General features: G+C 41.4%; 9 protein-coding genes across 14 annotated transcripts in view; 5 read left to right on the top strand and 4 right to left on the bottom strand.

Moving 5' to 3' along the window:
- Nucleotides 1-9269, bottom strand: part of pxdc1b (PX domain containing 1b) — an 11961-nt gene extending 2692 nt beyond the window's left edge. Inside the window, exons 1-3 of the mRNA XM_039790363.1 lie at nucleotides 8553-9269; nucleotides 178-269; nucleotides 1-45 (exon numbers count right to left, since the gene is read on the bottom strand). The exon at nucleotides 1-45 is cut by the window's left edge and continues 73 nt beyond it. Coding sequence (XP_039646297.1) covers nucleotides 1-45; nucleotides 178-269; nucleotides 8553-8808 — 393 coding nt within the window. The 5' untranslated portion in view covers nucleotides 8809-9269. The remainder of the gene's footprint in view (nucleotides 46-177; nucleotides 270-8552) is intronic.
- A 17178-nt stretch (nucleotides 9270-26447) lies between these two features.
- prpf4bb (pre-mRNA processing factor 4Bb) lies at nucleotides 26448-37398 on the top strand. Its single transcript, XM_039790090.1, has 16 exons — nucleotides 26448-26561; nucleotides 28282-28363; nucleotides 28907-30051; nucleotides 30962-31135; nucleotides 31299-31457; nucleotides 31968-32049; nucleotides 32243-32444; nucleotides 33551-33624; nucleotides 33825-33915; nucleotides 34579-34726; nucleotides 34956-35093; nucleotides 35212-35365; nucleotides 35468-35582; nucleotides 35670-35821; nucleotides 35947-36033; nucleotides 36204-37398. Exons 1-16 carry the CDS (start codon nucleotides 26494-26496, stop codon nucleotides 36405-36407), a joined length of 3075 nt encoding a protein of 1024 aa, XP_039646024.1. The 5' UTR covers nucleotides 26448-26493; the 3' UTR covers nucleotides 36408-37398.
- Nucleotides 37399-38470: 1072 nt separating this feature from the next.
- Nucleotides 38471-132290, bottom strand: gli3 (GLI family zinc finger 3). Of its 2 annotated transcripts, XM_039790087.1 has the most exons (15): nucleotides 131897-132290; nucleotides 115287-115460; nucleotides 98053-98298; nucleotides 83798-83903; nucleotides 64991-65196; nucleotides 61651-61812; nucleotides 56680-56881; nucleotides 54893-55112; nucleotides 53202-53315; nucleotides 52124-52264; nucleotides 46029-46178; nucleotides 45732-45896; nucleotides 44865-45152; nucleotides 43207-43591; nucleotides 40272-42655 (listed from the first exon to the last, which is right to left on the bottom strand). In XM_039790087.1, exons 2-15 carry the CDS (start codon nucleotides 115417-115419, stop codon nucleotides 40272-40274), a joined length of 4902 nt encoding a protein of 1633 aa, XP_039646021.1. In that variant the 5' UTR covers nucleotides 115420-115460; nucleotides 131897-132290. The 2 variants fall into 2 exon arrangements, with proteins under 2 accessions (XP_039646022.1, XP_039646021.1); XM_039790088.1 differs by lacking the exon at nucleotides 131897-132290 and having other exon boundaries at nucleotides 38471-42655; nucleotides 115287-115419.
- Nucleotides 132291-144816: 12526 nt separating this feature from the next.
- Nucleotides 144817-148114, bottom strand: ccr9b (chemokine (C-C motif) receptor 9b). Its single transcript, XM_039789530.1, has 3 exons — nucleotides 147933-148114; nucleotides 147721-147779; nucleotides 144817-146230 (listed from the first exon to the last, which is right to left on the bottom strand). Exons 2-3 carry the CDS (start codon nucleotides 147772-147774, stop codon nucleotides 145175-145177), a joined length of 1110 nt encoding a protein of 369 aa, XP_039645464.1. The 5' UTR covers nucleotides 147775-147779; nucleotides 147933-148114; the 3' UTR covers nucleotides 144817-145174.
- Nucleotides 148115-154067: 5953 nt separating this feature from the next.
- lztfl1 (leucine zipper transcription factor-like 1) lies at nucleotides 154068-160386 on the bottom strand. Of its 2 annotated transcripts, none has more exons than XM_039790866.1 (10): nucleotides 160083-160386; nucleotides 159654-159778; nucleotides 159312-159506; nucleotides 157010-157064; nucleotides 156467-156541; nucleotides 156295-156360; nucleotides 156114-156191; nucleotides 155647-155823; nucleotides 155365-155468; nucleotides 154068-155097 (listed from the first exon to the last, which is right to left on the bottom strand). In XM_039790866.1, the coding sequence occupies exons 1-10, from the start codon at nucleotides 160083-160085 to the stop codon at nucleotides 155079-155081; spliced, it is 897 nt and encodes a 298-aa protein (XP_039646800.1). In that variant the 5' UTR covers nucleotides 160086-160386; the 3' UTR covers nucleotides 154068-155078. The 2 variants fall into 2 exon arrangements, with proteins under 2 accessions (XP_039646800.1, XP_039646801.1); XM_039790867.1 differs by having other exon boundaries at nucleotides 155647-155805.
- Nucleotides 160387-161744: 1358 nt separating this feature from the next.
- LOC120552713 (dnaJ homolog subfamily C member 13-like) lies at nucleotides 161745-196821 on the top strand. The gene is given in 56 exon segments (XM_039790937.1): nucleotides 161745-161778; nucleotides 166281-166361; nucleotides 173191-173266; nucleotides 173961-174110; nucleotides 175356-175397; nucleotides 175494-175694; nucleotides 175907-176113; nucleotides 176658-176753; nucleotides 177511-177602; nucleotides 177819-177985; nucleotides 178908-178987; nucleotides 179087-179256; nucleotides 180103-180202; nucleotides 180327-180434; nucleotides 180579-180734; nucleotides 180836-180892; nucleotides 181013-181134; nucleotides 181385-181460; nucleotides 181646-181741; nucleotides 181848-181955; nucleotides 181958-182014; nucleotides 183234-183251; nucleotides 184191-184273; nucleotides 184630-184783; nucleotides 184971-185074; nucleotides 185177-185336; nucleotides 185436-185498; nucleotides 185595-185696; nucleotides 185884-185988; nucleotides 186228-186430; nucleotides 186775-186867; nucleotides 187212-187257; nucleotides 187376-187530; nucleotides 187667-187868; nucleotides 187986-188101; nucleotides 188241-188319; nucleotides 188410-188545; nucleotides 188718-188902; nucleotides 189386-189460; nucleotides 189570-189689; nucleotides 190144-190539; nucleotides 190622-190735; nucleotides 190820-190936; nucleotides 191216-191393; nucleotides 191512-191603; nucleotides 191685-191784; nucleotides 191913-191987; nucleotides 192070-192182; nucleotides 192322-192491; nucleotides 192615-192657; nucleotides 192740-192913; nucleotides 193013-193192; nucleotides 193669-193809; nucleotides 193901-194044; nucleotides 194135-194234; nucleotides 195692-196821. Coding segments are annotated over 56 exon segments (6702 nt in total). The 5' UTR covers nucleotides 161745-161752; the 3' UTR covers nucleotides 195790-196821.
- A 1143-nt stretch (nucleotides 196822-197964) lies between these two features.
- topbp1 (DNA topoisomerase II binding protein 1) lies at nucleotides 197965-214498 on the top strand. The gene is made up of 28 exons (XM_039789949.1): nucleotides 197965-198258; nucleotides 198452-198551; nucleotides 198657-198791; nucleotides 198917-199060; nucleotides 199587-199768; nucleotides 200013-200206; nucleotides 200364-200540; nucleotides 200724-200890; nucleotides 201016-201179; nucleotides 201917-202161; nucleotides 202274-202596; nucleotides 203193-203365; nucleotides 204191-204402; nucleotides 204766-205082; nucleotides 205203-205388; nucleotides 205654-205769; nucleotides 205967-206090; nucleotides 207927-208085; nucleotides 208277-208370; nucleotides 208474-208675; nucleotides 208920-209149; nucleotides 209839-209981; nucleotides 210102-210198; nucleotides 210767-210930; nucleotides 212192-212320; nucleotides 212433-212522; nucleotides 213116-213277; nucleotides 214255-214498. Exons 2-28 carry the CDS (start codon nucleotides 198459-198461, stop codon nucleotides 214381-214383), a joined length of 4551 nt encoding a protein of 1516 aa, XP_039645883.1. The 5' UTR covers nucleotides 197965-198258; nucleotides 198452-198458; the 3' UTR covers nucleotides 214384-214498.
- A 3205-nt stretch (nucleotides 214499-217703) lies between these two features.
- tmem108 (transmembrane protein 108) lies at nucleotides 217704-258670 on the top strand. 3 transcript variants are annotated; one of them, XM_039789951.1, is made up of 6 exons: nucleotides 217704-218052; nucleotides 242884-242958; nucleotides 253059-254330; nucleotides 255215-255366; nucleotides 256934-256948; nucleotides 257576-258670. In XM_039789951.1, exons 2-6 carry the CDS (start codon nucleotides 242928-242930, stop codon nucleotides 257690-257692), a joined length of 1587 nt encoding a protein of 528 aa, XP_039645885.1. In that variant the 5' UTR covers nucleotides 217704-218052; nucleotides 242884-242927; the 3' UTR covers nucleotides 257693-258670. The 3 variants fall into 3 exon arrangements, with proteins under 3 accessions (XP_039645885.1, XP_039645887.1, XP_039645886.1); XM_039789953.1 differs by having other exon boundaries at nucleotides 217707-218052; nucleotides 256934-256985; nucleotides 257576-257689; XM_039789952.1 differs by lacking the exon at nucleotides 256934-256948 and having other exon boundaries at nucleotides 217708-218052.
- A 3322-nt stretch (nucleotides 258671-261992) lies between these two features.
- cdv3 (carnitine deficiency-associated gene expressed in ventricle 3) lies at nucleotides 261993-266973 on the top strand. 2 transcript variants are annotated; one of them, XM_039789853.1, is made up of 5 exons: nucleotides 261993-262417; nucleotides 263043-263119; nucleotides 263787-263923; nucleotides 264625-264787; nucleotides 264869-266973. In XM_039789853.1, the coding sequence occupies exons 1-5, from the start codon at nucleotides 262232-262234 to the stop codon at nucleotides 264993-264995; spliced, it is 690 nt and encodes a 229-aa protein (XP_039645787.1). In that variant the 5' UTR covers nucleotides 261993-262231; the 3' UTR covers nucleotides 264996-266973. The 2 variants fall into 2 exon arrangements, with proteins under 2 accessions (XP_039645787.1, XP_039645788.1); XM_039789854.1 differs by having other exon boundaries at nucleotides 261994-262417; nucleotides 263046-263119.
- The last annotated feature ends 21385 nt before the right edge of the window (nucleotides 266974-288358 follow it).

Genomic DNA, 288358 nt, shown 5'->3' with positions numbered 1-288358 from the left:
CGGTGATCGCTCAAAGAAAGTCAACATCACCTCTGACCTGGAATACTGTGGAGCCAGGTCTTTAGTCATCTAGTCTACATAGTTGTAAGTATGAGTTATTATGAAAATCTTCTAATGTACAGTGAACATGCTAATAAAGTACTGATATATTCAAAGGGTTACAGTTGAGGTACCTACCTTGCACGGCATGTTGATGGCATTCTTCAGTAGTCTTTCCACCTCGTTTAATTTCTCCTCAATGTCGTTTGCCTCTTTGATTTTTACCAGCCCTGAAACAAATAAATGTGAATATCTGAAATCATCAGCTCTAGCGTGAGGATTTGTTTTATAAACAGTTAGTTATTAGATCCCCCTTTTGGAATCTAATGTAATTCAACACAACGGTTTTGCAAATAATCCTATCTTTGTGAAGCTTATACATTCAGAGTGTATACTTCAACTGTATGTTTTTTTTTTCTTTCCAAACCCCCAATCCAATCCAACAGCATCAAGAAATACAGCTAAATGCAGAACGTAAAAAATATCTTAGAATATATAAACAACTCTAAACTAAAGAGTCTGATCTCCAAAAACTGTCCCAAATTTAAAAATGTTTAGTGCAACTATTTCTGAGCCTGTTGGATAGAGAAAGAGCAGCTGCTTTGACCTTTGCTGCCACCAGACTGTTATCTTTTCAGGCCACAAAAAGCCAGACAGGTCTGAATGTATCCCTAGTCTTGAAAAAAGGTTACAGTAACCTTTTAATTAACAATGCTCCCTGATATTTACCCAAAGTAGGAGGATGGAAAAAAAGACTTTTTTATCTTTAGAACAAGAACACAATGTGATGCTGTGAACACTACCAGTGTAATTGCAAACATTTGTACGATAGCAGTAATAACGGAGGAAAGTGCTAACAGGTGTAGAGAGAAAAGCTACACAATAACATCTTAACCGCGCATAACACTACACTACTAATTTAAGAAGTAGTGGGAGTGTAAAATCAGCACTTTGAGCAACACAAGGCTGCCGCCCATGTGAGCAAGCAGTCAGCGACACATTTACTGCCATGCTGACAAAGGAATGTGGTGAGAATAATAATGGAAGACTGCAGTCACAGTGATGAGTCTCTGTCTCATGTAAGTGCTACAGACAAAACGCAGTCACACAGCGGTTACTGTTACATGGAAGTACTGAGTAAGAGAGCCTACAGCAACACTGTGCACAGTCACAGTCTCATCCATTTATAATGGCCAGCAGTGATGACATCATACCCAGGGGGCTGTGAAGAGTGATAGGGCAGTTAAATCACCACTAGGAACCAAGTGAGACTCCCACCCAGCCTGAACCTCATACTACCTTTGAGTCTCTTTAAGACCCGTTTGCCAGTTTTCTCTGTACATGTGACATATCTTACATGTTTAGTAGGGATTGACCGATGCTGGTTTTTCAAGGCCGATACCGATACAGATTATTAGTAGTTAATAAATCCGATAACCGATATTTCGAGCCGATACGTATTTACAGTGAAAATGAAAATCTTTAAGTCAAAAAAGTCTGAAATGTTACAAACTCCAACACAACTTGTTTAAATGCTTTAAGCTATTATTTGATAAATTAGAAACTTTGAACATAATACCCAGTAAAAAATAGTCAGATAATGTTGTGGGCGGGACATTAAAAGGTGCTGTAGGTAGGACTGCGAAGATCCAGGACTTTTAACATCAACAACTTCTCAGTCCCTCCCCCCTTTCTGCTAAAGCCCAAAACAGTCTCCTAAGCTCCTCCCCACCAAAAGGGAGAATGAATGCGTGTGCATGAGCAGTGATTGACACCCCGGCCCTGATTGGTGCATCTGAACAGAGAGCTGTGGATTTTTGCAAATCGCACTACAGGCTGTAGGTGGTGCCAGAGGAGCCAGATTTTTTTTTTGTATTACCCGCTTCATGTAGTTCTACTCAAACATAAGGTCAGTTTCAGCAAATATGACAGAAAGTTAGTTTTATAAGTCTTACCTACTGCACCTTTAAGTCAGACTCAGTGGTGAGTGAAACCGAAGCAGAGGGACAGACACAGAGCTGTGGCGTAGCCAAAGTAGCGCACATTTTAAATTAATTAACTTTATCGGCTATCAGGCAAATAAAACTGCTAATCGGTCTCTTCTAATGTTTAGGGCTTATACTGATTTATTTAGTTGTTTTGTCATATCCAAACAGCTGTGAGTAACGTTTTAGACAGTTAAAGTAGCTTTTGAAAGTTTAGAGACTATATTTAATATCATAAACATAAAGAAAGCATGTGTCACAGTGTGGTCCATCAATGCTGGGAGAAACTCTAAGATGTTTATGCGTTGTTAAAGGAAGTCAGTTGGACAGATTGCATATTGAAAGTTGGGTGTTTTCATGTAGCTGTAGTCAGAAAACAACCTCTAGGTTAGCAGAAAAGAAGACAATTCCAGCCCAGAATATTGGAAACCCACATATTAATTTTTTTTAAAAAAAAAAAAAAAAATTTTTTTAAAAAAAAATTTTTTATTAAAAAAAAAAAAAAAAAAAAAAAAAAAAAAAAAAAAAATATAATAAAAAAAAAAAAAAAAAAAAAAAAAAAAAAAAAAAAAAATATTTTTTTTTTAAAAATATAGTATATGTTTATGTCCTGCCATGTAGAGCGCTGATGTTATGAAGTGCACATTATTTATTATTAGGTGCAAGCACACAGCGCACCCAGGGTGCACATGGAACAGGGTGGGATTAGGAAGAACGTATTATCATACGTTATCAGAGGGTGTGTTAGGGACTGGTAACAATCATCACAAGTCCTCTGATCCCTTTAAAAAGCTGTTTTCTCCACCATAACATACTGACGGTTTGGTCATAGAGTGGAAAGTCCAGAGGAGCTTGTCCCGAGAGGAAACTTGTCTGGGACTCACAAAATATTTTGCATCCCAAATATGCTGCCATTAACACATTATGTCTCTTTTTAATAAATATTTGTGGACATACAGAGGTCGCCATGTTTTGTGTAAGGATGCATCTTTATTTTGAATCAAAATGTATGTATATACTGTATATATGTATATATAAGCCACATTTGAGTTCATAAATTGCTCTGTAATGCATTCAAATAAAATTAAAAATCAGGAATGAGGTCTAGTGTTTTGTTGATGAGGGGAGTTTTTACAGACTGTGTGGAATACTAAAGGTATAAAAGGCTTGCTTGATGTGCAAAAGAGAAATATGTGTGGTTATTTTTGCAACAACTCTGTGTTGGTTGCGCAATATTTAAATGTGGTGGCAACTACAGTGGATCTGGTGTGTGAAGCTACAATTTGACGATGTGTGCCTCTCTAATTAGAGACCGAAGATTCCACACATACCTGCTGCCATCAGAGGGATATACAAGATGTTAATCAGCTGAAAGGCTTACATATACAATAAGCAAGCTGTTGTGGATAACAGATGCTGGTTAGAATCATTCATTCATAAAGCGTGACTACCATAATCATAATAAAACCTTATTCTGTGCAGCTGGACTTTGGTTCTGAGGATCTATAATAAAGGTAAAACAGTAAATAAAAGGGATTTGGGCTACTTTGGAGCGGTCCATGTGTGACAACTAAAGGCACAAAACTCCTGGGCAGTGCAGATTTGGTTGGAGCATGAGGGCGGCACAAAATGCCATCAACCTTGACACCGCAATTGCAGTGCTCCACTGAATGTGACACCCCTCCTACTGCAGCTCTCTCCCACTGGGACTCGAGGCAAATCACCAAAATACCAAACAGACAGGCAAGGAAAAAAAACTGCACAGTGAGTTTCATCTCCAACAACTATAAAATATTAATTTGTGTATATTTCATCTCAGATTTGCTATGTTTGTGACAATTACATTACTGTCTTCTGGAAAATGTCTTCAAAAGACACTGACACAAAAACACAGCTATGTTTTATTTTCCTACCAGGGTCCCTAAGTGTTTTTCCTCCAATTTCCTGTGAACGAGTCCATTTCCTGCATGGGCTTCCTGGCTACAGTGGTCTTCTTTCTGAGATTATTTATTCAGCCCCCAGTAAGTCTAATTTGGTTGTTTCTTCATGGCCTTCACTCTTAATTATCTCCTATGGAAGATCAGCTTGTATCTACCTAGTGCAACAAGTTTGTACTACACTGATACCATGACATTTCGGTGTATGCGCCCGCCTCCTATTTGATTTAATTGCACACTAAAGTGGCCCATCTGTTAGTTCTGTGACAGCATGCCGTGCTGACAAGCCACTTCGTCCATTAGCTGAAATAATACAGTAGAAGTAGATGCAACAGGAACTGGACTGTGTCCGAGTCATCGTCGAACACATTATCTAAACGGTCATCAGATGCTGTAAGCACCAGCTATTTCACAGCTATCTTCTACATTGATCTGATAAGCACATGTCAGCAGCCCAACGCTCTATCATCTAACCGCTAACTCTCTGCAAATTGGTCAACATGTTATTTCTGGACGTCTGAGTCAACAAGCAGAGGACATCAAACCTTTGTGAACAGCCATGTCCATGAAAAGGCCAGGCAATGTTACACTCATTTAATATCCCGTGTGTACAACTACCAGTATTTGATGTTGCAGTGTGTCCAAAATCGCTACCTAGTGCACTGTAATTACCTAATGACCTTTATTTAACTTTTTTTAAGTTTCAATATTCTAACTATATACTATATAACTATAATGTGTTGCAACATTTATTTTTATATTTGAGTCATTTATCAAGCAAACATGTGAAATATTTTCTAATTCTTGCCTCTCAATGGTTAGTTGCAGCACTATAAAATATAGGCTAAAATGAATGCTATTTTACAATGACCACATCCCAACAACTGTCCTGAGTAATGGCAATAAAATAGCTGCTTGCTGTAGCTTCATTTTATGGACAGATATGAGACGGTTATCGATTTTCTCATTTAACTTTCAACAAGAGAGCGCATATGTTTATTTCCCAAAATGTCAATCCATACCTTTAATTCTGGCACTACAGTAATCTACAAAAACACAATTTTCAGTGGCCATAATATAACACCATTAAAGTTGTACATTCTTTAAATGTAATGCATCTAATCTATAATTCTGCCAACAAGGAAGGAAAATAATAGTGTCCAGAATGTTTACACTACAAAAAAAACATGATTCAGTGCGCCTCCTTTAAGGGATGTGTAAATTAGCGCCATGATAACCAAAAATAGTGTCCAAGAATATACTATGGAGTATTTCTTATGTAAGGAGAATGGATAAAGTGTAAGAGGGAGGGATTTTGGACACAGCCGGTGGAATCTGTCTCCCAAGGAATGTGAGCAATCCCTTCCTGTCTCTGTTCACTCTGGGGTCACATGTAAGGTAAGTGTTAAGAGGCCTTCGCAGACCAGAGGGACTAAATATGGGAGGTCCACTCGTCTCGCTTTCACATCATGACATCAGTCTGAAAGCTCTGCACGCCTTCCTTGTTGCTTAGACGCAGCACAGAAACAGGAAAACATGGGCAGAAACTGGAGCAAAGTGGATTGAGAAAGGCCAAAGCAATGTTTTTTTCACGGGGACTTTCAATCTGAGTGGCAGTTAGAGGGGATGCTAATGAAATATTGAACAGAGTTAGGAATTAAAAAAAGGCCATTAGGGGAATGTTATTAACCCTGTGGCTTGCTATCCATCCATGTAATTGTCAAACTCGCTTAAGTCACTAAAGTTAACACTGATGTCTCCTTCAGTGCTGATATCACAGCTCCATTTATCTTAAAGCGTAACTCTTCCCAAATGAAACCTAGGGTCTTTTTGTGAATGTACCGGAGTCAAACTTTCATTTAAAAGCATAATTTGGACGGAAACGCCACTTTTAAGATTTACCGTATTCTCGTTTTTCGGTCAAATGGCCTCTTGAATGGGAGAGCTAGGGGCACTTTTATGATAGCATCAAAATCAACATTTTTAAAACACTAAGAAGGCTCGACACAACATTAAACTTTGCTCCAAGTATCACCAAGGGCTCTACACATGAACTCGAAACATTGAGAACATTGTTTGTGTACACAGAGTTTACTAAAAAGAAAGGTTTTGAACAACTCACTTTAGTGGTTTGGTTTTTCCGGTCCCCGCCATCTTGCCAGTCAAAAATAGTCGATCTCCGAATGCGACGAGGAGAGTAAAGATGGAAAGCTCCTAAAACTTACCCACATAGTTATTATATCAACATAATTGATGATTATTTATCAAAAATCTCATTGTGTGCATATTTTGTGAAAGCACCAATTGTGAACCCTACAATATTGCCACAATATTGATATTGAGGTATTTGGTCAAAAATATTGTGATATCTGATTTTCGCCCTATCACCCAGCTCTATAGTAGTGCGTAAAAGTGGCGTTTCCGTCCAAATTATGCTTTTAAATGAAAGTTTGACTCGGGTACATTCACAAGAAGACCCTAGGTTGCATTTTGGCGAGCGTTACGCTTTAAAGCTGTAATCAGACAAGTGACATACATTAAAAGAAGAAGCAAAAAGTGAGTCATGAGATCCGAAATGTCTCTTCCCAAAATGCACTGCAGACTGCACTGGCAGCAGCAGAGCAGAGAGCTGTCAACAAGCTTGTCAGCTATTTCAGTGCACGGGCAGGAAGCAATGCTTTCCAGTCGCCACTAAAGGGATGTTTCCAAAACATTTGTATAGGCTCAGTGGGTAGAGACAAAAGGGAAGTGCCAAGAAACAAGAACAAGTTGGGAGCTCTGCCAAACCTGTTGGAAGTGCCACAGCACCACAGTGTCAAAGATCCAAGCCCTGAGGTCCATATAGGTTGAGCTACATATGGCAAAAGACTGCCCTCTACAAAGCCCTGTCTGAAACTTTGCTGTAGAAGACGTCACAGCACGTTTTCATAACCTCTAAACCTGTCAATTAAGTTGTTTTTCAAGGATGGTTAATGGTAATTCATGTTTTATATGCACAAAGTAAAACGCCACTGGCAGATTAAGAACAAATAAATAAGGGAAGCAGGCATCTTAACCTAAAAAACTAATTTGTTCTGTGAAAGATAGGCTATGTGAAAAATATCATCAAAATGTCGGAGAAAATTTGTGGCACACAAATAAAAATGTAATCCATCAAAAAATAAATCTAAATCACTGAATTTGGAAACATGTTTTATATGTTTTATTTATTTATTGTTTTAATGTAGTCTAGATATGTCTGAGTAAAGCATAGTGCAGAATTTCTAATTTCTTTCTATTTATTCTAATGTGAACCTCTGCACATCCCCTGATAGATATATTTTGTACATCCTGCACAAAACTGTTTTTTTCATATTCCTATTGTAATAGTTCTATATTTATATTTCTTGACTTTTGCAGTGCTTTGCTTTTCTTGTTTATGTCCTCTTAATATGTTTATCATATGCACCAAATACCAGGGCAAATTCCTTACCTACTTGGCAATAAACCTGATTCTGATTTTAGCCTGATGCTGGCACAGCACCGAAACTGTCACCTCACTGTGACCTCACAACTGGGGTGGTTCCTGAGCTACAGAAAATAGCTGCTTAAACAGCCCAGTATCCATTCATCCTAAAGAGCCATGACGTATCAGGTGCAGAGAGCAAATGTCCACATTAGTGTTGGTATTTTTTTTTTTTTTATTCTCCCATGGGCAATCCAAGAGAAAGCAGACCTTATAGAGCACACAGCCTTTTAGCTCCGAAATATTGACCAGGATTAGAAACATCCTGTCAGCATGTTGGTCTCGTTGTCTCCAGGTTATGTGATAGGTCTGCTAATGTGACTCCCCAAAGTGGATTTTGTTAAATATTAACCGGTCCAAACAAAAGCATGAGGCAGTTTAGTTCAGATAAGCTTTAAACCCTCATTGATTATGTTGAGTGTGTTTTTACTGCTTTTATTTTGCCGCCCAAAACATATAAATCATGTCATCTTATTTAGTTAAGCTCTATATTGAAGTGATGTCTAAAAGTTCAATCTATCCAAAGCTGAGATGCCTGGAAATGAATGCCCATATATGGTTCTCAATCATACATTTATAAAATGTATTATAGTTATACTGTATTTCACACAGTTTGTTAGGTAACAGGGTCTGACTGTAATCCACAAAAAATGAAAGGGAAAAATCTCCCTCCACTTCTGGGGAGGAAAACTTTGCTTCTACATTTTCCTGGTCTGGTAGAGCCAAAGATGCAAAACCTACCTTTCCAACAAGTCATAAAAAAAATATCTGTAGCTTAATGATATTATATTAATATAATATCTAGTAGATAATATTTTCTAGTTCTTGCTTCTCAATGGTTAGTTGCAGCCCTATCAAATATAGGCTAGTAGTGCAGATGCAGAGAAAGTTAAGGGGGGGGGGGGCTGCCACCTCCTGCGCATTTGGGCCCATAACTTGCAGCTACGCCCCTGAAATGTAACCCTAAAACATGTAGGCTATATTTGGCTAATAGTTATATCATTTGTGATGCTTTCTTACTGTAGGCTATTTACTGATCTACCATCACTTCCGGTCATATAACTGTCACATTCCCTTCAGACCAACCTTCTAGCAGTGGAGACTTGGAGAGCTCTCTTCTGTCCTCAGGAAAGGACTCCACCAGTCTTTTAAACAGCCGCCCCAGATCGGAATAACTCCGATGCAAGTATAAAATGTTCCTGTCAGACCACTCTGTCCGTATCTCGAAGAAGTCCTCTTCCTCTCCCCGCTGGCTGATGATGAGTCTCCGGATCCCGTTGACCCAGCAGTCCCGGACAAACATGTTGACCAGCGACGTGCCTTCAAACACAGCCGATGCCATTCCTCAGACGTCAGTCCAGCATGCTGGGGCGGGCCGGCGGCGGACAGCAGGGTCTGAAGGAGTCGATGCTGAGATAAAAAAAAATAAAAAAAATGAAATCTGGAAAATAAGAGACAACTTGAGTAACTTTTCGGTCTGAGCTGTCTGACAGCAGCTGTGTGTTACGCAGGAGGAGGAAGATGATGTTTTGCTCAGCCCGTCACAGGCGTGAACTCAAACGTGGCATGATCTGAGAAAAAAAAAATAGACTTTAGAGTCAGAGATACCGCCCCCGCACAATTGATTTGTCAATCGACATTTATTTTTCAGTCATCCTCGGCAAAACGTCGAACAGATCAAATCAAGATCTCCAAAGTCCAAAGATCTCTCAAAGTATAAAGTCCTGCTCCCTGCTCCATGTCGTTTAGTTTCCTAAATCCAGAGCATGTCACTTCACAGTCTGGATAAGCTTTTCTTTCAGCACAGTTTCCTCCCCTCTCCTTCCTTCCTCCCTCCCTCCTTGACAACAGGGTATTATTATGCAAAGAATCCAAAGGGCTGCAAAGACAAAACTGTCCATCTCCTTTGTTTAGAGGACCAATTGCTTATTTTGCTCTTTTTTCTTTATTCAGACAGCTTTCATTGCCCCTGGATTTGATGCCATTTGCCAATTCTTTTCTCAAATCAGTACACTTAATCTTGAAATGAGATGTTTGGAAACAACCACAAAGTCCAACAACTCAAATATCTTGTACCAGCTATGGAGCATTAAAATGTCCTATGCTAGATTCCCCATTTCTGACCTCACATAACTCATGTCTTAGAAAAATACCAGTATTTTAGCCAATATTTAGCCACAGCAACAACAACAAAACTGCAGCCTATTATTTGTCTCCTGCCAGTCAGTGTGACCAAAAAAGGAACAGATATTTTCTGCATTGCTCGATTGAGCGGCACACTAATGCTAAAAGAGCTTTACAGGAAGTCGTGGCCAGTCAAGTAATGACGATTCAGCTGTAATTAACTACTGTCTGCAAACAGTTCTGGTAAAAGCAATTTATAACAATACAGCACAGGAAGCATGTTAATTGCAAGGAAAAAGCAAGCTGGGAAACTCTTTACTTTACTGGACACATAAAAGCACCTAAATCTGTGCTGAAAACTGAATATTGCACTGTTGAGATCAGAGAGAGCTGTTCCGCTGTAATGTGCACATTAGATTTTATGAGACAGAGCAGGTGGTTGCTGCAAAAGTCTGCATTCATGCCCCAATCGCACCTTTGTGAGTGTTTCAGTCTCGCCATTGCAAATGTTAAGGACTCAGAACAAGGCCATGCAGCCAATCAGGAAAATACACTTTCAATTTGCCCCATTTAAATTGTCCAAAGAGGTCTCTCCTTCACATGTGACAGTTTCATATTCAGCTGCTCGGTTCTGTGTCGTAGCGAGGAGACATATTGGGTGGTAAAGCTGTCAAGTGGTCTGCATTTAAAAAAATGTTGCTGAAATGGGGAAATATATAAATAAATATAGGAAATATTCTTTTAATCTAGTCTCAGAGAGGAATTCCTGCTTCTCTGGAAGTTCCACATTGTAAACCACAGATAAAAGGTTATTTCCCTGTCATTTTCTGTGTTATTGTTTAAGTGACAAGTTCTCTAGGAAATGTAAACCACTTTTTTTTTTTATACGTATTATAGTGGAACTGTGTCTTTGACATACTCACCCCTTGGAAAATGAAAACCAGATTTGTAGTCAGTGATCATAATAATTTCCTAATAAGCATCATGTTTGAACGTACATTTTCTTGTACTGTTGACTGGTAATTAAAAAAAAGAGATACATTGTGTATTCATTTACCTAAATCTGGCTTTGTGAGAAAAATGTCAGAAGTAACATGACTTTAACTAAACATACAATCATTTTGTAGTAGTTGAATTAATGACATTTACACATTTAAACTATTTTGTGGCAGTTGCGTTATTGAATGTATTGAATATTGAAAATGATATGATGTCAATGTTTGTTTGCAGAACAGAATCATATGACTTACTGCTCCTTTAGATATTGTTGTCTGCACCAACCTGTATCATTACAATAAGCAGAAATCATGCAGCGGGGAGAAAATAACCGTGACGCACTGTAATAATGAAGTAGCTGTTGTTGAATTGTCATTGTGGTCGAGGTGTAAGATGCAGTTTCATACAAACCTACAGAGAAAGAGCTGAATCACCCTGAAAAGTAACCAAACCCAAAACGTAACTGTCTGTCTGCTATTGGCTGGTCTTTGCTGGTCCAAAGGCCTAACCATTGTGAGGTAGAGATTTTGCTTTAATGGGTGAGGTAACCTCAGTGGACGGTGTTGAAGAACCACTATTTGCTGACTGACATCACACTGACTTCCAGAAAAGGGGGGGGAGTGGGGGACTGAGTACCCAGGGCCCTCATGTGAGGAGGGCCCAAAAAGATGCAAGAATGAATAGATGTGGGCAGGGAGGGGCCCATAGAAAATGCCTTTCTACAGGGCCCAGAATTTTGTGCTACACCCCTGGTTACAGGTTTTAAAGTCAAACTATATGGAGTTATATTCCTATCTTTAATCAAGAGCGCATTCTTTCAATTTGAGAGCATTTCTCACTGATATTACGTTCAGATTTTGTAATAATTACCCTCAAAACCTTGCTCTCACACTCAAATAGTCACTGCTCGCGCTTGGATTTGCTCTGCTTGTGCTCAAAGTTTGTGCTCGCGCTTGGATTTGCTCTGATGCACTCAAACTTTCTGCTTGGACTCAGATATGTTGTTGTTTGGACAGATTTCCTGCTCTCAGCTTTGAACCTTCTCCTCGCACTCAGGCTGATTCTGCTCACTTGCAAAGTTTCTGCTCTCGGATTTCTCCTGCGCGCTTGGATTTTTTGTGTGTTATAACCCTATCAAAAGTCAACAACCAATAGAATGCCAGCTGTAGTGTTGACCAATGAAATGATCCCAACCCCGTTGAGGGTGCGTTCATTTTACTTTAGAACGTCTGTTGAGGGCGGCTGCACTGTAACCTGACTGTAACCAAGTTTATATATCCCCGCGCCGTTTATGGCTTTATTATAAGTATATGTCAACAATGTGCACAGAATGGTCGACGCACTTTCACCTGCACCCGTCAGGAAACGGGAGAAAGCTTTGAAGTGGGACGTATGAAGTTATGTCCACAACTACGAGGGTGAGTAACATAACTTAAGCACCTAGCTAGCTAGCTAGCATATGGCGCTAGCATATAGCCTAGCTTGATGTCCAGAAACAAATATATGTTCTTTATTGTATAGCTAGCTAGATTGAACGACATATGACGGACAGTGTGTGTATATGTGATGACCCTACTTTGTATTTTTTCCTCGTTTGGTTAACCATGTTCCTGGGATTTGGCTAATTTCATGTTAGAGCCAGTAGTAAAACATAAACTGTAATATAACTGAAAGAACACAAGAAACTGGATTGTTTGTGTCAGTTTTTGCATCACTGTTGTTTGTTGTTCATCAGAATTTAGTCTTCATTCCTTCATATAACATTAGTTTGAAAATAGATTCATAGCAATCTGTATAAAACGTTCAATTTTATCACTATAATAAAAACAGATCTAGAAATCATATGGTTTCTTATTTGCTCCTTAAATAGCAGTTATTTGTTTAATTGATACAAAGCAAACTGAACTGAAAAAACAAGTATTTTGTTTTACTTTCTTTTCATCCAGGTGGGGCTGAGGGGTTTGACCCCTGTTGATCTGTGTGTCATATCACCAACCCATGATAGCTAGAATTCACCCTGCTACTCCTGATCTACCTGCTGTACGGCTGGCTACAGACTACAACCATCTGCTTCAGATCTACCTACTGTATGACTGGTTACAGACTACAACCATCTGCTCCAGATCTACCTACTGTATGGCTGGTTACAGACTACAACCATCTGCTCCAGATCTACCTACTGTATGACTGGCTACAGACTACAACCATCTGCAAGTTTTGTTTGTAGTGAACATCATCAACAGCTACACTTAAAGTCTCTTGGGTTCATATGGGACTTGGTTGTTCTCCATACTGCATCAAACACTGTATTATTTTTTTGTGTTATATTAGTACAGACAACAGTAAGTATCATTACTTAATCACAGTATATATTATTCTGGTGTACACCGTTGACTTGACTCCATGCTATTGACTATAGTTTAGCTTGCCACCTCAAAACGTTACCTTAATTGCTCTTGTATAGTTAATTTATCTTCTACTAGTTGTACATACCTCCTATTTAATTGAATTATTCTTAATTTGTGTTGCCATACCTGAATCATCCCTCTTGTGAACACTAGGCTTATCTTATCTTTATTCATAACCCTGCTCACAAACTCACCTGAACCTGGGTCATCTGTTTGCCAATATCAATGTTCCTGCTACAGTAAATCCTATAGGCACATTGTACTGCTTCACCGTAGTATGAACCATACACTTTTAAGGTTTTGTGTCAAATATTGTGCAATTTGTTATGAATTACTCATTGTTTTGACAAGGTAAATTAAAGCTATTTACCAAGTGTCAGCTCTGGTAAATTTAATTGTACTGTTTTTATTTTTTATAAATGTTATGGAACATGAAAAAACAATTTGCCTTGATCAGGGTTTTAATTTGTTGCAAATGTGAACATGGTTTTAATAATCTGTATCTTATTGCTCTGAAAAACTACAATGATTTAAGAAATAGCAGTGATACTTATCAACATTTATTGAATTGATTGAATATATGGACAGACATTACAGGCACCTATTCATGTCAACAGAGAAAACAATAATTTGTTCTCTCTTTTATCACTTTGATTATACGCTGATGGTGCAGAAAAGGGTGAAGTCCTTGTAGATCTCTGGCACTTTGAGGACAGACCGATCCAGGAACTCTCCACTGTTGTCTTTGTATAGTATGCTCCTATTAAAGACAGATTCATAGACATCAACACGTAATATATTAGGTGTACATAGCTTGCTTTAACATCATTACTATCTTACCTTACCTTCTCTGATTTGGTTTTGTGGACATCAGTAATTTTCTCTCCCAGGCCTGGTTGTGCACCCTGTGAATTTAAGCAAGAAACATAAGTGTATGTAACATGATTTTACTATTATATTATTATTATTTTTACAATTGCATTATTATCAGACTTGCCAACCTTCTTGGTTTGTGCTACTGCTGCCTGTCCTCTGCACACAGGTGAGTGATGTGCTGACTGGCACAGGTCCATGCACATAGTGCAGCTGTGATGCAGCTCAACGGGTACTTAAGTCACACCTGGAAGAAGAGAAACAAACCAACAAAATACTTGTTCTTTCTGCTCAGTTTGCTTTGTATTAATTAAAACAAAATTACATTTAAGTTGCAAATAAAGCATATCATCTCTAGATCTGTTTTATTAGTGGTGAAATTGTACTTAACAGACTGGGTCCGTTTACTTTTTCGTTCATTTGATTTTCATTTCATAAACAGGTATTAAAAACAAATGGTTATTTGATTTTCGTTTTAAATCATGGGGATCAGACCTCCGGTGCTGGGTCTAATATTCTAATATTAGCTGCTGCAGCTAGCTAGCAGCTAGCTACCAGCCCTGTGAGCTTGGTCCCCGCGGTTCGCTTCCCCGGTGCTGACTGACTCTGGTCCGTCTGCAGAGCTCGCGCAATTCCGCTCTAGCTGACCTGGGAATCTACCGCTTTGCGGATTTATTCATATTTTATTTACTTTGCAGTGATATGCTATGCACTGATGTCAGGCAGGCTTGCTGCTGCTTTTAGTCTGAGCCTGTGAGATAACTAAACTTCCTTTGAATATAACGTGCATATAAATAGACGGAATAAATAAAAGTCCCCGGAAATAAATATAAGTAAAACATATGTATTTAGGCTACTGAACTATAATGACTAATGCCTATATATGTATTGCCTCATTTATGTATTTCATGTTCCATTTCATAGCCATATTTATTATGTAAAGGGGGCAAAAATAGACGATCGGTCGCTCAGGAAGTTATAGACTACAGTTTCCCTCAACAGCAGCCGGGACATTCTAACGCTTAACGTGAAAAAGCTTAACGTGGTAACTTAATGTACCTAAACAATGATCAATCAGATATCAATCAGTTATCAGTCACATAACGTCCATAATAATTGGACTTTGGGTTAGATTTTTTTGACAGTTTTCAGTGGTTATGAGGAGCAATATGAGAGAGAAATTTGGTAATCATTGATCATTATTTAGGTACATTAAACCACCTCTATTTGTTTCTGGACATCAAGCTAGGCCATATGCTAGCTAGCTAGCTAGGTGCTTACGTTATGTTACTCACCCTCTAGTTGTGGACATAACTTCATACGTCCCACTTCAAAGCTTTCTCCCGTTTCCTGACGGGTGCAGGTGAAAGTGCGTCGACCATTCTGTGCACATTGTTGACATATACTTATAATAAAGCCATAAACGGCGCGGGGATATATAAACTTGGTTACAGTCAGGTTACAGTGCAGCCGCCCTCAACAGACGTTCTAAAGTAAAGTGAACGCACCCTCAACGGGGTTGGGATCATTTCATTGGTCAACACTACAGCTGGCATTCTATTGGTTGTTGACTTTTGATAGGGTTATAACACACAAAAAATCAAAAGCAGCGCGCAGGAGAAATGCCGGAGCAGAAACTTTGCAAGTGAGCAGAATCAGCCTGAGTGCGCGGAGAAAAGGTTCAAAGCTGAGAGCAGGAAATCTGTCCAAACAACAACATATCTGAGTCCAAGCAGAAAGTTTGAGTGCAAGCAGAGCAAATCCAAGCGCGAGCACAAACTTTGAGCACAAGCAGAGCAAATCCAAGCGCCAGCAGTGACTATTTGAGTGTGAGAGCAAGGTTTTGAGGGAAATTATTACAAAATCTGAACGTAATATCAGTGAGAAATGCTCTCAAATTGAAAGAATGCGCTCTTGATTAAAGATAGGAATATAACTCCATAAAACTAATGTAAAGTGGCCAAGCTAACAGCTCTGTTAGCAAAATACTAACATCTGCATGGTTATATTCTTGCAATGACAATATTAACATGCTGATGTTTAGCAGGTATGATGTTTACCATGGTCAAATTCTTAGTTTATGTCACAGTCTGGCTCTGGGCCCAGATACCCTCAGACCTTTTTTGTGAAGACTGGACTGTTTTTGGTTTTTCTGTTTGCTGTGTTTTTCCTCCAGTGTTCCTGTGCTGCCTTTGTCCATCTACACCCCTGCTCTGAATCAGCCTGGTTAGTCTGTCCCTGCTCCCAGAGTTTTCCCCCAGCCAATCAGCTCCCAGCCTGTTCCCCTGCCTAATCACCTCATTCCCCTCACCTGAGCCCATCTCTCTACTTGCACTTCATTCCTGCCTGGTTTTCAGTTCACTCTTGGTTTTGTTCTTGTATGATCAGTTTTGCTTTGCCTGCGCAACATTGACTAAAAGGTTATTAGCACAAAACACAAATTATTTACAAATATCTGTTTGTTTTTTTGGTCAATCGTTTTGCAGGTATTTGGTCAAAATCTAAAGCTATTTGACCTGATGATGGAGCTAGATGGAAAGTCAGGGGAACAGGAAACGTATTCGGCATCATCCTCTGGGCGACATGAATGCCCTGTACCATACAAACCTTCTAACAGTTATTAAGATATTTCACTAAATAATAACATATGTCAACCTCATGGTGAAAATCTGAAAAGTAAGAGGATCAAGTAGGATTCATCCTCTGGGGACCACGAGTGTCTGTATTTAAAGCAATCCATCTTGTAGCTGTCGAGATATTTTAGTATGGACCAAAGTGGTGGACCGACCTACAGACAGACCATCCAAAACTTGAATGTGTTCGAAAAACAATTCCACATACTGTGAAATCACTTTTTTTTACTGACACTATAGTTAGATTTTTTTCAAGTATGGAGATGTATGCTGCACATTCCATTTTAAGCACGAATGATTAGAGAATGATTGTATTACACAGAGAAACCGCCTCAGAATGATCTGAAACCCCCTCCTCCTGTAATAATAGGATCTGTCTGTTAGACCGGGCTTCAATCTGTGGTTTGGCCACATTTACAGATTCAGCACATTCTGACTCAATACCTCATTCCAGTATAATTCCTCTGAAAGAGTAAACTTTAAATGGAAAAATAGATTTGTGCACACTCATCCTTCTGGAGCAGAATTCTAAACACATTTGTCATTACAGCAGAGCTAAGGCCAAATCTAAGAGCAAGAGGAATTTTTGAGGGTTGGTTTGTTTCATGAGAGACCGATGTGTCACTAGATAGAGGACAGTTTGTTTGTGTGATAAAAAGATTTTTTTTTTTTTTAGTGGACTCATTTAGGAGTATAGCAACTGGGTTCAGGTTTAAAATAATAATTTGAATTTGTCTCAAATTAGTGTAAGGATTAAATCAGGATTAAGAATTGTATGGACATATATTTGCAGGGCTAGGTGTGATGGAACAAGAGTTAAGGATTTTAATGTAGAGTTTACAGTTACTTCTGCAGTTAGTTAACATTTGAGACCTTGCAACATTTAAAGGTCCAATGTGTAGGAATTTCTCCCATCTAGCGTTGAGATCATACATCGCAATCAACTCTCTTGCGCAACGCAGTTCAAAGTACATATTACAGCTACGGTAGCCTTCAGGTTTCAAAAAGCCGGTCTCTTGCTCTTTTCAATATCCTTTTTCTTTTTCTGGGCGAAGAAGAAGACTCCTGTTCCTGAAATTTGGATTTTGAATATGAGTGGTCCTCCATGTTTCCTTCTTCAAACTTGCCGGGTCCGGGAAGCTACGATACCCGTTAGCAGCATTAGCAGCACCTGTGAGTTTATCATGCGACAACGAAAACGCGAAAGGCGGAGCAGTATGTCCTGTATGTCCCTTACCGGCTAACGTATTTCAAGATGGCGCATGAATATGAAGCGTCTACCCCAGTTCATGCAAACGCAAATGTAAAATTTCAAGCCAATAGGAATACTTGGAATTGATGGTGGTGGTAAATATTCATGAAAAAGGACAAGTTTGTGAACAGGCAACACAGATTTTGATAATGAAAAACTAAACACAGTGTTTCCTCTATGTTGATTGGCAAGTGGCGGTCCGCCACGGTTAGATTTCTCCCGCCACGGTATCAGAAAAAAGCCGTCTATCAGCAGTGATTGTTAGAGAGTCGCAGAATAGCGCGGACACGCGCTTCACAACACCTAGTGGGCCCGCATGCCACTCAGATAAAAGGGAGAAAGAAAAAAGAGACAGGCTGTCCGGAGGACCCGGTTGAGATTGGCATGTGTGCATCCTTGAGAACTGTAAGTGGTATAGCCTAACTTACATTGTCAGTTCATTTAAGCCTGTATTATTCTATAGTGCTTGCACATTTTTAGTTTCACCTTCACCTGCTAGCTAAATTGCACGTGGCTGTTGATTCAATACAACGCCCCTGATATCATATCATGGCATAGTAGGCTAAACCGTGATTATTTCATACATTCATGTCCCGAAACATATTGGGGGAAATTCATTCAACATAATTCCAGCCAAATAACAATTAAAAGTAGGCTATGTTATTTGAACATTTATAACCTAACCTAACTGGCACTGCCTCTGTTTTGGTGTCTGCTGCGGTGCGCAGCGCAGCTCGTACCGTGCGCCGCTGCGTTACCGACTCTGGCTTTGCCTTCGGCCCATCGGTGATGCCCAGTCCGGATCGGGCCGAATTTTTCTGTCCGAGTCGGCCCGCGCCCGACAGAGCCGTGACTGAACCCGACCCGAGCCCCACAGGCATTAAGAAATTTGTGTCCGAGCCCGACACAGTTAAAATCTCATTTTTTTCCTCATACTAATGACACATGTAGGCTACGTTTGTTTGTGTGGAAAGCCCTTTTTTATTAAGCAACTGTAGGAAGGCATTCGGAAATGTCAACAGATGAGCGCATCAGCGCACACAGGGCAACAAGCGCACGTTAATAAGCTGTTAAAATGTTCAATGGGTTAACCTCTCCTGATCGCTTCGTTTCCGACCGTGATCAGAAAACCAGGGGAGACTGGTTACCTCCAGGGCCGACGTTATAAAATGAATAACCACTAACTCTGCTCCGGTTGCATCTACAACACGTCTACTTCCTCTTTCTCTATCTCTCTCCTGCCCACTTAGGCTACCACCTTAATGCCCTTAAAGGTATTATGGAGGATTTTCTTTTTCCGGGTGGATCATTGTGCGCTAAAAGCACAGGTTGCCTCAGTCGCGAAGTTTCTACTCAACAGGTAAAGTTTGGCGTGCTATTTGGAGAAATCCATTTAAAATCACTGCTAGTAAAAGTTGATGTAAGCTATGATTAGCGATGCTAGCCCTGGCACAAGTCACGCACCGCGCAGACACGGTAAACATCTCAATTTGTGAAAAAGTGCAAATCTTCTTTGGGAAAGTAGGCTTGTATGAGCCATGCTGACAGCAACTTGTAAACAGTGCACTCTTGTGCACACGTTTAATAGGCGTTCCCTCTCGGGAGCACGTAGAGTGTTGCGCATGTGCATTTTTTCAAAAAGTGGAGAGGGCGGTTCTTTTCTAAAATTCGGGATAATCCTCCACTATACCTTTAATGCCCACACTTGTTACTCGAGACCGCTAGTTACGTTTCTCTGACAGAGACTATGATTATTACTAAGCAACCAAGATGCATCTTAAACCACGCAAAAGATTAAAAACAAAACCGCGAAAATGGCCAAAATAGGTAAAAGTGATTGTATTTTCTTTGCCTTTTGTGTAATGTATATAGCCTCAAACAATTTTAAATGAAAATACAGACTATTTTAGGAAAAGTCAGGTATGCAGGATTGTATTTTTTTATTTAGCAAAGTTATTACACATATAAATTTCAAAACGGTCAAAATGACCGTCCAGGCCACAGGGGGACCATCTAGCAGCATGTATGCTACTCAGCATTAATGGGTCACCTCTTTCTGAATTCCCCTATAACCGAGCCTTGGATTTATTTTTCCAAAAGCCAAGAAAAATCAAATGCACACAGCAAGGCTGCCAACTTTGCCACTGAGGCAAATATGCAATTAGTTTCATTATGAATGGTTTCATACTATAGCCAACTTTGGGTTTTGGTTTCCCTATGAAGAAGTTCTTGTAAAATTCATGTTGTAGACCTACAGTTCCTCAAAAATACAGTTCAATCAAAACGAAATGAAAATATGCCTCATTGTGTGTGAATAGAGGTGAATAAATATATTTGTTTGTGTTGCTGCGAAGGGTCAGTTCTGTTTAATACGTAAAACATTTGGCTTCGGGACTGGGGGTGGGGAGGGGGGGTTCCGACAGATCTGCCCCCACTGCTAAAAAGATCCTAGAGGAAACACTGAAACACGTTACACACTGGACCTTTAAGATTTAAAGGAAAAGCTTTAAGTTTCCGAAAATATGCAGGTACGCTTTCTTGCCGAGAGTTTGATGAAAGATTGATACCACACTCACATCTGTCCATTAAATGTGAACCTGGAGCCAGGACACAGTTAGCTTAGCTTAGCATAAAGACTGAAAACTGGGGGAAACAGCTAGCCGGGCTTGATGCAAAGGTAAAAAAAAAAAAAATCCACTGGAAGATGCAGCTATTTATGAATGTGTATTGATTTCTAAACAAAGTTAATGAGAACAAACATTGAAAGCCAAGCTATTTATTCAAGTATGATAATCTGTTTCTGAACATAAAAACCCTGCAGTAGCACATGCACTGAGGTCTGTGGTGCAACTTATGGTGGATGTTTACCTTCTAACCCTACTGTAGGTGGTGACCCCACAACATAGTTAAAGGCTGACATTTGGAGCCTTGATTATCACCCTACTATAATTCTACACCCATTTTTTGCAGTAGGTGAGATAATGGCAATGGGGGCTTCTTCAGCTCCTGTTTATTAATTTGACACTCCTTCAATTACCAAACTCCCCACTGCAACACCCTAGAGCTGCAGTGATGGTGTAACACAGATGCCTCCAAACAAGCTCCAAATGATGGTCCAGTCTGGCCTGCGCCAAAATAAAATAACTTCTGTAGATTTCCACATTAAAGGTGCTCTAAGTGATGTGATGCGTTTTTTAGGCTACAACATTTTTTGTCACATACAGCATACATCTCCTCACCGCGTTTCTTTTACAGTGTGTTAGCTAGCGAATAGTGAGGAGAAGTTTGCTGTATGTGACGAAAAAAGTTTCAAAGTCACTCTTCTCCAGTTGCTGACGACAAGCCATGACAATGTAAACCTCCTTTCCTCGTCCATTCCCTGGAAGCAAACATAAATTTCAACCTCTGGCAAGGCCATATGCTTTGGTCGTACTCCCAAACCTGCTTCTTTGCCCTTGTAAATCCTATGCCAGCCCCTGTTCTTTCAGAAAATCAAACATCAGAGACTCGCAAAGCAAAACTCTTTAGAAAGGAAGAGAAACATAAAGATGGACGCATCTGTCAGGGAACAACGAACATCTGCGTTGATGGAAACAGGCGTTCCCTTTTCATTGAGAAGCATTGTGTGGAAGAGCTTTATTTGGAGGAAGTCATCCTGAGCCATAACTCTGTCCTCGTCCACACAGCAGACAAAACCCAATGAAGAGTGCAGGAGCTGGGGTGAAAGTGGTGAGAGTGTTTTTAACAGGCTGTATAATGGACTGTGGTTGTCTTCACTGAGCATCTGTTGGAACTCATGTTTTATGGCCTCATTCTTATTGTGTCTCCAGTGAAGCTGAGCAGAGGCCCGAAGAGTCAAGGCAGACCGAACGTCTGCTTGCTTTATTTCCTCTCGTATGGAGATCCAAGTTCCAGCTACAAAAGTCATAAACCTGATCTGTGTGTGTGTGTGTGTGTGTGTGTGTGTGTGTATATGTGTGTGTGTGTGTGTGTAGGCTTGTTTAAATATATTCGTGGGGTCCAAAAACCGGGAGTCCAGTGTACTTGTAGGGTCCCGACAGCTTTGTGGGGCCAAAATGCTGGACCCCACAAGTTTAAAGGGCTGTTTGAGGGTTAAGACTTGGTTTTAGGATTAGGGATATAATTAGGTTATGGTTAAGGTTAGGGTAAGGGGCTAGGGAATGCATTATGTCAATGACGGGTCCCCACAAAGATAGTGCCCCAAACCAGTGTATGTGTGTGTGTGTGTGTGTGTGTGTGCGCGTGTGTGTGTGTGTGTGCTAGATGATGCTGCTTACGTAAATTAACTGCACCATTACATCATATGATTATATTCTAGATGTCTTTCCTTAAACCTCAGCCTGACATACAATTTAAAATAAAGTTTTGGGTGTTCAAACACTTGACCCAAACCTGTGTATTTGTGTGTGTGTGTGTGTGTGTGTGTGTGTGTGTGTGTGTGTGTGTGTGTGTGTGTGTGTGTGTGTGTGTGTGTGTGTGTGCGTGTGTGTGTGCTAGATGATGCTTCTTACGGTAAATTAACTGCACCATTACATCATATGATTATATTCTAGATGTCTTTCCTTAAACCTCAGCCTGACATACAATTTAAAATAAAGTTTTGGGTGTTCAAACGCTTGACCCCACAAAATGAGTTTGTAAAGAAGGATTCACCAACGGGCCCAAGTCAGGATGATTAAAAGAAGATTGACATTTTGGGTTAAAGGGTGATTATCTTAGCTTAGCATAAAGACTGAAAACGGGGAAACAGAAATGTAAATTGAAGCGTTATTGACGATACAGAGGATCCTTGGTTGCTGTCCGTTTGTCTGAACGTTGTCATTACTGCCACATTGCATTGTGGGATACTTATGCTGGCGTAGTGTCCTGTGTTTTGGATACCGTAATATTTCACAGGAAATAGTATGCAGTTCACGTACACGATTTTGGACATACTAAAAAAATCTCACATACTGTCTCACTGGTCACTAAATATCATGTTGGTATAGAATTTCGGACGCAGCACAAGACTCCAGTCCAGGCTGTTTCCCCATGTCTTTATGCTAAGCTAAGCTAAGCTGTCTCCTGGCTTTAGCTTTAGTGGTATCAATCTTCTCATGTAACTTTCGGCAAAAAAGTCAATAAACATACAGTATTTCCAAAAATGTTCACCTATTCTTTTAAGGTTTATGACTACTTTAAACTTCCATGTTCAAAGCCATGTTATTTCATGTTTTGCCTTTTGTTGTCTACTAAGTTAATACAGTAAAACATAAAGCAAGAAGGGGCAAAAAGGAAAATAGCATATGTACAACCTAACACTTGCTTCATCTTTACAAACTGGTCACGCAACATTATAAATCATAAACTGTATGACACATAGTCAGACAGTTTCTTCAGCAGCACACATTAACCACATACTGTATAGGTCCATGATTTACAGGGCACACTGGGACAGAAGTCTCAAGTAATGGAATTCCTAATGTCTCCATGACCGATGCTTTAATCTGTGGCGAGTCCTCCAGCTTGAAACTTTACCGTATAAATCTGAGATACGCTGTAGGCCTACAGCCCAGACTGTGAGTTACAGCGTTTCGACCCTCTGTGTATACATGTATATTTATATAAGCAAATCAAGAGTCCCATTAGCATTTATAATAATTGCTTTATAATCGTTAACACTTCAACAATTTTAGTGTACAGTTGGCTAGACTAAAATTGCTAACAACAACAAAGCCAGATGTCATTAAAACAAATAATGATAAGCTAACACCTGCAGGACTGTCATCTGCCAGAAGCACTCGTCCCATCTGCCAGGATGTCAACATTAATGCTGTTATATCTTCACGCCTCCATTCATTTCACACGGCTGTGAATAAGCAACCACAGGTGCCTCACAATAACACGATTTACAGCTTCATATAAAACTGTCAAGTGTGGATAATAACCATCCCTTGAATGCTCTTGCATCCTTGAATGTCACGAATATTGCTGAGATGTGTTAGAAGCAACTGCTCAGTTCTTACATTTTTTTGCAACTTTTTGCATTGCGGCACAATGTCTTAGATCTGTCCGATTATGTTTTAAATTTTAAACTAGGCCACACACTAAATCAGATGTGGCATCTGGTATTTTTACCTTTTCTGGTTAACAAACAAATTCCCTTCTGAGAAAGATTAGCATATCTGATAATGGACACTGCGTGTGTACGTCTCAGCAGTTCTGATGAGTATCGCAAAGCCGAGACTGCAACCACACACTTATATATGCCAGAAATGTAACTTGCATATCTCATTATGAGTGCAGTGCAAATTTAACCCTTGTGTTGTCCTTCGGGTCCCAGTGACCCGAAGGACAACACAAGGGTTATGTACTTCCGTTTACTTTGTTGAGAATTGCTCTCAAAACAAGGGTTAATACAGCATCTTAGTTCTTGTTTGTACAGCATTTTGGTCAGCTTAAACTGTGTTTAAATGTGTTCTAGAAATAAACTTTACTTACTTACTTTACAAGAAACAGGGTTTAGAGAGCAATTCTCAACAAAGTAAAGGGAAGTACATAATCCTTGTGTTGTCCTTCGGGTCACTGGGACCCGAAGGACAACACAAGGGTTAAATGTATCTTGTCTCTCTCTCGTTACAAACAACAAAATGCTTCAATTGCTAAATATGTGTCTTTTTCTCTTGTCGGGCTTGTTTTTGCAGGGTGAAACACTGAATTTCATCTTTAAAATATGACATGTCAGTATACTATTTGTCTCATAATAGTCTCATAATCATCTATAAATGTAGGTCAGAATTCTATGTTCCAGCCAAGGTTAAGCTGCTCTGCAAGTAAAAGTTTAGAAGGTGTTTTTTTTATTTGAGACAATGCTGCTTAATGAATCATGGAAGATAAATGGCATGCAATATTGCAGTATCAACAAATTCAAATACTTTTTTGCTGAATCGATCAGACAACTCAAGTTACATTTAAGTGGCCTACAATTAAGGCAACAGAAAAGTTAATGTCAGTAACTGCACCTGCTTAAAGTGCAGATGAGGTCGTATATCACAAAAGAAATGGGCGAATGAAATGAATGGACTGTACAGAGCTTATGGGAAAATATGTATGTTCCAAGATACATTCCTTATAAATCATGCAATAAAGTACAGTTGCAGTCTGCATAAGAGAATTAAAACATCTGCTCTCCACACATGTGCTTTTACACATACTTTTAACTGCACCAACAACAACAAAAAAAGATCTTCAGGAATATAATCTCTTTAGAATATATTCTTCTGTAGATATTTTCCCAAATGAGCTGCTAAATTGCTGAGAGAAAATTAAAATCAAGCACTCATGTAACATTTTTGCTGAGTATACCAATGGGGCACAGTGGGGAGCTCAACCCCCTCATGCACCCCGTGGTGCACGAGGGGCCCTCAAAACCACATGATCCACTAATTGACTTCCAGAGCCATCCTGTGGTACAAGAAAACTAAGCAACCTCCCAGAGCCCGCCCTTTGCTGTTTTTCTCTCTTTTCTGTCTCTCAAAGGCTGCCCAAGGCTCCCTGGTGCGCTGTTCAGTGTTTAGGACTGTACAGCATTGCATTCCTTGAAGAGACCCACTGTGGAATCTCAAGTGAGATCTAGGCTAGGTGTGGGCTACTTTATAATTCTAGTGTTTAAAATCTCTATCCACGAAATAGCCTATATCACTGTGCATTTTTTTACAGTACAACATCATTTTGAGAAGTTTACAAATCCCAAAATTTACTAGAGGCAATTAAGATATTGAAGTTAACAATACATTTGTAAAGGTTTTTAGGCTAAATATAGAGAGTATATATCGACAATGTTTCACTTCTGGGATTGTTAAGGTGCCGCCGGATGTCCCACATTCTGACTTTATGTTAGCATTTTAAACTGTGGATTTATGAAGATTATGGTTAACTGCTCCTCAGATCTCTGCAGGGTAAATCCAGACAGCTAGCTAGACTATCTGTCCAATCTGAGTTTTCTGTTGCGATTAAAACAACCTTTGAACATACACATGTTCCACCAAAACAAGTAGCCTATCTTTATGCTATTTTGCAGCAGCACCATGGCTCTGCACTCATGCCTCGCCCAAGATGATTGCTATTGGTTTAAAGAAATGCCAATAAACCAGAACACGTTTTTCTCCCATCCCGGAAGCAAAATTACGAATCCCACTATGGCCACGCCAAGACCCGCCCTACGAAGCAGCTTGATTGGTTGGGGTTAGGCATTTCACGCCTGGCCAATAGTAGCGTGTGAACGCTATTGAAGGGCGGGTCTTGGCGTGGCCATAGTGGGATTCGTAATATCGCATCCCGGAATGCTGTGTGGACTAGCCAGACCCTCCTGTACGGCGCTGTAGAGGAAGGTCTGGCAATGCGAGACTAGGCTAAATATAATAAACGGATGGGAACAAAAATGTTGGCTCTGGTTGGATTGCTCTTGCCAATGAAACCCCTGTCATGTCATGTCAGCTTTTTTATTAAAACCCCCTGTTGTAATAACCCGTCTGCTGCACGGATGTATTATTTTGACGGTCTGCTGGCCTGAAAACTGAAAGTCAGAGCCTACACAAGCACACACCCTGGTGGACAACAGAGACATTTCAGTGCACGAATCCGAATTGCAGTGCGCCGCCAGCACAACAGAGGGCCCATCAGTGTTTTGATTTCATTGAACTTTTGTGGTCAAAATAATCGAAGAAGAAAAGGTTCCTCAGATGAGGAAAATGGCCGACGTTGAGATGGACGTCGCGTCCAGTAGAATGAATAATGGCAACGAACACGTGTAAGTCATTTCATTTAATATAAGACGTTCATGGTAATAAGGTGCAAGTGCCTTACCCACCCGAAATCAAAAGGGAACTGTTGTGTAAGTTATAGCTGCGGAGGTTAACAGAGTAGCAGCTTCACGTTGTTGCCGGGGCTAACGTTGTTAGCCAACTAGCTAATGTTCTTTAGCTCACTTAGCATTATGTTTCACTAAACGCGTAGTAAATAGAAGTGCACATCAACAACAATGTTGTGTATTCACTTCCGTAATATGTACCAGTCTGACCACATGCAGTCAAACACAGGTATTTTGTCGCATGAAACGATCCTGTAACGTATGTTAGCATAGCTAGAAGCTACCCGATGCCAATTTATTTCCTAGGATGGCGAAGGTACTCTCCCTCGGATTGGCTAGTACTCGTTCCCTGCTCTGGTTGGGTTGGTTAGGTTTAGGCAAGAGGAATGGGATTGGTCAGGGTAAGCTAATCAGAGGCAGCGTAGGGCGGGACGTGCCTTCGCCATCCTTTGAAAAAAAAAAAAAAAGACTCTCCTAACGTTAACCGATTATGCTAATTTTGCTAGCGTTAAGGGTAGACACTGCAGGTGAATATGGAGCATTTAATCTATAGATATCACAATTAAACTACCTCAGTATATTACTTACATAAAGGAAATATTTTTGTTGTTACATTTACTTAAATGTTATGTTCAAATGTGCGAATAAGGCATTATCTAAAGACAAAATGTAGTAAAATAAACCCCTAACGTTAAATGTGCATTTTTTATGCCCCCCCACCCCCCCTACTCTGAAATAAGACATGTTATGGAAGCAAAAAAATGCCCCAAATTGAAAAATTGTGTTTTTGCCTGCAAGTTAGTGTCTCCCCATAAGTTTGCTAAGAACGGTTAGCGTATCCGAGCTAATGAGAGGAAATCGTCTTGGCGGTCGTGCTCCAATGAAGAGCGGAAAAGTTAAGTGTATGGTGACAAATGAGCTTTGTTGCCACACTAATAAACATATTTTTCAAACTAAAAGTTGCAGCCATTATTTTGTTACTGCTCACTGTTTCTGCAGATTATAGCTAAATTCAGCACATTGCGTAAGCATGGTTCATGCTACCTAAACCACTCGGCTAACTTGTGCTTGTAGTGCTGTAAAAGCTGCTTATGGGTGATTGCTTTATGTGTTAAAATGACTATAATGCAAGCAATATATTATTTCACAACATATTTGTACAATGTCTGCCAATTCATGTTTTAATTTCTATGATCTCATTTAGAAATACAATGTAGCCTACATAAAACAACTGCTAAAGTAGCCTTTCTGCTGAGCACTGTAAGGAACAAAGTCGATTCCACCACAGTACAATAAGTTGGGATTTTTGATTATGATACCAAAACTCACCAGATGAAGGAGATGTACAAGATTTATCTCCTCAATGTTTATTACAGCTACAATTTGGGATTATTGTCATTATCAGTTAATGCATTGATTATTATTTTTTTCATTTCATTCTGTATAATTTTTAGTAGAAAGAAACTATTGTGGATCGGTTATGTCATCATAGCTGATACCTGATCCGCTTATTAAGATCTGGATTCGCATCTGACCAATATTTCTTACAAAGTTTTTGACAATTAATCCTATCAATCACCATATTCTGATTATTTGACTGGTTGTTTAGCACTACTGTGTAATGTGTGCTTAATATTTAAGACTGTCCTCTTTTAAACAGGAAGCAGGATCTGGAGAGCCATGAAAAAAGTGGAAATGAGGACAGCGGAGACATGTCTGAGGAGGAAGAAGAGGAGGAAGAGGTAGGGGTGGACAACAGCAAGACCTAAATATCTTCAGTGGTATGATGCCGTGATTCTGATATAAACATTCTACCTTAAATTAAGTTAAACCTAAGCTGTCTAAATTAGGTTAGTCTCAAACTGTAGTGGCAGTGGTGCTTGTCTGCACTCCGATAATCTGCCCATAAACAACAAATATTCATATAGTCATATAATATTCTTGCTGGTTGTCACATAGCAAGTAATTCAACAGCAGCAGAACAACTCGCGTATAATTTATTTGGAGGTTAATTTCCTTTAACATACTTTGCTTTTCCGTGAAATAACTTAAATTTCTATGGGAGTGAAGATAGATTTTCAGTTTAACTGTTTTATTTTTAAATGACTAAAACAACAATACAAACGCGCAAGGAGAGATCATGTCCATGATTTTTCATATAATATACCATATCAAATTTAAGAGAAAAGTTTATAGCTATGGTCACAACATGTCTATAAATTAAAAAAAAATTATATGATCTTGCACCTGAATGAGTTGTAAGCTGATATGTTGTCTCGTCCTAGGAGGAGGCAGAGACTAATGGCGAGAAGACAGAAGAAGGGTCCAAACATCACAGCAGCAGTGGTAAACACAAGAGGAAAAAACACAAGCATCGTAGTAAGCACAAAAAACACAAGCATGCCTCTGACGAGGACAAGGACCGCAAACGCAAGCATCGTCACAAACACAGGAAACACAAACGCAAAGAGGGCTCCTCTCCCTCTGCCGCTACCCTCTTTGCCTCCTCCGGCCACAGAAAAATTGAATCCTCTCCCTCCTCTGGAAATCCGAGTCTGGACGACAGGGCCTTGCTGGAGGACTTGGAGAAACAGAGGGCCATGATCAAAGCTGAGCTGGACAGCCAGTTGATGGAGGGCAAGGTCCAGTCAGGCATGGGCCTGATCCTTCAGGGTTATAACTCTGGATCCGAAGAGGATGGAGAAGCTAGGATCAGAAATGGCGAACAGCGTCAAAGGGGCAGCTCAGGTAAACCCACATCTCCCAGAGGGGGAAAAGGTGGGAAATCTAGACGGGACTCAACAGAGGGCAGCAAGTCCAGCTCCAAGCGTCGCAGTCGGAGTAAGTCTGCGGACAGACTAGCACAGGCCAAGGAGTCCAAGCAGGACAAGGTGACCAAAACCACCAAGGACACAGCCGTGAAAGACAGAGGGCGCGGCAGAAGCAGGTCGAAAGACCGAAAGCATTCAGACAGCACTGATAGGTCCAAGGAGAGAACCAGGAAGTCCAACTCCCCCACCACCTGGAAAGGAGAGCAGAAAGGCGGCCGCCCTGATAGACGTTCCTCTCCACAGCGGGATGACAGGCCAAACCAGGAGAGAGGGAGCCGACAGTCCAGATCGCCCGGAAGAGAACGGCCAAGTCGCTCGGACACTGACAGAGACAAACGGCCAGCCAAGTCCCCATCCAAGGACGCTTCGTTGGGGAAAGAGAACCGCTCCCCTCATAGACGAGGGCCTCACAGCCCCATGAGGAAACGTAGTGCTTCCCCTCGCCACAGGGATGCTCACCACCCCCCGGCTAGCGCCTCAGACAGGACCTCCAAACCGGGCAACTCTCCATCAAGAACAAGGTCCCCCCCCAGGAGAGCCCGCAGCCGCTCACCAGACGCCAGGAGGAGGGATGTTGACAGGCAGGACTCACCACTGAGGTTGGTGAACAGAGCTGTTATGACTTTAATAACTTCTCGTAGTAACAGAAGTTGACTGTGACGGATGAGTCGGAGTGAAATCGCACACAAATAAATAATAACCTGACTTAAGGCTGGGCGATATGGAGAAAATCAAACATCACGATATTTTGGACCAAATACCTCGATATTGCTACCGCAACGATATTGTAGTGTTGACTATTGGTGCTTTCACAAAATATTTACACAGTGAGATTTTTGATCAATAATCATCAGTAATGTGGATATAATGTCTAAGTGGGTAAAGGCAAATAATAGAACAGTTACAACAGTCTGGTAAGTTCAGAAAAGTACATCACTTTACTGTAATGCAGCCTTTAAAACCAGGAAAAGACAACACTTATATCCAAAATCTAAGACGATATCTAGTCTAATATCACGATATCGATATATGGCCCAGCTCTAACCTGACTAAGACTAAAAGATTTGCTGGGAACATATGTTTGACAGTTCATGTATGAAACGTGGAACTTATTGGCCTTTGTGAAAAGGCATCAGAGTTGATGTCATCAATTTTCAAGTTTTTAAAAATAATCTTTGGGGCGACCTCTAGCTCACCCAGTAAGAGCGTGCGCCCCATGTAGGCTGAGTCCTTTGCAGCGGCCCGGGTTCAAGTCCGACCTGCGGCCCTTTTCTGCGTGTCATCCCCCGTCTCTCTCCCACCTTTCCTGTCTATCCACTGTCACTATCAAATACAAGGAAAAGCCCCCCGATAAAATAATCTTTAAAAACAAAAAAAAGAAGAAAATTAAAATACAGATCTTTGATAGCTGCCACTGATGGTTCTTCGTCACAGTAACTTTTTTTTTTAGTTTAAATGACTAGAATGTCCGGTTCAGCTGGTCTGTCCACTCCCCTGATGTTTCTCCAGGAAGCGCCCCCGGCCAGATGCAGGGCCAGGCAGGGATCGGTCACGAGAGAACAGTCCCCGGGCAGCCGCTCGCCGCCGGATGAGTCGCTCGCCTCTAAGAAGACGGTCCCTGTCACCACGACGACGCTCCCGCTCTTCGCCCCACAGACGGAGCAGGTCTCCACTGGGACACAGGTGATGGCACTTTTTTTACTCAACTTTAATTCAGGTTTGGACATTTGTCTCGACTTAAATTCTATGTTGGCGATTTGCAGTAGTATTGTGGCAAGACCTTTTTTTCCGGTTGCGTGATTTACGAGGTAAAGAACTATCCCTCTTTGACATCTATGCCCCGCAGGTCTGGGGAGAGAGACCGGTACGGTAGGCTCCGACAGTACCGACGCTCAATGTCCCGCGATCGGGACCGGAGAAGAAGACGCAGCAGAGATGAGGACAAGTTCAAGGGCAGCCTATCAGAGGGCATGAAAGTCGACAAGGAATCCTCTGAGGAAGAAGTGTGAGTAGAAGAAAAGATTAGCCCGTCTGTTTTCCTGCAGGTCGTACATTAGAGGCAAACCATAAGCATCAACTAGACATAGAGAAGCTGTTTTATTGCTTTACAAATTATATCAAGGCAACATGCACTTCTTTATTTCAAATGCCAGGCAGAAAATAGAAACAGCATTTTGAGAACAAGTTTCCACTCTGATTAAGCATTATTAAAGTCAATATATGTCATGCAGAGGGCTGATCTAATCATTTCAATCAACTAAAAGTTTTTTTTTTTTTTTTAAACTGTGCCCTGACAACTACCCAATATTGGATTAAGCTTGATCATGGCAACTGCATATATATATAAAAATAAAATTGTATTAATGGCCCAAAGAAAAGATCTGTAAAAAGTTTTAGAAATGGATTGTGATTTGCCAGCCTGTAGCTGATATGTTGCCTCAGAATTCAAACACATTGGCAATAATAATAATAATAATAAGGAAATTGCGCATATCCATACTTCTTGTGTGTGCAGGTTAGAGGACTTTGACGGAGAGGAGGTAGATGAAGAGGCTCTCATTGAACAGCGCCGCCAGCAGCGCTTGGCCATTGTCCAGGTCGGTTGACACTTCTGCCTATCCAAACCTGCTGTTTTATTGGTTTCCATATTGGTCTAATTTTGGTGAAGAAGCCGTAAGTTATTAGTGGTCTACGGTCTACCTGGAAACACGTAAAATAACGAATGTACATGACTTACTATGTTTGTTTGAGATGTATTCTCATGGTCACTCTATTCCTGCCGTTGTACAGAAATATAAGGTTGTGAGTGATGACACCAACATGGTGTCAGAGCCCAGCAGCCCTCAGAGCAGCACACGCAGCCGTTCCCCCTCACCTGATGACATCTTGGAGCGAGTAGCGGCGGATGTCAAGGAGTATGAACGCGAGAACCTCAACACCTTTGAGGCCAGCATCAAAGCCAAGCACAACCTCATCTCCCAGGAGAAAGACGGTAATGTCTTGTTCAAAATGCTCATATCTGTTGGCATACAAGGCCAACTGAATGAACAACACAGTCAGGTGTGTGCGCTCAGTAGTCAACTGCAAGTGTCAATATGCAATTAATTTGTCTAAAAAATATTTGTGGAATATTGTGGCAATAATATCTCCCGATATATGCACAGGAATTGTACTGATTTCTGCGCAAGTTGGCACGCACATCATTTAGTGCCCTAAACACTTTTTCAGTCCTTATGTGGTGAATGTTTCTCTCACCATTACCCATCAGTGCTTTTTCCTCCACATCTGCTGGCCAGAAATAGGATCACACTAGTTGCCAAGAGGACACCACTCAACGTATGGCTTGAAATCTTCATTAAAATGGGAAGAGGAATAGGCGAAGCACGGATGTAGCTCCATATATGCTATCTGTGGCAGAATGTGGTTAGCTTGACCCAGATAACTACAGAATATTGCGCTCTATCCTCCCTTTCAGCCTCGCCCATCACTTAAACCTTTGAAATGTAGATGTGGAAAAGAGACGTGGGTCACTGAAGAGCACAATCTTCTGTGAACGTGGAGGAGATCAGAACCTGAACAGCTAAAAGCTCCATCAGAGATAGCAATCACTTTTTTTTGCGGGGTTATAGGAAGCAAAATGCAATTTCTTTGGTGTTCTGACAAAGCAGTTAACCCCAGTTTAGTCAGTTTATTTCCGATATGGAGGAAGTCCAAAATACCAAGGTGAACGCTGATTGATGGCATTTTTGCACTGCCTTTTTAAAATAATTGAACAATATACAAGTGCATTAATATTTCCACTTCCCTGCAATTTTTTTGACGACAGACTGCCAGTCTATACAAATCTAAAATGGCATTTGGTTGCTGTGGGCAATGCAGAGTTGTGTGATGCAGGGATTTTAATTTTGCTTCTTTCTGTCATGTGTTCATTCAGTTGCTGGCTTGTAATCCAATACCTGGGTGTCTCTGCCACCTGCAGCATGTTTTGATCTCTGCAGAGTATGTGAATCAAACACGTTCCAGATATTCTGTTTTACAACGTGGTGGATGACTAAAAACTCATCCTGTGCTGTTTTTCTTGTTTTTTGTTCATTTCAGGAGCAAACCCAAAGAAGCCTTCAGCCCCCGACATGTTTACAGAGTCAGATGACATGTTTGCTGCCGACTTCGATGTGAGTATTGGCTGTTGGGATTTAGGAAGAACAAATGTCAAATTTTGCAGCATATCTGAGCATCCTCTGCATTTTAGTATCTGTTATTTTCACTGGCTTTTCCTGAAGTTTCAGCCGGGAATAAGATAATAATAGGAAACACTTAAGACTCACAGCAACTGTCATGAGCCACTGGCCTCATTTTTTTGTTGTTTGGGCAGAGTGCCAGGATGAGAGCAGCAGGAGTAGGGAAGGACTTCAAGGAGAACCCCAACCTCAGGGACAACTGGACTGATGCTGAGGGTTACTACCGTAAGTGCTGCCTTCCTAATCCTTTTTATTTTCTCAGACAGATGTCTAGAGGCAAGCCTGTGACGTGGACGGTGTCCGTGTCAGTGGAAGTGCTCATCAATGGTTGCCTTATGGACTGGGAATTAGGGCTGGGCGATATGGCCAAAATCTTCTATCCTGATATAGGGCATTTCATATCTCGATAACGATATATATCACGATATAGCATGTTTTCTAGTAATTTCATAAATAGTCTATATGAAATAACCACACAAAGCCTATATTGTATACTCCTGTGTGAATTTAATACTTGAAAAATGAAAAGTGCGGAGTTTTTTAGTAATTTTATTAAAAACTTTAGTGCAAAATGAGCATTCCATTGGAAGGATCAGAACTTAAATCAAAATGATGTGAATATAGCTGTAACACAGTTCAGCCGCTGTTTTTTTTTTTTGGCAGTGCGATAGAAACAATATAGGAAAATATATACGACAGACATTTTAATATCGTTTCGACGATGTATATCAGTATGTCACCCAGCCCTAATGGAAATGTACCATTCCAACTTAATATAAGCAGTGTCTCTGTCCAGGCCTGTCCTGTCCCGTCCAATTGGTTGGTTACAGTGCCTAATCGCACAGCCTTTCTGCTATTAACAACTTTGTGGATTGTGTTATAATTTAGGGGTGAACATTGGGGAGACACTAGACAAGCGCTATGATGTTTATGGCTACACTGGCCAGGGTGTGTTCAGCAACGTGATCAGAGCCAGGGACACTGCCAGGGCCGGCCAGGAGGTGGCAGTCAAGATCATCCGAAACAATGAGCTCATGTGAGTCGTACCTTCTTTTTTATTTATGTATTTTTATATATATACAGTACATATATATTCAGTAAATATATATGACAAATGACTACAAACATTTTTCCATAAATGTCAAAAATGTATATCCAAACAAGTATAGATACTTAAAATTACAATACTCCCAAAACCACAATCCTATGGATGTTTGATTGAATTTGCGTTGATGAACAGCATGTATGATTCTTTTGGTCAACAGGCAGAAGACCGGGTTGAAAGAGTTAGAATTCCTCAAGAAGCTGAATGATGCTGATCCTGATGACAAGTTCCACTGCCTTCGCCTCTTCAGGCACTTCTATCACAAGCAGCATCTTTGTCTGGTCTTTGAGCCTCTCAGGTACTGAGAAGAAAAAGAAAACACTACTCATGTCTTCTCATGGTTTGAGATCCACTGCTGTTTGTAGCACTAATGTGATGGCCTCGCTTCCTAATTCTCGCTGTATTCTCATCTATAGTATGAATTTGCGAGAGGTGTTGAAAAAATACGGTAAAGACGTTGGGCTCCACATCAAGGCTGTGCGTTCCTACAGTCAGCAGCTCTTCTTGGCCCTCAAGCTGCTCAAACGATGCAACATACTCCATGCTGACATCAAGCCAGACAATATCCTGGTATGCAGTGTGCACCCAATCTTAAAACCAAGTTAATTCAGGTAATTGAATGATGACGATGACTTTAATATTGTGTGTACTATCTGTTTTGTCCCTAAAAAGGTGAATGAGTCAAAGACCATTTTGAAGCTGTGTGACTTTGGTTCTGCATCCCATGTTGCTGACAACGACATCACCCCTTACCTGGTCAGCAGATTCTACAGAGCTCCAGAAATCAGTGAGTTGCATTGTTTGTATAAATCCCTAATCTAACCATTAGTTGCATTCAAAACAGGACCTTGCTCACAATTAATTTCTGTCTCAGTCATAGGAAAGCCGTACGACTATGGGATTGACATGTGGTCTGTTGGCTGCACTTTATATGAGCTTTACACTGGCAAAATCCTGTTTCCTGGATCTTCCAACAATCATATGATCAAACTAGCCATGGACCTCAAGGGCAAGATGCCCAACAAGGTAAAATTGCGTCATAAAATTTCAGTTATTGTTTCCCTTTCCGAGAAAGAAGTGAGTCGTGTTGCTGTTCTATGCAGTGTTCAAGAAGTTATGGCTGATGCAATATTGTGGTTTTCTTTCCTAAGATGATCCGTAAAGGCTCGTTCAAAGACCAGCACTTCGACCAGAATTTAAACTTCCTGTACATTGAAGTAGACAAAGTGACAGAAAGGGTAAAGTGTTCCCTACTTTCTTCCACAGCACATAATGAAAGTGATTTTTAATAACAAACATGAAATGTTATTTTATTGGCTGTTCAGATCTTGCCATCAGTATTTGCTACATACTGAAAAGTAGTTTTAATGATTCTTCTAAACATATCCTGTCGTTTCTGCACCATCAGGAGAAGGTGACGGTGATGAGCACCATCAACCCCACCAAAGACCTGCTGATTGACATGATTGGAGGCCAGCGACTGCCTGAGGACCAGAGGAAGAAAGTGATGCAGCTGAAGGACCTGCTGGATGGCACTCTGATGCTGGACCCAGCCAAACGCATCAGCATCAACCAGGCCCTGCAGCACCCCTTTATCCAGGAGAAGATCTGACACCCTGAACGCCACACACTCCCAGAGCAGACAAAGAACCAACCACTAAACCAGCTCTGACAGGAACTCTGCAGTGAGGCAGCCAACCCACAGACAGGATTTTTTGGTTCTTCCTCAACTTTATTTTGTTTATGGATACATAATTGTGTTTTATTGTAAATAGATCATTGAAATGGTAGCCATTCTTGAAGACATTGATTTTGCGATTCATCATTGTAAACTTCCCCTCATACCTGTCAATGCAGTTATGGACTATTTTTTTTTTTTTTTTTAAATTTAACTGGCATTGGAGTGACGGATGTTTAAGAGAAAGATATAATTCCTGTAAATACTGTATGTCGATTGCATTAACAATCTCAAGCAGCGGAAGGTTGAGTTTCGTTGTAGTTGCAGATGACTAAATACATCAGTTGTTTTTTTTTTAACCACAATTGTCATTGTGGGGCAATGCATGCTTTTGAATGTGCACCCTTTGTGCTCTAGATTTCTGTGGTGCAGGCCTGTGAAAATGCTCTGTATGTACATCAGTGTCCCCCACCCCTAACCAAGGCTTCAGGCCTTGACGTCTGAGCAGAAGGAATAGATGCATATTATGTACTCCATGACCAGGATTATTATTTTTTTTTTTTCAAAGCAGGTAGTCATTGTTTTCTGTTGCTGGACATTTCCATGTTTTTTACCTTCCTCCCCCTCCAGCACTCTGGCTATGTCCTGGCTCTTAAGGCTCTCACACTCAAGTGCCTCCTGTATGAGCCTAGTGTGTTAAAACACCCAACAATGCGGGCCTATTGAAGCCACACCTGTGACCCTCCTCTCCCATTGTTGTGTATATAGTCCATAGTTACTGTCATTTCATGTGTGATTAATTTGTTTGTTTTTTTCCATCAAGTGGTAAAAAACAATTTGTGATTTCAATAAAGAATAGTTGTGGAAACGCTGCTGAAAGTATAAGACAACTTTTAGTAATAAAATGTTTCCTATTGTATACAAACCCCCTTTCTTCATTTAATCCCTAACATGTTGGCATGATGCATGGCCTGATGTGCTGTACATCCTGCTGTAAAATTGTTGAAAGTGTTGGTTAGGAAGTGAAACAGTAATGGAAAGTGTACAGATTGCAAAACTGGATGTTAGATGTCAAAAGTGGACTTATTTTTTTTTTTTTATGCTTGTACCCAACTAAGTGCACTCTAAAGAAGGCACGAAAGTAAAATGGGGTATTGCTGCAGCCTCAGGGCATCAAAGTAAAAACGGTCCATTTTTGAATCCAGTTAGTACAATTTACCTGCCTGATGTCAGACAGAATTGTCAACTCATTGCACTCGGTGGAGTGGGCGGATTCAAAGGTCTGGACCCAGGCAAACAATTTACAGCTCTCATGCTCCCATCTGTGCAGTGGAAAGTAACGGTGCCCTTCATTTCTGTTGAATGATTGCACTTGTGTTGAGCTGCTAAAAAGCACGTCGGAAAGTTAGGGAAAAGATGCAGAAGCACTCTGCTTGTATGGAAAACACTAAAAGAACTTCTGACATGAGCTGATGGGCTGTCAGCCTGTAAGTACATGTGGGCTACAGTGGTATAACCACTGGTAAAGATGTCAGTGTGAATGAGCAGGGATACCAACACCTACTGGCTTTAATCTTAACTCAGACATGAGAGCATGACTGCTGTGTGTAACCAAACCATAATTTTATAATCATGCTATCAAATTCATGAGGATGAAATTCAAACGCTGCATAGCTCACACTTTACAGTGCAGTTGTAATTTCTTGAAATGATCAGGAGAGGGCATCGGAAGCCCTGGATGTTCTCCGTGAATTAAGTCACTGATGGTGACTGGTCTTGGAGTATATTCCCAAACAAAATGTAAAGTTATATCGAGCTGAATATTTATTTACTGTGTTTTTATCAAGATGCATAACATGTTTTCATTTGGATGTGGTTTGATGAGGAAATCTGTTTGATTTATATATATTAAGGAGTGTGTTGTCTCCATAAAAACATAACTCAAACCAAGTTTCATATATTCTCAAAACCAGCATATTATAAAGAAGAAAAGAGACTTAAAATATAATTTCTTTTTAATGTCTTTTTTCATTTTTATTAAAACCATACAAACATTTGTAGTCCGTTATAAAAGAGCAAAGTGGCTCTTCTGGCCGAGCGGCAGTGCTGGGCACTTGAAGCGCCGCTCTGAGCCAGATCTGTCTGGCCTTTACCCAGGGCCTGGGAATCCCTGCGTTCTATTTCAAAGTCAGTTCTTTATTGGCCCCAGGATACTCCCCATTTCCTCTGCTAAACCTAATGAAAGAGTATTGTATTTACACATTATATATAAAAGAGCACAATAAATGTGGGGGGGAAAAAATCCAAAAAAAGTAGAATGCATTTCGCAAATCTTAACTTTTCTGATAGTCAGACTTTTATTATATAAATGTTCTATCATTTTATCTTTTTTCAGGTCTCACAAGACACTTTACATGTTTATTTTTATTTATTTTTCATTCACAATGGAAGATTGGCAGTGATCTTTCTCTTTACCGACAGGACGTATAAGGCACATACCTCAATGTAATTTCCTTCTTTCAAAGGAAATGATTTCTACTTTGAAGAAAAAATACCCCATCAATGCACAGCTACAAAAATGACAAAAAAAAAAAATACAAAAGGACAGTAAAACAATTTGTACCTCATTGCTTTGACGTTGGATAAAAGGTAAACTACTCAATATTCTGTGTTCAGTCACATCAGGCTGCAAGGCAATACTAACACTGTTGACAAAGTCACTGCGATACTTGATGGCAGTACATATTGTGAATTTAAGAGCTTTGGAGGAAACAATACAGATGATTTCCTATAAAACAAAACATCACTTTACAGCATGTATCATCATGAGAGGGAAATTAATGTGCTGTGGACCACTGTTGGTCATTAAGACAGATTAAAAACATGATATCTATTCATGTTAGCATACATAAAGCACCAAATGGGACCTTTGATCAAGGATAAAAGAATGTCCATTTTCATATCAGCTCCGAACAACCGTGCAATCCAACGTCAATAATCAGATTATCACAAACAGAATATAAAAACACTGTTATATACACTTGTGAGTACCTTACCAGACTAACTAAATCAAGCCATTTAGATATCAAGGAGACGACTATCTACGGTGCCTTGAAGACTTGAATGTGTTCGATACCATACCGCAGTTACTCTTGACAAAAAACACCACTTGGTAAAACTTGTTAGAAGCACTGAAACATTTACAGATTCACAAAAGTAACATACAAAACAAAATGACAACAAATGTAAATACACCACTTATTCAAACCTATGATATATAAAGTTATCATCAGGGCCTGTTAAATTAATGACCCATGTCTGACCTGCTGCGGCTTCGTACCTGGGGCATCAGAACGGTAGATACTTGGCACACGGGCTAGTCTATGCACTTGTATGGACAGTGTTACATGCATTTTTACCGACAGTGTGTACAGCAAAAACAGTGACAATACACAGAATACTGTTTTAAAGAAGTGATCGTTTGCTCACCATCACATAGAAATACAAAGAGAAGAGCTTCCAAAAATAGCCTACATTCCAGAAAAGGAATACAACTATTTATCTATACATACTTTTGACACATCCCATTTCTGTGTGGGATGCCATTTTTACAAAATAAATGGGTTTGGCAACTGCCTGTTCTAGAACATTTTAAGTACATAATAAAGTTCTCATAATTGCCACTTTGGTCTTAAAATCTTCACATACACCAGAGTTTTTCTCTTCCTTTTTTCCATTTTTTTCCCTAAGGGAGGAGAAAGCAGAGAGAGAGAGAGAGTTAAGAGAGAGAGAGAGCAGCTACTGCATGATAGCCAGGAACTTGCTCTCCTCAGCCAGTGTGGTGAGTAGAGAGCTCATGTCTCCGATCGCCATGTTGTTTAGGCCGGGGGCCACACTGTGGAAGGTCGCGGATGCTCGAGGGGTGGTCAGGCGTGATGAGGTCCTGGACAGTCCCTGGAAGATGGAGGGACTCAACACCCCTGAGACCAGGCTACCCTGGTCATAGCCATCCTCCAGCATGACACCAAAGTCCAGACTTACCCCCTCATCTAATATACCAGGCACATTACCATCCACTGTGCTGGTCACCTGGTCTGCACCAGGGGAGAGAAGGCTAGCCGAGTTCCCGCTGCCACCGCCTTGTCCCACAGACTCCGCCATGGAGTCCAGCAAACACTGGTCCTCCAGGACAGGGAACGAGGAGGCCTTGAGATCCGCTGGTTCGTACGAGAGGCAGTCGCCAAAGCCCTGCTCTAAGTATCCATGGTCTGTGGCCTCCAGTTTTAGCACAGATACCTGATGTACAAGGGAACAGTGGTCCCCACTTCTCTGCAGTTGTTGCTGCTGGTTAAGACTAGCCTGGATTTCACCGGAGTTCTCGGGATTGAGGTACTGCTGGGTCCTGACACAGTTCCTGTAACTGTTGTTCGGTGGGCGAGGGACATGGACCTGCCGGTTGTGATGAAGCGCAGTTCCCTGGGAGAGGCTGGGGAGGTTGTCCACGGAGGCCCTGCTAAGGATTAGGTTGTTCCCGATCTGGCAAGAGGTGCTACTGTTGTGGCTCTGCTGGAAGTGGCTCTGCTTTTGAGGTCCATTGGAGGCCTGCTGTTTGAAGGCCTGCGGAAGATGCCCTTCCATGATCTGGGAGAAGTTAGGCCTTCCAAAGGTGTTTGTAGAGTTGTGAGCAGCAACTCTCATCTCCATGCAGGAGTTAGGCGATGTCTCTAGCTTCACCCCAGGGTTGACACAGCAAGCACTTTGAGACTCATTAGCCTGGGCACAACTGTTCTGGAAATCAGAGGGCACTTGCTGCTGAACCACCATGTTTCCAAACCTGCCAAAAGGCGCAGATACGGGTCCATGTTCTGTGCCCGACCACCTTCCACACTGTGTCTGGTGGTTTTGTTCCCTCTGAGGAGACCTGTCAGCACTCCCTGAGCTCACTTCATTCCACTGGATGGGAAGCTTACTAGGGCCCGTCCGCTCTGCTGTCTGCTGCAGCTGGATAGTTTGGGGCCCAGGGAATGCCATATTCAACCCTGAAGTCTGGATCTGTTCTATCGCCTCCATAGATGGATGGGAGGTGTCCCTCTGGCTAGAAGCTATTTGGTCCTCAATGTGCATGTAGGAGCCACCATCCACCTGAACCTGGGAGTGGAGGTACTGCACCAGGTCATCTGGTAGTATATCCTCATCCTCAAGCAACAGACCAGCCTCCCCGTCATCCTCCATGGCCAGGGCTTCTAAGGCTGCGTGTTCTGCAATGCTAGGAGTGTACGGTGAGTGCTGCAGGCCTCTCTGCAGGTTGCCCTCTGAGCGTGTGTAGTTCTGTAGGCTAAAGCTGCGAGTTTCAGGTGTAGAATAATGAGACAGAGGTGGGAGAGGGTGGAGGTTGTTAAGGCTGTTGAAGCGTTGCACTGGGGGCAGGCCACAAATATCCCGAGCCTGCGTCCGCACTGGGTCACTGGCCCTCCGGTTCCCGTTCAGCGGCCCCTCGCCAGGATAGAGGACCCTCCTCCTGTGACCTGCATGTCCCATGTACCCATTGGTGTACCCGTTGGTGCCATCACTGCAGCAATGTGGCCTGACTAGAGGCGGCAAAGAGTGGTTGCTACCACCCTCATCCATCATGGCCATGCGAGTCTTCAAGCTCATGCGCTCCATGTTGGGAAGAGGCGTGGGAGGTGGGCCGCCAGTTGCAGCTGCATACTTGGCTTTCAGGTGGTAGTGCTGTGCTGGGGTTAAAGTGAGCATCCCCCGTGATCCCCCTCCTCCCCCCATACCTACTCCTCCTACACCTCCACAGCTCCCACCAGAGAGTATCCCTCCACCCCCTCCTCCCGTCCCACCTCCATAGTGGCTTGCCTCGCTGGACCGGCGGGAGGCATCGGTGGAGATGGGGTCGTAAGAGTCAGTGGAGCTAAGGTTGTGGAGGCGGCGGTGGTGGCCGGCTGCCATCGTACCCTCACTCTGGGAAGCCTGGCTGGAGCGTCGACTGGAGAAGCAGGGGGAGATGCCTGAGGAGCGCCGACTGCTGCTCAGGTAGGCTGAACTGGTGGCGCTACCACTGCTGTCACGCCGGTCTCGGAGCAAATTGAGCACTGTTAGCTCTGTGCTGCTCAGCTCAGCATGAGCAGGTGGCTGAGGAGCAGACACCCCCCACTGCCTGCCCAGACAGGATCCTGGGGAGAAACACAGACAGAGAAAAAAGGAATGAGAACAGTTTGGACAGTAAACAAGGATATTAAGTGCTGAACGGGAGATTACAGGAGGATGAGAGAGAAAAAGCCAAATTATTTAAGTGCGGAGAGATCCCTCAAACAGATGTTGCCATCGACAACAGGCAGCACTTGGCCATGAAACACTGTTACATGCTATTTTCTCTGATATGATATACGGCTTGATATGGTTCTGATACCATTTTCCAGCGGAACAGTACATTTTAAGCATTTGTTTTGCCTGAATGCTTCAGCCAAAATAGGCAAGATGGAATTCAGGATAATTTACGTGCGTGATTTGTACATGCATTTGTGGTGATGTGTAAATTCTGTGTACAGGTGCTTTTTTAACAGTAATAATGCCCACACACAAGCGCAACCACATGTCGAAATAGGATACTACATGCTGCCGTGAATTTGTGAGGGTTGTTGACTTTGGTCAAATCTTTTAAGAGCATTTAGAAAAAGGTTGGACCTCAAATTCAAAAATCAAACGTTTAAAAGGTTAAACTTACCCTTCCCCAGGATGTTGGGTAGTGTGGAACCTTTTGGGGGCGGTGTAGGGGACAGGGGCCCCAGCCTGGGCAGCGCTCCATTCACCTGCTTCAGCCTCTCCATCTTGATGTGCTCCATCCAGCGCAGGGGGCGGCCTATACTTCGCCTCGCCTGCAGGGTCAGCATGGCCGCCGTTGCCGTGGAGACTGTGGAGTCCATGATGGGGGCCGGCTCACCCTCACACTCCTCCTCTTCGTTTTCCTCTTTCCCCTCGTCCTCCTCCAGCCCCTCCCCTGGCGAGTGTCCGGCGCTCACAGCATGCTGGACTCCACCGCTGGGATAGGTGCTGACGGGGGACTGGTCACTGCTGCATGTAGACTGACCGCCAGGGCTTGGCTGAGACGTCTGACGGACCAGACAAGAAGAAAAGATTGAGAGAAGGGAGGGAAGAAAGAAAAGATGATAATCAAGTTTATTTCAGGAAACACAAGGGTAGATATGCAGTGTCATATGTCACAAACAATGATACAATGTAATCTTTTGAAAGATGTATTCCATATGACATTAGACAATGATCATAAAAAAATGACAGGCCATTATGAGAGATAATTCTATTCATGTGTTCATGTAATCATCTTGCATAATTGTTGCAGCTTGAGCTGGTCGTCCAAACTACAGAACCAACTGCTGCATTTATCCTTTTAGAAAAAAAAGAGGTGTTTGGAAGACATTGCTTTGTACATTATTGGGGCATGAGTAATGCCTCCCCCCCTGAGCCAGTCAGGACAAACACACACACACACACACACACACACACACACACACACACACACACACACACACACACACACACACACACACACACACACACACAAACACACACACAAAAAGAGGAATCATGTTTTGTGTTTTTGCAGAGGATAGGCAAATAGGATAAAGGCCTCTTGTGAGAACAGCTAGAGCCTAATTATGTTGTTTACTGAATTTTAGGAACTATGTTGCACTGAGGAATAATGGAATTACTTTTTTTGGCATCAAGTGTCAATATTGTTTAGAGGGTACTGTTTACTGTTGAATACATTTGGCTGCACAATGAAGCCCTGGGCAGTGTCAGGCATACTTTCAGTGCCCTCAGAGTTCTGCCCAAAGGCATGGGCATTGCTCAGAAAAATGCATTGGCTTTGGTAAATATCATTGCCACGCTTGAAAGTGTTGTAAATTGACAGGAATAATCAGGAATAATCAGTTTTTTTATGAATGTGAGGGATGAGGGAAACCTACAATGAGAACAAATCTGCCGTGTTTTGGGTGAAAGTCAAGCAGTTGTGATGGGACGAGAAAAGACAATAAACAGACAATAAAACGATGAGCAAGACGGGAAAAACTGTGAGACTCGGAAAGAATATGTTACAATGTGAAGGGATACCTATCTCACCTGATTACCCACTGTCCTTAGAAAGGGAGGGAGAGAAATGCCAAAGCAGTGGACAGGAAGAAAAAGTTGACTCATTAGAAGAACTCAGTGTTATATGTGCATGCTTCCCAATTCAATGTTAAATCTCTAAATAATAGTCATTTAAACTAATGATGTTAAAGTAAAGGAATTAGTAGTAAAAGTATAAGAAAAGAATCAAAATAAATGTAAAGGTGTGAGTGTCAGCCTTAAATAAAGTCTTACCATAGGCTTCTCTGTCTTGATAGACTTGACCTGCATACATTCATCCTGTTTTGAGGTAGCATGGTTGTACTCCCTTTGGTCCGTATACCCGCCCAGGGGCAGTTGCCCTGGCGACCGGCCCTGGCTGTTGCCCCCAGGCTCCCGTGGGGGCGGAGGACGCGGGTAATCTCCACGCTGTTTCTTGGTGACGTGAGCCTCCGGCCCGTGCACCGTCTTCACATGTTTGCGTAAGGAGCTCGGGTCCGTATAGCGTTTGGTGCAGCCAGGGATTTTACACACATACGGTTTCTGAGAATGAAATGAGAAAGATGAGCTGTGAGAAACACAATGCTTGCAGACTGATCTCACGAAGTGGCGTATGTATGACACGCCAATTCGTATGCCATTATTGGCGCGTTATCAAGACGCAATACTCGCTTTTTAGCGTGTTTATCAACGCCGTTTGGCCTCCATTGACTTACATTACCTTGCGATTGCGTGTGAATTTACACCGTAGCGAGTAGTATGAAAGGGCGACTTTCACCCAGGAGACCGGGGATCGTGTCCCGCGTGTCACATTTCCCTCATGTCCCGCGTGTGACGTTTCCTAAACTCAACCGTCGCTTTCTGCTTTTACTAAAGCCAACCCTGTTGTTCTTTTCCTAAACCCAAACTGTTGAGCTATCTGTGTGTAACATACGCGCCACGTGGCGTGTATGTTACACACGGATAGCTCAAAATGCGTACAGATAACACGCCACTTGGCTTAAGAAAGCGGGCGTGTATGTTTACGTGAATTCATGATATCACGTTGATGCTTGTCAACACCACATACAAGCAGCAAAGTCGAAGGAGCAAAACTGTCTGAAAAATGACGTTTGTCAGTACCTCATTTGAGTGTGTGCGATTCTGATGTTTGGCCCGGTCTGAGGCATTGGAAAAAGCCTTGTTGCAGCCTTCGTGTTCACACACATAAGGTTTCTCTCCGGTGTGCGAGCGTAAGTGAGTTTTAAGGTTTTCCAGACGGGAGTAGGCCTTGGCACAGCCCTCAAACTGCAGGAAGAGAGAGAAGAGGAAGAGGACATCACTCATACAGGCTGAAGCTCATGTTAGCAGGTTATATGTAGAATAGTTTGTCATTTGCAATTAAATGAAGTAAAACTGTCCAAATAGGAGTTTCCTTACTGTGCACTTGTGAGGTTTTTCCCCAGTATGTCGGCGCATGTGGACCACCAGCATGTATTGTGCCTTGAAGGGCTTCTGCTCTCGAGAACATTCTTCCCACCGACACACAAACTCCTTTTTCTCTCCATGGATGTGGTCGTTGTTGATGTGCTACAAAAGAAGATGAAAGAACTTTAACCAAAGCAACCAAAGTGTTATCATAAGCTCTAAGTGCAATGTCATTTTGCCTTGAATTGATTTTGTTGTTCAGCTGGAGGAATTCTTGCTCTGCAGCATAAGAGACAAATATAAATATATTCTCTTTCCTGTTTTTCATTTCTTTTCCCGTGGTGCTATCACTATTTTATTTCTTCCATCTCATTTCTCTTAAATCTCTCCTCCCTTCCTCTTTATCTGCCTCACTCTGTTGACTCGAGAGTCTCAGTGTCCAATCCCAACAGGACTTTCAAATAAAACCCTGTCACTTTCGCATCACATTGGGGCCCTCTCCCCTCCATGACAAGTGCTGACAGTTGTGCTGCCGTGGCAACTTCCAATCTGAGGCTTAGGCAGGAGGGGAGGTGGGAGGGAGGTGAGGAGACACAGCGAGACATCAAAAGTTCAGTCGTGGCACCTGAAATGCGAGGGCTTTACAACTCCAGCCAAGCATTATATCTGTGAGCACCACCTTTCTCTTGCTCCACCCCCTTCTCTCTCTCTCTTCCCTCTTTCTTTTTCTTTTCTCACTAACTATCCTGTAAAACCGGGTAAGAGGTGGATGTTACAGAGGAATGAAGGAGGTGAGGATGAAAAAAAATGTCGTGCGGACCCTCTGGGGACAAAGTCAACATCTGGCCCAACACTGTCGTGGCCTCTGAAGTGCCTTTCAGGGAGCAATTTAAACCCAGGGAGACAGACACAATATCCTGACCAACAGAAACCGGTATTATTACATTCCTGAGCAGCCGAGAAGAGTCTTTTTACCTCGGGGGTGAATGAAGAGGGACGGATGAAAACAGGAGAGAAGGAAGGGAGATAAATAGAGACTTGACTTTAAATGCTCTTAAATGTCTGGGGAGAACATGCTTTCTTTGAGCACTTACTCGCAAGATTGTGGAGCTATAAAACATGCAGCACCAAAGCAAATAAAGAATCCAGGGCCAGTTGCCCTTCCGGGCATGACACTGCTCTGACAATGGCATCTTTGTACCTTCCCTCCGCTCTGCCCACTGGCCAGATCATGACCCCCACATATCATCATAACCATGACATCCAACAGAAACCGCCCTATTTTCAATCTCCCTTTAAGACGTTTTGACCCCAAGTCGGCCACTGCACTCACTTCTCAGTACTTACTAAAGGGGAGTATCGACAAATGAGTCAGCGCAGTAACAGCAGGGTGCGACAGCAAAAGCAAAGAGTGAAATTGACATTAATATATCCGCAAAGGACCTCCATTATTCTCACTTGACATTTTTTTAATTCTAAAGTGACAAAACAAGACTAATTCCACGGAAGATGATTGGGGTCTGGATGACCACAGACGTTAGTGAAGTTTCCCCAAGATTGATCTCCTCCCCACCTCGGTCTGAGCCTCGGAAAACCTGACTCGTCTTCTCTTTTTCTTCCGCTCTGTGAGGGAATCCCTGTGGCAAGCAATCGGTCTGTTGGAAGCAGCATTCAATATCCCCCGGCTGAGAGCGATGGGAGAGCACCATGGTGTTGGATCACGCGGGTGGCTGGCACGACACGAGTGCATGCACGCGCTTACACGCAAACACACATGGACACACACTCGCACCCTGTTTGTACAAATGAAGGAGGTCGTTGACGGGTGTGATGCATGAGCCTCTGAGCTGACAGAGAGGGGGACAGACAGCACGGGGAGAGGGGGCCGCCGAGAAACCTAATGGCATGATCTAATGGCAATTCTTATTGAATCAATAATCTCCATGCTGAGCAGACAGGCCCCGTCGGCCGGCTAAATCGACAAACAGGTGCTGATAGCAGTGGCGCGGCAGGTTATTCATCTTCCCCCTGCCAGCTTATCGGCCAACAACTGTAAAAACGCCACCAAGATGGATTTAGGAGGGAGCCGCACGACAGGGAGCGCCGGGGACACAGACACAGGGGACACTGAAGCGGTGTGTGTGACGTATGAGAGGCGCGCACACTTACACACTCACACACACACACACACACACACACACACACACACACACACACACACACACACACACACACACACACACACACACACACACAGGTACAAGCACTGTTTTCCTGGTCCAGGCCCCTGCTGCTTGGGTGCATGGCAAACACTTCCATATATATAAATAGCACTAAAACACACAACAACAATTTTACACGTGGATTGTATGTTTTCTAAAAAAAAAGTAAAAGCCTCTGATTTAAAATATTTTTTTATGCAAATGTTCAAACCCATCTCTGCACACATTACTGTAATACACACCCATTTATTTTTTGTTGTTGCTATTTCTCAGCATTTGCCCACTCCAGTATCCATCTCCATGTCTCCTTATCAAACTCTCTCTGGGACATAGCCCTCATGCATTAGAATGCAAGCGTGCATGAAAAGAGGGCCTGTTTACAAGGCAATTTCACTAAGCTGTGGGACCCGCAACACCGTTTAGCTTTATCAAACACCACCTAATAAATCATATGCTCTTTTGTGATGTCAGTTGCTGAAGTGCTTTGTGTAAAGAGAGGGAAAAAAGAGCATGAAAAAGGCAAATAAGGGAGGGAAGGAGGGGGAGGAAGTAAAAGAAGTGAGGGCAGGAGGAAGGACGAGAGTAAGTGAGAGTGAGCGAGCAGGGGGCAGGGAGCTAGAATTGGCATGTGTAATTCAGCACAGTCTTTTCATCTTAGAGTAAGATACTCTTGACAGATAAGGGGCCTAATCCTTCTCCTGATCAAAAAAATCTGCATTTTACCAATTAAAAGCCTGCGCCAACAGCCAGAGAGGGGGGCTGCCTTCAGACTGCGCCCGCGTTTATCTCCCTTTAACACAGCAGCCGCCTTAACAAGGCTGCACACAGGGAGAGCCAGCTCCCCATCTAAGAACAGGGACATCACAGCGCCACCTATGTAGATGACCTGGAAGGGGATGGTTAGACTGTGGAGGGTGGGAAAGACCTGATGAGCTGCGAGAACACACACATACAGACCACCAACCCCATCAGACATCCCCCCCCCCATATATAGTCTTAAACCTCCTCAGAAATTTCCGTCTGTTAGCAGGCCTACAATGACAGAGCAGAACCTGAACTCTCAAGTTCAGCAGTTAAAGGTTATATGCACACCAGATCACAAATTGCGTTGATGTGTTCAAGGAGTAAGCCTAAGAGAAATTACGTTTCACATAGAATTGCATGAATGTTTTCATCATACAAGGGCACTGAAAAGGCATCACTCCCTGGTAGAGTTCTCCATGGTGAAGTGTCAGTAATAGATCAATGAGAAAATACAAAAAAAAAATTGTTGAGCAAGGCCACATTAGCGAGTTGTGGGAGTGAGGGGTTGGGCATCTCCGGCGACAAAACCAGGCGAAAAAAGCCTACTTCAAGAGAGACATTAAAGAAGCCACCAGGCCTTATCTCTAAAAGTACTCCCTTCAAGGGGGAAAGAGGGGAGGGAGAGAAAATGAAAGAGAAAATGAGAGCGAAAGAGGTTTATGCCCAAAAATGGGAAAGCAAAAGAATGTGGAGCTGTGTTGGAGAGGGAGATGGAGAGGTATGGAGAGTTGAAATGTAATAAATGAAATAAATACAGCAAACTAAAATTGACACCCGCCTCGCTTTTGCTGACTGGGTAGGCCAGATAAGTGAGCTAAATTCCATAGATCTGATGTTTATCTTATCGGCTGCACCGAGAGCGCTTAAACGCAGATGATAAAGGAACGCCGTGGCATGTCATGCTGAGAGCATGCTTGAGAGTGTAAAAATATGCATGAAGAGCGCGGCAGGAGCGCTTTTGAACAAGGTGGAAAGTGATGAGGGTGGTGTGAAGGCTTAATTCTAAAATTAGGCAAACCACAAAAGAAATGGGATATTTGAATTAGTGCAGCTGTTATTTAAAAAAAACAAATTCTTTTATGACGTGGACTGTCAACACAGCACTCACGTTTTTCAATCACTGAATATGAATCTATGTAAAAAAAACTTTGTGCAAACGCTGGTGGTTAAATTGGTTACAAACTGGTATTTTTTTCCTCATCATGTTTTTTTTTTTATCCAAAGCCATTTGAGAAGACAAGTACAAGGGGGAAGGGACGCTCCATTGTTTTGTTATATGGAAATCCGCCCCCCACCACCCCCCAAACCCCTCCCAGTGTGTGAGGAGAGCCACTGTGGTCCAAATACTGTACTTATCCTATTACTGAGGGAAGTGGGGGTGCAGAGAGATAAGAGCATTTTCTCGTCCGCTCTGCTGAATTAGAGGGCATGGATTCTGTAGGCGAAGACTTTTATTGGCATCTCTCTGCATATCTGCATGTGCATAGAAAATGAGAAATAAAATGCAATATCAGAAAGTCAAATTGCAGGAAAAAAAAAGAAAGAAAAACAATTCCAAGATGGAAAAAAAAAGTGGAAAACTAATAAGGATTTGGTTGGTGTCTGTCTACATGGCAATCTGATAATAAGTACAGCTTGGCAAGGTTCGGTTGGATAGTGTATGTGGAGGGATGAGAGGACATTGTTTTGCTCGGATGGCCACCTGGTGTGACTACTGTAGGGGGAGGATGTGAGCAAGCTTTTCCTCTATTAAGAAGCCATCCTCCCTTCCTCTCCCACCACCTTAACTCATCCCGCCTCCTGAAACAGGGGCAAGAAGTTGTCAAGATTCTCAACCTTTGAGCCGAGCCCTTCAAACACGGGAGGCAGCCCATTCCGCGCTGAGGATATCAATTATAGATAGGGGTTACCACCGCGGCTGAGGATTGCAATGTCAAGTTGGCGAATAGACAGCTGTGGAGAGCTGAGGATCTTTCTATCAGATGTGTGGTGATGTGTGTTTCATGTGCATGTGTGTGTGTGTGTGTGTGTGTGTGGGGGGGGTACACTCCGCCGTCCCTTGTTCACAGCATCATATTGGTGTATTTTTACCACTTCTCCAACTTCAGTTTGCTACTCTCAGTAGGGTGACGGGTGAGAGGTTCACCGGCCGCAAAAGAGCAGCAGAGCTAATAGTGTCAGTGTAAAGAGTGTGTGTGTGTGTGTGTGAGGGGGGTGTGTGTGACCATAATGTCATTAATATTTAGCTCAACAGTGAACCCTTGGGCTCCTTACGATGAGAGCCGTCCATCTCCCGTGGCTGTGTGAGCGTTCTGATAACAGACAGGAGGAAGGCCGGTCCAGCGCTGTACACAAAGCTCACATCCTGACTCTGGGAGGCTTAACCCGCCAAATCAGTTAGCACCGTTCAGCTGTGAGATGTGCTCTCCAGCTTCTGAGCCCATTACCACCGTCCCTGGATCCAATCAGGAATCCAGCAGCAGTATCAGTCAACGCCTGCAGCTCCGACTCTACTGTTGGTTTGCTGCTGCAAAGGGGTTGTGGCCTGATAGGAGGCATTGTGCAAAATAGCACAGCTGCAGTTGATGTTGCTGGGATCTACTGAGCTTGAGGAAAGAAAACTCTCCCAGCATAGAAACCAAGAGTCGTTGTAGTTTCGGTGGGTGTTTTCGGAGACGCAACGGGAAAGCTTTTTACGTAAGTCTTCACCCATCTTACAGTTGTAAACACCCTGTCGTGTCTTCCTGCTTCTCTACAAGAAACTCTGTTCCTGGAGAACAACTGGGGTCCAGTGTGATCACTTCTCTGGCAACAGGAAAGAGTGAAATGCAAACCATCTGCTAAAAAGCAGCAAGCAAGTAATTGTTTCGGAGATGTTTTGCCTTTCTGTTTAAATCATTTAAAAAAATAAAATAAAATCACATTCTGTGCACAATTCACATAATTTCTGGATATCGAGTTGTACAGAAATGCTCGGGGCAGCTTCACGTGGGCGATAAAGTGTTCTGTGCTGGAGTTAGAATTCAAATAAGCAGCTTGTGCCACTGTTTTTTTGTTTTTTTTTAAATGTGCGATACTCACTTGTACTAGCTGCTCCTGCGTGTCAAACTCGCGGCAACAGTTCTCCCAGTGGCAGTTTGTCTCATAAACCACCTCTGGCTCCTGTTTACTCTCATCCTTGTCCCCTTCCTCTTTCACCAGAGTCATCCCATCTGGATGGTCCTACGGAACAAGAGTGGGAAAAGTTCTAGTTCAAAAAACAAGAAAATAATGTAAATAAATGTAACACAATTACCTAATAGCAGGCTTTAAAAGTATTAAAAGCTGAAGGAACTGCCTTCCTCTCCTCGACAACAGTCCATCCAAATCTGTCATAAAAGTAATTTTATACGGCCCTGCTGGTTTACATCTAAGGCACAGCCAGAAATGATTTGGTCACAGGTCTCAGCCACAGTGCCCCTGTGAATCTGGCCTTGTTTGGCTGCCTGGGAAAAAAGTGTGGAGAGTCGGAAATGTAGCGCTGAAAGCCCCGCTCTGTATTTAGGGGGTTGTTATACGACAGGACCAGGGCGAGTACTTGAGGAATCTAACCCCCTTTTCCTGCTGTAGGTTGCTCTATTAGCCCAGACATATTTCAATGTCACCGTTAGGAGACTGAATGGAGCAGAGAGTTGGTGTGGGCTAATACAGGAGAGCGTGGGCTTCCACCACACACCTCAGGCTGAATCTGCTGCTGCCTGAATAATAAGGTTTTTCCTGCACATTCAAACACTTACTGTTATCACATTTCTCTTTTCGTTTCTCCAGCCACTTAAAATTTTGATTAACCAAAAGCAAAAACAATTTCCTTCTAGTCTCCCAAAGATCAATGAATTGTTTTGCTTCGGAAACAGCGACTGATAAGAGCAGGGTGGGAAACACCAAGAAACAGCCAAATGCACGCAAATAAATACAAACTGTGGCTGGTAAGCTTGTCTATTGTTGCGGCCACCTTGGCAGTCATTATATGGGCTTCCTATTCTAGTGGAAAAATCTAAAAATAAAAACGCGGCTGGTGAATTCTGGGATTTATCAACCAGTTTGCAGTGTGATACTTTTTGCCAGATAGCTGAAGAATATACTATGGAGCCAGCGAGTGATACGTGCAGGCGATCCTCACCTGTACGCTCACTGCGCCTGGGCTCGGCATCTCTTCCTCGGGCTTCATTTTGGAGCGTTTGTGGTGCATTGGGTCTCCTGTGCTGCTCACTGCAGATTCACTTGTTGGTTTGGTCTGTGGAAACAGAAAATATTTCATCATTTCAAACCTCTCTTGACATGGATTTGACTATGTAGATGATTTAATATCATATTTTACTGATATTTCTTATGTTATCCTCTATAGTAACATTAACCCTCATGTTGTCCTCGGGTCAAATTTAACCCGTTCTCAAAACTTCTATATCATCTTTTTAACCAAATTACTCAAAAAGTTAAGTACAATTGCAAGTACTCAATTACTACTTTCATTGAATTGTGGGTATTCAATTTTATAGCATTTGAAAAAATTGAAATGGTTTCAAAACCTGACTAAACTTTGACATACACACGTCTGTGATTCTCCACCAGCATACGTTCCTCTAATATCAAAATCATTCATCATTTCAAAATTTGGTATAATCTCATATAAATTAGATTTATTGACCATGAATTCCAAAAATACATGTAAAACTATTGGTAATAAGTTGGTGTTAGTGAAAGAAAGTGACAAAAACATTGAAAAAAGTGACAAAAACGTCAGAAAATGTGTCAAAAATATATTTTTTAAAACGGTAAAAAAAAAGTGTTCATTTTGACCCAAAAGGACAACAAGTGCATGGTTGACCAGAAGACAACACAAGGATTAAAAATGCATGTGATGCTTTTAAGTCAATCAATTGTTTACTTAATCAAGCCAGAAAAAAAACAACTGTGTGTGAACCATAATGATTTCCGTATCCTTAGTCCCGGGCAAGAGCTTTAACTGTGCAAATGAAAAACTATGCAATTCAATATATCACATTAGCTCCTCTAATCACAGCAATTAAAACCAACTCATGGACCAATTCAATGAACCATTCACTTAACCAATGGATGACCTGACTTTGGCCTTGGTTTAAATTCGCCCTCGGGGTGGAATTCTTGTTACATACCAAGCTCATGAGAATAAAAGAATTAACAAGTAGGTTCAGGAAAAGCCTCTTGGTTTTTGTAAAACTGTCCTAATGTTGCTGTTTTTCACAGGACTCTAGTGATCCTGTCCGTCTCTGTAACATGCTACATACTTCTGCTAAAACATATGAGATTTGCCCGTAGCCCCAAAGCAATATTCTGTTCATTCAGGAGAAGGAAAAAAAGCAATTTTGGTGTGCCCAATTTGAATGAGGCCTCATTCGCAATTACACAAAATTCGAGCGATGGGAAGCAGCAGGGAGGACGGGTAATAAACACTGAATATTTACTTCAGATGTGGGCCTGCACATTTGAGGCTGAGGATGGAGAGAAAAAGCCCCTTTGGATCCATCCATCCATGTCAATATTCCCTCTCTATATCGTTGTTCTCTCTCTCGTGATTAATGGAGTCAGCAGTGGGATTCTATGCTAACAAGCCCCTTGTTGTTTGCTGCAGGCACGTTCTGGGCCCGTGCTCGGCAGTCTTAAAACAAGAGACAACACAAGTAGGAGGAAACTCCCAGGAGATGAGCGCGTGGAGGGGGGGTCCTGCCTGTACCATGTTAGCTCGCTGCGTTACGCTGAGATGTGGCTGGCATGCGACGCCGCTATCTATTACCTGTGATGATGAATCGCACAGGCGCCTGCCGCCGCTCTCACCTGTGAGGAGTCGTTGGAGAGGGCTGAGCGCTCGCTGGCGCTAAGCCCGGAGGGGGGGATGCCAGGTACGGGCCTCTGGGTGGCGAAGGCTGGCGACGGGTGGATGAGGGGTGGACTGTGGCCAAAGGCAGAGCCCACGATGCCCGGTTGACGGCCAATCAGTGTCTGGTGCATGTGCAAAGCCACCGGAGTTGGAGGGTAGGCGAAGCTTAACGCTGGGCTGGAGAGAGCAGAAGGGTAAATAATCATAAACTACAACTTCACTAAAACATCAGTTCGGAGGCAAAAAAAAAAAAAGGGGGAAAGACAGTGAATAAATGGATTGTTCTGGCTAGCTTCTCCTCCCTGAGGACAATCTGACAGGAGATGGTGTGGTAATGCTGGAACAAATGCAAATCCCTGCCAATGAATGTTCAGCTTGTGAACACACAGTGAATTATCATGTGGTCTGTGTAAGGCAGTATGTCATTCTTCCACTGGGCAAAAGATTCAGGTGATAAACAATCTGGAGTGTGTCGTATAGCCATGTAAATAAAGCCAAATTATTTTCCCGGTTCCCTCAACCTGAGCTAACTTTGTTTATCCTAAAAATCCCAGAAGCCACCAAACCTCCTCTGGGGTCTGTGTAACCACAGGTGAACCGCCAGATAAACACAGATCTGTGTGGCTCGACAGCAGCGGCCTCCATTCATCCTGAGCTCTGACGCTTCTCTCTCTCGCTGCGACCCATATGTCTGCTGATCTTATTACGAGCCGAGTGGAAATCAATGAGCCGAGACACATTTGGGGGCCCATCCGCTTGTCATATCACTCATCAGTCTGTTGGCTCTGGCTATTTGGGCCCTGTCACTAGGACAGTGGCTGAGTGTGCAGCGTGATTGATCAGGCTCTTCTTACAGATCGCTGATCAATGGCTGTGGGTGGGGCGATGGATCTTTCCTTTCCCCCTTCTCTTTTCTTTTCTTTTGCTTCCCTTTGCTCAACCTCTGGTACCGGGGCGTGATGTATGTGATGTTACCATGAGGTGTGCTGGATGACTGACACGAGCCGCCGGGGAGGCAGGCTGACTGGCTGGCTGGGAGATCGTCACCCACATGGGGGTTTGACATGGACAATACTCACACACTCTTATTCGCTCCACCACACACTTTCTTTCTCTCACACAGAGTGCATTGTAACTACAGCAATAGTATGCGTGCTGCAGTGTATGAAAAACAACAATCAATGATATTAGAAAATCATTTACAACATCATTTCCCCCGGGGAGATGCTACTGTTTGAGTTATCCTTGGCACATTTTAGTCCCTGAATCCTTGAGAGAAATGCAGTTAATCAAAGCTCCTGAAAGACATCCTGACAGCTAAGAGTTATTTTTTTGAAATGTAAAGGTGTAATCGAGTGATTTGGTATGCACTTTCATAACATTTGGGGGCTCACAACCCACAGATTTTTCAAAAAGAATCCAAATTGAAGCAGCAAAGGCTGAAATATCCTAATTTCTGGTCCATAATATGGGTCAAGCTCCAGAAAAACCGGATCCTACATTTCCCATATTGCAACTTGATAGTGTCTTGTCATCACACCTCCCCTATAACTCTTCAAAGCTGTTTCTGCAGGCTTTCAGTTAACGATTTTAAGTCGTGCTGACATCAACACTGAAGTACAACCAAGAAAATAATAATAATAAAAATCGTAATCACAATGATCATAATCATAATAACCATAATAATCGTAATAATGACCTGGGAGCTTTAAGAAAAATCCATGCAGAACAATTTTCTGATTACCTGATGGCTCCAGCAGAGAGGTGACCGTAGGAGCCGCTGGTGGACGAGCTGGAGCGAGAGTTGTTGAGCATGGTGACGAGAGAGTTGGGAGAGTTGCGGATCATGGTCTGCAGGTCGAAGCTGTGCTCAGAGAGCGGCGAGATGGGCAGCGGGCGTTTCCTGCTGGGCCGCGATGGCAGCCTCGGGCTCGAGAAACGAGAGTCTGCAGGATGAGAAGGGAGCAGGAGATCGGGGTAAGGTACTGGAAAAGAATGACTGTGGAAGTTAAAGGTTAAAATGATTAAAACTGTAAATAATCTGCTCACTCAATCCATGTTTTTTTCAGAGAAGAGCATCAGCTAAATACATACAGATCAAAAAAGAGCATTTGCTGGTTTATAAGGGATTTCTGTTTGACTTCATCCAAACTCTAACCTAATCTAACCCTAACAGATGACATTTTTGTCAATCATCAGACAAAAGGCTCATCTGAATGAGTGTTCAGCTGTCACTTGATGCACTGCTTGCATTTCATCCATGAGAAAACATGTCTTTTATGTTGGAGAAATGCTCTGACTGTGTATGGTAATATTTAATCAAGGCCAATTTGACTCGTTATTCAAATGCAATCAGTGTTGACTGGAAATAGTAAAAAGGGGGTTTGAAAAGGTAAAAGGCGGAAACGGCGCAACCATTCTCTCTGCACATACAATGAGCTACGGCTGGAGATTAAAACATGACTTTTGTTGTCTTTTCACATGGAGATGTCACAAACAAGACAGGGAAAAACCGAGGGAGATGGAAGGAGGGAGGAAAAGCGCTGAGGGGATGTCGCGCTTTGTGCATGAACTGACACAATGACTTTGTGACTCAAGACTTGGAAATAAAACATTTTGAGTTATTTTATAAAGGCAGACAAAACCAGCATACGCAGCCCCGATAACCCCCCCCCCCCCTCCCCTTCCATATTTACGTCCCCCACAATCCATCCATCTCCCAAACGTAAACGCTCCATCTCTCGTTTGACACATCCAACGATTACAGAGCGCTCCATTCACATGGTAATCAGAGTGTGTGGATGTGAATGTGGTGGCAGCGGTGGTGTTCTGGCATACATAGGCCTGAGTTTCGACTATCGCATGAAGCTGTAAGGAGAGCAACGCCCCCTTTACATTGTCATTGTATGGAAAATCTGTCTTTCTTTCTGTCTTAGTGAAGGGGGTGTTGGAGAGGGGGCATACATGTACACATACAAATCCCTGAGCGCACACAATTGCTAAATACAATGCAGTTCCTCGAAATGTCAGATTTTTCACTATTTATTTAATCTTAAACCAAATATATAATCCTTTTTATCATCCTGTTTTAGGGAAAATTTGACACACCTGACACTTTTTAAACGAGCCGAATCAACCACGAGTTAATTCTCCTAATTCACCACAAGTGAGAAAGGGGTACTGCCGAGGAGCAGGGCCAGCGTCCCACCATTGCAAAGCCTCATGGGAGTGGTGTTTATTAATGCACAGCCCAAATGATAAATCGCCCAACCGGGGAGACGGAGAGAGGAGCGTCCTAGCTCGTAGCGGAACTGTCCCTCTAATTTCCTCTTGATTTATGGACGGGATGGCTGCTTGTGCGCCACGTCATTAATTCTTGTGGCCAGGGAGGGTTCAGACAGGCCAGAATGACGGCATTGGAAATAAAAGCTGGATCCCAAAACTGGGGTTGAACCCTTGCCGACACACTTTGGGGCCACCTGAGAGGGACACTTTCACAGGGGAGGGCTGAAGTGTGAATATGTGATATAAGACCGGATTTCTTTTTCTAACAAAAAACTTACTGTAGAATGAAAAAAATAATTCTGCTGTAAGACAGTAAGCCTACTCCTCGACTTATAGTTGATTTCAAATCACAAGACTGTGTCACTTTTTTGTGGAAGCATTTTAGTAAATTTTGCTGAACAGATGCAATTATTCTTTTGAATAATTAGTCTTCTTTTATTACAGCTCAAGAAGTCTAGTCAAATACTACATTTAAATGGTTTGTTTGTGTAAAGTATTTGTTCCAGTGTTCAAAATGTTACTAAAAGTGAGCCTATTAATAAGAAAAACCATATCAGTAGATACCATAGCAATTAAAATGAACTAATAAAGACCACAAATACAGACTTTACTATAGTGATCTATGAGAGCTGTGGCACTAATTAGGCAGCAGGAACATAGACAATAGCCCATTAAAGCACAAATAGGCAGGACAGGCCCATTGTTTCATTAGCACAACTCTCTCTGAAGGTAATTACACTGATGTGAAATAGACTAAAATAGCTGCAGTAACATAGTAGCCCAGATTATCAGCGAAAAGCCTCTTGATAGACTCTTCTCTTTGTGTGTTTTTTTTTTCTAAAATCCAACAAAGCTTTAAAGTGTTAATTTTCCAGGCATCGCACACACATTGTTGAAACATGATGAGTTATTACCAGCAATGATCACAGGCGTTTTTTTAAGTGAGGAGCATCGCATCTCCACTTAAATTTGGCCCTAATTGTTTTGTTTCAGTCTATTAATCTTAAAAAGTGACACAGAAGAAAGGATTTCTCCAGTGATGAATGGCGGGACATTCCAATTCCCACTTAATAGCAATTAATTTTCTGATACCCGCACAAGTTTGGCTAGTTTTAATTAGTTTGTTCTGAGGAATGGGGGAACTTCACCCCGGATTTCCATGAAAGCGGCGTCTGCCTGACTAAATACATTCTCATCAAAGGGAGCGGGGTGAGGCTGTCTGACCTTTCTAAGATTCACAGTGCGTTTAATTTCCTATTTACACTTTAAAATAACTCATTAGCATAAGTCATCTGCACACAGTCCTTAGCCCAACATATTAAGACAATAGCTCATTTAAATCATGTCAAAGTGAAGTTGCAGGTCCCTCCTCGCCGTGGTTGAGCCGTAGCTTGATCTATATATAGTACAACGGAGGTGTGTTGTGAAGGTGCACTTTAGAGGTTCAATTCCCACTGGGGCCACCCATGCTATAATGTGCAGGTACGCACTCATAATACTTAAAGGTGTGATCCCAGGAGGCATGGATTTGGTGGGTGTTTTTTTAATCCGCTGCTGGGCTACATCTGGCTGAAAAATTCCAGTTTTTTTTAGATTTACCTAAAAGTGTTGTACAAACATAATTTCAATAATTACATTATAATGTGTAGTTAGGATATTGTACTTATCAAAATGCAGTGATTTGAATGCTATTGTAACAACAGTAACATGCAACCTTTTTATTTACCATATTTAGGTTTGATATGCATATCAATGCTTAATGAAATAGATAAAAGAATTAATCAAATGCACGTCGTTGCCGTCCACTGAATACCATGTATCTATATCCAATTTTGGTGATTTTGACATTTTAAAGTGCCCATATTATGAAAAAATCACTTTTTCTGGGATTTGGGGTGTTCTTTTGTGTCTCTGGTGCTTCCACACACATACAAACTTTGAAAAAAATCCATCCATGCTGTTTTGAGTGAGATACAGTTTCTGAATGTGTCCTGCCTTCAGTCTCCTAGTGAGCTGTTCAAAATCGGCTCGGACTGTGACGTCACAGTCCGAAATGAGCTGGCTAACCACAACCGTTAGCTCGTTAGCATGCTAACCGTTAGCATTAGCATGCTAACGCTAATGCTAACGCTAGCATGCTACGTCGTTCTCAATAGCAGAAAGCACTGCTACAACACACACAAGTTCACCATAATCTAAAAAAAACTACTTGTACATGGCGCCCTCATTTAGAAGTCTCCCAGCTAATCCTGCCTTGTAACTGACCAAAGTTGGAGAAACAGGCTTTCTTTTACTGTCTCTAGAGTTAGCTAGCTGACATGATCTACATCTGAGCTACTGAGCATGTGCGAGTGCAATCAAAGATAGTACAGAAGAAGAAGATGAAAAGAGGTCTCACTCTGTAACTAAAACAGAAACCAGGTGAAAAGAGGATCTGCAGCAGTGAGAGAGAGCTGTGCAGTACAACAAAAATATGGTGTTTTTTGAAAATTAAACCATGTAAACCTATTCTGGTACAACCTTAAAATACAGTTATGAACCTGAAAATGAGCATAATATGGGCGCTTTAAAAAGAAATGAGGGATTGCACGTTCCTTTGAGTTGAGAAATGTATTCTTCTTCTCACGCTGAATAAACCATTTACCATTTTTACCATCTACTGAAATATGCATTGTCACAAAGATGAAACTGTAGCTCATGAAAAGATTGACAGTTAGAGATATGTGGTTTTCATAGCACAGCGACGATGTGTAAATGCTTAGCCTGGTTGACACTAGACCCTTCTCAGTTGTAACTGAGAGTGGGTCTGGGCAAGCTTCATTCACAGCCCATTTCCAAAGGGGCTTCACCAACAGATGCCGTACAAATGTCTCTGGGCGCAATAGGATAGTCCTTCAACCAATCAGACCAACGATCCGGGTGACGTAGCAGCTACAGCGGCATCAACGGGTTGTTGCGCTTCGGTGGCCGTCATGTTGAATGTAAACAAAACGCTGCTTGCTGTCGCTGCGCTATCGTCATTGTGTAAAGCCCGCCTCAACGGTTGTGATTGGTGCCTCGATTTGTAAAAATTGGAAATGGGCTTGAATGGGTTCTTGGCCAGACTGACCTGCAGAGCAAATCTCAAATTTACCGGAAGTTCGTCAGGGTTTTCCCAGGCTAGTAAATACTGACCTTTATAAATAAACAAAATGAAAGATATTCTTCTATTAATCCCACTTGGCAAGAACCTGAACTTGTCATCATCGAAATTAAGTTCAGAAAACTCCCATGGTCTGTAAATCTAACACACACAAACTGCTGAGCCCGGATCAGTTGGACCTCATGTTATAATACTGTGTAACAGTGGTCCTGGATCAGCACTCCTGAGACAATAAAATGGGCTTGGGTGTGTGTCATAAACTATTTATCAGTCATGAGTCAGACTTACTTTCCATCGCCTGCAGGTATTCCATGTGCAGGGCGCTGGCGCTGCTGGCGCCGGCTGTGGACGCCACAGAGGGGAGCAGGTCGTTGGTGTAAGGGCTGCGGTGGCCCGCCAGCAGAGCCATCTGGTGGTAGTACTCGGCTGTGGTCAGACCTGTGTGAGGGGCTGGAGCAGGAGAACGGTCGGGTCAGCAACGAGGAAACAAGGTAACCAAGAAGTGAAGGAGACGAGATGAGGAGATGTGGGTTATAGAGGTATTTGTAGAAGGGAGCGTCGAGAAAGAACAGAGGAATTAAAATAAATAGGTAGTGGGGAAAAAACATGGAGGAGAGCACCTGCACCTGCACCGCATTACAAACCTGCGTTCATTTACATGAAATGATAATCAGCTCAGCAGAACAGTAATGAGCACATTAGCAACACCATCAAGTTAAGCAAAACAGCTGCACAGGGAGCATCACCTGAAATGGAGAGCCTCGCTGGGGATTACCGGATGCTTGCTCAGAGATTACAGTGAGTGTGCATTAGTGTTTGATTGATGCACTCATGCCAAGCACAGCATAACTGATCGTCTTACAATACAATTCTTTAACAGCCTTTTCTCTTCTTCTTACTGTTCCTTGATCACTTTAAGAGAGTGAATATATATATATATATATATGTGTGTGTGTGTGTGTGTGTGTGTGGTAAGAGTATGTGGGCTGACACATCTTTTGCCAGAGAAGGTGCTTGTGTGTTGTACGGCTGCAGTGTGCAGATATGCAACCTGCTCCTCGACTGTGCTCCCTTAAACACTATGGAAAAACAAAAGGCCTAAATCTGCCCAGACGTATCTGCATGCACAAAGACACAGCAAACGATTCTGCCTCCACTTCACTTTCTCTCTCTCTTTTTTTTTCAAAATGCCTCTTTTTTTCCAAGTCATTCCCATAGTTATAAAGTGCTGTAAGTCCTTGAACCGTAGCCTAAAAATAAACATCTGGTGGTGGGCTTCCTTATGCAAATATTCTAAGAAAGAGAGAGGAAAAGACTAACACTGTGGTTTTGGATGCAAATATAGAATCGGTTCACTTCAGACCCACAGAGTGCTGCAGCTCCCCCCCCAACTGAAGAAATAAAAAGAAAATAAATAAAGAAAGACTGTATGAGGAGATTTCCTCTTAATGCTGGCCTGTACGCCTGCAATATGCATCCATGATTGGTTGAATGAATGAAAGAAAAAAATCTAAATTAATTCGATCTGGGTATTATGTCTTCAGTGGAAGGGGGGAGTTTCTTAATTGTCTCTGCTGTTCCGCCTTAGCTTTGCTTTTGCATTCAACCGTAATATGGCCCATTCAGTTTCCAACACGCACAGAAAAGGGCTTTGCAGAATTTCTAAATCAGAAACGTTGGCACCCTAGATCGATCCTGGGGGCAAAAAGGGGGAAGTGGGGGCAGGCTGTCAGTGTGGCACTCGGGCAGAGTCGTGCCTCAGGACTTGGTGAGCCACCGGGTGCTCCTTCAGCATTACAATAGGATCAGGGGCAAGCTTACCTCTGAAACCCATCTCACATAGAAAAGAGAGAAATATTGTGTGAGGGAGGTGCAAAAAAGAAAAAAAAAAAGATGTGAAAGCAAATGTGTGGCAGCAAGAGGGTGGCACTCCCACCCACTTTAAATCACCATTAGATTCTGTTAATTAATTCATTATTCAAATGTATAATGTATTTGGTAGGAACAAAAATTGCATATTGAAGGAGGCTCCCTGTAAGCGTGGTGATATACTAACAACACAAAAGCTGATGGGTTAATTAATCACTGGATTGATTAAAGGAGTAATTATGTGCCTCATTCACAATTAACAGCATTATGAGCTGAAAGGGGATCATGTGGTAGGTTGGAGAAACTATGTAGATTTAAAGCAGGCTGAGACTGGTGCACACTATGTTGTGGTAATGGAAAATTGGAGGGTAGAGTTTGAGCTTGAGTATATTCTTCATGGGCGCAAAGAGTGATGTTGGAGAGCAGGAGAGCAGGAGAGAGGTGGAGTGAGACTCTCAGTCTTCACTCAGCTTTTTAACAGACCTGGGTGAGATGAAGTGGAGTGTGCTGGTGTAGAGGAAACACCCCTACTATCTGCCGTTTCAGAAATACACTTCAACACAAGGTGGGGAGCTAAAGTGCTGCTGTGCCAAAGTGTCGATGGCTGGTGACACGAGGGCCGTAAAAGGTCTTCAGGCCATTTCACATTAAGGGTGAATGTAGATGTTTGGCAAATTAATTCTTTAATACGCTTTTTTATGGCGTGGTCATTTGCAGTATTTGTATATAAACCAAAAAAAAAAAAAAAATTAAAATACTACAATAGGATTGTAGCTAACAACTGACTTATTTTCATTCTTAATTTTTCTGTTGTTTATTTTTGCAATTAACTACTTAATTATCTATTCTCCACAATGTCTAAGAAATACGAATATTTAAATCGCAGATTCCAAAGCCCAAAGTGATGTCTTATTTTTGAATTTTTTGGGTTGCTTTCTTGCTCAAGAGCACCTTGTCAGTGCCCAATCAGTGTAATCATTCCCTGAAATTCAATCCAACTCCCACTTTAGCACTACTAATTAGTAAAATCACATAATTTAAATGCTACCAATCATTTCATTTCACCACACAACGCTAATTTGCTAAACATGATTCATTTATTGTAGTGTGAGTTTTCCTTTAAATAGTTTTTGAAATTATTTTGGATCAGTTTTTTAATAATAGGCCTGCATCCGGTGTCCACTTTCATTGATTTCCCAGTCCAAATCCATCTTTAGATCTCAGGAAACAAATGCTCCCTGTAGGACACCATAACATAACGCCCCCCAACCCCGAACTTGAATCCGATCCTCCCTCGGTGTGAGCGTTGTAACTGTATGTGACCCTGCCGCTCACTGATGCATCCTCCGGAGGTCTCTGACATGACTCACAGATCAAAAGGATTAGCCTCCCTCCAACCTGCACCCCCACCCACACGGATCGTGCCACACTCATAATACTCCCATCCACCTTCTACCTCATTCAGATAACATCTCACCAACCCCTGGGTCTTAATAGAGATGGATCTAGTTGCCTCTCACCTGACCTCTTCTGATCTCAAACAGGAATTAAAGGGATACAGAGAATCGAGATTCCCGCTAATAGCAATCCAACCTCACTGGTCAATTTCAACAATTATTTTTAGGGGTCTTTGTCGCCCCTTTCTGCTCGGCTGGGATTGAGTGCAGATGTGCGTGTGTGTGCTGAGGGTGCACCATGTGCCGTGAGTGTATAGATGCATCCTGCTTTGAGTCGTCAGTGCATGTTTCACTTTATTCACCATCTGCAGGGCTGAGGCCCCGGGTGGCTGACAGAACAGAGATGGAGGGGCTGCTGTGGAGCGAGCGGATGTAGTCCATGTATGGGTTGATGTAGGGGTGCGGAGGGTGAAAGGGCGACTCCGCCCCCACGGAGGGGTTCCGCTGGGGCGAGATCCGGATGAGGGAGATGTCTGAGAAAGCTGGACTGCCCGCCAGTCCAGGAGGCCTGCAGACACACAAAAGAAAAGAAAATATAGAAAGAACATGAATACATATTTACTCAAAACTAGAACTTAGAGCATTCACACACGTTTGCTGAGGAAAATGTGTGTGATTGCTGTCAACACTGATGCTTATAGGATGCATTTTTGGATGATATTATTTGAAAACTTGCAGTTTACAGTTTAAGTGAAGATTGATTGAGACTATTTAAGCCACCACATGTGGAATAATAAGATATTTTGATTTGACTAACATTGTGTAAACAAAACATCAATAATCCACTTGATTCCACAATTTTAACATCATGCTCATTTCATTAGGCCTGACCGGCTCTCACCATCCAGATTTTACTACCATGGGTGGACTGGCAGTGGCAAGGCCAAGCAAATGGACTGTGACACTATCTCTCTCCCTCCATCTGCAAGGCAGAGAGGAGAGCGCTGCATTCCAACTGCTCCCTACGCAGACATTTCCTCAGATCAAAGGCAGCTTTCACCACTGTGTCTTAATCAGAGGGAAACGTTAGACCGAGCTCACCGCTGGCCAGCGCCAGACAAGCAACGCTACACCACTTTACTCAGATGGCTTCAAACTTGGCTTTGGGCAGAAACCGTGTACAGAATTGCACATGACGGATACAATGTTGCACAAAATCCATCAGCAAGTCTCGCACAAGATCCACAATCATTGTCTTAAAATAGAAAACACCAGTGCTATAAGGCTATTCTTTTTTTAATCCAAAATCTTTACTGTGAATTGTCTCTAGGATATGAGATGTGAAATAAAGTTGAGAACAATCAAGAAAACTTCTTAGGAGCCAAGTTTGAGATGAACTAATTTGTCTCCCTTTTTATAATTGGCTAGGAGGGCAAGGAAACTTCATAATGATGGCCTTCACCACAAAGGCCTTCCCCTGAGGATGTGGAGAAATCCACATATCAGCCAGACATTAACAGGCTAAGAGATTAGACTGAATTAGCCCCTCCACTTCTCTGTGGCTCCCCAGTGGACCAGTGTACTGTGACAAAAGACCCCAGGAGAAGGAGAGGAAAAGCAAAGGAGGGAGGGAGAGGGGAAAGTGGGGGTTTAAGAAGGAGGTGAGGAGAGATAGAAGAGGGTGGGAAAAGACGGGAGAAAGAGTGAGAGACCATGGCCCAGAGTTTGTCTCACAGAGACCTTGAGCAAGGCCAGGGGAGCGGAACAGCCCAATTACAACCTCCGCCCCTTCCCCTGATCCCCTACCAGCTCCTCCGTCCCTCCACTTCACAGCCCTCCTAATGAAAGAGCTCAGGCCAGGGCAAATACTGACTAAGGCACTGAGGAGCGGAAACAACACACGCACGCCGCACACACACACACACACACACACACACACACACACAGACATATGTGTACACAGGCATTCACACATACAAACTTTTTGTCTTCAGGTAATGAGCCCAAAGGGGCTATGGGGTGTGTTTTTAAAGGCTTTCATAAGTGTGTGACAACATGTCTCAGTGATGCTGCAGCAGGTGTATGTGAAAGACACTCTTACTCTCAGGAGTGGAAGACTCAGTGAAAGCCTCGTTGCTGAAGTGTGCAAAGGTGACAGATTAAGGGATCGTATCTGACACTGCAACACAATGGTGATGGAATTCTTTTTTTTTTCACCCCCATTTGATTGTTGTGTTTCTGCACGTCTCCCGTCAAAAGATTCCCCAGAGAGATTGTTTTACTTCCTCCACACCTAGAGTAGCAAGTCACGCTGAGGGCAACCTTGCACCTCAAAACAGTCGTGTGAAAGAGTATGTGTTTATGATGAGCAAGTCTTATGCCCACACACCACCATAACATGCCTCATTTACTCAAGATCAACAACACAGCTGCAGGGTGACGCTCACTTTGATGTCACATGGCTGACCATGGATCTCTCTCATACACACACACACACACACACACACACACACACACAGGAGCGCAGGGGCACATGTGCAGCTGAGGGAAAACAAAAAAAACATGCTTTGTCATTGATGAAAAATGGAAAAAAAACTGAACTTTTTTTAAATCACATCCTGCACCTCAGTGGAATACATTTAAATTACCAGATGTATAAAGGCTCATTCAGTGGCAAAGAATATGGGACAAATATGTCCATGTCCCTGAAAGACATTTTCAATGTAGAAACAAGACCCCAGAAGGGAAGGTAGAAAGATTTCATGACTTTTTTTTTCCTCGTCTGGCCCTCCACATGCTTATTTGAGGAGAGCCAGACACCCACTCTGGCTGCCATGACACTGATTAACCCTGTCATGCATTGGCTGCATCTCCCTACACTGACCGTGGCTAAATGCCTGTGCTTGGCTTGTTTTTTTCAATTAACTTAGTCCTACTGGAAGGCCAGGGGAGATAAAACTAAAGAAAAGAAAAGAAAGCGCACACGTTGATTAGTAGGAAGATGGTGGCACGAGGAAGTGTGAAGCCTGTTCAAAGGTGAAAAGGAAAAGAAAAGTTTGGAGAGAAAAAAGGTGTGGGGAGAGGATATGAGGGAGGGCTACCGAGAGGGAGGGAAGACAGTTAGACCGTGAACAGTAGTTGGGAGGAGAAGGAGTAAGTGTGTGAAGATATAGACTATGAACTGGGAGGGAAGGACGTACGGAGAAGACTTAGGAGAAAGGGGGAACTGGAGGAGAGAAAAAGAGGTCTCCAGGGGCGCAGAGCCAGGTGTGAGGGGATTTGAGGAGGACAGGAGAGAGATGGATGGTTTGGAGGAGTGCAGTGTGTCGTCTCTGTACTTGTGAGAGAAAAAGCAAGAGAGTGTCCGATCCTCCGCGTTCAGCTGCTCTCTGCAGTGCTCGCCGTCATCTTAGCATCTGCCAGTATACATTAATCAACATGACGAAGGGAAGTAATCTGACGACGTGCAGTGTGTGTGTGCAGGAATGCTCACCCTGTGTGTGTGCTTGAGTAGGTGTGAGCGCCAGAGAAGTGGCGTCTTAGTTACACCTGATTTAAGATTTACATCAAAGCTGTACCGCAGGCTTCTCTGCCTCACCAGAGAAAAAAAACTTTTCCTTCACTCCTCTCGTTCCCATCATAGTTTTTTAATTCCTATTAACCCTCAAAAGAAGACATTCTGCAAACAGCGAGCTCTGAGCTCTGAGCTCCTGACATATGGAAGCCATTTCCTTTCACGTGGCCTCGCTTAAACCAGCCAGCGCCTCTTTAAGACATTGCATGTTTACACGGGGCGGTCTGTGGATTTTAAACTGTCGTCTTTTTTCACCGGATGAATACACACTTGCCAAGTGTAAATATGCCCCCAAAGGATTTTGAGGTTTCATGGAGGGGTGTGTGCTCATGTAAACAGGCCTTGAATCTTTGTTTGGAACAAGGTTATATCAACACTAATAATTTTTTCTGGTGAAAGCTGCAGTAGAAACACACAGTTGTGGTGAAGTTTGATGACTTCACTTAGGACAGAAGGTATCATTGTGGTGCAGCAGTTAAGACCTGGTAGTATTGACACAGCGGTCTGCTAAAACAGGAACCGTGCTTTGCAAAATACTTTTAGCTCGAGCATGACATGGTTACGCATAAAATTAAATTAAAATGTCTTGATGTGTGCTTCACAGGGTACAGGAAATTGGTAAGTCCAAAGCCAATAAGCCAGCAACTGTGAATGTTCATAGACCATCATGTTTTCACCCACAGATGCTGGAGTGGTCCAAGAAGGAGATTTGAAAAAGAAAAATTCACGATACTGACCAAAGTCCAACTTAAGAAATCGCCGTTAAGAATCCCAAAGACAACTGAGAGTGAAAGACAATGGAAATACTTCCAACATCTTTATTTTCAACTTTGCAAAAGGAAGCAATAGAAACTGGAAATTAGGTCTTAATTTGGGCAAACACTAACATTGCCACTGGTATTTGTCCTACTTAAAGTGCTTTTTAATCTTCTGTTAATGTTTTGGGTGTGTATTTATGTTATCTGGGTTTTCGTTTTGTGTGGTTGATTTAGTGTTCATGTTTATCTAGATTTATTGTTGCACCATGACCGAGACCCGGGTGGGGACTGATGGCCTCTGGGCAGTGAGAAAGTGTTTAGTAGCACATACACAGATTGGAAATTGTTAACTTTGCTTCCTGAGCATAACCTTTCATGCAGTGTAATACATTAGAAGGTTGCAGTGTTTTGTGTGTATTGTTAACTTTGCTTTTATAATGGAGCTAATGTGCTGAGTACGTTATTCTTAAAATCATACTGACATAGGAAGGAAGGAAAAAAAACATTTATTTAAACAAGTTATTTCTCTAGTAGTGAAAAGTATCCTGTTTAATATTTGTATTGTGTTTCTTTGCATGTTTAACTTAACATGCTAATTTTAGACTTCAGAAAAAAATAATTTATGTTTACTTATGATTTTTAGTAATGATGTAAATTTGATTTGTCTACTGCATCAACTTACCGACCTGTTAAGTTTCACCTTATGTAATAACTTAGACGGTTTAAGGCAACGGGTTTCCGCACAAATTTCTAGTAAAGTCAACTAATTTGGGATAACAGTCTACATGATGAAAATAATGAGCATGCAGCTAAAATGATAGCCTATCTTTAGCTAATTTAGCCAACTTCATAACTACCTATGTGTCATTCATTCAGTGGCTGACCAAGAGGTAGAGGACCTCTTGGTGCATGACTGGCAGAACAAATCCACATTATGTTTTGCTTCAGATAACGATACCAAGACTATTAAATATGATCTGGAAAGTCCAGTTTGTGAAACAGATTAATTAGTTTAAAGGTTTTTCAAACGCTAAAATTAGAATAATACATCTTTAAATTTTGGATATTGTGATATGAGACAAAGTTGTCTTTTCCTGGTTTTCAAGGCTGCAGTACAGTAAAGTGATGTCCTTTTCTGAACTTACCAGACCTACTAGCTATTTTATTATTTGCCTTCACCCACTTAGTCACTGTATCCACATTAATTCAATTCAATTCAATTCAATTTTATTTATAGTATCAAATCATAACACGAGTTATCTCGAGACACTTCACAGATAGAGTAGGTCTAGACCACACTCTATAATTTACAAAGCCCCAACAATTACAGTAATTTTAGTGGTGATTATTTATCGAAACTCTCATTGTGTTAATATTTTGTAAAAGCACCAATAGTCAACCCTACAATATCGCCGCAATACCGACATTGGATGTATTTGGTCAAAAATATTGTGATATTTGATTTTCTCCATATTGCCCAGCTCTAGGTTGTAACATTTACAAATGCAAAAAAATAGTACCTTATTATTGTAGGCGTTAAATTAAGTCCTTGGTTGACTCAATCATGCTAATGCAGCCAGGTTGAACTATATTTCAAGGTGATATGGAAGGATGTAGACCACATGTTCTCATACAGTATATGAAATATACAGGAAGAATAGGCAGTACAAAAATACAACCTATGTAGACCCATCTGTCTTGACACATTACACCTGTGGCCACAAGGGGCTGAGTGAGGTAGGAACTGGGCTTTTGGAGAGAACTGGGATCAGTCAGGTGTCAGGTCCTCTCCTGACCGAGGCTGACAGCATCACACACCTATTCCCCCTCCAACTTCAGCTCAATCTCACCACCTCATAGAAGCCTGTGCACCCCCACTCCTACCCACCCAGTCACAGCACAAGGCTGCCACCGCTATGAAAGCCTAAACCAGAGAGGAGGAAGAGAGGGGCTCCTGACAGCGGAAACAGAAGCACTTTAAAGCTCCAAACCCTTTCACTGAGATCAAAGGGCCACAGGAACAGAGCCAGCTGAGACTCAAGGAGAGAGGAAAGGGAGCTGAGACAAGGGGAGAGAGAGAGAAGACAGACAGACAGAGACACAAACAGAGGAAGGTAGATACATATTCTAGGTTCCTAATGATTCAGTTGGAAAGTCTTCATTAAGTTCCGCCAATGAAGCACATTCCAATGACTTCATTTTCCACATTAGTAATGACAATTACAGCAGCAGTTTGAACTCATGTTACTTTCAGATCTAGCCTGCCTTCAGTCAAACCACTGGCCTCTGGACCTGCCTGCTGTGGCAAAAGAATGAATTAACATTACGCAACGAAAGGTGGATACATTTAAAAATCTTTTTCCAACCTAAGCCATGAACTTCTTCCCCATGAAATGGAGCTTCTTGAAAATACTGCAATGTGGACACACGGTGTGATGCAGATGGCAAATAAAAGATGATTGCTATGTCATAAATCTATAGAAACTGCCAGCAATGTTAAAGTTACAATCTCAAAGATTTCAGTTTGGTTCTCTTTGGCAACAAGTGGTAATTGCAGGTCTGTTTTTGGATCTCGCTTTCACACTGCCATTTCATTGTCTGTAGTCATCCCTTAGCCCCGCTTACCCTTTCTGGCGGACCAACCATTGCTGGGTGCCGCTTGTGTTTTTCTGGGAATGCCGCCACAGAAATCCGGTTCGTAAATCTGAAAATGCATCAGTGGGCCATAGGCTCAATCAACATTGCGTTACCTCATTCGGTGATAGGTAGTGACTAGAGACATTTATTAATATGAAATTACTTTATTACTTTAAGAAGCCAACTTTCTTTAACCTTTAACTCTCTGTTTAATTGTTTATTTTGTTTTTCGACGTAGGATGTGCATAATATGGGAGTTGTCATTGACATAAAATATGTTTCTATTATTCTAATAGGCTAATGATTTGGGTTTCAATGCAAACAGCGTGAAATTACCATTCCCATTTCCAATGGTCTTCATCAGCAGATGTCATGGAGCTGTAAGTTTTAAAGCCTTTCGTTGTGGTGAACACTTTTAGCATCATCATGGTCATCTATGCTGACCATCTTAAAAGTTGGGCTTGACAGTTGGATTTATAGTTGACACAAAGGGTTGACAGGAGTCCTGCCACAGATACCTCCAGCTCAGGTTTTGATTTATAGTTCAGTGATGGATGATAGCACCACTGCAACAATAGACAGATGTGTTGTAGATGTAGAGTGCTTTAATTAATTTCCCCAAAGAACTGTGTTTACAGTCTTTCATTCACTCACGAGCAACAGTGAAGGTCCGCCTTGTTTTATTACTGAATATGGGACTTTTCCGTGCCAATGCCACATTTCCAGTGTGTTGTTTCATTCTTCGTAATAGAGAGCGGGGGTCATGGTGAGCAGAGGGTTTGCAGTGGAGATGTGTCCCTCATGTTGTCTTACAAGAGGAAATACAAGTAGCCAAAGGTGACCAATTACAGTTCTTGCAGTCCCCACATGGTATCTCATGCCAGCTACTGTGTAGTCCAGTGATAATTAACTTACGGTGGGTGGCTCAACTTAGGGTGCCGGTTGGCTCGCTGACAATTTCGTATTCACAATGAAAATAAATCGATGTAAACTAGGAATGTGAACACTGGCCATTAGGGGGCGCTACAAATATGAAAAGTTTATATCTCATTAAGGGCTCATGCGATCTTTAAGAAATTTGGAGTGTACGATCTAGGGCCACTCCTGAGGCCACGCCTAAAATGTTGTACTGATTGGTCAAAATGGACGTGGCCTATTACACCCAAAAAAAATGCATTGATACTTTTTATAATGGATATATACAATGAATACAAACGGGAAGTTTGCATTTTCAATTTACTACAGACCTTGCAGCTCTGCGGTTCGTCGGGAGGGACTCTCGCGCACGGCTTAGACCCTGTGCACCTGATCTCACTTAATTTAAAGAAGAAAAAAAATAATTTTAAAGAAAGATGATTTATGGGCCTTTTAATATTTATTTATTTTAACTGATAAACAATATGAATATTTGTTTACTGGTCCCTGGCCTCCTTTCATTTTGCAAAAGTGACACCCGGGCAAAGTATTTGAGTATCCCTTAAAATTTACAACTATAGATTAAGCTTTAGTAACGCACCATTTTGCTTAAATTCCCATTAAGTTAAAGAAGGAGATGATGCTTTTACTTTTAGCTTTTTGAAAAAACATTTTTGAAATTTACAAGGCTTTCACACCCTTATAGCAAACCAAGACAAGTAGGCACCCTAACAGAACAGATGTTACAGAGATTTAATCTGTCTCTGGCTGCATTTTTGTAACGAACTCCAGGAACTCTTATTTCTATATTTCAGGAACTTTGTTCAGTTTGTTCCCCATGATCCAAGGTTCCTCCTCTCTGCTTTTTCTTTCCTCCCGGCTGGGCAGAGCAGACCGCGGGCCCGGCATGGCACAGCGAGGTTGCCAGGCGTTCAGGGTAACTATGTTCCCCCGGAGCTGTGAGGGCTCTGTGTGACCCCCTGACATCAAAGGCCTGGGTGGGTTCAGGGAGGTGGAGATAGCTTTCTATTCATGGTCACATCAGGCAGGATTCCCTCTCTGTGGGATACTTCTGGAGGCGTGCCAGACATTCCCATATACTGCAGAGTCAGTTCGCACACACACGCACACACACGCACACACACACACACACACACACACACATGCACACACACACACGCTGTTCAGTTGAAGACCCACGACTCTCCTTCGGTTTCTCCGTCTCCTCCCCCTGTGTGTTTCAGTCACACTCACATTGTCTACATATAAGCAGCCAGTACATCCCTGTAGGCACGTATCACTTCCACGCCGCTGGAGTGATAACATATGTTTATCAACAGGAGCCAGTGAGTGTGACGAGCTCAAGTCATAACAAACGGGTCCAGGTGTCAGAGGACCCGGTTATATCTGAAGGTGTGCCACACATGGAAATACACTTCTTGTTTTAGATCAAGGCTCTTCGACTTTTCACCCGCCGATTCTAAATTACTTATTTTGAAAAGTTTGTTTGGCTTTGCCACACACAGCAGGCTGTTTTTAAAAAAAAAATGTCCACACTGCAATTAAATGTAATTTCAGCCATCGAGATAAGAATGTCTACCAAAACGAATCAACAGATTGTATAGCGAGGGATTGAAAACATAAAAGTAAAATTACACAAAATGAGGCTGCCTTTTTTCCTGTAATTTCAAGAGGGCTGGAATCAGGGAACAAACATGAGGCCAAAAAAAACCCTTTTTGTTTTTCTCCCATGCTTGATTTAGCCTTTTTACAAATGGTTTTGCATGGACCATTCCACCTTCATCTCCACTTTTTACTTGATTGCGGCTATTTTTCAAAGCAGGTGGAATTAGCGCTGCTCTCAGTCAGTGTTTTGAGTTCCTCTGGCATGCCCCGGGCTAGAGAGAAGACAGGAGGGGACTCCTGGGTGTTGAAGTGTTAAACTTGTGAAAACAGGGAGGAAGCACATCTATCTTTCCTTTTCCTCTCAAGTAATGTCTCGATGGCCCCGATGCCTTTACACAAACACTCAGCTGATGCCTGCAGCTAAACAGGGTTCAGGTTCCACACCCCACCGCCTCCGCTACCCTGACAAGTCTGGGTAATGAGAGTGCGCGTCTGCGTGCGTATACGGCCTATCTCAGGTGAGGAGAATGAGTGTGGCCCAGGGCTGCGAGGAGCGGCGTGGATCCCCCCTCAATTCACCACGTCACGCTGGGCTGCTGAAATGAGCAGCCGCACGGATGGGCCTGAGCAAATCACAAACAATACACAGACAGCAAGACAGCAGAGACACACGGCTGGAGATGGTTAATCCTTCAGACAGAGATCTGAGGTAGAACACCAGAAAAAAATAAGGGGTCGGGAGGAAGAGGAGGGAGTGCTGACACACAGAGGGAGGAAAACAGGAGCATCAGGTACAAGCCACAACAATATATGTTTCCTTCTCGGCACTGAAAATCTCCTTTTCAGAATGAAATCCATCACGTTTTCCTAATACATATTTCTTGTAGAGGAGGGGAAGGAAAGAAAATCCGGACAAGAAGAAAGGCAAGTGCTGGTGGGGAAGTGAAAAGACACAGCCTACTTTAAGGCCATTTCATCCATCTTGTTGGACTAATAAAATGTCATGTGGAGTTTCTTGATATTTAATCATGAAGGGGCTGTGTTCGTGGTGGTGCCAAGCGCAGGCTTGATGAAGCTTTGGGAGGCTTAAACACAGACCTGTGTACATTCTGGATATACCCAGAGGAGGACGTTTCACAAAACTGCTACATAAGTGACAACAACTGTTGAATAAACAGTAGGGAATTCCTAATAAGCCTGCTCTGGGAAACTTTTATTTTTTTGTTTAACTTCGGTTAGAAAAAGAAGTTCCCTAGCTCTATTTAACCCCTTTAAATAAACTTTAATTCCTAATTCCAAAATCACTCACATAGAGATATGAATATGATGGACATGCAACAAAAAGCTTGTTGCATTCTTCCCTGCGGTCACCCTGCAGCTGCGTGCATGACTGTACATATCTGTGCAGCTCCCGATGGACACTCGCGGGGGAGAAAAACTTCACAAGCTGACCCCATCTCAAAAAAAAAAAGGGAAAGTGAAATATCATGGGAGACAGAAGAATAGCGAAGGGGTTTGTTTTTGGCTCAATCCAAACGACATTATTAGATGAAACTATCACACTATCAGATGTAATGGACGCCCCATCTGATAAGGGAGATAACCAAGGGCTGAGAGAATAGAATCGCTTCATGTGATATGAATTAATTTGCATTGGTGGGGAAAGTGTAAAAGGAGTGAAATTCCCTGTGACTTAGAAGATAAACAAATAGAAAAAGGGAGGAGAAGAGGTGCAGAAGCTGTAAGGGAGGCAATGAAATAATATCCACTTACATTAAAAACTGTAATTGGTCTATAGCTGGACTTCAGCTGGATTAGAGGCATTTTAAACATGTAGTAATATTTTACATTGTAGCATTTAGGTTTCTTAAATCATATATTGAAGTCTTGAGGAAAGATGAAGAGAGGGATGAAAGGAAAGGAAAGCGAGGGAAAATGGAAAATGAGGAGAGCTGGAGAGGATTTATGACCCTGTTCCCCTGGTCTCGTTACTTTCTGTAACTGGCCCCCAGAGTGGGATCGCAGGGTCTGGAGCCCACAACCCAGAGATCAGAGTAATGGAAACTCCATATTTCTACACTGCTACAGCCTGACGTCTGTAGGGCAAAGTAAAAAAGAAAAAAAAACTAAAATTGATAATTGTGCATTCGGTAAGGATCACAATATCTCCTTTCTAAAATCAGCTTTTCTTGTGATTTAAGCAAGGCTCGTTTTTAAAACTACTACTACTATTTGTGAAGAGAAGCAGACGTCAGGACAGCAGCTGCCTGAGGTTGTGGAGACGATGTGAGGCGGCGTGCTGCGAGCGCTGGGTAATATCTCGACAGTCACTGCTGTTGTCTAATAGCTCCTCGCCAATGAGAGGAGGGTCTTTTTACAAAGCCAATTAAGAACCGGCACGGCTCATGAAAGTGACAGCCTGCCACACCCATCAAGTAAGTTACCACCAAAACCACCAAAGACTGAATGTGCTCTTTATCAATACATCATACAAATGAAATGTTGCTTTAGGTTTGTCGAGTGTTGCTGATCACAATATTTGGAATCAGAGCTGAAAAGATCAGTCGATTCATTAACTAGTCGATTGATATAAAGTGAATCAGCAAGTATTATTCTTGAACATTTTTCAGGCTAAAGTACAGAACATTGTCTGCTTCCAGCTTCTCCAATGTGATGATTTGCTACTTTTCTTTGTCCTATACTGTATCTCTGTAAACTTACTATTAATGGATAAAAAAAAACATTATGAATGTGTCACCTTGGGCTCTGGGAAATTGTGATGGCTATTTTTTACTATGTAGTACCTGACACTTGGACAGAATGATTAATCAAGAAAATAGGCAGATTAAGTGATATCAAAAATAATCATTAGCTGCAGCCCTATTTATAATGCATATTATAATTATTTAAACAATCATTTTGCAAACTATAGGCTACATGATTAAATGTCTAAGATGAGAAATGTAGTGTGAGCAGGCTACTATTTAAAAAAATCTGGGAAATGAATATGTTTTTAAATGTTTCATATTCAAGAGGGGAAATAAAAGGTTAAGAATTGCAAACAAAAAAATAAAAAATGGCACATGAAATAAATACACTGACGCTCAAACACTGACAAGAAAATATTTCTAACGTGAATGTGTATGTAAGCATGGATGCGCACACACACACACACACACACACACACACACACTCACATTAGCGCAGGGCTGTTGGCACCTGCCTGTTATCTCTTCCCCTCAGACCTGGTTTTCCATTGTGCTCCATGGGAGAGCTACAAATTGAGATCTCAAACATGAAGAGGGGGCAAATGACTCAAGTATAGAAAATCAAATCCACTAATGTGTTACATGTGCAAATTCACAGGCCTTGTATTAGAGATTAATGCGCTCCTCTTTCATCTAAATGTACCTTTTCTCAAAGATATTTATAATGGAGCCTAAAATTAAATTCAACCAAAGGACTTACACCGAAGAAACGACAATGAACAGGAAATATTTGTTCAGCGAATAATCAGATAGGATTTGCATGAATGAAAGTGTTATGTAAGGAATCATTTGTAGATTAGAAATACTATGATTTGTTTCTTTAGTTGAGATTACTATTTGCCGTTAGATAAGACTTACTAAATCAGTAATAAACCGTTTAGCAAGTAGCAAAAAAAAAAAAAAACATAAAAAATGCATGTGATGTTTAATAACTAGGAAGGAATACACAGCGGCAGGAGCAGCCTCAGCGTAGGTAATCCTAGCCTGGTAAGTAGAGTTTAGGAACATGTCTTAACAGATCTCCACGGGTAATGACTCAACCCTAAAACCTTTACAGGCCTTGTCAAATATATGCTGTGCCAAACTCTTTTTTTTTCACCCAACCTGCTGGATCCATCATTTTCAAAATACACAGGTGCCTTCAGAATATCATGGTCCTGTGCAGAGGATGAATAGAAAAAAGACTACACTGCCCATTTAGGGTTCTGAAACTGGTGTATTACAAAAAAAAAGATATACTGTAACTTCAATCTGCCCACATTTATGCTTAGGCATTTATCTCCTTTCTTTCTAAATCCTGAAATTGCCTCAGAAGAAAAAAGGGGAGAGATACTTTCCCCCTCTTTGCACATTTTCACAGCGTGGTGCACAACTTTCTGAAAATTGAAGAGGCTTTATGTCAAATACGGCTAAAGCCAGCCTCTCCATATCAAACAACGCAGCGCGAAAATTACTGTGGCGATGATAAGGCTGCCAGATAGAGTGGGAGAGGAGAGCGAGGGGGGGAAAAAAACTGAAAGGAAGTGACTCTACTCAATTATACTGCAAAATTGGTATGACTGAATATTTTTCATTCAGGTGACTGATAGTATCAGTGAAACTGCAATGCAGATAAATAAAGGAGCCTTCTGTCAAGAATAAACACCATTAATCATGAAGCCAGCTACTGCGTGACCGCCTGTCCCCCCCGACTTACTCCATAGAGAAAGTATTAAAGGGGGATATGGGGGTGAGAGACAGGGGAGGGAGGGAGGACAGAGGGAAAGCAGTGACTGCACCAGAGAGGGGTGACCTATGAAGTCACACAGAATGGGTTTTGGACAGTTGGAGAGGAGGATGAAAAAGTGGCCTTCGTCTCTCTCCCGGCTTTTCGGTGACAGCAGCCATATCTGGACACAAATTATCAGATGCGATTATGAAATAATCATCAATTCTCTATGTAATTTATGGCACTGTTTCACATCCTGTTTTAGTCTAGACTATATTCAAATGTGAATATTACAGTAATAGCCAATCGTCAAGCATGCAATGATTTTTATTCTTTTTTTTATAACAGAGAATCTGAAGAAAATGTTTTTGCAAATAACAGCCATATAAGAAAGCATGTAGTTACAAATTCCAACTACTGTCATGTGTTGGACTAAAAATGCAGATAGCATCGGTAAAAATTGACTTAAGGTATAACCTGAAACTGAAATATCAACTAATAAAAGAGATCTTGACACAGCAAAGTCAAATCATGAAGCTGCACGCTTACAGAACATGTTTCCTCTAGCTTCTATAACAGCTACCCCTTTGTCTTCCTATTGTTTTGCATTGTGTGTGTGTGTGTGTGTGTGTGTGTGTGTGTGTGTGTGTGTGTGTGTGTGTGTGTGTGTGTGTGTGTGTGTGTGTGTGTGTGTGTGTGTGTGTGTGTGTGTTTGTATTGCAATGCTCGGCCTCGTCCCATCTGGAAGGAGGTGTTGAGATAAGACCGTGGTCTTTATGCTAAGCAACACGCCGCTCCTCTATGCCCAGATTGGGCGCTCTGACAACAGTTTATGTAAATAACAAAACAACACGGCGCACATCTTTAAAAAAAAAAGGAAAAAAAGGGGGGGGAGAACCCTCTCTCCGCCACAGGCAGAGGACAGCGAGGGGGAAGAGTTGTTGCACGGAAAAACAGTGTGAAATTGGTGAGAATCTCGGGTGCCTATGCAGAAAATAAAAATGTGGAGGTTAACAAGGTGATTCACTCGCTTTTTGGTGCCATGCTGAAATCTTTACATGAAATGATGCTTCTGAAGCAACAGCTCACTGAGCCTTTGAGTCAATTAACTCCTTCCTGGTTCATCGTTTCAGCGCTGAGGTCGTGCTGCGATGACAGAGACGTGCAGCAGCCCTCTCCCCTGGTACCTCCAGAATACCTTGCAGTCAGGCCGTGGGCCCGCAGCTGAACAAACACACTCCTGAATCAAATAACCACACAGGCTGGGAAACGCACCCTCGCAGCCCTCTGTACGCCAACTCCACACTGACAGAAAATACAGTGCATGACTTTATGCATGAGTCACAATGAGTTTCCTTTTCTCTAAAATATAAACTTTTTTTTGGTTTCAGATTGTTGCATCTTTCAAAATGCATTAAATCCATTATGCAGTATATCATTTCAGAACAGAAAAGAAAATACAGTATATTAACTAATTTGTGTTTTGGTATATAGAAACTATAGACTGGATTATACATTTATGTTTTACTTTACTTCTCTAGATGATTTAAATGTTGATTTCGTGGTTCTAAGTCATTTGAAACATTTGCTCATAAATTCCAATGCTTGAACAAATAATCTATCTTTAGAACCTTTTGATACAAATATTTCATCACAAATTCCAAAATAAAAAAAAATAAAAAAAATACCAAACTCTAAGCTAAAGTCAATTCTATTTGCTTTACAACTTTATAAACTCCTAAATGGACTCAGTCATTCTGACCAATTCTTTCCTAAATACACATACGGTAACTGTGCAAAAAGGTTGTGAGTCAATTGCTTATCCCAAAAGAATGTTTTGTTGTTTTAGTGGCCCCATTCACAGCATGAGGGCCCGGGACTGCAGAGTAAACTCCGATGCTGATAATTGACTTGTGACGAATACCTCTGATTGTTCTAAGCGGTCTCCGGGTGACCGAGAGCCGGCACTGAGCCGCCTGAGAGGGCTGTTTTGTTTTCCTATGTACCGTGGTCAGGCAATAAAGCTGGAATGAAAGGAGCGGTCTCTTCTCTTGGCCCCGACCTCCCCCCAAACTCCCATTAAGCCAGTCCCGCACAATGGTGGTGGCAGAGGGGACCAGATCTCCCATGGAGAGGCTACTCTTCACCGATCAATGTGTTTATTTAAGCAGGAAGCATCTTCTGTGAAACACGAAAGGGCTCTTTCTCTTTTTGGTTAAGGCTGGAGGTCAGCTGTTTCCAGACCATAGACACGCAGAGGGAAAAGCACTAGCTTCAGGACAGGAAAGACTTTTGCTGGTTCTGGATCGGTAAAGGACCTTAAGGCTTTGCTTAAGTCGGGAGTTATGGAAACTCAGAAGGAGTGTGGTGTTATTTGGCATTGGCTTCATTTTAAACTGGGGTTGTTAAAGCTCTCTTCCATGTGAATGCACGAGTTCCTCAGTAAAGCAAGCACCCACAAGAAGGGACCCCCGCCCCCACCGCACCACACACCACCACCACCACCACCTCCTGACCCTGAGGCTTTAATATTGAATGGCACATTGGTACCTTCCCCACAAGAATTCATAAACTAAACGATTAGCCTCTGTCTGTAATTGCGCTCTCCCTTGCCTAATAAGGGAGGTGAGGTAAAGAGGGAAAAAACAAAGGACAGTTAATTTGTGATTTCCTCTGCTCATTTGAAGGCAAATTAAGTGTCAAACAGCTAATACGGAGCATATTTCATTTTATGAGCTTTTAATTTAATTCTACCGCCTCATATCACTGGAGCCCGTTAGCTGCGCTGCTAACACCCGCTCCTCGCCTGAAAACGGGGGCCATAAATAAACATGTTTCAATTAGGCCCTTCACAGTAATAGGATATGATTCTGTTCATTTGCCACGTATGGATGGTGGATGTGTCATTGTGGCGGAGAGGAAACAAGCTGCTGGGCGTTTGCGGTGTTTTTACTCCGGCCACGGACGCCCAGTGGTGACTGGCTTGTGTGCGTGGCGGGGGAAGCTGGCTGGATTGATGGAACTGCCGCGGGGCCAACCCAACTGTAATTACAGGCCGTAATGAGAGGCTGCATGGGGAAGTACTGCAATAATAGTCCCTGTGTACTTAGGCATATCTTTGAGAGGGCTAATAACGATTAATTCTGCTCACCGAGGAGAACTTGTCTTAAAACAATTCAATATTTTTCCATAAGCCGCCTCCTGTCCTCCATTTCCCTGAAGCGACAGCTATACGCTGACTGCCTCTATTTGCTCGAGCTGGCTACAAGCAACATTGCTGAGCCGAATGCATCACTTTTAAATCCTCGGAGAGGTTTACTACTTCTACACTCGTAAAAGTTTGGCTAAAACTTGCACAAAGCCGAACCTGGAAGTGTAATTAACTCCAATTTGCCATCAGGTGGTTGGACCCAGCTGTAATAGCGCGACTGATGAGTGCTTCTTCTCACTGAGGAATTCAGTGCTGCTTTTTTAATCAAGCAGGCAATATTGTTGCTTCCCTGTGCAAAGATTTAAAAGTAGTTGAGATCCTTTCTGCATGGAACCCATGTAAGTTCATAGATAACGTGTGTGTGTTTGTGTGTGACAGTGAGTTCACAGATTTAAATAAGGCTGGCCACTAAACAGCTGTCTTATAATAATGACAAATAGTTTCCCTTAGCATAGCGTGTCATATTAAACAGCTCTATGCTTAATGGCTTGGATAAATAGGCCATAAGTAGCATGGCAGAGCACGGCCGTGTTTCTACTGACAGCAAACCAAGCACACAGATAACGCCTGTCCGGACAGAGTGACTGAAGACACCGGCGCTGCGTAACTTCTCCCCCTTAATTCAATTCCCTGGCTCTGTGTTGTCCCTCCACCCCTTCCTCATTTCTTTCCTCCCCCTCCCTAACCTGTGCTCCAGATCGTACCAAAGCACTCCTGACGGATAACAAGCCAGGCTGTTTGTTCGAGCCTATGTTGCCGGCGCGTGTTCGCCCCATTATCTCTGCATAAGCTAAATGCTAAATTATATTTGCCATTTTGTTTGCAGTGACACGGGGCATCAATCACCTCCCTTTTTTATTTCCTCGCCTCCCCCCCTCTCCCCCCCCCTTTTTTTTTTCCTCTGCTGCAGCCCCCTGAGCAGGAGATGAGGGGTTGAGAGGTATGGTGGGCCGGAGGTGGGGAGGCAGAGGCAGAGTGGGGGGGGGGGGACATAAAAAATTCATTACGCTTAGTGGCACATCAGCAAGGGAGAGATATGACTCCTGAGGAGGAGAAGGGGGGAGTTGATAATGATGAAGAATATCAAACATAATGCGGCCCAAGTAGCTGCCCCATCCAATTTGTCCTCGTCACGCCGTGATCGCTTCCTTCGTGTCTGCGGGAAGGAAACAAGCGCCGCAAGGACGATGAAGCATCTGCTTATGGTGCTCGCTATTTGGCCGCGAAGAATACAAATGATAGAGAAAGTAAAAGAGACAGAAAGAGGGTGACTAAAAGTGAGGAGGAAAAAAAGAGTAATTTGTGCGTGTATGTAAGTGAGTGAGCTGAAGGAATGCTTTGAAGTTCTCTGCTGACCTGGCCAGCACCGGCAGAAGCACTCCAGGGAAATACGAGACCATACTGTAATAAGACTTCCCCTGCATTAAATACTTACCACTCTCTCTTACGAGGCATGACACCTTGTTTTACTTTACTTCATATTAGATAGCCTGTACGTGCATGTGATTGGATGGGGCGCGGTGGTTAGTAGTATACAGTTTGTGTGTCAGGGGGCCCATCTGTGTCTGTCAGAGACGGGTAGATGTCAGCAGAGGCATTGCTTTCCTCTCTTGACAAGGCTTGATCACTGCTCTTATGAGAATCGCACGCTCCCAGGCTCCCCTCGCCCTGCTCTCATTTCCGCGTCCCTGACACATGTTCATTTGCGTGTCTCTGACATGCGGATCATGTTGCGCACGTACAGGGCCGTGGCCTTTGATCCTGAAAGGCAAAGAGAGGCGCGCAGCACCCGTGAGGAGCATGCTCCACGCCCACGGGCGGAAGGAAGTTTAGGAGCTTGATTTGTATCGCCATTAGGAGAGCTCGTCAATGATGCGCGTGATGCAGCTCAATCAAATGTGTTCTATGATGTGTTTGATTGGCGGATTTTCCGTTTGTGTGTGCGAGTGTGCGACCACTTTGAAAGACTTACACATGAAGAGGGGGCACAGGGGAAGGCTCGTAGATGTAACGTCCCTGGGTATGTCTGTCGTCGATTGGCACAGGAGGATGGAAGGCAGGGAAGAACTGCGGTGCAGCTGTATAGGATAACAGGAAGAAAAAGGGAACATAAGTATAAGATATTTTCTTTACACCTTGCAAGATTCTGGTTCCTCTAAAACATATCGTCATGTGAATTTATTCCCTCCTCAGCTAATCTAAATAGCAGCTATAATGAAAGGCAGCATTTGATGGCTATCTTTCAGCAGACCCACCCAAATGAGACCTCATTAAACGCACTCAACTAAAAGCTTTGCTGATCCAAAATGATCGCTGAGGAAGTCTTTGTAAATGTCTCAAGGCTGATAGAACTCAAAATAAACTGCGATAAATAACCGTAAGAAAAGCAGCCATATGGCATGGTTCTCACCATACCGAGCATAATATGGTTTTGTACAAAGGATAAGGTTTAAGTACAACCAAAGAAATGTACAAAACGAGAACAAAAACACCCGTTTCTGTATCAGTGTTTTCTCACAACTGCCAGAGAGGCTTTTTTTTTTCTCCCTCCAGATAAAACATTTGCATAATATGCTTCCAAGCCTTTCTCTATTTTTACCCCCGAAATTGAAACTGTTGTGCTGCCACCAGACTGAATTCACATATGTATGCACTCATCTTCTAACTTAGCTGCACTCCACACCATAATCTTAAAAACTAAAGCTGGAATTTTGTTTTGCAACTGTGCATCCATTGTTGGACAAGTTGCAACGAGCAAACCAAGAGTGGGAATTTTGCTGAAAAACTAAAATGGGTTAAAACTTGTAAAGAAAGACGGAAACAGCAAATTACTAACATGCACACAAGAGTCCACAAAGTAACAAATCACTTCTTTATTCATACATTATATGAACACATCTCAGTGCCAGAGCACATGTCACTTTATTGCCTGTTACTGAGACCATTGCCAAGTTGCGTATCACTACCCTGAGGCAAAGCATGTGTCAACATCTGCATACCTTCACGCAGCAAGTCTCTGAGGCTGCTAGCTATGTGTTTTTTTGCTTGTAAACATGTGGAGGTGTGTGCCAAGAGGGCAGATGGCCAAACGGTGGGGTGCCCGACAGCTCTAGGAGGGTTGCTCCATGCCAAACGCAGCTGCATCGCTGGGCAACGCAGCAGGTGTTGATCCTCCAGCACGTCTCAGGTCTGCTTACCTCATCACTCACTCATTCATTGGAGGTGATCACTGCCAGCCTGGGCCAACTATTAAACAAGTATCAGTTTGGTGTTTTTTTGTAATCCTACAGCATTGGAGTCTCTTCCATAATGCATAGGGACTTGCAAGACACATTAAAAACAGAATTGTTAGAATTGAAGCAGCAGAGGCCAAAATAACCGGACTTTAAGTCCCTAAAGTGGTTCTCCCAGTTCAAACCGAGATACCCGGGTGATGTAACTTGAGTAATAGTCTTAGACTTTGGGAAAGCTCTCTTCAGAACCAAGGACAACATTATAGCAGTTTTCACAGGCTATATAATACTCCCCGTGACAAGAATATTGACTTTGACATGCTGGTGGAGTGCCCCAAGTCTAAAACACTGGCACCCTACAACGTTTGTAAAGACAGCAACCCCCAAACACCTGTAGCAAAGAGGCCGACATCCCTGCAACAGCTGAAGCCTATTTTCCAGTGTTGATTCGCAGAAAAGCAGCATTTTGTTTTCCAGATTCCATCCCTTGCTTGGCACAATCTACAGAATGTGGACATCTTTTGAGATCATGACATAAGGAGAAACTTGTTGAGGTATTAAAAAAAAAAAGTCCAGAGGGCATTGATTGGCTCTAAAGGCGAGGAATCAAGTGAAATAATGCACAAACAACTCTTAAATCCAGGTTCAAAGTACTTCAAATTCACTTTATCCATATACTAGATTACCGCATGGTCGCTGTTGACAGTATCACTCAATATTAAAGCTTTAGGGTTTGCTCAATGTGTTCAATGAGAAAACTTTTAGAAACCATTCGGGTGTTTTAATCCTGTTTTCACAATAGCAAAGATAAGTTGTAAAAGCCTCCTCCATGCAGCTCTGGCAAGTATCTGAGCACTCAGTCTCTGTCTGTTTGATAGTTTCCTCCTGATGACTCAGTTTTGGCTTGGCTCACCTCGGCCGATTCCAAAGCTGCTGAGGGAGGGAGGGATGAGGGGCTTCTGGGATGGGCTGGTGGTAGACAAGGGCAGAATCTGCTTTGTTTACTCTGGGCTGTTGGCCCTCGGCTGTCAGACTCGGAAATGAACCTTCAGGTTTGCCGGGGTCTTGGTACTGGGATCTGGCTCGATGGGAGTAAAAGCCTTGTGTTCTCTAATCTTACTGATCCCTGCCCACATTGCTCAAACTTTACACTAACCTCTGTCCTGTTGGGTAATGAGGGATGACTGTCGAAATTACAAACTGTGAAATCATTTTACAGACCCCGCCCCTTCACCCCCGCAACACACACCTACATTCCCACATCCGCCACTCCTCATTGAACTACTCAGATCCCCCCTATGTTTATGTCTCTGGAGCTCCTCACTCAGTGCGGCCCTGTGCCTAGACTGGACCCTTTTTTTTTTTCTTACTACTTCATCACTCTTTCCTTCCCTCCTTCCCTCCTTCCCTCCCTCCTCTCACTGTGGTCGCATGGCAAACCGTTCCGCCGAGGTTTATTTAAATCCAACTCTGAAGTTTACTTTACCATGGCCCTATCTAAATAGAGCCTGCCACCTCTTTTGCGCCCGTGCAGCTCTCCATTAGCGTGGCAAACAGCCCTGTGTCATTGGAGGGAATGTATACAGTCGCAAAGAACAGAGGGCGAAGCAGAGAGGGGGAGAGAATTCATCCTGCAATCCATCTCCAGTGTTTCCTGTAGGGACTCCTTACTGTTTACTCCGGGACTAAATTGCCCCTGCTCTTCTGGATATTCAGGGTTATTCTCGTCGTCTCTCTAATACAGAATACAGCTGGAAGGCACATTGGAAGCCGGCACACAAGTCACAATTTTTACCTTCCCACTGCGGCCACACACCACAGCAGCTCCAGCATTCCTAAGGAAAATGTAATCACTACGGTTTTGTCCCGGTTGCATTAGGTAAACCACCACTGGCAAAGTGAGAGGGATTAAAGAAGTCATCTCAGCCACTCAAACGCTGAAACTCAGGAACATTGCATATCATAGTTTGCAAACTTTTTTGAGAGGCATCTTTTGACTATAGAACATTTTGTATAGCTCTCTAGCAATTTATCAGCTCTTAACAACTCAAACATTATAATGACTCCAGAGCAGCAGTATTCATTTTTGGTTTAAAATTTTCCTTTTCTTCTTATTCTTTTAGGAACAGGGATGGAAGTCATTAAGACATGATTACAAATGGGTCTTAATGAAAGGCCAATTAGAGGCAAACTTTGACCAGGCTCATTAATTCTAATTCAACACAAACACACCGTGCTCAGGACCAAAAGCCAGCTTCCCCTTCATTAAAGAGAGGATAGTAATTGCCTTGTCCTTTATTGGACACTTGAATAATTTCAAAAGAAGGGGGAGGACAACGGGAGGATAAAGCCTAAAGCACATCATTTGCAATATCCTTATTGGTTAATCTCCTTTCATAATGGCAGTTTTACCACAAAGGATCTTCACTGAGCTTTGGAACGCATGTGATGTGATACTTTGGGAGAATTTGAGCTGTCAGTCACAATTCTGATTTGGGTTTTGATAATACACAAACAATTTCTCATCTTCCTCTTTTGTTGTCAACTCAGCATTGTGAGTTTATTGTCTTGACTGCTAAACCTGGGCTCCTCCTCTCCTCTGGCGAGGGTTCACTGACTCTGCTCTAACAGACTGTCACCCGCAGCCGAGGACGAAACGCTCTTCCATAAACACTGCACTTCTCATCGACGCTCTGCTGCGAGAGCACAAAGAACCACTGACAGATTGTCATAAGCGACTAAGGCGGAGTGAGAAAAGGGCTGCTGGGGCCTGCTCTAGAGGTTTGTGAATTGCTAATGTGGAACATATGAAGCCTGTGCCGGGGCTGTGACTGCCAGATTTCATTATGCCACCTCTCTCCCCGCTCATGATCTCACTGCTCAGGCACGCTCGTCTGCAGCGAGGCCCGCAGTTACACCACAACTCTGCAACACTTCGCAGAGCGTGCGAAAGATGCTCCAGACTTGGTTTGTTTTGCGAGCGCATGTGACTTGTGTCGCTCCTTTCTAGGAGCGAATACAAAGACATGTACATGACATTATTGTGCAGAACAATGCAGTTCTGGGCTTGTTTTGTTAATGTTGTTTAATGTACCTATTCCAAAAGATGTCACCTTGAGATACTTGCAACAGTGGTCTCCAACTATTTTACCTAATTACCCCTTACAATTTACATTAGCACACCTTGCATATGTCCATTAGACGTCCATGAAAACTATTCAATATTTCACCAAAAAAGCAAATACTCACATTTATCTCGTCGCTAACAACCCAATGCTGAGAATCGCTGACGTACAGCATAGCTACAGTTAAGTTTTTTTTTTTTTTTAACTGTTTAGGTTCTGATATAAGTCGTGGAGAATCAAAGCACAAGAGTTAGAGCTACCGGACGCAGGATTTTGCACCAAATTGAACAATCATAGAAAAAGGAAATCAATCAATGCATCGTCATTAAAATCAAATCAAATCAATTACCCTTCATTAGAAAGAACTCTTGTAATGTGCAACACGTCAGCTTGAGGGCATCTGAGGGATTTTGTTTCTTTTAGTAAACACAAATGGGACATATCAGCTAACAGGCTTGACTATGAGTATTTAGCATGTGCTTGTACTTTGCTACAACTATCTGGCTGGCAGGAGAGGGAGATCACGCAGACTATCAGAAGAAGTTTGAAAGCTTGCTCTCGTGTGGAGCCGAATTCTCCCTCTGATCAATCCCTTCACACCCCGTCTCTCATCATGTTTGCTTACACTGAGACCTCAAGCTGTTTGGACATGTAAATAACACTTTCGGAGACTGTTTAGCTAAGCTCAATGGGAGTTGCTGTTGACTTTTGGAGCGCTTTGCTTTAATTACGGGTCCCAGATTGTTTCAGGTCTAATGGCCTAATTACCGCTGTATAAATTAGCCTAATGTTCTTGCTGTGCAGAGCTTTCTCTACTGTATGCGATGCCTGGGCGCTAGAACAGAAAGAGCTTTTTTTCAGCTAAGAGCAATAGTAAGAAGGAGGGAGAAGAAAGCAAGCAGAGAGGTTAAATAACAGAAAAATGCCAAGTGTTGCCTTGCCAATCTCTCTGCCATTCATCATATACGCGAGGCTGGCAGATCACACTCTGCCCTTCCTCTGTAAATCAATAGACTTTTTTTTTCTCTTCTGCTGTGTTCTCCTCTGTTTTCGCTTTCTCTGTCTCTCTTGCTCAAATGCTCTTAACACCCTTGAACACAAACAGTCTTTCTGTGGGTAAACATAATTAACATGGTGGAAAAGAAAAACAGAACAGAAGACAAGTGGTAAAAAAAAAAAAAAGTCAGCTATGTGCGATAAACAGGTGCCCTGTTCACGTATACATTCCATCGCTACTCGCTGTCAGAAGTAATTTGTTTGTCTAGACTGAACAAGTCGGTCAATGCTCATTCTTTCTCTACTTGGTTCTACAAGTCTATACATATTTGCACTGGGACTTAATGTTTGCGCAGGTTATCTCTTTGTGCCAATATTTACACAGTTAAGTTCAGGATCATTTTTCATTCAACCATTATGCTCATACAGATCAGCATCCACTTGACATGCAACATTTTATTGCCAAACTTTATCTAAAAGTTGAATCGTCTGTACAGATCCCCTGTAAAATATTTATCCATTTTTATCAGAACATTTATCTGAAATAATATACAGTAAGAAACCCTGATTTCAGCCACCAGCATGAGATGTAGGCTGTGCTCCAAGTTGCTCGCTCTTCTACCCCGTCCTTTCTCCATAAATCATACAAATATCTTAATGGAACTCCAGCATCTGCAAGACATTTACCAAGACCGAGTCAATCTTAACAAATTGCACGCCAGCACCAGGACCCTTGCCTTGCTACAGAGTGGAGCTAAGCACGTACAATGCTCTTTCAGGGGCCCCCAGCACTGTCCAACCCAAGCTATGCCGCGTTTTTTCTTCCCTGCCTCCCTTCCTCCCTGTATCCCAGTGTGGATCATGGAGTGAAGGTTATTTCAACGAGGCCTCTGCGGAGCGCCAATCTATCTCCTACATTTGGTGAATTTTTCCAGATTGGGATAAGCTGGGGAGCAGAACAAAGCGCTTTTGCGTCCCCCTCCCCCTCCAGCCTCCCCTCCCCCACCCAGCCGGGGAGAGATTTACACAGCAGTTTAGTAGCTGAAACACTGTGCTACACCTCTTTTCCCTTCTCTCTCTTCATCTTTTGTCTGTCTATCTCCTCCTCTCCAAACATGATACCTCTCAGAGAGAAAGGAGTTGATTTAAACCTCAGGTTAACTCACCAGGACTTTGCTTTACTTTACATTTATTTTGCTTCAACTGCCCCCCTGTGTGATTTATTCTACTCAAATACAAGGCTGCTTTGGGGTTTGATCTTTTTTGAGATCTTTATTTAGGAATTGGGGAATGAAAAGATGTATTTAGTCCACAATCTGTTTCTTTAAATACTCCTTTAAATGCCTGTATCATAAATGTATGGGATTTACTGCGACATCTATATACGTGCCAAGGTCCTATCAGTGACAGTGTTCATGATTGCCACAGCCGTATCAGGCTACCCTGTGATGGACTGACCCTCTATAGCCCTGTATTGCAGATCCTCCCTGGGCCCCTGTGCAGGTGATACTAAAACTGCATGTGGCTGTGTGATAGTGACTGTGAGGCTAATACACCTGCATTATAATAACACACTGGGCTGGACACGGCTTGGGGAAACTGGACAGCTCAATTTTGAATCATGAGGCCACTGACGAAGGCGGTCATTCTAATGTAATTTTGTTTACAAATGTAGCTATTGTTCTCAATTCATATTGTGTGCTATGAATGAGAGACTTTAATCTTGGTTAAGAGTGGTAATCCATCACAGTAAGCGTTTTGTCGCCTTTATTTGCATGTCATAATTGTTTATTATCGCATGGTAATGTGGTTAAAATAAGGGCCCAGATTAAATAGACGGTGCATTAAAGGGCATCCGAGATTTCAGGATGAACTGCCAAGAAGCAACGCAATAATACACTACATTATGTTGCAGCAAAACTAAGAATTCAATGAGTGATGTTGCAAACACTGTAGCGCGTTGTCTCTTGCATTACATCAGTTGCAGTTTGAGAATCTCAATCTTGGAAAATCTTCGAGTTCATGAAACCTATCTGAAGCAGGTTGTACAGTAAGTCTCTGCAAGCTGATTTTCAAATGTGTTCAAATTAGTGGAAACCAGTGGCTGCCTGGAAGGTTGGAAATCACTTTCAGAATATCATTTGGAAAATCATGCATAGGTGATTTTACAAGCTTAACATTCAAAACCAACGGTGCAGACCTTTAATATGTTTTACATTCAAATGGCATTTCCCCCTGTACTGTGAGTCTATTCTTCTATTTTCCACCGAACCCATACAGACATTAGACATTGTCTGTGCAGGCCTCTAGAGGTACGTGGCCATTATTTGGGCTAATGGAGGAAACTGTGTGTCACAGAGCAAAGACAAAGCCCAGTGTCACAGCAATCAGACAAATGGCTGCTGGGCTCTGCAGGGCCAGACAGGGGTCGACATTTTTGGACCAATTAGGTCTTATGAGTGCAACAACAGCTGGAACTCACTGATTCTCTCCCTTTTCCACTCTCTGTTCTCTTTGCGCTGCTGTCACCTTAGCCTCTCTTTCACCCTTTCTCTCACGCTTGCATCGTCTTCCTAATTCTTTCGGTTAATCCTGCTCTCTGTCTATCTCTTATTATTTGCCTCTCTCATTATTCAAAGCGCATCCTCCTGATCTCTCCCCTTTCCCTCCTCACAGCATCCCAAAACAAGGACAAAGTTGTAATCCATTTACTGCACCCCTGTCAACAGATTCCACCCAAATAATCCTAAAAGACTTACAACCAGGCCTAGGTACTATCAAGGGAGGACGGAGAGTAAAGAAGAGGCAGAATGCACAGGGGAAGGCAAGTGAGAGCCATGGAGAAAGAGGGAAGAGAGAGAAGAAAATAGAGGGGAAGTGGAGGAGTGAGGCAACAGACGGAGGGAACTTGTGTCACAGTGATTTGAGTCTTTGTCACGCAGGTGGCGCCCAGGGGTTCCCTCAGCCTGGGCAGAGAGACAAACTGGGGCCCATGTAAACCTTAAAGAGGATTAACCCTGCCGGAGCGCTTTAATGAGACCTGAAAGTGCCGGGCACCAGAGAACCCCACTGATTGAGCCGCGCTCGAGTCGGCTCCCAACGGTCCGCCGGCCCAGTGGCCCAGCAGCGCTGCTGCAGCCCCGTGGCCTACAGCTGCCCGCTCACACTGAGCCACATCAAAGCAGCCTGTCTGGGAGAACCCCGAGACAGGAGGAAGGGGAGGCGGGTGGGCATGAGGGAGGTGGAGAGAGTGAGTGAAGGAGAGGTGGGAGGAGGAGGCAGATGAGGGTGCCTGGATGGAGGAATCCCTTATCTCCTCCTGAGAGGATGCTGCTCTGTGGTGCGAGATTGTCTGGAGCTGCCACCTGTCCCAGGCATCTTTAAAGGCAACACTAAAGCCTGTGATGGGCCTGACCTCCTTGAGCTCCCATTCTTTTATGTCTCTGTTCATTTTCTGCTTTGTTACACCCCCTCCTCCTTCTTCTCCACTCTCTCTGGCTCTTCTCTCTTTTTCTTACCCCTCTGTCTCACTTATACCCTCAGACTCAGCCCTGACTCTCTTCTTCTCTCTCTCTCTCTCTCTCTCTCTCTCTCTTTTCTCCAGTGATATCTTACATTTCACCAGGCTGCTAGAAACATTTTAATTACACTGTGTTCATCAGCCTCCTCTCCGTGTAGAACAATATATACTTGCGACCCTCCAGAGACGAGAGCAAGATACGGGTTGTTGGCTGAAGGGATAAGGGCGCTTATCTTTGCCACTATGTGAGAGGAATGCAAATACAAAAAGGAGCGATGAGATTTGGATACACGGGCAGCAAACATGAAGAAAGGCATGAAATAACTCAGATTCTCCCGTAGCACACAGAGGTGATTATCCTTCTGGAGACTACAGTGTAACTTAAGGAGGAGAGAAAAAGCTCAAGCAGCAAGCTGAAGAGAAGCCCCCATGAGCGTTTAGTCTTGTTGTTTTTATAGTATAGTGCTTAATGTCATTGTTGCCAGTGGTGTTTTCTGCAGTTGATTCTCCTTTTGGATGGACAAGATGCAGCAAATCTTCATTTTAAGCCTTCACAACATCAGCAAAATGCTATTGTCCCTGCTCGCCTCTGTGACTTGACTGATTAACCAATCTCATTTGAAAGGAAGTAAAACACACTGACAGATGTTGTGACGATGATACCAAGAAATGCTGAGTGTTCTTCTTTGAACATCTTAAGTTCTCTGGAAATTCTTTTTAATTCTTCTGAGCTCCTTCACATTTAATCTTGTCATTGTTAATAAGAGCTGCCATTATTGAGAGATATTTCGTTCACACGCATCAGCTTTGTGGTAAGAGCACCACATGACCTTAAGATGGTATGAAAGTGCATTCTCGCAGCACTTCAAACTCTGCTTAACCCCCTTAAATCATCATGTGCTACAAAGGAGCACATGCATGTGAGAATATGGCCTATCTTACACCATGAGATGCCTCTAATAAGCTGTATAAAAGGGGATCATCTGATTATCCCTGGTGCGCTGGACCAAGGGGCCACAGCAGAGTGCAGGCCCATGTTGTTCTTTCTTGATGAAAGGAGGTGGGTGGAAGGGATCCCTCTCCATTGCCTGCAGTGTGCCCCAGGCTTCTCTGTGCCGGCACTCCACTGGGGGACTACATCGTGCCACCAAGCTCAAAAAGCCAATATTGAAACAATCACAAAGACAAACACTTACCCTTGACACAGGCACGTGTCTTCTCACCTCAGGCTCCCCCTCTGTACTCCCCAGTTCTTTTGGGGGGAGGATGTTTGAACCTTTATCCCAGCCCAAACTTGTTATGTTTGAACCAACAAGAGGCCAGAAAGTTTGTTCTTTGAGTGCAATTTCGGTAGAGTGCTCTGTTGTAACAATTTTTTTCCAACTACAAAAACGCACACTTTATAATTGCTCTTTTTTTTTTTTTTTTACTCTCTTTGCCGCTCGTGCTCTTTCAAGACATATGGAAAGGTACTGTGCAGTATGAACTGCAAGAACAAGCACAGTAATTAACTGTGGAGAGTAGAGAGGCCATTGTTGTGCGGATCACGTTCACTTCGGTGACAGCAAGCTCATTCAGTTCAGTGGTCAGCTGCATTTTGATATTGAGGCAGACAGACTGACGCCGGGGCAGCGGCAGGCGTGCTACGGCCCAGTAGACCTAAGATCAGCCCGGCGCAGCAGTTTAGAGTTTAACCTGTGACTGGACACCCACCACCCCCACCACATCATAAAACCCCGGGAAGGGTTTTACGCCATGGCTCAGTGCTAGCTTTCCCAGAACACAGGGTCAGTATGATCCAGGTAGCGGTCACCTTTGGCCAGGCTCAGAGAGCAGGGTTACTGTGATACATGTAAAGGAATCCTTCAGCCAAGAGATCCATACCTCCACTGCCTCTAGCTTAGCAGGCATGGTTTCTGAGATCAGTCAAGGACAGCAAGGCTTTGGTGTAGGGATTAGGCCCTGGCAGCCAGATCTGGGCTAGATTTTTTAATGAGCTAACCCAAAGACTATTGGACTGATAGGCAGCCATCACAGCCTGGAGACACACTTAATGTGTCGTGTCGACTCCCATCAATGACCTGTTGTATCACAAATACAGTACAGCAACAAAACTTATTCCACGCCAATGTCCTTAAGCATTGTCTCTAAAGCTTGGCAAATTTACTTTCCTCCAGTTGTCTTCCTTTTCGATAAACATTCTCGGGTGTTTTGTTATAACATTTGCAAAAAAGCCATTGAAAGGATGTGCTTTAAGTCCCTCCACGGATGTGTTTAGTCTGGCAAAGAAGGGCAAGTGTTTAAGAACGAGACACTTTAAAGAAGAAGATCTCCTCGGAGGAAGCAGAGATGCTTCGCCAGCAAGTGGGCTCACTGTTGCTGCAGGACCACTGACCGGCTAATCATTGCACAATGTAAACAGATGTCGGCGTTGCACATCCCATTCACACTTCTACACAATTAAGATATTAAAAAAAAGACTTCTCCCTCATTAATCCTCATCTCAATCCTTTCTTCTTATCCCATAGCAAAGCCCCATGTATTAGTGTTGTGGTAAGAAGGATGTGGACTCTTATCCAGTGTTTGCCAAAGAAAAGCGGCTAAGACTCAGGCATCACCACAATTAGCTAATGCTCACAAAAGGGGCAATGTTTCCCTTAGTGTCTCTTCCTTTCTGCACTGAAGTGGGTGTAAATACCAGAGTAAACACAGTCTTAGGCCACGGATGTAAGAGGAGTGGGAGATCACAAGTCTGGGTGAATAGCAGAGATTTACCGGCACAGGCCCCTGAAGATAACCCCCTCCCCTCGGCTCTCTTCTTGTTGTTCGCCTCCCACGCCTCCCAGAGATTCGCCACCACGTTAACGAACCAGCGACCAGGTGTGGGGAGGCTGCAGGTGCCATCGCATTTAGGCACATTAAGCACTGACACACACCAGCACTAAGAGTAATCGGATTTACCTGGCTGTCTGCTGCATGGCGTTGCACACTATGCAAGCACAGCACAAAGGCTTAGGGCCCCCTCTCCATCACAAACACACACACACACATGCACACACCTGGGATGAATTTAGGAGGTGACAAAGCCCTCATAGAGAGGGACTACCACTGGTGGAGTAAGAGCTGTGTGTGTGTGTGTGTGTGTGTGTGTGAGTGTGCTCACATGTGTATGGAACCAGAAACCAGAACAGGAGCCAGTGGCTTTTACACCTTGTGGCGCAGGAGTGGCGACAGATGCTACAGGCTTCTGGTTCAAAGCAGCTGAGGGAGGGAGGGAGGAAGGGAGGGGAAGCGGAGGTTTTTAGGGGAACCCTTTCGTTTTGCTGACCCTCAGACCGCTGGAGCTCATGGGGATTGAGCTCTGGTACTGGGTTCAATCAGACAGAATGGGACCGCTGCCTTTAGGGACACCCCATGTCCTCAACACCTGGGGCCAGGAGGAGGTGTTTTACACAGCAATGCTCTCATCTCAGATCATAAGTCTTCCTGGGCAGAGTCAGGATCAGAGAATTGACATCAATGAAAAACACTAGAAGCCTTTCAGACTTTGTGTTTTTTAAATCAAAATCTGTGTTGCCATTTCCGTCTTCGTTGGTGTTATTTCTTCTAATAACAAATTGGGTCTTCATTGTTTTTTTGTGTAATTCTTATATATCTTCTCTGACACTAAGGCTGCAACTAACAATTATCGTCATCGTCGATTATTCTGAAGACAATTTCTTCAACTTATTAATTAATCATATTGTCTAGAAAATGGTTTTATAAAAGGAGTAATCACAATTTCCCAGAGCTTAATGTGACATCTTCAAATTGCTTGTTTTGTATACAGTAGAAAACCCTAAAATATTCAATTCACAACATTAAAAAATACAAAAGCTTTAAATTCTTGTAAGAAGCTGCATCTGGCAAATGTTTGCTTTACAAATTACAAATTATCAAATTATTGCTGATATGCAGTGCATACGGAGGATAAAATCTATGTTCATCATGCCTGCAGCTTCCCAGCATCCTTCGCTGTGCTCGACTCCACTCTGCTTCGATGATTGCAAGTCTTCCAGCCTCTTGAGCCCCAATGCACAAAGAAAGCCTCTTGAAGCTCCACGGCCCTTTTGACTTTTCCTGCTGCTTTTGAAATCTCCATTTCAGACTGTGACTTTTCCACATGACCCCAAGCCCCAGAATGACCCCCCCCCCCCCTCTCTCTGTCTCTCTCCCCACTTCTTCCCCAAGGCTTCAGTGGTCTGGAACCTCCAGAGCTCCTTCACACATACCCACACACATACATAAAATGAGAAGTGGCAGTGTTGCTAAGTTAGGTCAGGATGTAATGGGCAGTAATGTTCTGCCCTCGAGGGCCCTGTCCACAGCACCATTGCCTGGTTTCGAGTAACCTTTCCCTTAAAGAGGCACGTTGTTGACTCTCAAGCACCCAAGCACGAGGGAGCAGTAGCTAATGAAGTGGCTGAATAAATAGAGTTACAGTATACGGTTGGGGTCCACTGGACTTTTCATTACTGAATCACTCTGTCCCTCTCTCTCTGCCCCAATTCAGAGACAATTTAACCAAACTAAACAAGCTATCACATCAAATCCTTGTCTGCAGGCTAAGTCCTGGCTACAGTGGCCGCTGAATTAACCTCCTAATCAGCCTCTTACTCCCCAATCATCTATCTCCTGTTCTCTCTTTCCACATACACACACAGCTTCACTTTCATCTAACTCCTCCTGTCTATCTCACCTTTTGTTCAAATTATCTTTAGTATCTTACTCAAGCCACAGCTCTCCCTTCACCTCAATCTCATAGGCTTCATCTCCATTAGTCTCTCTCTCTCTCTCTCTCTCTCTCTCCCGCTGCCTTTCTCTCACACATTCTCTGAGTCCCAGCGAGAGAGAGCAGAGTAGGGGGTAGCGAAGTTTGACGCGGTGCTGCTTTGGGGCTTTGAAGTGTGTGTTGATGAGGGAAAGCAGAGTACTGTGTTCAGACAGGCCCCTAATGAGGGAATTAAGAAGCTACGCTGGCCGTTCCCCATACTAACTTCCCAGGCACAAAACAAGTGTGCGTGTATGTGTTCCAAAGGTGTGTGTGTGTGTGTGTGTGTGTGTGTGTGTGTGTGTGTGTGTGTGTGTGTGTGTGTGTCGAGGCAAGAGTAAGCGCAAGAGAGAGAGGCTAATCTGTCAGATTTGATCAAGCATCAGGCAGCTCTGCCTCTCACCTAAAGTAAAGAGACAAACTTGGCCTCAGCGCTCAGGGTGAGGCAAAAATGTCCTTGAGCTGTGTAGTTTCTTTACTTAACAAAATCTACAAGTTTTACACTTTCAAAATAAACAACAATTTAATGGCTAGTGGACTTACGATAGTGTGGGTCTAGGTAGCCGTTGCGAGGGTCCATAGTGAACAGAGTGCCCCGGTACGGCAGGGCATGGTCAGCCAGGTGGGGCAGGGAACCATGCAGCTCCTTCTTGAGCAGGGAGGGGCGGTCTTCTGTGGAGGTGGAGGGCTCCTCGCTTACGGTCCGGTCAGTGCCGCGGGACGTGGGAGCCTGTGAGCTGATGGCATTGCGCCTCTCGCGGTGGTAAGGCGTGCCTGAACTTTCGTCTTCTGCAAAGGGTAGATAGATAGAAAGAGAGGAGGAGAATCTGATGTTAAAACTGGTTTGGTGCCAGATGTGGGAGTTCAGAGGCATACATTGTATGAGCAAATGGACACCATGGATGAAAAAATCCCAACCTCTTTTTCACACAGTTTCCAAAAATCTGTTCTTAAATTCTCTCTGTCTGTTCTTGTTTTTTTTAAGAAATGGATTCCCATTGAGGAGGCAACGCAGAATTTCTGTCTGCATTCCAAGCTGTTCATTAACCAGCGTCATGGGTTGTATCAACCCCGCCCTGCTTCATTCTCTTGTTTTCTCCTTCTCCCCACTCTCTCTGTCTCTCTGTTCTCAAACTAAATTTGTCTTTCTGAGGGAAAAATTAGGAGGAGTGGGGTCTCTGGAGAAAGCTTCCTGGCATGCTGGGTAAAGAGGATAAATGTGGAGTCGAGTTCAAGGGCTGAGCTCCACCAGAAAGACATGACCCTTGACCTTTGGCCGGACCTCTGAACTGACATGTATAAGGGTCAGCTAGCCTCCTGACCTAGTCCTTTCTGTACTACGATACTATATAGCTCAGAAACTGGAATAGCGTGTCACACTCATGAAGGCCAAGAAAATGCCTAAATATGTTTTGCACTTTGATAGATAATTTGCCAAGTCAGACGCTTTACTTGTTGCTGTCAGATTAAGCTCTTTTACAGAATGGTCCCCATTTTCAACCCCGGTTATATGCAATTATGATTTCACCATAAACTGTTGGTTATCAGTTTACTCCAATGCTCTTTCCTGCGTTAATGCTGCTCACTGAGAGCCTGGCAAAATGCTGTTGTGCTGGCGCCAGAGGTTCAGTATCAGCAGCCTGGTGGTGCAACGCTCCCCCACTATGCACTGCAACCCAACAGTATCCAACTGCCAATTAAGAACAGAGGAGAGGGCCAGATTAAAGAGCACTACCTTAAGCACTGAAGAGGGCCGCCATAATGCTGTACCACTTCACAGAAGAAGAGAAGCGATCAGAAAGGGGGAGGTTAAGAGAGAGAAGCAGGAAGAGAGAATAAGATTGAGAGAGGCGAAGAAGAGAGAGCAGGAGGAGCAACCCACGGGTCCCTCTTTTATTCCCCTCACTCTCCCACATCCATTACCAGCTTTCGGGCCAGCCGTTCCTCAGCAAAGCACTGGCAGCAGATTCAAAGATTCCTAACGCGGAACTGACAGCCAGAGAGGCAAGCCACTCTCATCCGCGGGAAATGACAGTGTCAGTTATGATATAAGTATTTAATCCTATACTGCGCAGCCAGTGATCTTATTAAGGGAATAATGGCACTTATACGGTTAAAGCTGGATTAATAGGTCTGCTCTTGCAAAGCGCAATATTAACATAAAGGGATTTCGGAATTGGGTTCATCTCCTGACATGAATTGAAAGAAGTCAAGACTGTAAACTACGCTGGGAGCGAGCACTGCTACAGTAAGGGTAGAGCATGTAGCTGTGTGCTTCCACTGTGTACTATCACATCTAGAGGATCTAGCATTACATCTGTGGAAGCAAAAACTGTGTCCATATTAATGAGCTTTTTTTCTTACTTTCATACAGATATTTGATGTATTATAAATATAAATTCATCACTGGGGCATCAGATAGTGTAGCAGTTAGGAGGCCTATAGCCTAAAACTTCTTCTGCCAAACATCTTCAAAAACTACTAAGGAGACTCAACTGCTTACTTTAGAAAATATACTTTGCAGTGCTATTTTTTCACTATTTGAATTTGTCTTGTTCACTCTCTTTCCCTCTTACTTTATTTTCTTCTCCTTCTCCAGTGACCCCCACTGCTATTTAGATATGTCTCTCTCTTCCAAGGGAGGTCAAGCGACTAATAGTTCAATCCCAGCAGTGTCACAGTCCCACCATCCCCCTCCTGTCACCATGGAAAGCCCACAGAGGGGGTTCATCATTCTACCATGTACCACCTTAAGGGGCTTCATTATTTCAGTTTATAGCACCTTAAATGATTAAATAAACACTCAGCAGCACAAGGGTCAATTGACTCCTTGGACTGGTAGACGAGAACCAGAAATCTCAAGTAAGGTTTCTCTTCGGTTCCTGCTGGTGGAAACTTTTTGTATCCTTATAACATGTAAAAAAACAACAAAAAAACAACAACAAAAAATGGGCTAATGGAGACAGAGCAGACACAGGTAAACACATGCAACTTTGAAAAGTTCAACCCTACAACACTTCTCTAACTCTGACCATCAGCCCAACAGACCCTTTCCCTTTTTCCCTCCCTAATTTTTCATTCCACTTTTATTTTCTTCTCTTTTCCCATGGTTGCCACATCCAGTCCTCCACCAGTTTGCAAAGTCTATTCAGCCCAATACAAAAGCAGCAGGCCGGTCCTCTGTGGACCAGAGGAAAGCATGCCTCTCAAAAAAACAGAAAAAAAGAACTATCTCGCTCTCTCTCTATGGTGATTGAATTTCTTAACATCTTTTCAAAAAGCGCTTAAATGCCTGGAGGCGAGAGGAAGAAACAAGCTAATGGTGGATGGGGAGCACTGAACAAATTTCAGAGCCCTTTCCTGCTCGCGTTTGAGGTTGAAAGCAGGCTCCTGCCTTTCAAGTTTCAAAGTCCTCCTTCCTCCCGCAGTGTCACTGAAGGATTTGAAAAGAAGGTAATTGTGCTCACTGCCGTCCTGATCAGAGCACACGCCCCTGCTCTAGTATTTCAGGAGCTTTTTCTGCCACTATTATGGTACCTGGTGCTCCATTCCTGCATTCTTCCTCCCTTACTACTCTCTCTCTAACCCTCTACAAATGCACTCTCTCCTGCTCTCCCTCACTTGCTTTCTCTCCTTCTTTCACCCCCAGCAAGCCACTCATTAAATCCTAAAGCCCGGGTTTCTCCCTTTTTCCCCCTTGTCTGGGGTCTCTATTGTAAAACTCTGGTGCGAATACCTTCAGAGAAAACCCTATGCATGGCCTTTAATACGGCGGTGTAAAAGAGAGCGTGGATGCAATGACAAAATGAAATTTTAAAAGAGATAATGAGATATGGAGTGGGGCCAATTCTTCCGAGAGTTGGGGCTCTGGGGCAATGGGGGGGGGGGGGCTAAAGTTAAGGGGGCCCAGGCAATTCAAAGAAATGAAAAGTGAAACAAAACCCTTGGCTTGTTGTTTTTGAAGGTATTTTCAGGAGGCAGAGGTTAAAAACAAGGATTGCTGTTCCTCCACATGCCAATCTGTCCTTGACTCTCAAGCTTCTAAGTTGCCCTCCGGCCTGCACTCAGTCAGTCAGAGTCTCTAAAACTGGGACATGTATGTTTCAGGGTTGCACAAAGGGCCATTGCACATTGCAACTCTTTCCCCGCATTAACGCCTTTCCTAAAAGCCTAAACATCGGAGGTGTTGTTGTACCTCTGAGCCAAATCCAGACATATGCTCTGTTCCACCTTTGAACTTCTCAAAGCACTGTTGTCAGGGGCACAAACAGGTTTTGGCTGGGGAGCACATGGAGAGCGAACAAGGAGAGAGTGGAGTGGAGGATGTACAGTGAAATCACAAAACACTTCTTCAAAGCTCCTCTCCTCCTGTGCAATAATCTCTTGCTCCTTTTTTCCTTTCTCTTGCAAATCAACTCCCGGGAAAGACTCAAGACTCCCCAATTAACAATGAGAGGGGGAAGAAAAATTCCAGCAGCTGGCTAGAGTTTAATAAGAGCACCTCTCCAAGCGGCTTAGGCTTATGTACCTGATTCACCGGCCCTGGCATTGCCGCTATAGACAGAAGGAATCATTCACGATTAGTGCAGGCTGAAAGATGAGGGAAGGAGAGAGAACGCTCAAACTCCACCAAACCCAACACAACAAGAGCACAGGGGATTACCGCGATTGTGTGAGGTATTTTTCTGATCAACTTCTTGGCTGACGGGCTCAGTGCCACGAGTAGCTGGATGCCTTCCCCACAACAGAGTTCAGTTCTGCATTATGTGAAGGTTACCAAGTCCTAATGGAGCATCCTGTATCTGCCTAAAAAGGGTTACATTTGACAAACACATTTTCTAAATGTCAGAAGGCAGAATCAGGTCATTACCCTGATAGCTGTGGGCAGGGTAGTTTGCAATCCCCAGTCAAACTATTTGACAGAGCTCTGGAGAACTTCAGCACACATAAAGTTCACTTCGTCTAACTTTGCGCTCATGTTTGATTCTGTCTCTGCAGATTGAATCCGCAGTGGTACATTATTTAACCATCAGCGTGTGACTGATGTTTTGACGAATTGCAGAGAGAGGCATGGGCAGGTCAGGATGCTCCCTCTCCTGGTTAGCGGTCTATTGTGAGCTGCCAATTTCCCACACAGCTCCCTCAAATGCCCTCTTCAATATTCATCTAGGCAAAATTTGACGACTCCCACATCTCAATTTGGCTCTCAGCAGCCCACGCCCCAACCCCCTGCTCCACAGCCCGCAGTCCCGGCCTGTTCTCTCTGCCGCCAGGGGTCTTCTGGGACGCACGCAGAGCTCAACATCTTGCCGTCCCAGCCTCCAGGCCCCGGGGCTGGGGAGGGGCAAATCAAAGCCTGCTTGGCGCCTTCCTTCTTCCCTTCGCTCACCTCAAATCAGCCTCACAGCAGGGTTGTCTCATGCCAAGCCTCCGCCTGCCCCTAGCTACCCCTTATACCCCCATTAGGGGCACAGGCCCACCATAGAGCAGCCCGAAACCCCACTACCATTTCATCAGGCCCACATTGTGAGGGAGCAATGAGCATTGCAGTGAGAGGGCTGAAAGCCCTGACTCTAAAATGCACACTGATGATGCATTTTTGACCATGGATAGTAATGGCTTTTAAGGTTTTTCACTCAAAGGACACATTGGCCTGCATTCTTTGAGGAATCAAACACCAAGAGATGCATTTGATCAAGACTTCAAAGCTAAAAATGCCATTTAGTGCTCTGATTGGCTTATAGACTGTATTAGCATTGCTTCAGATAGTCACAAGCCAGCTACGCTCAACCATAACCTGTTATTTATTTAAACTGTCCTCTGTAACAATATAAACTGATTGTGTTCTAGGGCAGACTAGGGCAGAACTATGTCCGTTTGGGATAGTGGGTCTTTTACGGTGAATCTGGGCATAATGCCCACCAGACCAGAGTGGGCAAGCTTTCCACTGGGCCTCAGCATTGGAATCCCACTTCTGACACCAGAGTGATCCGGACCAAGTCTGTGGCACTCAGATTAGGACTGGCTCGCCAAGAGAAATGGATATGCAGCCAAAGCAAAGAAACACGGAGCCAACAGTTTGGATAAAATAGAAAAAATAATACAGTAATTTCAAGCACATCAAATATGATCCAAAACACCATTGTGGACGTTTCCCACCTGACAGTATAGAATCATAAAGTTCTTTCATTTAACTTTTTAAAACTGTAAGGCCATGTTGATTTGTTACCTGTACTTGTGCTCCTATGTAAACAACGTGGTTCTGCTTGTTTAAAAATGCACATTCACACATTTTGGTACATGTGTTTAAGTGCATAACTGTGCACTGCATTGAGGCATAGAGGCCCCCATTAAGATAGTTAGCCAGTACTTACTAGGAACTGGATAATTAGACACTTTAAAGGCACCTGCCCGCCATCCCAAAGGGGGCAGGAATTGCAGCGCCCCGCCCCGTTTAAAAGCACGTTAACTCCTATCTGAGGCTAGCAGGCTAATTTAACTCTTGACATTTGATATCTAAGGAATGAGAGGGATCAGCCATTTAGCTGGAACAGGATTACCCCCCCACACATCAGCCCTCCTCCCCCTCTTCCTCTCCCTCCCCTTCAACACCAAAACCCCCTCTCCCAGTCGGGCCGGATTCATTAATTTTCCTGCTGCTAAGCACTTTATCAATGACTGGTGAACGTCTAAGTCCAGAGTGGACTCTCTCTCTCTCGCTCCCTCTCTCTTCTGTGGTGATTAGGCCTGTGGATGTTCAGATCTGTCTCTCTAATTCACTGCCTGCTCGGTTGCTGCTCATCTATTCTCGCACCTGCTATGCAGCTCAGCAAAAGAGCCGTGTTTGAACAACACTACGGCTACACTAAGCAGGCACTGAAAATGTTTAAATGTGAAAGCCAGAATAACATTTCATTTTCCATAAAGGTCTCAGTCCACATGTACATAGGTATTTCTATGTGCTTTGGCCTTTCGTCCACACACACACTACGTTTTAGGTCACTGAAAACGAAAATTTTGGAAAACCAGAGTGAACATTTTCAGAAACCCTTTTCAGTGTTGTTGTGTAGACAGGGAAAATTGACTTTTTGTTTGTGACGTCAGAGTGTGCGCCAGTATCTCCTTTGTGAGGAACAAATTAGGCGAAATTTCTTGCAATGGCGGACTTGCCCAAAATAGTGCTGGTTCTAACCTTGCTAACATTACTTTTTACATGTTTACGCGTAATTGATTTTTTTTTTTTTTTTTTGCGTTTTCATTTGGACACAGATTTTGTTTTTTAAACAGTGCTTGTGTGGACGGGATTTTTTTAGAGAACGAAGGAAGGGAAAACCTCATTTAAAAAAATATCCAAGTACGTGTGAGCTAGGCCTAAAATGCCTCAACAGTAAGAAAATGGCTAAAACTACTCTTCATCCAATTTCAGTCGGCAAAGAACGACTTTCGTTGGTTGGATAGCCTTCTGAACTTATGACACAGTCCCAGACCAGCCTTACTTAATTTTTTTTTACTGAATTTCACCATTAACATAGAAATGCATGTCATTTGCATAGCTATCCATACACCATTTTTGAAAATCTTCATTTACAGTTGACACATGTAATGTGACTATGTAGTGAAACAAAACTGAAATAAAAAGATTGGAATTTAGCCAGCTTAGTGTGGCTGTACACACCCCAGCCAATATACTGTATATTGGCAACTATAATAAGTAACCTTTGACATATTGCAGGTAAAGAGGTGCTGAGAGTAAATTTACATTCATACTTTTACATTAGTCTCAGTCTAATGCCTTCTGCTGAATGTGTACATTACAAGTTGAATCAGGGGCTACACATGAGTGTGACGGATTTGGGTTAAATGAACAGCATGCCCGGGCCTTTGATTCTGCAGCTGGTAATGCTTACAGTTTCTAACCTGTCACACTTGGTCTTTTTACCAGAGAGCATGACAATCAGAATTCCAAACTACAAGCAAAATGCCATAAAAATAACACAACTCAACTGACTCCTTCACTCTGCTCTCACAATGAGGGGCTGTTCTGCACACACATATTATGTCACCTAGACCTAAACAAAAAACAACGATAATTGAATCTACTTTTTGCCTTTACAGCTTGACACATTAATTATCTAAAATAACATTAGTTCATTTTCCACAGTTTATTTGTCATCATGAACTTAACGGTGCCAAATCCCCTCACAAAGAACTCTTTATGAACCTTTCAATCAGCATTTGCCTTCCAACATCCTATCATCATTACAGCTGACGGTTGGCTACAAAATCCTAGACCTGACCCTCACCCGCCCCCAGCGTGTGATATGAATAGGAGTTCACGCTTAATAAACAGGGTGTTATTCACCTCTCTCCCCCTTAAAATACAGGTGAGACCTAGACCCCTTCATTACAGTGTCTGCAACAGGCAGGGAAAGCTCTGCCGATTAGAGGATCTGCTATGTTGGCCAAACAGACTTAACCACTGTCTGCTGGAAAGGGGCTGGAGGTGAGTGGGGGAAAGGAAAAGGCACCAGACTTTTCTATATGATTACATAAGTGGCTCTGTAGTGCAATAAAGGGCACAATACAGGGTGAAAGTTACAGGTTTAGACGACATGATGGACTAGTGGCTGGGGCAATCGTATTATATGTCACAGGTTAGGTCAATGAGTCCCTACATGCTCACTGAGTGTATGTCGTAGTATGTTATAAAGAGAGGAGTTATCTGTGGTGTCCAAGATTTTAAAAAGTCAATTGTACAAGGTTGTGCACGACGTTGATGGAGATGGAGTTCTGTTTTCTGCACCACCAATGGAGGGAGGGGGCGTTACACCTTGTAGTGGAGCCATGTTACTGTAATACAGCCAACAGTTCAAATCATGTCACCTTCAGATGTCACTTTCAGGCACATTTGTCATATCAAACTGACGTCTTGGAAACAAAGTTGTGATATTTGCTGTTTACTATTTATCGGAGAGAATCAAGTTTCTATGTTGGGGAACATTGGGGATAGTGTTAAAAGAAAGCTTGGATGCAGCCAGATAATGATACAATGACATTAGAAGTTTTATTTAGTCAACATAAATAAAAGTTGCAGCCCATACACGGGACACAGTCCTCTATCTGCCCACATATTATGTATCTTCCTAAATCACCTAATAACCTTAGTATTTCTGGTCATATCGCCTGCTTCAACACTTCTTTCCTTACTCTCTACGTCTCTCCCCGTCTGTTGCTGTCCCCTCTCAGTAATGAGCTCTCTTCATGTATGACCTCTCCTGTCACTCCCGCCTGTCCAATCCTCCTCTGCCGCTCGACTCTCGCCTCCTTCTCTAATCTCTGTATTACTTTGCCATTAATCCCACATTCCACACAAGGATGGCCGGTGCAGCTCAGATGACATGTTGCCTTCATAATCCAGTGTTCATATTGACTCAGTGGGATGGAAGGAGAGCAGTGTTTAAAATCATCATAGTAAAAGACTACTCTAGGCCACTTTAGGATTCACCTGTAGCCTGTAGCAATCCCATCCCTCTCCATCCTTCATTCCCCCTCTTTTACCTCTCTACATCCCACCTTCTGCATCTAAGTTAACACTTTCTTCCCACTAACCTCTTGTTACTCACTCCTGGTTTCCTGATATCATCCCTCATTCTCCCAGTTCCCATGTCTTTCTCAAATCTCCTCAATCTCCCTCCATCTCCCCTCATCCCTTTCCCGCACACTCCCTCCCTCTCTCCATTCACTACCTCCCTTCCTCCATCCATCCTTAACCCCCCCCCCCCCAGAGCCGCAGTGGGACTGTTGGACTCACGCAGCCCCATGCTGAGCTGCTCCAGAGCCAAGCCAGAACAAAGAGCCCATTGAGCCGAGCAGAGACATAATGTGGGCCGCCTCTGACAGCACCGAAGATGAAGTCATGAGGTCGCCAAACAGTTAATAATGACGGCCCATCCTCCAGCTGCACCAAGTGTGTGTGTGTGTGTGTGTGTGTGTACATCTTGGTGCCGTCGAGGAAAGTGAGAGAAAATGAGAGATTATGTGTCTGCATGCACACATGACTGAGTATCTACAGTATGCAACGCATGTGTACATATCTTAAAGCATGTCGATGGATAAAAAGCTTTTAAAAGCGTAATGAGATACTCCATGACACTCAAACATGCGCTCAATCACTTTGTAAATACCACAGAGGAAAAACAAAACCTTCAGAGAATTGCACTTTTAGTTTTGGCTTCGCTCCAGCTGTGTTGAAGAACACCCACCCCACCCCACCGCTGCCCCCCCTTTCTTTATTGGAGTCTGTCTGGCGCAAAGTCTGACATGAGACACATCTCCCCGGGACTGGAGCTGTCGCTGCGAGGCCCACACTCCGAACATCATTAGCCTCACAGCTCCAGGTAGGCTCAGGCAGGGTATGAAAAGACAGATGGAGGTGCATGTGTATTTGTGTCTCTGTGCAAAAGCGTGCATGTGGGAGATTAGGTTCAAGTATTAATCTCAATGGCTCTGAATGTGCATGGCCTATTAAAATGCCTTTAGAGGACCACTTGCTTGTCAAGAGGCCTCCAGGCTGAGTTGGGCTCGGGACAGTGGGAGGAGGAGGCGGGGAGAGAATGGTGAAAGACAGCTATGCAATTGATTAACATTAGGAGGACTTGCTCAAGTTCAAATTGCACGGCCCCTCTGCTGTAAGCTACAGACATGTGTTTCCCCGCAAGTAGAATGTTTCTTTCAAACCCCGTCTCTGCTACACATCTGAGTTCAATTCTCCGCATGCCCTCTCTCTGAAAATCAATTCCTCCTCCTCTCCTCTGCTCTTTTCCTCCAGCTCTGTGAACAGACCAGGGCGAGGGGATTACACTGTCCCTCCCCAGATCCAAGCAAGACAACAAATGGTTCCTATCAACTGACACCCCTCTGCCATCCAGGAGGAAGAAGCTGAAAAACTGGCCTGGACGCCCCGGCACGGATGTGTTTTCTGGGCTCTGTCTGCCAATTGTGGCAACTCTTTTCCCACTTAAAGCCTGAGCTATTTACGAGAGCCCTGAGAGAGTGCGTACGCAGCACCAGAGGGTGGGAAGAATGGAGGGGAGAGAGCTGCTGCTTCTCAACCTCTGCTTCTAATCAATCACCAGAAATCACTGCCATAGTTTATGGCCTTTGATCCTAGCTCCTCTTTCGCACTGTGAGGGAGAGAGTTGGGGCGGGGAAAGGGGAGGGGGAGCAGGGAGAAGGGTGAGAGTCAAGGCCCAGAGGGTGTGGAGGTCAGGGGAGAGAGATTAGGGGGTATAGTGCCTTTTTGCTCTCTCAAACCTCAAAGCATGTCTTGATTTAATCCAGTGAGTTTTGAGCAGAGAGCGGAAAGTGGCCCGAAACATACTTACATACACAGCTCCAGACAACAAAATACGTTTCAGGCTCCAGGCAAGAAAAATTGTTTAACTGGACATGAACCAAAGACTTTGATAGAAATGTTCATGTGATTTTGATACAGCAAACTAAGTTCACATGCTGTCTCTTTAAAACTATAATGCATGCTGTTTATATTTACCGCAATGACTTCTTTAAAAATGACATATTGATTTAACATTTTTTTTAAACTGCTTCCGCTATGCCAACATGTTAGAAAGACAAATGTACTTGATGAGGGGGAAAGCACATAAAAGACATTAATATTAAAACTGCTGTATCTTATTATTTGTAATGTACACATAAAACATGTATGAAATCTAATGATGCATTATTTGTTTTGCACACAAAGAACCAATTATTAACGAGCTAGGGTATGAATTGTTTTTTATGTCCTTAATACTTTTATGCTTATACTTATATTGCTACAAGCAACTTAAAAAACAAAAATTAAACATGGGTATAATACAGATTATCTTAAAGAAAACTTGTTTTGTTGATTATAGTATCTTAATGCATACAGAATGCAAAAGATGAGCTCACTGGTAGTCTTTCATATAAACTCCAACCCTGGTGGCAAGGCCACTAGTTGCTACTTCATCCCATTCAACAAGAATCTGACTGTGGTAAGGAGGCGTGAGTGAGCGAACAAAACAGAGAGGACGCGGAAAAGAACATACCACAATAAATCCTCCTGGCAGGGTCAGGACACCCCTGCTTTGTTCCTCCTGGCAGGAGGGAGGCCACTGCTGCCTACCGACAAATGGACGGAGTGGTAGAATAATCAACTACTGTTTCCCCTACTTTATGGGTTTATGAGTTTATGGGACCAATGGTCGCCCCTGCGCCTCCCCTCTCTGAGAGGAATGAGATCTGGCCAGGCCGCAGTTCTGCTGGGATGCAGCAGGGCAATGTTGGCCGATGTGCCTACCCGTCCTCTCACACAGGGCAGGCTGATTTGTCTTTGTGAGGCTGGAGTCTCTGACCCGGGTGACCTCTGACTCCAAAGCCATTCTGGCTCTCAGCGTGTCAGTGAAAATGATCTCAGGTTCTCCCAATGAGCCATTGTGATGGTCAGCATGAACTATCACAACATATTATAATTAAAATAAATCTATGACTGAGATGTCAAATTGAGATTGCTTGAATGAATTCAAGTCAAATTAAAGGGGAAATTCAACTACAACATAGGTTACAAGTTGGGTCATATTTTTGTGGTTTTGGCCATCATCTCTATCTGTAATACCACTGTACTCACCAAGTTAATTGTCAGGATCTGGGGATGCGGAAGTCCAAGAAACACAATCATACAAGTTTTTAACTCCAGGCTGCCAAACTTGTTTGGAAAAGAAAAGCAAGGTCTCTGCTGTTATTACCATGGTTGTGCATCTGTCCAATTTTTACGTGCAACAAAGGACTGACGTTTCAGGCTTGCTCACTTTTTGGTTTTATCTATCCAAAAAAGTGGTGGTCTTATTTACAACATGTCTGATTTTCTGACTGATTTTGTTTCTTTCCCTGTACAACTTCATTGTGCCAATATGTCACCAGACACCAGTCCAATGTTATCATAACTGATTAGAAATGATAACCAAAACTACAACAACATGACGCAAATTGTAATTATCTGAATTTCCTTCAAGTGTTCATTTTGAGGTTCAAAGCTATTTTGCTGTAACAAAAAACAAAAAACAAAGATGCAATTCCACTACAGCTGAATTCTGGAGCCATCTCCACAGCGTGCAAAAGTCTTGAGGCAGTGGCTTATATGCATCTTCCAGCAGTGAAGGAGCAGTGGAGCTCCAGCAGGCAGATCTGGGAACGCGGAAGTGTGCCAGACAAGAGAGGCCAGGCTGGGCTGGACTGGGCTGGGCAGCTGAGGTTCCCCTCCGCCCTGAGTAGCAGCGAAGCTAAGCTAATCCTGCGCCTCAGGCCCCTGTGAGGTGGCTCTGCCAAAGCCTGTCCCCCTGCTGCTGCAGGAAATTGCCTTCAGTGCAGAGGTCCATGAAATGGCTATGGCTCACCAGTAAAGGCAAAGCACATCCACAGAGTGTGCACATGGGGCCTGTGTGACTTTACAAACCCAAATCTACAGGTAGATTTTAAATTTGATACATGTATGTCTCTGAAACCTCATGATGTCATATCCTATTGTGGATACATTTGTATTTTCTTCTATGCATTTCTGCTTACATAATAACTTTTTATGTATTATTTATGTACCGTACAGAGGTCTTTTGACACTAAAAGCCAGTTTTCCTGCGTGGGGTTGTGTGTCAGGCTCTATAACGCCTCCTCCATTGTGCTGTTTGACCCGTGGGCCAGCCAGAGCTCCCATGAGGTCCTTTATCCCTCCATCAGTCCTCTCTCATTAGCCCCCACAGGCAGAGCCCAGAGTAGGGTAACACAGTGGGGCCCCTGCTTCCTCCTCTGGTCCTCATGAAATACACAGCACAAATACAGATGACAGAGATCACCTTTTAGCAGCAGTGATGCACAAAGTGCATTTCTTAAAATAACTACCAACTTGTTTCCTCTAAAAGAAAAGGCAAATTTAGGGACGTAAACAGATATATTTCTTGCAATTGTTGTCATTTTTAAATCGCCATCAGAGCCCCTGAATTACTTGTCAGCATACATTGTCAGGCAGACTGTGGGTGTTCTTCTTAATTTTATGTATTTATTAATCATTTTTGTCTTCAGTTACAAAAAAAAAGATTGGATCATATTTAAGGGGGGATAAAACAGGGATACAAAGTGGAAAGCAGAGGTGGCAGCATGAGGAGGGAGGAGGAGGAGGAGGAGATGGGGCAGGACACAGTGGAGAAACAGTTGATTATGAGTCCCATCAAGTGATCAATGATTTCATTAATAAGACGGATCACGCGCCTGTCATAGCTGTGACACGGGCTGAGGGATGATCCGCTCCCAGTGCTCCATTTCCCCCAAGCCTCCCTCCCTTCTCCCTCCCTGCCCTTCCAATATTGCCTCCCTCTGCCAACGACAAGGGAACGCCAAGGAAAAAAGGGATGGAGCTGGGTGTTGACAGTGTGTGTGTGTGTGTGTGTGTGTGTGTGTGTGGGGGGGGGTTAGTCATGAGGGAGGGAGGGAATAGAGAGGGGGGAGAGGGGGGAAGAAAAGTGAAAATCCATTTTGAAACCCATTTTCAATTAGGGGTCCACAAGCTGTTATCACAGGTGTCCCAGAATGGGGGCCCGTAAGTGAAAATGTCTCCTATCCGTTTCTGAAATGAAACCTTATCTGGGAGGCACAAAGATGGCGGGGACAGCGTATCTGTAAATTACTTTCCATCCCCGCTGTTAACGGGAACTTTATTTCTGTCAGATGACATTCCCCTCTATTTACTGTTGATCATTTAAATGGCTCCCCTAAAAAGAAGGTGGCCCTCACTCTTCCCCATCTCTTCTCCTCTCTCTCTGTATCATTCTTCCTTCTCTTACCATCAGGAGATTTTTTTTTTCTTCTTCAAAGCAGTCAAAGTGTTCTTTTTCTTTCTTAAACACTTTAGCCACGCTTTCCATTTGCTTAGGGATTTCTCTGGTAACCTACACGAACGCCTAACATTTGTTGCCCTTTAAGGCTTAAGTTGTTTGCCTCTGAGACCCTTGCTCTTGCCCTTTTAAGCATGACCATTAAAAGGGCCCAACTCACCCGCTTCATAACCTGCTTTACAGAGGCTGTGTTATGTTAAAACAGCATTCCCTGACAATTTTTTTGAACTATAACCAGTTGTTCTGCTCCCCATTTTTCAATTCTCATCCTGTTACTTACAATAACCTCCCTCATTTTCCTTAAATCGGCAGCACCCATATCATAAAAGTCCAACCAACCAGAAACTTTTCCCCTTCTTATTCTCCTTTGCAAATAACCAATGCTTTAGCCCCCACCCTTGTTTTTTTTCTCCTTTTTTTATTAGCAAATTATCCCATGACGACAGGATTTATTCAGCAAAGAAGCATGGACATCTTTTTTTTTTTTTAGCCCAGGACCCAACAAAAGAATCAGGGGACTTTGTGGTCCACCTGCCTGCCGAATGATGAGGGTGGGAGGGGAGAGCACCCCCCCGAACCCCTCCTAAAGAGCACCAATCACAGCATTGTTGTGGCACAGTCGGCTCTTTTGAGCTGTCAGTGCAAGAGGAGGGGGCACAGAGATGAATGGCACACAGGATGAAGCCACCATTTAGCCAACCATGTGGGAACGCTCTACCAGGACTCAATAATTACACTGGGCCTGCTCAACTTGGACAAAACTTACAGACTAGGAAAAAGAGGGGAAGGCAGGGTGGAGGAGGAGAATTATCCCCATAGTGCACGTAAAGTTAAGATTTTAGAGCTAAATCCGTTTCCAGACAAAAGTGCAGTTTGCTAATCAGAACAGATCTGATCCAATCAATAACAGCTTTCAAGCTGATCCCAGTCACAGAAAAATTCTGTAGGAAGCAAATATTGCTTTGGAAAGCTCAACATCCCGCCTACTTATTTTCCAATTTTCACAACTTATCATAGCACCGTGTTACCGGGCGCACCATGGGGTTTCCGCTGCGCTGAGATCAGGGGCCGCTGCTCTGCTTGACGGGGGGAAATATTTTGCCGGGCCTTCCTAAGGAGAACCAGTCACTGGGGTTTCACAGCTGCTCACAATTACCTTTTGTTTGGATGAAGGCGGTGGGGCAGGGGCTGCGGGGGTTAAAGTTGAGGCGAGTGTAGGGTTACACCTGATAAGAGGTTATGAGTTCTGGGGGCGACTTGGGAATGTGCTGTAATTATAACAACACAAAGAATGTGTAAGCTATCTTCTGATTCCACGAGGGAGAGATTGGGATCTAAAAGGGACCTTTCTCCGCAGATAACTATCATCCCTCCCTTTCGCCAAGTGAATTATGAGACTACTGTATTTTAGGGACTTCAACATTGCTTAAAGCTGTAGTGTATAGTCTGACGTGGCTGAGTCGGTGTAGGAGACAAACCTTATGCTGTTCAGAGCTATAATTACCAGCACATTACGAAGAAAAATCCACAATCACAGAGCCAAATTACATCCATGCATTTTCCACAACAAACCTTTTTTTTACTCCTTGCTGCCCCTTTAATTAATAAAACAGTGCTGGCCATCTGGGAATGAGTAAGAGTGAGAGTGTTCCCAAGATGCTTAAGGATGCATTACCATACCCACTTCCTGGGATAACTCCCATATGGGGAGCAAGTCACAGCAACTTATTTACCCTTCCCCGGATTGTTTGTCTACTCTTCACACTTGGGATGATCACTGACATCAGCAGAGTCCATGGGGGCGCTGACAGAAAACTCCCTGACAGGCCACCAGCCCCAGCTACTAAAGCCAAACCTCCATACCCAAAAACCTCAAAGTCCTCTCACTGCTAATGAGCACAGCTGCAGCTTAGGCCGTGGTGATCTCAACTCTGGTGTTGTTATGACTTTAGCTTGATGCTCCAAGGCTTTCCAGCCCAAAAAGAAATAAATCGCCATCTAATATTTCTCATTCCAGCATCTGAATTAAGAATGAAAAGCTGAATGACGACAGGATTGATGAACTGTAAGATCCGAAGCGCTTTTAATAGCATGTGTTGAAGACATTGCTATGTAAACATGCCAGAGTTTTGCTACCAGTAAGGGTTGTATGTGACTCACCACAAGAATAGGGGGAAGGCAAACAGAAGTATTGTGAGCAAAGATTAGCGAGTGTCTAGATCTTTAAAATCATGTTTTTGGAAGTTGGTTCATTTTCATCTTTAAGTAATGAGAACATAAGCAAAAAAAAAAACATTCCTTCGTCCCCAGTGGGTCAGTGGCCCCAATGATCAAATATGTTGCTATGTATGGTAGCCACACCTCAGTCTCTGGCTCACCGAGGTCTGGAAAACATCCAAAAATGCTTCGACAATGAGATGCTGCAAGCCTTTGTGAAAACATTTACGATACAAATAGGTGAAACCTGTAATTCAGTGGCACGTTTATCCACAAGTTAGAGATGGCGTATGATTAACAGATGGGACCGACTTGAGCCTTCACAGAGAAAGTTGAATTTCTCAACACTTGTATGATCTTGAGGCGTAGATTCAGCTACGCAAGATCAGCAGATCACCAGCAAAATCTTAACTTTTATAGAATTTTTTTCTAAAAATGTGTGAAGTTGTTGCTGGATTTAAAAAAATCTAAAATGTATTATCATTTATTGGGTTTATTTTTGAAACGGTTTGAGGTGAAACTCATGCTTTTGGGCTCCATGTTCCCATTACTCAACTGGTAAACTGTATTTCAAAAGACCAAAATGATATTTACATTAACCACAGAGCGGCTAAGTGTGCAGTTAGAGGTGACGCGTACCGTTTGAGGTGGTGCTGGAGGCCACCGCCTTCTCGCTGATGTCATTGCGCGCTGATGAGCCCTTGGTCGCCACAATGGTCTCCACCCTCTTCTTCTTCTCAGCTGCTGAACTGGCCTGGGAATGGGTTTCCATGGTGATTTCTCATTCCTCAACACCTCATGGAGACGGGATAACTGGTGGAGAAGCAGAGGAAGGTAGAAAGGACGGGTGAGTGAAAGACATGAAGCACATAAGACAATTTTTGTTTGGCTCTCTGCTTGTAAAAGCGAAGTGAATCATTGGTTTGATTTGTGCATTAAGTTTAGAAATCAAGTATTTCTTGCTTGATTGAAGTTAAACATTTTAACAATAGAGTGCCCTCAAGAAAAGACTTCAACACTGAGAACCTTGTGAGAAAAACTTCAGATCCAATCCTCCCTTTGCATGATGCCCAGAGCAGACCACGGGTCAATCCACCAGCTCACCCTGATTTATTTTAACTCAAACCTGCTGGGCTCTGATCTGCTTGTCGGGAGGCTGATCTCCTTTTCTGCTAACTGTGGTTCAAATATCCAAAATGTAGCTGTCCTTATTTTCAACTATGTCACACTAAACTTCTGACTTCTTGTCAAAAAAAAAACTATAAACATAGCAAGGCAGGACATCCTGACTAGGTTTTATATATCTCAGAATAGAAGCTTGTGGATATACTGATAATCCTGCTCTAGCAGTCTTTCCAGAGAGAAAGGAGAAACCTTAAGGGGATACCACAGAGAGAGAAACATTCACAGTCCTGAAAAAACAAGGGTTGTTTGAAGGCCCTTTTGGGAATATCATGGTGCCGGGCAATTTTTCGTTCAAAGAATAAAGGTGGTTCAAGTTAATACTGTCTGTGGGTTTAGAAGGGGTTCAGCCAACAGTCTAGCAGACATGCTGCTCAGTTCAGCACCTCAGAGGCTGTCTACAAACTCAACTCTATCTAGGTCATGGAGGTCTCTGATTATGGAGACAACACGGTGATACACCACAACCACTCATTTACACAAAGTACAGGACAGCTTCATTTGGTCCAATACAAAGCCTTTAGTCAGACTCCATAATTCACGGATAATTACTGGAAATATTTAGTCTGACTAACATTTTCTTTCCAATAAAGACCAGCAAATTACCCAACTGTACTATTTATTTGTCCTCCACCCTATAAACATGCATGAATACAAAGGCCAGCAGTAAAGTCAGCTATAATGCAAACAGAGGAGTGCTGCTGAAACTACAAGAGAAGGGAGGGAGCTGATTTTTACCAACTCCCCAAGGAGGGAAGGCGAGGGGGAAGTGGTGAGGGGTAAACTTCAGACAAACACTGTGCGCTTTGTTTGTTTTTTTCCCAACCCCCTGAAAAACCAGAGTCTGTCATTCATTCTGACCCGACAACAACATCTGTAAGCAATTGCTGGCTTACGAAAAAAAAAAAGAAGGAAAAAAAGAACACAATGCAATTACTGCCTTACCAATCAAAACAGAATTAAACAAGAGCTTGTCCTCTAATCACTCCCACATGAATACATGTGTAGCCGTCATCCCCAACCAAAGACATTTTTGTTCTACTTGCAGAGATATCATCTCAAATCACTGCTGCATTTGTTTGATAGAGTGAATGCTTTCATTTCTTTGCAGCATGAGTGGATTAATCTTCAGAATATGTGCGGTGCATGTACGTCTGCACATGCATAGTTGTAAGTTCCTACTAGGAGAACTGATCCTAGGTGCCACTCATTCATTTTCATCGGCAGAAAGTGAAACAAGAGCGTGATCAAAGAAAACTTTTTAGTCTCCCTCTTTGTAACTGGCATTACATCATTCTAATGACTGGACTTGAGCAAAAACAGTGAAGGAGGGAAAAGAAACAGGGAGAGAACCTACTTTACAGCTGTTACTGAATAGCCGCCAACATGCTTTGCGAGTGGAGCGAGCATACATGTATGTGTGTGTCGCCCCCAGGTAAGTCAGACTAGAGCTAAAAATTAAAAAAAGGGCTGAAAGTGCAGCGAATATGAGGGTCAGGATTGGGGTTTGTAGGGGAGGTGAGGATCAAGCGGGGCATTCCACTAGTCGGGCAAATATTCACAAGTCCGAGCCACTGAAGCGTGTCTGACTGGTCTTTTGTGTTCCACTAGGCAGGCCACAGTTCCAAAGCAGCAATTAAAAGCAGGACCTTTTCACCCATAATCCCTCTGACCTGGACGCCCACACCCAATCCTGCAGATGTTCCTGTATCTGCTTTTGCCTTTCGCGTTGCTCATTTTCACCCCTGTCCAACTCTCCAAAAACTTTTAGAAACTCACTCGCACAAAGATACTTCCATCTTTTTTACATCAATACAGAAAGAATGCTTATAAAGTAATGTGAAAAGGTTTTTCTGTGTTTATCCTTCCAAAATCTGAGGACAGAGATCCTAGTTTGAACGTCATGTCAATTTTTATTTAACACTTTGAACCACGACTGAAGAAACACTAATGTACTCATATGCCACGTGATTTTTATGTACATTTACATGAGACAGCAGATAAATAAGCGTCTGTATGGGGACTACCTGCATCACTGGTGTGTCACAGAGGCCTGGCACAAAAACTAGGCATTGGTTTCTGTTGTTAACTCAAAATAAATGTTAATTTCATATTAATGCCTTTCCCATGATATGTCTGTCCTACACCCAATTAGAGAAGAGAGAAAGAGGGTGTATCTTTATTTGTGCTCAACTGTAATCCTTCCACACAGAAAGGGAGGCGATTAAACAGGTTTAAAATACCACAATTCAGACTGTTCCCTCAGAAAAAAAAAACATTCTTATTTTATAAGCACATTAAGCAAATCAATTTAACATAAATTATACGCCTTGGTGACAAAGGCACCGAGTTGAAAGTCATCGGCAAATTGTACACATCAAAGTGAAACACTAAAATAAACTTTTGCCTTTGATAGAAAAAAAAAACACATTTTTTCTTCCTTTTTCTTCATGCAATCTTAAACGGCTGCTACCACTATCAAAAATCACTGCCTTTGTTATTTAAAGGCTCCATCTTTACAAGCTTGATTCTATGAAACTGCTTAAGGTATACCTCCTAGTCCACTGCATTCCGTCATTAGGAGCACATTTGCAAAAGCATGGCACACACAAACACACACTCAGAAACTGAGGGACATTTTTATATACACTCTTGAAGTGTCTTCTTAGATTTGGCAACCCCCCCTCACAGAGGGGGTACTGTATTTGTGTTCATTTCATTAAGGCGGCTGTTCAGTGTCGAGGACCCCCAGAGGGGGGAGACTGGCAGCGCCACAGCATTCATCATCATTACATCAGCGACCACCGAGATCTGCTATCTTAGGCTTATCAACACGGCACAAACGCACCGCAGCACAGCGAGTTAGAGGGGAGGGGAGAGATGGGAGATGGAGACGATTGGGGGAGATTGTGAGCAAAAGTGGAATAAGAGGGGGAGAAAATGAATGGAGGAAGGAAGGAGTGTGTGTGTGTGTGTTTGTGTGTGTGTGTGTGTGTGTGTGTGTGTGTTCATGTATGCGTGCTTGCATGTGTGTGCACCTCACTGTGCCCCTGCATGCCTGCACATGTTTTCCTGCGTGTATGATGTGTGTTTTTGCACATTTCGCAGCTATTAAGGGCTCCAGCACAGCTGGAATAGCTAAAACACTGAGAGGAAGAGCAAAGAGGGAGGAGGAGTCGAAGCCCTTTAGCGAGATTAGCTGAATCTAGCAATAAAACAGAATGCGCTGGCTCAGGCTGCATGTGTTTGCATTGGATAAGGTCAGTGAGGGGATGAGGCCCCTTAAGGAGACAGTGCTTGCTGGTGGTTAGAGGACCTGTCGTGGGTTCAAAATCTTCGACTGAGGAGGTGATCCCAAACTCAATGGCTCTCAGAGAAAACCACACACTTAGGTTTCCATGCTGTGTTCAACACTACAATGCACTTATGGCTTGCCCTTGGCCCTGGAAGGCAAAGGGGAAGGGGGGTGGGATTGGGGATTTGGTGGTTGTGGCTCTCATTCAGTAAAACCTAACATTGTGCCCAGATGGCACTAAGTCTGGCCTACAGCTGATGGGGACCAGCCCCTCAAGTAAGGGCCATTTAGCAGGAATTAGTCACACCCTGCCACACACACACACACATTTCAAATCCCAGATATGCACATGCTAACAGTTTAGTGCTAGTGCTTCTCACCCTTTTGTATACTGTGACATGGTTGAGCTATTCAGATTGTCATTTACATGTTTCTATATCATCCAACAATGATGTGTGAGTCCTGCTTTTTACTGCCACATTTTAAAACTTTGATACATTTACTGAGATGATTTATTGATTCATGTTTTGAATCAGTAAAGCATCTCGTGAATACTGCATGGAAAAAAGAACTCACATGTTATGCTTTTTTTTGCATTAAGGTTTTACAAAAGACCTACCTGACTATAATTCATCTTTACAACTGAGCTCCAGCGTCTTAATAGCATTCCAACAGCAAACAGCTGCTATCACAAGTGCACTGCACGATATTTGAATAGGAAAAGCCTGTGCAAATGAGGAGTGTTTATATTTTTTGTCAAGGACAAACATTGCAACAACACAGCCCATCAGTAGCTTTCAGCGGAGCTAATAAGATTATCCTCGCGTGCGTCTTGGTCCCTCAGACCTCTCTACTTGAGATGCTTTGGAGGGCTGATGAGGGATCCTGTGTGCTGCACAGCAGAATGAGCTGAGTGCATCTTACATTCCTGGGTAACAAACCCACACGATGTAATCGTAATGCTTACACGATGCTTCTTTTGCGCTCGCTACCCAGTAGATAAGGGGAAAATAAAGCATGCGCCACAATGGAAATCTTGCGCGATTTCCCCACAGCCCCTGCTTATTAAATTGTTTATTTATTTTGACTTTGCATTTGTTTGTGAGCCACTTGTGTCAGGGCAAGTGAGGCCGTGTGAGGAGTGAGACAATGGATAATGCAGGCAGCTTTGTTGCACTGGTGGCCCAGTTATGCGGTATTGGTTTCCCCTGCTTCCACTTTATTCATTTTCTTCCCCTGCTGAGATGTGGAGCCTTTGTTTGATCAGTCACTTTTCCTGATTCTTGAGAAGAAGGAAAAGATGCTTGTTCAGCCATTTAATGGAGGCCCAAGCAAACAATGCAACTTATTACTTCAGCAAAAATACCATAACGGTCCTTTGGAAAAAAAAAAGAAAAACATTTTACTATATGCAAAAGTGTATAGCCTTGAACTTGCAGTTTAAGATTAGCATATACTTTTACCTACTTTATAACTTTGGTTGTATCCACACAGCCAGTTGAATTTATTATAAAATCACTGTCTTTTGCAGCAGCCACCACATCCTCTATAGCTAAGGTTTCCACTCGAGTGGCCCCTGCAAATGGCACACACTGTAAAGCAAAAGAGAGTGAGGTCTGTATCCTGTCAGTGGGCCTCTCATCTCCAGTGAAAACAGTCTTGTGTTTGTGGAGGCATTCTTCATACAAGGCTTTAGAAAGCCCTCTGTATGATGCCACAACCAGAGTGCGACAACATCCTTCACTATGCTTTCACAGCGAAAGAGTACATGTTACGCCGCGTGCTGCATTGTTTGAGTGTGAACATGGCACAGGGAGGAAGAGGGACTGTGTTTGAGAGTATGTGAGCCATGCTGCATGACGCTGTGTATAGGAGTTGGATGCACCAGGTGCTCTATACGCCTTTCAGTATGCAAGTGCGATCGCTGTGTGCAGAACATAAATAAGAGAGGGGACCCCAGGGAGGGGATGAGTGGAGGGAAGAGAAATTCCTGTACTGATGAAAACCTCACACACAACTCTCTCTGCCTCCTCCTCTTCCTCCTCCTCCTCACACGTGCACTCAGAGAAGGATCAAGCAGATGGATGGTCCTGTGTGAGTGTAATGGCAGCAGGTATGGTTTTGACAGAAGGTCTGCACACTTCGCCAGAAGAAGAGTATAACAAAGAGTATTTGAGGCGACTAAGAGCAATCCGGAGGCTGTACAGCCACAGGTTACAGAGTAATCGTGAAACTGGTCTACCCACTTTGACTTCTCTTCCGTTCACTTAATTCATGCATATTCACTCATCTACAGTACTCTCAATCTTTCCCTCCTCCTTTCTATCTCCCTTTACTTCATTCCTTTGTGTCATTTGGTTAAGTGTCGGAGCGGAGTGAGTCAGTGCTGCTATGTGATTAATGACGGGCCCTGGCGTCTCCGGGGCCGAACGCTAACAACAGCCAGGGGGCAGCGCGATAATGCACAATAATAAAGCCAGCAGACAAACAGCCAGGCAACGCAAGGCCTATTAGCTAGCCCCATCAGGACGGCTAAGTGAGAAATTAGCCCTTCCCAAGCTCCGGCACAATTCATCAAGTGCTGCCCCTGAATCCCCCCTCAAGAAGTCATAATGTTTACTTAAAGACTGGCCTCGATGCCCCAGCGGCGAGCTTTATTGGCTCTTATTAATTCCCGTTCTGGCCCTTGCGGCCATGCCATTTAAACCGCATTAAAGGGGTGAAAATTGGATGAGATGAAGTTGTCTTGGTGTTTGGCTCTCGCATGATAAAGCCGGACCTAAACAGAGGGAGACTTGGAAGAAGAAAAAATAAGAGGGGAGGGCAAACAAATCAGCATGTAAAGGAATGCTGAATGAAGCTGTCCTGAGATGTGCCGCAGTCAGTCAGAGGAATGCAGGGAGAGAGGGGAAAAGGAAAAGAAAAGGGAGAAATGGCATCGCTTTAATGCTAGACTTCCTGTGCGGATGGGAACATATCCAAAAGGGTAACACTGGGTCACGCATTCCACAGATGCAGAAACAAAATTATTCTGCTGTATCTTTTCTCCTTATCTTTCATCAGACGAGTTGAAAAATACCGTAAAATAAGGTCACTCTATCAGCACTCCAACCTTATTTCAACATGTCAGTGATGGACAGGAGTAAGAGGGGAGGGAGTACACTCAACACAAAGTACGTGCCTTTAATGAGGTGGCTGTGCTGGTCTTAAAATAACAGAACAATGAATCACACTTGTAAAACCAATGATGAAATGGGCTTATTTTCTTCAGCTTGGTCAAATTACCTATTATTTAGAGTGTATATTATCTTGTTTTGAAACGCTTGTTTATCAAGAATGCCAAACATTTGCTGATTCCATCTCCTCAAAAATGTCACACTTTTCTCTGTTTTTATAGCATTGTAAACTAAACATCTTTGGGTTTTGTACTCTAAGACAGAAAAAATGAGACATTTGAAGACATCATCTTTGCCATCTTCTAATGGGCACTTTTTGCTAATTTCTGTCATTTTATTCACTAAATGGTGTATTGATTAATGGTAACGACGATTAACTGATAATGTTTATTCCCTCTTGTAAAAGTAATGCTTTCATGTGAAACCACAACGCTATGAATGGGTTCACTGGCCTGTGGGTCTGTAAGTGGAGAGTACAAGTTAAGAGTCTCATCCATGTGAACTGTGGGTCTGTGTTGCAGGAGTGTGTTCTATAGAGTAGTATGGAGTATACGGCAGCGGAGGTGTGAGATCAAAGACAGCTGAAGCTCAGAGGGAGTCCGGGAGACTTCTAGCTCCCTGACGGCTCTCCCAACGGCAGCGTCGGGAGACAACTCTCTCCCTTCACTTTCATATCAGCCACACATCCCCCCCATCCCTCTGTGCCAGCTCATAGTTTTCACACACACACACACACACACACACACACACACACACACACACACACACACACACACACACACACACACACACACACACACACACACACACACACACACACACACACGCACTCACAGGAAGTCTCAGAGGATTTGGTAGTGCTGCAAAATATGTAAACCCACCTACAGCAACACTACACACACACATACACACACACATGCTGTTGCTCATCAGAAACACGCAGCGGAATATTTTGGATTTTGAAAATAGTTCGGAAGAAACTCACTCACGCTCCCAGTGAAAAAGGCTCACCCAACTCAAATACCAAGACCATATCACAGCACACAACACTGGAATGAGTTGCAATAAACTTCACAGCGCTGCCAAGTCTTCAACAAAAAACTTCCCATAAACTCCAAAGCGCACAGTCACAAAATGGCCCCCTGAAAATCCTCGGCATAGAGAGCGAGGAACAAGACTGTCATTAGACAGTCAGCCCCCTCAGGCCCGCCGACTTGATAGTGAGGAAGCCAAACATCTGGGTGTATTTACTCGTTTCAGCTGTTTGCAACCCCGCCTCGAATCAATCTGGGAGCTGTAACACCATTGCTTAGGACAGCTCTTAAACAAACACGCTCAACGCTTGCCGGCTCACTCACTCACTTCCCTCCGCACGCTCGAGCATCCCAACCGGGGCCGGGGCCCGGCTAACGCAAGCAAATAAATTTGTGGAGGAGGAGGAGGAGGAGGAGGAGGCCTTAATTGGAGTATTTGACGGGTGCCTGGGGTTAATTGGGAAGCATGGAGAGCAGCTGGCTCCATGGTGGAAGTTGAGACAGGGATAATAAGTTCACCCTTTGCAGGAGAGACAGTTAGTGATGAATCAGATCAGAGGAACAGTGTACAGTGTAATCATCCTCGCATCACCCCTCCTCCACCTTGCTCTCCTGACAAGCATAGACAACCTGGCTGCCAGCTACACAATCTGGCACCTATCACGCAGGACTGGCAGTCAGAGGGAAGAGATCACCCGGCGACGGTTCACACACGTTCATTCAGTTAATCACTCACGCACACAATAATTCTTACCTCTAGGACAAGGAACCTAGTTTATCAGTTTGCCGGTCGATGTATGTAAATCTCCTCAACAATGTGTGTACTAATGGCTTATTACCCTGCGTTAGCTGGTTTGCATTGATCTCTACGCCAGAGGGAGATGGGGAAACTAGAGCAGTTCGCTGCTCATATGTACCGAGCAGGACTATAATCACATCCCAGCTTGTTTCAATAAAAGCAACATTAGCATAAACCATCTCAAACACACTAAAACCTTCACCCCCGCTCAGTCCGTGCAAGAAAAAGGGGAGAAAAAAACTTTCCTGGATTACAGGGTAATCAGGGCCATATGGGATGGGTCGGTATGAGTTTGTGTGTCTCTCTGAAGTGTACAGATTGTCTCCACAGATTATGACTTTCTAAATAAGAAACCTATTTTTCCAGAGGAGCAAATCTTCAGCATATATCAGTATATATATATATATATATATATAGAGAGAGAGAGAGAGAGAGAGAGAGAGAGAGAGAGAGAGAGAGAGAGAGAGAAGAAAGTGATTCTCTCAGGAAACTAGTAGCGGCAAAGGGCTTAGATATAACAGCAAACTCAGTTCCTTGTGCTGGGAGGGTGGCTGAGGGAGCATTTGGGGGCTGAAGGAAGCCCAGGTAGAGTCATAGGCAGTAATGGGAGGAGACAGGGACTTAGAGCGCCACACAAAAGCCAGGCTTTATAAATAATTCCAAAAGCTAACAGGATCCCTTGTATGTGTGAATCTGTGAAATACATTCACACATGAATGCACACACACCCATACACACACACACACACACACACACACACACACACACACACGCCACCAGTGGGAATAGGTTATTCACACTCCTCCACTGGAGTTGTTAGTCTGACCTGCCTGGATTGGCGAATTTGGGTGAATACCTTTCTTGCATAGATGATGCAAAAAAAAAAACAAGTCTTGAGAAAAGAGGTCCATTTCAGCCACACACACACACACACACTGACACTCTCACACACTCACTCACTCATAATGCAGGGCAGCAAAGCACACCGGAGACCTGTCTTGTAAATCTCTTTGTGAAAGCAGCTTTGGGGGGTAGACAGGGGCTTACATACTGAGCCCTGAGGTAGAGCTTCAGACTCCACTCCCTCTAACCCCCCCATGGTCTTTCTCCCTCTCCCACACACATACTCTGCGCTCTCCTCTTCTCTCTTCTTCACTTTCCATCTACCCTACATTTCCACCTCCTTTTCTGCCCTCCTCTCACCTTATCCATCGCTCCTTCCCTCCCTCCATTCTTTCCTCTCCCCTCTCTCCTCTCCTCTGTCCCAGCCCGGGCTTCAGAGCACTGGTCCTTAGCCCTGCAGGCTCCCGTGGTGTTGCGGTGACTAATGTCCTGCCTTTGCTCAGACAATGAGTTTGAGACTGAGCCGGGAAAGTGTTGAGGAGGGAAAAAGACTCCAGCATCTTTGACAAATGGAACCCTTCGCACTCCCGTGCCCACTGAGGGAGGCTTTACAATGTCGCGCTCCACGCTCCACGTCCTCCGAGGGACGGCTGCAACCCGCAAAGCCGCATCTGGGGGAATATAATGAATTCCTTAAGAAGTCTAACCTGGCTTTTTCTTCATGAATAAGAATTATTTCCAAAGCATGTCGACCCCTCTTAATAAAAACACAAGTCTGGCAGGAATAGCCAAAGCCGTTTTAGGGCCCCATGTACACGTTAATATTTCTGTTTCTCTATAAAATTTTCTCAGGCCCACTTTTTTTTCCCAGGCTTGTCACTGCGAGGCCAGCCCTACATTTTCGCTGGAAGGTGGAGGAGCCATGATGACAAACTGTCATTAAAAACGGCTGGAGTCCCTCTCTTTCAAGGAACTCAAACTCTTGGATGCTCCCTCCTGTTCCCCACACACCCTACCCCCCCCCCCCATGCAACCCTGAAAGGAACTGGGCTTTGTCTGAAGAGCAAAGGAGAGAGGAATCCGCCCCCCCCCCCACACACACACACACCACCACCACCTTCAACCCCACCTCCCCTCCCCGAACACTGTTCCTCACTCCCTGTGGAGTATTGTTAAAACACAGCCCCCTCTTTCCGTGGCCCGGACTCTTAAAACAGCGTGCTTTGCATGAGAAAAAACGATTAGTCTTCAAATGCTGCGCTGTCAAAGGAGGGCTCTTTCAGGTTGGGGCAGAAATTTGGTCAGATAGTAGAGTTCCCCTTTTGTTTTTCTAAGATGAGGCATTATTAGAGCCAGGGTCTGTTAGCATTCATTGCTGAGAAGAACACACTAGAGGGGTTTATACGGGATGACTGCCCCCTCCTTTTCCAACTTGCCCCAAGTCCGCAGCAGACGGAAATGAAGGAGCAGAGTGGGGGAAGAGATACTCATCCAAACATGTTTGGAGAGGAGAGAGAATGTCTGGGCATGTGCTTCTTTCAGGTATTAACCTTGGGATTTACATTTGACATTCAAACAATGAACCCCTCCTTGACCTCCACTCCAGGATGCAGCAATACTCAGGGATAACTCTTACTGAAAGACAACTGCAAGCAGCATGGGATTGCAAACACATGGGGTTCGCATTGTGCGCATTATTGCATGACAATGCATAACTTAAATACTGGTGTAAGGGCAGGAGTTTTGTTTAGAAAATGCACAGTAAACAATATAGCTTTTTCTTGCTCAGTTCAGTTAATTTGAACAGAAAGAAAGTGTGTACGTACTGGTGTCTTGGAGTAGACAGAGCCTGACTCATGGCTTCACACATCAAGAGGCAGGGGTAAGTGACAGATCATTGTTCACAGCAAGCGGCCAGTTCATCTGTTCCCCAATCACCACCCCGGCCGAGAAAGCACAGACCCCCTCACGGATGCCAGAACCGGCTCCCATCAAAGCTGACACAATGCCACATCTGCAATAACAGCCCGGCCTCGGGAAACTGTGTCTTTAGGCGCTCAACTTTACACGCATCCTGCAAGCAAATGGCCCCCAAACCAAAGCACTTCACCTCTTGCTGCTATACTTCACACCGCAGACTTAAAGACATTTTTACAGCAGCTACAGCAAACAGAGGAGGAGATGAGCGGCGCCCACATGCAAGCGTGACCTGTCCTGTTTCTCCTCAAGTATGTGAGAAAAGAAAACGCAGTCGCTAACTGGCACACTCTGCATTCTCGCACACAAACCGGCATATTTGCAATAAAATTTACCATGACCTACAACAGGGCTTATGTTAAGCTGTCAAACACAGCTTAATCGATCATAAATTCCAATCACTAGATTCAAATTTACTTAACTGTTTTCACTCTGGTTTTTTTCTTTTTTGCCGTCTTTGGTGCCTCACTCTGGGAGAGCAGTTGACCAGACTAATTGTCAGGTCCAGTTGGAGTTTCCAACAGGCCAGAGTCATGGAAAACAAAACAGCCCTCTCTCAGCCCCTGCTAAGGCAACTTGAGCACTTTTTTTCCCTCCCATTTCTTATTTCTTTAGACAAAATGAAAAAAAAGTTGCTTCCACAAGAGAGTGAAAATAAAAAGAGACAAAAGAAAAACTAAACACGTATGTTCGTGTTTGAGGGAGAGGAGAAGAAACAGAGGAAGAGAAAGAGAAGTGTGAATGAGCAGCAGCAAAATGCATGTACATGCATGCAGTTGGAGAGCTGTGAGGTGTATGAATGTTGTTTCAGTACGCTGTTTGCAAAAGCCCCAAGTGTATTAAGATTCCTGAATGTGTGTAACATAAATATCTAAAATTACAGCGCGATATCTCCAGCCTCACACCCTCTTCATCGCCACTTTCCCCTCATCGTTCACAGCCTTATCCAAAGACATCACCCAGCTTGAAAGGTGCCTTTAGCAGGCTCCTTGAAGCGGGGAGCCGGGGTCCCGCTCTGGGACAATGATGGTTGAGGTGGAGGGGAGCCGGGGGAGCAGGAACACATAGCATATTAAATCTGCTGGCGGAGCTGGGTCGTCCGCGCGGAGAGCCAGAGAGCCAGATCTGAGGCATGCCCTGAAGGGATGGCTGGGCCTGGGGATTAGGAGGCCAAGGAGAAGCCCTTGCACACCCGAAGACCCCTTCTTGTCTCTGCTCGCACGCAAATGCATCCAGACATGTTGACGCTTTTCAGGTTTGCCATCTCAGCCCAACTTTTCATAGCACTCTTCACAAACCACACCAGCGAACACACACACACACACACACACACACACACATTTCCACCCACTCTCATGCACAGCCTTTTTTTCCCTCAATCACTACCTCTGTCTGACTTGTCCTCTTTCTTTCCCCACTGTGTCTGTTTCATTTGATGTCAACATATCAAAGTACCAAATCATCAAAGTGAGAGATTTCTTTTGGGGGCTATCTACTCAGCTACGCGAGTAACATGGAAGGGAAGCAACAGCTAATCAAATTATACAGGGAATTACTCCAAATTTCCACTGGTCAGGGGGTTTGAGTGTATCTAAAACTAATAATTTTTGTCCAGAAATAATTGTCCTTATTTACACCTGTGTGTGTGGTTCCTGTAACTTCCCAAGAAACAGGATAAAAAAAAAAAAAACACCTGAAGAAAAATCTGCAATGCAAGCGAGCTAACACTAAAAATAAACTACAGTCCACATTATCTTAAGGAAAATCAACTTCCTCACATTACCCTCGTTTTAACAAAACATTTGCCACCTCTTTGAGGGCTTCAGGTCGCAGCATTTGCACAACAAAACAGCTCATTAGGGCCTCTTGCATACAAACCTGATAGCAGGTATTCTTCCTGCAGGGTGTAAAAGGCCTGAGGACAGAACCTGCAGTTAGCTGTAAATGCAAGGCCCTTAAAAAAAGAAGAGGGCCATAGCTCAAAAAGCTAATAGCATGTCATCTCACTGCATTAACATGACAGCCCTTATTCTGCCAGGTCGCCAGGTCACGGGTGCACTGGGCGAGCGTCGCTATGCATAATTTTACTTAAAGGAGTGCTTAAAGTTAAGATAAAACAGTACGCTGCTGCTATCTGACGGACTGACTCCTGCAGAGGGAAACGATATCCGCGTGGAGCGGAGGGAGCAGAGAGCGGCTATGATACATCTCTGCTGGCTACAGTAAGCGAGTGGCTCTGAGTTGTGCATCTCATTCCAGCAGATTAGCATCTTAAACACTGCTGCATTCATCACTGCTGCTGCATCATAATGAGACAAAGTCCTTTTTTGGTAAAGGTGCACCTGTTTGACATCAGTATCCCCTTTGGTAGTTTACTTTAGATCAAATGTAATAGTACAAAAAAATAAAATAATGCTGTGTTGTCATATAATATTCATGCATCTTTATTATTGAATTGCTCTTTTTTCATGAAATAATGCTATGTTTTAACAGACATCACACATTTAAAAAAATGGACATGTGTAAAAACAGAAATTAAACACTAGTTGTGTTAAAGTTGTTCTTAAGAATATTAAATCCAGAAATGTCATAGATTTCTCTGTCATCCGTCACTGACATTTTATTTAATCTCATTTAATTAAAGGCTCGTGGAGAATGTATCGCATCTAATATTTTATATAAATAAAATTGGATGCCATCCTAATTCAAATAATAATTATATAGAGGCATCATAATAGTATTTTTAAGAATCAGTTTTATTTCAAAATGATTAATAAGTCACAAGCCACAAAAAGCAAAACAGGGGAGACATGTACAGCCCTGTTTGTTTAATCTCAATAAAGAAAATTACAATTACAAATGATTTTCATGATGTCATTTCAAGATATAAAATATTAAGCCTAAAATCTGAGTGAGGCCTGATCGTCTGATCATTCTTTTCCATGTTAACTGAGCTGAATCGTTGACGTGACAGTGAATTATTTCCTACTTGTAGGCCCTGTGAAATGTTATTTTGTCATTATAAATAAAATAGGGGACATATTAAATGACAGGTATATGTGACAGTCCCTTTTTTATTTTATTAGACAAATGTAACCAAGACCTGCAAAACCTCTGCTCCAAGCCAACTCCACATCAGCCAAGATGAATGATTGAACAGCCTCATAAAAAAATAACTAAAAGGAGATTTTTATCAGTGTGAACTTGTGCTGTTAAACAGCTTATTTGGTGTGTTCGCTCACTGCTCCGTCTCAAGGCAGCCAGACCTCCGTTAATAATTTGCCAAGTGTCAAAAAAAAAAAAAAGGAGGATTTGAGCTGCACCGCATGGCTGAGCACCTCGGACCCTCGTCGTCTGTATGAAACCCGAGAGCAGACAAGCAGATAAAATGTGGAACAGCTGGCGCGGACAGGAGGGAAAGTTTCAAACAAATATCCGCACATGTGGAGGCTCGGGGGCTCTCAAACGTTTTCATGTCCTGGACCCCCAAAAAACGAACACAGACTTCTGTTAGAGAGATTGTTTTTTTAGTGTTGATTTTGTTTTTAAATGAAGGGCTGTCTGTAAAAGGGACAAACCTGTGTTTGTATTAGTCCTTTTTATTCCCTTTTCAATTGTGAATTCTAATAAACTAAATTATTGTGACTTTACAACATTTCTAATTTTGCTTGGGGCCCCATAAAACTCCCTACATGGACCCCTGCAGGGCCACAGGACCCCACTGTAATTGGCTTACATTTCTCTGAGCACATGCCTTCAAACACGCTATGATGTGTCCTTCCACATGTTTGTGAAGCACATAATAATTTACTTTTTTTTTGTTAAATCCAATTCAAATTGCCAGATTAAAATTGATAAAAGAGTTCCTGCTTTTAAATGTTTTGACTCGGTCAGGTTTCCAGATGCTTACACTTGTTAAATAAAGTGAAAGTGCACTGGAAACACAAAGAACTATTTCACCTCAGTGATACACTGCAATTTGCACTTGTGTAAAAAAAACAAAAACATCAGCTCAATGCAGAAATGTGAAACTAAATGAGTTATGAATTTTTTTTTATTTGCACTGATAATATTTCTTGTGTGTATAAAAAAAGGCCTTCAAATTGGCTTTTAAGTTTTGAAAATACTATGAAAACAAGTGATGTAGAAATGTTTTTTGCGTTGTACAATGGTTATAAAATGAAATATGTCTAAATGTTAAAGGTCAAGGCAAGGGTCAGTCACAGGCTTGGTTGGATTTAAAAAAAAAAAATAGTGCATGTAGCTAACGACTTTCAATAAGTCTGCAGAATCTAACAGGATAAACCGAATCAATAACAGACACTGAAATAAGATAACACATGCACATAAATATGCACACCCCCCCCCCCTCCCCCCACGCGCGTTTCTTTAGGCAAAAGTCCAATAAAGTTTCATGTCTGCAGAAGTTCCTAAAGTTTCAGTTCAAAACTCCCAACAGAATTACACGTGTTTCTTCTGTCCAACGCACCAAAGATCCCAAAACACGTTTTCCATTACTACCAAACTTTATACAACTTTCAACTAGTTTTAAAAAATGCACATCTGTCTGTTGGATAGGCTTCTTGTTAAGTGTGCCATCCGGGCTTTTTTAACAACCAACACTTATTTCACAGAGCATAAATCACACACCCAGGCCGAGTGAAACACAAGACTGTGCTGCATTTTTTTGGGCTGTTTTTGGGATCCCGCATCGAACCTTTCATCGTTTCTTTTCTTTCTTTTTTTAAATCTGCTGTGTCGTGCCAGTGTTTCCTCTGTTAATCCACTTCATGTCTACATCTTAACTTGTATGAAATTCCATCGTTTTGAAATGTGAAACCTCTCCTGCTCCACAAAGTCCGACTGCCTGTCCAAACTTTAAAAATAGACAAATAAACGCAACAATGCCCCCCGTGTTTGAATTCTTTTTATAGATTACTTACTTCTTTCTGGGTGATTCCCCCTCTAATTCTTGACTTTTTTTTTTATCTTCACAGAAAAAAAAAGAGTTGTCTTCCTTCTTCGTCTTCTTCTCTTCCTAAGTTGCAGATGTGCCTCTGGAGTTGAGTGGGACTTTTTTTTTTTTACGCTGCAACTCCAACTCCGAAGCGGCGCTGCCAGAGTTTTTCCTCTTGCCTGTCTTTCTTCTCTTTCTCACAGTTTGCTGTGTCCAAACACCGCCGGACTAAAACCATCAGCCTGCCGATAATATCTGCCGATAGCAGACTGCAGATGTGCGTAAAGACAACATAAGCGTCAGAGAAGCGCATGGAGAGTTGTTATTACATTTAGTGCGCTATTTCGAGGAGAAGAGAGAGGGCGAAGTGTGGGACTCCAGCTGCTCCTTCCCTCGCTTGACTCCTCCCTTCGGATTGCTCCCTCCTTTACTCACTGCCTCCCTCCTTATTTAATTCCTGTACCCCTTTCTTTCTTTCTTTCTTTCTTTCTTTCTTTCTTTCTTTCTTTCTTTCTTTCTTTCTTTCTTTCTTTCTGTCTCTCTGTCTTTAAGACAACTTTTTTTTTTTACCTTAACCCTAGTAATATTACAATGTAGCCTATGGAGCATAAACCCACATTAAACTCAGTTTAACCACTTTCTGTGTATGTTTAAGTCCACAACTGACCCAAAGTTAGGTAAGAAAATAAGGAGTTAGATTTTGAACATTTTTGGCATTAATTTCCTGTGTGTGTTTCTCCTTGCCTGTCTATATAACTTATTAATATGTGTTTGAATGAACCTGGATAGGCAATGGACCCTATAATCAGAGATCAGGGACTCTATGACTGCTTTATAAAAGACAATGTGATTTTATTCTGCTAAAACCATCACTTTTCTCAAAAGTTTGATGGACAGCAAGAAATGATTGCCATATAATTAAACTTACAGGACATATGTGACAATACATATGCCAGCATAACTCTAAAACCATTTACACTAAATGGAATGTATATTTTTGAATTACATTGCTAAAATGTACACCTTTCTTTTATTGTAATGGGATTTTTTAAATAGTTACAGGTTTAGGTGACATTGATTTTACTGCTTTGATAAAGGTTTTTTGCACAGGACTTTTTCCTCAATCACCCATCTTTAAAAAATTTTATGGAGCTTACATATTGGAAACTGTCAATTTATGAGAGCTAAAATATTCTCCTGGGCTCAGCCTTTGGAGTGATACCTATTGCTGCAGTAAAGTGGAGGGAATCTTTCCAGTAGGGTTAGGTTACAATCAATTTACATAATCAATATACAGGGAAATGATGTGGTAAGAGAGGTCTTTAGGGTGCTGTTTCAATCAATGAAGAGGTGGGAGTTTGGAGAGGAAAATCACCGGTTAATCGTTTAACCAGGATTTGAATGTGTGTGTGTGGCCGAGAGGTCAAGTCCATCAAGACACAGTTAGTGTATTTCACCTGATTGTAACACACATCCAATTATCTGCTGCGGCAAATGAAGAAGTCCGTAATTTTAAGGAATGTACTGTTTTATAAAGGGTGTTTTATAATCACTTTTCTGATGCTTACTATGCAAATAAAGTCTGCATTCACTAATTACTGCCATAATCAATCAGAGCCCAAGACCTTCTGTCACAACTGTCAACATCTTTGTCATCAATAAATCCCCAAATCTTTGATTCGGATTTTGTCATACAATGAAGATGGATTTTGAATGTCAAAATTGGGCAACTATGATGACACTTTAAGCAGCTTTTTTTTTGAATACTTCAATGCTTCACATCAAATAGTGTCTCTATTCATCAATACATCTACAGATACAGATGTATTTCTTTCCTTATGATCCATAAAACGTCAAAATAAAAGCACAGATTTTATATTTATTTTATATTATATTTGATGATTTAAAATTACAATATAGACATAATATAAGGTAATTAGTTACAAAAAAATGCAAATACAGTAATGCTACACATGCACAATGCTTTGATACAAATCAGTGTCAATACAATGAAAACGCATGTGTCCGTGACGACTGGAAGTCGGGCCGAGAAAGGAGACAGTCAAAGGTGCTCTGTAAGACACGACTAATTCTGCTGTCAGTTTGTCAGGCGGTGCTCATCTGGCCTGGACTACACAGAGATAAAGTCCTTGTTATGAATCTCTCAAAGAGAATCCAAGGAACGTGGAGGTGGGGGTGAGGTGGAGGAGAACATGAGGGTAAAGGAGGAGGGAGGGGGTGCACATGGGCATCAGTAGGGTTAGCTGCTCCCGAAAGTATTTCATCAAAGAGGGCCAGGATCCTGGGGATTGAGATTCTGCCTGGAGGCAAGTAACCAATGGTCTCCCAAGAACATATTCCAAAGTAAGGCTTGCAGAGCCAAAGCACACATCAAAAGCACCTCTGTTGCCAAAGCGATTCTGGAGGAGAAAAAAAGGGGTTCGGGTCCCTTCTTGGCCCCCTTTAAGCCCCAGATCTCACCCCAATTAAGAAGGAACTACTGTTTGTTCCAGATCCTGAGATCTACAGACAGGGAGGTGTACTCACTAAGGTAGACACTCAGGCTCACACACACACACAAACACACACACACACACACACACACACAATAACCAATCACAAGCATGCACACACTCATTCATGCACACACACACACACACACACACTCACATATTGTCACTTTTCCTCACAGCACAATCTAAAAAGAAATGCAAGGCACTGAAGATCAACATATGTGTCATGATCTTATTTCAAAAAAACCAAAACAAAAAAAAGACCAACAGACAGAGCGTGCTTCCACTTTCAGCCATGATCTCAGTGAAATAATATGTAGTGCTCAGTGTGTCCACGTATGTTACACGAGTAACAGTAAATCAATACTTGGCAGAATGTTGTGTCGGCATTTGGATTTTTGCCTTTAATTCTTCGCCGCTGGACAGATGTCACTGTGAAATGGATACGGCAGAATAAGCATATTATATCCACACAGATGTGAATGCTGGAAATGCACTGGCTGCATGAACAGAGCAATGACAGAGGCTCCTGTGTCTTTCCCAGCCAAAAGGCAGTATTTGTAATATAAAGGAATTTTTAAAGTGTCCTCAGTTAGTATTGAGGTCTTTTACTTACTTACTTACTTTTACTCTAAACATAGCACCACACCACAGTATGAAAATACTCTATTGCAGGAAATGCCGCTGTAAGTGTTATGTTTATCATACCGGTATGTAAATATTATTGGATTGCTGTTATGTGTAAGCAGCATTCCAATGCTGTCAAAATGAAGACCATTTTGACTTTCACCTATACTGTTGGGCATTTTTATTTGATACAAATGTTTTACAAGATGATCATACAAAGGTTTTACATGTAAAATCCTGACCTGCAAAGTAACCAGTAACTGCTGTCAAGTGTGTTAGTAGTATATTTCCACATGAAATGTAGTAGAGTGTAACATAATATGAAATGGGAAAACTCAAATAAAGAGGAAGTATCTCAAAACTGTACTTAAGTATAGTATTTGAGTAAATATACTTAGTTACTTTCTACCACTGGCAACACATAATCTCTTCCTGTTGGCCCTCTACTATTTAATAAGAAACAAACACAACAACTAGAAAGTAATAATTAACGAAAAGTAACAAGACACTGTCCCTAACAGAATCCATGTGCATGGCTTGATACCTCTAAGGGTGAATGGGATTTTCTTTTTGTATTTTGGGTAAACTGACCCTTTATGTATGTCAAATATAATTTCCACATTCCCACATAAACAAATGTCATACTCAAGAAGTCCAACATTGTTGTAACAAAATGCTGTAACAATTTACTTACTTTACAAACATTTATTTGGTGTCGTTTAAAAACTATGTACCTCCAAATTCAAATTTTTCGTAAGCATTTTCACCTTTACGACGATGCCTTTTTGCAGGGGAATAACCCATAAAGGAACATTCCTTATATCTGAAACATTTTAAATTACCAAATTGACAGAAACAATAAATTACCATAAATGCAAATATAAGGCAAGGGAACTCTGTTGCTTGTTGTCCCCACCTTTCACGACCCATGTTACACTGTCTCTATCTAATATAGGCCTGATAAGTGCTTTGCTTGCTCTTAATCTTAGGACTACAAGTGCAAGTGTGCCAACCAACAAATGACTTCAGCTATCTAACACTGGGTCTGTTTGCCAGGGACCAGAGATTTGGGACCAAACAAACATACCACAAAGGAGAGCTTCAGTGACCTTTAGTCCACTTGTCAGGAGTGTATTAGAGTGTTATCCATCCTTAAGCTTTGTACATAGAGTTCAGAAAGTCTCCCACTACATCTTTCCATTCTCTGTTCACACTGGTTTTTCCTCCTCTCTTTTCTTTTCTGTATGTACTGTACCTGTACACAGTTGTAATTTTTGTGACATTTGAGGGTGGCCCATTAGTGTGAATGACTGATAAGACTCTCAGCCCCCAATAATCAGAAAAAGGATATTTGCAGTTATTTTGAATCCGTCAGAAATAATAAACGCCAAACTATATCCACTTGGGCTATTTAAGCAATTTCCCCGTGATAACATCCCGTGGGGATTTCATGTGCATTCCAAATGACGACATAATAAAACCAAGACGCCTGCACCCCCTTATCAGGCTGGATTAAAAGGGAATAATGAAACAGAGAGGGTTTGGAGCCTTGTGTGGTATGAATATGATTATCTAATGGACTCCAATGGAAAGGCATGTTAATTCCACTTTAACGCGAGACCTTTCCCAGACTATCTCCTGCCCCTGGCTCCTCCTAGGACCCTCCTTCCTCCCCCCTCAACCCGCTTCCCTGCCTCTTTCTCCTCTTCCTTTAAGTTAAAATAATCGTTCTGCTTTTTTTTTCCACAGAAGTCATTATGCCCGCCGTCTATCTCTGTGTATGAACGTGAGCATGGGAGAGTGATAAATCCCCCCCTCGTCTTTTACTCTCTTTTCCGGTCTGATTGCAGTGTGTTGGCCTCTTAACTTTCAGACAAAAGCACTCTGGGCAATTATCAATATTCAGATTTTTTTTTTTCTTGCACAGAGATCATTGTTGCTTGAAGAATGTGGGTCACTCATACAAACTCAAATCAAAGTTTCTGAGTAGCCAGTTGAAATCATATTACATGGTCTGACACTACAAGGCCTTAATATTTGAATACTGGGCCAAAAAAGTATAATTGAAGATTCACTTTAAACATGTGCTGCACATTTCCCAGTTTTTATTTATTCATAAGAGAGTTCTAAGAGATTTAGAGTTATTTCCAGATGATACATTTTAATTTGAAAGTTGCCTGTCCGCTTAAAACTTAACATCAAATTAACTCTGATAAGTCAGGACCTTTTTTGATTTTTATATTCTCCGAGCTAAATTATTATGAATTTGATGAGGGAGGCATTCTCCAGTTGTAAGTGTACATGTTAAAGTATATACTGTGTACACCGAATGCTGTTGCACCTTTTGTTTCAAGGGCAAACAATTACCCATCAAGTCATGTGCAGGCTTTGCTGTCAAGATCCTGTAAAGATGACTCACATCACTTGTGTGTGTATTTTGCAATAGATGCTGAATGATTGAAAGTAGCTCTTCTTTTGATCAACCAAAATAAAAGTCCATGAACGACTCAGGCTCCATGTGGGGGGTCATCATTAGGCCTATTAGGACCAATAAGACTCCTTGAGCCACATAGACAAGTCCATTCTCATCTGGCGAGGTACGGAGCAGTATTGTGCATCAGCGCACACATCCTGAGAGCAGACTGAGCTCCCACAGGACACAGTTAAAAAAAAAATAGCATCAATATTTCATCAAACTACTCTCTCTTTCTGGTCCAGATCAAAGCCTTGACTCCCACAGTCCTACAGGTAGAGATGGCTCTTTTGTTTTTGCTCCTCAGGTAGAGCAGTAGTCAGACTCTGTTCACTTTTGGAAACCGTGCAACGCTCAGCCCATCCATCTCACAGCTTACCGCCTCGCTTTTGGAGGAGGAGGTAAAAAGGAAGGGTGAAAACATGTTCCAGAGATGTCCAGAAATTGCACTTCATGGCCTTGTAGTGCTGTATTATTTCCTGCTTTTCTTTCCCAGGTTGGCCCATACTGAGACTTATGGTGACGTAAACTGAGGTTGTTGTAAATTGTCTTTGAAAGACTGAAATAATTTTGCAAACTTCATTCATGCATCATATTCATTTCAATCAGGAGAGACAAGTGATGAATGTTTATTATAACTGATGATGAGATAATTTAGTCTTGGCAGAAAGTCTTTGGCGCTTAGACTCTACAGGGAGATTTGTAACTGAGGGGCGTCTGCCCCGAGCAGCAGCTAGATAAATCCCCCCATGGAGTCCAGACACTGGTGGTGGTGGTGGTGGCTGATGATTCTGATGAGGCTGATAGAGCTGATGGAGCTGTGAAGACTGGCGCTGATGAATAATGTTTTCATTATGTTCAATATTATAAAGTCATAGGCCTTCATTATGAGTGTAGGTGCACAGCTATGCAGCGCACTAAACACACTTCCAATAAAAGGTTGAACGCAGCAGATTGCCTTTGAAGTTTTACTGAAAGCAGTTGTGAAAACAGTGATGGAAAACATATTCAATGATAGTGATTACAAATAAGAAAACAATGATATTCCATAAAGGAGAATTAGATTAAAGGTATTGTAAAGATTAGTGCAATAAAAAGGACACAACCTGCTCAGCACCAAACAGCAGACAGACAAAGTTAACAACTTGCTGGTGAACATAGTGGAGCATTTAACTGCTAAAAAGACCTCAGCAGTTGGTGGAGACCAAAACCAGAGCTGAAAGAGGGTGAATATTGGACTTACATTCATCAGGTGGACACAAACACGACCCCAAATGAATGATAATGATGCTCTGTAACTGCCGGATGTGTAAATGAGCAAATGTTTGCCAAAAAATTGTCAATCTTGTGTTCACAACTTGTTTCTGCTGCCACCGTGTGGCAAATATTTTTTTGTCATTGCAGATTTAAGTAAATTGGGCCAGGTCAACAAAACACAACTGAACACAAACTGAATTGCAAGAGTAATTTAATTCAACAAACTAATCTCAGCAAACAGAGAGTGGACACATGAGGGGAACATATATACTGACTGGCCAAACCATTTTAATAGCCTAATTTTAACGAGGGGTGGACAAAACCCAATAACTACAAATAACCACAAATAAATACCACCAAGTCAATATTAACTATGCAAACAACTAACATAATAACTCAAACTAAACATGCAAAATGAACTACAATATAAATAAAGAAAAGTGATCTGTGACATATATGATCACTGTTGTAATGCTGAACATTTAATCCACAACTACCTATCGTATTTACCACTGAATCATCTTTGCGTCATGAAACTATTCTTCTAGATGCCTGCATTCATGGATGATCTTATCGCCAAGAAAAATGGGGGGTAGCATTTAAATTTATGGGTCCCATTTTTCCAATAATCTCCTAAGAAAGTAAACTGACATTTAACTGTAAATGTATAGGACAGCTACTTGTAATTTTGTACCAATTAGGGGAAATAAAGTGTTTAATAGCTCCAATTAGATGCTAGTTTAAACTAAAGAGTATTTAAGTCTGTGCACAGCAGACCAGCTGAACATTAGGAAATGTGACATTTGTCTACAAACAAAAAGAAAATTCAATATATATGAACAATTAAGTTTTGAAGTTGATATTTACTTGGATTTAAAAAGCATTGGTCCTTAGCAGTTGATTTTAAAAGAAATACGCTTATAAACTCAACACAATTTACTAAACTCAAATAACATTGTCTTCCTTGTCCCTGTAATTACAGTATCATCAAATTACATAGTTCTTAACAGAGTACTGCAAATCTCCTAGGTAATGGGTCTAACAATTGTTAATTCATCATACTATTAATCAGTGACATATTGCTAATGTAACTGAATGGGAATTATTCACATTTAAGATTAAAGATATTGTATATGTCATATGTAATAGGAAACAAACACATTTTTGCAAATTAGGAAAGCATGTGATCCCTCATGTCCCTTGATTTTGTCATTACAAATACAGAATGCCTTCCCTTTAAATTCACCTTGAAGTGTTGGAATGTTTGTGCATGGCTTTGTGTTTGTCATATATATATATATATATATATATGTGTGTGTTAATATGTTTCCTCCCCCTACATCAACTGTGGGTTTTCTGCTGTCCCTGAACACACCGTGCCTCTCCTCCTCTCATCATCAGCGTCAATCTGTGGCTGTCACTCGGAGCCGGACAGTGACTAACGACACTCCCAGTCAGTCAAACACTTATCACCACACAGGTAACACACAGGCCTGGAAATGACTGACATGAAATGGAAACGTCTCTCATTCTGTGGGCCCGGGAGCTGAAGTGAAATATTAGCTGTGGGAGAGATGGCGGATGATAAGAAGCTCCCTGTTTGGGCTAGAACTTTGGAGGTCCAAGTTCTATTACATTTCTTTTTACACCGAGGAGTGGTATGAAGATTCTGTTTGCTTGGATAAAGGCTTGTCATTATTTCATTATAGCTTTCCATTTCCTTTCTTATACGCATCATTTCACTGTTTTGATTTCTTCATAATACGCTTCACATTTACTTATGAGCTACATTCTAACTTCCATGATGAGCTATTTGTGACTTGTCATAAATGGTGCTCAAAGCCAGGGGGTGATACATAAGTCATCGTCCCTGAGGCTTTCTGTGGCCCACAGAACCAGAGCATAGGCCAGTTAAAACCAGACTACAGCCCGCTCAATGTCAATGGGTCACATATGCTTACTTTGTCTCTACTATTACTCATAGACTCCACCATGTCCTCCCTCTATCCCTCTTTTTCTTTCTCTCACACATCTCCTTTATGCACACACACACACACACACACACACACACACACACACACACACACACACACACACACACACACACACACACACACACAATTCCCCCTGTGCAGAAAGATGGATAGGATGTTCCCAAACCACAGGTGCTGCTCTACTTGTGAGTCTTTTGCATTCTTCACCACACAGTCCAAGGCCTGCTGTTTTTTTAAACTTTTTACTATTTTCCCCAGTGGTGATTACTACTATGGTGCAGTTGTGGGATAATAAGGAACATGGAATATTAGTAATACAGTATACGATCAATCTGCCTGTCTATTAGCAGCTCTTTGGGAATGAGATTATTTTGCAAGAACAAGACAAATTTCGCTTGAACTTGAAGCTTGACATCCAATGCTGCTCCCCCAGACATGGCCTCCCATCCAGCCGCCACTAGATGGGGTTAGTAGTTTCAATTCCAACTTGTGTGTTTGCTGGCAACTCACTGAATCCTTAACCACAGGCTCACTCTGCTGTGCAAGCTACACCACCTTGTGGTAGATATTACCAGTAGTTTATAAGAATTTCAAAGAAAGCTCACACTGAATGTTCTGACACAGTCTGGTTGATGCTTTTTATCCAGAGAGTGATGTGCATTGATGGACAAAATAACACCATCATTTGAGGCAGGTGGTACTCCTGCAGTGAACAGGGGACATGTGGAGAGATGGTGGAGTAGTTCAGCTAATTTGTAAAAAATCTAAATTATGATTTGACCGTATTATCCATATATTTGTTTTCAGGAGAAACATAAACACACAAATAGAATTTCAAATGGGTGTGATTTAGACAGTGATGGAATGTAACTAAGTGTGTTCACTCAAGGACTCTACTTAGTATAATTTTGATATACTTGAATACATCCATTTTATTTTCCTTTATACTTCTACTTGACAATTAAGAGAGAAATGCTGCACTTTTAATCCATTGCATTTGATTTTACTTTCTTTTTTAGCAGTGTCTACTTGGGGCTCCTAGTCATTTTTCAGATGTCTATCAATTTTTTGCGGTTCAACCAGATAGTTATTTCCTCTCTAAACTTATCAGATGGTAAAAGGTCACGAAAAAGCATGATTAGTGAAAAGTCCAAGTTGTGTATCCAAAGTAATTACTGTAATGTTAGCGCCCCCTCGACCAGCAACAACAGTAAAATGCTGCTTACACATTGTTGAATCAGTCACAAAAATAATGTCTATTAATGTCATATATAGTCAGTTTACTTTTGTTGAATACTTCGGTACTTTTACCGAAGTTACATTTCAAATGCAGGAGTTTTACTTGCAGTGGAGTATTTTATACAGTTTATGGAGTAAACTAAATATTTTATTTGTTGTGCTACTTAAGTAAATCCACTACTGGTTTCTGTAGTGGAATATATATTTATCTATCTTTATTTATTTCAACAACAACCAACTATGGTAGTCTGACTGCACATGACATGCCTCAGTTTCCACTAACATGAGTCAGTTGTAGCACCTTACCATTTAGTGTTGCGATTGTGTGTGTGTGTGTGTGTGTGTGTGTGTGTGTGTGTGTGTGTGTGTGTGTGTGTGTGTGTGTGTGTGTGTGTGTGTGCCTTAAATCTAGTTAGCAAAAAGCCACTAAAATCCTAAAAAGGAAAGGATTAATGGTTGAGTCATCCAGTTTCCTTCACTCCAAATGGTGGTAGCACATACAATCTAGACTGAATACTGAGGAAAAGAAAGAAGAAAAAAAAGACAAAGCTTTAACATCAACAATTTTAGGATCACTATGTCTTGCAATTATTCGATAAAGCCATAATGTGTTCTCTGCAGTAAAATGCTATCAAACAATTGAAAAAGGAGATAGGACTGGTGAAATACATCAGACAAATTAATTTTGGAAGCACTCATGTAAGGCAATCTGATACAATTGTTCTGGAAACATTACTGCCTTAGTGAAGCCAAATTGTATCATATCTCATCTAATACAGACCACATCTAATCTGTTTACCTTTTTTGAAACAAGAAGATACATTGCATTTTGCAATAGTATATGAGACATTTTTGCAGTTTCTTCTTTTAGAAATTTTGTGAGAACTGAGAAGTACTTTTCCCTGGTGCACTCAAAATGAACTGAGGGATCTACTCTATGTGAGCTATACACTAGATTAAAAGAGATACATTTTATATTAAGTTTACACGCAAGAATCAAAACCAGGTTTGGAAACCGGCATACACAAACATATTCTGAATACGCCAAAGATGTGCTGAGTGGGTAACATTGCCATTAGTGTTCTCCAGTTGAGACTAATTCAAAAAATGTGCCAGGATCCCTACGAACATCCATAGTGAGGCCTCAGCTCTGCAGTAAAGCAGGAGTTCGTTGTTATTGACTTGACTGATGGTTTCCTGTCGTGAGAGGAAGAAGGAGCAGTACAAAGGAGTAAAATGAAAGAATGCGTCTGTGGTCTCACCTGAATTGAGCAGGTAGGCTGCAGTTGTCTGGGTGCCAACCTCAGTGACCACAATAACACATCGGGTTTTGTTTTTTAGTCAATGTGCGAGACTGCAGCTGTTTGTAATGTTCCTCTCTTTTTCTTTCTCCATCTTTCTTTTCCCCTCCTCTTTCTGTGTCAGTAGGCATACAGTATAATTTGTTAGAGATGGGATTCAAGATCTTTTAATTTAACTTCCAAAAATCTTTGGAATCAAATTTAATCTTCCTCTAAATCAACTTTACTTTAATCAGCTTAACCGAACATCTGAATGAGTATACAATCATCTAACTAAAATAAGACTCTCTGTTTGTTTGTCTTTCAATTTTCTCGACAACCCTTCATCCGATCAACTTGACACTTGGCGGGTGTATCGCTGAGGACCCAGGAAAGTGCAAGGTTAAGTGTGAGACCTTAAGATCTACATTTCAACCTTCAGTGTTGTAACTTTCCAAATGAATGTGTTTGTTCCCAGATAGCCTGGTCCCAAATGGCTAGCTGTCACTTATACTTTAGCATTGCTTTGGGACCCAACTCGTGGCAGGTGTATTGCTCGAACTCAAGGGAGTGCAGCATTGAGTGTGAAATTGTTTGGATGAGCGGTTCTTGAGAAAACTGCAAGCAGCACTACTGGAGGCCAAGCATTCGGTCGCTTTCGAACACACATTTTGAACAGGCACTGCACTAGTCCTTCTAAATTTGGCCCACTTAATCAACAAGCCATAATGCCAACATCAAATCTCAACTTTGAAGCTTTGTTTAATGCCAGATTTATGTCAGGTTGATACCGGCAGTTTCTGTTTGCATGTGTAATGAAACTGTGATAGCGTGCTCATCGCCCACAGCTCACCCATCTGAGAGGACTGGAAAGCAGGCCACAGGCCCACCATTTAGACTTGCATTAGGCTTTCATGTTCTCAGGTTTTGGTGACACCAGTCAGACAAGGAAAGACAACTCTTCTGCCTAAATTGTGCATTGAATTCCATGCAGATTGAGTGGCCACTTTTTTGAAGTTGGTGAAACTGAAATCCTGTGCTTTGAAAGTTGTGGCTGAACATGGAAAGTTTGTCAGGCACCTGCCTGTCTGTCAGTCAGCCTGTCTGTGCTACAGCCGTTGTGAGGCGATTGTGGGAAACCCCTTTCATGCCAGTTTGAATGGGCATCAGTTAGCATCCACTGTGAAACTGACAAGTCATAGCCAGACGAGGTTCAACAGTCATGAGTGTCGGTACAGACGATGGCACAGACTGTCAACAGGAGGATGTCTAATCAGATCGAAAACATTGTGGATTGAACTGGCCACAGTCAAGTGTGTTTCCCACCACAACAGGTCTGTTACACCAGTGAAAGCACTCAAATACTTTCCCATGTATAGTAGATATAAAGTGTTGATGTCATCACCACTGCATTCGTTTATAATATGTACTTGAAACTATTGTTGTAACTTCCCTCTTCTTTTTGTGCTGTGTGGACAGAATAGCAACGAAGAAGACTGCAGCATGCTTTAGATTTTTCTCATTTTTAATTGATGTTTTTTACTGACTGAAAATCAAAACTACAATATTTTTTTATTCAGTTACAGCAGCACACGACAAATATATGATGGAACAAATGTAAAAATGCAAACACTTAAAAAAACAACAACAGTATTTACACAAATGTACAGTTTATACAGTGACTCCAGAAAAACTGTGCTTGTGACTGTCAGCATATGAATGTAATGGATGTAAACTCTAAAGATTTTTGTTGCTTTGAAAGTTGAAAATGTTGTCAGTGCTCTGCCAGTAGCAATTAATGCATTATGGAAAAAAAAGAAAATATAATAAATGTTAGTTGAACTATAGGCTCAGGTCAAAGGATTTTAGGAAAATGTGCATTTATATGGAAAGGGCAGGGGTAGTTTCAGTGTCTGACATGACAGAGGGACGTTTGGGAACTGCCTGTATTTTACTGAGCCCTCCTTTGCCCAGACCGCAAGCACACATCTTCACAATCCTCAGGAGGTCTTTTCTGAACCTCACTCCAATGAAGACGTACAGGAATGGGTTTAGGCAGGCATGAGTGAACGCCAGGGTCTTAGCTACCTGTCCAGCAACATCAAAACCCATTACAGTTTCACAATCGGTGATGGTAGTATTGGCCGCCTGTGTGGCCTCCATTATCAGCAGACCATTGTGAGGAAGCTGGGAGATAACAAACACAAACACCACAGCAAATATGACACGTAAGGCCTTGTGCTTTTCAAAGCTTCTGGCCTGTAGAAGTGTGCGAATGATGACAAAGTAACAAAAGCACATAACTAGTAGAGGAAGGAAAAAGCCCATGCAGATCTGCAGGGACAGAACCAGAATCTTAGTCCGGTTGTACACGTTGTTCCAGTAGACCAGAGCACAGAAGGACTGGCCTGATTTGTCCTGCTTCACTTGGGCGAAGATAAACTCAGGTAGGGCCAGGAGAATGGAGACAAACCAGACAACCAGGCAGGCAAGTTTGCTGTAGAACAGCCTCTTTTTCTTCAGGTTCTGGGCCTTGGTGACCTGCACAATAGCAATGTAGCGGTCCACGCTGATGCAGGTGAGCAGGAGCATGCTGCTGAAGAAGTTGATTTTATAGACAGCTGATACCATTTTGCAGAGACTGATGCCAAAGTCCCAGCCCTTGGTGGCATCAACAGCCCAGAAGGGCAGCATGCACAGGAAGAGGAGGTCAGCCACAGCCAGGTTTAGCAGGTACACGTCGGTCATTGTTTTCAGGCGGTTGCGCACGGTGGTGTAGATCCAAACCACCATCAGATTACCCACGGCGCCAAGGATGAAGATGATCCAGAAGAGAGGTGGTTCATACTGTCCACGAAACGCCCTGACCCAGCTTCTGTCACACATGCCCATGTTTTCAATCCCTGAACCATAGTCATCTGGGTAGTCAGAAGGAACCTGCAATAAAACAAAGACAAACTGATTATCTGATTCAATATTAAAGAGGGTTTTGTGCAACAGACAGCGGTGGAAAGTAACCAAGTACATTTACTCAAGTACTGTACTTAAGTAAAATTTTTGAGTTACTTCTACTTTACTTGAATATTTCCATTTTCTGCTACTTTATACTTTATACTTTATACTCTCTCTCTCTCTCTCTCTCTCTCTCTCTCTCTCTCTCTCTCTCTCTCTCTCTCTCTCTATACATCTCAGAGGCAAATAGAGGTACTTTTTACTCCACTACATTTATTTGATACCTTTAGTTACTTTGCAGATTCAGATCAATAATACAAAATATAATCAACGATTAAATGATGCATTATTATGGATAAAGATAACACTTCATTGATCCATTTGATGAAATTCACAAGCTTCATATTTTTAACAAAAAAGAAGCCCCTCCTTTCCCAGCTGCAATATTAAAGTAATAAACACATTAATGCATCATTAACTATATTTCAATAATATAAGCTACTGTACATAATTCTGCTTGATGAGTACTTTCACATTGTGAAGTATATTTTGATGCTAATACTTTTGTACTTTAACTAAAAGTAAATGTTTGAATGCTTGTAGCAGAGTATTTCTACACTGTTGTGTTGTTACTTTTACTTTAGGAAAAAAAATCTGAGTACTTCACCATTGGCAAAAGATATACTTTTTCACTTTGCATTTCCTGTAAGGTGTTTTTTTTCTTCTGTCCTTGTTACCCAACTCACACACTGCTGTAAGTGTTTCAAAACATAACATGCTTCTAGTAGGAGTACAGTGATATGACATCAAACGCTGTTGGTGATGTACAAGCTAACCAGAGCGTGCATAAAAACTGCTGTCATGTGCAGGTGTTGTGTCTGTACAGGAGAAACCACACTACTGCACAACTTCCTGCTGCTATCCAAGCCTGGGGGTGGGGGGCGGTGGGGGTAAACGATCCTGAGGGGCTTCAGAAAGGGGCCCGCAGCAGAACTCATTACCCAAGAAGCATCAAGTTTAGATTTAGGGCAGAGATAAACAGCGGGCTGAGGCTTAGGTTCTTACAAACAATGGAAAGTTTGATGCTGATGCGGCTATGAATGTGACATTTGAGTATCCTACAGAGGTCTGCTTTAGATTTAAAATCTACTGTACCCCGAACATGAAATCAAAAACATAAACATACTGTCGACATAAAGATGACCAAATACATCATATTTAATAAAAAGCACTGAGCTGGCATTGTTCACAAATCAACCAGAGTTTGAAGTTTTACCACACGGCATTCTTTAAACACTACAGCATAAACAAACACCCATGCACTAAAATCACAGATGTGAAAGGTGCAATGGTGAGTCAGTGTCACCTTTGTTCTATTCCAGCATCTATACAGACATCAACATTTTCTTTGTAATTGCTTCATTGTTTTCCCTTGGTGGCATGGCTACAGATTATGGTATCAAATAAATACTTACAGATTCAGCATAATCAGTTTCTGTGGTCATATATGTTGTAAATGGCTCCTCCATGTTATCTACAAAGAAACACATGACATTAGTATATCACATCAAAACCTTAATGTAACAAGGATAACGTATAATACACCATATGGGGGAAATTAAGCTTAAATGTTAAATAGTAACTGCCCTGTCTATTTTCTACCAGTAGCCTACAATAAACCACTTACCCACTCAGTGATGAGATGCAGTTCTCGCAGTTCTGTTTCTTTGTCTGTGTAGTACAACTGGTAACTTTGACAACCAGACTCATGTTCACTTGCTTATATGGTTTCCCTTTGACCACAGGATCACGTGCTGATACATATCACGCCATCTCCTTCTCAGTCTGCAGAAGAAAAACAACATACGACCCCTGGTGCTGTATAGTTTGTTCCCTAAATTTCTATATAGATAAAACATGCATCAATTGAAAGGTTTCCAATTGTGTGATATTTGAATAGTGGTGACAGTGTGGCAGTTTTTATAGGGGAAGCTGTGACTTTTGAAGACTTAACCCACTGAACCATAGCCACCAAACTAGAACCAAAACAATACACCCACATTTCTTTCACAGCCGATTAAGTTCTATCAAGTCAAAGCTCGTTTTTGACACACTTTTGTATACACAGGTGGAGCACTTAACACCACAGATGAGTGATGCATGAAACTGAAAACCGTGAGGTGTAATTAAAGATCAAAACCTGAGGATGTAGTCGATGTAAGCCCCATTGTCTCAGACCACTTCATGCTGCCTAAAGCTCATGCAGTGTGGTCTAAAATGACTGCCCAAGCAACCATTATCTTTCCTTTTAAAATGTCTTACTGAATAAATATGTTTAAACAGTGTGAGGGAAGTTTATGAGAGTTTTCAATTGTCTGGGAGTTTCTCTTTCAAGTCACTGGTGATGAAATATGCCTTGGAAAATTCCATTTTATCAAAAAAGAGATGTTCAACTTGTTAAAGTTCATTTAAAAGAATAAGTCCACAGTTTGATGAAAACATTAATACCACTCATGTTTGTACGGTAAGCATAAAGCCAGGAGGTTTATCTTAGCATAGAGATCGCAAAGTTACTTGCATCTTCAGTCTACAGATTAAATAAATAAGACATGAGGAGTTTATATGTCAGCTGTAGAGGTACTGGGAGGCAGATTTTTAAATACATTTAAACAGAGCTCGGCTAGCTGTTTCTCTCTGTTTCCAGTGTTTATGCTAAGCTAAGTCCAATGTAACTGTATGACTCCAGTTATTCATACAGGAGCAAAGGTACTGCACTATAAAAACCAACACACTGTATATATTACAGTGTCAATTGCTGCCAAGTTAAAAGGCCTTCATGTGACATGTTCTGAAAAAACAAGCTCTTTCTTGTGAAGATGGGGAAATCCAAAGTTCATTCGTATTGCCAAGAGTAAAGGGAAATGGATATCATGACAAATAGTCACATAGCTGACCACACTCTGAAAACAAAAAATTGAAATTCCCTGTAATACCACCTGCATCACCTAAAGCCAAACAAAGTTTAATGTAAAAAAAATAGGGATTGAATAAAGTGACAAAATAAGTCTAAGTTTACAAAGTCAGTGATGACGTGGTTTAGTGTGTTTAAGTGTTTAAATCAGTTTTCTGGCTGTGTTTCCTGTAGTGTGTCTTACTTTTGTGGGGCTGTTTTGTGAAGCCCCTCTAAAAGACATGCGTGAGGTGCTATCTCACAGTTTCACATCCTGGCCTGATGTTACTTTTAGCATACTGTATCGTGAACACTCGATGCAGAGCGTGTGGGCCATCAGCTCTTCAGATTTCTACCAAATGCTGGTTGCGTTTCTCAGTTTTGATCACAGTGAAGTAGGAGGAAACGGCTGTGTCATGATTAGATGAGTGTTTTCCTTCTGGGAACAAGCTGTTTAAGAAAGTAGCAGACTGAGAAGTTTTTAATCTTTGCAAAGACACGGAGGTTTGTTGGGAATTACCATAAACAAATGAATACTTTATGGCTTATTCTGACTCTTATTTATGCTTTGCAATGATGCATATTGTTATGTTTGTATCAGACAAATGAACAAATATACAATGCTCTTAGCTTCAATCATTGACTTTGTATGCTTTTATCGTCACTTCTGGATGACAAAGATTCTTGGACAGGTAAACCTGCACAGTAACTGTGCTGAATCACCTCAGTTTTACTACACAAAATGGATTTGACTAAGCACTTATCATCTCACAGTCACGTATGAATAATACAGAATAATGAATAATGAATATGAATAATACAGAAGCCTTTATTACAATCCTCTGCTACAAAGAGTCACAATGGCAAGGTCAGAAAACACAGATAAGACAGAAAAAGGCGCCACATTTGCATCAGATTAACCATTCTACGACTGCTTATATTCTGTATAACTTTAATTCTTAAATGTATCCAGATTTTGAAATATATGATAATTTCATGTGGAGCTTCCGTCATGCTGTTATAAATAAGTCAGATTCATGTAACATATGACCTGACAGCTCTCTTAGTGCTGGGTTAGTGAAAAGTTTGGGGCCTAAAATGGTGAGAAAATGTTGAGAATCCATGAATTAGTCACCTGTATGGGATGATGCAAGCAGTCTGGTTTCACTTCACAACAGGTTGCAGTGCATGATGACAAATGGGGGAAAACGTTAGTCTGTCTAATTAGTCAAGCGTATTGTATGTTTCATCTTCAACTGTAACGGAATCTAAATTAAAAGGCATTATAATAAAAATAAAGTCTAATGATGCAGCCGCAGTGATTCACCTATTACAACTTACACCTCAAATCACTATCCTGAGAAAAACAGTCAAATAAGAAGCACATTTGAATCATAGGTCATTAAGATTAATAGTGCAGTGTAAAATAGAAAATGCAGTGGTGATGCATTGTTATAGTTTTGATCTAAAATTAATTGCATATTGGATCAAAAGTGAGCATTTTTTTGACATGATTTGCATATGATGTCTCTGAGGTGAATATGCTGACTCAAACCTGAAACAGTAAGACCAACACTCACAAATGTTCACATTGTACAGTGCTAATTTGAGATAGTTGTTAAATGATGTTAATAATGTCGATAATGATGACACATTTCCAGTTGCATCGTCACCACAAACAACAGACCACACAACTCTTTCAGCAGTTTTAATCATATCCTTATCATACTTACCTAGCTCTGCATCATAAGCACTAAAATGACACAGAAGTCAGCTTGAGTGTTACGTCATTTGCTGAACTCAAAGTATACTGAATGTTGTAGATATGCTATCTCTTAACAAGATTTAAAACTAAACACATTGAGCAATAATTCTCCGAAGGGACTTACAAAAAGGTGGCACAGATCAAGATTAACAGATAGCAGAGGCACATTTTAGCATCTGATATTGATGATGTGACCTGTTTATCTCAAGCTGTGCCACCTTTTTGTAAGTGGCATATTATAGAGTGATAAGCCCCTGGTAGCTGAGAACTCACATGACCATTTACAACATTTATTACTGCCTCCAGACTGTCGTGGGCCTGTCATGTCACAACCCACATAGAAATAGTCAAGGCCTGCTGCTCAGGAGGTAGAGCTGAGGAACCAAAGGGTGAGTCACAGAGATGGAAGCAGACACAAAAGATCTGTTGTGGAAAAACAAACCACAAATATTCTATCTATTTGTGCTTTGCAGTTCATCCTTGACTCTTTTGTTGAAAGAGCAGTTGAAGAAACAATCTCAACAAGAAGAAAAAGCATTTTATTAATCCCAATCACATTTTTTACACCCTGTTGTTGTCACATTACACACAGAGGCCTGCAATAAAATGGTGGGCTCAATAGACAATTACACAACAGTGTTAAATGGTTAAACATAGACTGATGAGGCTTTTTTACCTGTGCAATTGTTGCACAGATAAAAAAGCCTCATCAAGTCCATTGTATAGATAAATGTATCTAAAGTCTGTCTGTGTGTCTGTCTGTGAATTCAACATTTCATTTGTAAAGGGAAGAAAGTATTGGTGGTCTCACTTCAAGTAAATAAGTAAACATACTGTTTACTGTGTAGTCTGTCTCTACTTCTTTCTAAAGCTGTGTGATATTGATATTGAGAGAAATATTCAAATCCCAAAAGACAGCAGCCTTTAGACCACAGAATGGGCATTTGTAATAAAGGACCACGAGATTTAAAGCTATCTGTTGTTCCTCTGAAATTCCCACCATCATTGTTTTTAAACAGCACTATGGACATCACCTTAAAATCAGAAACATGTGTTATTTCTCGCACGCAAATGTCTGATTGGTGATTCTGGAGAAGAACCAAACAACAGAAGCTCTTTGTCTTGCTAGTGAAACTGAGAAAACCCCTTTGATGCCTTGTATGTAAGCAGGAAGCTACTGTAAATGGGTACATCACTCTCTCTGACATGTATTAACAGTTGCCCCATATTGTGGGAAAGTACTGTGACTGTCGCTGCTGTCAGCAGTGCGAGAGATTGAGTTTGGTATCAAGAGACACTATTCACCACTTCCTGTGTATACCTGCTCACTGTGATTTATTTCATGCACTGATAGACAACAGTTCGTCATTTGCATCCTATCTGAAATTATCAGCAGTTTTCCCATGACGGTTTCTCTTCAGCTGCTACTAATAGAAAAAGAAGCACACACACAAAAGTAAATTCACACGTATGATTAGGCAACATACATGTTTTTTCCTGATCTTTATTTTGGTATAGGAAAACACAAATGGATGTGGAATTATATTTCTTTTCATACATGTATCACCTTTTATCTCTCGTGTTTTGACAGCAGAACAAAAAGGGTTTAAAGAATTGTTTTTAGTGTTGTATGACTTCCACATGTGCTTTCTCATTAGTCCCCTCCCCGGTTTTACACCACGCATACAACTCAGGCACATGATGCAAAAACAACACAGGTGTAAGTCAGGACAGACTGTGGCTTGGAGAGTTTCACTGAAAACAAGGGGGGGTTAACGGGTGACTGGCTGGTGACCACTTTGTTTCTCAATCCACTTCAAGGCAAAAACAAATGAGGTCTTTCTCGAGACTCTTGAAACAGATGAGGAAGCAGATGAAGTAATTAAATGTGTTGAATTCAAGAAGAAAATTATCACACAACCACATTATGTAAGCGCAGGAGGATGTCTTTCACAATCATTTGTGTGACTCTCTGGCTTCCTCATGTAGTTTTTTGGTCTTATTTTATTAAATTGTTCAATCATCTCTTTGATTCAGCATTAAGTAATATAGTAGATACCATCATAATAGCCCTGCTTACTGTAGTGGGCATTCATGCAGCCTATCTGATAGCCCAGGACATCTGTTTTGGCACATACTGTATACAATTTACCACAAGGGCCCCGCTTTCACCTGGTATTAAAATCCGATCTGAGTGATCGGTTCCAGGGGATTGCATGTAACCCCCTTTTTCTTTATTTTTGCATACACATTAGTAAATGTATATACTAATAAAGGGAAAAAAATGCCATATCTTACCTTGAATTTGTTAAAACTTTCTCCCTCTATGTTGCTGAAGTCACTGTTTATAAACCACTGCACACTGTCTGCATCCACCTTTATCATACCGATTGAGGTATCAGGGGCATCCTGGAGGCTCAGTGAATAAAGCTATCCTCATTCCCAATGTGGAGTGGACAAATCACCCACTCCTTCTTCCTTTTGTCTCGTCTTTCTCCTAAGATCTCTAGAGCCCGTCAGGAGGAAATGACAAATATGTTTGGAAAAAAAAAAGAGACTGGAGAATTTATACATACGTACATACTGGCCTGTAAAACCACACTGTGGTTAATACACAAAGCAACACTGCAAAAAAACAGCTCACCATAATCTTCTTCTGAGTCCTCATCCTCTTAAAACTTTGCATATGTTGTAAACAGTAATTGCACAAATTGAGGCCACATTTTGCCACTGAGATCAATCATATATTCCCATCATGGTTTATCAGGAGAGGCATATATTTAATAATCTGTGCATTATTGCAGTCTGGCGCCCCCTTGTTGAACCAGTCAGTTTCAGACACAGTGATGTTTATTCAGTCATTAATCTATCATAATGTATTCATTCATTCTGCCTCCTTATTGTTTTTATCAGTGTCACAGCACCCTAAAGCCTATCCCAGCATGCAGTGGGCCAGAGGAGGGAGAATCTGGACATGTTTCCAGTCCTTCACGGGGCATATTACACCCTGATATTTTCACAAGGCTCGAACAACATGCAGAAAAAAAAGAAATTATTACGATTATGACCGCCTACAAGGAATTAACTAACTAAAAATGAGCCACATATTTACTTTTCAACAGCTTTTATTTCCCCATACTTTGCACAATACAAACAAATGCACATCTAGTGTATTATAGGGTAGATGTCTCATACTCTACAAGAGCATTACTTCATGAACATCATGTATATATTCATTTAGTTTTTTTCTCTTACACTCCATCACCCACATCAATACGAAAAGTACACAGTTAAAGATTCCAGACAAAAATATTCTATGCCCTTTGTGTAGGGAAGTAGGGAAATCATTCTAGATCACTATCCACATCATTCAATATGCAGTAGCAGAAAAAATAAATTCAGCCATTTTGGTATATTTTCGATGATCAGACTTTCACAGAATGTCAGATCATTGGAAATATTTTTGTGTGAAATGCTATTAAATCTTTAGGTAAAAAATTAAAGCAGGATTGACCTCAGAAGGCCGGGAAACATTACTCTGAAGCTGTTCACTATTAATAAACAAACTGGCTTGGGATCTGCTTGGGTCTAACTCAGATCAGCTGCTAAAATTAAGACTGATAAAAATATCAATAATCATTTACCTAATGCTAGAAAGCTAAATATCACCTGTAACCATCCAATAGATAAGACTCTAACGCTTCAGGCAGACAGTGCGAATCTGTCCAATTCAGCAAATGGACAAGGCCTCTTCAAACAGGGACATGCTAATAATTGCATAGAGCACTGAGGGAAGTCTGCTAGCTACTGTAAGTGAGCTCCAAAACTGAGACGTAGAAAAAAAGCACAGCTGAAGAAGGCTATCATTTGTCACTACGTGTTTCGTGTGATCAGTTGTGTGTACTGCCGACATCCCCGCTCACACTCTTCACTAAAGACAATAACTTCTGAAGATGCCAGATAAAGCATGAATAAACAATTCCTTGCAGAAGCGCTTGTTTCTGTCTCTCTTGTCTTACAGCAGTGGAACTGATGGTTTCTTGTCCAAACCACAGTCATACATTTTGGTCCTGTCCTACCCTCTGGACACCTGTTAAACCAGCCGTCTTGGGTAGCACTCATTCATTGGGCTCATATCTGAAACAGACAAGCAACAACAGTGTTACAAACCAAAAATTAGACAAACATCTTTGTAAGAAAGCCAATTTTACAAGTAAAAGAAAACAAAAGTGATTCAACTTGGAAGGGCAATACAATGGTTTTTGCTTGTTTTACAGTACTGTCGTAATATTTTTTTCATAACCTATCATGGTTTTTTAGACAGCCATTCGTCTTTACGAATCGCACATTCGGGTGGGATCTGATGACAATTGCATTGTCTTACACTTCGTAATGAAAGCTCACCTCTGCAATCGCTTTCTAATTTCTTTGATCTGCTCATTTTTCTTGGTCAGGATCTCCTTCATGTTGCGGTAGGCCGCAGTTTGCTGGAACTTCTTGTCCAACTCCTGCACACCACACGCATACACAAACAGATAAAAACAACTGCACAGAAGCTAAATGCACCCATCTCAGCCGTCTCAATAACTGGGGCTGCGTTGCAAGTTTATCTGCTACAAAGATATTTGATTAACACTTGACATTGCTGGTGACGGTCAGATGCAGGTAAACACCACAGTGGCGTACCTTCTCTGCCAACGACAGCTGCTCTTGCACTCGCAGAAGCTCATGTTTGGCAGAGATCAGGTTCTCCTGCAGATCCTTCTGAGAGGCAGATTTGGCACTAAGAGACCTTTCATAGTCCTCCCTCAGAGCTGCCACTGTGTCCTCCAGACTGCTGAGCTCCTGGAATTGAGCAGCCAGCTTGAACGGAAATAAAACAACATACAAGTTCAGATGAAATAAATGCCAATCATCGCTATTACTACGGAATCTAAAGCCTATTACTATACACAGTGACAGACAACAGCAACACTTTGGTCAGCTGGATACATACCATTCGAGGTCCAAGTTGGCAGATAAAACCAAATGACAGCAAATGTTCAGATGCAACAAAATAAAAAGTTAATAAAACAAAAGTGGTAAAATGGAAAGCCAACTCAACATGTCACAAAAGAAAGTGCAAGATTTGCTAGCCCAAGTCCAAACAGTACCTGCTGTTCACCTTGCACCTTCTGAAGGTCTTTCAGAGCTCTTTCTGCCTTGGTTCTCTCATCCAGTGCACTCATTGCCTAAGAAAATGAATCAAAGCACAGAGTTAACAACGTAAACTACTGAATGTGTTATAAGAAAACTGTGTGTTTAAAATGAAAAAAGTATAACTAATTGTTAGACCTGGGATTCTAAAGTCCGCAGCCTGGACTTCAGTTTATCATTTTCCTCCTGTAGTCTCGCTATCTCCTGGAGAAATATTTAAGATTGGTGTGAAGTAGTGTATAAATACATGAGGGCACAACTTTCTATAATTTATCTGTATATGTAATTCATGCACAATTTTTTTTTTTACCTTGTTAAGAAGTTCAGCCACCCCACCTTCATTCAGTGGTGCTAGTAGCTTGGGCTTGCTTGTTTCCTGGTTTATCTGGGAATAAAGTAAACACTTTTAGACAGTTGTTATTTCTTGATCTAAAACATGTTGGCGATACTGTACCATCCTATTACTGTACGAGATGTAACGGAAAAAATAAAAACATCTGGTTTGCTTTTCTTAGAAATGTGAAGGTGACGAGTTTCTGCTTTTTAGGAAAGGTGCGAGAGTATACACATGAGAGTATTGTTTCAAAGTTGATTTCTTTGTCTTTAACCATGTGTGATTGAACCACAGGTCAACCTCAGTGTGACTTCTAAACTGCACGGCTAAGTGTGAGGAGCAGGCGGCCTGACATATACAACGACTTAAAAGTGTGCAGGAACGTTGCACTGCTCTCTAGCTACTGAATTCCATGTGGGTGTAAATATCCTTTGAAGCCGATGATTAATAATGATTAATGACAGCAATACTGATTCTGTTTGAATCTCTACATGTGATAGAGCGGCACATTACACTCACCTTAGCGGTTTTAAAGTCAGTCTTCTCAAATTCAGCCACTTGTTCTAACAGCTCCCTATACGGGTAGAGAAGAGCAAAGAATTGGATGGTGGAATAGTAAATAACATGACAGAGAAAGGAATACAAAAGGCTTGAAATATTATCAAATATGATGTATACATTTTAAGAATAAATGGAACCCTTGTCTATAAAATAAGAAATATCTAATCTAAACCTGTTGTCATGCATTGTACAATTTCCGCACACAGCTGTCAGCTTGCTACCACAATGGTTGTTGTTTTTTTGACACTACAATACTCTACTATTTGGTGGTTATGTATCTTTGGAAAGGAAAATGAACACCCTTGTTCTTGATGGCAGTTTAGCACTTAGGCTATAAGACAATGCTTGTGGCGAATGAAACTGTTCTCTGAAAAGCTTAAATGTGGTTTTTAAAACGCAGCTGAACACACGTAGACCGTGACATGGGGCGTATTCCTTGCTTTAGACAGCGTATCAGTCACGTAGGGCTGAGCCCTGTAAAACACATTACAAACAAAAGAACTTTTCCAAAACATGCTCAGTGCTTTAACAAGGTGAAAGGTTACAGAGGTCAGAAGTTGGTTGAAGTTTACCTGAATATCACAAAAGTACATTCAAACGTGGGTACATGCACTGTGGAGCTTAACAATGATAATGAGTTCATAACGTGTTAAGAACAGTCAGCCGCAGAAGTTTTCTTGCTGCAAATGACCCTTTGCTGCAACACTAAAGATCAGATTATATAATGTATAGGCAGTGAACATGGAAAAGCCTTGCTTCCTCAATCTCACTTGCCAAAAGAGGAACAGGATGACGTTTGCTTTGAGCTTTAGTTTGACATTCAAATTTGTACACCAAAATCCAATATTTTGAGCAACTGCCATTGATATTCTTTAATTTCAGAACAGATTCCTCTTATTTGCGACACTGTGCATTATTGGTAATCTAAATATTTAACAACCTATATGCTCTAAGACCTGACTTTATTTGTACCAAAAAGCCTTAATACATCCTTTGCCAAAATGTCAAAAGTGCAAAGTACAGTGCAACAGTTCAGATGTAATTTATCTTCATTACTGGTATCACATGTACATGCCTGCATTGCTCAGGCTTGTTATATGAATTAAAGACACTAAGGTACTCTTGGCATCCTTGCTTAGTAACAACAGCAAGAATAGCCTTTTAGGTTATTTTGCTCTACTGTTTAAACTTTTTATCCCACGTGGCCACAAACTTTGTGCGACTTCACCACTTCAAAAGTATGCACTTATAAAACATGAGTTGCTAATAATATATATATATATATATTCACTTTATTTAAAGAAACAGTAGAACATTTCATTTTTAAACTATTGTTAATGTGTAACAATACGTATATGCACATTTAATATTGCCAAATGTAAGGATTAAAGAGTTAGTTAAAAAAAAAATAGTGGTAACAAGCAATGCAAAAAGTTTTACTTTTAGTTAGAAAAGCTTTAAGCTCAGAGACTTCTGCAATTGGAATTGTTGAAAGGCTACAACACACCAAAGGTTTATTTGAACAATTTGATTCAGGGTTGTAGTTCTTTAATGCTTTCATCAACATTCACAGCTCTACTCACCTCTGTTGCATTGGACTGGTGACAGAAGTCTCAAAATATGATAATAATTATAATAATTTTTTTTGTAATTTGGGTGAACTGACCTTAAAATGTAGTAAGAAAATGGCAGAAGTTGTGGTTTTCAGGCTAAACTGCAAAAAGGAAACCATTGTAATTCACATAGTGTATGCAAGCATGCAGCTGGGAAATGACCTTTTTGCCTGGCATAGACTGTAACATGCACACGATCTAAACCTAAACAGTACTAAGGAGGAAGTGGTTCAAAGTGGAGGAGTTTTTTTTTTCTCATGAACATGAAGGTGTATTGTATGTTTAGAGGCCTAGGTCATGTCTTACTTTGGTGTGGCACTCTGTTTGACCTTAAACTGTCACATCATTTTAAATCACTTTAATTTGACGTTTGTAGAGATTTTATAAGATTTTGTGAGATTGTTTTAGATTTTTGGTGCATACAAGATCCATTTCTTGTACACAAAGGTATAAACAAGATATACATTTGTGCTCAATAAATAATAAATATTATCTTTTAGGATTAGGAGGCGTTGTATAAATTCTGAATGAGAACATGATGTACTCTTGTATGAGCAAATCTGACTGTGTAACCTTTCGTCAAATGTTTGCTGGGTGTTTTTAGTCTATTATCTAAGCCTGAATGTGCTTCCTTCCTCAATGCTCACCTGTTCTCCAGCTCTGAGATATCACTCTGCAGTCGAAGGTAAAACTTCTCAGCCTGGGAGAAGAGCTGCCTGAGCAGCAGCACATTGGTGTGGGCTGTGTTGATCAGCTCCATCTCCACCTCCCCACGCACCACCGCCTGCAGCCCGTCCAGCATCTCCTTCACTTCGTCAACTGTGAAGGTTTCCTCCACCAGCCTTCACAGGGGAACATACATGCACGCAGGCATTAACATTACAGTTATATCTGAACTGAAGAACACTTTGTTGTTGTATTATACATTTGTTATATAGTTGAATTTCCATACAAACAATGATACCAAAAACTTAAGTAAGATCAGTCACCTGCTATCTTTGAGTTCTTCAAAGCATGAGTCAATAGTCTTCAGTCTCAGGACCATCTTTGAACGTGCAAATCGCATGTAATTGATGACTTCATTCTGATGGTGTTCATTAAACCCAAATTCAGCCTACATGGAGACAAAAAGAGAAAAACTAGTACAGAGACTGTCACCAAAGATGAAAGATGGACAGAGAGAAAGAGAGAAGCTGTAATGGAAACCACAACTAGCTTATAAGCTAACCTGAAGAAGATTTCCCCCTGCTAGCTAATACGTGACGGCCTATTCACATGAGCTTGCACATACAACGTGCTATCTATGGGGATGCTTGCTAGCTGTCTACCCGTCTTAGAATAAAACAGAGCGAGAAGATTAGTAAAAGCAAACAGTTGGCCTGGCTACTCATAAACAGCAAATGGTCGCAGCTACTTACCATGGTGGCTGTGCAGCTAACGTTAACGTTACTAAGTTAGCTAGCTTGTAGACTGATATGATCCAAAAGAAAAATGGGTGGCCTCTAATTTTAAGCCACGTAGCGAACTGACTAGAAGCTAATGGTAATATGCTGGATTCGAGTGTTCTAGTAAACTATATTAGACATATATTTCAACTCGGTGAAGGGGTTAACGGGGGTTATATCATAGCTATAAGATTATCTGGCAGATTGGCTAGCTTAGCTATCCAGCTAGTGTTTGCCTTCAGAATGCCTTGGTAACGGAGAATAGCGTCATTGCCTTGGTTACTAGAGGTGCGTTCAGCTGCGCTACGTACAACGTGTAACCAAAAGTGATATGGTTTAGGACTACTAAAATATAAGATATCTTAATGCAACTACATTGTCGTAATCGCCAAATTGCATATACATACATATAGACACTTTATTGTAATTAAATACGTTAATAAATAGTTTACAATGCAAATATTTATTTATTTTTTCTTTATTTACTTGAATTTATTTAAGTAAATATTTATTAAATTGAATATCCTGCCATATATAGTACATGGATGGCAACTTTGCATTTAGCAATATCAAATCCATAGGTTCCGTAAATGTCCGCCAACATGTTTTCTGACGAAAATGTTTGTCCAAAAATATCAACAGTTCGTCACTCTGAAAGGGGTAATTCTTAAAAAGGTGCATTTATATTTTTTATCAAAACATGATGACCACCAGGTCCGACTATTTGGTCATTCATTGCTATGGGCTATATCAAGGATCTTACAGGTTATTGGTACAAGAAGGTTAAGATAATTTAACTTAAATGTACAAGATGAATATTATGTCAACAAACTGGGCCTGTTTGTCAATGTAAAGTATTAAGCAGTAGATGGCAGTATTGAGCTAGAATTGTGAGAGGTCCTGAGAAGATTTAGGCCTTTGCTCCTCATCAGCAGTTCACACTGAGATAATCTACACTCCCACGTATGCCTTTTTCTGTGACACTTAAGTGTATATCACATGCCCTAGTGTGAATTAATAGTTTCATAATAAATCTTCAGATTGGGATCTCAACATCTCAAGCTACTGGTCAAAACAAGATTACATTTGACACTGACTGGCCCAATTTTGACTGCATCTCTCAGTCACATTAAACCACTGCCAGTCTGTTTTGAAGTATACTGTTTTTCTTTTGTATCTTCAAACATTTTCCACATCCATATCTCTCTAAATTCCTGATTGCAGATAATGCAGTTTGGTAAAGTAGTTTAGGCATATGGCAGTGTTTATATTTGCATATTTACAACACAATTACCCAGCTATTAGTATTCTGTTAATGCATGTTTCTATTGATTAACTGATGGGACTCATCATGGCTGCTTCTCCATCAGCTAAACTAATTTGACTCCATGTGATCCAAATAAAAACTTAAGAGATTCTGTTGCACTGTCTACTTGTAATATGTCACTGAAGCCAAAAGGACATCACTATCCGTTTAGTGAAACTTTTCTTCCTCATGTCTCTCTCTCTCTTGCTGTAATTAAATTAGACTAACAGGCAGCACATGGTTGTTCACCTAATCAGATGCCTCAAAATGTGACCACTTGGTGCTCCCCGGCCCGCTCAAATTCACTGTGCAACATCAGTCAGCCACACAGACCAAGATGTTTCCCCTTTACCTTCAATCGCGGTGAGTCACTTACAATTTGAGACAGGGACTAGGCCACTTTAACCACAAGGTTAAAACCTTATTCTGGAGGGTTACAAGTCATAGATTACTTTCCTCAGTTTTTGTTAAAGTCCCATTTGTTGGTGCTGCTTTTTTACCGTGGTCAGTTAGACCATAGTGGTTATTTTCATTATTCACATAGCTCTTGTGGTGGAACCAAAATTAGTGAGTGTTGATGTTGATGTCATATCTGCAGCTGGTCTATGAACTATATTTTTGCAAACTGTCAAAGATATTAGATTGTAGAAGAATGTAGGTCACTGCAATAGCAGAAATATGCAAAGAAACCAATCGAATGAGAGCACAATTTAATATGTAATAAACAATAAAACAATGACAAGCGGTTGACAGATGCATTTTAAGTAAACTGTTGTAGTAGGAAGGATAGGACAAAATACAAACATCTATATTTGACACGTATTGCTGTATGGTGAACCTCAGGAAATACATTTTGCAAAGGGGATGGTGTTGACTTTGATGGCATAAATTTGTGTATGTGCCTGTATGTGTGTTTGTGTGGCCAGTTTGTCTTCTCAATCTTCATATAAGCTAAACTGGTGTAAACTGATTCTAATAGCAGTGGTATTGATGCATTGGTGTCCCTAGAGGGCACAATAATATTTATTTCCCCAGGAGTATCCTTTTTACCCAGCAGGCTACTGCTACCTGGAAGAATAAAAAGAAAAAACAACAAATATCAGGCTGAATTGGCATTTAAGTGTTTTTACAATCTTCTATAGCTATCAAAAAGCAAAATATGCAGAGGTGTAGGCGAGGAGTACATGTAGAAATAGTGTAATTCAGTTTCCATTTCATCAGATCAATTCAAGATTACTTGGACAGTGATTATCAAGCTGACTGACAAAATCGAACCAGTCATCTGAGTCTTTGTTGCACTTTTTAAACTGTCGCTTATTTTTTGTTTCAAATGAGCACAAATGGAAACTAAAGATTATACTAGATAACACAGCCAGCACCAGCCTAGGACCAGCCCCGCACAAAAAAACTGTTCCGAGGTCAGTTTCGGCTGTATGTATCAATACAAACACTGAAGGAAATGAAGAAGAACAGATCTCGGGTCGGCATCTCGATAATTCCGCGTCCCGACAAACCAATCAGCTGACAGCCGCATGACAGGCAGGCCTCACGCGTGCGCAGTAGCTCACTTTTAGTATCAGGAATATGGCAGCGTCCTGAGCCCTATTGGGGGGAATACGGCGTAACTGAGCACCTACAGCATCAGAGTGGGAAAACGGAGAAGCACCGGTCGCAATCAGGAGGGTGGGGGGCTGAGGGACGGCTACGATTAATACCCGTTAGCGATTTTACAGGTAAATGCACCCGCTACCACCTGCCACTGTCTTCAAGCCATCTTCTCCATGTTTGCTTGGTTGAACCCCGCGGCTAATGCGACTAGCTAGCTCTGCTGCAAGGCAAAACCTGTGTGAGTGATGTGCTAGTTAGCCGCTAGCTTGTAGCTAACCCAACATTAGCCTGCCACAGCCCCTTTTTTGCATTTGGCAAACAAACGCTGACAAAATTAATGTCTGAACTATTTGTTATTCTAGTTAGAAGGAGCAGCAGTGTCTACATCATTGAAACGGTGCTGTCGTGCTTGTTTTTAGCCAGACAGTTGTAGGCCCGCTGCAATGAAGCAGAGTTTGGCTAAGCGCTTGGGATGCAGGTAACGTTAACGTTAATGCTGCTTGTCATGGATTTACTTGACAGGTCGGGACCCAGCGCACATTCTCAAATGGATTTCTAGAATCGCCCTTAGCCATTTTAACGCATTTCATGTATTTAATATCTTACAGAAGTACATACGATTTTTGCAAGCAAGTGGTTCATTGAATCCTCAATGAGCCATTTACGATGAAGTAGTGCTTGACCGTAAAGTTCCCGTCTTAGCAGAGAGATTGCTTCATGTAATTGGCAAATAAAGGGAGGACATTGCAACCCATCTTAAGTGCAGCAGCTTCCAAGAAGAAATCCTCATTGCAGAAACTAGCATGATATGCCCGTTATGTCCCTGGCTATGGCAAGGCTCCTGATAATATGTGCTCAAATTCATATGCGATTCTGAAGGCCCAGATGCCTCCTGTACAATAGATGTCTTTTTTTATTGCTTTATATATAATGCTCAACTATCATTGTACTGTTATTTCAGGTATGGTCATATATTTATGTTCAACATAATGTTAAATGGAGGTGTAAAAAAAAAATGGTTAGGGCCATAAGCCATATAATGATGTAATTGCAGATGATCGTTTGACCCTTGTACCCACGCTGATGCTGAAGTTTTCATATTCTTTATATTGTGCGTTTTAAAAGAAAACAGGTGATCACATTTTTTTTTCAAACAGCTGTGAGAAACCGGGTAGAAAACAGACTTAAACACACAGCAGATGAGCTATCTACACAATATTACATGTTAATTGTCATGGCACTTACAGTATAACTGTGGCTTGTTCTAGTTAATCAAGAACATGGTTGAAAGTTTGTTTTCAGTTGTTAAGATGGGTCCCATTTGGAGGTGTGATACAACCCTATTAGCAGTGCTACTTGGTTGAAGAAACCAAATATACATATATGGGATTGTACCAGATTAATACAAATGGGTTTTTTAAATTCATTTTATTTATATGGATTGTACTGACGGTCACAAATAGGTTAGCAATCACCAAAAGCTGTGCTTGTTAAAGTTTCTAAAAAGTTGTGTGACCTGTCAGGAACAAGTTATCATGCAAATGTTGTGTGCTTTGCTTTAGGACTGGTTCCATTTATATGTACTTCATAGTCCTCCTATTTACTTTTCTTTCTTTTTTTGCTAAACTCAGTCAAGGATATTCCATGAATAATTTGCTATTGATCTGCAATCTAGGCAGGAAGAGGTCGGTGGGGTAATCACATGACCCAATCCTGCAATCTGCCTTGGTCTTTTTTTACACTCATCTCAGCTCTCAACCCTGTAATATAATAAAAACTGCACTGCCCTCTGCAGCAGCAAAGAGCACACTGTGCGCTGCTTGCTGCTAACATCTCCTATTGTGCATTCCATCAGCCCTCCCGCTTTGGATTAGATTCATTATGCAGCTCCATAAATGCATGTTTGAAAAGAAAAAAACGGTTGATGAAAAACTTGGCTCTTGACTGTTCCTTGCACCGTTGATTCTCCAGCACAGGCATCAATTATTGAGACGCCGACACTGGCTAATGTCTAAAGATTCTCGTCCAGTGTTGTGGCCCCTGAAAGAAGCTTGTATTTTTCGTCATGCCCTCTCTGAACACCAGACAATTGTCCCCTCGGTGAATGGTGGATTCCATCATTTTGGGGGCTATTTTGTTCTCCACTGTTTCAGCCAAGCACTGAAATGGAGAGGAAGGAACACTGGAGTCAGATTTTTCCAGGATCCTGGCAGAATGCTGACACAGGTTCCCCTTGTCACATTGCAACCGCCAGCAACTTACTGCACTAAGGATAGGAGAGGCAGTTATTCCCTCAATTTACTCTATTCTGCTCTGTCGACTGCTTTGCCTTTCATTTAATTTGTTTGAAAAAATCTGTCATAGAGCATCACTCTTAATCATCCCACCGATGCTTTGTGGTTCGTCCTAGTTGGAAAAGGAAACTTCAGATTTAGTGACAAGAACGTGGATCCTTGGTAATCTGTAATTTTCATTCAGATAATGCAATGGGCCAAAGCACTAAGACCCCTGCTTGTCTATAGCGATCAATAGGCCACACTGGCTTTGCGCCAGACTTTTTTGACAGATGCTCAGCTGGTGCACTGTTTTGTGCCTGTGATATCACGCTGGAATGAAAGCCCTTTCTTTCCTCTCTGTTTTGCTGAGCAGGTTGTATCCCAGTTGTTGTTGCCTTAAATTTGCCTCTATACTAAGTGAGTTTGTGAAAATGCATACATAAAGGAGAGAGTGAGGGTGTCAAAGAGTGATTTATAATACAGAAGTCATGTGCTACCACATGCGTTGATGCTACGGTTCATAGCTGAGCTAATGACAGTGAAGAATCAGCCAGTCATGGAGCGATGGACTGCTCAAGGATTACTCTGTTGTTAAAATCACTGTTTACTCTGTATTAGTTCTGTAGCCGAGGGAGCGTCTGGTGGGAGTCTCTCCCTTCAAGCTGTAAAATGTTGAAGGACTGTGTGAAGTGTGTGTTGCCGTATATTGGAATGTGTACTATATAAACTTGATGTAGTAATGACTTGTGAAGGTACACGGTATGTGGTGACTTCTTATGGAGCGGACATTAACTGAGACATGGAGAGCCATTGGTTATCGTTCTTCCCCTCTGCTGTGTGATTAAAAATATAACACTCTCTCAAGTAATGTTCAAATATACATCTTCCACCTATTTAATTTCTGAACCCTTTTCTGCACTAAAAATGTAAAAGGGCTTGCTTTTTTATTCTAGTCATAATAACTTTTGTTCTGTTTTGTAGGTCCTGTGAAAAGATGAATGTCGTCAAAGAAAACAAAGACCTGGCCTGTTTCTACACCACCAAACACTCCTGGAGGGGAAAGTAAGCCACACAACTCCACCTCCACATCTTCTTGGCATTGGTTTACAAGGCAACATAAATCTAAACCCTTCGCTTCATCACCTTTTAAAGACAGTTTGGGAAAATGCTAAAACTCCTGACTCAGTACTTCCATTGTGTTGACTTCCTTATCTTAGCCAGGGATAGGAGGTCTTCAGACCACTGTCAGCAGTCACTCATCAGCACTAATGTTTTGTCATATTTACCTTATTATAACATGTTTTGAGGTATTGACACAAATATATTTGACTTGGTAGAATACATTACAGGAGAATAAGGCCATCATACTGTATCTATGCTGTAAACATATGTCTGAATGGCCCAACGTCCACAATCATCTAGTGCACAGGGGAACTGTTTTCATTTTATAGATTATAGGTCAATTACACACCTAAAGCTAGATGGGACTTGATGTAGATCCTTGGTGGCCCTCAAATAGGGTTGGGTGCCGAAACGCGGTGCCAATAGGGCACCGGTTCCGACGTAAACGGTAGTAATGAGACCGAATAAGAACGAAAATCTTGGTGCCTGACTTTATTTTTTTTTTATTTATTTTTTTCAGAAGAATCGCTGCACAGGACGCTACGTTACCGTTAGCTAGTAGCTGGATTTAACACAATGGTTAAAATGCTGACAGCTTACGTTAAGTCCGCAACTGCCGTTGTCGGAAAAACAACACAGACGGTGCGTTCACTTGAAACTCGTCAGCCTTGTGGTGCATTCAAAGTTATTGTAAAATACCCTTTTCCCATCTGGTGCTTCTTTTTGTTGTTCACCAGCAATTTACTGGTGAAATAAGTAATTGTAAGTTATTGGGATTACATTCCCCTCCTTCCCCATCCCTCCCTCTCCTTTCCTTTCCTTCTCCACCCTATTCCTTCCTCCTCCTTTCCTTCCTTTCTTCCTTTCCTTCCTCCTCCCTTATTCCTCTTCTCCTACCTCTCCTTCCTCTCCTTCTCCTCTTATATATATATATATATATATATATATATATATATATATATATATATCGATATATATATATATATATATATATATATATATATATATATATATATATATATATATATATATATATATATACCTATATATATATATATATATATATATATATATATTCTATATATACTTATTTATATATATATATATATACTCTATATATATATATATATATATCTCTCTCTCTCTCTCTCTCTTTCTCTCTCTCTCTCTCTCTCTCTCTCTCTCTCTCTCTCTCTCTCTCTCTCTCTCTTTCTCTTTCCTATATTCTCTCTCTCCTATATATATATTCTCTCTCTCTCTTTCCTATATATCTCTCTCTCTCTATATATATACTCTTTCTCTCTATATATATATATTTTATATATATATACTCTTTTCTCTCTCTCTCTCTTCTCTCTCTCTCTCTCTCTCTCATATATATACTTTTTTTTCTCTCTCTCTCTCTCTCTCTCATATATATTTTATCTATATATATATATCTATATATATATATTTCTCTCTATATATATGTCTCTATATATACTTTCTCTATATATATCCTCTCTATATATATATATATATATACTCTCTCTCTCTATCTCTCTCTCTATATATGTATATCTCTCTCTTCTCATATATACTGTCTCTCTCTAGGGTATATGTGTCTCTCTCTCTCTCTCCCTCTTTCTCTCTCTCTCTCTGTATATATGTATGTCTCCTCTTTCCCTCTCTCTTCCTCTCTCCTGTGTCTCTTTCTCTTTTTCTCTCTCTCTCTCTCTCTCTCTCCTGTGTGTCTGTCTCTTTGTGTGTCTCGTGTCTGTGTCTCTCTCTGTCTGTGTCCCCCGCCCCCCCGCCCCCCCCCCCCCCCCCCGCTGTATGTGTGTGTCTCTCGTTTGGGGTCTGTGTCTTGTGTGTGTGTGCGCTGTGCCTTGTGTCTCTCTCTTGTCCTCTGCTTCTCTGTGTGTGTGTGTGTCTGTGTGTGTCTCTCTCTTTCTGTGTCTGTGCTGTGTGTGTGCCTTCTCTCTGTCTGTCTGTGTCTGTCTCCCTGCCTTGTCTTGTCTGTCCTGTCTCTGTCTCTGTCTGTGTCTCCTGTGTGTGTGTGTGTGTGTGTGTGTGTGTGTCTCTGTGTCTGTGTCTCTCTGTGTGTCGTGTGTGCTCCATCCTCTCTCTCTTGTGTGTCTCTCTGATCTCTCTGTGTGTGGGGGGGGGTGGTGTGGGTCTGGTGTGTGTGTGTGTGTGTGTGTGTGTGTGTGTGTGTGTGTGTGTGTGTGAGTGTGTGTGTGTGTGTGTGTGTGTGTGTGTATGTTGTGTGTGTGTGTGTTATATATATATCACCTTTGCTGCCTGCCTGTATATATATGCATGACTGCATATATATATATATACCCGTGTGTATTATGTACGTATATATACGTAGCTTATTTAATGTATATATATATGCTCTGTACATAGTTATGTATGTACAATATGTATATATGTGCTGCAGTAGGGTATATATGTGTATGGAGTATATATATATTATGTGATGTGATATGTATGTATATATATGTATAGTGTATATATATGTGTATGCTATAGCACATATATGTATATGTATGTAGTTATATATAGCGGTATGTGGCTGTATATATACTATATATGTAAGTATATATATAATGTATGTATATATATATATATATATGTAGCGTGGGATATATATGGTATGTATGTATATTACATATATGTATGTATATATGTATATATGTATATATGATATATATATATATATATGATAGTATATATATATATGTGGTATTATATATATATGTATATATATGTATATATATGTGCTGTATATATGTGTGTATGATGGTATATGCTGTAGTATATATATATGTGTGTATATATTAGTGTATATATAGCGACGGTAAGCATATATATGTGGCAGAGCATATGGGCAGCATATAGATATAGATAAGGTATATGGGTATATATGTGTGGCAGGGATATATACTACAGCGTGCATATATATATGTGTGGGCATGGGATAAGGCGTGTGGTAGAGGAGAATATTATTACAGGCGGTTAGTGCTGGCGTATTACATATATTATAGCAGGGTTATGGTTATATATGGCAGTATGTGAGCAGGTGGGTGGGTAGATGAGAGAAAGATATACTAAAAGCATATGTAGAGGGTGGTAGGCAGCTTAAGTGTAGGAAGTGAGGCAGCGGGGCTGTAAGGGCATTAGTAATCTGCAAGAAGGGATGCCAAACAGCATAATGCTGGAACCATGGACAGGCTTTAGGTACTGCGGTAATCGGCATGGCACGCTAAAGCGCCCAGTCCAGTACCTGGCCGAATGGTAACGTTGGGTGAATGTAAGTATTGCACAAACATCAGAGCCAGTTTCGTGGTTGTTTTGCCAGAGCCGAGTGTCAGAAAAGGGTAGGCGAGTAAATACCTGTTCAGAGCTGGAGTTGAAATAGAACGCATCGGTAAACAGAGCATCTCTATTAGGTGGACTTAACTGTTGATAATAACATTTGAAGGTCATTCAGCTGACTCACCGAAGCGAGAGAGATGAGAGCACAGGACAATATGAGTGAGTGGTCGAGACCATGAGAGAGCGAGTAAGCAGAGAGGAATAAAAATGAAACCTAATTTTGTGTTTCTGTGATTTCTCAGTGAAGCTTAACTTACAGTTGCAGACACTCGTGTACAAATGCTGACAACTAGAAATGAACTTTTGACAGCAGTGTATGAATGGGTCAAACTCAGTTTGGTAGATCTTTGTCATCTGCCCGTCTGCTGTATGAAAAGGGTGCAACTCACACAGAGCTTTAATAGGCCAACAGAAAGAGAAAGAGGTGTCATGTCAGGATACCCTGCTCTTTCATCTTGCTTCAGTACCAACCGCAGATATCATGGGCTACTTTTGTCTTCAGTGGGTAGTAAATCACAAAAACTAATTGTCCAGTTGGATTGTTTACCAACTATTTTAGTCTTTAACATTAAAAAATAGTATTTATTGTATTGATACATATGCATTGTAGTTTTTCTGCCAGAGTGATAGATTTAAAAAAAAAAAAACGTACTTGTTAGCCCAAGCAAATGTACCAGGTTTAATTAACCATGGCCTCAGATAGAGGCCACAGGATCATGTCAGACTTAAACAGGTACAGTTTCACAGATGAAAGGAGTACAGCTCTTCACTGTGAATACAGACCATGTTTCCAAAAGTAAACTTTAATTAGACTCATCTGCAATTAGCACGCTCCTTTTGGCCATATATAAAAAGGAATTTTGTTCTTTTACCCTTGGATCCTGCCCCAGACACTTTTCTACAATAGTTAAAATTACAATAGATCTTTACTGCTGTAGTTTTGCTTTACTGAAGCAGCTTTTTCCCTCCATATGTGCCCGTGTTCATGTTTAATTCAAGTCTTGTGACTCTAGCTTGTAGAGAGTATTAGATGTGTGTGCGTGATTTTTGACAAATTGATTGTCTTAGCTGTGTCATTTAAGTTTACAAGCACAACACTTCTCTACACTTTTTCAGAGCATGACAATGCAAATCACAATCTTCTTTGAATATTCTTTGAATGCCTTTATACTTTGTTTTACATACCCGTAAATACCATGGGCTGTAACGTGGTCTTATATATTTTCACTTGTTCCCATTATACCACTCTTTGCATCTCTGAAGTCTAGTGTTTGTTGAGTCTTGTACGGGCGGATTATTTTGTGTTGTCCAAGCTTTTTATGCAGTCAAACAAATAATTAGCTCAGTCTTCTTTGTGAGAGATTTTGATTAAAGAGGAGAAGCAGTGGTTAAGTGGACTTAGTTAGATACAGGAAGTTTCTCAATGTGATAGATTATGAAACCCTTGGAGTGGAAGGAAAAGCTGTTAAGACATACTGTACAGTATGACTGAATGAAGAGTAAGCTTTAACTTATCGCAAACTATATCTGTGGTGTGAACTTTACCTGTAAAGCTTGTTTATAGCACTCTTTTCTCCTCATTTTCTTCCTTTTATGGAAGAGTTAAATGACCTTTCCACTGTTTTAGACCATTTAGTACAAATTGCACATGTATTACATTACTTTTGACCATTGTTCAAGACATGCTGTACCAGAGTAATTAAGATTTTTAATTAAGTTATTTTTTGTCATCCATTCCAGTCCTGTATGAAAATCAGCATCATGTCTGCTCTTCATTTATGTCAAACAAACTAAATCTAAGCAGACATGGTGCTTGCCGAGGGTAGTTTCAAGTCTTTGCTCTCAAGTTGATTTTCATATCTTTGTATGAATGAAAATTTGAACCACAGCAGCATGAGTTGTAAAATAATCAGCAGTAAAATCAAGTGTACGTGATTTATTTAGTCAAAACATGCAAAAACACTGGTATGGTTGTTTTAAATTCCTTTAAAAAAAATAAAAAAAAAAAAAAAAAAAAAAAAAAAAAAAAAAAAAAAAAAAAAAAAAAAAAAAAAAAAAAAAAAAAAAAAAAAAAAAAAAAAAAAAAAAAAAAAAAAAAAAAAAAAAAAAAAAAAAAAAAAAAAAAAAAAATAGGGTTTCTACATATTAAAAAAAACAAAAACACAAAAAAAAACCATAAAAACAAAACCCACCCCTCCCCCCCGGCCGCAGAAAAAAAAAAAAAAAAAAAAAAAAAAAAATTTTTTTAAAAAAAGGGGGGGAAAAAAAAAAAAAAAAAAAGGGGGGGGGGGGGGGGGGGGGGGAGAAAAAAAAGGGGGGGGGGGGGGGGGGGGCCCCCCCCCCCCCCCGCGCCCCCCCCCCCGCGCCCGGCGCGGGGCATTGTGCTCTGTATACAAGTCCGAATGCATTATGCGGAAGTAATCTCTCAATTTGACTTCCTTTTACTCTGCTTTTTGATAGAAATTAGCCGTTAACTTCACCAGACCTCTCAATGTTACCCAGTCATGACGGATGTGCAAGAAAGAAAGGAGCTTAGTCAGCATGTTCAGTGTGCCCGCTAATAGTGCTATGGAGGTGCTAAAAGAACATGTAGTACATAGATGAACAATACCAGATACAAATAATAAACGCTTACATTTAACACTGACACAAATCTAAAAACCTCACCAAACCATTGTTTTAACATAACTAAAACCCTCAAATGACCCTTTTTCAAATCAAACAGCAGGCAGAATGCTATGAATTGGGCAGAAATGCCAACTGAAACTGTTGGCAACCCACACAGCAATCGAGCACACACAGACGTGCCTGCCTGCTCATACACACACACACACACACACACACACACACACACACACACTTGCATGCACTCAGTGTGACATGAAGAAAAATTGGCAAAATAGATTTTGGACTTCCTTCCTATTGTGTGAGAAAGTCCCACTCTCACCACAGTTCCGATTAAAAGTTGTTTTAGAATCAAAGGGTGACTCATTGACAAACTGTTAACGTACGATAAGTTGTGACCTTTCATTTTAAAATCACTGAGAGGGTGGTAAATACATACAAAGAGTAGCAATTTATCAAGCAGTAATGGTAATATTAAGAAATCATAGCTGCATTGCTTGAGCTTTTCCTCGCACTCCATCCTGCAGACGTAATGGAGCTTAATTTATGTAATGAGATATATTTGAGATCCCAAGTTATCAGGGCTAACTGGCTCGGTTAGCTTTGCTTCAGCTAACTCCCACATGTTTGAAGGACCGCCACACATTGAGCCTTCTTCCTCATATTCACTGCTAATGTTATGCAACTGCCTGCGACTGCCCGTGTTGTTGTAGTGTTGCTGCCATGGGCGGTTGGTGATGGGTAGGCTGTGTTTCTGACTCATCCCATCTCTGTGTTCCAGGTACAAGCGAGTCTTCTCAGTGGGGACTTATGGCATTACCACTTACAACCCTGCCACGCTAGAAGTAACAAATCAGGTCAGTGTGTATGCAGCCTGTCGTAGAGGAACTCTATCTACTCTTTCATTCTGAGTGTCATTCAGGAGCCTTTTCTCCTCTGTAGCCATCAGTGCCTCACAGGCGCTTGTGGCATGTGCTGTTCTTAGTTCTTTTGATGTGACCAATGAAAATCCATTTGAAGCACATTGCTCTTTTTGCTAAATGCTGAAACGCAGTAATTTTCACAAGCCTTTATATGCACACAGAGCATGTCTTTACACTGAATGACATGAAACATGTTGTAATCGAGACCCATTAGACATGAAACCTCACTTTTTGACCCCCTCAGTCAAGACAATGGCTGAAAAGAAAATGGCATCATGGTTTATATTGTTTATTACACATTGTTGTAACTGTTAATAATATACAGTATTTGTCAGCAGTTATAACTTCTCTTATAAAGACAGTTTATATCATTACAACTGTGTTTTACTATTTTGTCATTCATTACCTGTTCATACATTAGCCTCTATTTACGGGTGCCCACAGGAGGAGTTACAATTGTTAACAAATACATTAATAAACACTTTTATCCGCTTATTATTTATTAAATGTTTGTATACTGCTTATATATGCAAAAAGGGGATTTAAAGTGCCATAACATCTTCTTTTTTTATGTTCAAACTGCTTGTGTGTGACTATAACTCTGTGTTGTTGCTGTCTGTGGTACCAGTGGCCTTATGGGGACATCTGTGGTATCGGTCCGGTAGGAAAAGGTCAGGGAACAGAGTTCAACCTTACATTCCGCAAAGGCAGCGGCAAGAAGTCAGAAACGCTCAAGTTCTCAACAGAGCACCGGACAGAGCTGCTCACAGAAGCACTGGTGAGGACAAACACTCTTCAATTCACACCCATCATTCACAATGACTAAACAGACCTCATGCACATATTTATTAAAAGGCTCTCAGAAGTGGTGTTTGATGTGGCTGAGCCACACTTTTTAGTTGTGTCACAGCTGCACATTTTTGCTGTGTTGTTGAAGCAAAGTCAATTAATGTATGATGCGCTGTTTTGGAATGCAGTGCTTGCAAATCACAGGCCCTTTGACTCACTGTAGGTGCTTATCAGAAACATGAATCAGCAGATAGTTTGTTACTGTGAAGAAATAAACTCATTATGCTGATGTGTTCTAATGGCAAGGAGGAGGAGGTTTTTCCCCATAGAACTAATTAAATGTTCTTATGCGTTGGCTGTCCGACAGTCTGGCAAAAAGCAGACCTTTCCATTCATTTTGAATGGGGGTAGTGCGTTTAGGCTGCTGTAGGAGGGACAACACAGCGGGCCTGCGGCGAACAGTTGACTCAACATTTGGAGAAACGCAACCCCAGTGGCCAGTCATGTCAAGACCGGTGTGTTGGTTTTTGGGGCATTTCAGCCTTTAATGGTAAGAACGGCTAGAGAGAGAGAGAGAGAGGTGGGGGATGACATGCAGGAAATCGTCACAGGTTGGACTCGAACCCTGGACCTTCTGCGTCGTGGCATCTATATATATGTGCGCCTGCTCTACCAACTGAGCTAACCCGGCCACACGACCGGTGTGTTTTGAGCTATGGTTTGAGGCGGTGTGAGAAACTCGTACAGTTAACAGGAAACATCACTGCCTTTTATTGTTGCCACAAAGTTTTAAAACACTACGAGCGTAAAAAAAACAAACCACAAGCACTGAACTGCCCGAGAGTTTGTGTAATAGCTGAATGTTTCCTGCAACAACAAAGCACTCGCTATGTCTCGCTGGTCTCTTTTCTATCTCTCTCTCCTGTGAAATAAAGCCGCCTTTTAAGTGCGGTTGGAAACGTCGAAATCTATAAACGATCTGACGGAAAACAGTGATTGTGAAATGTAAAGTCTATTTGTGCTTTGTTGGGGGTTAAAGAACACAACAGGACCTCACATAAATGGGCCCATTTATTGACACTCCTTCAGCCGCACCACCCATTGCTTTTTTTTTTGGTGTGAATGCCCCGTAATTCTGCTTAGTGCAAGTGTTACAGAGGAATGATTTAACAGCTAGATGTGTATGTTGGCACTAAATTTAAAAATATAATTTCCTTATTTTTCTTATTCACAGAGATTCAGAACAGAATTTTCAGAGGGAAAAATAACTGGCAGGGTAAGTACTGAGATGTATAAAGAAAGATTATCCATTTCAGCATATATTTCTAACCGTGGTGACCTCAAAATGAATATCTGTGCTGAACCCTTACAGCGTTACAACTGCTACAAGCACCACTGGAGTGACGCACGGAAGCCAGTGAGTTTAGAGGTGACACCGGGCGGCATCGACCAGATCGACCCGCAAACCAACCGGGTGGTGTGTTCCTACGACTATCGTAATGTGGAGGGCTTCGTCGAGGTCTCTGATTACCAGGGAGGATTCTGCATCCTTTATGGGGGCTTCAGCAGGCTGGTATGTATGCATTGTGTGTTGTGTGTGTGTGTGTGTGTGTGTGTGTGTGTGTGTGTGTTGTGTGTGTGTTTTTGTTTTTGTTTTTGTGTTTTTTGTTGTGTGTGTGTGTGTGTGTGTGTGTGTGTGTGTGTGTGTGTGTGTGTGTGTGTGTGTGTGTGTGTGTGTGTGTGTTATATGTTGTCTTAACATTTCCTTTTGCCTCTTTCTCTCAGCATCTGTTTGCCTCGGAGCACCGGGATGACATCATCCGCTGTGCAATTGAGCATGCTGGGAACTTCATCGGTATCATGCTACGACTGAGGAAGGAGACGTTGACCTTCGAGGATTTTGTGACAGACAGGTTGGGGAAGTACAGCTCAGACGACAGCATCACTTCACTGGCTGAGTTTGTGGTCCAGAAGATCACCCCACGACACCCGGTTAGAACACTCTGCTTCTCCTTTTCCTTTCTGTGCTGTTTGGTAGGGGTTCTCAAAGTAAGGTCCAGGGACCCACCAGGACTCCCTTAACAGATTGTTACTACTTTGGTCTACTTGAAAAAAACTACAGCAGTTTAATTTGCTTGTTTGATATGAGACCCTATTTTTGAACACTCAGACAACTTCATTAAATGCAGCATTTAGCATACCCTTAACACTCAATCATCTAAACTATTATTGTATTGTATATATTAAATGTGTTGCTACAGTTTAAGCTTTGCACCATACTCTGGAGTGAAATAGTAAAGCAATCCTTTACTGCTAATATAATATGCATGTGTCTTGTGGTTGTCAACTGATGCTTTGTGATGCCCAGTATTTTGATGAATTGGATGGTAATTACTGACTTGACGTCACATTTGCAGTCATTAGCAATGAAATCTAAAAGTATACACTGTTTCATTGCCTACTTCTGCTTTCCAGTTGTATTTATTATTATCTATCAATTTTGTAAGCATTATGACTTATCTTTGTCTTTCCCTAGGAGCCTGTTAAGCGTATACTAGCCCTGACAGAGACTTGTCTAGTCGAGAGAGACCCAGCTTCGTACAACATAGTCACCATCAAACCCTTCGGCGAGGTATGCACTTCCACCGCCAAGTCATACAAATTTCAGGCTGAAACATTTACACTCAAAACCATTTTGTTATGTCTATTGGTACTCCTGGCAAGATACATGTTAAAGGTCCCATGGCATGAAAATTTCAATTTCAGGTTTTTTAACATTAATGTGAGTTCCCCCAGCCTGCCTATGGTCCCCCAGTGGCTAGAAATGGTGATAGGTGTAAACCGAGCCCTGGGTATCCTGCTCTGCCTTTGAGAAAATGAAAGCTCAGATGGGCCGATCTGGAATCTGCTCCTTATGAGGTCATAGGGAGCAGAGTTTGTCCCACCCAATTGGCCCAGCCATGAGTAAGAGAGAGACCTCATAGCTTGCAAAGTGGCAGTTGGTCAAGGCCACACCTCCACCCTCCGCCTTGCCCCCCCTTCTCGCCTCCTCAATAGCATTTAAAGCTACAGACACAGAAATGGCACAGCCTAAGGAAAGCTATTGTGGGACTGGCTCTAGTGGCTGTAATTCTGCACCAAGGCTGAATTTCGGGAAAGAGACTTTAGATACAGTATTAGGGGACCACTAAGGCCTATATAAAAGCATCCAAAAAGCAGCATGTCATGGGACCTTTAATCAAACTGCCTGTCTTTGTTGTATTATGTATGAACTGCATCACTGCAAGTTAATACCTTGGATGAAAGTCTGTTTGATATGAGTAAACTCTCCCTTCCCCGTCCCTCCCTCTTTTTTGCTCACTCTTGTCCTCTGTCTCATCTCCCTTCAGGTATTTGCTCTCATCTGTGACGTAGACAACCCTCAGGTGTTTACAGTCGAATTCATCAGAGGTCAGATCCGAAAGTTTTCCTCCACAGAAAGGTACACAGACATACATCTGTCTTTATGTATGTAGTGACACTACAGGCCCTGTGGGTTTATTACATTTCTTTCTGTACTGTTGATTTCATTTACACAATGAGTAATTTGCTTGCGTGCATGTGTCTGCTGCATAGCTTGTGTGCTCACTGTTCGTCCTCCATAACACCGATCATTCATAATGCATTTAGCTGAGTCTGTTTGTATTTGCGTCTGTAGGGACTCCCTGTTAGCCAGCCTACTTGATGGAGTCCGCGCATCAGGCAACAGGGACGTGTGCGTCAAGATGGCCCCCACGCAGCGAGGACAAAGATGGGGCCTACTGAGCATGCCCGTGGATGAGGAGGTGGAGAGTTTGCATCTCAAATTCCTGGCAGCACCTCCTAGTGAGTCCAAGGCCTTTATCTCATTAAAATTCATGAACTTGAATCAGATTTCTTTATAGCATATGTTAAAGTTGGTTTAGAAAGTTTTGAAAGTAGTATCCGCTTTAATACAGTTTTTTTTAGCCTCGCTAGCAGCATGGCTCTGGGATTACAAGGTCGCTCGGTTGGTCCAGAATAAAATATTTCAACAACTATGGATGGGACTGACATTAAATTCTGTACAGACATGCATGGTCCCCAGAGGATGAATCCTCAATTGTACTTTGTTTGTAGTGCTAATTAGAAAACGATAGCATGCTAACATGATTAATGTAATACCTGCTGCTGCTGCTACCTGCTACCTCATGTTAGCATGGTAATTGTTAGAATGTTAGCATGATAATCTAAGCGTGTACATCAAAGCACCAATGGGCCTAGCCCCAGTTTGTGCCTCTCATATATTACCATTACATTTGAGTCACAGAGCTAAAAATAAATATAACTGACCTTTGAAAAACCCAGAAGATTGTCTAACAACTGCTGTTCTGAAGGTATTTCCAGAATCTACAAAAGACTCTTCTTAACCATCTGGGTAAATAAATATTCTGTCTGTTTCTCAAGTGTTTGTAAAACGCAAGCAACATATTAATGCGTTATTTTTAGCAGGAGAGCTGGACTAGCTTCCCTCCCATTAGCAGCAGAGCTTCCAGCATCCTTGCCACTGTAGCCAGATTTAGGTTGGGTGGGTTTAAAAAAAATAAAATAAAAAGAAATGTTGGCCTCATATTTGTAAAATTGGATGCTTAGTTCTGCGACTTGAATAAAACGGTCGTACATGAAGCACAAACTGGGGCTACGTTGTGCTTAAGTACAGTGTTTTAGTCTCTTTGAGGTGGTCTAGTATTTTGTTTAATTGTTCTATCCCTCCTCCCTTTTTGCGCAGATGGAAACTTTGCAGATGCAGTGTTCAGATTCAATGCCAACATATCCTACAGTGGAGTGCTGCATGCAGTAACCCAAGATGTGAGTGTGTTCAATAAATGTGATTGATGTCTATCCATCGGCCTTAGCTAGAGCCACACTAGTTTCCCTGTCTTAATGTTTCTCTCTTTTTTTCTTCAGGGTCTTTTCTCTGAGAACAAAGAGAAGCTCATCAACAACGCCATCCTGGCTCTTTTATCCCAGGAGGCCGAGCTGCCGGCTCTTAACACTGAGCTGGAGAGCCATTTCCAGGCCATTCGACGCTTGGTGGCCTCCAAGGCTGGCTTCCAGGCTTTCACCCAGCTGCCTAAGTAAGAATGCAGCAGTTATCCCACTGTACCTTCCTGCTTTTATTTCTTTAAAGTGTACTTTTTGTTGAGCTGCTGGTAACAGGCATGCTCTGTCATTCCAAGGTCTGGTCAAGTGTCTGGAGTCACAGATGCAACGTAAATATGAATCCATACATCTCAGTCTGCCCTTTTGCCTGTCTCTGTTTCTTATCCCTTTCTTAGCTGTCTGTTGATCAGCCTTCTCCTCTTTTATCTTTGTTCTGCTTTCATCTCAGGCTTTTAGACAGACAGTTCAGAAGCGAGGTTATGTCACTTCACTGTGTTCAGTCGAGCTGTCTGCCTCGATTTGTCTTGACCTTCCTCTGTCTCGACATCTCATACTCCATCTCTCTCCCAGTATCTGCTTTGCACATTCTATCCTTTTAAATATCCGTACATCACAATATTGAAGAACCCTGTAGTCTTTCTGGGTCACTGAGATGTATGAGAGGAACTGTATTTACTGCTTATTTGTTCCTGTAAAGCAAATGACAATTGGTTTTCCTGAAAGATTCATTGCTAGAGTAGCTTGGTGTTTCCCCTCAACCCCAAGATCACTATAAATACATACATTTATTTTTGTTTTAAGGAAAACCTCTTTAATAGTGTATACTTAGTAGTTCAGTAGATGTGACACTTCATGACAAATCGAAACAACAAGTCACTTCTGAAGCAATGAATTCTTTGTGTATCCAACCCCAGACCTCTTTTAAACAATACAATATTTGTATGCTTTTATATTCTGTTGTTTATGATCTTCAACTTTTTTAAGGCACGGTCGTTTTAGTGGTGTTGCTAAATCTGTAAATGTATGTTTGTGTGTTCTAGGTTCAGGGAGAAGTTGGGAGTAAAAACGGTAAAAGCTTTAAAAAGGAACAACAACAGCGTGACACATGCTGCTGTAGACATGCTCTGTGCCCTTATGTGTGTAAGTATCACCTAAACATCTAGACATCAACTAAACGATACATATACTGTATATCAACCATTTATCACATTTGTCTTTTATCCTGCGGTTTGGCTGAGACCTTCTCTTTCATGTTTCTCTGCAGCCAATGCACGATGACTATGACCTTAGGCAGGAGCAGCTGAACAAGGCCTCTCTGCTTTCCTCCAAGAAGTTCCTGGAGAACCTCCTTGAAAAATTCATCACTAACGTGGTACATTTCCGTTTATTGTCTGCAAGCTGGATGCAAAATTTGGAAATTCAGAAGTTGTTAAACAGAAGTTGTCGTATAGTTTAAAAAAAAACCCTCCTCATGTCAATTCTTAGCTCTCATTCTCGTCTTTTCTTTTGTTTTCAGGACCATGGAACAGGAGCTTTGGTGATCAGCTCCTTACTGGACTTCTTAACGTTTGCCCTGTGCGCCCCCTACAGTGAAACCACAGAAGGGCAGCAGTTTGACATGCTGCTTGAGATGGTTGCCTCCGATGGTCGCACCTTGTTCAAACTCTTCCAGGTAGTTGACTTGTGTGAATAAACCTTTCCGCCCTAATTATGATAGTATTATGAAAAATCAGTAGATGCTTGTGTACTGAATGATGTTGTTCTCATCTCCAGCATCCCTCTATGGCAATAGTGAAGGGAGCAGGCCTGGTGATGAAGGCCATTATTGAGGTAAGCCTTTTTGTGGGTTAGGTGGTTTACATTGTCAATAATTTCATGATTGGATTGGAACACTAAAGATAGTGTTTATGCTTTATGACGATAACCAACATGTGTTTGTTTTAAATTTAGGAAGGAGACAAGGAAATAGCCACCAAGATGCAGGACCTGGCCTTGAGTGAAGGGGCTCTTCCGAGGCATCTGCACACTTCTTTGTTCACCATCAGCGCTGACCAGCGGATGCTTACCAACAGGTCCAACCTCAATAAATCCACAACTGACACACAATGATTCTGTCTTCTGTACTTGTTGGTTCCAGCTGCCGTTTAATTCTCTCTTATTTGCGGTTTCAAATTTCACGAATACTCTTAACCAGAGAAACACTCATTGCATGTAACGGTAGACAAAGCTTCAGTTGCTACAGTAGATAAACAGAAAATGTGTTCTCTAACAAATAAATAACAAAATGGCTCAGCTACTTACGTGAGATTTTTTCTTTCTCAGGCAGCTAAGTCGTCACCTGGTGGGACTTTGGACGGCAGAAAACCCTGTTGCCATGAACCTTCTGAAAAGGATACTGGTAAGGCTACAAACAGACCTTTTCAGACTTAAAAATATATTATGCCTGTCCAATACTGTTGGCAGAAGCTATTAGTATAATGTGATACAGGCAAAGTACTGCAGGATGTAAGCCAAGGCTTTTCTCTGGAAGCTAAGGAACAGTTAAAGTCTTAACCCCTTTCACTATGTCTTGTATGTTCTCAGCCAACAGGCCTGCTGGCTTACCTGGACAGTCCTGACCCAGTCCCGGAGAAAGATATGGACAGAATGCACGTCCGTGACAACTTGAAAATCGCCACGGTATCTAGAGAAACGCATCACATCTGTACATTTTTGCAGAGTGAACAAATGGCTCAACAAGAAAGTATCTGCCATCTATAATTGTTTTTATATTTGTTTCCCACAGGACCAGCTAAATCGAAACAAGGTGCCGGAATGGCAGCGTATAGCCGGCAAAGCAGCCAAAGAGGTGGAGAAGTTTGCCAAGGAGAAGGCTGATGTAGTGTTGATGCCAAGCACTGGAGAAAAAAAAAAAAAAAAAAAAAAAGGAAAGATAGGGGTAAAAAAAAAAGGGTTTTTGGCCTGTTATCTATCAGACAAGCTACTGCTGTTACTGCTGCTGACTGTCTGCTCAGGTGTCTCCAACTGTTGCTCTTCCTGCTGATGCTGAACAGTACTGCAGAATCCAGAGGCAAACTCAAATGCACACTTTTCAGCTGCTGCTGTTATTTTGCATGCAGAGCGGTGCCAGCTCCGATGTTGTTTGGGTCAAGAAAATGTCAAGATACAATAACGTTAGATTTTTCTGCACCTTGCCTATCTTGCTGTTCAAAATGCTTGTGCACCTTTTCATACATGTTTAACAGACATTTTTTTTCTTTAGCTAAGACAAACGTTTCTGGCACAGGCATGTTTGAGTGTGACCAAAGTGTTATTTGAATTCAAAGGTCACCTTTCTTTTAAATAATACCTCTGTTACCCCTCTTCCACCAACATGAAACTGATTCCTGTTCACATTCCTAATGTTGAACCATTCAGAGCCTTTTAGACCAAAAATACATTGGTTTGTTTGTTTGTCTGGAAACAAAAAGATCAGGTTTTCCTTGACCTGATGTGTGAACCCTGACGACATCAGTGGGCATGTCATTCTACAGGTTGGAAAGAGATGATGGTGAAGGTCTCATTATTAGTTGGTCCATGCTTGTTTCTTGAAAAGAAAACTAATATCTGTAACAGAACAAAAGCTTGCAGGTAATCAATGCAATCTGCCATCTTGCGGGTTATTCTTATAGAAAGTCTGTGGGTGGGATGAGGTTGGGGGTGTCCTCTAAACTGTTAAATAAAACCTTGAGCCTCTACTGTCTGCTCAAATCTACTTCCAAGCAATGCTAAAACCTCTAAACTTACTTTATCTGAATGTCACCCGGCTTCCTTTTTCTTTTCTACACTTTTGTTTTGAATGACTCAAAATGGCTGAAAAATCTTCATATTTTGATTGGCTTGCTTTCACTAACTATTCCCTAATCACACTTCATGTATATCTGTTGTTGGCAAGTAATCTTGGAAAAAATATTAATCTAGTGGATCATCAGCTAATAAATCCAAAGGATGTACTGTTACATTTAGTTTAGTATGTCAATCTCTTAGTATAACGTAGTCTTGTGACCTGTGATCCTTTTTCCCCCCGATTCATCTCTGTTTGACCCGAGGAACAATAATCTCTCTGTGTTGTATCTGCCCCACCCTTCCCTTCCTTTGTCTTGTGTGGTTTCTCTGCTGTCAAACAATGCAGCAGGACAGAAATAACCTGGTAAGTAGGCCTGACCAATGGGATCCATGCTCTTTTCTTTCCATCTTTTCTCTCGACCAAACCCATTTTTCCATCTTCATGTGACATATTGGGTGTGTTTTTAGTTTTTTTAATTCAGCCAGGCGATGATCTATTATCATTTACACGGGATTGCCACGTGTCTTCAAATAGATGCAAGAAAAGAAGAAGTTGATATTACATTATACAGTAGACAATAAAAGCCAAAATTTGAACACATATTTTCCTGTTCTGCTGTCAATAGAGAACTTGTATCTGTAGTGTTTTGTCAATAGAGGACATGTACCTGTAGTGTTTTGTCATCAGTAAATAATGACCACATTTAGTTTGAGACGAGTATAATTATCATAAACGGGAGGACCTTTGCCAAGCAGCCTTCAAAGCCTCTGGAACTTTCTTTTACATCTCTCCCACCATTTTTAACTATGCAGGGATTTTCTGTATTGTTTATGGCACCAAAGACGAAAAAAATGTTACCTTGCAAGTGAATACGCAAATTAAGGTTGTTATGGTTGAGTAGCAGCATCCTCTTGAGAAGCAACAGAATAGTGATCATAATCATCGCCCAGCAAGAATTACAGAACACATCAAATTTTTTGGATCCCACTTTGGTGTTTGTGTTTCATAACATTGTTTTCTATGTTGGTGTGATGATGACATTGGTTTTTATGGGTGTTGTGTTTTTTGTCCTATTGTCCTAATATCTGGCTTTCTCCATACTTAAAAACATTTTTGTTACATGTTTCTTCACACCTGTGCCATTCACTTCATTTCTGGGGTCCTTGTGTAAAATATTGCTCATGTTGTTGCCATTTTAACTTCACAACTGTCTTTGTGTCGTAAGATTTAAAAAGACAAATATTTAATGTGGTTAAGAATGATTTGAAGCGGTTCCTCAAAGTGTTTTTGCTTTGATTTCAGAACCCAAACCAAAAGCCTGTCATCCTGAGAAAGAGACGCCAGAGAATAAAGATTGAAGTCAACTGGGAGCTTTTCTACTACAGGTACAACATGGCCCCATAGAGAGATTAAGCCATAATCTAGCTAGGTTGACCCAATTGTCTGGCAAATTTGTGGTGCTCATCCTGATTTTATAATACTCAGAATGCAGAGTCCAGAATTTTTGGGAATTTGCCTCTGTGTCTTACTTAAGAGCCTTAAATTCAGACCCATTAGTTGTCACCTACCATGAAACCACTATGCTGGTTATCCGTTTTTGAGCTGCTGCATTATCTATATTTTTTACGTCATATCTGTCTGGTTTAGGGGAACTTATTGTAAGACACAGGGGATTTAAGTCATGGAACAATCTCAATAATATATTAGCTTTCCTAAACTGCTTTTTTGTTCTTTTTTTAAGATTCCAGCTCGACCATGCACGGTCCAACCTCATCTGGAACCTGAGGACGAGAGAGGAGCTGCGGGACGCTCTGGAAGGGGAGATGCGCGCCTTTAGCGTGGACCGCGAGCTCGGCAGTGCCACCGTCATCTCCTGGAACCACCAGGAGTTTGAGGTTTGTGCTCAGCTGGAGTATGTTACACTCACTGATGTCTGGATCTCATTTGGTTATAACCATCAATATTTGTGATACAATTGAGTTTTGGGCCAGACTAGACTATTGTGATAATTGAATCCCACAAAAAATACAGGGTTATTAAATTTGTCTATATCTGTATGTCTGTATATATTGTTGTTTGCAGGTGAAATATGAGTGCCTTTCAGATGAGATTAAGATTGGGGATTATTACCTGCGTCTGCTGCTTGAGGAGGATGAAAGTGACGAATCGAATGCCATCAAGAGATCGTAAGACTACATCACAACAACCCAACCACCTGCACTAATGTTATCGTTCTGTATTGAATCCAAAAAAGATGAGTCATGCTTCTCGCTCCTCTTTCCTCTTAGATATGAGTTCTTCAATGAACTCTACCATCGCTTTCTGCTTACACCAAAAGTTACGATGAAGTGCCTGTGCCTGCAGGCACTTGCTATAGTCTATGGGAAATGCTACGATGAAATTGGCCCCTTCACAGACACTAAATACATTGTGGGCATGCTGGACCGAGTGAGTACAAATTCTCACCAAAAGAACTAATATCGTTTAAGTGCTTTTTATGTTTTTTTAATTCATCCTGAAATCCCAAATGCTCTCCTGTGGTTACAGTGTACAGACAAACTGGAAAGAGACAGACTCATCCTCTTCCTCAACAAACTCATTCTCAACAAGGTAAGCTATCAGCAACAGCGCCTCGTGCCTTTTTGTTAATCACATTTCTGTCTCTCTCTGTCTTGAGTAATAATTTTTATTTTTTTTGTTCTGCAGAAAAATGTGAAGGAGGTAATGGACTCAAATGGAGTGCGTATATTGGTGGATCTGCTCACCATGGCCCACCTGCATACCAGCAGAGCTACTGTGCCCCTACAGGTAAAAACATGGCTATAGCTGAGTTACGTTACGTTAAAAATAATATCTTTATTGATTTGATCAATTACACGCAACACTAGATGTTTATAAACCATAGATGAGATTTAATTTAACGTTGAACCATGTGTGAAAATCCTAATTAATCTGTCTGGAGAGTGTCAAACAGAGGGTCTTTTAATCTCCACAGAGCAACGTGCTGGAGGCATCGCCAGACATGAAGAGGGAGAGTGAGAAAGAGTGGTACTTTGGTAACGCAGACAAGGAAAGAAGAGGGCCTTTCAGTTTTGAGGAGGTACGTGATCTTCTTAAACTGTCAAGCACCGGGACTTCCCCAATTTTAACTGTAAAATAAATTTGAAAATAGAGTTACATCTAATACCTGCTAAGAACAAGTCATCAAAATGTAATCAAACAAAAAGTTATTTTCTTGATTTTTATTGTCTTCTCGTAGTTGCTGCACTTTATCGTTGCTTCTTACTTTCTTCTGCAGCAGCCACATTACTCATCTTTGTGTGTGTTTTCCTCCTCCAGATGCAGGACTTTTGGAGCACGGGTGTCCTGACAGCGAAGACAAGATGCTGGGCTCAGGGGATGGATGGCTGGCGCCCTCTGCAGGCCATCCCCCAGCTAAAATGGTGCCTCCTGGCCACTGGACAGGCAGTAATGAACGAATCCGACCTGGCTACACTAATCCTTAACATGCTGATCACCATGTGCTCCTACTACCCCAGCAGGTGGGTAGAGCAGAAATACTTCTGTGGTTGTATTGCTGAAAATACCTCCTCTTTTATATGGTATCATAATATGATTCCAATATGCAATGGCGTACTTGTGATGATTTTTGGTTTAAACATTAAACCAGTAGGCCATGACTATACCTGTTTGTTTATTTACTTTTTATCAGGAAAAAAAAAAAAGCCCTTTCCCCCCTTTTTCCCAAAAAAAAAAAAAAAGAATAATAAAAATGCTTGTTTCCCTCTCATTCTGTTGTCCCTTTTATATTTTTTTTTTTTTTTTTTTTTTTTTTTTTTTTTTTATTTTATCACATCTATTTTTGGTAATTACTAATCAAATCAAGAAAACCAACTTATGTTTCTATTCATCTATATTTAACTGGGATCTTCTTCTTCATCATGATGTACACAGGCTCTAACGTGCTTCCTGTAGCAAGGTGAAATCACAGACATTCGCATATTGTGCAAACATTCTAAAGTTATCCTCCAAAAGGTTTAAAGAATAGTCATTTTTGAGATATTTTGTATTTTTATTGTCATGAACCTGTGATGACTGACACTTTCATTATTAACACCACAATGACTTAAAACCTAAAAGTGTTTCCTTGTTCTACATAATAATAATTCCATTGACATTTTAGCCTAGCAGCTTGTTTTTCAGTAGTTTGATCTAGGCTTCCACCCTAATGTGGATGTAATGGAAAATTAGAAATAAAACATCACACATTAATAACACGCAGTGTTGATATTGAGCTCTGAGACAGTCCTGTGATTTCTTAAGGTTCCTGAAGTACACACATCTGAAACAAGCCTTCAAATCAGAGGAGGTAAAGTTTTTGATACAGATTTGTACCATACAAATTACAGATTGTATTTTATGAATCAAACTTCCTTTTAAAAAAAAAAAAAATAAAATAACACTTGTCTGTTGTGCCTCCTCCCCAGTCTAAGGGTCAGGACATAGTGCAGCGTAGTGTTCTGGGGCCGGTACTGCCTGAGGCCATGGTGTGTTATCTGGAGAACTATGAGGCTGAGCGCTTCTCAGAGATATTCCTTGGAGAATTTGACACACCTGAGGCCATTTGGAGCAGTGAGATGAGGTACGTGTTAGTCTCTATCATGTCTAATTAGTGTGCTTTAAAAGGCAATGTAGAGATATTTAGAAGTGCAGCAGTAAAAGTCAGCATTTGGTTTTCTAGACGTTTTAATAGGTTGTGTTTCAACTCTCTGTTTCAGGCGCATGATGATCGAGAAGATAGCTGCCCACATAGCTGACTTCAGCCCCAGGCTGCAGAGCAACACGCGGGCCCTTTACCAGTACTGCCCCATCCCCGTGGTCAGCTTCCCTCAGCTGGACAACGAGCTCTTCTGCAACATCTACTACCTCAGACATCTGTGTGACACCATCCGCTTCCCCAACTGGCCCATTCGAGATGCTGTAGGTTTTTATGTTTTTCCTTATTTATTCAAGCTTGTATTTCCTTATCAATGTCCTGCTTGTGTTTTCTAAGAAAGGCTTCTTTAACGTTTCGATGCACCACCATTATCCCAACAGGTAAAGCTGCTAAAAGACACCCTTGAAGCTTGGAAGAGGGAGGTGGAGAAAAAGCCTCCCTCTATGTCTGTCGATGATGCATACGAAGTCCTCAACCTCCCGAAAGGACAGGGGCAGTGAGTGGCCTTTGATATGTTATCAGTTGTTACTATTCGTCTTGTATCCAGACTCATCTTTAGTAGCAATAATCATGGATGTTGTTGTTAGATAATTTATATAGTAGGACTCAAGAAATATTGGCTTTTCTGTCTTCAGGCATGAGGAGAGTAAAATCAGAAAAGCTTACTTCAGACTGGCGCAGAAGTACCATCCAGACAAGAACCCTGAGGGCAGGGTATGTAGTACAGTCATTTCTGACACAACATGTATGTAAGGGCGTACATACCTTTGATCCACATATTGCATTTAAACTTGTATCTTTCAGGACATGTTTGAGAAAGTCAACAAAGCCTACGAGTTCCTTTGCACAAAGTCTGCCCGTATCTTGGATGGCCCCGACCCAGAAAACATCATCCTTATCCTCAAGGCTCAGAGCATCCTGTTCAACCGACACAAACAAGGTATGCAGATAGATCAGCTGTCTTTCATTTTGTCCTTTCTTCCTATACATTTTGAAAGAAACAAGTTCAGGGCGCATGTTTCTCAAGTAAAGTGAGTTAGAGTGAACGTGTTGGTTATTGAGATGTTGAACTGATACTGCTACTCCTCCCTTTTTTATATGTCTATAAACAGAACTGGAACCTTACAAATACGCCGGTTATCCCATGCTCATCAAAACAATCACAATGGAAACCGAAGATGAGCTGCTCTTCTCCAAAACCTCCCCTCTCCTCCCGGCTGCTGCAGAACTGGCCTTTCACACCGTCAACTGCTCGGCTCTTAATGCAGAGGAGCTGCGCCGCGACAACGGCATTGAGGTATACACACAGTCACAAATCCCAAAATACCAACCAGTCTAAATAAAAAACGGTAGCTGTCCACCTACAATTGGACCGGTGCACTGTGGGGAACTGTGATTGAATAAATCAGTGTTTCTCAAATGGGGTTATATGTCCTAGGGGTACTGCAGGGGTACTGCAGGGGGTACGTAAAATTATTTTTAATGTTCCTTTTTTAAAGAATATCAGTCATGCAAAAGTCCTTAAATAATTATACACTATATTTATGAATGGATTTAGTGATTGTAAACATTTAAAATGTAGCATATAAGTGTTCAGGTTTCAGTTTAAGTGTTGTCGCGTTTTTTTTTTTTTTTAAAGCTAGGCATTTTTTTTTTCTACCAAAATTGTTTTGTGCTGTTTAGGGGTTACTTGAAAAACATATTTCAAATGGGGTACATTATTGAAAAAAGTTTGAGCACCACTGCAATAAATGATCATCCGTTTACTGTATTTAATCAGGTGTTGCTAGATGCTCTCTCTCGGTGTGTTGCTGTGTTAACCGCATCCAGCAAGCCTGGTGACATGGCTGTACAGGTAAAATGAGTCTACATTCACCTGTAGTCACCTTTCTTCTCTCAAGATGAGTGCTGTACTGCTTGTAATGATTTCTAGAACACGTTTTCAATATTTGAATGTGCCACAGGTGTGCGGGCACATCTGTAAGTGCTACAGTGTTGCAGCCCAGTTTGAGGAATGCAGGGAAAAGATCATCGAACTGCCCACCATCATCAGGGACCTCTGTCACATCTTGTTCTATGGAAAGGTAAGAACCTTGCAACCACAGGTATAATTTATTTTTGTCTATAATTGCAAAGAAAATCTTCCATGTGTACTATTTTTCTATGTAAATGTCATTCTTAGATCTCAAACCATATAGAAAATATGCCAGTATTCTCGTATTTTAGAGGCCTTATTTCTTTCTTAAGGTGATTTTCTCTAATTGCTTTACTAATGAGAATAAAGATGCAGTTGCATCTTTTGCACAACATATTTAAATATTTATATATCATAAAATAATGATTGAATATGATACATATTGAAATGTAAAAGCTCCTTGAGGCCGTTACTCTTGGCAAACATCTTGCTCGTTTGTGGTCTCATTATTTGCTAATTATTTAGACATTATTAAATGCTACATGTAGCGCCTATGATGTTCGCTTTATACTTGTTCTGCAACAAGACAGCTTCTGGATGTTCTCTCCCTTGCCTCCTCTCAGGGCCTCCCGAAAACTGCCGCCCTGGCAGTGCAGTGTGTGAGCTCCTTCGCGGTGGATTTCTTCCTACAGACTCATCTGTACCACGCTGGTGTGCTCTGGCACCTGCTGGTCCACCTCTTCAACTACGACTACACTCTGGAGGAGAGCGGCGTGCAGGCGAACCAGGACACAAACCAACAGGAGGTTGCAAACAGCCTGGCCAAGCTCAGCCTGCTAGCTCTCAGCCGTCTGGGAGGCTACACCCAGACACCACACACCCCGGACGGTAACAATCCTGTTCCAGAGACCAACGGCATTGAGGGCACACCTCCAGAGAACCCCACCATCCGCAAGAGCTTAGCAGCCATGCTGACACCATACATCTCGAGGAAGCTGGGAACAGGATCTCCATCTGAGGTATGTTGAGGGTTATGTCAAGCTTTTGCATACATGAACCCCAACACCTGGCTGAGTTCCACATGACATGCTGTGCATTTAGGTCTTGAAGCTGCTGAATAGCAACTCGGAGAACCCATACTTGATCTGGAACAATGGAACCCGAGCCGAGCTGCTGGAGTTCCTGGAGGGTCAGCAGGAGGGAAACATCAAGAGGGTATGAACAACATGTTTATCATCTAATGTCCCAGTACAAACAAAATTAAGTTATTAATGCATCCTCTCGATGGTCTCTTTATAGGGAGAAAATGACAAAAGCTTTGGTGCGGAGTTTGTGTTCAGTGATCACAGCAAAGAGCTGATAGTTGGGGAGATCTTTGTCCGCGTCTACAATGAGCAACCAGCTTTTCCTCTTGAGGTGAGTAGAAGAACAAGATAGTATTATTCTAACTGCTTTATTACATTTGTTTATATTGTTTGCCCTTTCTCATCAGTCTGAATTAGATTATGACAGATAGCATCTTGAAACAGCCATTATCATTATAACTGTGGTTATTGACAGTAGCATTGAGTTTTAAAAAAACATTTTATTTGTAGCATTTTTGTCACATTTAATAGTCTTTTTGGTTTATTTACAGTAAAACATAGGCTTTAAACCTTTTGTAATGCTCTGATGTGTTACCATCTCTGTTTTTAGTACCCAAAAGCATTTGCAGCCAGTCTTCTGGACTACGTAGGCTCCCAGGCCCAGTACCTCCACACTCTGCTGGCCATGAGTCAGAGTAACAAAGTAGAGTCCCAGCAACATGCTGAGAGGCTCCGCTTCGCTGAGATGGCTTTAGAGGCTCTCCGCAATGTCATCAAGAACAACCCCGGTGAGATATGACACTTGCTCCAGTTCAACTCTTTCTGAAGAAGAACCTGTTGTTGTTTTATTTAGATGTGTTAATGCTGGAGCTTCCTTTCTAAGCAGTTCTCTCTGTATGATTTCAGGTTCGGAGTCGGAGTGCATCGGCCATTTCAAACTGCTCTTCTCTTTGTTGCGGGTTCATGGAGCTGGCAGAGTACAGCAGCTGGTTTTGGAGGTAGAGGTTCTTGGTCCTGGTATCTAGTTACTGTGGTTGTCAATGCATTTTGCATTTTACTCATATTGGTTTCCTCTGCAGGTTGTAAATACGGTGACGTCAAACCAAGAATGCGTTAGCAACATTGCCGAGTCGTTGGTGTTGTCCAACCTTCTGTTGCTGCTGCACTCACTCCCCTCCAGTAAGAAGACATGTAAAACAGAAAACAATTCACTGGCTTACAGTTTGGGGTCTTTGCAGCCTTTCTTATACTTATTACAGTGTTGTATGTATCTGTTGACTAAAACATGTTTTTTTTCCATCATTAAGGTAGGCAAATGGTGCTGGAAACCTTGTATGCGCTGGCTTCTAACACAAAGATAGTCAAAGAGGCTATGGCCAAAGGTCAGTGGAATTCAATTTTTTTTTCTTTTGCATATTTATGTGAATTCTGAGCGATGCTCATGTTAATCGTTTTTTTCCCCAGGTGCTCTGATCTACTTGCTAGACCTCTTCTGTAACTGCACGCATCCCCAAGTTCGCACACAGACTGCAGAGCTCTTCTCCAAGATGACCTCAGACAAGCTGGTCGGGCCAAAGGTCAGACTGGACAGATATAAACAGAAAACAGAAAAATATATATTAATAATTCCTGTCCTTACGTTATCGTGTATCATTTTTTATCTATCTATCTACCCATCCATCCATCCATCCATCCATCCTCCCTCATCTCTGCCAGGTGCGTCTAACGCTGATCCGTTTCCTTCCTGGTGTGTTCATGGACGCCATGCGAGACAACGCTGAGGCAGCAGTGCACATATTCGAGGGAACACACGAGAACCCTGAGCTCATCTGGAATGACAGCTCAAGGGAGAAAGTGTCCACCACTGTCCGGGAGATGATGCTTGAGTATGACATAAGCCCAATTCAGTACCCTATTTAACCAGTAGCTAGCTGAGTAGTCAAGAGAGTGACATGTTTGAAATATTAGAGCATCCTGACTGTCTAATATCATTCTTTACATTTTTCCAGGCACTTTAAACAGCAGAAGGATAATCCTGATGTGAACTGGAAAGTAAGTGCAATAATATATTACTTAAAATAAAACAGTTGTGTATGATTTAGCGTGGCAATACATTCTTGGTTTTTGTGCCCAGTTGCCAGAGGACTTCACAATGGCTTATGGAGCAGGACAGGGCGAGCTAGAAGTTGGTGGAGTCTTCTTGCGTATCTTTATTGCTCAGCCAGGCTGGGTGCTTCGCAAGCCTCGAGAGTTCCTGGTGTCGCTCCTGGAGACCCTGACTGAGCTGCACGAGAAAAACAACCCCAATGTGAGCTGCCTTACTGAGAAACGCAAACAGTATTTGCTATTTTCGCTTATTCAGCTGTCTTACACTATCAATATCCCTTCATCCTGTGATCTGCTGCAGGGTGAGGCCCTAGAGACGGTTACTACGGCAGCAGTATGTCTGTTCAGCACACAGAGCCAGCTGGCTGACCAGGTTCCTCCTCTGGGTCACCTGCCTCGAGTCCTAGCAGCACTCAACCACAAGAACAACGCTGTGCCCAAGAGCTCCATCCGCCTCATCCACGTGCTATCGGACAATGAGGCGAGGAACCAAACACAATATATAAACAAATATATAGACATATATTTATATATATTTGTTTTTACTTTTCAGGACTCGGTACACATTGTTTTACACCTCTTATTCATTAAAGGGGCTCTACATCGATTGGTTGATCAGTTGGAATGATGAGGAAAGATGCTGCATTATGGGAATTGTAGGACCCAGTGTATATGGAGTTTGACCCATACTGGGGACTACAAGTTAGGATATATTTCAGACTCTGCTACATCAATTTTGATCATTTTTCTCTCTCTCATTCCCTAAATGTTAGGGAAGTACAATACTAAAACCCTGAGGGCCACTTTAAGGATTCACACTCGAAGAGCCCAGAGTTAATATATTCAGAATATTTGCAGTCACACTCTGCTTTTTAAGATTTGCCAACAAACAGTTTGTCTCCTTTCTGCGCCATGACGCACTACAATTCTTAACCAAAGCTGTCTTGTTTTGTGTAGCTGTGTGTACGCTCCATGGCTTCTCTGGAGACTATCGGCCCCCTAATGACTGGGATGAAAGCTCGGGCAGACATGGCCGGATTAGCTTGTGAAGCTCTAAACCGCATGTTCCAGAAGGAGCAGTCAGAACTAGTAGCCCAGGTAAACTGTCACCGTTATTATTCATTTGATTAGTCATGTTTGATGACTAAGTCAAATGAATAATAATGTCTTTTGTTAATGAACTGAACAGGCTCTCAGAATGGAGCTGGTCCCATACCTTCTGAAGCTATTGGAAGGAATCGGCCTAGAGACATTAGATAACCCTTCAGCTACCAAGGCCCAGATAGTGAAGGCTCTCAAGTCCATGACTCGCAGTCTGCAGTACGGAGAACAGGTATGACGGGAATACATGACCCGCCTGATTATCCATTGAAACCACTGAATGATTAGTACCGTTAATTGATTGGCAATCACTGCTTTGCAGGTGAATGAGATTCTAGCGAAGTCCTCAGTGTGGAGTGCCTTCAAAGACCAGAAACATGATCTTTTCATCTCAGAGTCTCAGACCGCAGGCTACCTGACTGGTAAAGTATCTCTATTTTAACTTAACTTGCTATTAAATACTCAGCATCACAACACCTGACATTTTCTTAACAAGCAATTATTGTTCTATCAGTGTTTAAAAGGTAAGTCTTGAGTGCCTTTCTCTTAACGGTTGTTTAATCTTTATGCTTTGCTTTATCCTAAAAACCACTTTGTGGCTGACTCCTCACTTGTGCTTAAACCCAGAGACCCTTTCTGTCTCCACGTCCTATAACTTCCTGGCTCTGCCCTTCCCTTCCTCTTTGTCCTCCACATTTCCTCCTCAGGGGTATCCACTCCTTCTCTCCTGGCCGCCAGTAGCCCACTGCGAGGTGGGCTCTAGACTCCTAAACTGGGCCCTCACAGCCCTCCTCTCTCTTGCTCTGATGCAGGTAGACTTTGACCTCACTCCTACTGCCATTCCTTGTCTCTTTACCTCCATCTTTGACCCACACTTAATTTTCCATTCCCACCTTTCCATCTTCACAGTGCTGAGCATAATGTCATACCATCTTCATATCCATCCACCAACTACTTGTCACACTCCAGTTTCAAGAATAAACAATAATGCCCTTGAACGTTGATCATTTATACCCTTGTGCATCACTAAGGATATTATTTTTTTTTTTTTTTTTTTTTTTTAATTGTTTCGATATTTTTGGCTGTGTTAATGCATATGGCAGAAATGTTTGCAGGGGTGTTTTTTTAAATTTATATAAACCTCACCTCCTAAGTCTATAATAAACTGTGTTGCCAAAATACTGACACTCAGACCCTTAAGGACAAAAATGCCCCCATTGAAACCAGTTTTGGATCCAATGGCCATTTCAACATAAAATAATGCATTCTATTGTATCAGGCTTTCAGTCTAGAGCCCTGGCTTCAAAATTTTAGTTTTTACTATTTTCCACCAGATTGAGACATTTTCTCATAGTTGCCCTGTGGGACAAATGCATGCTATTTTCCTGGTTTTCACTAGGGGCATTGCTGCTGTATTATGGAGCACTGCAATGTTAGATGCAATGCATCAAAATCCATGTTGTTACAAGTCATTGATATTCCCTAGACATACATATAGAAATAATTACATTTTTGTGTTTTTTTTTTCACAACAGTGGCAGTATGTAAACAAACAAAAGAATTCTGAAAATAAATATTTGGTAGGGATGGTCAGGACTGAAATTGGTTAAAAGATTGAACTCTGTGAAAGTGGAAAATAATATTAATATATCACTTTATGGCAGTTTTTTGGCGCACACATTTCTGACCTACCAAGGACACCAGAGCAACTTTTTTAAAGGGATTCACAAGGGTTAAAATACTGCTGTCAATGTAGTGATCACTCCTCCATACAGTAGTTGTCTTTTAGTTTAGCACATCATTATAGCTCACCAGCGCTCCAGCTATCCTGCCCAGTCACACCTGTTCTGAACCGTGTCTATCTTCCGGTCACCTGTAGGTCCAGGAGTAGCAGGTTACCTTACAGCAGGAACTGGCACCCCGGTAATGCCCAACGTCCCACCCCCTGTGGACAATGACATTGGAGACCAAGGCTGATGGACACTCTCACAGTCACGCTCTGGCACCCAGACTGCCCTGCAGCTTCACGGCCGCAGCTCAGAGAGGGACTGTTCGGCTCCCAGACGAGGGGATGGAGAGGGAGAAAAGACGGAGGAGAGCGGGCCATCTTTGACCGTCACCAAAATCTCTGCAACACCTTCTCCATTATCACTCTCCTCTCCCCTTACAAATGGCACTCAAGTCTTCATAAACACTTTGAAATTGTTTTAACGGATGACCACATTTGTCTTGTTTCTGTGCTTCTTTTCTTGTTTCTTCCAGTGACACACAGAAGAGGTTACATTTTGTATGAATATATTTTTTACTCTAGATTTTGTTTTTTCATGACATTGGAAGACTGAGGTGTGTTATACTGAAGGTTAACTGTCTCTTCTCTATTACCTTATTTCCTCTTTCTCATATTCTGATTGGCTACACTTACCCTAAATCCTGAACAGAGGATTCTTGGCCTTGTTTGTGACACATTTGTGCACAGGACCTATCTTACATAATATAATGGATTCTCATACGACAAAGGAGAAAATGTTAAATTAGGGAATTAGAGGATATATTTATGATTTCTCTTTCCTATTTCTCTACAAGAAAATGTCACTTGAACCCTGGGAGTGATGCTGACCTCTTGTCTGGTTTGGTCAAGTCCTGTTCAATCCAGTCTTTCAAAGTTAACACAGATCCGCTCTCCAAATGTTCAGCCTCTTATTCCTCTGATCTTAATTCATAGTTCATTCTGCTCTCTCTTTGAAGGCTTTTAAAGTAATTACCCCCCCCCAAATGCAAAAAGCACTAGATTATTTATAAGTGAATAATAACCACCGGAAATGAGCTTCTGCTAAGACATGACGAATGATGTTGACTCTGATTATGAATCTATGTGAAAGACTAGTGCAATTTGTGAAATGTTCAATGTAATATTACGTATATAAACTTTCTATATTGAATGTACATTTTAAAAAAAATCAGTCGCACTTGTACATAAAATTTTAAGAATAAAAGGGAATCCACAATGTTCTTCTTTTGTATTTATTATTCTGTTTGTTGAAGTAACAGCTTTCAACAGAATGAGCAGTTAGTTGTTCGCTCGTGTTTGGAAAGAGGGAATCAGGAACAGAAATTATAGGTATAGGTTGCATGTAGGAGCTTGCATATATTGTATTACAAGTTTTCTTTTGGAGATTAAAGGTCCCATGGCATGAAATTTTCACAAGGCCACACACCCACTCTCCATCTTGCCCCCCCCCCCCCCTCTCTCTCCTCCTCAATAGCTACAGACACAGAAATGGCACATACTAAGGAAAGCTCATTGTGGGACTGTCTCTAGTGGCTGTAATTCTGCACCAAGGCTGAATTTCAGGGGACAGAGACTTCAGATACAGTGTTAGGGGACCACTAAGGTCTATATAAAAGCATCCAAAGAGTACCATGTCATGGGACCTTTAAACAATTGCTTTAGTTTAGAAATGTATCAACTACATGACATGTTCTCTTAAAACTTATATTTTGTTATACTGTGTATGTATATATTATGCTAAGGAAAGTTGGCTGACAATACATAATAGACATAATTCTCTGAATTTTATCATTGCAACATTATTATTAAATTACAAAGTTCTCCTTTTTGTAAGTAGTCTGAATGGATATGGACTACCAACTGAATATAGAATTGACATTACATTTGTGAATATAATTTGGTAAAGGGCTTTGTAAATAAAGGACAATGTTAGTGTTATAATTATTATGTAGGTCATATAGATTAGGATTTTGGTATTCCCTCAAGAATGTAGGATAATTCACTTCACATTTAGGCTAAAGATGTTGATTAGAAGGAAAAAAAGCATTGTTATTTTAAAATAATAAAATAAAAACTAGTCTAGACATGGCTTTTATTAAGGTTCATGTGGTGTGGGATCAGAATAGTAGGTTTTGATGCAATATAACGTTAGTGAATAGTAAAGCCCTAAATATGAATTAAACCAATTGGCCTTTACTAAATTGTTTTGATATTTTTTTGGCTCGTATTATTCTGCATATATTTTTACACTCATGTTTAGTTGTATTATTTTAGTTCAAGTGCATTTTTACAATATCGTTGACGTTGAATATTTTGTCGCTACGGATCTTTTCAACACTAGAGTCCGACTCCACACGGTCGAATTAGCGGGTAGTACCGGAAGTTACGCAGTTGGCGCGAATAATAACAACAAAGCTGATATTTTAATTTCGCCAAGCTATTATCAGTACATTTTTACACAATGTATATTAATTCCCTCAATGCTGTGGAGACTAGTAACCGTTCGTTTCTGATAACATGAATACTAATGGTTTTTGAAGCGTTTTTAACGTTATATATGCTTGTTGGAACTGTCTCTCTGTTTTGCTGACAGTCCATCAAGAGGAGGTTAGCCATCAGTTTAGTTAGCTAACATTAACGTAAAGGACGATTTTAAAGTGAGTAGCTAGTAGGCTAATATTATATATCAATGACGTACCAATCGCCAGATTAATATTTCAAAGTAATTGCATATTCTCTGTGAATGTTAATTGTTGTCGACTCGAGGCTAATGTTACTGCTAAGGCCAGCTAATGCCATTATAACAAACGCTAATGTTAAGTCTTTTCACTGGTCCTTATTCACTTACAGGTTGACCATGTCCAAAGGAGACAGAGAAGGCTTCATTGTGAAGTTTGTGGAATGTAACGCTAAAGGACAAAACAAAGAGTATGCTGTCAAGGCTTATGAGGTAAAGTCCATTTTTAAATATTTCATTGATGATTACATGTTTTGCCACTGCTCTACTGTGTCTTCGTTTCCAGCGAATGATCATGTTTGTCTCATGTTTACACAGGCCATTTTGGAGCTGCAGTCTGACAAGTACTTGAAGACCGTCGATGAAGATGCAGTTTTACAGATGGACCAGAAGGACAAGTCTCTGTTTGTCTTCAGCAGCTTCACTACCCCCGCCTTTCTGCACTGCAAAAAGGTCTAACTCAATATTTGATACATCGAAACCTGGATCCTGAATTTCATAGGAATTAATAGGGTGAAACCCTGGCTGTCATGGAGAGTAATTCTTCTCTTTCTCACTCTTTGTTATTTGTCAAATAGCTTGGCTGCCGAGTGGTGAGTCCACTGGTGGTGTTGTACTGCCTGCAGCAGCAGCATTGTGTCCCCAAAGCAGAGAAGCCCGTCTATAACATGGCCATGGCTGACATCACTATTTCCTGCACCAGTCTGGATAAAGCAACCCGGGTTAGTTCACTGCGACTGATACTTTGCAGATAATTTCTGCTTTTATACCCAAAACATCAGTGAAAGTATTTATGACATGAAGCAATAATCGGTCAAATTTAAATAAAATAAACGTTACGGATAAAATTAGAATTATATTATGTAGATACAAATCAAGGAGGGGATATCTCCTCTTTACGTCCTTTTTGAAATGTGCTGTCTCAGGCAGGGTGCCAATGTGAGGATATATTAAGTGTCTGTCTCAGCTGCCCATTTAGGTTATGTATTAACAAATAACTTCATTTAGGGAACAGAGCATAGAGCTACTTTTCAGTGGATGCATAAATTTGTTTTCTCTTAATAGTGAAGGTCTGAAAAGGACCAATTCATATGAAAGGAGCTCATCCTAATTATACATATCCAAAAGAAATACGAAAAGTGTAAAGTAGTGCACAATGAATGTTGTCCAAAGGTCGTTAAGAGTTGGGAAAGCACAGCACAGTTTCTTCTGAAGTGTGTTTGTGTCTGAATGTCTGTCTCTCTACAGACAGAGGTGATGGATCTGGTGCAACTCATGGGTGGACGGGTCTATCTTGACTTAAATGTATCTGTCACACACCTGATAGCAGGAGAGGTGGGCAGCAAGAAATACCTGGTGGCTGCCAGCCTGAGTAAACCCATCCTGCTGCCCACATGGGTCAAAGCATGTTGGGAGAAATCTCAGGACAGGTGTGTACTCTTCATTAAAACTGACATTTCTGTTTCAACATCTACTGTAAAAAGATACATATGGATTTTTGTGATGTTTTCTCTGTTATGCACTATTTATTTAAATCAGTTAATATTACCACAATTAGTTCATCAAGTTATACTTTATTTAAATGACATTGACAATTGTATGACAATACTAATGATTATGACAAAAAACAAGGCACTTTAGATAATAATGAACACCTTGTTTTGCCTCCTTCAGTCTTTTCAGGTATACTGATCTACCCATTGAGGACTATTTGTGCCCTGTGCTGCGTGGCTGTACTATTTGTGTGACAGGCCTCTCCAGCACAGAACGTAAAGAGGTGCAGCGACTCTGTGATCAGCATGGAGCCAACTACACTGGTCAGCTCAAAATGAATGAGTGTACACACCTCATCGTTAGTGAGCCAACAGGTAAGTCACCAGCAATTCCAGCACAATCATTTTTTCCGATTCAAAAACAAGATTCAGTAAGTGGAACCACATTTTGTTTCTTGTCATTTTAGCTATAGTCTTTTGGTGTGCTACCCTTATTGCTAGCAGTATCATGAGTATTTGTATTTTTTTGCAGGTCAGAAGTACGAGTGTGCAAGGAAGTGGAATGTGTATTGCGTGTCTCTGCACTGGCTGTTTGACAGCATAGAAAAGGGCTTTTGTCAAGACGAGACCAGGTACACTGTGGAGCGTAACGCATCAAAGACCACTCGACCGCACACTTCCACTCCCACTGGCACCAACAGGAAGGAGGGTGAGCCACAGATTGATAATTGCGCTTGTTTGTTGTTAACTATATTTAAAATTTTTACTTTTTCATCCTCATCGTGTGATAGGGATCAAACACAACATTTAGTATCTAAATGTGTTTCACAGTGTTAGTCTGTAATAAATTGCAATGAGGAATCATGTTTTTATTTTTATTTTTTAATTCCAGAGGGACCATCTCTGTTGGGCTTGAGCCACATCTCTGTCAATGCTAGCATGACAGTTAATGACACAGCCCTCACCAACGCCACCGTCAGCCGCCTGGAAGCTCCAGACCCCATAGATACTCTGGATCTCACCGTCTGCCCAGCTGATGATATACTGGATGGCTGTAAGGTAAACAAAAGAATATTCCTTTTCATGTAGAGTGGAGATTTCCCTATCCACAATTGTTTTCATTTCTTCATAATGTGAAAGACAATGTTGAGGCATTTTTTTCACACTTGTTAAATGTTGTGCAGCTGTATCTGTGTGGCCTGCCAGGGAAGAAACTGGAGAAGCTGCGGCGTCTTGTGAACTCTGCAGGAGGTCTGCGCTTCAACCAGCCCAGTGAGGAACTCACACATGTGGTCATGGGAGAGCTGGACCAGGACCTCAAGAGTTTTCTGTCCAAAGCAACACATAGGTCTGAACTGCAAAGATTATTACTTTACATGGTATTTATTGTATCCTCACTTATAGTACATTTGAAAGATCTCATCTGTTTTTACCCTTCAACCCATAAAACTATAAAAAAAAATACTGAAGCCTAAGGTCTCTAAAGTAAATGCATAAAATATGTTACGCTTACCCAAATTGTATGAATGAATAATAGTACAGCTAGAATTTCCCATTTGAAGTAATGCTGCCATTAAAAAGCCAGCTTGTATTTGCCAGTTTACCCAATGTAATGAAAAATAATGAAGCGAGTAGATAAAGACTATATATGTGATCTCACAAAGTGCCTAAAAAAATGTCACCTACTTAAGAGTTTGAGGAATTTAAGAAACATGAGATTTCAGATGGATAGGGGTGTCCTGGTGGTTGAATACATGGCATTACCAGTTCCAGTTAGGCTGGAAACCTAATTTTATCACCCCTTTCTCTTACTGTGTTTCCTGTCTCTCTTTACTGTTATACTTTCAAATGAAGGCAAAAAATGACACAAAATATCTTTTAAAAAAAATTAATAAGTATAACTTATATTGGCTTAAGTCTGGTCTAAATCTAAGTCCAGGACATATCCTTAGCTTATCTTAAATTAGTTTTACAACATCATATGGAATTACAAAGTATAATATACAGAACCCTGCTTAAGGAGTACTGTTGCAATTTAGCAAGTTTACAGCATGATAAATCATTGTTGTTACTGTTACTTTCCAGACCCCATGTAGTAACAGTGCAGTGGCTGCTGGACAGTTTCAGCAAAGGCAGTCAACTCCCAGAAGCAGGTTACCTCCACCCCGACTGTCTGCCCCCGACTCCGGCTGCTGTATTTGTGCCTGCCCGTCACACTCCGGCCTCTCGGCATTCAGACGGTCCCCCCGCAGCCAGTCCTAGCACTCCTAGGCAAACAAGAGCCGAGGAAGATCTGCTCTCTCAGTACATGGATGATGACCCTACAGTAGGTAAGAATCTATTGTTGAAGAATGTGCTTAGGTTAATTTGACCCCATTAAAATATTTTACAAGATATAGTTTAATATATTGCAGCTAATCTCATTTTCCTTTTATCCTCCAGTGGACATGGCCCAACCAGCAGAGGTCAACAGCAGGAAGTCCATCAGTACATCTGCTGAGCCTTGGGCACCAAACCACTCCAGAGGACCAGAGCCAGACTCAACCCTGCAGGAAGCCACCGAGGCAGGCCTATTTTTTGGGAAGTGTTTCCTTCTTGTGGGCTTTGGCACTGAGGAAGAAGCCCAGCTCTCTCTGCTGGTGACAGAAAATGGAGGCAGGGTGCTGATGGGCCGTACACGTGTCGTGGCAGACTATGCAGTGGTCCCACTGTTGGGCTGTTCAGTGGAGGCCACAGTCGACGAAGTGGTCACTGATACCTGGCTGGTAAGATCACAGTCCTACTGTTTTAATTGTATCTGTGTAGGGAGGAGGGTGTGGCATTCTTGGTGATTTCAGCGCTATCTGTTGATTTGTCAACTGATTGAACAAAGGGGCAAATACTGTATTTATTTTTTGTTAATCGTCTTTTAATAAAGGGTGTCTTTGGGTGTGTCATTTTTGAGGCAACACCCCCTAAATTCTTGAGTTAAAAGCAATTTTGATAATCCATTAATTGTTTAGGTCAATTATCAGGCAAAAATGCTAAACATTCTCTGGTTCCAGCTTCTCAAATGTGAGGATTTGCTGCTTGCCTCTGTTTCATATCCTGTTACATTGAATATATTCAGTTTAACATGCTTTCGGACTAGCATTTGCACAAAACAAGGCTTTTTTAAAGACGTCACCTTGGGCTCTGGGAACTTGATCGCCATTTTTGACATTTTTCTTTAACGTCTGAAAGTAATTGTCAGTTGCAGCCCTACACATTTACATTTAATTCATTTGAAATACACTTTTGTTCTCTATCAGTTTTATGTGCTATGACAATGCTATGTAAGTTTGATACCTGACAGCTAGGCTTTGTACTTGTTCATTTTCAGGCCATGTGTGTGGAAAAGGAGTCTGTTCTGCAGCTGTCCTCCAACCCTTTGTTCACACCTGTTCCTGTGATGGACGGGCGTTTCCCTCTCAAAGATTGCGTTCTCTCTGTCAGCCAGTTCACCGGAGCAGAGAGGGAGTCTTTGGTGGAGCTGGCCAAGCACCTTGGAGCCAAGTATGGTTACATTGCAGTCCGACCACACATGTTGTTTTGCTTTTAGGTTACACGGTATAAACATTAAGAGCTGTAGGAGTGTTTGGTGTTTACCTTTTTCCAATTTTATTTAGTCAAAGAGTCTAAGGCAAAAGGCAAATGTATTTATATACAGTAAGACAATTCATAGACTTAAAGTAATTTAAGTCTAGTCTTGGTTTACTCCTAGAAAGTTTTATGAAACTGCTGCTGTTTAAGGATGGATTTTATTTAGGTACTTAAATGTTTGCTTTCATAGTTTTTTTTATTACAGTTGTAAGATAAGATATACTTCATTGTCCCCAAAGGGAAATTTGTTTTGGACTATGTCCGTTCCGCAGCTTTACAAAGACAACACAAAATACAGAAAATAAGCATCTCTAAACACATGCTCTCATGCAGCACAAAACATACTTTCATATACATTAGACAGGTACTTATATAGTAAGCACATTAACTCCTCCTTTCTGTATTGTTTTGTTATGTACTCCATAATAAAACAAATTATATGGTGTATCATTCGCTATACCAGTAAAATAGTAACAATATTTGTACTTTCAGGTATATTGTACTGTATTAGCAGTTGTTTTTGTGTTCAGGTCAAAAGAAGAATTTCCATTGTACATTTTCAAGCTCCTGGGCGGTTAAACATACACAGCTAAATATTTTAGAGGTCCTGGGCTGTGCATATTGTTTTAACACATTGATTTGTGTTCTCTCTCTCCTACAAATTTTTTCCGTCATGTATCCAGATGGCCCATTGTGAACTACCTTACTTACTTTTTTTTATTTTTATCCCTTCTGCAGTGTCCAGGATTACTTTGTGCGCCTGGCGAACCAGAAGAAAGGGATGCTGGCCAGCACTCATCTGGTGCTGCAGAGCCCTGAAGGCACAAAATACCAGGCAGCAAAGAAATGGGGGTTTCCAGCCGTCACCATGCGCTGGATACTAGAGTCTGCTCGGACCGGCCAGAGGGCAGAGGAGGGACGTTTTCTAGTTGACCTGCCACCCTCCCCAGGTTAGAAAAGTGTCTTTATTAAAACCTTCATGTAGATAAATAAATGAATGTTTTATTTGCATTGGCTGGGTGTAGAACATGATGGACAATAATTATAGTAAATCACCAATGAGTGTAAGTGTAATGTTTTTTTTTTATGTTTTCTTACATGCATTAATTTACCTGAGAGATTATTTCAAAAGGAAAATATAATTGATTTTCAAAGAAATTAGCGAGGCATTTTTGACTGAATTTTATATGTTTTTTGGCCATTTACGTTGTTGGCTGTGCTGCTGCGGTGCATTTTAGTTTGTGTCTGATTTTAGGCCTAGTTTTAATTTGTTTCCTGGGCTAGCACAATGATTTTATTTTTTTATTTTACAGAGAGGGATGATGAGAGTTTTGTCGGTGGTTCCCAGAAGCCTGCCATGCCTCCACCAGCCTGTTTGTCTCCAGAGATCCCTTTGCTGGGTCTCCAGAGCGGTAAGGCCGTTACCCCGCTGGATTTGGGTCGCTTCCAGAGCAAAGTGTTCCACTCCGTGTTGGATGAAATGAAACCCAAACAGGACATCAGCACCCCCAAACAAAACCAAGAGGGCGGCAGAAGGAACCCCTTTCAGAAGGAAGCCTCCCTGCAGCTGGACACTCCCTCTCGTTTCCTCAGCAGAGACCAGCTGTTCAGGCCCTCCTTCAATGTCAAGGTTGGGACCACACAATTACACTTTTTGCTTTATGTAATAGGCTTCAATTCAATTCAATTAATTGTGCACTGATATTTGATAGATAATCCTGTGAATACATGGACTATTCCTTTTGTTAAGGATGTACTAGGAGACTTGGAGACCCCAGGGGGAAGAACCAAACCAGGAGAGAGGGTGGAGACTCCACTGACTGATGTTGTCAGCAGGACTCTGCAGGTGGCTCTCGCCAACAGCTCCCGAAGTACCGCCTCAGATATGCAAGCCATCTCTGCTAGCCCCCAATTTACCAAGACAACTGAGAAGGAGGTAAACTAAAAAATCTTAAAATACAGTATACCTTTTTGTATATACTTGACTTTGGTGATTTAATCTCATTTAATATGTTAAATAAAATGTAATTGAGCCAATGCTAGTGACACTGATGGAGGATCTCTTATAATTCTTAGCCTTTACTGTCGCTTAGTACTGGAAAACTTCATTTATAGTGAAAGGGAAAGGGACAATATGATAGAGTAGCCACTATACTGTCTGTCTTGACATATAAACAAATGTATTATAAAATGTTTGTAAGGTCACGGAAAAAGAAGCCGGCCCTCTGACTGGTGTTGTGATCTGTGTGGGAAAGAAGCTGAGCAAAATGCAGGGTGAACTCAATGCCATCGCTGCCTCGCTTGGAGCAGACTTCAGGTATTCATCACATTTTTACAAACTTCAATTAAAGGATTGGTTAACATTTTTCAAGTCATATGTACATATGTACTCTGTATAAAGCTTCAGCAACCAGTAAGCCTTCTAATGTTCTTCCTTGGCACGTCGGGATTGTTTTAATTTTAGTAAATATGGGTGCAAATAGTAAAAACATATTTTTATCAACTTGTTTTTAGGTGGGCTTGTGACGATACAGTGACACACTACATCTACCAGGGCCGTGTGGGGGACAACACCCGGGAATATAGGGGAGTGAAGGAGAGAGGACTGCATGTGGTCTCCCAGTACTGGCTGCAGGCTGTATGTTTCCCAGTTGCAAATATAAATATAACCCATGCTCTTCTTTACTACTCAACTTGTGTTTTACTCTTAAGTGCACTGCACAGGAAGTCATTACAAATCTTTGTAGAGCAGTTTATAAATTGGGACTTTTAAATGAATTGAGCCTGGAACTTATTGTTTTCAGTATTGTTTAATCAATCAGTTATTTTGTGAATAACTGATTGATCATTTAGCGTAGAAAATGGTGAAAATTGCCCATCACGGTTTTCCAGGACCCAAGGTGACGTTTTAAAAAATGTTTGTTTTGTCCAACCAACAGTTCTATTTGCCAAAATATTCAGTTTATAATGATATAAAACCGAAAAGGATTTGAGAAACTGGAACCAAAACATTTGGTAATTTTAATTAAAAAGAAATTAGTCAGTTATCAAATAGTTACAAATCAATTTCATGTTCATCGATTAATCAATTAAGTGTTTCAGCTCTAAAATGAATGAGTAAGTGAGCAGCTAGTTATCAGTGTTAAAAAAAAGTACAATTAGTCCTGTGCTGATCGAGATTAGGAGACCAACTACAAGACAACTTGTTTCAGTTTTTCTCAAGAAGCAATGTATTCATGCATTCTCTGTTACGACTTAATCCCAATAAAGGTCTAGAGGGGTCCAAAGTCAATCTCAGTATGCATTTGGCAAAAGGCAGGCAAGACTTTAAACATGAAACCAATCCATCACAGGAGGACCGAGTAATCTACAGAAAAGCATTCAATTTCAGAAGCAATTTAGTCTTCAGTTCAAGAGGACATAATCCTCTTCATAAACCACAAAGGAAAGGATTAGAGCAAATGATTGAAGCCCAGTCCTTGGGTTAGGGCTGGGTATCGTTCAGAATCTTTCGATCCGGTGCCAATTTCGATACCTCAGTTTCGATACCGATTCCTAACGATACTTTTTTCGATACCATATGTTTTAAAATCCATTTCAACATCAACAAAAATACATTAAACACAAAGCTTTTATTTTCCACCTTAATTCAGAATTCCACCTTAAGAATCAAAAGAGTTATCAAAATTAAAAAATTCTGGTAAAACTGCTCACTCAGAGTAACATTAATAAAAGTGCATTGCCTTGCAAGCTCAGCCTGTCAGTCAGTCATCAGGGCAGAGAAACCACCGTTGTGGCTGCTTGTAAGAGGAAGTGTAACGTCAACAGCACCGCGACCGCTTTCGGCTCGCCATTAATATCATATCGCAGCAAACGCTGTCTGCGTGAAGTTTTAAAAAACTGTAACCACACTTGAAACCAACCGTGACTCTCTGTGACTTCAACAAAACTGCAGTCCGTTTACTCCGTCCGCACCTCTCCATGTGCGTGTGTGTCGGTCGGAGCTCCGCTCTATGTCAATATGCAGAGAGGACAGATAAGCTTGCGCTTACGTGCTCAGACGCTTTTGGAACCGAAATTTGGCACCGAAAGATAAAGAATTTTTCGATACCATAAAAGTATCAACGTTCGGTACCCAGCCCTACCTTGGGTAGAATATTTTATTTTTATTTTGTAACATTACTTATACAAGCTTGTAAAGAAAATGTCTTAAAGACATGAAGTTATATTAAGATACACTTGATTTAAATTTACCATTCAGTATTCACTTAGCACATTTCACCTGGGGGGAATAATTATCATCCCCATCAACAAAACCAGAATATTTAATCGAAAACAGCTTTGATATGCAAATTTTGCAGACAGATGGGAGTTTCAGCTATGTTTCCCCCTCATCATCATTTCATTCAGTTTGTTCTTGTGGGAGGTCTAATAAACTTCTGTTTACGGATATGTGCCCTGTTGTCTTTGGCAGTGTGCTGAGGAGCAGAGGCACGTCCCAGAGTCTCTGTATCCTTTCACCTACAACCCCAAGATGAGCCTAAACCTCAGCCAGGTGCCCAACAGCTCTCAGAGGTCTCCTCCTTTTACACGAACCCAACTCAAAGACATCTCTGAGGCAAATGACGACAAGGTGGGTTCAAGACTCAATGAGTGAGACATCAATCAATATTTGATGTTAGTAATAATCTAATAAAGAGGTGCCTCATTAAGGCAGAGGTGTCTCGTGTAATTGTCTTTCTGTCGGTTTAGTTCATTATTTCAGAGGTGTCTCATGTAATTGTCTTTCTGTCGGTTTAATTATCTGTTTAATCTGTCCCTCAGTGTGATCACATTGCCACGAAAGAAGCCACATCGCGTCGTGTAAGCGATGGAAGCGTAGATCAAGAAGAGATGAATGAAACTGCAGATAGAACTGGTGGGTGTCTTTTTCCAACTTTCATTTATTTCCCCAAAGCTTCTACACATTCTTGATAGAACCAAACATTTTACTCGTGTTGTGGATTATATCTTGTGTCCAGATATTTCAGAGACTCTAGAAATGAGAGAGAACCTGCAAAGACAGCTCCAGGAGATCATGTCAGCCACCAAGCTAACGACAGGGAGGCGTACCTCAGTCCGACTTACCAGGATGGGATCAGGAGGGGCCGACTCGGGCCCCCACACACCTGATGGGAGTCGGTTCGGACGCTGCGGGAGCAGACGTACTCTGGAAGCTCTGAGGTAAGGAAGCCATGTAGTGAGAAGATAGTTTATGTTCAAATTATAACAATCATTAATTTAAAATGTCTCTGTTTGTGCTATAAAAGTGTCTGTATTTTAAATGAAATAGGCAAGTTCATTTTAGTGTGATAAAGCAAATGATTCAGTCCTGCTATAGTAGCTACTGGGAACCAAAAATAATATTTTGTGGGGTTCACGCACTTCCTCATCCAAATAAATTCACCTAATTCTGTCCTGATTTCAGGGTTACCAGGGAAGCAGCTATGGACATAAACACAGAGCCATCTCAGAGTGAACAGATAGTTTGGGATGACCCTACAGCCAGGGAGGAGAGGGCCAAGCTTGCTGATAATTTACAGTGGCCTGGTAGTCCCTCACAACACTCTGAGCCCGTCGCACCTCCACCTCCTCCCACTGCAGAAAACGGCTCTCAGTTCAGGGACTCCATGACCGACTCTGAGCTGGTGGAGATGGGTAAGACTTAGCCTGGTTATAACTTAACCGGAGATTTACACCTCAGTAAAGGAAAAAGTCGAACGACATAAACTAGTGATTACATGGAGATTAGTTGTTACCGTACTAAAAAGCGTACACCTACAGTACTATCTACCAGGTGTAATTGTTATCTTGCTTGTTATGTAATGCTTGCTAAAAGATGACCCATTTAGATTGAAGAGTATAAAACACAATAATGTTAACGTGACATCAAAATGCTGTTTATGATGATCTAAAAGGAAGATTTAATATTACACAAAAATAATACTTCAAATTGCAAAACATTCCGCCAATATGTAAAGATTAAAAGACCAAATCATGTCTGTAAGGTTCTCCATGTATTTATATATGTAAATAAAACAAAACAAAGTCATACCTACACTTTTTATACCTAACAAAGGATGCTTGTGATGCTACAGTGACTTGTTCACATACTTGATTGCTTTTGACTGGACACGCTAACTTATGTTTTCTAGCAAATTACTTAAGTAGCTAAAGTCTCTACTAAGACAGACATACACGGACATTACACATAAACTTAGCGATTGATTTACGAATAGCTAGTGCAACCCAATCCTGTAGAGAAGTCTCAAGTTAGTATTGTTACTTAAGATAGATTTGTTTATTGACCTGCATCTTAAGACAGTAATCACTTCATCCTCTCACAGCTGCTTGTGACATCATCGACCAGCACATGGGCCAGAGAGTCACAACGTCTCCAACAGAGAAGCGTGGAAATGACATTCTCACTCCTAATGCCCCCAGCATCGCCTTCCCTATCGCCAACCCCCCAGTAGTACCGGAGCCACAGGTGAAGATTCATATTTACATAACAAAGAAGAACTGACGCCTTAATATAAACTGTAACACACACACACACACACAATACGCTCTCTTTTAAACTAGCTAAATGGTTCTTTCTTTCTCTCAGGAGGAGCGTGCGGAAGAAAAGCAGCCACCCAGATTTCAGCTGTCCTCCCTCAGCCCTCAGGAACGCATTGATTACAGTCACCTAATAGAGGAGCTTGGTGAGTCCCCCACCTAATTAGGGCTCTAACAGTGTTCATCATGCTGCAGTAAAAAAGAAATGCAACACATTACAGGCCTAAAGTCAGAGGAGCTAATCCCTAATGACTAAAAAGGAGGATCTGCCTCCAGGGTCTGGGAATAGTTCTTCCTGCAGATGTTTCCTGTTGTGAGCTCAGTATTTTCAAATGAACCACTGCAGATTATAACTTGAACCATTATTGAAGCTTGTACAGTATATTCAACCAAGATGCAGCATTTACAAAGAGAAACATTAAGAATAAAGGGACCGATGGATTGCATAAAACAGTCAGAGATTAAATTCTTTCTGTTTAACTTTGCATCTAAAGGTGAACATCATATGTTTCACTAACTGCAGCTCTTAATGAGTCAGCAGTTAGGGATGAATGTCTTGCTTAAGGGCACTTTGACATACAGCTGTTCATACATTACTTTAGCGCTCTTCGATCTTTGATTACCAGGTCTGTAACTATAACTCCAGATTAGATACAAAATACCTTATCTATAGTTCTTTCTTTCCTTTCTGTCTATTTCTGTTCGGTATTGTAGGTGGTGTGGTCCTGGACAGGCAGTCTTTCGACCCCAGCTGCTCGCACATCATCGTAGGGACTCCTCTGCGCAACGAGAAGTACCTGGCAGCAATGGCAGCAGGCAAATGGATCCTGCACCGCTCGTACCTGGAGGCCTGCCGCTCTGTGGGTCGCTTCATCCAGGTCAGGATCTGAAGATCTCTGCTTTAGTGCCGCTCACAGTGGTTTTATTTACCCTGCAAATACAGTATTGTTATGGTTGGTTTAATGTGTAGCATGTCAGTTAATGTCCTGTTGTACCTTAAGCCCGAGACACACCAAGCCGATAATCAGCCGTCGGGCAGTCTGGCGAGGTCAGTGACTCGAATCTGTTCGGCGTGTTCCGTTCCGTCGTCCGTCCGAGGGGCCGTCGGCCTTCATTTTGGCCGATTTTACGTGTTGAAGCGGAAGGCGGGCACTGCCGGCAGTCGGACTCAAATGATCAATCTGATTGGTAGAGTGCTAACCCGGAACAGAAGGAGCGGGATGAGCGTGACTAGAGTCTCTCAAAATCTGACGAAAATCTTTTAAACTGACTTTTGTCGATCTGAAATGAAGACAGATTCAGCAACTGCATGGCATAGTTCTCGCTTAAAATGTTTTCAGAAACATGTTTCGGTGAACTATTTTAGTAAAATATGAGATCGTATTCTGAACAAGCCGCCATGACAGTCTGGCTTTGAATTTCCGGAGAAACCAGACCCACGTGACGCGTTTGTCCAATCAGCTGCCGGTTTTCATTTTTGGGCGACAATACAAATTAGCGCCGCCTGCTGTTATGGAGACGTATTACGTCTCGTTGCTTTGGTGTGTTCCGAGGCACTTTTTTGACCAATTTGGGGAGACTGATCAGTCCAACTGCCTTTTCTGCCGAAGGTCGGCCGTCTGGTTGGTGTGTCACGACCTTTATACAGACCACTCGGGTTTTCATTAGTCTATATCCTTTGCGTTCAGGAAATTCCACCAGATGCATGTATTTTCCGTTTCCTTCCGCTTGCTTTGTGTTGGAATTTTAAATTTGGTGGATTTATGAGGACTATTGTTTACTGCTCCTCAGATCTCTGCATTGTAAATTGAGACAGCTAGCTAGACTATCTGTCCAATCTTTTTTTTTTTTTTTCAAGTTTTGTCTTTCAAGTTTTCTCTCGCACAACTATTTTGCAGTTGCTCTGTGCGGAGTTTAGCACCGCCCATGATGATTCTAATTGGTTTAAAGAAATGCCAATAAACCAGAGGACGTTTTCCTCCCATCCCCGAATGCTATGTGGAGTACCCAGACCCTCCTTCAGTGCTCTTTGGAGGAGGGTCTGGCAAAGCGAGACTAGGTTTTCATTAGCTATGTTTATCCACAAATAGCTGTAATGCTGGAAAATGTTTTACATTTCTATTTCTGTGTGTGTTCCAGGAGGATGAGTATGAGTGGGGCAGTAGCTCCATTCTGGATGCGTTGCCCTCCATCAACTCCCAGCAGAGGAGACTGGCGTTAGCTGCCATGCGCTGGAGAAAAACCCTGCAGGGATGCTCTGAGCAAGGGGTACATACACACACACTTAACAGAACAGTCGTCATTACTGTCATGTGTATTGTATTATCTACTCCTTGAGTGTTAAAGTGTACTAAGTATTATTTTTCCTTTTTTTTTTCAGGGAGCCTTCAGTGGATGGACGGTCATGCTGAACATCGACCAGAGCAGAGAATCAGGCTTCAGGCGGTTACTGCAGTCTGGCAATGCGAAGGTTGCTGCTTGTTTATTTGTAAAAAATGTACTGATCACTATTGCTTTTTTCAAATCAGACAAACCGTTAACTGTTTATCAAAGAGAGATTTTTTTAGAAACCAGTTTAAACTGTGGACCTGTAGAGAATCTCGCTCGCTCTCTCTCTCTCTCTCCCCCTCCCTCTCTATCTGAGTGTCACTTTTGTGCTCACAGGGTTTCACAATGGTTTTGGGATCAGTTTAGTTAGGAGATGACTCCTAAACAACAGTCATAATCATTAAATATGCCATTTGCTGGTCTTTGTTTCAGACAAGGTGACACCGATTTGCTATAAAAACACCGTGGGAGACCCTGAAACAACTAGTATTAACTGTGCAAATTCACAGTTGTTAACATAGAGCGAAAATCATTCAATCATGCAATAGCAAAGTGCTAACAAAAGAAATGAAACAGGAGTTAAGCAAAAAGGAAGGGTTGTATTTTGGATCAAATGGATCGATTAGATACTGAAACACAAATCAAAATGAGGTCATGACATATCACAACAAGGTAGGGAAGCTACTTTGCCAGTTTCCCTACCTTACCAATGAAACCTTGCCCCCCCCACTCCAGGTCCTGCCGAGTCCCTCCCCGTCCTTGTACAAGGAGACCACTCACCTGTTTGCAGACTTTGTTCGGCTGAAGCCTGGAGACTTCAGGGTCAATGTGTCGGAGGCTACCTCCCTCGGAGTCACATGCTTGAAGCCAGAGTACATCGCAGACTACCTCATGCAGGTTAGTGGAGCTTTTGATATGGACTATCACTGACTTGGCCTCATATTATCATGAATTATAAAAATCTTAGATCATTTGCCTTGTTGCTTTAGTTCAACCATACTTGCATGCTGAAAGTGAAGCAGGGTATTAGCTTTGTTAAAAATGAACCCCAACAAATGCTGTATTCATATATTCTGACAATTGTAAAGCAGTTCAAAATATGCCAACAGAATAATAATAAATGCAATAATCCATTTTATTTGTAACGCACTTTATATTTAAACAAATCTCAAAATGCTACATCTTAAATACTGAGAAGTGCTAGGAAGAAAAACATTAAGAGAAAAAGAAACAACAATAGGACTGGGAAAGGGGTTAACAATGAGCCAAAACCTCTGCTAAAAAGGTGGGTCTTAGGGCTGCGTTTAAAGCATCCACAGTCTGTGGTGTCCTCAGGTGGTCTGGGAGAGCATTCCACAGACTGAGAGCAGCTGAGCAAAAAGCCTGATCGCCCATAGTACGGAGCTTGGTCCTGGGGGGGTTTCAAAAGGTATGCTGAACCAGAACGGAGGGCACGTGCGGAGGTTTTTGGGACGAGGAGTTCCTTGAGGTAGAGGGGGCTGTCACCATGGATGCACTGGTGGGTGAGAAGGGAAACCTTGTACTCAATCCTGAGTGAGACCGGCAGCCAGTGGAGTGATTGGAGGATGGGGGTGATGTGGTCATGTTTGCGCACCATCATTAGGATCCTAGCAGCGCTGTTCTGAATGTACTGCAGCTTCTGGAGGCTTTTGCCAGAGATCCCGGTGAGGAGCACATTGCAGTAGTCCAGCCTGGAGGAGACAAAGGCATGGACAAGCTTTTCCGCATCTGGAAGATTAACATGTTTCAGGGTTTTTAACTGACATTATCTTGCAAGAAGTAAGATCACTTCATTAGTAGTAGGTAAGACTCAGTAGATTCAACGTTAAAAGGGTTTTCTTTCTGTCCTCCAGGAGCCAATCCCGCCTATCGAGCTGTACTACCTGACTGACGCTTCCTCTGAAGAAGCGCCAGGCACTCCGTCACGTAAGCGCAAAGCCACAGCAGACAACTCCCGGCTGAAAAAAACACGTCTTAACTAAATTGTCACTTCTAAATATTGTCATTAAAATTCACATATCTGTGGAAATGATGGAATTATTGTAAATAAGATGTTTTGTGTCTCTTATATAAAAAAATAAAATAAATGTTTTGTTACTCTGGAATCTTAAATCAAGTGCATTGCAGTGTTTGCAGCAGGGGCGTTTCTAGGACTTACGGAGGTTCGGGTCTTAGCCCGGACCCATTTAAATAAAACTTAATGCAATGCCAAAAGCAATTGGCTTGTTAATAGTCGGTGTATGTTCATTTTAGCTGCCCAGGTTTGTAGATGTTAGTTAGATGGCACCAACATTTGGCCTAATCATAACTGGCCTGGCAACCCAAAGGCCAAGGTTTTGTTTCAACATCTGTGTGGCGACTTAGGGTCTGGGGGGTCCACTTAATTTCCTGCATTCAGGTGAATTTTTATGGGACTTATTTCTACCTTTTTCTGAATCAATTTATGCTGGAAACATAGGGGACATTTAAAAAAAATAAATAAAAACATGACAAATAATGGAATAGTTTGCAGTAAGGCTCTTAGGCATTCTGTATTGCTTTTAATTATTTATTCTCCTGTAGATCGACTTTTCTAATTATATCTGAGTCAGCACACATGATGTAGCCTAGGCATAATTTACTCTTCCCTCCTCTTTTATGTCTTTTGTTGGGGAAGTAACCTCCTTAAATGTGCATATGACAATTATTCACTTCAATGATACATTAATTCATTTAATTAATTAATAAACCCCTGGACAGTAATATTTCAGATGTGTTTGAGCAAGATTTCTGCTCATGTTCAAAACTTTGTGCACATTCAAAATATGTGTTCTCTGGGAGTTGAAGGAGTCGTGATATTTTGAGAAATATAAAGTGATAATAGGCTATTTACAAGAATACAGTCACTATATTTCAGAAAATAATCTACCTGTACCATAGTCTGCTGTGCATTACGTGATTGCTCTGCTGATACGGTAGATCTCAGACCTTCTGACAGACTCAGAGCCCCGTTTGAGTCTGGTCTCTAAATGACACAAAGTTTAGCTAGGGAAGTGGCTGTACGCTGCTACACATCGGAGGTGGAAAACCGAAACTACGGCAGAAATACACGGAGCTCAAACGCAACACATCTGCTGCAGCATGCCCACAGCAGAGCGCGTCTTTTCTAAACCTGAAGCTGCACAGGCCACGGAAGCCGCGCTGCTCATCTCTATTTTTACAGAGAGAGTGGACACTAAAGCGACGGACAGGTCTGCTTCAGAGCTCCCTGTGTTTGAGTCATGGCACAGGAACTTCAAACTAAATCATTAGTATTGCACTCCTTAACTTTGTGTTAATGACATCAGTGTGTATTAGACTGATTGGCTATGATTCCTCCAAAAATGTCACCTTTCACAACTTTCCTCACTTAGAGACGGTTGCCGGGGCTATTCATAAAACACAAGGGGCTGTAGCCGGGGACGCCCAGGCCTAACGACGCCTCTGGTGTACAGTGCGCTGTGAGACTTTAGCTGTGATGGATGCCTTGATGATGGTCTGAAAAAATTGTTGAGTCACGTTTTGTAATTGGGTGCAATGATATTCTCTGGCCTGTGGAGGGCAGTACATCTTTACTGGATGACTCAGGCCTGTATTACAAGCATAGGTTACAAGTGATTTCTCACCAACAGAATGAGAACGCGAGTTTTATTTCTTGAAAAACTATTATAGCCAGGTATATTTAATAACAATTTATTTTATTAGTTGACTCATATTTACATTGTAATCCAACCAAAACTACTCCTACAGTGGCTGTTTCCAGCAGCTCTTTCCTCGTTAAAAGTGAATACAATTAATCCGTTGTATCTGCTGTTGATCTCCCCATGCAGTAAACACCAGATTTTGTTTACCCGTTGTTGATTTAGGCCTAGTAAAGTGATGTGCTGTTTCATACCAGGGTGCCAGCCTGAGGTTAGATGCCCCTGTTCTGTCCCATATGGACGGATAAGTGGTTTAACCTCAAAATAGATGGAGCAGCTGACGGCCTCCCTACAGATTCAGCGTTGAGCTGCTGTTTGAGAGGTGTGGGAGCCGCATTAACAGAGGAACATGACTCAGCCTGCTGGTCCAGGAGCCTATAGCCCTCCAACAAAGTAAGGTAACGTGAGGTCACTTGAAGAGGTTTAAACCTAAAAAGAACATGCACAGTTTCACTTCTTACCATCAACAGTAGTACTGTTGATGGTAAGAAGTGAAACTGTTCCGTTATTCAGTTATAGCAGTGGTTCCCAACCTTTTTGATTTATGGTGAATTAGATGAAGCAATTGCTTGCGACAATAAGTTATGAGCTGTCCCACCAGTCGTTTTCAGATATTTACATTTAAGACCCGGAGAAATAAAACTATCGAGCAGAATAAAATGACAAACAAAAAATGTTTTGTTAACTTTCTTACCCAGTTCATCTTCTTGCGACCCCTTAGATATATCTTGGGACCCCAATTGATGGGTCCCGGCCCCCAGGTTGAGAACCACTAAGGTGTATCACTTTGCACTAAACTGATCAGAAGTCTTATGTGAGTCTATTTTAGTGTAACTCACACTAAAAGGTTTAGCCAACCCTGATTTAGTCGTCAGATTAAAAATAGATTAAACCTATCAGGGAAAAGAAGAAACCCACTGTAGCCTGCAGGACATTATCTGCGATATTTATTAATAGCTTCAATTAATGCTAATGGACAAACACATTTTGTGTTGCCAGTGTAGCAAATTAATCCAAAAGAGAAACTGTATAACATAGTTGTACTTAGTTAATCAATTAAAGGATTACTCATTAATCAATGAACCATGTCACATACAGCACATGTGTTGTGTCCAGCTGCTCTAAAAGCTTGTCTATCAAAGATCCTGCGGCTTTAAAGTCAGCCTACAGTTTCCGCAGCAGTGCACCACGAGAGGCTTTGTAGAGATGAAATAGTACAATATCACTGCACAGTTGGCTTTGGTTGGTTCGTCCACTGAGTCGGTATATCAGTCAACAGGTGTCCCGCGGGCTAATCTCAGTTGAGTTTCATTGACGCTTTATTTCGTCATTCCGCCGCCTCCTCTCCTGTAAGGTAACTTTAAGGTTTTCTTGTCGGGACAGTTGGATTCAGAACAGGGCGAGCACGACTCTCTGAACAAGGGAGGGAAACTCTGCAGCAGTCCTCATTAAAATTCCCTGTCCGTACAACTCACCACGAAAGCCTCCTTTAGTGGGTGGTACCGGCGTCCTGCGCGTCTCTTTAATTGCGCACCACGCATTAACGAGCGATCACGGATCACAGTTTCATCAGCAGTGGCCGCGCGGATCACGCTGCCTTGAGGTAGAGAGTTCGCTTCATGTCACGCTGTTTACGGCGTCACGGCTGAGAGCGGAAAGGTGGGCGCAGAGTCCCAGAGGTCCGGCAAAGGGTGGCGCCCTATACGCATCTCATCCAGCGGCTGGACACGCTGTGCGGCGACCCACAACGACACGGTCCGCTCCTGCAGTGAGCTTCACTTGGCTTCTTGTTGCAGCTCATGATTGTGACATTCTCGGTGGGGACTGGCAACATGTGCGCCTGGTTGGTGTGAAGTGTGACACAGCTTTGGGGTTTCATTTCTCTCGGATACGCCAAGTACCCGACGTTACGGCGCACCTTGTGTATAATAGGTAAGTACATCAGTTTATTCTCTACTTCAGATCAGACAGCTCGCCCTCTGCTAAGTACCTGCAGTGTGTTGTATTGGCTGCTCTGTACAATAACTCTGCGTATTGATTATGTTGAGCATCCGATTTGTTGAAATCCTGCTGGCAGTTATGAGCAGTGACTGTCACAGACACGAGCATCAAATCCCTGTCAGTGCTGCATCCAACTATCACTGCAACCGATCCCAATATATGGTGGTATAGTTAATGTAATGGTTGATTCATGTTTGGGATTCAATATCGTCTCAGTCTCTTGGCAATCCTAAAAAAACCGAAAGTATCGTGGTCAATTAAGAAAATGTGCTCTGAAATGTTTCATTAGACTTTGGGTGCCGCTTAATTCTTGGAAAGATTAATGGTAAAGATCCCAGCAGTGGCTGGCTGTAGTCCCAGTTTATTTCCAGCAGTAGGCTTGTTTACTTCCAAAAACAAGGAGTTTAAAGTTTTTGGAGAGCCATCAATTTTGCAACTTGAGGATCTCTGCCCTAAGTGCCCTTCAAGTGGTTTATTTCTCAGGCAACATGGCAGCAACAATAGGAGAAACTCTCTTAAAATGTAAGATCACCATGAACAAACCGGCATCACCAAATACCCCATATGAGTATGGAGTTCCAGCATTGTTTTCAAGCACAGTGAGATGTATAGAGTATAGAGTAAAGTGTGTACTAATTGAACCTGCCGGCCACTCTCCATTGTGCAAAGAATGTTTGGTTGCCTTTTCTCCACAGAAAGCCCCCATTCCTTTGTTCTGGGGGACAATCCTCCAGTGCCATGTGTGTGCAGTGGTGGGGGGAGGGAGAGGGGTCAGCAGGGGTATTGACATCTGTAGCTGACAGCTTCCTCGGGACGAGCTGACATGCTGTGGTACCATGAATGGGTATTAGGGAACATATGAGCAAAGCACTTAACAGTAATGAGGACATTTATTCCTTGTACACAATGCTCGGCGACCAGCCATATATCTGCAGAGATATCATGCAGGGCTGCAAACTCTGTCAACTTTTATTGAATGTAATTTGATACATAAAGACGATTTGTGTCATAAGGAATTACCAAAGTTGTTAGAATTCATCCTCGGGGGAACATAAATGTATTTACCAGATGTCAGTATTGTCAAGACGTTTTACGTAAGACCACACACGTGAACCTCATTGTGGCACCAGAGAAAAAGTCAGAAGATTTGCCAAAATTTTAAGGATTCGTCATCTGGGGACCATGAATACCTAAACAAAATTTCATTAAAATCCATTCAATATTTGTTGCAATATTGGTGGTGGACCACTGCTATAATATTTTAATGTTTTTTTATAAGTTGTTTAGAAATAGAAGTAATTGAAGGAACGTTGCTTTGGGCTCCGGAAATATGTGATCGGTATTTTTCAAAATGTCCTTACATTTTATAGACTAAGCAATTGATTGATTGATTTATCGCGAAAAAAAAAATACAGAAATCACAACTTTGTCCCAATGGGCTTCACAGTCTGTATAGCACATGACACCGTTGATAACTGGCCCTTGATTTGCTTATGTGAAACCTCCCAAAACAGTGTCATGGAATCTTATAAAGTCAAGACTGGATGAATGACATAAAGAGGAAATTTTTTAGAGGATTTTGCCGACAAATCCTGCCAATTCTTTCTGACATCCTGTATGATGGAGGCCAAAGTCAGCCATTTCAACAGCTTCCTATTTGGTGCGATATCTCATGTCAACATTAGGTAGATTTTTTAGAGGGCAGCTGCTGAACAGTCTCCACAGCTGCTCTCTTATCGCCAATGTCAGGAAAAGTCTACATTAACACGGAAAAACACACGGAAACTATCAGCTTTCTCATCCAGAGCAACAGACCTCCCTTAAACAAACGTATCAGGGAAGTTCCAGGAAAAGGGAAAATCTGTTTTCTGACTCTTGCAGCAGAATGTCCAACTGATGGGAAACTGTTGGGGAATGTAGCTATGGCAGTGTGAGTGGGTTTCATGCTTGTAAGTAAGCGTCCCTCATGACTGGTAGAGAGTGGTACACCATGAGGTGGAATGCAGCCCCCATGGGCCCCTCATGCTGCACAGTATGTGCTCAGGATGGACTTCGCACCTTAGTCTGGCCTGACAAAACAGCATGTGGCCAAAACAGGATTTCACCTAAGCAAAGGGAGGAAAAAGCAGGCCTGTGCTTGAATCATTTCCTTTCCTGTGTTTTCTAAATGCCAGGCAGTATTAACGAAGGCCCTCAGCTGTTATTGAAATGAATTTCATTTAAGCTGAGATCGGGGCTCGTATACAGGAACCACGGGGGGAGGTGCCACGCTGAAAAGCAAGCAAAAGCCACTCTATTCAACCAAGAATTAAAATACCCGCCCCCCGGGCCACTTATGATCCTATCAACTAAAGAGCATCCCCATAGGACCAGAGGGAGCCTGGGCTGGTAGTGCTTAAAAAAAAAAAACACTCTCTTTCGAAGTATTAACATTTGAAAACCATAACGCATACAGTAGTATCTGAGCATTGGGGGTTGAATAATATAGGTGCCTTAGGTAAAAAAAAAGACTTGAGTAGCAGTAACCCCACCTGCCCTGAGCAGGCACAGGAAAAGCAGGTAGTTGGTAATGAATAACTAACCATTATGATGATGAAAGGGGGCGATGGGCACGGGGAGATAAGAATGTGGCGACCATTCGAGCATGAGGTGTTTACAAGGGGGAATTCCTCACATTCCTCAGCTGCAGCCATGCCACTCCAATCTGCACCTCCACCCACTGATGGTCACCCTCTGTGCCAGGAGGGGCCCATAAGGTTCCTCCACAGGAAATAGCTGTTGTTAAGGTGTTATGTAAAGCGATTTGTGAGTATTGCTTTAGAGATTTTGGGGGTATTAATAGAGCTAATACAGCAGGCTGAGGAACATGTTCAGTAGATCCCCAGAGAGTTAAAATTCACACAAAGGCTTGTTTTTGGCTTTGAGTAGGGAAAAAGGAGATTTCTCCACACATTCAAGCTGAAGCAAAATGATGGAGCTGTAAGCATACGTTTCACTTTCAGTTGTTGTTGTTGTTGGTATCCAGTAAAAATGTCACAGGTATACCAGGTGATTGAAGTGAGAAAATGAGATCTAATTGGCGTTGTGAACCGAGCAGGTGTGATGCAACAAATGTGATGAACATTTCTTGATAGCCGTGTGTGTGTTAAGCATCCCCTACCACAACAAGCAGCCTGGCTCTGGGGATGGCAATGTCAGTTGGTCCATCACTGAAAACTATACAACTATTTGAAAGATTGTCATGACATTTTGTACAGACATTCTTGGTGCCAAGAGGATGGACCCTAAAGACTTTGGTGATCCCCTGACTTTGCAGAGCCCCCTGCAGGTCAAAGTTTTCACTTATCCAGTGAAATATCTCAACATCTGCTAGAGGGATTGGCAGAATTGTAGGTACAAACATTCATGGTTCCCGAATGATGTATCCTAATGACTTTGGTGTTCTTCTGACTTTTCCTGTTGGGCCACCATGAGATTCACATGTGTTATTTTAAGTGAAATTTGAACCACTAACACATACATTGCCATGGGATTTAGTCCAGGCATTCATGTTCCCCTCGGGATGAATAACTTTGGTCATCCCTTAATTTACCACCAGCAGGTCAAATGTTTAATTTGTCCAATACTTAGTTTATAACTGAATATCTTCAATTCCCCATCAGCCGCATGTGTGCTTTGTGTTTAGCATGCTATAAAAACTAAACTAAGATGTTGAACGTGGTAAACATTACACCTGCTATACATCAGCAAGTTAACCTTGTCACTGTGAGCTTGTGAGTATGCTGACGTTAGCATTTAGCCTCACAGAGCCGCTGGCATGGGTTGTTTGACTAGATTTATTTAATAAAGGTTTGTTCAGAAGTATTAAAATCTGAAATATTTAACCTGCTTATGTCAAACTACAGGATGATCTCTAAGTGCTGCACTATAATACCTAGTGGATTTTTCAGTGTTTTAAGGGTTACATTGCTCACACACAAGTCTATAAACATGTGAAGAAAGGTAGAAAAGCTAGTCTGTTGCAGTACTATTTTAAAATCATGCAATAAATCAACCTATATATCTGAAGTGCAAATGCTTAAAAAAACATAGAGAAAATATAATATAGAGTACTTTTCATGCAAGAGATGAAGCTCACACTTTACAATTGCTAGCTTTACTTTACAACAAAATGTAACACATTAAAACAAGGCCAAATAGAAAATAAAAAGACAGTAGATAATAAAATAAATTATATAAATGAAAGTAAAAACAGAGACCATTAAGAATAATACAATTATTATTAGAAAATAATATAAATTACATTAATTGAAAGCCAAAAAGGATTTCATCTGTTTTTAAAAGTTTTCACAGAGCCCATATAAGGAACAAGTCTTTATCCCCTCAGTCTATTTAAGGAGAATTCCGGGCAATTTTTACGTTAATCTTGATCGCTATAAATATGCGAGTACAGTCGATAGAAAAAAAAATCGAATCACCGATACCGAATCAGTGCGGTCAACACAGAGTAGCTGCAGCTATTTCTACGAGCTTCCACTCAGCTAAACAGACACAAAATGCAATTAAAATGTCTCTGATCTGGTGTTGGTGAGTAGGAGGCTTGGCAGTGGCGATCTGTGTGGTAGTTCCCTTAGCCAGGCTAGCAGGCCCGACCGGCATCCTCTGCTTTCTCCCCGCCTTCGTCGCCTCCCGCTCCCCACGACAATCCACCGAGCGCATGCTGTTCTGGCTATGTCCTCCAGAGGACAGGTCATGCCTTCGCGACGAAAACTTGAAGTTTATTCCTCCTCAAAAATAGGTAATTGAGCACTGTAGTGATTATGACCATATCAGTGACTAATGTAACTACATGGAAATGGTCCAAATGATGCCCGTGGCTTGCACAGTCATAGCGTTACTGAAGGCTAGCTCTAGTCTCGCAATGAAGTCCCGTCGTAGCAGGAAAAGGTAAACAGTGTGCAGATTGCTCTGAGAAGCAAGGATGCCGGTCGGGCCTGCTAGTCCGGCTAAGGGAACTACCACACAGATCGTCACTGCCAAGCCTCCTACTCACTAACACCAGATCGATCACACACAAAATGGATGAGCTACAAATACACACGGAACTGCTGCGTGATGATTATCACAGAAACATGACTGAACACATGGCAGCTAGCAGCTAGCAGGGCGAGCTAGCTACCAGCAGAATAGAGACCAGGTAGGTGAATTTAAACAATGTCGGAGTTGAAAACACATCTTGTTGTCCCATAAGGGCCCTGTTCATGTTGCACAAACATTTTAATTGTATTTTGTGTCTGTTAAGAGGCACAAAGGCACTCTGAAACTTGCCCCGACAGCTGCTGTCGAAGTGGAAGCTCGTAGACGTAGCTGCAGCTATTCCGTGTTGACCGCACCGATTCGGCTCGTTTTTCTTTCTATCGACTGTACTCGCGTATTTATAGCGATCAAGATTTAAGTAAAAATTTGCCGGAATTCTCCTCATTTTCTGGTTTTTTTTCACAGGCAAGACCTTTAAGCATAACCGTTACCTCCTAATCACAAAACAGTAACTATCTTTCTCTATTTGATCAGTTTGCCCCTTTAATCCAACTGTCTTGTCACACAAAATAAAATAAAAAAGCATAGAATAGAAGGATAAAATCTTTCTCATATTTTGTGGCGGAGAAGTGTTTAATACCCACATGTGAAAAGTGAAACACAGAGACTCCTCTGTAAGCAACCTCGGGACACAGAGGGTTGGTGTTTTAGGATCAATCATCCAATTTTTTTTTTATGCAGCACAGATGACTGGGCCTAATAGGATTATGACAGGGCCTGGTGGGAGGAGAAATGGTCCAGGGGGGCACACGTTACCCCTACAAACCCAGCCTAGGGGTCATGTGATAGAGGGGAACAATACTAGCAGGTGTCAGCCTGATAATTACGGGGTCTGAGGCTGGCTCACCTATGAGGATTAATGCCTCTAATGGAGGGCAGGTTGTGACCCCGGCAAACAAGGAAGCAAATCACCACCCTCTCAACCAGAGAGAAAAAAAAAAGAAAGAGCTTCTAGTCTTTTGTTTCCTTGACAACTTTTTCAATCAGGATATTCGGGCGGCTGTGGCTCAGTGGTAGAGCGGTCGCCTGCCGATCGGAAGGTTGGCGTTTCGATCCCTTGCCCTGCAGTCTCATGTCGAAGTGTCCTTGGGCAAGACACTGAACCCCGAATTGCCCCCGAATTGCCCCTAAATGTGTGTGAATGTTTATCTGATGAGCAGGTGGCACCTCGTATGGCAGCCTCAGCCACAGTGTGTGAATGTTTCCTGTACTATGTGAAAGCGTTTTGAGTAGTCGTTAAGACTAGAAAAGCTCTATATAAAAACAGTCCATTTACATTTAGTTCTTTTAGCGCTGAACTTCTCATAACACCAAAAAGCATCTCACTTATAATTTATGAATTCTTGTCAGTCATAGTCTTTGGATACAGCAAAGTGTATTCATAGTCCTTTGTTTTATCCGGCCTCCAATCTTCATTCAGTTAAAATCAAACCTTGTTTTCTGTCCAGACTCATCTGATAGAGGCTGCGGATTAAAGTGGCACCATATGCTGGGGACTGAGGAGCCCCCTCCCCATGGTAGAGCGTATTATTGCGCCCTATGTCACTGTCAGCAGCTAATTGTTGTGGAGGATTGAGGTGACGGGGGAACAACTCCCCTATCTTGTCTTAAACGTTTGGTCATCTCTATTTTACCCTTATACCTTAATCGAAGCATTTTCTTTTCCTACCCTTTTTCACGCTGTTTGAGTCTGAGTTGAGGCAGTCTGAATGCCAGGAAAGGAAATCTGGTGCTCTTGAGAATATAAAACCATTGTTTTCTCTCTCTGCCCTACCCATGCCGCATATGGCTCATTTCATGGCTGCTGGAGAACCTGATTGATGGGCTGAAAAGCAGCGGGGCTGATGTTGCTCATGTACAGTGCTTGGCAAGACAAGAGCCAAGTCCTCGTCCAGGTCACATGAGGTAAAAGTAAATGAAAGAAGAGACGGAAGGAGGAAGATTTGTCAGACTGCGATAGAGTGCCAAACTGCTCTTTATAACAAAAGCACAGGAAAGGTGGTTTTCCTAGGAACTCTTAGGCTACATGACCGCTAAAGCATGTTAGCCAGAAGTCATGGCTACAGTATAGCTGTGTTCGAAACCGTCCCCTCATTCACTTACTCACTATTCCCTATATAGTGTTTATTAAATAGTGAACTATATAGGGAATGACCAAACGAGATGTCGGACACTTCACTGAAAACACATCGTCAGTAGATGCGGCGGTTATGTGTGTGACGGAGGCGGGCGCGCCCAGCATCGTGTAAACAAACCGAAACTAAAATAATTCTAATACGTCCCTGAAACAAACCGAGCACTCAGGAGAATAGTAAAAGGTTGTATATTTTACATGTAACATTTCTACTGTTAAGAAACGAAAGCCCGTTCCATTTCTCCTTTTCAGTTTTCGCGGTGACTTCTGCTTCTTCTTCTCCTCCGGGAAAACATGACCGCGCTGCATTGTGGTATACGGGAGTTAAATGTAGGCTACATCATATGTACACTCAAACTAGCTGTGCATTGTGGGTATTTTATAGTGGACTATATAGTGAATGAAATGAACCGCGGCGAATTCGAACACCACTACAAAATGGCAAACGCACTATATAGGGAGCGGTTTCGAACACAGCTCATGTCTCTAATGCCGTCCTTGCAAAAGGTGTCGTGGGAGCTGACATTTTTATCGCAATCATTGCATTAACAACCTCTGGAAGAACTCCTCAAATATTAAACTATCTGCGCTTGTCACCCCAAATTAGAGAGCAGTTTATGTGGTTTTGCTCCCATTCTCCTCCTCCGTCTCACTCTCTTGTCTAAAAGATCAGTGGCCCTGGGGGGCTGGAAAGCTGTCTAGTAATCTGAGACAGCATTAATACTGAATAAGATGGAGCGAGGCGTTGGCCCTGCAAATTACTTTACATACACAGAGCAGCATTTAAAAAAAAAAAAAAAAAAACACAGCAAAAATGACACAGTGGGATATCGCCTGGTTTGTGTGTGTGAATGTGTTGCTGGTAGTGGTGGCAGCAGGGATGGTGGTTTGTGGCAGCTACATCACCATGGAGACAGTGGCATTATCGTGTAGCGAGGATGTTGATGCTGGAGCGAGTACAGCACTGGCAGCAGAAAGGAGCAACATGGCAACAGCAAAATGTGAGTGGACAGCCACTAGGCAGACTTCTGGCTTTACGTCAAACACAAGACACGTGGACATATTTCCTGTTTAAAGCGTTCTTCGCTCTCTTTCGCTGCTAACTTCACAGTTCTACTTTCATATGGTTCTGCCCCTGATCCACTGTACCAAAAGATCCATGTTCATACCCAGATTATCTCATACTGAGAATGGCACTGTTGTGAACGACTGCTGAAGCTGCTGGAATGACTCCCCCTCCTCCCTCCCTAAAGAGGAGAGTGTCCTTTGAAGAGAAGAGATGACTTGACGTTTTGGGTTTGTTAAGCTGCAAATAAATTGGTCACACGCAGGCTGTTTTTGCTGTAAAAACACTGCAGCTCGCTGTGGTATACGATGTGTCAAACATGCCGTAGGAACTGCAATGCTTTTTTCCCTCCCTCTCTCAACACTGTAATGAGAGTTTATGCATCTGGTTCTGTTGGACTGTTTCCTTTGCACACAGTTGCAGACTTCAAGGACCATGCCATTGTGTTTGCAAATGTTACTTCCTTAAAGTTATAATCCTGGGAGAGTTAGATGAGAGGACTCAACATGTTAATCCTGACAACAATAATGTAATTTTGAAATTATCTTTTTATTTGGAAAGGCAAATTTCCATCACATACATTGATTACAACCTTAGGGATAGGGATGGATGCAAAAAGTTCAGTTGATTTTGACCATATTGCCCTTCTGGGATTTTTTAAGGACCACTACTTATTCCTGTTGGGAACAATAACAAAGTAGAACAGAACCAGGGAACGCACCATCTCGGGTAATCAAAACATCACATAAAAAAGAGGGCAGGCCCACATAAAGCACAAGTACAGTCAAATGAAATCAGATCTGATTGGTTTTAGATACTTAGTCCATTTGGTCCAGATCTTATAAAAAAAGATATCCTCTCCATAACATAAATCTCATAGACAATTTCAATCCATTCATCAATGGTGGGTGGTTCTACTTCTAACCATTTCAACAATAATGTAATGTTGATCAAAATGAATGCAGACATGATGTTCAATGAGATGGATTACATCATTCAGAGGGAAAAAAGAAGTGTGATTTTATAATAATGATGCATAAATAATGATGCCTAAACGACAATGACAAAAAAGTTCGAAAACATAGTTTCATGGATTGCAAAATGGTTAGCTGTGATGTGTAAGGGATTTGTAGTAAATTAGCTCCAATGTGCCAAACTACTGGAATGGTCCTTTAAATTGTGACCGTTTTTCCGTCATCTTTTCAAGAAACTGTCACCACAGCAACTCTTAAAATAATGTTGTTTGGCCTGCTCCTCTGCTTTCCCCTGAGCTTTAGCTCCATTCTTCACCCTTCCACTAATCATAGATCCTGCTGCTCATCCACGATGTATTGTCCCATGCCCAACATCACACAGGAGAGAGAGGCAGCAGAGTGATAGAGGGAGCGACACCTGCAAATTCTCTCTGAGGCAAGCTCTGTCTCCCCGCGGGGCCAAGCATTTGACATTTAACTACGATAGCCGTAAACCGGTCACTGGAATGCCATTGACATTCATTTTTTCTGGCACAGATTTGTCTCTTTGCAACTCTGCTTCGTGGCGGTTTAAACCCAGGACAGGATACCTTTTGAATTCCACAGCTTGTCCCTCCATCCTATCGGTAAATGCAAAAAAAGAGTTGGCACTAAGCAAGTTTAATCAATAAACATTTAGTCCTAGTGCTGAAAAATGCTGATTGCGTCTTCTCAAACCTGACAATTTGCCGCTTTTCTCTGTTTTATATCATTATAAAATTAATATATTTAGGTTTTTATACTGTTGCTCACACAAAAGAGCAATTTGAAGACATCTTCTGCCCTCACTATGTGACACTTTTTGTTTGTTTTTCCTTTTATTCTGTCCCCCAGTGGGTGGAGACCAAAAACACCATGAACTTTCCTGATGATATACAGTAATCATCTTTTCATGTTCATTATTTTATCCGTTTGATGTCAGAAAAAAAGGGCGTGTATCATCTGTGGTTTATCACTTAATCATACTCTGTGAAGCTTACCAACCAAATCACCCACAAGCCCTCAGCTCCACCTCCTCCCTACCGTAGCATTGAAACACCATTTCATCCATAATATTAAACACTTCTGACTCGTGTGTGTGTGTGTGTGTGTGTGTGTGTGTGTGTGTGTGTGTGTGTGTGTGTGTGTGTGTGTGTGTGTGTGTGTGTGTGTCATGCTGAGTCTAACTTTTTCCTCTGCTGTTTACCTATTCATTTATTCCGCCATGAGTGATGGCACGGGCAAACCAAAGCTCTCCATCCTCTGGTAATTAAACATTTGTTGGTGGGACATTTTTCTCCTGGAAAGAATTAAAAAAAAACAGACACACACACATACTCTGAAATGCTGTGGTGGGCGTCCCGGGCTAGCGTCGGTAATGAGCGTGCTGAATGGTAGCGCTGATTGCTTCATTATTTCTCCGATAGGCTTCTGTGAGAGCTACTTGATGGATGTTGCATGTCTGAAAGAAAGCTCCTTACGTGAACGTCACACTCTTCAAACTTTAAGAACCTCATACCTATGGCAACACCGTTATTTACTAATTGCAGGTTGTAAAGTTTCACCCTCATCTTTCCTGATCCTCTTGCATCAGACTTGCTCAACGTGACACCAGAGCTCAGTGCAATTAATCACCATCATCAGTTCCTCAACGTAAACACATGAATCCTCTCATATTCCTCTTGTGTGCTCCTGTTCGGGAGTGTTAGAGTTGTGAAAGAGAGGTTTGTAAATGTAGTTACATCACAGAAGGCTTCAAATCTGATTCACAATAATTGCTTGTTTTGCTCACAGCGGTTCAGCACGACCCTGTGGGCAGGACAGCAATTATCAACTGCGTGTTCCAGTTTCACAGACGAGGATTATTTTTGTATGCGGTAAGATATTGATGGCTGTTTCTCATTGAAGGTTTCAGTCATGGACAACAATGATTAATCAATGTCTTTGGAACTGGGATTGTTTCCAAGGTGATGAATGGTTGTGACGGCCTTTCAACATTTCAAGAGAAATATATTGCGTGTCAGAAAATTAATAGACAACAATTTCATTATCATTTATTATTTCTAAGTCATTTTTAGCCACACTAGCAGAGTGGCTTCTGCTTATACCATGCTAACATGCTGCTAGGTAGCATGCTAAGTTAGCTACACTAAGATGGGGAACATGGTAAACATTATACCTGCTAACCAGTATGTTAGCATTGTCATTGTGAGAATGTTGGCATCCTGCTACAATTAAGCTTAAAGCATCAGTGTACCGAAGTACAGCCACACATAGGCAGCTATGTGGCTAACCCTACCACATATTGCCCATGGCTGATGCCAAGCATTTCGTTCTCAAATGTGAACATTTGCTGCTTTCTCTTTCATATCTTTACTGAGTGAGTCTCTTTGGATTTTGGACAAAACAAGCAATTTGAAGACGCCATCTTGTGCTTTGAGAAATAGTGATGGCCATTTGTCCACTATTTTCTTAATAAATCATCATGAAAATATATCTGATTATTTACAGTGTCAAAAATCATCAGAACATCCATATTTAAATTACTTCGACCATCTGTGGACAAAGCTTAAGAAGAATTCTGAGTAGCCTATGTGAGTTTACGAAAGTGAATTCTCTCAATCAGCTTGTATAGCTATTTGAAAATGCTATATTTATTTTACTTCAAAGTGCTTGCACCTGAGACCGTCTCATAAGCAACAAAAATCGCACACACGGTCGATCACTTGCTCTTTTCTTTCAACGATATTTCTTACCCAATAGTGCTTGTCTGCTGATTCTTTGACATTCCAGTCTATAGACGTGCAAGATTGTTCAAATTCTGCCAATTATACCAATTATTTACTGCTTTTCTTACAACAATACTTTCACCCTGGCAAGTATAGTTGCAGGGTGTCTGCTCCGTGATATACATCCATATCACAACTCTGCCCCTTTGACACCTCCTCCTCTGTAACTGGACTCCCACTGGACTGGCCTCGGTAGGGTCTCACTTTAAAATGTCAACCCTGACGGGTCCCCAGGCCGTCATATCTTTTCTCATCTCCAGGCAAACATCAGTCCCAGAGCCGTAGCAAGTGCTTGCTCAAGTCATTACCACTCCCTTTCCATCAAGTTTCAGCTCCAAACCACATACCACTTCTTTAATCATTGCACTCTCCTATGGTGTCTGAAGAAGAAAGGTCACCCCTGTCCGGATGGAAGACTCCAGGCTCCATCACTCTAAAATTGAATCACCTCTGGATTGTGCCAATCACAAACTTGCATGTATAGTGTGTGTGTGTGTGTGTGTGTGTGTGTGTGTGTGTGTGTGTGTGTGTGTGTGTGTGTGTGTGTGTGTGTGTGTGCGTGCGCGTGTGTTCGTGTGTGTTCGTGTTGCACCACATGCAATTTAGTCTTTGTGTAATTGGCTTATTAGGCCTTTAGTCTGTTCAGAGAATTGAGCAACTGGGCAGCTCATCCATAAGCAAATTCACCAGTTTCAGGCCAATTGTCTTTGTCATGTTTTTGTAGAGTGCATCTGCCATCATCCATCAGCCTGAATCACATGAAGAAAGCGTAATTGATGCGATGTGTGTGTTTCTGCATACAGCGAGTCAGGCACACTTTCAGGACTAGCAGCTCTTGTAGTTAATCCGTCTCACTAATAGTGGGGGTTGGAGCAGAGGGGGGGAGGAGGAGAGAGGAGAACAATAAAACATCTCTCCCTCCTTCTGTGGACACGTGGTCGTCGCCCGGCGGGAAATCTCTGGACCTTGGACGTTCTTTACGGATGTTTCTCCTCTCGGTCACTCGTACCAGTTGGCTCTCTGCTGCACCGCTCAAGGAAACAAGGTACAATACACCCCCCCCCTCCAAAAAACATCCTTCTCCACTGCTTTTTGTTCCTGCCATTGTCACTAGACAAGAGGCTGCGTCAAGAGGTACAATTAGGAATGTGTGTGTAGAGTAAGGAACTTCCTGGACTTTCTGAGGTGTGTGCTTTACTGTTTCTGCAGAAAGTATGTCTGCAGCCCATGAACTATGACAGGAAGTGTAGAGAGACAGTGGAAACAATATGTATTTCCCCCTTCGCTATGCAAACTCTGTACAGCACAGGATTGCTGTGTCTACCTCATGGACATTCCTTAATGCACCAAAAGGCCTTGTTTCCTGTCCTGCTCCGGACGTGTGGTTCATAGATACTTTAGTAAGATTATCAGCTCGTATGTCTACAGGAAATCGTAAAATAAACTGCCTACTGTCACATTTTTGTTCCCTTACATCTTGAAATCCAAATAGCAGTATTATATATGCCTTGGTTAGTTATTTTCTTTTATGGTTACCTCAGTTTCTTTAGTTTTCTTCGTTGCGTTTGAGTCTCAATTGTAAAGAACACTCAGCAGATGATTTGGTTGTTACCCTTTAAAGACGAACCTGTGACTAACTGCTTGTGAGGTTGCATAGATCTATGAGTTGTTAAACCAAAGAGTGTTGTGAACGTTGTCCTCACATTGTTTCATGTAAAATATTTTTAGAGGCAAAAACTATACAGTATTTAAGCATAGAAATTCATTCTTGGCCTTGCAATTGATATGTTTGACAAAAATAATCTCAAAAAATCTTTTTTTTATAAGATAACTTATAGATATTATATAAGATAGTAAATTGAGTCAGGATTATTTGGTCAAATGTCCAGTATTTCACAATTTGAAGCAACAATTATAGTCACAATCAACATCTAAACAAAACGTTTTTGAGGAAACAAACTCCTCAAATCTGCCTATTTGGTTTGTGTTGGAATGTGAAGGGTTAAATTAATTGTTGACCTGTCTTTTTCTGCCTCTGCTGTTGCTGGGGAAGAAGTTATGCCTTCAGCTCTGTGATTGGTGGTCCAGCTATACATTTACAGAGGACCAAGCAATAGTTGTTCTATTGCATTACTCTATTAATCCACTATACAATTTTGCATCATGTTTAGCAATAACAATATCTTGAGTCATCAGACTTTAAACCACTCTGACACAACTCTAACAGCCCAGAGTTTGTTTTTTGCCCTCAACCCTCAGCATGTTGAAATAAGTGCAATGTCCCGCCCTGTTAAATCTGTTATGATAATTTGAAGGGATTAAGCTTGTTTATGGTATTATGCCCTCTATGTTGGTGGCAACCCGGGGCTTCTTACTTTGCATGGAGTAAAATCTAGAATAGTAGGGCTAGGTTCACGCCCTGAGGGTCCAACTTCTTGGTTTGTCATTTTCCACCACTACATTTTTAATCTCTTACCCTCAAGGCAAATAAAATTGCTTTCATGTTCATGCATGATACTTTCTTAGATGACATGAATCACTTAGACATGCAGTTCAACTGCGTCCTTCTTTCACATGTGAGTATTCATCCTTTCATCAGAGCTCGTCTGGATTCGAGGGCAGTTCAGTTAACCTATATCGATGTATGAGTCATCGTTTCTTCTGCGGCCAGTGGACGATCCCACTACCTCTCCCCTCAGAAACAGCTTCTCATAGGGGACTTCTAAGCACTTTGACAAATGGTCCTTCTCAGTTTAATGTTGCAGCAGTTGTGCTGCAGTGCACTAATAGTGCTTCTACTCTCACCGGGCCCAAGGTTTTCACTCAGTGTATCAAAGCCTGTGCTCGTATTCTTGTGATGAAATACTGCTGGCTTTCTTTAACGATTCACCTGCTCGGTATAAGAGGGTAAAGTGCGTTCAGGGATGCCTTGTGTTAACTGTGATGCCCGCTGGGAGGCTGGAGGATAGATGGTGGCTGACAGCACCCTTGGTGTTGAAGTGCTACTGCTGTGTCATGCTATTTTGCTGTGGTGTTGGCTTGTCTGTTTGTCTCAATTTAAAACCTCTGGAGAGGTGTCTGCTTTTATTGAATATCTGGAGCTAAAAATACCTTCTGCCTCACCAATCAGAGCAGAGAAACGATTGAACAGTGAGATGTGATTGGATGGGATGTTGCTAACTGTTCTTCAAATATTGACAATTATAAAAGAGCATATACTGTACATACATCAGAATTAGAAATTAAAGATGCACCAAACAATGTTACACTCTATTGGAATATATGCTCTATGTGCATATTGCCTTATCTTACAGATTTTTTTAATGATAAATTCTTCATTCAGAGATCAGTCTGCATATTTCTCCCTCATTGTAGCTACAGTAATGGAAATGCAGAAAATGTGCACAGAGATGCACATAGCTATAATAAAGGTTCAGAATCTTTGTTTTCTTGGTTTTCCTTTTTTTCTTTTTTTTAAATGTCTTTAATAAATTTTCCAGCTTCCAGACTGTGGCAGCTTTAAAACGCCCCCTTTGGTTCAAGGGACTCAGAGCATGAAGACCAAGCTTGAAGTAAAGATGAGAGAAGGGGAAGAGGAGGATACTTATTCGGGTGAAAGCATGACATGACATTAAAGAAGTGGGGAGCAAAACTAGATGGGAGATGAAGGAGAAGAGAGGCCCTGCAGCTCAGGGCTTTTCTACAACATCAAGCCCTGTGTTAGAACCGCTGAGATCACTTTACAGAGCGTTAACAGCCTCTCCCTCTGTCGTCTCCCGGCTTCTGGGAGTTAGACAGCCGTGCACTTATGCAAAGGTAGTCTATCATTCCCAGCCTGCCAAGCACCCATGCCTTGAAAACACACAACAATGAAAGCTATCCCTGAACGGACACTTAATAAACCGGTTGTCTCTGCCTCTGGGAAGTTAAATCAAGAGCTGTAGTCAAAACCACATTAGTTGAGTCTAAATCAATTCTGAAAATAGTCTTTCTAAAGGGAAAAATAATGCTTTAGAAGTTGGAGAAGTCTATAGAGGCGTATCTATCCAGCAGTGATAAAATCTTTGATGGATGAGGTCAAATACTTCATCAAAGGTCTCCCAGCCTATTTTCCCAGTATAAATTTAGATCTTTGACAGCCATTACGTGGAGGATTATGTGCTTGTTATCCGTTACTGTGGCCTCATTGAGCGGCCCTGGACCAATAATCAATATGGCCAAGCTAGAAAGGCAGACTTTACATATCAATCTGTTTGTCGGCCTGATAGTTTCCAGCCGCACCGTGAGATGTAACGGTCTGGAGATCTGGCTGCGAGACAGAAGCCAAAGACGAGGCTTTGATCAAATGTTTTTCCTCGGGTGTTTTGGATATGAAAGAAAAAAAGGCCGAAGAAAGGGTCGCTTTCATTTTGGCAAAACATTTTTTTTTAAGCTCCTTTTTGCAGTCTAATTATTAACATATTCTTAAAGGTGCTGATCAGAAATCTTGTAAAAGATTTTTTTTTTTTTTTCATTGTTCATCCTGCCTTCTGACTTGTTCTGTCTTCCTCCTTGTTCTCTCTTTGGTGAACAAAACTACTGCTCTGCTTTGTCCACACAGGAACTAATTTTTACCTCATTAGTGCAGAATCACAAAGGGAAAGAAAACAAATCAAATATCTCCTTTTGAAAACAGCACAGTCTGAAACAATGCAATCTCCTATCGACCAAATGCTGCTACGAATCCATTTTATTTATGTAACTTTTCACGCATGTCAGCTTGATCAGTCAGATAATCACTTGTTTGATCAAATATAAATTTGCAAAGAGGTGTGTTAGGATTTAAAAACACTACCTTATTATTATTTCTACTGGTGACATGCTGTGGATTTGCTTTATCATCACCTTTGCAGAGCTGGAATGCATAAAACATGCATTTCCATGAGTGTCTGGATTGTATTCTGACCGATGCACCAAAAAGCCCAATCACTCTGGCACATGTCATTATACATCCAGTAATTGTGGTGAATTTAACTGTCATCCTTAAGCCCCTTTCACCTATTTTGCCACAATGTTATTATTTTTTGATTGTGTTACTAGTTGTGACAAGCGTAGCGGGACGTGACACCCTGTAGTCTCACATTACTCTTCATCACCAGAGAGCCGCTCGCAGTAGCAGTCAGTCAGTCACTCACTCGCTCAGTCAGTCAGGGGTCACATAAGGACCGAAAGAAGAAAGAGGGAGACGGAGACAGAGAAGAGGAGGATATTTACGACTCAGACAGTGGCGAGGGTGAGCTGCATCCCAATTTGTCTGCTCCTTTACTGCCTGGCTCAAGAACTCTCTGAGGAGAGAAGGAATAAGCTTGTGCAGAGCATTTGCAGGTAATACAGGTCTGTGAGTGTCTGTGCACCGTCTATGACCAGAAAGCCAAATATCCACTTGGGAAGTCTGTAGAAATCCATCAAATTGCATTCAGTCTCGGAGATCATCTAAAAGCTTGTCTATTTGTGATGTTCAGTACATTAAGGTTCTTTGTGATGAAGTGCAGTAATTTACCTTTTTTTTTTTTTTTAAGCTGTGCTCACTTTCTCTTAACCGCTTCTATTTTAGTTTTAGTTGATTTTCTACTCTTCCCATAATTGCCCACTCCCTTTCTTTAAATGTGTCAAATTAGGCTTTTGTTAGTTGAAAAGATTTGTATCTATTATGGATTCCACTGTGGGCGAAACCCAGGGGACGTCACCAACAAAGTTCTTCCTTTGTGCGGTTAGTCAGGTCTGACTTCAACGCTAAACAAATGCATCCACTGACAGCGCACCTCCTCCAATCATTCCAAGTACTTGATATTCAGTCTGTGGTGTCGTCTTTCCAGTGATATAACAAGTCAGTCACAGGTTCTTCCTGGGGCTCTGTTACCAGTCGCACTCTTTGCTTCACTGATTCAATCCCCTGCTGGATCTGTCAGACAGTCTGGCCTTCCCTTGGTTTTAATGAAGCTGCCTGAGTCTGGCACCTACTCTTACAGTGTAAAAAAACATACCAGTGCTTGACGTGACTCCCTAAAGACTTTAGTCTTAAGACTTGGGTCAGACTTAGGTCAACAAAATGAGGACTTGACTTGGACTTGACATCTGTGAGACAACACTGAGAGATGACACTTGGACCGGCTTCAAAAGATGTAAAACAGCTCTGAAGTGCACCGGAGTCTAGTGCTGTAAAACTTTTTTCGTGTTAATGGACTCTGTTGCAGCTGTACAAATGAGGGGAAATTCTAGCTGGCTACCATTTATGTATCTGTCTGTGTCTCATGTATGTTCACCAACCCACAGATAGGGCTTTGGCCATGATTCCTCTGATGAATTGCTTTAGTCATTGGTCCTGGCTTTGTGTGAGTGTGTGCTGAGTAATGAAAAGGCCGGTGATGCTGTTCTACTCCTCCTCGGTTGCCCCTGAGCAGGTGCTGTGCTCCTCCTGAGTGGGAGTCCTCCACTGAACGAGTTAGAGATTCATTCATCCTGTGAGAGCTACAGCAGGTTTCTTCATAGTTGATGTGATGTGAAAGTGAAGCTGAGATTTTGTGTTTTTGGCATGTATGAAGATTAGGATAGAGGGCTTCAAAGTAAGGAAACAAAAAAAACATTCCACTAATACAGTACAGTGACTAACACGCTCAGGAAATCTACATTAATGTCTATTGACAAGCGCATCATCTTTAATGCTACATTGTCCTGCTTTCTCAGTACTGACATATGAAATATGTTCACTCGACTAGCCAAAACATGGATGTGAGCTGACAGCATTAAACATTAAATCTATCTGTAGAAGCGTGATGCTGGCATCGTGAGACATATGAACATAAACCCGGAGGCATTTTTCTTGTTGAAGTTAACTGTTTAATACCTGGAGATTTGTTTGTAGAAGCTCTATGTGCATATCACAGTTGTTGGCTACCAGATCTCCCCTTTTTGATAAAATGTTGGTCCATATAGCCATTTAGCTTAATAGTCAGACCAAATTGCTATTTTGTTTCACTTTACTATTTACTCTGACATCACGTTCATGCTTTTTGTTTAAGAGAAGTTGTTTTGACAAAACCGTCAGAATTAAGTAACGTCCTGCAAACACACACAGAAACAGTTACCTTAACATATTTCACACTGGTCAAAGAAATTTGCAGATTTAAGAGTGTAGGTCTCTATTCTAATTGCAGCGCTAACACAAGAGGTGCCCCCCATTCTTTTAATTTCACCTACAAAACTCTGAGAAGTTTATTTTGGGCACAACACCAGACCTATTTGAATAGCTGAATATTTTGGAGATGAGGGCAGCGATCTAGATAAAATCAAGTAAAATATGCTTTTTTCCTCTGGGGATCATAGGACCCTATGTGTCTCTGAGGTGGCCCTACACCTTACTTTTGGACCACACATACACACTTAAAGATTTTTTAACTAGTCAATGTTGTTTTGAAATAAATTATATTTTGAAGTTAATATGTTGACTAACATGCACAGTTTAACAGTGTTTTTCACGCCCTGCTTTTGTAAAACCAAATGAAATATAGTGACTGGCTGGGACAGAGATGGTGATGTGTCTCCTTCTGTGCTACTTCAGAGTGAACAGCATGCTGGGAGCCTAATGTTCTTTTAATGGCTGGTGTGTTGCTGTACTGCGGGCAGAGCCTGGAGGGTAGTGATGGTGCTGATTGATAACCCACACATCCTCTGGCAGCCTTTATGACGCAGCACCGAGCAACTCATCCTGCCAGGTTCACCATCCAGGGCCATGACTGACAGCGCTCACACATACAGCTCACCACAGTGACTCAGCAATATGGCCGCCTTCAGGGATGGTTGGAATCGAAAGCTCCCTGGAAACCTATTCCTGCTTTGTCGTTCGTGCCGCTCGCGTTTAATTTAGGCCTGTTGTTGCATGGAATCAATACTGGTAATCATTCAGTTGTTGTGTATCCTGGCTGGACAATTAAGTTATCAAAGCCCCAGAGTCTCTCTTGAGTCACTGGCACTAGTTTTTAACCCTCCCACTGACGAAAAATGGTTTCATAATTGAATTGTTCACAGCTGTAATCGGTAATCAGCTTTCCTGTTGCACATGAGTCAGTCTCACATGATTGGTGCCAAGCAGTTGGTTGTTTTGCAAGGTCACCAAAATGGTGTCAACACCCCACCCATCCTAGAGGTGAAGCTTTACTCCTGAATTACACCCATTAATCTCCGCCGGTTTGGGAAGAAACACATGGACGGAGCAAGACTGCAGAAATAGAGCTATCAGGGACTGTTTTCTGACTTTTATCAAAGGGTAAAACAGCATCAAAGGAAAAACGGGCACCCTCTGTGTGAACATGTCCCCTGGGTCGCTGTAGAAGGGCAGGGCTGAGGGAAGTTGTTTTCACACAACTTGAAATGGAGCTGAGATCACGTCAAGCCTTTGATGCAATGAATTCAGAATCGATGCAACCAGGTTTTTATATGAACCTACTTTAAGTCTGCTGTAAATGCTGAAAGATGATTTTCTGTTACTGTATTTTGTATCTGTCCAATTACTCCCACGCTGTAGCTTTCACCTTTCACCTCTCTTTATTCTGTACCTCCATCCTCAGACAGAAGCTTCCTCCAGTTCATAACAAAGAGATAAACCAAAGCGTGAGAGCGTGGCATCAGAACTGGAGGGGAAAAAAAGCATCAGTTAGAACAGTTGAGATTGGAGGTCCAGTTATCAGTTGACTGGGAGAGCACTGTAGTTCACACCGTTGTTGTCGCCTCCCACACTTCCCTTCCCTCCGCCGCCTCCTCCTTCTCTCTCGTTATGGAAAAGCTCTCAGGCTGCAGTCGCTGTGGGCAAGCGGCCAGGTTGCTGCCACAGCTCCTATACAGAACCGCAGAATAGAGGGAAGTCCAAAATTAAAAGCATTGTTATCCCTGCGGCTGGTGGCCACAGAGAGACGGAGTGACAGGCTTATTTCATTGTGATGTCTCGGGTGACCTTGGGTTTAGCCTCTAGTCTGCAACTCCTCCAGACACACAATTCATTGCTTAAGTCTGGGACCTTCGGGGACCAGGTCCTGTCAGCAGGACTGCAATTGCAAAGCCTGTACCAAGTCCCAGAGAAAAGCAGATTGTTACTGGATTTCTCACCCTGCCCATGGAGAGTGGAAATTTCTGTAATTCCAAATCCTCTCCTTTCCCCCCCCCCCCTCCCAATGCAGTTTGAGCCCGAAATGTCCTTGTGAATGAATTTGAATATAATGTACTATTAGGGTTGCCATGGTGATGGCTGTCGTCTGTGTGCATGTCAGTTGCCATGCAACTTTTTTTCCCCCTCTCCATTAGGACGCTAGGCTGCTATGCGCAAAGTGCTAAGCTCATGATGTAAATCAGAAGAAAAGCCGTCAGTGTGATGCATTTTTACATCTGATGTATTATAGTTGAAGATGGTGTTGATGTCTTGTGTATGTTGTGTGCAATAAAATCATTCATTTATTTAAAGTGCCCATGTTATTTTGTGTCTCATGCTGTTTTGAGTGAGATACAGGTTTCTGAATGTCTTCTGTCTTCAGTCTCTGAGTGAGCTGGTCAAAATCTGCAGGGCTTTCTACGTAAGTAGCCGAGATGAGGTGGCTAACCATAGCATGCTAGCGCTAGCATGCTAGCTCGTTCTCAATGGCAAAACACTGCTACAACACACACTAGTTCACCATAATCTACAAAAGAACTACTTACATGTCCCTGTTCTGCAGGTATTCCACGCAAAGTTGGAAGTGCGCTCTCGTTTAGAAGAAGTCTCCCGGCTAATCCTGACTTGTACTAACTGAAGTTGTAGAAACAAACGGCTAGCTGATGTGATCCTTAACTAGCTACTGCGCATGTGCGCCTCCCAACAAAGATGGGATAGAAGTGAGATGCCTCACTCTGTAGCTAAAACAGAGACCTGAACACACAGGGTGAAAAGAGGATCTGCAGCAATGTGCAGTACAACAAAAATATGGTGTTTTTTGAAAATTAAAACATGTAAACCTATTCTGGTACAACTTCAAAATACAATTATGAACCTGAAATGAGCTTTATATGGGCACTTTAAGATTAATAATTTTTCATAATTTTTGTATTTTTGGGGAGGGTGGGAGGCGTAGATTTAAAATGTTGCCACATTTGGAGAGGGTGTAGACATCCATCAGCCTTTTTTGGATCTTTGGGATCTTTTCACTTTCCAGAAGTGAGAAGAGAACACATGCTGTTTACAAAGTTCCTCAGGTTAAAAAACTCAAGTGGCGGCATTGGTGAGTGTATGTTCTTTCGGTGACTGTAAAATATGATCCTTGAAGTCTGGTTTAAGTAATACACCCCTTAGTCTTAAAGCTTATCAGAGAGGTTGATAAAAATATGAAGTTGAGCCAGGCTTAATTTTTTTTTGCCAGTCGATTCTGTCTCTTCACCCCTACTGCATTCACACAGTGGTCTCATTGCAATGAATGGGTGGTTGCTACATTTTGTGTGGCAATGTCTGTGTGAACAGACTTACTTCTCTTCCACGCAAGTTCATTTCAAATATTACAGAGGCATGCTAGAATAATAGTAGTGAGTATGATAACAGTGTCTTCAAAATACACTTTTAAACCACTATCAGTTCAACTGCATACCTCTTAAAATATATTTCCAATACAATTGTGATATCATACAATTGTACTACTAGTGTTTTTCACTGGTGTCCTTAAGTACACTTGAAGTTTGTAAAAAGTTGTGCCAATTTAGCGTACTATTTACACTATAAGTATACTCAAGTACTACTCCAGTAGTACTCAAGGATTACTTGAGTACACTAAAGTATACTTGAAGGTGACAAAAAAAGCATAAAGTGTACTTATTATATTCTTTTTTTTCACGTGGGCTGTGAGTATACATATATAAATAATAATTAAAAAAAATCTAAGATAGAAATCTGAGTATAAATCCAACACTCCCTGCCACTATATCTACTCTCACCCACCCACCTTCCCCTAGCCTCACCTCTTGTGCCCTGCAAATTAAAGAGCGCGTCTTTGAGGCTGAGATGGCCTGGCAGCGCTGATGAGGTGTAATCACCGTTGAGAGGCTCAGCTGCTCTCTTCACACACTGCCATTGAGCTCATTAGGCCAGGAACATGACGCAAAAAAAAATTAAAGCACGGGAATGGAGCAAAGCTGCAATGGAGCTACTATTACTGAAGCATTATGGTGGATTCAAGGATGGGTTTGGGACCGTTGTTGCTAGTGTCACTTCTTCAGATGTGAAGTTGGAAAAAAACTAATTTTCTGCTGTTACTACTGTATTCTTGCAGCCTCAACTGTTTTGCAATTACTCCCACTATATTGGGTCTGAACCGACGCCTTAATAGTTACTGTAAGAGCGGCAAAACACAGAGCATTTGTTTTCATTTTCTAAACACTAGGAACAAAATTGTGTTTATTTGTCATCTAAAAGTGTGCCTTGATAACCAATTTAGTTGCTTATTTTACATTATTGTTTTATTTTATGCCTTATTTCACTGTTGTAATAGTAGAGTGGAGGAGAAATAGAAAAGTGTTTTTTGATACGATGCTGTGCCCATTATTTCATGCTTTTGATTTTCCCTTGTTAAAATGCAAACACACTAGAAATCCATTCAATTGTCTGGTCATTTTGGATGGATGGATGGATGGATGGATAGATGTTGTTTAAACATTTTTTTCCTCATGCTTGAGCATGTTCCGCTGATACCTCCACCCTTATTCAACACATTTTTCAAAATATCTCAAAATAGTCTGTGCTAAATAGATTTAAGTCTCCACCTGGTTTAAAAGCATTAAAAGGTTGCCACAATAGATAAGCAATATAAACAGGATGACTCAGATGTAGTGTGTTGCCTCCTCAGTCTCCAGAGCGTGGCTGCATTTATGAGAAATAAAGACTTATGAAAGGATCAGCACCCTTTTACCCTGTGCTTCTGTTGTCTGTCCCTCTCATCTCACACGTCTCCCACAGAAACACAGGTTGCTGATTCCAGACATCTCTTCCTGGGGGGGGGGCGTGAATCCCATTTCATGTGCCACACTTAGAACAGATTATTCATGCAGGTAGGGTGAAGGGTGTTTAGGTATGTGTCCGGTGTATGTGTTTGTATGTTCGATTACACTTTAGAAGTACTGTATGTGTCTGTTTTTGTGTATTGTGTGAGTATGAGGCATAGGCGTGTGTGTTCTTTCATTTAACAAAAGGCCATCAGTGAGTCATTCTACTAAAGAGCACCCCTGGGTACTTGTCTGCCTGACACACGCAGCGGCTGTCTCAGAACAAGGCTTACTGGTCAATGTTTAATGCTCCATAATTGGTTTTACTGACCAGCACAGCCTGCAGGATGCCAATGCGATTTGAAGCCTAGCAGCTGAGGCTGACCACCACTGCACTCCTACCTGGTCTTTTATTGTGAAATGTTAGTTGGGTGGAATTCATATTATCAACTGTGAGAGGTGTAACTGTTTTGCGGCAGTCATTACAAAGATTAAACTGCCAAGGTTAAGACGCACAATCTTATTTGCAATCCCTTCTTACTTTTCCGTGTCTACTCCACTTAAACCTGCCCAAACATAATCATAGTAGTATATCACACTGATACTTGACCATGACTTGAATGTGATTTTGATACACTCTCTCTCTGTCTTTACTAGAGAACCATGAGCACTGTGGAGGAGGAACCGGATCACATGATACCATGAAGAAGGTCCTGCGCTGCCAGCTGCTGAGTGAGTAGACCCAATGGGGGGACTAGGTCATCAACAGGGTGACCTGAAAAGGGCGATGCTTTTCTAAAACACAAGTACAGAGGTAACTTGGTGCATTCTGGTAGTTCGTCGTGCGAATTGCCCTGATGAATGTCTTTAAGGAACTTTTATTTGTAAAAATCTGATACTGTATATACAGTGCTGTATCCCCCTAGTTCTTGTCATAGTTTTTCTGTGCTGCTTTAAATTCAGAGGATCAAGGCTCTGTACACAGCTCTGGCAGGCTACCAGCGCACAATGTCACATGAATATGGAACATGGAGGTCAGACTGGGACCCACCAGGCTCCTGGACAGTTAGCTAAACAGGCTGATGATATCTGGTATGCACCCTCAAGGCAGCGGAGCCAAAGGCTGTCTGACAAATCTGCCTCAGTCCCTCAGAAGTGATAAACTCGGACTGGACTGCTGTGAGCGAAGTGCTTTAAGCTGTAGCAGAGGTGGGGCAAGGGCACATTGCAGCGGTTTAATCTAAAAGAAGGGAGTTGGAACTGCAGACTATCTTTGTATAGAGTTTATATTAAGACCATATGTCTTTCTTTCTTTAAAAGCACAGCGCTCTCTTTTGCTTTGCAGTTGGAGATCCGGCTGAGGCCCGAGTTTCCTCGGGCACATTACGCTCACATCAGGGTTGCCTCTTTACAGTGTGCACAGCTAAAAAGCCCACCTGAGATCTCTGTTTCTGTGCTATACAGAGACATGTCTCTCTGTAACAGCCATCTGCAGGAGACAGATGTGCCTTAACATCCTCAGGCTGCGGGCAAGAAAAGAGATGCTGCAGATACTGTAGAAGAGAACTAAGATAGATGATCCAGCATCATGACAGGTGTCAGAGCAGGAAAGGTTTTCCTCTGGTCACCCTCTGTGTTGTTTGTTGTTCTTCTACCTTTACTGTTATTGCTCCCTATGCACTTTTGCGAGCATGTTGTGATGACATAATACACCTGAAACAATGCAGAGAACTTATTTGTTTCTAGTAAATTAGGTTTTGTCTGGCAGCACAGTCGTCGAAGCAAAGCCCGACAAGTAAGGCAATTGCTTGCAAATTGTGTTTTGAAGGCAGCTCCTTGAAAGACCAGTTGGTGGGAAGTGTAAATGAGTACACAAGGATTCTTCCCAATCTGACTTTGTCTTGTATGGTTAAAGTGTGTTGCAAGAGTTTGTGGTCTTTTTAAAGCCGCCAACCACAGTAAAAATGTTGAAATCCTCTCTAAGTGGAAAGCATTATCTGTGTCTGTGACTTTAATGGAGTTGTATAACTGCAGGCTTGCAATTCAGTCTTCTTTCGCCCCAGATTCCAGACAACTTCCTGTTTAACGTTTCTCCTTCCTGTTAGATATTTTCTTGCTGTCACAGTAGCTTAATCATAACCCAGTAAACAGCACAAGGAGTCTTTGTTGTTCTTGTTTTTCGCATTCTCCCTCCGCCTGATTCTCCGATAAACGCGTCTCTGTTCAAAGCTGCCGTAACCCGACAAACAATTTGCGGAGCATTCAAACAGGAAGCCATTATCCTGTTACGAACGCTTTTCCCTCTTATCTCAGGGCTCACATCTGTAGTGCCCTCCACCACTCCACCCATCCAGTCCTCCTCCACCAGGACTGTTTCAGCGGTCCACAGGACGTGCCCTATCTGTCTGTTTCCCCCCACGGGACAGACACTCTCCCCAAAATGGCAGACGAACACACCCAGGAGCAAACCAAAGGAATTTGTCTGCTTGTGCTACCGTCAAGATGACACTGTATTTATACTGTACGCCCAGAACATATAAACGCCTCTACATGAGGAGGAACTCAAGAAGGATCTGTCTTTGCGTTTATGAAGTTAGTCATGAAAGCCGTTAAATGAAGAAACTTGGTATTCTTATGTGATACGGGTTGAATTTATGAAAGATAAAGTGTACACATACAACATAACCAAAGAGGATGGGAAAGCATTTTACCTTTGTTTTTTACTTAACAACCCTAACTGTTAATAAAAACAAATGTTGTCATTGAATTGTCTTGTGTTCACACGTAGATGTGGTGAGAATGACACATCCTTGTTTTATTGTTTCCCTAACAATTGACTCACAGTGACAGGAGGAAGAGGAGGATGATTAGCAGTTGTAGTTGTAAGAACAGTGTCTACGTGTAGGTTTACAGGGGCTCAAACCCCAGATGTACAGGTAAAGGGCCTCAATCCCCCAAATTCTAAATAGTCACTGTTTCGCTTGTCTAACCTTGTCTGCAGAACTAATTCAAGCTCCAAAAGTAATTCAACTTCCCAGTTATAGTAATACTAGCACTAGTAGTAATAGCAGCAAGAGTAATATTATCACTAATGGTTATGAATTAGTGATAGCAATGGTAGTAGAGGCACCTTTTAAAAACCTAGGTGAGGGTTAAAGAAGAAAATATGACTACAGCACAAACAAAAACATTACAACAGAACAATTAGAGGCATCACTACTCAAAATAGAGCACATGGCTCAAGCACAAAAACATAGATAGGTCTTTAGCTGGGACCTAAAACACCCAAGAGACTTTGTTGACCTGAGTACCAGGGGGAGACCGTTCCACAGCAAACGTCCCTCGTGTTTTCAGTCTTGTACGAGGGAGAACTAGCAGGCCTTGTTTAGGGGACCTGAGGGACCTAGCAGAGGTATACGGCATTATTAGTTTACTAATATAGTCTGGAGCAAGACCACTCAAAGCCTTATAGATGAAGAAGATGATCTTTGTATGGAATCCTAAATTGAATCAGAAGCCACTGAAGAGACATCAGAACTAGTGGTAATAGTAGCAGAAGCAGCCGTCGTAGCGGTAGCAGCCGTGTTATCAGTTGGACTTGTAGTATTAGTAGTGATACTTGTACAAATGGTTGTAGTATTAGTAGTAGTGTGTAGCAGCTGCAGCAGCAGTATTGCTATTAGTTGTATAATAATGGTACAGGTAGTTATAGTCGTATTACTGTTGTAGTAAGTTAAAGTTAGTTACAGTAGTAGCAGTAGCAGTGGTACTGATAATGGTACTGTAGTACTACTGTTGGTAGTGGGTCCACTGAAGTGAGTCAGGGCAGTAACGCTCTGTCCAGGCGTGATAATCCAATCTTACCAGCAGTTAGTCATAAAAGGTTTTTATGATCTGCCTGGTTTACGTGGCTCGTCTGAGCTTAAAATTAAAGGTTTGGACCAGCTCCAACCAAACTTCCCATTTAAGGCTTATGATTACTTTGATTTGGGTCTGTCAGCCTTTATCCTCGAAAGTGAGATATGAATTTATTTTGTATTAGGGAGTAGAGCCGTGGTGTGTGTGTGTGCCGGTGTGATGTGATAAAGGCTCATTGGTATTCTGATGAGCACTGTAGATATAGCCGTCTCCATTTGCCCCCAGGGATTTGGGGGGAATCCCATGGTGGTTTGGAGTGGTTGTGATTAGCATAAACCAGGCTAAATGTGATCCATGGAGGGCTGGCTGGGTGGTGAGGAGGACATGCTTAATTATTGGTTATGGTTCAATGCCCTGGGGCTTCCAAACCAGTAATGCTTATTTATCCTATGAGAGAAAGAGGTGGACATACAGTGATTCCCTTAAGTTCTTGTACATTTATATCTCCGGCGTTCACGATTTTATCCAGACTTAGAATGATAGTGTAGGCAGAGGGTTTGTGTCTTGCTCAAGGGCACGTTGACATGGTTGTTGATAGACACAAACTGCTAAGCCATATATTTATTGTTCATACACCTTCAGTCTAGTGTCAAAGGCCAAGTTGATCCAAAATAAACTTTTACAGGTGTTGGAAAACTGACAAAGGTGTTTCGTACATTTTAGAAAGAAATGTTTTGATCCTGTGGAGGTTTTCATCTGGCTCTGTCGGATACCTTAACATTTTGATAAGGACCGTAGTTACCATTAAAGACACTGAGGTTTATCCTCTGCATTTTTCTGGGAAGTCTGAGGTTATAGTGACCCAGGGGGAGTTCAAATTCTACAATTAAAAAAACCTACCTTTAGGCTAGCAAGACATTTAATGAAGGATTCATTTAAAAGGATTAATGCAGTCCCTGGACTACAAGATACAACATAAGATTAAAATTAAAAAAGTTCTGTACATATTTTATAAGCATGCAGAGCAATAATAAAGATAGAACAATAATGTTAATACAGATATCATAAAGGACATCATTACGCTATATTGTCAGGCATTAAATCTTAATGCAGGTTGCAGTTTCATTTATATATGTAACCTTGGCCAGATTCTCACTGAATGTTTTTTTTTTTTATTTTGTTCCCTATACATGCATTCTCTCCTTTATTCCCCGTCATGCTGCCTGAGCAGGGAGATGACGGAGCAGTTACAGTTCAGAAGTACTGCCCGACGAACCGTCACAAGCCTTATTGATGGATGATTTTGCAGCTCCTATTTTTGGCTTCCTGTCGTGCCCTCAATTCGAATAGAGCCACTACCAGCTGCCCGCCGATGATGCGACACAACTGGCCTCGCTCCAACACTTGCTTCATAGGCAGATTGTCACTGTACATTCGTGGCCACATTGTTCTCCATCGCGTGTAGCATGAGGTGACCCCTGGAAAGAAAGATAAATATCCCACTCTCCACGAGTGTGTACAACGCCCCCCCCTCAGGATTGATCATGCAGCCAGTTTAGTGCATAATCACTGATAGCCTGCATACCACACACTACTATAAGTGCTCCAGTATGATTGATTAGTGTGCCTGAACAATATGGTTCTTCTGGAATGGAGTCTTAACATATTAGTGGAAGTTTCATGCAGACTTTCATCAGCAGAAGTAAATGTTATATTTTTTTTATTTTTTTATATTTCACCAACAGTGTAACTTTAGATTCAGTGACAGCCGCTCTGGCCCCTGTCCCCTGACATTGAGTCTAATAATGAATGATTGCTGGGACAAAGCCTGCATTGGATCAGTGCACAGGATCCTGCTTTGCAACATGATTTATTGATGTCCCTGATGGCATCAATGGAGGACTTCAACGGATGTCACCGGCTTCCTATTTATTCAAAAGAGCCCTAATTCAGCAGGTTTTCCTGCATAATTTGCCCCTCCCTCCATACCTTCTGAGCTTAGGTAATGGAAAACAGGCGGCATTAGTCAAATAAATGGGGGCATACTCTCACAGTAATTTCACCTGGACGTTGTTTGTCTCCATGATATCAGCATGTGCTATTCTGAGGTGATCAGCTGGGTGATAAAGATAGTGAGGGCAACAGGTTGGTGTGTGTGATAACAGTGTAAGCTGTGTGTCGCCCTCTAGTCCAGACAAGGACAAAGACATTTGAGTCAATGTCACCATTGAAATTTAAAAACCCACTTTTGCTGGCTTTTTTTTGTCTTCTTGTGAGCAAAGATTCAGAGAATTCTTGTTGTTCTCCTCCTTTATTGTGTCATTCCTACTGAAAGTGGACTGACTCTTTTTCTTGGTGTTTTTTTTTTTTTTTTTGCTTGTGAAAAAAAAAATTATCATGTCAGGCCAAAAACAGCCAACAGGCAGAAGGGTGGAAAAATAATGCTGAGTAGACGAGTGTTGCTGAGCAAGATAAATGTATTTTTTTAAAGTGCCTCCTATATTCTCCTATCTCATACACATTATTTTCTTTTGAGTGTCCTTTTTAGTCCTTGGTCTAATGTGTCCAACCTTTTTTGCTTTTGTTCATGTCTTATCACTGATGAAACACCCACACATCTCCCTCTCCTACTCCCCACTACACCTCTGGCCTCCTCGTTGCACATTTTCCCACCCTGTCCGACCTCGCTATTCTTCCCCTTTTCCATCCAATTTTCTCATGTTCTTCCCGGTGATTCAACTCAATAATGGATGTTCATAAGCTCAATTCAATTCTCGGGTCTTTTCAATCATTTCTCCAGTTAATTCACTCGCAGTGCCTGCTTCCCCCGCTGCATGTCTTTGTGGAGGCTGGGCCAGGATCTCTGTCTGCATTCACCCCGCTTACGCTCTCACTCCATAAGCCAGACGCACAAGTGTTGTGACAAATTACACCCATTTGCTTCAGTGTGCAACACAGTGTATGTGTAGACCACATGGATACTTATGTAATCCCTGCACAAAAACACAGCAATATACCATATAGTAATGAAGTCAAAATAGGGATTACTAAACATGCTCCTCATGTGTCTCAAAGTCCTATTCAATGTTTTCGTCTTATATCAACCCATTAAGGCTAATACCCAAGATGTTTAGTTACAGTACATTGGTGGCAGTGGAGTTTTTTTTCTACAACGCTGTGTCGTTATCTTGCACTGTTTTTAGCATTGCTTGCTCACTTAAGCTAGCTGGGAACTTGCTGGAAACCAGTAAAATTACTGTTTAGAAATAAATTTGGATGTGGTACTTTGTTTAACCACATGCCACACTTTGACAGATATCTGTCGGCTCAAGCTATCTAACATTACACATATTCCAATTAGAAATGCATCTGCGAGCAGTAACAACGCGAACACAAAGTGAGCTCTATACAGCCAAGCGAGGTGAGACAATAACTGAGTGTCCCAAACCATAAACGAGCAGCAGCCCCACACACGACGAACATTAGCAAGTATGAAGAAACTAGTAGTTACTGCTGTGTGCCTGCTGCCCTCTCATATTTGTAACATTCTGAGTGCAAGCTTACTTAAAAAGCAGATTCTCCCCTTTAACATTTTAGATGCGATATTCAATAAAATATGATTAGATTAAACTGCAAAGTCCCAAAATGAATATTAATATCCATGTTGGTTACATATCAGCATGAAACCGCACGTCTTATGCTGAGTTTCTGATCGCCCGGACAAATCAGAAGACTGTGTTCCTGTTTATGTGTGTGCCAGAGTATTAAGTTGGTTCATTTCTGATATAACTTTGTTTTTAAAGGGAATCTGGGTGTTATGTTTTATTCAGTAGAAGCAGAGTGCTGAGGTGCCAGGTGATTGAAGGTATGACTCAAGCCAGACCACGGCATTGTTAACACCCTCGCTCTTAATTGACCTCTTACATTTATTTTATCTACTTTTATTTGCAATGAAAAACATAATTATTACTCTACCTTGCTTGCAGCTGTAAGTCTCAGAGCATTGTATTATACAGAGAAATGTGAGGCTTTTCTCATTTTCTCTCATTGTGTTTTTGTTAATACACCTTTATTTTAGGTTAGAATATTTTGTGAAATGTAATGTCTTTTGAGTATCTCAAAGGGCCTTATCCACTAAATGTGTTCTAATGTAACCACTATTCATATAGTCTCGCATTGCCAGACCTATCTCCACAGCACTGTGTCAGCGATGGAGTATGGTCTGACTACATGGACTATCTATTCTGGGATAGGGGAAAAAAGGCTCTAGCTTGATTGTATTTCTTTAAACCAATCACAACTGTTATGGGCGGCGCTAAGAGATGTCAGGCTCCCAGCAATGTACATCCGTTAAGCCAGACTACTATTCATATGACAGACAATCAACAATAGCCCAAATACTTAAGCTTTGGTAGTTTGGGTTTGTCTGTGTCCCATTTCCCTGCCTAAAGGATCATCTTAGGAGAGACAAGCAGTCATAAATCAAGGATGGCCGTGTGTGTTATCTCCTCAGATATGAGTCTGGAGTGGGCTCTGTGGATTAGAGACGTGACAGGCTTGGTTAATGGAAGACAGGGCCTGGACCCTCTATGCTGGTAGTCTGTGTGATTGAGTGTGGAGGAATATGATTAATGATTCAGAGGCTCAGTTTAAATAGTCAGTGCTTTGGGGTTCTGCTGTGGTGTATTTTAAATCCCCGGTGAACAAAGATGAAAGAGGATGGCGAAGCTGTCTATGTCAAAGAAATTTAAGATGACTGATATTGATTGTTGCCTGGACTGTTTCTTTTTTCATCAATTCATCATTTTCTAAAATATTGTGTCCCTTTCTACCCCTTTTCTTTCTGTGTTCAACAGATTTCCTTTCTCACCTATTCTCCCATCGCCTTCTCCTCTGCACCTCTTGGTAATGGAAACTTGGTTTCCATAGTTACTGAGCCCCATAGTTAAACGATGGCCACGACATCTGGGTCACATCGGTGGCTTTAGACTCTGTGTGTTTCTGTGACTCTTGCTTTTTTTGTGTGTTTTATGAATGCCAAACAATGCAGTCTTAAGTATTATTCTTAATTCTCTCCCTCCAAAGCCCTCTGACGCAGACCTCCTGAATCCCAATTCTCTGCACAGTCATACATTTCAACATTTTTCTTTGTCTATTTCATGTCAGTGCCCTTTTCTTGCCAACCTTTTGGAGGCTTTTCTTTGTTACAAGCAAGATAGCCATCCAGGCCCTGTCTGTACATCTGTTGCTTATTAATTCAGTTAAAGTTGTGTGGTAGGGTTGGGGTGTGTTACAAAATATTATTTCAAAAGATTTTGAACAGTATAGTGTATGTATATATATATATATATATATATATATATATATATATATATATATTTTTTCTATATATATATATACTATATATATTTGGAATTTATGCATTCTTTTAAATGGAGTTAAAAAGGGATTTTTGCATATCTTTGGATCCCTACACATCAGTTTAAGTATTATTTCAGTGAGTATTATTAAAGGATAAGGCTGGCAAAATTCTACGTTTTATTTTGTCAATAAATCCTGTGAAAAAAGCAAAACCTACAATGAATTGATCCTACTAAAAGGCCTGTGTATCCAAAGCCTGATTTCTTCTTTGTCTGTGCTATAGAGCCCCATTGTTGTCCTTTATTACCATTATCACACACACACACACACACACACACACACACACACACACACACACACACACGCTGTAGTTTAATTTTAGTCGCTCCCACATACACTCTCCTGCAGCCATAAACTCTCAGTAGCAGACCAAATATGTCTGACTCCACAGCTGACATAAGCCCCAGCCTTATCCTTTAAGCAATAAACCAATACTGGTTTAAGCAGAATAAAAATGTGTCAAAATAACCTAGAAACTTGTAGTATTCTCGAAACCATCTTTAGTTCAGCATCCTGTGGCAAAAACGGGCTACCTAACCTCAGTCATACAGAATAATGTTAGCTTTGTGCTACTGCATGTTCTGTTCTCAGCTGAATGCATACAAACCGCCCGCTGGGAGCTCCGCTAATGTGTCACATCAGCTGTGTTTAACAGTGTCAATAAGGGATGGAGGGGGCGGAGCCAAGGGGAAATTAATAAGCCTTTGTATGTTCCTCACTCTATGACTTTCTTGCTGTCTGGATAACATAATAGGACCAATATTCACCACAGGCACCTGCTAATGGCTTGTTACTACACAGCCTCCTTATGGGATTGAGCTTGAGAAAGTGAATCTGTCAGGTTCTCTAAGATGCTTTTTAGCATGTTAAGTGGGCTATTTTGACGCTATGACTGTCATTAATTTGTTAAATGTAAACAATATGTCAACAATTTATCTAGACTAATATTGAGCATGAAGCAAGGGACAATTTCACTGGCAGCAAATGTATTTTTACTGGACGATTTATTTTAAAAACAGTGGTGAAAATGATGAAAACTCTATTGGAAATATACGAAAATATGCCACTAAATTACCTTCATGTTTAGTGTTACCTGGAGATTGGTATCAAATAATTGCTTGTTATTTCATGATCTCAGAGTGAGCTCTTTAAGAATGTTTGCAGAGTAACAAAGCCTGTAGATCCTCTAAATCTTATACATGCATGGGTACAAACATTGGAACACGTCTAGTGAATAATGCACCTAATAAAGTGCTCCCCTAGTTAAACTAGGTGAGTGACAAACACAGCGGTTCAGTAGATTAAAGGCTGAGAAGCATAATGAATGCGAGACAAGGCTATGTCTCTTCTGAACACCTGAGCAGTCAGTTTCAACTGCCGGGCTGCGCTCTTGTTTAGCTCTGCAGGGCAAGATCCTTGAGAGAAACGATGTAAAGACAGACATGCTGAAAATACACACTTGCAGGGAACTGATCCAATAATTCATGAAGCTAAAAGGATATTCTACGTCATCCTATGCTAATCAACAGCTTTCTCTCTCTCTTTCTCTACAGGTGTTCTAGCATTCCTAGCACTGCCAGCAGGACTGGTGTCATCAGCACAGGAGCTGTCCCTCAGCCAGACATCCCAGGACTCTGTCTCCATGGCAGCCTCCCACAGAAGCCCCCTTTCTGCCCCTGAACCTCCCCGTCTGGACATAAATCCGGAAGGCTCCAGTAGCGGCGAATGGTCATCCAAAGGAGGCGATCAACCCTCAAACATTATCCTCCCAACTGTCGCCCTCCACCCTTTTGCCTTGCTTCACACAACCCAAACTTCCAGCCAGGCTCATGACCACCCTCCCATTCATGACAAAGATACTGTCACCCCAAACACTGTGAGTGCTGAAAGTCACATGAATCAACCCCTGGAGCCGAGCTCGGATATAAACCAGGGCCACACGCACAAATTGGTCAGGGTACCTCAAGTCCATAGCCCAGTTACTGTCAGCACTAACCAGGCCAGCAGCAGCAGGCCTAAATCTCCCAGCACAGCGGCCCCAAATATAGATATGGAAACTACTGCTAGAGGAGCTCCAAACCCCCTGAATCTTCTGTCCAGCTCTGGATCAGACAGAGGAGATACGCTCGCCGCACACCACGTAGAGCCTCAGAAGTTGAGCGTAAAAGAACCCACCGACCCCACCCGGCAACATGTGGAAGATGTCGAGCGCCCCTCCCTTTCCTCTTCATCGATGAATGCTGACCCTGCGCCAGGCCTGAAACTCAGGGAGCATGCTCAGGGCGCCGCACACCACGCCATCACCCTGCGGGAGGTGCTTGCAGTAAACGAGCCCCCCACTGATCAACTAGTGATAGAGCAAGGGTCTGTCACTCCAGTCAAGAGCCCATCTGAGAATCTAACTTCCACCACGTCCACTCCAGCGCTGTCCACCGAGCCCGGCATCAAGACACAGAATCCAACAATCCTCCCAAACAGCCACACTGCACCCCACGAGACCACCACAGAGGAGGGTCGTGGGAACGGTACAGACAATGCCTCGCTGGGACACTGGTTGGGGAATGTGACTTCATATGGAGGGCTGCTCTCTGACAGCAGCTCAGTCAAGGATGCTCATGCTCAGGGGAACAGCTCGGAGCTCCCTTCCACAGCCAGCAGGAACTTCCTGAACAGGCAGGTGCCTGTCACCACCCAGGACCCCTGGACCTCCAGCAACAGCTCAGGCCCCACCGTTGAATCCCCGCTGTCCCGCATGACCATCTGCTTGAGCAGGATGGATATTGTGTGGATCGTGCTGGCCATCAGTGTGCCTGTGTCTTCATGCTGTAAGTTATGTTAGAGCAGCATTAAAAAGTTGTAATTAATGAATGCAAAAAAAGTGCCAGATTACTTCAGAGTTTGGATGACCTTGACTTAAAACCTATTACTGTTACTATCATAAGGAAAAGTTCTACAAGATGGCTCATTTGCTTTATTGCAGAGTTAGATCAAAATATCGATACCACTCCCACCTTTGAGAGTGTTATCAATCTACTCGTCTTACTCTTGGAAAGAAAGCAAAGTATTTGATGAAAATGTCCTTTAAGGAAACTTTCACCACGGTCACGGTAGAGTTATTCTATAATAAAATGCTATAATTTATTAATTTCCCACCCACACTTTTCTTTAACTTTCCTGGTTTACACTTACTTTAGTAGGTAATCTTGCTCATCTTTTAGAATGCCCCCAGACACCCTTCAGGGCCTCATCTTGTTGCATTAAATTGGAGAGAGTGCAACAGCATAATAACCACAAGGACGGGAGAGTATTTTTTATACATAGTTGCATAGTTATATTGGTTGCACCTTAGGCAAAACCTTTTTTGTTGCATTTTGGTCTGTTGGAGATGGAGAAATAAAGATTTCTTCCCCTTTGATAATAAATTATTTTCTTGTATGATTCCTGAAAATGTCTTACTGAGAGGCTGATAGCTTGGTTGTTTTAGATAGCTCAAAATGACTACAAGGCACAGCGCCAGTAGCTTTGTCAAACTGTATTTAAGGGTGGTATTTTTCCTATCAAACCACAATTTATTGTAACCGTGGCATGTTGTCTGGAAACATGACAGCCTCTACCTGAGCAGCTATGTGGGCGCTTTTAGAGGCTATTTGAAGCAGCAGCTCTTTCGGTCTCTGCACTCATTTTCCTTTCCCATCTCTGCCCGCTCTAGCTGTGCTTTTGACCGTGTGCTGTATGAGGAGGAAGAAGAAGTCATCAAGTCAGGAGAACAACCTCAGCTACTGGAACAATGCCATCACCATGGACTACTTCAGCAGGCACGCTGTGGAGCTGCCCAGAGAGATACACACTCTGGAGAGTGAGGTACAAACTACTGGCACACTGACTCTATTAGTGTATAGCAATGCAAACAGAAGTGGAGGGACATTCACTTGATGTTTCACTATCAGTCAGCAGAATGGTTTTTAATGTAATGAGTATGGAAATAACAAGAGGAGCGATGTTCAATCTCCTCTGTCAGCAAGCCTCGAGGTCTGCTGAAGCATGACACTGTATCACTAGGATTTACAGAGATGCTTTTTTGAACAAGCAAAAGGGAATTTCCCTACAGGGAATCTATTAAGATGGCTTGTGAGTAGTTTGTTTTTCACATCTAGTAAATTGATTTCAAAGTATTCCCCTATCCGTATACAAGTATATACTGTTATTACAAATGCATACTGTTGCTGAATTCAAAAATATGGCAGAATTATTTTACTTAATTCACAAGCACAGTTTTTAAACCTTATACATTCTACTTACGGCTTGTAACTGCTGATACAACAGCTTTATGTGATGAACACGACTGTAGCTACCAATTAGGTTGTGTCCTCTGAAATATTTCTGGGAATTTGAAGGGTTTTATGACATGAGGAGGTGCTTGCATGATATGATTACACACATAGCACACAGTTGGATTGGATTTTCAGACTACATATTCAACAATTGACTGAGGTAAAAACTTCAGGAATTTTGTATTTTTCACCAGTCAGTCCAGAGGAGGCTTTAAAAGAACATTAGACCATAATGTACGGACAACAACTACAGAAAATATAATTGAGCAGTTTTACATAAAATATAATTGAGCAGTTACATGAAAAATTTAAATGTGAAATTCTGTGATTTTTTGTTTGGTTGTGGGTGATCAATATTCTTAAGCGGGTGTTGTTCTGCAGTGGAAATTTTTATACTCTGTATTTTAGAAATCCTGCCTGCAGCCCTGACGATGATCTTAGATTAGAATATTGAGGGTGTTTTAGATACAGCCTTTAAATATAGGAGCTATATACAAAATAACATACAACAATGCATTCCAATTAACATTTGTGTTTTTCTGTGTTCAGCATGCTGAATATTGATATGATTTTTGAGAACATGTTTAATTATTCAACCTATAGTTAGACCACAGAGAATATTACCTCCTAAATAAGCTCTTTGCTCTCATGCGCAGATATAAAACTTTTGAAATGCTGCTAATTGGCTTTTTGTAGTTGAGAATGTAAATGTGCTGCCTTCATTCATTTCCATTAAGTGAATAATTATTTTTACCCAGCCCCTGTTTATTTCTGGCAATTTTCAAATATTTGGTCTCTATTATACTAAGAAAAATAAGAAGATAACATTTGGATTAAATGCATCAGTTTAGTTTTTAGTGCATCACAGCGCCATCTGGTGGAAAAGGAAGTATATAACACTGGTATAATTTTTCCAAGTTGATGTGTGATCTGCCTCCTCTTCTTCCCCATGTCATTTCGATTGACCATTGTTTTGTTCTGTTTGCATGATCTTTTTCACCATTACTCCAGTGACCATTTCACTGTGTGTCTCCTTTCTTTTATTCCTCATCCATTGCATGCGATTTGCATTCATTTGCCGCCTGTGGGGGCATCAGGAGAGAGACGCTGAGGTTGGATCATGTGTAGGATGCCCCTGGTGACTTCCAGGTGTTGTTCACCCCCACCCCCCTGCTTTACCCCTCTATAGAGCAGCAGCCTCATAGCTTCTCCTGGTGCTTTATAATGACAGTGCTCCAGGAGAAATGACCATCAAAACCTAAATGACAGTTTTAGTTTGATTTGATTGGATCTTGCTGATAAAATAGTCTCATTCAAATCATGTAGTTTTTCACACCTCCCTCCTCCAGCACTGCCTTATTACTGTTGACTCACCATCAACAACCATTTCTACACCCCCACACACACACACACACACACACACACACACACACATTAAGTCCCTCTGTTGTCTTGTTTCTTCTGCATCATCCCTCCCTTTTACATCTTCCCCTCCGCCTCCCTTTGTATCTCTGCTCATCTTGGTTTGTCAGATATCTTTGCTCACCATCTCCTTAAAAGCCACAGGGTGCACCAAACCCATATTTTATTCTGTTCCCTTCTACACTAGACTGTCTGCTCATTGCCTGTAGAGTGACTTAGATACAGTAGACTGCAGCGTGTCCCCTAATGATGAGGCCTCACTATTGTTTGACAGTTAGCCACTTGCGCTAATTTCTTTTCTGCGTGTACATCTGCAGGATCACGACACCTGTCTACCCCCTAACGGAGACTACAGCGGCAGCAGCGTGGTCCTGGTTAACCCTTTCTGCCAGGAGACCCTCTTCATCAACAGAGACAAAGCTTCTGCCATCTAGAGACAGAACAAAAGAGACACTGTCGGATTCTCCTATTCTACTCCCCCTGCTGTTGTCTATTTTATAAATGTGGTAAATATTCAGAGACTTTAACTTTATACTGTATATGACAAACACAAAGAGGCAACCTGAAAGAGAAGTGATGTAAACAGACAGTATTTACTATGAGGATGCACCTGCATATTTTTCTGATGTACATTTTCTACAAAAGGCTTAATTGTGATAAAAGGTTTTTATTGTCTTTATAAAATACAGAGTATATGTGGTTTTGTTTCATTACAGTGGCTTGATGGTGAGTGCACTGTGGATGTTGCCACATTAAATCTGCTTTAGAGAAAGAAACTTGCTATGAAAACAATGCTGTTACTTGTAATTTTATTTTTCCTTTTAGAATCAATGGCAAAATACTTATGGCCTGTTGAACTTGAATATAGCACCTACTTTCTTGGGGGGGGGGATACAGATATACTGTATGTGAGATCAGGGCCCATATTTATCAAACTTAGAAATACACTTAAGAATGATCCAAATAGCAAACTTAGGAGTAAATAAGTTCTTCTAAAATTGGAGACATTTATCAAGCGACTTGAAGCAAAGTGTAAGAGTAACCTTTAAGAGCAGCTCTCAAGTGATTGATGATTAACCACATTATTGTTTTGAGATGGAATAGCCAATCAGAGACAGGGATTTACTCTACTGTACATCAGCCCTATTGTTCTTTTACATTTACTCAATGATGGTATTCTGCAAAAAACGCGTGATTTAAATTTTTAAAAGATTTCCATTATTTGAAATCCTTAATATCTCCAGAATCAATTACAATATGAAATGAACAACAATAAAATATGTTTGTAATACATCATTAATGATAATACATTTTATTTACAGTGCACTTCTGGAGACTTGATGAATTACGTGAGTAAAATAAAACCGAGAAAACTAAAACACAATGCAACAGCAGAATTGAGCAGAACAAAATCAAACATTTAAAGCGGCTATATTAGATATTTTCATAATAACATTCAGTATTGCAGGTTTGTAGCGTTTTTAATAGGGATTAAATCATACATTGGCTAAAAATGAAAAGAAAACAATTGGAAAATTAACTGCAAACTGGAGCAGGAAAGAAATTCTGCTGCTGGTAGACAAGGTACATAAGATAAGGAGTTTGGTACCACATTGACAACAAGCACAGACAATGTAGATGCATGGAAAACCATCGCAAACTAAATCAATACCAGCTTCATTCTTTGTTTGCACCTGTGATACATTAAGGCATTTCAAGAAATTGGACAAGTAGCTTTTATTTTGACTGTGCATATACAGTATATGTGAAGGGTTTTTACTTTTAAGTAAAACAATGTAACTTTTAGCAGTTTGATAAATGCGGGCCCATATTTTGATTGGTTAATTTGAGCAGAATATTTGGGTGATTCGGGGTCTGCATCAGCAATTTTTGAGAGATGTCAAAATGAAACTGGCTTCCCCCCTCATGTGCTTCTCACCAGCTTCTCTTAAGAGGGACCACATAGATGTCTTAATTTCCTATGTTGAGTCTTTATATATATATATATATATATATATATATATATATATATATATATATATATATATATATATATATATATATATATATATATATGTGTATATGTATGTGTGAATGCCCTGTTTGTGCATGTAAGCATACTGTGAGTGTGGACGGATGAGTTAAAAATGTGCTGCCCCCCTGAACCAAATATCACTGTTACTTTAAGTCAAACAAGACTTTGTATCACTTTCAGATCAGTTTTATCTGTTTCTCTGTGTGTGTCTGTTTGTCTCTCGTCTTTGTCGTGGAGTGGCTACTGGCTATAGCCCAGTTTGAGAAAGATTTTCTCAGTGCTGTAGGAAACAATTAGACCAACGTCGCTACCGTAAATGTCTCCCTCCATAAATAATGTGTTTGTCCATCAATGCAAACTGTGTTTGTTGAATGATTGTGAATTAGTTGCTGGACCACATAATACTTGATAGAGGCTGGCAAAAATCTTGACCAATAGAAACACTGAGATAAATAATGTATGCTGAATATTTACTGTGAGCACATACAAAGACCGTTTAATAAAAAAAAAAAAAAAAAGAGTGCATATTTTGTTTAATCATTGAACCTGTGGTCCTTCTATCATCTGTTTTTATTTTGCATTGCTGCAGTTTTATTCAATAATCAATGCTGCCTGCCTTTATTGTCGCTAAAGATCTTCTGCATTGTGAGATGTTCTGAAATCCCTCATTCAAAAGGTGATGTTGAATAACACAGTCAAACATATTAATATTTCCTGCATTGGATGCTCACAGCTGGGCTTCTTGTTTTGCACGCTCAAAAGTGGATATTTTACAAAACGTTCAGTGGCACGGTGGAGCAGTGTTAAACATTATGTATTTTTTGTACTGTAGTATACACTGTACTTTTTACTGCTGAGCAATAAAACAAAGAAAAACACAGACTGATTTGTTTGTCTGATTAATCCTCTTTAAAACTGAATTTAATCAAAAGACATTTTCTCATATTGCCATAGATGGATTTTGGACACTAAGCCTAAAAAATGTTGTCAAGTATTAGATCTATACTGCACGTTATTTAGATATCATACTTCCTGGTTTACTAGGCTATATAACAAAGCATTGTAAACAGTCTTGCCGACCACAGCACATCTATTGATGCAGTGAGCTGGAATTTTCTCTTTGTGCACCAGTGCTGCATGTGGCCAAGTGGACAAGCTCTGGGAAAATTACGTCTATTCAATAATCTGTTTACAAGCCTGCTTTACTGCTGAGGAGAGGTTTAATTTGATGCGTGTTATTAATCGATTTGTAGGCCTTTTTTAAAATCTGCTAAAACATGACAGTTCAACTTTTAGAAGTGTCTTTTTTATGTCCATATTTGAAATCTTTATATTATTGACTGGCCTCTTACTGTTTAGCAACTTTGTTCCACATACATGCAGGAGTTTAAAGTTTCTTCTATTAAAAAATGTTTGGAGGTTATATTCAGTACAAATAAGATGTGTAAGTGCTGTGTCATATTTTAAACTTCATCTATTTCAAAATACTGATTTAGCCTCCTTTGTATAAATGCATCCTCTCCACTCAGGCGTGTTCATGGTCAGGCTGAGAATTTGGTCTTAAAATATATATATTTTACCCTGAGATGGCAGGCATATTCGAAAATCTTATCCTGGAAGAATTGTTCTGAGATCCATGTGACAGTTTTAAAACTTACAAAAAAATTGAAATATTAATTTCAAATAAATAAATACTACAATCAAATACAACATATGCACTTGGAAGAAAAATGATGAATGATGTTAGGAATGGCAAATAAATAATACTCATGGTAACTCAAAATCATTATACCGTATATTAAGTCAGGATTTTTTCATTCAAAATTATGAGCAATAAAGGAAAAAAGCATGACAATATAGCTGACACATTTTTAACAGAAAGTAAGAAGACGGTTTGTGGCTTTGTGGTGGATGTCTGCCATTTTGTCTGCAGCCACCATCGCTTCTAATTAATTGTAATGATTATTAATGATTTAAATATCAAACACAATACACACAAATATATACAATTTTATATAACAAAGGCATTTCGGTGCTCAGAACATATGCATGGTAATAGTGTCTCACAATAATTAGAGAATATGATATGGTAAACCAAAAGTCAGATTTTTAAGTCAAAGTTAGAGTATAATAAATCAAAATTATTAGATAGTAGTAAGTAGAGTCATCATTTTGATTTATATATTCTATATTGACTGTTGCAGTACTTTGCTTTATTTTTTCTCTTTGATAGGAAGATGGTAATAAACCCCATTCTGATTTATTTCTTTTCCTGGAGCAAATGAGCCAATTAAATGTTGTTCTTTTTTTTTTTTTACTCAAGTAACGTTACTGTATACAGGTTCCATGTATCTGTAAGGTTAGGTTAGTATTTTCATATTATGCATCTTCACACTTTTAGCAGCTGTAGTTAGTTTGCAGAAAAAATAATTTACAGACAAAACATATGATGTAGCTACTCGTTGCTGTAGATCAAGGCACCCACTATAATATTTTACATTAAAATACTCCTTAAAACAAAATTAACATTAGTTTAAGAATTAAAATTTAAAATATTTTCAGCATTTATTTTTCGAATATTTCTTTTCAAAATTCAAATACAAGACATTTATAATTAAACATGACTTGTATTATATTGATTTATATGAGAAAATTGACTTTAGGTTTTGGCTCATAATATTTCCGGTTCAGGGTCGAAGTTTTTCCGGGTTACGGTACAGATTTGTCAAATAGCCCCATAGCCCGTGCATGGCATGGTCGATTCAGTCAGGAATCAAGGGTGGACATTTTTATCAGTCTGTAACAGAAGTTAAACCGTCAGAGTAACGAGTAACTCCATCTTTTCTGACCGTTTGAACAGCTGTCTTCACTCTCGAAGAGCAGATTTTCACATTTGTCATAGCTCGGTTAGCGTACTAGTTAACGTTGCTCTTTGAAAATGGCGGATCTACCACCAGAGAAAAGCCTGGACGATTTCTTTGCCAAGCGGGATAAAAAGAAGAAGAAAGAAAAAGGTAAGGGCAAGGAGTCCACCACCGGGCCCACGTCGGCTGTGATAAAAAAGACCAAGAGGGAGAAGGAGAAATCGGCGAAAAACGACAATCAAGACGCACAGATTGAAAAGGTAACGTTAGCCAACGCCACTCAACTTGGCGTCTTTTCCAGATACCGGTGTCGTGTCAAATGTTGCATCCCCCGTCACAATGGGCTTCCTGCTCGCTGACGCCTATACAACGTTTCACCAGTTATTAACGAAAACCATGCGTGTAATATATATTTTTGACATGAAGGGAGAAAAGCTAGCATATGGTTTCCCCTGGCGCACATTCTAACGAGATACGAAATTTAGCACGACACGAGTTTTGCGTTATTTTTTTTTTTACAACCTTAGCTTCAGTTTTGTGTCAAAATACACTTAACATGTGAATGTTTGAGAGACGCTGATTAGTCAATATTGTGTTAAAGGCCTTGTGTGTGCGCATGGGGATGCTGTCATCCACCTTTTTAATCGTGGCTGTCCAACTAGGCCGAGCCGCCATTTGTCCCTAGTTAACACGGTGTTGACAGCCTTTTAGCTTTCAGATAACATGACAAGGATTGTGTGACAAAGCTAAGTTATCTATAAGGTTAAATAACTTGTCACACTGGTGGGTAACGTTGCGAGAGAGCCTCACTGTCTTAAGAATTACCAATGTTGCCAATGTCGTATTACTGTAGCTTGCTGTGAGTTAATGCATCCTTCTGCCTAGGAGGACGAGGAATGGAAAGAGTTTGAGCAGAAAGAAGTGGACTACAGCGGGCTCCGGCTCCAAGCTTTACAGATAAGGTGAGAATGAAATATGTATGTGGTTGTCATAACTCCTTGTGCAGAGTTTTCGTTTGCATTTCAGCCTTGGTTCCATCAAGTAGGGGGCCAGTAAGGACCATGCCCCCTATGACTGGTCCTCCATCTTCCAACAATTACATTTCCTTTTTTTTAACCAACTATACTACTGCCAGCAGCAAGGATGACAGCATTTGCAAGAGTTTAAAATACCCCCACAGTCAGACACATTGTTTTTATGTAGCTGCCATTGTGCATTGGTTGTAAAGCAAATGCAGGGTGTAATGATACAATTGGCCTGGCTCCAGATAAGATTTATTTCAGTGATGATGAAATGGCAATTAAGTCTAATTATCAAGCTATGAAGAGCCTACCTTATTATTTGAATTCAATCTAATACACAATACTTATACACACAGCAGACTATTCCATATCACTTTTTAGGCAAAACGTGTAAACGGTTTTCTTTTTCACCATCCTTAGTTTACATACAAGTTTCTGTCATAGGTTTAAGTGCAACATGCAAATGATATGTGCTCTTAAATGAAAAATGAAGCTACGTGTTTTACAAGCAGATCTCTGGCAAACTGAACTAGAGGGAGAAAAAAAAACATCCTAGCTAGCTCCTCATGGGTTCACCCCATCTCAACTGCCTTCTGGCTGTTTGCAGTGACGAGAAAGAGGAGGAGGACTACGAGAAGGAGGAGGTTGGTGAGGATGGAGAGATCATTCTGGTCAGCGGAGACAAAGTGTCTGGTCCCTGGAACAAGTCTGGTGCTGCTCCAGCTCCTGCTGCTGCACCTGTGGGTGAGTAAACCAACTTCAAAGCTTTTCTTTTCTTTTTTAAAGGGTCAGTGATTAACACCGTTGGGGGATGCTTATGAAGAATACCCCTATTGGGTTTTCCACCCTAGTCATTTTAGTTACACTGAGCTCATATTTATTTGACACTTTTGCTAATTATGGGATACTGTATGGTCATGCGAGCCTATGAGTGAGCTATTATTTCCAATGTTCCAATATTTTCCAAGCCATACACATGTTTTCAATTAGTTTGATCATAAAATAATCATGCACATAGCCTGAAGCAGTTGTAAACTTCTAAATATTACCCCCGCCAAGTAGGTTATGTTTTTGGCTCTGTTTTTCTGGTTGTTTGTCAGCAGGATTGCGGGAAAAACTACTAGCGGAAGGGTGTGGCATGGGCCAAGAAAGAAACCCATTACATTTATGAGCAGATGCGAATCACAGGGCAGATGCAACATTTTTTCACTTTTAAAATTGAGATGGGGCATTTGTGCTGCATTCATGTGGTGTCGGAATATTTGGAAATATGAGTTCATGGGAAATTCACACTGCGTTAACATTGTGAGATAGGGCATGAGGTCTGCCCTCTGAGTGCCCTTCTCGTTAATGTGTTTTGATCAAATACATTTTTTTTTATTTGCCCCTGGAAATCAGTTTTCTTCTTTCTAACTGGTGTGATTTTCTTTTTTTCATAATTACAGAGGATGTAGAAGAGCCTGAGTCAAAGCCTTCTGGTGTATATCGCCCTCCAGGGGCTCGCATGTCCACCACCAGACGAGCTCCCACCCAGGGGCCTCCTGAGATCTTCAATGATGCACAGTTCCCCTCTCTACTGGCCACCGCCAAGCATGTGGAGACACGCAAGTAAGTGGCGATAGTTTGTTTAACATGGGAGGTTGATGTCTTGTTGCAGTTTGACTGAAGCGATACGTGTCTATATTTTAGGGACCGAGAAATGGAGAAGACCTTTGAAGTTGTGAAACACAGGAACCGTGGTAGAGAGGAGAGCGGCGGCGCCTCTATGCAGCAGTTGCAGCTTGACAACCAGTATGCCATCCTGGGGGATAAGTAGAGCAGCTCCCCACCGCCCCCTGGCCCCTTCAGCACGGTCCTGCCAAGCCCCTCGAAGGAAGCGTAACTCCAGCTGTGTTGACTGCAGTCCTGAAAAAGCTCATCTTGCCACCATCTTAACACTGGTTACTAACACACACAAACACACACACACACACACACACACACACACACATAGCCTCATATACATACATACATACATACATACATACACACACATAAACAGCAATACCACTGCACCACATACAGTGACACTCCCTTTAAATAAATAGTAACACACTTTACATATATTGGTTGGCAAAACTGAAGGACTGCACCTTAAGGGGCTGTTGAAAGAGGGAAGAATTGAAAAGGAATTACACGCAAAATACACCCAAACGTACAACACTGCAGCAGCAACAATGGACGACGACATATTTGTCCTTTTGTGGATTGTACTCAGAGCAGCAGTTGTGTGGCGCAACGTTTCTCTGGACTTCATCTTGCTTTGATAAAGCCACAGAGGATAACTTTAGGCAAGATGATTTTACAAACTTCTGTGAAAATATCTATTTTTTTGCAAGATCGTTATAACCCAATCGCACATGGTAATTTGGGGTGTGTTTTTGAGTTGCGGTGGGGGGGCTTCAGGAGTGGGGATACTACCTCTGCAGCCTAGCTGGTGGTGACCATGTGGACTGAGCTTTTTTTTTTTTTCTCGCTGTGGTGGTGAACGGGGCAAACACCAGCCCCCCTCCCCCCCACATAGAACCCGGCCATCAGGCTCTTTAGTTTAGAAACTTGAAGCTTTGCTTTTTTTTTCTCCTTCATGACGATGACACTCTGCAAAGATCTATGGACAAGAAGTGATGGGTTGTGGTCCTCATTTAGAATTTCTATATTAAGTGGCCTTACTGATAGAGAAACTGCTTTGTCATCTGAAGAGAACTTGGCTTGTTGTCTCACGGGCTGCTGCCTGCCTCTGGTTCTCACCACTTTTTGACAAACACCCCCTCCCTCTCCCATATACAAACGAAGAAAATCCTTCTGTTCAAGAATGTAGTGTTGTAGTTTGCCTGATGATTACAACTACTAACTGTCTTTCATATCCACTGTTGGATTTTGCTGCCCCTACTTCATATTGGTCTTTTTAGACATCAGCAAAAGAGAAATTAAAGCTTGTTTCTAATCTAAAACCATTCTTTTAGTAACAAATGCTTTACTGTGGTTTGACACCAGATGGTCACAGATGTTACAGTATCAAGAAAAATGACAGGAAACCAAACTACTTTAAAAGCGTATTTGTTGAGGTAATTTGGTTCACAACTTTTATAATTTGTTGTAAAGTGGTGTAGTTTTAAGACTTTTCTTTTTTTTTTAAATCAAGGCTTTTCCTCATGAGTAAACGTGCTGTGTCAGCCCTTGTTGCAGTTGTGTAGAACCGGTAGCTTGTGCATAACTTAATTTCCAGAGAGTTACAGTGACTCCACGTCTGTGAAAACAAATGTCACCAAACCAACGGAGTACTGTCCACTTAACAAAACAGTGGTATGCCCAGTTGAAATCAAATGAGGTTTTACTACAAACATAGTTATGTTTTAGAAAGGTGAAGAACTGGATTTATGTTCTGTTTCAGTCCTTTCCATATAAGATGTCGGGGAGCGTTGATCTCTGCTGGAACACTTTGGGTGGACGTAGATAATATTTGTGATGAAAAGAGAAGAGCCTAACACAAAAAATAAAGTGATCCTTGTGACTGAAGTCTTGTCTGAATCTTTAAACATTGAAAATGGGGATTTACTGTATACAGTGTCTTTTTTTCCATAAAAGGTGTTGTCTAATTGTAAACTTGACACTTGTGTTAACCTGCTATGCCTCCCATAATCACTTATTTAGTGTCTCGATTTGACCAATCATGGGAAATTTATCAAAAGTTCCAGCGCTTTTTGAAAAATGACCTTATACCAAGGATATTAACAAATAAAAGAAATTTTCTCACACAACAGACTTGAACTTTTTATTTGAAGGAGGCAGCAACAGTAACAGAATACTTAAACGGTAAATTCTGTCTCTGATTTAAAACACGGAGCCATCTGCTCAGCCTCTCTGCTGTCTATCTTCATTTTTCCATCACCTGAAAAAAAGACAGGTACCAAGATTTAAAGTTGTACAGCTTAAAGTAATAAACGTTAATTGTGTTGAGTGCGGACTATTTTCTTACCTAGATCATTTTTTACGCAGCTGGTTCACGTGGAAAACCAGAGTCATTGTCAAGAGGGTTCCAGATACCTAGCGCTTGTGGTGTGGGCTTAAAGGAAAAAAAAACCATTTCAGGACCTTACAGTGATTCTTCCAAAATATATATTCTATATAATACATTTTATTTAAAGTGCCTTTCTTGACACCCAAGGTCACTACACAAACAAAAGGACATTAAAATTATAGTCTTCTCATAAAAAATTTAAATAAAAGGCAGTCTATAAGCTGTCTTGAGATATGTTTTAAGTCTGTTTTTAAAGTCAGTAATAGAGTCCCAGTGTCTGATGTAGTCTGGCAGTGAATTCCACAGCTTGGAGGCGTGTAGCTGAAAGCCCTCTCTCCCAGGGTGCTGAGGTTCACACTAGGGACATGCAGTAGTAGCCTCATGAGACCGTCCTGATCTCGTGAGCTCCAGTTTTCTACTCCTTATGACCTCATAAGGAGAAGATTCCAGATCGGCCCATCTGAGCTTTCATTTTCTCAAAGGCAGAGCAGGATACTCAGGGCTCGGTTTACACCTATTGCCATTTCTAGCCACTGGGGGACCATAGGCAGGCTGGGGGACTGCATATTAATGTTAAAAAACCTCATAAAGTGAAATTTTCATGCCATGGGACCTTTAAATCATTTTGAAGAGTGCCTTGGATTTTCCTTTTTTTCTACACTTAATTGAATTCCCGACCCCAAAGAGCACCTTGAAACATCTGACCGAACTTCCTGAGCACCCTGGACTTTATTGTCTTTCCAAGTGTTTTAAGTATATTTTAATATATATGAGTGAGGGCTCTTTGTTGTCTGATCAGGTCCCATTTTAATCTGCCATTATTCTTGCCGGCCACAAAGTGGTGCTGCAGCGTATAATACATCCATGGTATTAAAACCCACACAGAGCCTGTTCTGGTTAAATTGAGTTGAAGTTGTAATGGCGGGCTGCAATATTTATTTTTCCCACTATGGCCACGCCAAGACCCGCCCTTCAATAGCATTCACACACTACTATTGGCCAGGCGTCCATGCTTACATGTACAGGTCCTATCCCCTGACCAATCCCTAACCCCAACCAATCAAGCTGCTTTGTAGGGCGGGTTTTGCTGGCGGGCTAAGTATAAAGGATCTTTTACTAAACTCAATTTGAATAAAAACTTTTTTTTACCTTCTTAAAACCAGAGTCATTGTCAAGAGGGTTCCAGATACTGATCGGACGTCTTGTTGTCTTAAGGAAAAAAAGAGAACATTTCAGGACCTTACAGTGATTCTTCTGAAATATATCATCAATCTATATAATAACAATAATACTACATCTTATTTAAAGCGCTTTTCATGACACCCAAGGTCACTTCACAAAGGTCACTTTAAGACAGTGTTTAAGTATATTTTAATATATATGAGTAAGGGCTCTTTGTTTTCTGATCAGGTCCCATTTTAATTATTATTATTATTATTATTATTATTATTATTATTATTATTATTATTAATAATATATTATTTTTCTTGCCGGCCACAAGGTGGTGCTGCAGCGTATAATACATCCATAGTATTAAAGCGCACTCTGTGTGCCTGTTCTCTTAATACATCCATGGCCTGTTCCGGTTAAACCGAGTTTAAGTTGTAATGGCGGGCTAAGTATAAACCTGGTATAAACCGAGTATAAAGGATCTTTGACTAAACTCAATTTGTTGGAAATTGGCAAGACTTTTATAGTGAAAAATCAAGTGAAAACTTGGGACAACTACTAATAACACCGAGCAGACGGTGAAAGCACCGATTTAAGAACAAGTAGATGGATAAGATTAACGAGGTGGTGGAAGTAAGTTTGCCATCAATTCTGGAGCTGATATTGATACTAGCTAACGTTAGCCCTGGAAGTGACAACAGCCCCAAGTCACCTGTTCAAATGGTAACTGCCACTAACTGGTGCAACCTTATGCTTGGTAGCTTGGGGTATGTTGCTGTAAAATAAATGAGTGTCCCTTTGTTTCAGCTCCACAACAACATTTCCTACACATTACATGTTTAAAGGTCCTATGACATGCTGCTCTTTGGATGCTTTTATATAGACCTTAGTGGTCCCCTAATACTGTATCTGAAGTCTCTTTCCCGAAATTCAGCCTTGGTGCAGAATTACAGCCACTAGAGCCAGTCCCACAATGAGCTTTCCTTAGGATGTGCCATTTCTGTGTCTGTAGCTATTGAGGAGGAGAGAAGGCGGGGCAAGGTGGAGAGTGGGGGTGTGGCCTTGACCAACTGCCACTTTTCTCGTTTGAAAGCCATGATGTCTCTCTCCCATGGGTTGGCCAAATTCTCTGGGCGGGCAAAGCAGAGAAAGGTTGAGGTAACCTTGCTCGTTATGACCTCATAACAAGCAAGATTCCAGAACAGCTCATCTGAGCTTTCATTTTCTCAAAGGCAGAGTAGGATACTCAGGGCTCGGTTTACACCTATCACCATTTCAAGCCAATTGGGGACCATAGGCAGGCTGGGGGAACTCATATTAATGTTAAAAAACCTCATAAAGTGAAATTTTCATGCCATGGGACCTTTAAGGTTAACGTTACAGTTTGTTTGCAAAGGACAGGGACATTGGACATCAAATAAAACATCACGTTCAGTGATTTTCAAATGTAAACATAACAATGCAGCAGTGATTACATAAAACAATTAGGTATTAATTTGCCTGTAATAAAAAAGTGTTGCTTCTGCCTTTACTCCCATACATTTAAGGCCTTCAAAGTAACATTCAAGTAACATTTAAGGTATAACATTTAGGTTAATGAAAACTACAGAACATAATTACTTAGTATTTTAATGAATTAAAGTTAAAATCATAATAAACACTAATTATGGTGAGCACTTCTGAATAGTTTCTTACTTGGATCCGTTTTGCTGGTGTGGGCTGAAAAAAGAAGAAGAAAACATTTACGGAAACTTACAGTAATACTATATAATAATCGTTCCAAAATATATGACCATTCTATATGAGAACACTTTGGTGCGAAGTCACAAAAGGATTGTGTGGCTTTTCTGCTGCTAAACCTCAACAAAATAAGACAAAAAAATGCATCCTTTTGTGTTTAAAGGTAAATACACCAACCTAAGTCATTTATATTTTGCCTTTTATTATGAAAAAAATGATGCCAATACTTTTATCCAAACCTTTATGTTTTGCTGCAGTGGTGCTAAGTGCCTATAATTTCTCACCAGTTATATTTTGGAGCAAGCACTTTATTAACAATGAATTATGCTATTTTAATTGCCTGGCCATTTAGTCTGTGCTGTAACTCCTACTAGTCAGCCAAACACTGATTACAGTAAGTCCCCTCAGTGATCTCTTGGACCGGGCTTGTCTTGAAAATGAATAAAATCACCTTCCTCCTGCTGCCCCGTTTTTACCTATTAGGTGATCCATCCTTGTTAAGCGGCACCATTCCTCCTTTAGGCCACTTACATGTAAATATACAGTACTTGAATTAAAAAATATACAATATTCACTGATTTTTTTTTTTGGGGGGGGGGGGGTTAACAACAACAAACAAAATTGTCAAGTTTAAATCTGAAGGCTGGTTCTGCGACCTATTTTTAACACTTAGTCAAGCAATAGTCCTACAACGTTAAAATACAGCACACTAAATAGGCTAACAGCTGAAAGACTAATATAGATCTTTTAGCTCTAGGTAACACAAATCAAGTTGAGAGAAACTTAATTTGTGGCAAAGTACGTAGCAAAGTGCAGTACTTTTTTCTTTTCTTTTTTAGCATATCAGAACCAGAGTAAAACATATAACAAACAAAACCTAAAGCACAATAGTAGTGTTGATCATTTTCAGTAAATCTGGTAAAATTCACCAATCTCAAAGAGGGCCTGAGATATCCAATAAATAATATTTTAAAAGAATCAGAATTTTTGCTGCCTCTGCTGTTGCTAGGAAGATGTTGTGCTTTCAGCTGTGTGATTGGTGGTCAGTCAGAAGCAGAGTATAAGGGAGTGCCGTGCTAGCAGCTAAGCGAGCATTATAACGTGTAAGTGACGCACGTTCGTCACGGAAGTAAAAGCTGGACTACAACGGAGCTGTTTGGAGAAGTTTGTGAACAGTGTTTTCTGTTGGAGATGGTAAGTCCGTTTGGGGTGAACTTTGGGCTTTTTCACTTTGTAAACCTGTAACGTGCACAAAAAAGATATATAACACAATAAAGGTAAGGGAAAAAGCCAAAAAGCATAATATGAGCACTTTAAGGTTTATTAGGGAAAACTTGTAGGCTAGCATGAAAATTACCATCAATCTGTTTCTGCATAATGACCGTTTCCCAAATAAACCGTAACATACATAGCCTACATATATATTTAATTGGCCGCTGTGCTAATCTAATATTATTTATTAAAAATGTTGCTTGTTTGTGGTGGTGTGATCGCTGTTTACTGTCCATGGTTCTGTGCATACCCGTCGCTATGGGCGGGCCATAGGGGGCCGGGCCCGCCCCCAAAAATGCTTGTGCCCCCCCACTTGAGGCACAGATCTCTTAAAAAAATTACTTTAATTTTATATTATCATAGTTGCTAATTTTGTGTTGCATTAATGTTGCATTCTTCATCATTAAAACATTATAAATATAAATAAACAATGGTGTGATTTTTGTTTGATTGATGGGAATCTACACTGCAACAGCCTATCACGGCCTTACTAAAAAGAAAGTTAGGCTACGACGTGACGTAGCCTACATCAGTGTAGCTGCTCAACAGTTACCGCACATTTTTGAAAGCTGGATGAGTTTTCACCGGCTTACTCGCTTCAGTTCTTCATGGTAAGTGGTTGAAAAGCCTACCAACATTCTCCTCTGCCAAATTGGATACAACACCGACGCCTCCTGATGTTGTCGTTGGAGAAGGAGCCCCTGGACGACAGTCTGAGCCTGATGCTAGTAGCTCCGTGGAGCCCGACCCTGGGCCTGGCAGGACCTGCAGGTCAAGTGCAACTGCGACTGGGGCAGCATTTGGGCCACAACTAACTGTTGAATCAGGGGGTGTGATGGACAAACCCAAACAGGTTGTGTTGAGGAAATATCCAGTCAAAATGTTTGGTTAAAAAAAAACGTAGCTGTAGCTGGCATTTGAACAGAGACTGGCTTGCGTAGGCTACTCGGTGGAAAAGGACTCCGCATTTTGTTATGCCTGCAGGAAATTCACATCTGTATCATCGGACGCGACCTTCTTCATTAAGGGGTTTACAGACAAGGGCTTAAATAAGCATGCAGCTTCAACTGACCGGAGGGACTGAAGAGAGGACATGCTGCCTCCACTCAAAGTACCGGTAGGTTCAAAGTGTGTGTGTGTGTGTGTGTGTGTGTGTGTGTGTGTGTGTGTGTGTGTGTGTGTGTGTGTGTGTGTGTGTGTGTGTGTGTGTGTGTGTGTGTGTGTGTGTGTGTGTGTGTGTGTGTCTCATGGCACATGCATAGCAATGCATATCCTTCTGTTGACTGCTTTAAAATGCAATGTTTGAGAGATGCTTCTGGTGTTACATCTAATATGTTGTATAGTCAAGTGTTTTATGGATATTCATAACATTGCTTCTATGTAATGTGTTGTAGGCTATATAGGCTACCTGGTCATATTGCTGTTGGTTATGTTTAACGTGATGATTACGTGCGAATAGTATAACAAGAGTATATGATTATTATACATATACGTACTGTACGCCAATAATAATTGTGCCCCCCCATGTATTTCATGTGCCCCCCTTAAGACTGAAGTCTAGCGACGGGTCTGGTTCTGTGTCTGTTGCTGATGGTAACTTATCTGTGTGCGGGCTGTCATGATGTGAAGACACATGAAATGTAGTTTATTTTGTGTGGCAGGAGGGGGTCGCTGTCATGTGTTTTTCACCCCAGCCGGTTGTCACCATATTCTGCTCAAGTGTGCACACACACAGCCTGTGTGATGAGGCGATTATTTGTAAGGAGGATTTGCATTTCGCTTTAGAAAATCATCTGTTTTTTTTTATTTTGGTGATAAAACTCACTCTCCCCGCGCTGTTTGCTTGTTGCATTGTTAAGGCTGGACTAGCGTCTTCATTTTTGTCTCAAAGCTGGAATTGTCATACATAATGTACTATAAGAGAGGACACAATAAGCTAGGCTGGTAGATTTGTTTGTTTGTTTTCCCGACAAGGGAAGGGGGGTCAGAGGGGGCCAATGTTTAAAAGGCACGGTTCGCTACTGCGTCAGTCCAAAAGTGATAGTTGTGAATGACGCAACGTATTAATATTTACAAGTGGGTATAAGTACACAGTATTTTCCAGACATTTTGACTAAATTCAATAGTTTTCTATGTAGTAGGCCAGTTGGACTTTTGCCAACTAAAGATTTCCTATACCTTGTGTCGCTGCTTATTTAAAGGATAAGGCTGGTGTAACTCTAGATTTTTTGAAAAGGTTTTATACTGACCTTAAGATAACCAAATTGGAAAATGAAAGGACATTTTTAATAGTTTTGATAACATTTTTAATTAAAAAGAAGCAGTAGCAGAGTGACAATATGCCTGGTAATTTTGTCATTCTGATGTCAGTACTTTTCCATCAGGGGTTGTATCTAATGAGTTGAGCCCTCTGCTATGTTGGGTTTTATTTTTGGGGTTTTTCCCTGGAAAAGATAAGAAACCACATGTAAGCTAAAAACTAATTTGATTATGTATTGTTAATCACCACACCCCTTTTAAAACACACAGACATATATATACACACACACACACACACACACACACACACACACACACACACACACACACACACTAGTGTATCAGTGTTATTGAGATTAGTAATTGCATTTTTCATATTATATTTTATTTGACATTCAACATCAAATGAAAAAGTCAGAATTATTTAAGGATGCTAGTTAAGTATTTTGTTGTCCTTGAGTTCTGACCAGTTTCTTACCTGGGTGTCCTTTCCATCAGGAGGTGGTGGAAACCCATCGGTATTGTCAACTACTTCCCGAGTACCATTTAACTGAAGGGGAAAATAATCAGCAACACTTTACCATGACGTAAGTACACACACACACACACACACACACATACATACATACATACATACATACACACATATATATATATACAGTACAGGCCAAAAGTTTGGACACACCTTCTCATTCAATGCGTTTCCTTTATTTTCATGACTACTACATTGTAGATTCTCACTGAAGGCATCAAAACTATGAATGAACACATATGGAATTATGTACTTAACAAAAAAGTGTGAAATAACTGAAAACATGTCTTATATTTTAGATTCCTCAAAGTAGCCACCCTTTGCTCTGATTACTGCTTTGCACACTCTTGGCATTCTCTTGATGAGCTTCAAGAGGTAGTCACCTGAAATGGTTTTCCAACTGTCTTGAAGGAGTTCCCAGAGATGCTTAGCACTTGTTGGCCCTTTTGCCTTCACTCTGCGGTCCAGCTCAACCAAAGATCTCAAAAAAGGACTCATCAGACCAAAGCACAGATTTCCACTGGTCTAATGTCCATTCCTTGTGTTTCTTGGCCCAAACAAATCTCTTCTGCTTGTTGCCTCTCCTTAGCAGTGGTTTCCTAGCAGCTACTTGACCATGAAGGCCTGATTCGCGCAGTCTCCTCTTAACAGTTGTTCTAGAGATGTGTCTGCTGCTAGAACTGTGTGGCATTCATCTGGTCTCTAATCTGAGCTGCTGTTAACTTGCGATTTCTGAGGCTAGTGACTCGGATGAACTTATCCTCAGCAGCAGAGGTGACTCTTGGTCTTCCTTTCCTGGGGCGGTCCTCATGTGAGCCAGTTTCGTTGTAGCGCTTGATGGTTTTTGCGACTGCACCTCTACCTCATAAAGCTCATTGAGAGAACGCCAAGGGTTTGCAGCGCTCTCAAAAAAGCAAAGGGTGACTGCTTTGAGGAATCTAAAATATAAGACATGTTTTCAGTTATTTCACAATTTTTTGTTAAGTACATAATTCCATATGTGTTCATTCATAGTTTTGATGCCTTCAGTGAGAATCTACAATGTAAATAGTCATGAAAATAAAGAAAACTCATTGAATGAGAAGGTGTGTCCAAACTTTTGGCCTGTACTATATATATATATATATATATATATATATATATATATATATATATATATATATATATATATATATATATATATATATATATATTAGTCTCTGATTTTGTCTCCAAGTCATCTTAGGCTGTTACACTTTTTCTCCCACCTTCCCAAAAAACAGTTAGAGGTTTAATCATTATTTTACTTTATGAAAGTCTACATACCTGTACTATGTATACATCCTTTAGTACCTGAAATAGAAAGGCATTGCACTTCATACGAAAGTTTATACATGTTTACTTTAATTAAAATAAATAACAGTCGGCCTTTGCTTGTTCCTCTGAGGTCTGTAGAAAGTCCTATAGTCAGGATCCATCTCTCGGACAGTGAATGAAGGCTAATGTATGCTCCCTTTGGGCTTTACAACATTGCAAATTAAAGCCAAGTAGATAGAACCAGAATACATTATTTTGTTTGGAAATGACAAATTTGGAAATAGTTTTAATCTGACAGATCGGGAATCAATTGCAGATGAAGACACAAAAAAACAGAGAACTTAAACAGCTATAGCTATTCATTTTAGTTTACATTTGCAACAAATAAACAATAAATGAACCTGTTACACAGAAATCGAACAATACATGTAATGTAAAAATAAAATGTATTTCAACCCTTGGTGTAATTTAGAATTATTAATTGAAGTCAGGCAAAGTAAAATTTGTGTAATATTCAAATCGTTGCAAAGAGAGTGAAGAACTTTGCCTAACAGGTTGGATAAACAATTAGGTATTTTGTAGTAAAAGGAAATGTTTGGATAATGTGAAATTTATTAAAAATCAAGTTATCAGTGGCAATCTTCAGGCACAGGCCCCAAGGTTCAGTCAGTGCCAAACTCAATACTCTTCTTTGAAACCAATAGATATTATAGAAAACACTCGTCCCTATACAGGAAGGCAGAGAAGAAAGCTGAAAAAAACCTGCCATTGATCTCCAAAGCAGGCAACCCCATTACCAAAAACATTTGACACTCCATACTTTGATTTGCAAAAACCTCTTGGACAATGTTAAAATCATGTTCTCCCTCAAAGTCTACCCACCATTGATGAGTTGGTTGTTGTGTTAGTCCCATTCTCATTTTCCATCGGAATTGTACTCCCTCGTGGCAGCTGTAAATGTTATGTTAGAATGATTTAGTGCAAGGACATGATAGTGTTTGCTTAGTATCCATTCAGACAGTTTGTTTGCAAAGGACATGGACATTGGATATCAAATAAAACATCAAGTTCAGTGATTTTCAAATGTAAACATAACAATGCAGCAGTGATTACGTAAAACAATTAGCTATTCATTTGCGTGTAGTAAAAAAAAGTGTTGCTTCTGCTTTTACTCCCATACATTTAAGGCCTTCAAAGTAACATTCAAGTAACATTTAAGGTATAACATTTAGGTTAATGAAAACTACAGAACATAATTACTTATTAGTATTTTTAATGAATTAAAGTTAAAATCATAATAAATACTAATTATGGTGAGCACTTCTGAATAGTTTCTTATTTGGATCAGTTTAGGTGGTATGGGCTGGAAAAAAGAAGAAGAAAACATTTACGGAACTTACATTAATACTGTATAATAATTGTTTCAAAATATATGACCATTCTATATGAGAACCCTTTGGTGTGAATTCACAAAAGGATTGTGTGGCTTTTCTGCTGCTAAACCTCAACAAAATAAGACAAAAAATGCATCCTTTTGAGTTTTGTTTATTCTGTTTTCACCTACCATGGTTAGCGGCACCATGCTTCCTTTAGGCCACTGCAATTAAAAGAAATAGCACTTAAAAAACATCAAACCCAAACACCAAAGATACAACATTGGGTATTTGTATAATATCCCTTTGCCCTTTTGTTTGTTCTGTTTCTACAAGGTCATTGACATAGAAGCAAAATAATCAAACCTGTTTCATAGAGTCAGCAGCAGTATGATTAATGCCCCAGTTTATTCACTGATTCTTGGGGGGTGGCTTCATCTAGGTTCCTCATTGAAGTAAAAGTTCTTAAGTTTAAATCTCATGTATGGTTCTGTGACCTATTTTTAAAACTGTTAGTTAAGAAATAGTACTACAATGTTGTTGGTTGCTTGTGCCCTGGAGGTGAAATGGTTGCCCCACAGACACAAGGTTGGGGGATCAATACCAGGCTCCCCAGCCACGTGTCAAAGTGTCCCTGAGCAAGACACTGAACCCCAAATTGCTCCCCGGATGCTGTATGTATAGCTGTCTTCTGCTCCTAATGGGTTAAATGCATCAATAGAATTTCACTACATTGTACTGTGTGTATGTGACAATTAAGAATAAAGTTTGATCCTTTAATATACAGTACACTAAATAACATCTGAAAGACTAAAGTAGACTGACTCCTCTTAGCTCTAGGCAACACAAAACAAGTTGAGAGAAACTCAAGTCATTGCAAAGTAACAAAGCGCAGTACTTTTATAGCAGGTTAGAGCCAGAGTAAAACACAAACCATACTGTATAACACACAAAACCCAAAGTGCAGTAGTAGTGTTCATTATTTTTAACCAATTTAAATTGTTTCCTTCCACCAATTTTAACACATTAACATCTTACCGAGGCTGTGAGAATGAATCCCACCAAACACAGAAGCGTAATTCCTCTCATGTCGATCACAAATTAGCCTCCTATCTGCTCATACATCTGCTTTATAGTGTCCATGCCAGTAGGTGGAGTCTATTACACATCTGTACTGCATAAAAGTGTTCTTGTTTAATTTCAAAGTCCAACGGGGTAGCTTTGTTAGCAAATGTTAAATTGCTTACTCACACAAAACTGGTTTGATTTTCAGGTGTCTGGGTAGCTCACTTGGTAGAGCAGGCAGCCATATATAGAGGTTTACTCCTTGACGCAGTGGCTGTGGGTTTGACTCCGACCTGTGGCCCTTTGCTGCATGTCATTCCCCCTCTCTCTTCCCTTTCAATTCTTCATCTGTCCTATGAAAATAAAGGCCTACAATGCCCCAAAAATAATCTTTAAAAACATGTCTTGCCACCGGAAGTAAAAGGCATTACACTGAAAATACTAAAAAATATTTAACTCTATTTCATATCCAAAAGTTTATGTGTATTAGTACACAGTGTCGTTCCAGACATTTTGATTACATTTAATAGTTTTAAATTAAGGGGCCAGTAGATTAAATTGTTGGACTTTTGTCAACTAAAGACTTCTATATTTTTATGTGTCATGAATTATGGGTTTGTCTGTCTCTCAATACTTTCTGACTACCACATCTTTCTGCACTCTGCCCCAAGCCCATTTTTTTTTTTTCTACTGAAAATGCACATCTTTAAAAAAGACTCACACAAGACTGAGTATTTTCCTAAAACAAACAGCTGGGCATTGTGCTTTTTTTGTGTGCAAACTTCATGACCAAACAGAAGTAAATACTTTGTTGGGGGCTATTTTCAGCTGCAGATTAATATACATCTGGTGCTTTACTGAGTATACAGCAGCAGGACGTGTATCTGGGGTGGAGTCAAAATTAGGGCTGCATGATATGAGGAAAATATCTAATTGCGATTATTTTGACTGATATTGCGATATAATTCACGATATTGGAGGGAATGATCTTTTTTGTATCGTTATTCTCATTTTCATTGAACAAAATAAAAATAAATGAAATTGATTACAGTGTAAATTTGTGCGAGGATCTGTACCAAACAAGATTTTTTTCTTTAGTCTGTAGAATACGATTTGTAGGCCAGGACGCCTCTGCAGCACTACAAAACTTATTTAAGAATGGTTTGTACTAGTACATTTTGCGATTTTGATAAAATTGCAATTAATTGTGCAACCCTAGTCAAAATAAACTACAATGTGTGTGTTCACGGTAATGAATTGTTGTGTTACAGTATCTAGTTTTTCAAAGTAGTTGTCAATTTTGTCAAATGGGGGATACAATTTTTTCTTAGCTAAAAATGCCGGCCGCTCATCTAAAATTACCCAGCTGCGAGTGCTAGAGTGCCTTTTGGAGGCACAGGTTTGTTTTTAGCTGCCTTTGTTGAGTCTGGTTGCTATGATATGTTATATCCGCGTAAGTAAAAATGTCGGCTGTCTGCACCATATGAGTCGGAACAAGGTAGAGTACTTGCTCTGGCCCTTGCTTTTTAAGAAGGAAAGGCTGAAAAGAGGACAGATAGGGGTAAAATGTTTTTGCAACAATTTTAAAATGTTATTATTTTTCCTAGATTCAATATTTTTTATTTTGTTTTTTTTACTAATGATTCACCTAAATATTTTCTACCAATACGGTACTGCTGATGGCGACTACATCATATTCCAGCAAAACAGACAGAAAGCAGAAAACATTTATTTCTTTACAAATGAAATAAATGTCAGAGTGACTGACTGACATGGGATGTGCATTCTTCTTAAAAAACAATTAGTTTTTATAAATATATTGTCTCTAGAGGTGTATTATTCAACTTTTGTTTTCGTTAAAGAAGGAGAAAAGAAATTGCAATACTTATTACTATCGCATCACAATACTTCTAGAATCGCAATAAATGAAAATCGTAATGTATTGTGAATCAAATCAGAAAAAAGCTTATCGTCCCAGCCCTAATATGTACGGTCTAGCAATATTAATTTCTCCTCCATTGTTGTTGTTCAGCGCTTGTACATGTGACATGACGGTTGGTCTTTGTGGTATTTGCCCTGTCCCTCCACTGTGAATGGACAGCTGTGTAAAAAGTGACAGTGGTGAGCGCAGCTTTTTACCCAAAGTAGAACATTCTTCACCTCTCTGCCAAACGAAAAAAACCTCCAAATGTGCAACGCTTAGCGCAGAATAGATGCTCAGCACCAGTGTTTGTAGCATTGTGTGACTATGCGGTGCTCCCATTGCAAAGCATTTAAAACGTATAGAGGTCTCAGGAAAAAATGCTTTAATGGACACACAACCCTACCAGGTAGAGTACGGTCAGTGCACTGTCGACAATATTAGTTAATATAGAAATAATGTGCCGATTTTTCCCCCCATCGATCAATCGATAGAGTAGGTAGAATTTCAGTCGACCAACATTTTCTTTGGTTGAATAAAGCCCTAGATAAATTATTTAAATTGAACTAATCTCTTTGAACTTGACCAAACAAGTTTAACTGACCTTAAAATAACCAAATTAGAAATAAAAGGACATTTGTAATGGTTTTGATGAAATGTTTAATGAAAAGAAGCAGTAGCAGAATGATGATATGCCTGGTGTTTTTACATCCTGATGGCGGTACTTCTCCATTAGGGATCAACATGTATTTGTATCTAATGAGTTAAGCCCTCTGACGTGTCGTCTTTCATTTTTAGTTTTTTCCCTGGAAAAGATAAAAATGACATTTCAGCTAAAAAGCTTATTTATAGTTAATTACCACATCCTCTTAAACACACACATACAGACACACAACACAGACACACACATGCACGCACACACAAACACACAACACACACACACACACGTAGATACTCAACAGTTATGTATTTTGTTGTCCTTAAGTTCTAAACATTTTCTTACCTGGGTGTCCTCTCCATCAGGAGGTGGTTGGAACCCATCTGTGTTGTCAACTACTTCCCGAGTACCATTTAACTGATGGGAAAAATAATCACTTTACCATAATGTAAGTATGATATATAATAATTAAAATAATCCAAAGTTCACACTTGTACGGTATGTTAACACTTCTGTCTCTGAGCTTGTCTCCAATTCATTTTAGGCTGTTACACTTGCACATAATGTTTGTTTCAATGTCTCACTATGGGATATGGTAGCTCCCGAATTGCCAGACAAGCTTATCTAGCATCCACCAAACTGTAGGAGAGTCACCCTTTTCCATTTAAGACTCATACACCGTGCGGGCCACGCATGGGGCTGAGACGTCCATCATGTAAAAGCGAACAAAAGCGAGAGGCGTGGACCAGCTCGCTGCAGCACAAATGTCCCTAACAGAAACATCCCTGAATAGGGCCCAGGATGCAGCCAAGCCACGAGTCAAATGTGCATGCAGACCCGCGGGAGGCTGAAGCACCTGACCTTAATAAGCTACGGCCAATAGCCTCCACCACCCAGCGGGAGAGGCTTTGCTTTGTGACAGGTTCCCCTTTGTGAGGGTTAGTCCAGGAAAGGAACAGCTGATCTCTCCGTTTGAAACAAAGTTTTCATGACTAATAATAATAATAAACCAATTAGCAAAACAACATGTTTCGTGGCATTGTTAATTTTTGTCTAGTAGGACAACGTAGTAGGGCTGCACGATATGAGGAAAATATCTAATTGCAATTATTTTGACTGATATTGCGATTGCAATATGATTCACGATATTGTCACGACATTATTCTCATTTTCTTTGACTAATATTAAATCTTAAAAAAATTAAAATGATTATAGTTTGATTTTTGCGAGGATCTGTACCAAACAAAGATGTTTTCTGTACTCTGGAGGATAGGAGTTGTAGGCCGGGACGTCTCTGCAGCACCACAATACTTCATTCAGAATGGTTTCACACATATTTTGCCTTTGCCCCTCTGCGATTTGGATATTGCACTAGTCCATATTGCGAAAATTGCAATTAATTGTGCAGCCCTAGTATGTAGGACACTGGCTAAATCCCCCCGCCCTTTTTTACAGTTTTTTTTAATGTAACTAAGTAACTTTTACTTAAAGTACATTTTAAATGAACTACTTATTAACTTTTACTTGAGTTACTTTTCAGTTTATATACTGGAATATACTACTACTATGTTCCCTAGCCCTGAACACAGGGTCGGACCAGCTGTAAAGGGGGGTTGTATACGCGGAATGGACACCCGAAAATCATGGAACAGATTTGGGTGCGCATCAGATTTGGACGCGTTACGGCCGTGCCACAGTGGATCTGTTCTAGGGCTGTTGGAACGAATTCCAAAAGTCGAATATAATTAAAATAGTAAAAAAAAATCAATACTATTCGAATGCTGAAATTACTATTCAAATATGATTTGTTTTAATAAATAGGTTGGCTAACGTTAGCTAATCTCCCTTTTCTCATGTCAGATGAACAATAAGTTACGGGAGTGAGAAACACATATTATGAACAGTCAGCTGTTTAATCTTTAGTTTAATTTATGAAAGTCTACATACCTGTATTATATAGTTTCTGCGATCCTGTAGTACCTGAAATAGAAAGTCATTGCACTTCAATAAAAAAGTATTTTCATATTTACTCTAATTCAATGACACAGCAGTCTGTATTTGCTTGTTCCTGCAAGGTCTGCAGAAAATCCTATAGTCAGCATCAAACTCTCGGACTGTGAAAGAAGGCTGATGTATACTGTCTTTGGGTTATTCACACTTATGTAGGATAAATGAATCTGTTACATAGAAATTGAACAATACATATAATAAAAATTTAAATGTATTTTTAACCCTTGGTGTAATTTAGAATTAATAATTGAAGTCAGACAAAGTAAAATTTGTGTAATATTCAAATCATTGCAAGAGAGTGAAGAACTTTGCCTAACAGATTGGATACAAAATTAAGACATTTTGTAGTAAAAGGAAACGTTTGGATAATGTCAAATTTATTAAACCAAGTTATCAGTGGCAATCTTCAGGCACAGGCCCCAAGGTTAAGTCAGTGCCAAACTCAATACTCTTCTTTGAAACCAATAGATATTATAGAAAACACTCGTCCCTATACAGGAAGGCAGAGAAGAAAGCTGAAAAAAAAAACTGCCATTGATTTCCAAAGCAGGCAACCCCATTACCAAAAACATTTGACACTCTATACTTTGATTTCCAAAAACCTCTTGGACAATGTTAAAATCATGTTCTCCCTCAAAGTCTACCCACCATTGATGAGTTGGTTGTTGTGTTAGTTCCATTCTCATTTTCCATCGGATGTATACCTGGTGGCAGCTGAAGATTTATTTTAGAATGATTTAGTACAAGGTCATGATAGTGTTTGCTTAATATGCATTTGACAGTTTGTTGCAAAGGACATGGACTTTGGGTTGTAAATAAAGCAACTAAATAATCAATAGAAATAGCAGCAGTATGATACATGCTGTAGCCTCTACTCTCTACTGATTTGTTCGATTCTTGAAAAAACTATGAAAATAAAATGTATTTTTTGTTGTTTTACATCAGAGTAGTATCACAATAAATATTGAAATGCCATAATAATTATAATTTATATGTAACCGAATACCTAAATTATGAAATTTAAATATCACTTTATTTATTGTATTAAAATATTTCATTGTTGTAAATTGTAAGTGGTGTTTAAATTTCAGCATTAAAGGTCCCATGGCATGAAAATTTCACTTTATGAGGTTTTTTAACATTAATATGAGTTCCCCCAGCCTGCCTATGGTCCCCAATTGGCTTGAAATGGCGATAGGTGTAAACCGAGCCCTGAGTATCCTACTCTGCCTTTGAGAAAACGAAAGCTCAGATGGGCCGATCTGGAATCTTGCTTGTTATGAGGTCATAACAAGCGAGGTTACCTCCCCTTTCTCTGCTTTGCCCGCCCAGAGAATTTGGCCTTCAAAGTAACATTCAAGTAACATTTAAGGTATAACATTTAGGTTAATGGAAACTACAGAACATAATTACTTATTAATATTTTTAATGAATTAAAGTTAAAATCATAATAAACACTAATTATGTTCCAAAATGGACTGTTTTTATATAGCGCTTTTGAAATAACAAAAAAAAAAATTGAATATATAGCGCTTTTCTAGTCTTTACGACTACTCAAAGCGCTTTTACATAGTACAGGAACCATTCACCATTCACACACATTCATACACTGCGGCCTAGGCTGCCGTACAAGGTGCCACTTGCTCAAGGACACTTCGATGTGGGACTGCAGGGACAGGGATCGAACTACCAACCTTCCGATTGGAAGGCAACCGCTCTACCACTGAGCCACAGCCGCCCCGCGCTTCAATAGCATTCACACACACTTAAATGTACAGGTCCTATCCCCTGACCAATCCCTAACCTCAACCACTCAAGGTCTAATGCCTAACCCCAACTAATCGAGCGCTGCTTCATTGAGGGTGGGTTTTGCTGGCGGGCTAAGTATAAAGGATCTTTTACTAAACTCAATTTGAATAAAAAAAATCTTTTACCTGCGGAAAACCAGAGTCATTGTCAAGAGGGTTCCAGACACTGATCAGAGGTCTTGTGTCCTAAGGAAAAATAGAGAACATTTCAGGACCTTACAGTGATTCTTCCGAAATGTATCATCAATCTATATAATAACAATAATAATACATCTTAAAGCGCCTTTCATGACACCCAAGGTCACTTCACAAACAGAAAAGAATGGCCTTATATTTAAGACAGTGTTTAAGTATATTTTAATATATATGAGTGAGGGCTCTTTTTTTCTGATCAGGTCCCATTTTAATTATTATTATTATTATTATTATTAATAATATATTATTATTCTTGCCGGCCACAGAGTGGTGCTGCTGCGTATAATACATCCATGGTATTAAAGCGCACTCTTTGTGCCTGTTCTCTTAATACATCCATGGCCTGTTCCGGTTAAACGGAGTTTAAGTTTAAGTTGTAATGGCGGGCATTACCGTTACAGTTTGTTGCAAAGGACATGGACATTGGACATCAAATAAAACATCACGTTCAGTGATTTTCAAATGTAAACATAACAATGCAGCAGTGATTACGTAAAACAATTAGGTATTCATTTGCCTGTAATAAAAAAGTGTTGCTTCTGCCTTTACTCCCATACATTTAAGGCCTTCAAAGTAACATTCAAGTAACATTTAAGGTATAACATTTAGGTTAATGAAAACTACAGAACATAATTACTTAGTATTTTTAATGAATTAAAGTTAAAATCATAATAAACACTAATTATGGTGAGCACTTCTGAATAGTTTCTTATTTGGATCAGTTTAGCTGGTGTGGGCTGAAAAAAGAAGAAGAAAACATTTACGGAACTTACAGTAATACTATATAATAATTGTTCCAAAATATATGACCATTCTATGAGAACACTTTGGTGCGAAGTCACAAAAGGATTGTGTGGCTTTTCTGCTGCTAAACCTCAACAAAATAAGACAAAAAAAATGCATCCTTTTGAGTTTTGTTTATTCTGTTTTCACCTACCTTGGCAAGCGGCACCATGCTTCCTTTAGGCCACTGCAATTAAAAGAAATAGCACTTAAAAAACATCAAACCCAAACACCAAAGATACAACATTGGGTATTTGTATAATATCCCTTTGCCCTTTTGTTTGTTCTGTTTCTACAAGGTCATTGACATAGCAGCAAAATAATCAAACCTGTTTCATAGAGTCAGCAGCAGTATGATTAATGCCCCAGCTTATTCACTGATTCTTGGGGGGTGGCTTCATCTAGGTTCCTCATTGAAGTAAAAGTTCTTAAGTTTAAATCTCATGTATGGTTCTGTGACCTATTTTTAAAACTGTTAGTTAAGAAATAGTACTACAATGTTGTTGGTTGCTTGTGCCCTGGAGGTGAAATGGTTGCCCCACAGCCACAAGGTTGGGGGATCAATACCAGGCTCCCCCAGCCACGTGTCAAAGTGTCCCTGAGCAAGACACTGAACCCCAAATTGCTCCCCGGATGCTGTATGTATAGCTGTCTTCTGCTCCTAATGGGTTAAATGCATCAATAGAATTTCACTACATTGTACTGTGTGTATGTGACAATTAAGAATAAAGTTTGATCCTTTAATATACAGTACACTAAATAACATCTGAAAGACTAAAGTAGACTGACTCCTCTTAGCTCTAGGCAACACAAAACAAGTTGAGAGAAACTCAAGTCATTGCAAAGTAACAAAGCGCAGTACTTTTATAGCAGGTTAGAGCCAGAGTAAAACACAAACCATACTGTATAACACACAAAACCCAAAGTGCAGTAGTAGTGTTCATTATTTTTAACCAATTTAAATTGTTTCCTTCCACCAATTTTAACGCATTAACATCTTACCGAGGCTGTGAGAATGAATCCCACCAAACACAGAAGCGTAATTCCTCTCATGTCGATCACAAATTAGCCTCCTATCTGCTCATACATCTGCTTTATAGTGTCCATGCCAGTAGGTGGAGTCTATTACACATCTGTACTGCATAAAAGTGTTCTAGTTTAATTTCAAAGTCCAACGGGGTATATTTGTTAGCAAATGTTAAATTGCTTACTCACACAAAACTGCTTCCGATTTTTGGGTGCCTGGGTAGCTCACTTGGTAGAGCAGGCAGCCATATATAGAGGTTTACTCCTTGACGCAGTGGCTGTGGGTTTGACTCCGACCTGTGGCCCTTTGCTGCATGTCATTCCCCCTCTCTCTTCCCTTTCAAGTCTTCATCTGTCCTATGAAAATAAAGGCCTCCAATGCCCCAAAAAATAATCATAAAAAAAATGTCGTGCTCTCATTTGGCCACCGGAAGTAAAAGGCATTACACTGAAAATAAAAATAAAAATGTAACTCTATTTAATATCCAAAAGTTGATGTGTATTAGTACACAGTGTCATTCCAGACATTTTGATTAAATTTAATAGTTTTAATAATATAAATAAATAAGTATAAATAAGTTTTATTAAGGGGCCAGTAGATTAAATTGTTGGACTTTTGTCAACTAAAGACTTCTATCATTTTCATGTGTTATGAATTATGGGTTTGTCTGTCTCTCAATACTTTCTGACTACCACATCTTTCTGCACTCTGCCCCAAGCCCATTTTTTTCTACTGAAAATGCACATCTTTAAAAAAGACTCACACATATATATATTTTTTTTATATATATATAATTTTCAACAAGACTGAGTATTTTCCTAAAACAAACAGCTGGACATTGTGCTTTTTTTTGTGTGCAAACTTGACGCAAACAGAAGTAAATACTTTTGTTGGGGGCTATTTTCAGCTGCAGATTAATATACATCTGGTGCTTTACTGAGTATACAGCAGCAGGACGTGTATCTGGGGTGGAGTCAAAATTAGGGCTGCATGATATGAGGAAAATATCTAATTGCGATTATTTTGACTGATATTGCGATATAATTCACGATATTGGAGGGAATGATCTTTTTTGTATCGTTATTCTCATTTTCATTGAACAAAATAAAAATAAATGAAATTGATTACAGTGTAAATTTTTGCGAGGATCTGTACCAAACAAGATTTTTTTCTTTAGTCTGTAGAATACGATTTGTAGGCCAGGACGCCTCTGCAGCATTACAAAACTTATTTAAGAATGGTTTGTACTAGTACATTTTGCAGTTTTGATAAAATTGCAATTAATTGTGCAGCCCTAGTCAAAATAAACTACAATGTTTGTGTTCTCCCGTAATGAATTGTTGTGTTACAGTATCTTGTTTTTCAGAGTTTTTAGGGGGATACAATTTTTTCTTAGCTAAAAATGCCGGCGCCGTCATCTAAAATTACCCAGCTGCGAGTGCTAGAGTGCCTTTTGGAGGCACAGGTTTGTTTTAGCTGCCTTTGTTGAGTCTGGTTGCTATGATATGGAATATCCGCGTAGGTAAAAATGTCGGCTGTCTGCACCATATGAGTTGGAACAAGGTAGAGTACTTGCTCTGGCCCTTGCTTTTTAAGAAGGAAAGGCTGAAGCACATACGTAGAGAGGACAGATAGGGGGAAAACATTTAAAATCGTACATATGTTTTTTTGCAACAATTTTAAAATGTTATTTTTTTTCCTAGATTCGATGTTTTTTATTTATTTTTTTACTAATGATTCACCCAAATATTTTCTACCAATACGGTACTGCTGATAGTGACTACATCATATTAGTTTCCAGCAAAACAGACAGAAAGCAGAAAATGTAGAAAATACATGTTATGTACTTCTTTACAAATAAAATAAATGTCAGACTGACTGACTGACATGGGATGTGCATTCTTCTTAAAAAACAATTAGTTTTTAGAAATGTATCATGATATAGGCCTATTGTCTCTATAGGTGTATTATTCAACTTTTGTTTTCGTTAAAGAAGGAGAAAAAAAATCACAA

This window comes from Perca fluviatilis, chromosome 22, assembly GCF_010015445.1.
Source record: "Perca fluviatilis chromosome 22, GENO_Pfluv_1.0, whole genome shotgun sequence".
Lineage (NCBI taxonomy): Eukaryota > Metazoa > Chordata > Actinopteri > Perciformes > Percidae > Perca > Perca fluviatilis.
This window is presented reverse-complemented; position numbering and strand designations above follow the sequence as displayed.

Bases quoted from the DNA above. Each gene is read 5' to 3' on its own strand.
- prpf4bb (XM_039790090.1), top strand. From the start codon at position 26,494: ATGAGGAAAATGGCCGACGTTGAGATGGACGTCGCGTCCAGTAGAATG. The intron at 28,364-28,906 runs GTAGGGGTGGAC...GTCTCGTCCTAG, and splicing joins AGGAAGAAGAGGAGGAAGAG to GAGGAGGCAGAGACTAATGG. The intron at 33,625-33,824 runs GTGAGTATTGGC...TTGTTTGGGCAG, and splicing joins TGTTTGCTGCCGACTTCGAT to AGTGCCAGGATGAGAGCAGC.
- gli3 (XM_039790087.1), bottom strand. From the start codon at position 115,419: ATGGAAACCCATTCCCAGGCCAGTTCAGCAGCTGAGAAGAAGAAGAGG. The intron at 55,113-56,679 runs GTAATCAGAAAA...TGCTCTCTCCAG, and splicing joins CTCTCTGCTGGAGCCATCAG to CCCAGCGTTAAGCTTCGCCT. The intron at 45,897-46,028 runs GTAAGGAAACTC...CTCTTCCTGCAG, and splicing joins AAAAACCTCACAAGTGCACA to TTTGAGGGCTGTGCCAAGGC.
- ccr9b (XM_039789530.1), bottom strand. From the start codon at position 147,774: ATGGAGGAGCCATTTACAACATATATGACCACAGAAACTGATTATGCT. The intron at 146,231-147,720 runs GTAAGTATTTAT...GTTTTATTGCAG, and splicing joins AAACTGATTATGCTGAATCT to GTTCCTTCTGACTACCCAGA.
- lztfl1 (XM_039790866.1), bottom strand. The intron at 156,361-156,466 runs GTAAAAAAAAAA...ATATTTCTCCAG, and splicing joins TGGCTGAACTTCTTAACAAG to GAGATAGCGAGACTACAGGA. The intron at 156,192-156,294 runs GTCTAACAATTA...TCATTTTCTTAG, and splicing joins TGCGGACTTTAGAATCCCAG to GCAATGAGTGCACTGGATGA.
- topbp1 (XM_039789949.1), top strand. From the start codon at position 198,459: ATGTCCAAAGGAGACAGAGAAGGCTTCATTGTGAAGTTTGTGGAATGT. The intron at 198,552-198,656 runs GTAAAGTCCATT...ATGTTTACACAG, and splicing joins ATGCTGTCAAGGCTTATGAG to GCCATTTTGGAGCTGCAGTC. The intron at 209,150-209,838 runs GTAAGACTTAGC...ATCCTCTCACAG, and splicing joins CTCTGAGCTGGTGGAGATGG to CTGCTTGTGACATCATCGAC.
- tmem108 (XM_039789951.1), top strand. From the start codon at position 242,928: ATGAAGAAGGTCCTGCGCTGCCAGCTGCTGA. The intron at 242,959-253,058 runs GTGAGTAGACCC...CTTTCTCTACAG, and splicing joins CCTGCGCTGCCAGCTGCTGA to GTGTTCTAGCATTCCTAGCA. The intron at 254,331-255,214 runs GTAAGTTATGTT...TGCCCGCTCTAG, and splicing joins TGTGCCTGTGTCTTCATGCT to CTGTGCTTTTGACCGTGTGC.
- cdv3 (XM_039789853.1), top strand. From the start codon at position 262,232: ATGGCGGATCTACCACCAGAGAAAAGCCTGGACGATTTCTTTGCCAAG. The intron at 263,924-264,624 runs GTGAGTAAACCA...TCATAATTACAG, and splicing joins TCCTGCTGCTGCACCTGTGG to AGGATGTAGAAGAGCCTGAG. The intron at 264,788-264,868 runs GTAAGTGGCGAT...TCTATATTTTAG, and splicing joins AAGCATGTGGAGACACGCAA to GGACCGAGAAATGGAGAAGA.